The 284,593-nt window shown below is 45.8% G+C and overlaps 7 protein-coding genes and 1 long non-coding RNA gene across 14 annotated transcripts in view; 4 read left to right on the top strand and 4 right to left on the bottom strand.

Annotated features, from left to right (window-relative positions):
- Positions 1–9,860: 9,860 nt before the first annotated feature.
- On the bottom strand, positions 9,861–12,266 carry TLCD2 (TLC domain containing 2). The gene is made up of 4 exons (XM_036765988.1): positions 12,091–12,266; positions 11,905–11,987; positions 11,705–11,787; positions 9,861–10,322 (listed from the first exon to the last, which is right to left on the bottom strand). The coding sequence occupies exons 1-4, from the start codon at positions 12,264–12,266 to the stop codon at positions 9,861–9,863; spliced, it is 804 nt and encodes a 267-aa protein (XP_036621883.1).
- A 2,992-nt stretch (positions 12,267–15,258) lies between these two features.
- On the bottom strand, positions 15,259–18,311 carry LOC118857328. 2 transcript variants are annotated; one of them, XR_005010914.1, is made up of 3 exons: positions 18,223–18,311; positions 15,970–16,302; positions 15,259–15,652 (listed from the first exon to the last, which is right to left on the bottom strand). It is a non-coding gene; the product is annotated as an uncharacterized LOC118857328 (long non-coding RNA). The 2 variants fall into 2 exon arrangements; XR_005010915.1 differs by having other exon boundaries at positions 15,970–16,127; positions 18,223–18,293.
- Positions 18,312–23,066: 4,755 nt separating this feature from the next.
- WDR81 (WD repeat domain 81) lies at positions 23,067–34,603 on the top strand. 2 transcript variants are annotated; one of them, XM_036767770.1, is made up of 11 exons: positions 23,067–23,137; positions 23,685–27,295; positions 27,626–27,733; positions 28,111–28,301; positions 28,510–28,700; positions 29,215–29,380; positions 29,479–29,644; positions 30,300–30,995; positions 31,573–31,718; positions 32,022–32,201; positions 33,082–34,597. In XM_036767770.1, the coding sequence occupies exons 2-11, from the start codon at positions 23,713–23,715 to the stop codon at positions 33,400–33,402; spliced, it is 5,748 nt and encodes a 1,915-aa protein (XP_036623665.1). In that variant the 5' UTR covers positions 23,067–23,137; positions 23,685–23,712; the 3' UTR covers positions 33,403–34,597. The 2 variants fall into 2 exon arrangements, with proteins under 2 accessions (XP_036623665.1, XP_036623664.1); XM_036767769.1 differs by having other exon boundaries at positions 23,073–23,174; positions 33,082–34,603.
- A 1,445-nt stretch (positions 34,604–36,048) lies between these two features.
- Positions 36,049–54,794, top strand: SERPINF2 (serpin family F member 2). Of its 3 annotated transcripts, none has more exons than XM_036766619.1 (9): positions 36,049–36,151; positions 37,500–37,569; positions 37,988–38,068; positions 41,374–41,728; positions 42,722–42,865; positions 43,224–43,427; positions 47,095–47,237; positions 51,782–51,986; positions 53,201–53,616. In XM_036766619.1, exons 2-9 carry the CDS (start codon positions 37,504–37,506, stop codon positions 53,614–53,616), a joined length of 1,614 nt encoding a protein of 537 aa, XP_036622514.1. In that variant the 5' UTR covers positions 36,049–36,151; positions 37,500–37,503. The 3 variants fall into 3 exon arrangements, with proteins under 3 accessions (XP_036622514.1, XP_036622515.1, XP_036622513.1); XM_036766618.1 differs by lacking the exon at positions 36,049–36,151 and adding an exon at positions 37,005–37,392 and having other exon boundaries at positions 53,201–54,794; XM_036766620.1 differs by lacking the exons at positions 36,049–36,151; positions 37,988–38,068 and adding an exon at positions 37,002–37,392.
- A 21,362-nt stretch (positions 54,795–76,156) lies between these two features.
- On the top strand, positions 76,157–100,478 carry SERPINF1 (serpin family F member 1). Its single transcript, XM_036768958.1, has 8 exons — positions 76,157–76,337; positions 85,889–85,974; positions 87,895–88,099; positions 89,556–89,711; positions 90,806–91,009; positions 95,255–95,397; positions 97,648–97,858; positions 100,120–100,478. Exons 2-8 carry the CDS (start codon positions 85,894–85,896, stop codon positions 100,377–100,379), a joined length of 1,260 nt encoding a protein of 419 aa, XP_036624853.1. The 5' UTR covers positions 76,157–76,337; positions 85,889–85,893; the 3' UTR covers positions 100,380–100,478.
- A 3,452-nt stretch (positions 100,479–103,930) lies between these two features.
- On the bottom strand, positions 103,931–134,665 carry SMYD4 (SET and MYND domain containing 4). Of its 3 annotated transcripts, XM_036766950.1 has the most exons (11): positions 134,525–134,665; positions 129,693–129,835; positions 126,226–126,370; positions 120,714–120,803; positions 116,761–117,931; positions 109,704–109,886; positions 109,196–109,362; positions 107,232–107,364; positions 106,475–106,591; positions 106,143–106,266; positions 103,931–104,816 (listed from the first exon to the last, which is right to left on the bottom strand). In XM_036766950.1, exons 2-11 carry the CDS (start codon positions 129,821–129,823, stop codon positions 104,663–104,665), a joined length of 2,415 nt encoding a protein of 804 aa, XP_036622845.1. In that variant the 5' UTR covers positions 129,824–129,835; positions 134,525–134,665; the 3' UTR covers positions 103,931–104,662. The 3 variants fall into 3 exon arrangements, 2 of the variants coding, with proteins under 2 accessions (XP_036622845.1, XP_036622846.1); XM_036766951.1 differs by lacking the exon at positions 103,931–104,816 and having other exon boundaries at positions 106,206–106,283; positions 134,525–134,609; XR_005010875.1 differs by lacking the exons at positions 103,931–104,816; positions 106,143–106,266 and adding an exon at positions 106,716–106,866 and having other exon boundaries at positions 106,500–106,591; positions 134,525–134,609.
- A 6-nt stretch (positions 134,666–134,671) lies between these two features.
- Positions 134,672–199,901, top strand: RPA1 (replication protein A1). The gene is made up of 17 exons (XM_036766949.1): positions 134,672–134,972; positions 141,290–141,340; positions 141,824–141,902; positions 142,651–142,759; positions 146,601–146,689; positions 159,302–159,400; positions 161,838–161,967; positions 163,347–163,449; positions 165,077–165,145; positions 165,303–165,495; positions 165,684–165,823; positions 166,206–166,354; positions 169,706–169,838; positions 172,242–172,418; positions 174,424–174,531; positions 198,233–198,319; positions 198,850–199,901. Exons 1-17 carry the CDS (start codon positions 134,940–134,942, stop codon positions 198,961–198,963), a joined length of 1,863 nt encoding a protein of 620 aa, XP_036622844.1. The 5' UTR covers positions 134,672–134,939; the 3' UTR covers positions 198,964–199,901.
- A 41,624-nt stretch (positions 199,902–241,525) lies between these two features.
- RTN4RL1 (reticulon 4 receptor like 1) overlaps positions 241,526–284,593 on the bottom strand; it is a 127,641-nt gene continuing 84,573 nt past the window's right edge. The window contains exon 2 of the mRNA XM_036765977.1: positions 241,526–244,890. Coding sequence (XP_036621872.1) covers positions 243,548–244,890 — 1,343 coding nt within the window. The 3' untranslated portion in view covers positions 241,526–243,547. The remainder of the gene's footprint in view (positions 244,891–284,593) is intronic.

Below are 284,593 nucleotides of genomic sequence, written 5' to 3'. Positions count from 1 at the left end.
TTGACGTCTAAATCATTCTTCTGGTTTTGCTCATTTCACTCTGTATCAGTTCATAGAAGTCTTCTCAGGTTCATCTGAAAAACCATCCTTTTCATCATTTTTTACAGTACAAAAATATCCTGTTACATTTATTTACCATAATTTGCTCAGTCACTCCCCAATAGATGGACACCCCCTCAGTTTCTAGTTCTTTGCCACCACAAAAAGAGCAGCTATATAATTTTTGTTCCAATAGGGCCTTTTTATCTTTCTTTGATTTCTTTGGGGCATAGGCCTAGTAGTGGAATTGCACAGTTTAGTGACTTTCGGGACACATCAAGAATCTCCAACAGACCACATGTTGGAGAACAGTCATTGATATGCATTGGTTGGGAGACTTTACCAGGAGTTTACTACATCAATGAAATCATGAGCCTAGGTAAAAGAAAAAACAAAACCAAAAAACATATGAGGCACTATGATATAGTGAGAAAGGCAGCTGATCTGAAGTCAGAGAGCCTGTTTGGATTTGAATCCCAGCTCTGATATTTCCTTTCTGTATGACCTTGGGCAAGTTGCTTGTTTGTTCTTTATTGATAAAAGGAGGGGGCTGGAGTAGATGACCACAGCTACCAGCTGTGAATTTATGATCCCATGTTCATATTCCCCAATACTCAAAATGATCTTAAAATAACATCGTACACCTATTAAATTTGGGAAATAAGCAAAACTTGTTCAAAATCAAGGGGTGGGAGTGTTGGGCCTTAGAGAATGAGGGAACCAGATGCTCTCTTGAGAAAATGGGCTTAGCACTGGCCCTGGAGTCAGGAGGACCTGAGTTCACATCCAGCCTCAGACACTTGACATACTTATTGGCTGTGTGATCTTGGGCAAGTCACTTAACCCCAATTGCCCTGCCTTCCCCCCTCAAAAAAAAAAAGATGTGAGGGAATGGGCTTGCAGGTGAAAGATACAGAAGCAGATTCCTGTTTCCCAAGAGTTAGAGCTAGCCATGAGTGGAACAAGCTGTCTCAGGAGGTGGTGAGTGGATCTCCCCTCATTGAAAGGCTTCAGGTAGAGTTTGGGTTTCTACTTCCCGTGTCATTGTAGAGCTTATTGTTTAGGGATAGATAGATGGTCAATGAGAACCCTTCCTGGTCTTTCCAAATCTGTAACTCTAAAGGTGATGGCCACACACCAGAAGAGTCAAAAGCCTGAATTAAGGACCCAGAGCAAGCATATGTTTTATTAGTTTATTTGATTGTTAATTTGTTTGGTTTGATTCTATTTGTTAAAATACACAGTTGTGGGTTTTTTTTTTATTCTTTGTTATTTTCTCTGGGAAAAGGAAGGGTAGAGGATATACAGGGTGTTCCTAAAGTCTGGACACATAGGCAAAAAAGCATATTTTCAAGAAATGAAATGAATGAAATTTTCAATGACATTTTATTTAATTGGAATATTAACAAATAACATCTTCAATATGATTTCTATCATTTGTGATTCAAAGGTTGATGCGCTTTGCAAGATTCATGTGAACTTGATGCAATAACTCCACATTTCCTATGTGTCCAGACTTTAGGAACACCCTGTAATAAAAAATGAAAATCATGTAAAAATATCAATAAAATTTGAAATATAAAATATACAGGTATAAGATTTATTGATTTTTTTTCTTTCTCTGCTGATTGAGATTTAAATGGTTCAAAATCTAGTGCTCTGGTTGCTCTATGTTGATACAATAGTTAATTGGTTATTAATGTTGACTTTACAGTAATGTGGGTTTCTTTATGTTCTACCATCTATTCAATTGAAATCTGTCCTCCTGTTACTTCTACCCAGTAGTCCTAGCTTTCAGAGCACTAACTACTGTAACAATTTTAGTTTATGGAGTAAATCAATTGGGGCTAGGGATGCCCTGAAACATTACCCTGTGGGCTTAAGGGGTTGGCAGTAGTGAAACAGAGGCTGGAGGAAGTCCTGAGGGAAATCTTAGGGAGGCATGTGCCCTGTTATAAGTAGCAGAGCAGGATATGGTGCTCAGGGCTACAGAGAAGCTCCCTTGGAAAGGAGAAGCTCATAGTGCATTTTAACAATGTTAAAGTGATGCTGTGGTGATCAGCATTGTTCAATTGCTCCTATTTGTCTCTCACCCTAACTGATTCATTGACCAGATGGGTTTCTGGATATAAAACCTCCTTTTCCACTCTGGAAAACACTGTCAAAAGAGCTATTATTCTCTTTATATTTTTTGTTGTTGATGTTGTTAGCTCCAAGCCCCCAACTAGAGACAGCACTTCTGACAAAACACTTTTATGTTAGATCTAGTTCTATGTCTTCTCTGGGGATGTTTGCTCCTAAGTTGCCTCTTCCCAACTGTATTACCAATAAGTATGCTTGATTCAAAAATGTCAGAGGTTAACACAGTATATACAGATAAAGTAAACATTTAGAATAGGGAAAGGTAAACAGACTTTCCCTATGGCCAGAAGAAAAGGCTTCAAGCTGTCATAAAAGAACTCAAGGGGAGAAAGGAGACACAGGGTTACTACTTTGGGGTATATAGTGTTGATGAAGAAAGAAGGTGATTCAGCAACACAGTTTCAGTCTCAATGTATCTAGCATCTGATTGGGGAACAAGGAGGTCCCTTTCTTTGTGGTGGTTGCCTCTGCTTGAGTTTCCATTCTCCTAACTTTATGTGTCTTCTTACATCTTCCCATTCTCCAGCTCCATGTGTCTTCCTGTCATCCTGGCAGAGACTGGACTCTTCTTCAAGTCTTTTTCCTGGGCTCAGTGAATTAAGATTTATAGGAACTGAGGAAGAGTGAAATAAATAGCATGAAGAGAAAATATACACAATGATGAAAACAATGTAAATGGAAAGATCACTATAAGAACTCTGAGTAATAGAAAAACCAACAAGGATGTCAGAGGATTAATTTAATTTTTTTCAATAAAAAAATCTATTTTTTTCCTCCCTCCTACAACATGCCATGGGAAAAAAAATCAAAACTATTTTAACAAATTTCCCCATTGGCCATGTCCAAAAATACTTGTCTGCACCCTAAGTCCATCACCTGTCAGGAACAGACTTCATTATGGGTCCTCTGGAATTGTGGTCAGTCGTTTCAATGATTAGAGTTCTTAAGTCTTTCAAAGTTGTTTATTTTGGGGGAAAAAGTTGCTTGTATTTACAATGCTGTTATTAGTATATAAATTATTCTCCTGGTTTTGCTCACCTTACTCTGCATCAGTTCATATAAGTCTTTGCAAGATTCTCCGAAAGTCAACCTTTCCTCATTTTTTACAATAGCATTCATTGCATCTGTATATAATAATTTGTGATCATAAATTATATGTGTGTATATATCATAATTTGTTCAGTCATCCAATTGATGAGCAATCCCTTAGTTTCCCATTCTTTCTTTTCTTTCTTTTTTTGCAGGGGGGAGGCAGGGCAATTGGGGTTAAGTGACTTACCCAAGGTCACACAGCTAGTAAGTGTGTCAAGTGGCTGAGGCCGGATTTGAATTCAGGTCCTCCCAACTCCAGGGCCAGTGCTCTACTCACTGCGCCGCCTAGCTGCCCCTTAGTTTCCCATTCTTTACCACCACAGGAAAAAAATGCTGCTTTAAATATTTTTGTACATGTGGGTCCTTTTCTACTTTCTTTGAGTGCTCTGGGGTAGAGACAGAGTAGTGATATTGTTGGGTTAAAGGGTATGCACATTTTAGTAATTTTCAGTAAGTAATGGTACATGGTACCAATTCACAGATCTACCACTTGACATTTTCCTTTTTCATTAGCTATGCTAGCTAATATGATGGGTGTAAGGTAGAATCTCAGAGTTGTTTTAATTTTAATTTCTCTAATTGTTAGTGATTTGGAATATTTTTATATGAATATAGATAACTTGAATTTCTTCCCTAAATAGATTATACATGTGCAGTCATGCAAAATATATTTCCATATTAGAAATTAACATTAAAGAAATTAACATTAAAGAAAACACAGACACAAAACAAAACAAGAAAAATAAAGTTTAATAAAAAGTATGTTTCATTCTGCATTCAGACTCCATCTGTTTTTTCTCTGGAGATGGATAGCATTTTTCATCATAAGTCCTTTGGAATTGTCTTGGATTGTTGTATTGAAGAGAATAGCTAAGTCATTCACAGTTCATCCTTATACAATATTGCTGTGTACATACAACGATGTTCTTCTGGTTCTGCTCAGTTCACTTTGCATTCAGTTCATGTAAATCTTTCCAGGTTTTTCTGAAAGCTTCCTGTGCATCACTTTTTTATAGCATAATAATATTCCATCACAATCATATGCCACATCTTGTTCAGCTATTTCCCAATTGATGGGCATCCCCTTAATATCCAATTCTTTTCTACACAAAAAGAACTGCTATAAATATTTTTGTGCTATCCTTACAAATTTGAATCAGTTCCATATAGATGTTGTAAATGAGAGACTGTTATCATAGAAACTTGCTGATAAGATTTTTCCTAGCTTTCTGTTTCTCTCCCAGTTTTAGATGCATTGGTTTGGTTGTGCAAAAGGTTTTACATTTTGTGTAATCAACACTGCCTACTCTATCTTCTTTGATCCTCTTTGTACCTTACTTTATCAGGAACTGTTCCCCCATTGCTACTCTATTTATGATGTTACCCTTTATGTCTAAGTCATGTGTCCATTTGGAGTTTATCTTGGAATACGATCTGAGGTGCTGGTCTTTACCTAATTTCTGCCACATTACGTTCCACTTTTCCCAGCAGTTTTGGCTGAACAGTGAGTTCCTATCTCAGTAGCTGGGGTCTTTGGGTTTATCAAATAGTATACTACTGTGTTTGTTTGCTTCTGCTTGTTGTGTACCCAATCTGTTTCACTGCATGACCTATTTCTTAACCAGTAGCAAATCATTTTGATGACTGCTTTAAATATAGTTTGAGCTCTGGTACTGCTAGGCCTCCTTCCTTCCCTCTTTATTTCATTATTTCTCTTGAAATTCTTGACCTTTTGTTCCTCCAGATGAATTCATCATTTTTTCTTTCCAGCTACATAAAGTAATCTTTTGGTAGTTTGGCATGGAACCGAATAAGTAAATTAATTTAGGGAGTAGTATTATTTTTATTATGTTGGCTCAGCCTACCCATGAGCAATTGATATTTCGTTCTGTTTTTATTTGTGTAAAGAATGTTTTATAGTTTTTCAATATAGTCCTTTTGTGTGTCTTGGCAGGTAGATGCTAGTCAAGTATTTTATATTCTCTGTAGTTTTCAAAATTCTATTTGATTCTCAGTTCCAAATTCTCTTTCCTTTCCCAGTCCATCAAGAAGACGAGAAAAATGAAATCCATTTCCGTACTTATTTAAATGGAATTCTATTGCTTTCTGCTTGTGTGTAATATAAAGAAAGGCTGATTCCTTTTTCCTAGTTTTCCTAGTTTCCTAATTTGGTCCTGGACTTTCAAGGGTCACTTACACATGTATACATAATCACTTCCCATTTTTCACTAATAAAGTGATAAGTTCGGTTGTCTGTACATTGTAGAAGTGAATATACTGACGGTAACCTGGAAAACTGAGTACCCTTGGACAAAGCCCAAGTTGGTCCACCCCAGCCATGGTGCTGCTAGTTCCACACAGCACAAGTCTACCCCTTCCACATGACAGACCTTCACTCATTTAAAGACAGTGATCTTGTTTCTCTCCGCCCTCTGAACCCTACCCCCACTAAATCCTTGAATGACATTCTTTCCAGACTCCTCACCCCTAATCTGGACACACTCCAGTTTGTCAGTGTCTCTCCCTCTTAAAATGAGATGCCCAGGTTTGATTTTCCCAAGGAAATTCACAATGGATAGTTTGGTCTTACAAGCAAAGTAGGAGTCAAGGTCATTTCTTAAGAAATAAGGTAGGAAATGTTGGTGGTGGGGGAAGTTGAGGACTTTAGGAGAGTGAAAAGCTGAGTATAATAGAGATTCCAGGAGCACTGTGTTATCCAGGAATAGAAATGGAGAAAACATTTTTTTGGGTTGATTCAGACTTGGGGATTAGCAAAGTGAGTCCAACAGAAGGGCAAGGACATGAAGGAATCTTCCCTGAGAGTTTTTCAGTTTTCAAAGAGGATCACAGCCAGAGAGTGATGTTTAAGCTAAAAAACAAATCACTATTGGTGGAATCAGTGCAGTAGCGGCATGGTGTGCCAGGTAGTTTGGGAAGGTTGCCTAGGGCTGGAGGGTTCCCAGAACCCCTCAAATCACACCACTGCTTACAGCTTTACCTCTGATGTAAGAGCTCAAGTTTGGGCACCTTCCCAGCCCCTCCCTTAACTGTGGAGCACACACAGCATTGCAGAGGGCTTGGCAAGCATGAGCCGTTGCCTCTTTCCTCAGAGGAGGAAAGGAGCAAGGGGGCATTGAGCACTTTGTAATATTAAGTTAATCAAAACTAGGTAATAGGTGAGGAGCTAAGGCCTACAGGTACACTCACAGCAGAAGTGTATTTATGGCAGGGGGCAATTTCATCCATGGTCTTTGTATGGCTAGTGCCCTTTCAACCTCCCAACAGAGAAGTAGAAATGGCATTTAAGAAGAGACTCAATGGAATGAGCTTTTGACCTGGATTCAGAAAACTAGGTTCAAATCTCAGTTGTCATTTATGTTGTGACTGTGGACATGTTACTTTTTGGGTCTCACTGCCTCAGTTTCCTTATCTATAAAATGAAGGGATTAAAATTTTAGATTTCCAGTCATTAGACCTATAAGGGCAAAGGGTGGTGTGTGTGTGTACAAAGTTTTGTCTTCATCCCCTTAAAGCATCTGGGGATACCCAGACATCCCTGTACCACATTTTGATAAAATAGCTAACTCTATGCCAAGACAGCTGGGTGGCTCAGTGGATAGAACACTGGGTCTGGAGTCAGGAAGACCTGAGTTCGAATCCAGCCTCAGACACTCACTAGCTGTGTGACCCTGGGCAAGTCACTTAACCTGTTTACCTTAACCCACTGGAGAAAAAAATGGCAAATTGCTCTAGTATCTTTGCCAAGAAAACCCCATATGGGGGTTACAGAGGGAGATATGACTGAACAAGACTACATGCCAGGCACTATGTTAAACATGTAGACCTCACAACAACCCTGCGAGGCAGGTGCTGCTGTTATCCCCCTACAGATGAGGAAACTGAGGCAAATACATAGAAGTGAAGTAAATTGCCCAGGATTGTGTGACTAGTGTTTGAGGTTGAATCTGAACTCAAATCTTCACTCCAGGCCTGACACTCTCTCCACTGCATCACTGAAGAGGGGACTGCTGCTCCATCAGTCCTTTCCTTTATTTCTGTTTTTGCAGGTTATCTAATTGCAGGCTGTACACCAACCCTCTCTTACCTCTTACTGCTCAATTTTCTCATTTGCCTAAAACGCAGAGGGTTGAACGAATTCTGCTTAGTAAGGTGGTTGATATTTGTTGCTCAGTGTCATCAAAGAGAACCCAAGCCTTTTGGACACAGCTCCATTGAAAAAGCTTTCTTCCTTTACATCTACTTCTGTACTTATCAGTTTGCAATGTGGACTAGGAGTCAAGGAACCCTGGGTTCGAATCTCACCTCTGCTGTTTATAGCTGTGTGATCCCAGACAAATCGGTTCCCCTCTCTGGGCCAGCTTCCCTGGGTTTTCGTATGTGGGCTATAATACCTCTACACACTTACCTCTTGGGCTGTCCGAAGACCCAAACATGATGATGTACATAAATCATCATTTCAGTGTCAGCTGTGGTCATCTTGGTGGTCTGGCTGTTCTAGAGGTGGACCTCCAAAGCTCTGCCTCTCAGGATTTTACCCATCTTTGTCTATTTTTATCTCATTATCAGCGTTTCTTTTTTTTGGATGGGGGAAGGCAAAGCAATTGGGGTTGAGTGACTTGCCTAAGGTCCCAAAACTAGCATGTGTTGTGTCTGTGCCTGGATTTGAACTCAGGTCCTCCTGCCTCCAGGGCTGGTGCTCTATTTACTGCCCCCCCCATCTCTTTTTTTGAAAAAACAAAACAAAAACCTCTTTCCTTGTGTTTTTAGCTCATTTCCTTCCACTTCTTCACTCCTGTGTGGTCTTTCTTGGGGTTTCTTCCTCTATCTACATCTTGTCTTCCTTGATCCACACCCCTGACTCTTTTCCATCCATCTCTGCCTTTTTGTTTTTGCATATCATATTTGTCAGATCATCCCTCTCCTGTCCTAACTATAGGTCGGGTCTTCACTGTCTAGCAACCTTTTTCCATTTCTGTCCATTTCCTTCTGTCGATGTCTCTTCTCCTATTTTCTCCCCTTTCCCTTTGGGCCCTTGTTTCTGCCACTTCTCTTCAGATGCCCCTTATGCCTTATCTCCTACCTCTCCCCTTGCGTCTGCCTCTCTCAGTCCCTGTCTATTTCTGCCCTTTCTCTGTCATTCGTTGTTTCTGTCTCCCGTTCTTTGTCTGTCTCTATCCCTCTTTGTCTCTGCCTGTTTCCCCATTTTGGTCCCTCAGCGACCGTGTCCCTCTCAGTATCTGGGACTGTCTCTATCTCTGTTCCTGTTTTAGTCTCTTTTTTGTTTCAGGCAACCACAGTCTCTCTCCTTCTCTTTCCCTTTCTGTTTGTCACCCCTATGTAGTATCTCTTTCTCACTTCCTTCCCCTCTGTCTATGTGTGTCTGCCTCTTTCACTCCCTTTGTCTTTCCCCTACTATCTTGCTCCCCCTTTGTCTAGATTTCAGTCCTTTCTGTTCTGTCCCAGGTGAGGCCTGTCCCTTTCAGTTGGAGCAGAGGACTGAAATTTGCCTAAATTTCCTATAAGCCAGGAAATATTCCTGGAGGAAAATGGCCTAGTGAAAGTGAGGTCACTGAAAATATTTACAAAGGATAGGCTCCTGCAGAAACTGAGAGAGGAAGAAATGTTCCTTAACCCTTTAGAGTTCCAAGGGTTCCTCCCCTCCCCTGCTTCTCTACCTGGGACCTCACCTTTCACAAATTGAAGCATGGGTCTGGGTTAAGACTGGGGAACCTGTGGCCTTGAGGCCACATGGGCCCTCTAGGTCCTCAAGTGTAGCCTTTTGACTGAGTCTGGATTCAGTCAAAGGGTTGCACTTGAGAACCTTGAGGCCATAAGTTCCCCACTCGTGGACTCTGGATGGCCTCTGAGTGGTCCTATATTCTTTCATGGCCCAGGCTGCAAGAAAAGAGACTCTGGCTCCAGACTCAGAGTTCCTGTATTTTCTTTAAAGAGGACAGGGACGGGAGGGATGACGGGTGAAGGAATTAGGATTAGGAGCAAATAATTCTCAGTGCAGCTAAAGACAACAACAAACCAACACCCCAGAGACATAACTAGGGAACTTGGTGGCCAATATTCACATGTTTTGAGATCACCTTGACTATTGGCTATTCCCACTGGTTACAGACAGCAACCAGGGGATCACCATCCATTACCATGTTTCTGTAATAGATGGACTTGACTCTGCTATGACCTTTCTATCCCTCTACCCATACTGCTGCTAACTGGCAAGAGGTCCCATTTATTCTGGCTTTACCCTTTCCGCATCCTGCACAACTTGTAGAAAGGCCCTGCCCACCCCTCCCTAGTTAGACCATTAGGGAAAATAATTGTCTCATGAAAGATAGTGAACACTAGTTAATATTCCCACTTCAACTGTTAACACCAGCACCTAGGTTCTCATCCCAGGAGTGTGGGGCTGAGTACCAGGGTCCTGCTCCTAGTACTCCTGGACCAAGTGAGCAAACAGCACCTGGTGCATTCTAGGGTCCAGGGAATTAAAAACCACCCACTTTCCTGACCCCAGCCTCATGGTCCTAGAACTTCCAGGAGACCATAAATCCGACCTAATCCTGTTGCTTGGGGGAAGTGTCCTCTCTGTATGGAAGCCTGGCACAGTCATCACTCCTACATTCCCAGTTGCTTTTGGCCTTCTTCTTTCTGGAGAAGGAGGGTGGGGCCTGGACCCACAGGCCATTGAAGACCACAAGATCAATGACTAACATAATGCTCATGATGGTGATGGTGAACAGCCCAACTCCCCAGAGGACACTGAAGGCCAGGGGGAAGTGGTGATGTTGCCACAGCAGCTGTAGGCTCATCCATCCCAGAGGCAGGAGGCGGAATACCAGTAGGGTGGCCAATGTGGCCCAGCAGGCCAGGCGGAAGACCAGAGTAGAGGTTTGGCCATAGAGCAGGAGCAGTGTTCGGAAGTGCAGGCAGGCCGAGTTTACCTCCAAAAGCAGAGGCACCACCGAGACACTCAAGCAGTGGCCAGGCAGCACAGCCACACCCAGGCAGCTTGCCGCCTAGAGGTCAGAGGCCAGGGGTCAGGGAACTTTCCTTCATGACTCTCCCAGTCTCCCTGCCCTGGGCAAGGTCATGCTTTAGGATTCTCAGGCTTGCTGGGACCCCAAGCACTTGGTCCCCATCCCTAGTACTTACCACCCCACACCCATACCTCATTCAAGTGACTGAGGGGTTTTAAATGATTTTGATGGAATGAGTAGGGTCTTCAGAGAAGTCCTCCACATACTCTGAACTGCCTTTCCTACCCTGATCCAGTCCATTCACTCTCACTCTGCCTTAGCCTGTAGCCATACCTATACCCTCATCCCCAAATGGGGTACTACCTTTCACATCCTTTTGTGGCTACAGGTTGAGTCAGGGCCAGGACTCTGAGGGGCTTCAGGATCCCCACACTGGGTGGAAAAGAAGTCCTGATTGGAGAAAGAGGCCCCCAGTGTCAGAAACTTAATAAGAGGTTAGAGGACAGAAATCAGATGGGAGGCCTTAACCAGGAATGGGGAACTGTAGCCTTAAGGCCACCTGTGGCCTTCTAAATCCTTAATAAAAGGATTTGTACTGTAAAATTTGGATTTAGTCAGAAGGCCGAACTTAAGGATTTAGAAGGCCACATGTGGCTGTAAGGCCAAAGGTTCCCCACCCCTGCCTTAATCCATCAATTCTAAGACTTTCTGCACTCCCATGTTCCCATTCCAGTGAGACCCCTTCCTTGTCCTTTTTGTCAAAGTTCTTCCACGCTAGAGAGAGAGAGAGAGAGAGAGAGAGAGAGAGAGAGAGAGAGAGAGGAGGGAGAGACTGAGAGAGAGAGAAAGGGGGGGTGGGTGGGGGGAGGAGGGTGGGTGGGGAGAGAGAGAGAGAGAGACAGAGAGAGAGGGAGAGGAGAGACAGAGACACACACACACACACACTATTTAAGCTTTTGACTCATACTGATTTTGTGCTGATAAGGTCCTAGAAATAATCATGGGACTGCCCCAATGGGCAATAAGATCCCCATCACCCAGAGGTCTTCAAGCACAGGCTTGCATGATACTGTAATGGGGATTTGTGCTTCAGATGGAGGTTCCACCAGATGTCTTCTGAGGTCCCCTTCAAGGCAATTTTTTAAAGTAGCTGCAGGTGGGGAAAGGTTATAGCTGGGGCTGGGGCATGCCCAAATGGAGCAACACCTTCCAAATTCCAATGTGGCTATAGGTTGAGGCAGGGCTCTGACTCTGAGGGACCTCAGGTTGTTCAGAGGGTGGTAGAGGAGCTCTGAAGGGAGCAAGAAGCCTAAAACCGAGAGGTCAGAGGGGTGGGACCAGAGGCAGCCTTGCCTCAGGCCATCTCCACCCCCTTCCCTGCCAATCTTACCCCCCCTCCCATCCCCTCCCTCCAGCCTCACCATAATGTGGTGACAAAGCAGATGCCACGAGCGACCGAATGCCTGATTCCGTAGAATATCCACCCCATCTGCCAGGAAATAACCTGCAGGGATGAAGGGAGGAGGGGAGGATGCTGAGTTCGGGAGACCCCAGCCTTAGCCAGAGAGGAGGCATGTATGTCCCTGGTGCTTTGCACCCCGTCCCCAGCTGCCCCACTCACCGATGGACAGAGAGACCAGAGAGGTAGTCCTGGGGGGGCAGCTGTGGGTGAAGTCCGAGACCAGATGTGAGTACTGGGACATCCTGGGAGAGGGGGCATGGGCAGAAGGTCAGAGCCCGCGCCCCCGCCTGACCCCTGGGCTCTTTCCGGGGGTCCCCTCCTTCCAGGCTCCCGTGCCCCCCGCACCAGAGCAGCGCCCCAGTCCCGGCCAGCAGGCTGTGCACGAGGGAGGCGCAGATGTTCCTCCACGTCCAGCGGTCCCGGGCATCGGCTAGGCGTGGGGTGGGCAGCAGCTCGAGGCCCCGGTGCAGTCCCCGGAACACAGCGAATGAGGCGGCCGCCACGAGTACCACCGGCGCCATGGTGGGATGCCTGTAAGTCCTTCCGTTCGTCTGTCCCCAGCCCAAACCTAACCTGCCTCCTCCCGAGCCGCGGCCGTCCCCCTGCCCCGACCTCGCCCAGCAACCGCCCCAGACCCAGACTTCGGATCCAGCGCTTTCCCGCCTCGGCTTCCAAAACCTTGGAGAACTTTTCTCGGGCTTGGCCACGCCCCCATGCCCTGATCTCCATCCCCATTGGCTTCCCCTCCAGTAGCCCGCCTCCGTAACCGCGGCAACTCTCTGGGTCCCGCCCCCGCGTGGCCTCGCAAGTGCACTCTCTAGATTTCTGGGGCTCGGAACCTCCACTTGCATCTACCTGGAGGTTGGAAGTGTGTGCCTAGGAGGGAGGTGCCAGATAAACGGGGTTCTGTGTAGCCCAAACTCACCAGTGGCCTAGGGGGACCCCACCCCTGCACCTTTTGCTTGGTTCCCTTCTACACCACCCCCGCTCCCAGCTTCAACCTTTCCCTGGTTTAGTTTACCGCGTCAGGCCCCGAAGGGAGAGGCGGGATGAACCCTCCACCCAAGACACCCGAGCCTCACACCACCTCCTCTGCCCTGCCCTCTCCCCGGGGCTAACATCCAGGAACCTCGTCCCTTTTCAGTCCCAGGTGCCGGGAGACCCCCGTGCCCAGTGGCACCGGCACCATCAGACTGAGAGAAAAGAGGGGAGGGAGGGTCCATGGTCAATTTCTTAAAGACCTTCACGGCCCCTTAGGGCCTCCCCAGATTATCATGACAATATAGTCTGGCATAAGGGATGAAATTCAAATCCTGCCTTAGACACTTCATTAGCATATGCTGCCTAACCTTGGCCTCAGTTTCCTGATCTGTAAAAGGGGTGCTATTGTGTGGATTAAATGAAACCTGTCAAGTGCTTTGCAAACCTTAAAGCTGTCTATAACACTACAACTATGATAAGGATGGCTTAGCAGCCCTAGTTGAGAGTGTATAAATCCCACTTCTTCCTCATTCTCAGGCAAACCTGGACAGATGTTACTTCCAGTCCACTGAAGTGGACAAGAGGCTGACCAAGCAGCTAAGCTCAGGTAAAAATGAAAGACAGGAAAGGGGACAGAAACATTCTCTGCCCCACCCCTTGAGTATTTGTGGGTCAGGTGGACCACCCATCTCCCCCACAAAGGTGGGAGAAATCTAGTCTCCACAGATTCAGATCATTTGAATCAGGATAGTCCCTTCAGCTAGAGCTCCTTCCCCCCAAACCACAGGGAATAGGGAGAAGAGAGCAGGAGTCCTCAGGGTATGCTTTGGCCAAGCCCCTGGTGCTGATACCAAGAAGGAATGCTCCTAACCTAACCCTGCTCCCAGCCTTCACCAAGGGCTCTCCCCTTTGCTAACACCTTACTTCACTCGACTTTCAGGAATTCTTTCACCCCCCCTCAAGGCCTTTCCTGTTGTAAATTTTAACTTGATTTCACAAGGATAAATGTGCTTTGGGGAAAAGAAAAATCACACAGAAAGCCCTGGTAGGAAGAAAATGAGGACTCAAGAGGGATGGGATGAATCCGTGAGGGAGCCAGTCCCAGCTCCTAGCCTTGGTCAGGGATGGCTGCTCCTGCTCCTTCCTTCACCCAAGTTTGTAGCTCCCACCCCCCAGCCTGCCATCTGGCAGGCAACTTCCATATCTCTGCCTAGGGCTAGTTTCAACATCCAGACCAGTTTCTAGGGCTGGACATATGCCAGGTTTCACCTCCCACCCCCCAGGCAGGAGCCACCCATCCCCTGGGGTGCTCTGCCACGTCAATTCCTCTTCAGGTATCTGTGTCTCGAGGTCGATGGGGAAAGGCTGGCTCCTTGGGACAGGGAATGCCATGAGGGTTTTCTCCCAATGGGAGCTGAGAAGCAAAGCCCCACAACTGACTAGAGTAAGGCTAGTCAAGCCTTGCCCCTCTCTCCTCACTGTGGCCACTCCGAATCCAGTCCCATTCACCTAGACCCCTCAGAATCTCAAGATCTCCACCCAGTAAAGGGACTAGTAGAAATGCAGCTCCTCCATCCCCCAAAGGGCAAATAAATCTCCCTGCCCATTGGTTAATTTTTCAATTTTCATTCCTTGCATCTGGAGAAAACACCCCAGCTTCCCACTTCACTCATAACCCTCTTTCTGAAACCACTAATAAAAATACAGATTCTTTAGCTACACCATCACAACTTGAAATTTGGGTCACAAAAAAGTTGGGCAGAAGCCAGAATCAGGCCAGACCATAGATGCCAGGGTTAGAGATTGGGTCTGGGACCAACAGGCCTCCCCTGCCTTCTGCCCAGGGTGGTTAGTTATCCTCTTCATCATAGCCATTCTGGTCTCCGGAGGTTCCTAGCACCCTGGCAAGGAGAGCCCTTGACATCTGAGTCATGCTTTTCCTCCTTCTGGGAACCCCCCACTTAACCTTGGTAGCAAGGAGTAGCAGTATGGACATACCAGCTACTTCAGACTCCTGCAGGGAAGTGCAGCCTCTTTCCTGGTTTGGAGGCTATGTGAATAAATCAGAAACAGAGTTTTCCCATACTACCCTCCTCCCAGCAGCTCTTACAGGGTGGACAGCAGCAACCATGAGTACCTAAGCCTTCCCCCACAGCCTCTACTGGCCTCTCTACAGGTTCACCATGCAGAATGCATACATATGCAAACAGAGTCCTCTAAATTCATACAGAAGGCTTTCTAGTTTGACATTTATGTTCCCATTTTCCACACCAGCCTTGGTTTTTATTGATTATTTGGCCCCCACCTTCCCACCCCTTTCATAAAGTCAAACAGGGTACCTAGCCCTACTGGGATTATTAGGACTAGGAGCCCAGAGTGACCCTTGATGGGCATAAGGGGCTGTAAGGAAGCCGATTAGATGTTCCTCAAGGATGGATGTTTTTCCCTTTGAATTTACACAGGGAGGTCAGCAGGACTGATGGGGATAAGGAAAACCGCCAGGAACACAAAAGGTCAACCAACAAGCATTTATTAATCAAGCACCTACAGTGCTATGGATACAAAGACAAACAGGAAGCAGTCCCTGCCCTCAATGAGCTTACACTCTAGAGGACATTGAGGAAGAGAAGATAACCCATACAAAAATAAATACAAAACTGTCTAATTCCAGAGAGGGCCACCAGATGGGAAACCTCAGCTAGCTGAGTGTGAGCCCTTCTTTTCACAGGGGAGGGGTGAAGCTAACTTGTCTAGGATGAAGCAGTGAGTGTCTTAGGTGGGATGTGAATGCAGGCCCATTGCTAGAATCTAGCCACTAACCCTGAGCCAGACAGGCAGGAGGGGGACCTGAGCGGTTCTCTGAAAGGAGCTAGGGATTGATTCTACGAGGCAGAGTCGAGTGAGAATTCCAGACTTCGGGGGCCACCTGTGCAAAGGCAGGAGATGGAATGTTATGTACAGGGAACAGGTAGCAGGCCAGTTTTATTGGCACAGACTGTTCAGGAAGTGAGTAACTACCAAATAATAGTCCCTTCTAAATGGAGGGGAGATGGAAGGGTCCCACGCCCTTTGGGCCTTGCAATACGTCAAGGTCAGAAGGGGAGCAGACAGCAAGTGTCCCCTTCCTCAGGCGCCCTCCCACTAGCCTAGGCTTCCCACTGCCCAGTTTCTTGGGCCCTGCTGGAGGATGCCCCCCTCCCAGCTCAATGTTCTGTCCCTTCCCCCAACCCCCAGGCCTTTCACCTTCTAGATGGCAGGGCGGCGGCTCTTCCTCAGTCCTCGAAGACAGGAGCAGAGCTCAGCAGTTCTTCAACTGGCAGCTTTAGCTGGGACAAGACATAAAGCTCGCCACTGAAGAACTGCTGTGGCTCGGCCAGGAGTGTGTGGGGGGGCACAGGATCCTGGGGGGGGTGGAGGGAGGAGGGGGGAGAAGAGGGAAGAAGCTGGTCAGAGCCATCCTGGGGCACTAATTGCCAGGCAGGGCCATGGTCCAGTTGCCACCATCACACCTTTTCTGAGGCCTTTCCCCACCACATCACGTCCCTAGCCCATAGAAGGACTTTAATGTAAAGGGCACTACGGGAAAAAAAAAATCAACAGGCAGCATTTAGCTCAGCAGCACCCCCAGTAACCTGGCCCAAGGCCCACCCAGGGTGACTCCCGAGAAGAGGGACAACATGCAGGCCCCAACCTCTTCTGCATTCTCAGCTGGGGGTGGGGGAGGGCAATGAAGCTGGGGCCTTGGGGGACAGAGCCTGGGAGCTGCCAAGGAACTAGGTGAGACCAGGTCTTTGGACTCATCGGTCAGCCCAGGGGCCTCTTCCTGGGAAGTTGAGCTGGGTCTGGAAAGAGGTTGGTAGGGGCCTAGAGTAAGGGGAAGGTGTTTAGGGGGTGGGGTGGGGGCAGGGTTCAAGAACTTGGGAAGAAGATAGTAGGGGAATAACAGCGTTCTGAAAGGGAGGGTGACTCAGGCTAGGGGCCTGAGCAGAGGGCAGCAGGGGGCGGGTGGCTGGGCAGGTTCCCCAGGCCTCTTGGATGCCAGGCATTCCGCTTTTGCATTCCGGGTACATCTGGTATGAATTCCAGGCTGTCTGCCGGCCCCTCCGTGTCTGAACTTTGTTCCAAGTCCCAGGCCCCGCCCCCAGGTTCCAACGCATGAATCAGCAGGAAAAGCCATGGCCCTGCAGCATGGCCCAGGGAGGGGGCTGGGGGTGTGGCTGGGACTCGGGAGTTGGGGGCCCCCAGGCCCAGGCTTAGTCCAAGGGCATGGTCCCTCCCAGGATGTGGAGCTATCCCTCCAAATCTAAAGCATCCAATAAAATTCTGCTTCCTCGGGGTAGGAAGAAGGGCAGGTAGCCAGAGGCTGTGGGTAAAATCCAGCACATACATTCTCCAGAGGAGACTTAAGAATGTGCCCTCTGTACCAACCTCTCAATCACCCCCTCCCCCCAGCCGTTCAGCCTACAAGGCTCTGCTGCTGGCAGTCCTGAGCCAGGCAGGTGCCCTTGGCAGAAAGGCAGGATCGGGACCAGGGCACTAACCCTCTGACCAGTTACTCTATCACCCCCTTGGCACCCTGACAGCTCTGAGGACAGGCCATGGTGGCAGCTGGAGTCAGGGACTGGGTCTTAAGGGTGGGGGAAGATAGCAGGGAGGCCACCAGTAGAGGCCAATAGTAGGGGGAGTGGAGGGAGGAGAAAAGAGGAGAGGAGGCGGGGAAGGGAGCCCAGTGATGACTAACTCAGACCGCCCCACCCAGCCAGCCGGCTTCTCGGGCGGTCAGGGCCGGGCCTGGGTTGGGGGCCGCTCACTCGGGCGGGGCAGGGGGGGAGGTGCAGAGGTGACCTTCCCAAGGCCCAAGCCCGCCCGGCCAGGGAAGGGGAGGAGGGGGAGAGGAGAAAGAGTTTCTAGGCCCCCCCCCCATTCCCCCAAACGAAACCTTAGCCGGGGAGTTGCATAAGACCCCGCGCCGCCGCCGCCCCAACTGCCCCCCCTTTACATAAGGTTCCCCCACTCCACCCCCGGAGGGGAGGGGCTGTCCAGCCTAGCGACCCCTCCCCGGACAGGGGACGGACTCGGGACCCGGGCCGAGCCTGTGCTTGGCGGAGAAGGAGATAGAGAGGAGCGACCCGCCTGCCCCATCCCGCCCAGTCCGGTCCGGTCCCGTCCGTGAACTTACCCCGGGCCGGACACCACGCCGGCTCCCCCGGTCCTAGACCCAGGACCCTGGTCTGTGCTCGGCCCACGGCAGGGCCGCCCCGGCTCCCTAGCTCCGTCCGATGGAACTAAGTCTCTCCTTCCAATACACCCCACTCCCGGCCAGACTGTCCCCTGCTAAGCCTCCCCTGGACCGGACTTGGGTTGACGCCCCTCTCCCAGGGCGGGCACCCACCCACCTCGCCGCCCCCTCTTCAGCCGTAGTACAGGGTGTGGCCGCCGGACCCCGCTGCCCGCCCGGACCCCGATCCCGGCGCGGCCCCCACGGCTCACACCCACCTGGTCCCGGGTGGGGGCGCCGGAGCCCGAGCGCTGGGGGGGAGCTGGACTGGGAGGAAACGGATCCCACGCGTCCGCTCCCCTCGGCCGGCGCCGCCGTCTCTCCCCAGAGCCCCGCACACACCGGCTCCAGCCTCCGATCAGCTGGCGGCGTCGTGACGCACGACACCCGGTTGCACCGCCCTCAGCCAATCACCACCCACTGATGGCGAGCGTGGCCACGCCCCAGGGCGCCCCGACCCCGCCCTTATCTCCGCCTACCAGGCCTTTTCAGCTCTGATTGACACCTAGGTCATCCGCTTCCTTCCGAGCAAAGCGGCTTTGAACCATGCCTCCCAAGTCGCGAGATGGCCAATAGCTGGAAAGACCCTCAGCCAGCCCTCAGCTCAGGCTTCTTATTTTGATTAGCGCCCCGCAAAGCCAATGAGCTGCTTGGAGACGAAGAGGAAGAAGGCGATGGTGGACGCAGTGCATGTCGGCAAGCGTAGTTCTCACACTGGCACTACAGTTCCCAGCATCCCGGGCGCTCTGTGAGTTGGCATTTTTAAACGCAACCCGGATCCTAGCCCAGGAAAGTCCTTAAAGGGCCAGCGCCCCTCCCCCCAGGGGAAAAACCTGCTTCCCTTAGACGGGCCTCAAGAGTGGGCTAGATGGCCAGGCAGGAGGGGATTCCCACCCAGTAGACTCGGAGGAGGAGAAGGAGAAGTTCCCCGCCCCCGGGGAAGGGTGGCTACACCTGAAAAGAAGAGGCCTGGACACGTGGAGGGAGAACTCGTGCCCCGAGGCAGCCAGAGCAGAGATCGTGCGGAACCCAGGGGTGGGCATGGCCTTCGCTTCTGGATGAATACAGCCTTGGGAGGGAGGCTCCCCACTAAACGTGTTCACCAGCTATTCCTGGGGAAGGGGGGGAGGGGAGGACCCTGGACAGCCGGCTCATCAGTCGTGTAAGAGGGGGGTGGGGTCAGGGGGGGCAGACAGTGATAAGCATGAATGTTGCAAAGGATCCTCACTTTAAGGAATGGGAGAGTCTGCCGGGAGGTGTGAGGGTGGGCACAGAGAAGAGGGCCCCATCCAGCCCCCACCCCCTCCAGCGGTTCTGGTTTCTGCATTTCTCCACCGCCCTTCCCCTTGGCAGAGGGATTCCAGGCCCTGCAACAAATGAACCCCAAACCTCCCCCGGGACGGCCTCTATGGAGATGCTTCAGCTCAGCCCTCAGCTGGGTGGGGGCGGCTTCCTGCCACAAACCTGGGAACTAGAGAGCTGGAGGGGTGCCTGCTCCCCTTCCCTCCTCCCTCACCCCTCCCTTCAAAAAGAAAAAAAAAATCTTTCCCTTGACTCAGGCTAGGAGCTGTTGCAAAGGTGGAGGCCAATAAGGAAACAGCTTCTTCCCCAGGGACCAATCAGAGCCCAGAGTGGGAGGGATGGGCAAACTTAGCTGAACCCAGTGACTTGGCAAAAGCGACTCTGAGTCGATGACTTTACAGGTTATTTAAAGGGAAATACCTGGAGTGGGGGAGGGGGAGGAGCTGAATGTGCAGGCAGGGATTAAAAGCTAATGATTTATAGCTGGAAAGGACCTAAGAGCCCATTGGGTTCAATCTTCTTTTACAGATGAGGAAACTGAGTCACAGAGAGATCATAGGAACATAGATTTCGAGTTTAAAAGAGATCTTAGAGGCCCTTGGTTTCAACCCTCTCGCTTTATAGGTGAGGAAACTGAGGCTGAGAGGCGTGATGACCCGCTCGGGGTCTCGGCTTAAAGTCAGGCTTTCCTTCCTGCTAGCCCCGGTCTTTCCTCTGTCAGGGACGGTTTCTGCCCTCGACATTTTCTTCGGCTAAGGTTGGCTTGGGAGGGAGGTAGAGGAAAGACTGTTTCCTTATCTGTCAAAGGAGGGGGTTGGACTAGATCTCAGGGCTCTTTCCAACTCCAAGATTCGGTGACTCTCAGGCCAGGCAGGAGAAGCTTGTCCCTTTAAGGAAACTTCCTGCTTTTAGCCTTGGTAACAGCTGATTGCTGGAAAGTGTGTGACCTCTGGACGAATCAGCTGTTTCCACATCCCTCCCCCAACCTTCAGCATCCCTGCTTCCCCCCCCACCAGTACACGTGATGTCCCCTTGGGAAAGGGAGGTGGAGAAGAAGCTGGACCAAGAATCTCCCACCCCTTTTCCTCTCCTCCTGTGGACTCCCAGACCCTGGGCTACGTCTGTCTCCCGAGGCGGGAAGGGGGAGGTCTATCTGTCCATCCCCGGGAGCCCCGGAGCTGAAGGATGGAATGAGAAGCATTTCCTGTTAATGCTGTCAGTAGAGAAATGCCCACCCTGGGGAGGGGGGAGAGAAGCTGGGGGCAAGGAAGAGAAGTGATGGGGGGGGGGGGGTTGGAGCAAGAAGAGCCTAGATTGGCCAGTGCCTTTCAAAAGGGCACAGGTTTAGGGGAGATGTCCTAGGCTAGGGAAGGAGCTCCAGGACTGTATTCCCTTCCTGGTGAGGCTCTGCAGGGGATGGGTAACTCGGAGCCCTCTCCCCCTCTCTAGGCTGGTCTTCCTTGAGATTGTTAACCATTTCGATTTCTGGCCTTACCCTCAAGAGCTTCCAGTTCCCAGAAAAGTGCCCCCCCCCTTTAGTTTCTCCCCTGTAAATGTCCCTGTCAACTCCTATCAAAGATAGGAGTTAATGTTGGTCCTCCCAATGGCCATAGGTATATCTTATTATTAGTAGTAGATTCCAGGTCCTCTCCCCACCGCAACTTCATCTCCAAGAGCTTTGGCTGGAAGGCTCCACAATGGAGCCCAGGTAAATACCCTGCCCTTGGAAGACTGGCTCCACCCAGTCCTTGGCAGGGAGTCAGGGTCATTCTAGGACAAGTCTAGTGTGAATTCCTGGGACCTCAGACTAACTTGGACATCCCAGGGCAGGAAGGTGGGGGTGATGAAGGACAGGGCTGTAGCCAAGCTTGGAGAGAACAAGGGTGTTTTACCAAAGGCTTCCCCTCCAGTCTCTCTCATCATGGAACCCCAAATCCCAGTAGAGTATTATTGAGCCCAGCCACAGCCCAGCTTCTCCCCGAGCTGGGCAGGCAGTTCGCTTACTTGATCTCTCTCCTCCCCTCTTCTCCAGCCAATAAGAACTAATCCCACCCATAATGGGGCCATTGCTAGGGCAGCGGCTCTACTCTCAGACTGGCCAATACACGATCTACATAGAGCCTGGGGGAGGGAGTGTGGCAACTATTCCCTAACTTTCCCAGTCTGGGTTTTTTTTTTTTCCTTTTTGGCTTGGGGTTGGGCCGGGGGAGAATGCCTGGAAGAAAGTCTCCTAAGGGGATGGAACCAGAGGACTTTTCAGGGGTGAGACTCTGAGACTTGGGGTCAGTGGGAATCTGTCCCGGAAGCAGCAAGGAGCTTCTCCAAGATAGCATCACATATTTCAAGGACAGGGAATGGGGCTTGAATTGGGGTGAGAGTGGGGGGTGGGGTGGTGTAGGTACAGCTCAGACCAACCTTTGCAGTATAAACTAACACCACTAGAGGGCAGTACACCCCAAGATTTGGATAAGGTGTGCCCAAGCCAGAACAGAGGAGGAAGCAGAAGCTGATGAGTTTGTCCAAAGTTTCATAAATTGTTAACATAATCAGTGTAGGACATGCTAAAGAAGGGTCCCAGTTAAAGCACCTGCAAAGGGGACATTGTTTGTTGAAGTGAATAGTATGACTTCCTGCCCCTAACTGACTGTCACTTTGGCAAGGGGGCTGGCCTCTCTTCTAAGAATTGGGGAAGGAGTTTGGAGTCAGATGTTACACTGGCCTCGTCAGAGCCCTTCTGGTGAGCATCTCCCTTGGAGACGTCCCTTCGTTGAAGGCAAAAGTGTGTCTCCAGCATATGCCCTTTACCAAATGACCGAGAGTGCCTCCTGTGATTCAGACCTTTGAACTCAGAGCTGTTATAGCTGACCATGCAATGTCCTGGCGTTTCCTGGCAATGTCATTTTTCTGCTGACCAGCACAGCTCTAACTTCCGGCCCCATCTCTGTGGAAGCATGCTTATTTCACACGTGGAGAAATCGGGGCAGGACTTGATGCCCATTGATTGTCTTTCTCCCCCAGGATCATGTAGTTAGAGAGGGGTTAGAGGTTCTGACCACCCCAAAAGGGAGAGGAGGCTAATGGTTGGGGACACGTGCATCTTCCTTCTTTGGCCCTCTCCAGAGCCTTCCTTTTCAAGGACCCCCCACCCAAACCCTAAGCTGGAGGCAGCCCTTAGCAACGAAGGCCTTTGCCTCCTTCCAGATGGGGAGGAGGAGGGTCTCCGGAGAGGGGCACTGGAAGCTGGGTTACCTCCAGGACTGGACTTCGAGCCGAAGAAGCCTGGCTCTGGCAGGAGAGATTTTTCCTAAATGCCCACCCACCCCACGATCTGCAGCAGCTGCTGGGAGAAGGGAATGGACCCCGGGGGCCTGGGTTCTAGACCCGACTGAGTACTCGGGCACATGGCTGGATTTGTAATGGGGTGCCCTAGAAGCCATGGAGGGGACCAGAGGCCGCAGACTCTCCAGCTTTTAGACGAGGCACAGTTGGGGTTGGGGTCATCGGGGGAGGGGCTCAAGTTCCAGCGGGAAGAGAAAGCTCGGGGAGGGGCGGAACAGATGGAGCGGGCGGGGCGAGGGAGGCTCCGCCCCTCGGAGTGCTGGCGCGGGAAAGAGGGCTGGAGGACGGACGCCCTGCCCCCTCCGTTCTCGCGGAGTCCAGCCACGCCCCCGGCCCAACCTCGCTCCGCCCTGCCCAGAGCCGGGCCACGTGCGCTTGTTTCCCAGGCCGGGGCGCTCACGTGACTCGCGTCAGCTGACCCGTCATGGCTGGTACCCGCGCTTAATGGGTTCTGCCGCCCCAAGCGCCCAGCTGAGTGGTCCCGGAGCCCCGGTGAGAGCGGCCGCGACTCCGTCCTTCCCTGGGCAGGGTCAGCCATGGGGAGGGGAGGGGAGGAAGAGGAAGAGGAGGAGAGGGGGAGTGGAGGGGGACGAAGAGAGGGGCAAGGAACAGAAAGGGGAAGAGAGAGGGGCAGGAAGAAGGGAGGAGGGTGGGGCAGGGAAGGGAGGAGAGAGAAGGAAGGAGGAGGAGTGGAAGGGGCAAGAAGAGGGAGAGGAGAAGGAGTGGAGCAAGAAGAAGGGAGGGGATGTAGAGGGGTCAGGGGAAAAAAAAGGAAGAAGGGAGGGGAGAGAGGTAAAGAAAGAAGAGGGGAAAGGTGGAGAGAAGGGGCAGGGAGGAGGGAGGGGGAAAGAGGGGGAAGGGGGAAAGGAGGGAGGGAGAGAAGCATGAAGAAGGGAAGGGGATGTGAGGAGTCGGAAGAAGTGAAGGGGCAAAGGAGAGGGGCAGTTCAGAAGGAAGAAGGAGGGGAGGGGCTGGAATGATAAAGAAGAAGGTAGTGCTCTTCTGTCCAAACTGAGGATTTGTCTTTTCGCTCCTCCAGGATCCTGGTGCCCTCTTCTTCTTCCGACATGGAGGGGCTGCTTCAGAGTGTGGAGAGGGACCTGGGCATTGACTCCCGACAGCTGGCACTGGCTCCTGGGGCGACTTATGTGGTCGCCTTGGTGCCCGTGCGGTGGCTGGCAAGTCTCCGGGAAAGGAAGCTGCCTCCTGGGCCCTGTCCCCGAGCCGAGGGGTTGGGGGAAGCTGAAACCAGGACCTTCCTTCAGCGCTCAGTGCAGAGACTGCCAGCTGGCTGGACACGTATGGAAATACATGGACTGAGAAAGCGGAAGCTGGCCTATCCGCTGGCTTTGGGCTCCAGCCCACCCTCTGAAGAGCACTCTGGGGTCCCCGAGACCTTGACCAGATTTATGCGGGATACTGCTGCCCAGAACTATCGCAACCTGTGGCATGGTGCTTACCATGCCCATGGGCGACCGTACAATCACAGCACTGCTCCACCTGAAGGCTCTGCCCTCAGTGCTGTGAGGCAGGCCTTGCAGAAGGTTTATGGCTGCCCATTCCTTCAAGTGGGCAGAGGCACCCAGTGCCCATCTCCTGCGAGGGAGGGCCCCTCAGCTCCCAGGGCTGTGACAGTCTGCCCCAATCTCTTACGGGCTGAAGCACTCTTAGAATCGCCAGACATGTTGTATGTTGTGTACCCTCATGTGCAGTACTGTCTTCACGATGTGGTCACTTTCAGTCCAGCCAAGCTTAGTAACAGCCATGCCAAAGTCCTCTTCATCCTTTTCCAGGTGCTGCAGGCTATGGATGCCTGTCACCGACAAGGTCTGGCTTGTGGGGCCCTCTCCCTATGCCATGTTGCTGTGGATGAAAAGCTGTGCAGCCAGCTCCAGCTGGACTTGAGTGCTTATGAAGCCCCTGAGGAAGAGGAAGAAGAAAAGCCTCTGAAGAACATAGTGGAGGCTGAGCCTCCAAGTGCCCCTGAGCCCAGGAAGGGAGAAGGGCCCAGGGCCCCTGTTTGCCAGGAAGAGCTGAGGAGGCTGGTGCTAGACTGGGTCCATGGACGAGTCAGTAACTTCCACTACCTCATGCAACTGAATTGGCTGGCGGGGCGCCGATGGGGAGACCCCAACTACCACCCTGTGCTGCCTTGGGTGGTCGACTTTACCACCCAGAATGGACGCTTCCGGGATCTGCGAAAGTCCAAATTCCGGCTCAACAAGGGAGACAAACAGCTGGATTTCACTTACGAGATGACCCGGCAGGCATTTGTGGCAAGTGGTGGTGGTAGTGGTGGAGAAGCCCCCCATGTGCCCCACCACATCTCGGATGTGCTGTCTGATATCACCTATTATGTGTACACAGCACGGCGCACACCCCGGGCTGTGCTCTGTGGCCATGTGAGGGCCCAATGGGAACCCCACGAATACCCGGCCAGCATGGAACGCATGCAGGGTTGGACACCTGACGAATGCATCCCCGAATTCTATACTGATCCCACCATCTTCCGCTCCATCCACCCAGATATGCCAGATCTGGATGTGCCAGCCTGGTGTAGCTCAGGTGAGGAGTTTGTGGCGGCCCATCGGGCATTGCTGGAAAGCCGAGAAGTGTCTCAAGACCTTCATCACTGGATTGACCTCACCTTTGGCTACAAGTTGCAAGGCAAAGAGGCAGTGAAGGAGAAGAATGTGTGCTTGCACCTTGTAGACAGCCATACCCATCTGACCAGTTATGGTGTGGTACAGCTCTTTGACCAACCCCATCCCCAGCGCCTGGTAGGACCCCCAGCCCTGGCTCCTGAGCCACCGGTCATCCCCAGGCCTCTCATCCAGAGAGTCCGAGAGACTGCTGGTCAAGAAGACATCCCAGGCCAGCTGGCTGATGGGGCTGATGGTTTGGTCTTGGAGGCCACACCCTGCGAGGCTGCCTGGGGTGGGGACAGAACTCTTGGGGGCGACGATGACTTGGAACAGGGGACAGAGGCCTTGGATTCCATCTCTCTGGCTGGCAAAGCTGCCGACCAGCCTTGCCCTTCTTCCTTGCAGGCCTCTAGCCACCCTTTTTCATCAGCCTCAACGGTACGGCTGGCCCGAAGAAACAAGGCTGGTGGAGTAGATGTTGGGGAAGGGGATGATGGGAGGATTGTCCTTCCTGAGGGCTTCAATCCCCTGCAAGCTCTGGAGGAGCTGGAGAAGTTTGGCAACTTTCTGTCCAGAGGCCTTCGTGGCAGAATGGAGGCCCCAGAAGATCCACCAGCCATGCCGGTCCTGAAGCTTGCGGATCTCTTCCAGAGGGATATGCAGGCCCTGGGGGTCCTTGTGGCTGAGACTGTGTTTGCAGCCAGAGTGCGGATGCTGCGGCCTCAGGCACCTTTACAGGAACGTTTCCTGACTGTCCGTGGGCTCTGTTCCCGCCACCCCAAGGAGATCCCCATCCCCTTGCAGCCTGTTTTGGAGACCCTACTGCAGCTGAGCGAGCCCGTGGAGCCCCCGATGACCGTGAGACCCTTTACATATAAGCCCATCTCCTGGGGCCTGCCCCCTCCAAGTCCTGCTCAGCTCCTCAGCCCGTACAGCTCGGTTGTAACCTTTCCCTCTTACTTCCCATCACTTTACAAGTTTATTCTCCTGTACCAGACGAGGAAAGTGGAGGATGACGTCCAGGGGCGGGAACTGGTGTTTCAACTGTGGCAGCAGGTGGAGGGGATTCTGCAGGAGATTACTCCTGAAGGCCTGGAAATCCTCCTTCCCTTTGTGTTGTCCCTGATGTCAGAGGACCACACGGCTGTGTACACAGCCTGGTACCTGTTTGAGCCTATTGCCAGGGCCCTGGGCCCCAAGAACGCCAACAAGTACTTGTTGAAGCCTCTGGTTGGGGCCTATGAGAACCCCTGCCACCTGCATGGCCGTTTCTATCTGTACACAGACTGCTTTGTGGCCCAGCTGATGGTTCGCCTGGGCCTACAGGCCTTCCTTTCCCACTTGCTGCCCCATGTCCTTCAGGTCCTGGCTGGTGTGGAGACTTCTCAGGAGGAGGCCAAGTGCCTGGTGGGGACAACGGAGGATGAGGAGATTGGGGAAGGGGATGAGGGTCCGGGCCCCTGTACCTTTGGTGAGGCCATCCAAATGGAAGGGGACCCAGGCTCATCGGGTCTGGGACTCCTGGACTACACATCGGGTGTCAGCTTCCACGACCAGGCCGACTTGGCTGAGAGCGAGGACTTTCAGGCAGGGCTGTATGTGTCGGGGTCTCCCCAGCCTCCGGAGCCCGAAGCTCTCAGCCTAGGACGGCTTAGCGACAAGAGCAGTCCCAGTGAGGCCTCCCTGGGGGAAGATCGGCCTGCAGATGAAGCAGAGCTCCCCCAGGCCAAGAGCAGTCAGGATCTGAAGCAGAGTGAGGGGTCAGATGAGGAGGAGGAGGAGGAAGAGGCAGCCGAGGACGAAGAGGAAGTTGCTGGTCAAGGTGGGGGTATTGGGGAGGAGGAGGAAGAAGATGAACAGGACAGTAGCCCTGTAGTGTCTGAGCTCCCCCTGTCAGACACAGGTGTCTCAGTGGAGACTGGTATACCCAATGATGATGGAAATGGGGAGGAAGAGGAAGACCTTGCCAATACGTCTGAGGACAAAGAGCAAAAGATTCTCCTGGGTAAGTTCTCTGGCCTGTTTTCTGGAAGGGAGCCTAGTGTCCCCCTGGGCCAGATGCTTGGTACTAGAGTAGGAGACAAGAACCCAAAGCTTCCAGCCTCAGATGCGGAATCCCATGAAAAGCTGGGCAGCTTCTCTGTCCCCGGGGGTGTGGCCTTTGTGAGGGCAGAGCAGCCCAGGCCTGAGGGGACCGAGGTTGGGGCTTCAGAGGGAAGGAGGCCAGGAAGCTTCCCTGGCAGTGTGGTGCCTGGTGGGGAAGGGCGGAGTATAGCATGCACTTAGTCCAGCAGGTTGTTATCTGACGGCTCCAGGCCCTGGCTCCCCCCTACAGATACCGCGTGCAAGATGGTCCGCTGGCTCTCAGCCAAGCTCGGCCCCACTGTCACATCCCGCTATGTGGCCCGGAATCTTCTTCGCTTGCTGACCTCCTGCTATGTTGGTAATGTCTGTGGAGAAGATGGGGTGTTGGAGGGGAGGGGAGGAGATGAAATCCCTCCACGCTGTGGTGGGCACCCTTCTGCCCACCCTTCTCTCCTCACTCCCCAGCCGGTTCCTTTCTGTCCCCCCCTTCCTGATGACCCCCCTGGTTGGGTGTTCTGGTCCTACCCGGGGCTTCTTCCCTCTCCTTTGGAGGAGTCTGGGAGGGAGGGTCCTTGGGTTGTGTCCAAGGGGCAGCTACCACGTGGCTCCTGTGTCCTCTGAGGTCCTTCCAGGGATGTAATTCTCTGATTCTGCCTGAACATCAAGGTAACTTGCTGCTCAGTTTCATCCCCCACTCCCACGAGCAGCTGCGGTCCCTCTTTTCCCATTCCCTAGGCGGGACGAGGCAGCAGTTCATAGGGAGCAGCAGTGCTGCAGGCCCCTTGAACTCGGGCAACATCTACCAGAAGCGTCCGGTGCTGGGGGATGTGGTGTCAGCCCCCGTCCTGGGCTGCCTCATGCACGTGGCCTGCCTCTTTGGGGAGCCTGTCCTCACCTACCAGTATCTGCCCTACATCAGCTACCTGGTCAGTGCCTTGGTCCTGAGCTCTCCTGAGCCTCACTGAAGCCTTATTTAGCTGGGCTGGGGTTGGATCCATAAGATGGTACCAAGTGGGTGGGGAGAAGATGAGTGGAGCCCCTTTCTCAGGGCCTGTGAACAGGCAGGGATTGTTGGGGTCACCTCTCCGGGTAGGTTCAGGGTGACTCAGCCTCTTCTCCCTTTCTCCCTCCAAGGTGGCTCCTGGAGGCGGGGGAGGTCCCACCCGCCTAAATAGCCGGAAGGAGGCAGGGCTGCTAGCAGCCGTGACTCTGACACAGAAGATCATCGTGTACCTCTGTGACACCACACTCATGGACATCCTGCCCCGCATCAGCCACGAGGTCCTGCTGCCTGTGCTCAGCTCCCTGACCTCCCTCGTCACAGGGTAGGCCACTCCCTTCAAGGGAAGGCCTGGGAAGGGGGTGGAGCAGCAAGGGGTCCCTGGGGAGGAAGGAGCTGGACACAGGTAAATCCGATAATGCAGTGATGCCGTGAAGGAGCTTTGAGCTGGGACCTAGGGAGCCTCATTCTAGTCCTGGCTTTGCCTCTAACGGGCCTCAGTTCTTCATCTTTAAAATGAGGGGATTGGATTGGGTCCTTTTTGTGTCTCAAACCCTTTTGGTGAAGCCTTGGGACCCCTCCTCAGAATGTTTTTAAATGCATAAAATAAAGTATGCAGACTTAGAAAGGAAACCAAAGTTTAGTGAAAATAAAGATGTCTTTTTTTTTCCATCCAAGTTCATGGATCCCTGGATCCACTCCCCCTCCAAGGGGAACCTGAGAGCCCTTGGCCTGGATTATAGTTCCACCTCTCCATCTTTAATGCTTCCTAGGCCTGAGGGAGGGGAAGGTCTGGGAAGCAGGGAAGAGACGGGACAGTCTAAACGTGTTGCCTTCAGGTTCCCTGGGGGTGCCCAAGCCCGGACTGTTCTGTGTGTGAAGACCATCAGCCTGATCGCCCTGATCTGCCTGCGCATTGGGCAGGAGATGGTCCAGCAGCACCTCAGCGAGACAGTGGCCACCTTCTTCCAGGCGTTCTCCCTGGTACATGAGCTTCAGTGCCAGGTGGGTGTGTGTGGTGGGGTGGTGGTGGTGGGGGGGGTGGGGCTGACCCTACCGGTCCAGTAAAGAGGCCTGAGTCTGGCTTTGTCTTCCTTCCCTAGGCCCTGAGGCCAGAGACTCCAAGCCCAAGTGAGGGCCGTGTGCTGGAGGTGCCCTTCTCAGATGGGCAGCGGCGGTCTGTTGACCTGGCCTTGCTGGACGAACTGCAGAAGGTGTTCACTCTTGAGATGGCCTACGTGACTTACGTGCCCTTCTCCTGCCTGCTGGGTATGAGCTTCGTGGACCTGGGCCTTCTTGCTTCATTCCTTTGCTTCTCATCTGCCATCCCCTAGCTCATCCCCATTGTTCTTTCTCTCTCTGTTCCTGTGCCTTGCTTCGGGCCCTGTCTTCCTCTAACCTTCTGCTTTCTTGGAGGTTATGCCCAAGATGCTTCCCCAGGCCTGTGGCCTCTAGGCTCCCCTTTCTCATTTTAGGCCACGTAGCCTTAAGACAGCAGACAGCCTAGAGGGTCTTGCCCCGCCTGCAGAGGGAAAAGAGCAGTGGACTGTGATGAGCCCTTAACAGATGGTGTAACCTTGGGCAAGTCACTTCACTCGTGGGGTTTTGGTCTCCCTTTAGTAAAATTTAGTCAAATGAGGTGTTGGACTTGTCATCATTAAGGTTGCTTCTAGCCCCAGAGCCCCTGGATTCCTGTCCCTTGGGGCAGACCCATCAACAGTCTCGAGGGGCTCTACCTGTCAGTGTCTTCAGTAAGGGGTGCCAAGTGTTAATTCATGCCCTTTCTGGGCTTGGGGGAGGGCAGTTCCACAACCTGGAGTGTGGCTGGTGTTGCTCGGATCTCTCGCTAGTTTGGGCTTTGGGGCCGGTGGCAGGGCTGGCCCGCCTTCTCTGGGCCTAAGCAGCTCTTCCCACCTATGTCTAGGTGATGTCATCCAGAAGATCGTCCCCAACCATGTGCTCGTGGGGCAGCTGGCAGGGCAGTATTTGGAGAGTGCCAGCTCTATGGGCCAGGACCCTATGAACTTGGCAGCCATGCCCAGTGCCTCCACAGAGCAGGACCCTCAAGGCAGGGGAGTAAACCATGATGATGGCAACTCGGGCACTTTTGGGAGCGTCCTGGTTGGGAACCGGATCCAGATTCCCGTAGACACACAGCCTGATAGTCCAGGTCCCCTGGGCCCCAGCTCGGGGGTGACTGGCTGTGTTGGGGGCCTCTGTGAGATGGGTGGGGAAGAGAATTCACTGAAGCGGGACCTGCCTCGATGTGCCCACGGATTGAGTGGAAACTGGTTGGCCTACTGGCAGTATGAGATTGGTGTCAGCCAACACGATGCCCACTTCCACTTCCACCAAATCAGGCTACAGAGCTTTCTGGGCCACTCAGGGGCTGTGAAGTGTGTGGCCCCGCTGGGCAGTGAAGACTTCTTCCTGAGTGGTAGCAAAGATAGGACAGTTCGGCTCTGGCCACTCTACAACTGTGGCGATGGCACCAGCGAGACGGCGCCCCGCCTCATCTACAGCCACCATCGCAAGAGCATCTTCCACGTCAGCCAGTTGGAGGCGTCCCAGCAGGTCGTGAGCTGTGATGGCACTGTCCATGTTTGGGACCCATTCACAGGTGAGGCCTCTTCTGTGCTGCTTAGGGGGGAGGCAGTCAACACTGGCCAGGACCCAGGGGTTAGGCCAAAGCCTGCACTGATGAGGAGAGGGGAAAACAGTTTACCTTCATGCTGCTGCTGGTCTACAGGTAAAATTAATTTGGAGAAGGAAGTGGGGTGGAGAGAGATGGTTATTTGGGGTAGAAAGGAAAAAGGAAGTGGGTTAGCCTGGGGCCTTAGTAGTAGGAAGTGTGGGGCTAGGTGTTAGAATGTGGGTGGGAGAGGGATTGGGGTGGGGCATGGGGAAGGGGTGAGGATGAGGTAGGGATAGGGGCAGGCTTGGGGCCAAGCCTGAAGGGGTAAGAGAATCAGGAGGCATTATGCCTATTTAGGGGAGAGCCTCCTGAGCAGGACCCTGGCCTTGGGAAGTATCTTTAGCAGGCCCTGAGAGCTGCCCATGGGGAACAGCAGAAAGATGTAGTGTGGATGGCTCTTGGGCCTTGGGTCGGGTGGTCAGTGCTTCCCTGGTAACATCAGAGGGAGGGCTCTATGGCTGTTCCCTCCTGGCCCCCCGACCCAGTGCTTGCACCCTCACAGGGAAGACGGTGCGGACAGTGGAGGCTTGGGACAGTCGGGTGCCCTGGACTGCTGTGGCTGTCATGCCTGCCCCCCACACCAGCATCACCTTGGCCAGTGCAGATTCCACCCTGCGTTTTGTGGACTGTCGGAAGCCTGGACTGCAGGTGTGTGTCAGGGCACAGAAAAGAAATAGGGAACAGTCCGTTTGGTGTTTGTAGTTGGGGGGACCCAGAGACCCAGACAGAGGCAGCACAGGAAACACTGTGACCCTCTCACTGGACCTGCTCCTCCCCAAGGAAGACAAGGCCTTGTTAAAAAGTGGACGAGAAACCTCTGGCAGGATAGGGGTGGTAGGGGAAAGCAGCCCCCTGAGGACTCTGTGGGAGTTTAAGTGAAGGGCAGAGAGAGCCATGGGAAGGCCCGGAGGTGGCCTGCACATCCCTCAGTCCTTGTCTCTGGCCCCATAGCATGAGTTCCGTCTTGGGGGTGGCTTGAATGCTGGCCTTGTCCGATCGTTGGCCATTAGCCCCAGTGGCCGAAGCGTCGTAGCGGGCTTCTCCTCGGGTTTCATGGTACTCTTGGACACCAGGACTGGACTTGTCCTTCGAGGGTGGCCAGCTCACGAGGGTGACATCCTGCAGATCAAGGTGAAGTCTCCCTCCCTCCTGTCGCTTGGGCCCAACCTGGGCATCTTAGCCTATGGTCCTGGCTGCTTGGCCGGAAGGTGGATAGGACAGATTCGAGCTGGCTTCCTTCTTACTGACCCCCACTCCCACTCTGCCCCCAACTCCCTTTCTTGGAGTTCAAGACCCTGAGAGTTGGCTGAGGTTGAGCCAATGTCCTGCCCACGTTTTACTGTTGCTCTTCCAGCCTCAGTGTCCCAGATATCTTTGGGATTTGATAATGGGCCCCTCCGTGTGGCAGGGGCTTTGCTGGGGGGAGTGAGAGTAGAGGTGTCACTTCTGCCCCCCTGGGGCCCTGTTCTAATGAGTAACCCTTGTCTATATTTGCCTGGCCCCAAGGGGCAGGGGTCAGTCTCTCTGTCCTTGACCTAGTTGAGGTTAAATAAAGCTCAGGGGAGGCCTGTTTACTGCCCCCGCATGGCTGAGCAGAGTCCAGGCTCTCTTCTCCTCCCCCTGACTCTCCCTTAGTGACAATGGGGGGTGGGGGTGGCTCAGGCCCGTGAGTAAGGACCCCTAGCTCCTGTCTTCATGCCCAGCCCCAGAGTGCTACTGAGGAGGAGGAAGCTACCAGGGCTACCTGAGCTATCCTCATGAAAAGGGACAGTTACCCCAAGGTCCAGTAGCAAGGGTCTCTGAGCATCCTCAGGCCTCTCTGGCAGTCCTAGGGACTGCCAGGAGCAGGGATAATGATCCTATCTTAAGATACAAACCTGTCCTTGCATAATGGATTCTGAGGATCAGTTTTGTGGCCATTATGGGTGGCCCAAGGCCCAGCTTGTGGGAGGAAGGGGAACCCCCTCAGTTCCTGGCTAATTGCTGTGGCCTCCCTCTTCCTCTGGGGCAGGCTGTGGAAGGGAGCACCCTAATCAGCTCATCCTCGGACCACTCCCTGACCATCTGGAAAGAGCTGGAGCAGAAGCCCACCCATCACTACAAGTCCCCCTCAGACCCCATTCACACGTTCGACCTCTATGGCAGCGAGGTGGTGACGGGCACCGTGGCCAACAAGATTGGCGTCTGCTCCTTGGCGGAGCCCCCCTCCCAGGCCACCACCAAGCTTAGTTCGGAGAACTTCCGGGGGACGCTCACCAGCCTGGCTGTGTTACCCACCAAGCGTCACCTTTTACTGGGCTCAGACAATGGGGCCATCCGACTCCTGGCATAGATGAGGGACATAACAGACCCAGGCTGAGGAATGTGCTTGGGATCGACAAACGTGGGCATAGATATCTTTCTCCCAGTTTGATGACTTTGCTCACCTGTTTCAAAACTCACCCAGCAAGCATGGTGTTTGGGCTTCCAGGGCATGTCCCAGTTGGGCGAAGGGCCCCAGGGCTCCACACCATCTGTGCCTAACACCAAAGAGAGAAATCCCAGATCCCAAGGCTCAAGACTTAACCCCCTTATGCACCCCTGCTAAACCTCCTGAAGCCTTGCCCTGGGCCTCTTGGCATATGGGTGGTCACATCCTAGACTTAAGCCCTCTGGGACAATGCTCTGCTGGGAATAGAGGAGCCTTGGGAGCCCTGGGGAGGCCTGACTTGTGCCTTGGGTGTCAGCTGTCTGGATGTCACTTTCCTGGCCCCCCTCCCCCAACAAGGCTGAGGTTGGAGGACACAGAGGCTGCTCCTTAGCTGTATTTGCCTCTATGAGGCTTTGGCTACCCCCTGATGAGGTTGGTGGGGCAGACGGGATGCCCCTCTGCTCCTGAAGGAGAAGGGTAGTGATGGCCCTGGCAGGTCGTGACTTCTGTGTCCTCACCTCCTTCCCTCACTGTCAGGGGGTCCTGCCACTCTGTGTACCCCAGGAAGAAAGGCAGAGTGGGGAGCAAGGGGTGAGGAGGATGAGAATCCTCATAACGCACAGTGGGGTTATGATGCTGGTACTGATCACTGACCTCTCCTGGGGGCTTCAGCCCATAGGTAGAGTCCTGTCTGGGGCAGGCTCAGGGTGACAGTTGTTTTGTCCCAGAGACTCCTCTCTGTCCCTGTCCTATCTAGTTTAGGACCAATATGGGGGAAGAGAGAGGAAGCAGGAGAATGGAGTCAGGCTTGGCTTGCCAGATGGCTGCTGGATCCTTCCATTTAGCTCCCATCTCCCAAAGGGGATAGAGGGGACATCCCTCCCCTCCTGTCTCACCCTAGCATTTTGTGCCTTGAGCTGGGGCTGCAGCTTCTGGACCCTTGCCCCAGGGGGCCCTTGGCTGTCAGACTGGGGAAAGGGTTCCTTTCAATCCCAGGGATCTCTCATGGGGCAACATTCCTAGAACCCAGGGTGGGGGAGCAAGGATGCCTCTTAGTCCTAGCCTCCCATCCACTATTTGCAATAGATGTAAATATGACAATAAACACTTTGGAAGAGCCATGAAATGGAGTAAGGCTGTTGATGTGGGGGCTGGGGTGCAGTAGGAGGGGCAGGAAGGAAGCAGGCCCATCTGTATCAGATCAGAATAGCCAGCTTTACAAGGAAACCACTTCCCTTAATGAGTTCCAGCCTCCATCAGAAAAGGATGGGGTGCCCTTCCTTAAGGAACTGATGCTGTGTGGCCCACCTCCCTCAGTTTTAGCTAGAAACTCTAGAAGGTGAGTGGAGACCCCGACATCCCAAGCCGTCCAGTGGTGATGGCACCAGGTGCTGTGGGAGCCATAGGATCCCAGAGCTCCACCCATAAAGGAAGGTGAGTCTCACCCACCCACTGAATGGGATTGAGTCACTTGGGTTCACACAGCAAGATGCAGGCTATATCCTCAGTGTTGAGCCTTTAGTAAACCCTCAAAGCATTAATGTTGACAGACAAGTTAGAAAATGCAGTGGCCAAGCTGAAAGAAATGAGGATGTGGATGTTATTGGATTTTCCTAGGAGTGGAGTCTATCCCCATTGGAAGTAGGAGTAGAGAGAGGAGACGTCCTTAACTTGTTAATTAATAAGCATGCATTAAGTATTGCATGTGCCCAGCACTGTGCTGAGCTCTGGGGATGCCCTCCACAAACTTACGTTCTAATAGAGGAGACAGCTCTTGAATAGGTACATACGAGATTTAGACACAGCAAATGGAAGGTTCTCTGAGGTGGGGAAAGGCCTGTCTCTGGGGGCCCGGGCCTAGCCTCGGGTTCACCAAGCAGCCTGGGCCTGGGATCTTCCTTGACCCATGCTGCTGGGTCAAAATGGACATGTCACCTACAGAGAGAAGGAAACTGCTAGCTTTGAGTTCTTCAGAGAGAAGTGACTGCACAGGTCCCAGACAGGCAACAGGCGCCTGAAGGTTTGGGTTCTGGCCCATTGGGGTGACAGGTTTATGCTCCATCCCCATTGGGTCTAGGGCAGAGTTACAGACCGTAAGTCCAGCCCCTTCCTCCTGCAGAGGTGATGCTGAGCTTGGGACCTGCGCAAGGTCACACCGCTGGCTTCCCTTGGTGGCAGAACCCAGACCTCTCCAGAGGGCTCCTGACTGCCAGACAGGCCAGGCTTTTTCTGGTAGAGCACACTGTATTTCACAATGCTTCTTGGGCCAAGCCCGGGCTGCAGTCTCTGCCACAGCTCCACCAGCCAGGCTCCTGCACTGGTCCTGACCTGTTCCCTAGATGGCTAGGGGACACCCTGATGGACATGGATCTCTCCATTGGATTAGGACCCAATGATCATAAAACTGTCTTGTCAGGTCCCGTTTGGGCCCCCAAGCTGAGGGGTGGGGGTGGGGAGGAGACCAGAAAACTAAACAGGAAAGGGGGCCTGGCCTCTATACAAATGTTTAAATGGATGTGTCAGTCAATATTTGCTGAAAGGGAGAGAAATCTGGAAAAAGGCTGGGATCAAAGGTTAGGGTGGGAGGGCTGGGCAGGGCAGAAGTTGGGGCCAGAGCCCAGGACAGTGTCAAAGTGGACACATCGTGCACAACAGCCAGGAGCCTGACAAGGTAAGTGGGTAGGAACGGAGGTGGGGGGGTTGGGCTGCAAATCCCCTAGGAATCCAATGTATAACCTAGGCCAGAGAGCTGGATCCTGGGGCCAGGGAAGCTTGAGCTGATGGGAGTTAAACCCTGGATGATCCTAGATCTGAGGCTGGAAGAGGCCTGAGAAGCCTTATTTTTTAGAGGAGAAAACAGGTGTGGGGAAGTGGTAACTTGGCCAGGCTAACATAAGACATAAATGTTAGGTGCAGAATTTGAACCCATCTCATCTGACGCCAATCCTGGTGTTCTCTCCAACTGGGTCATGTGGGCTTTCTCCCTTACAGGGTTAGGGAAACTCCCAACTTGACCTTGCTGCCCTAGGTGGGGTGGTGGGACCCTTGGTCCCACGTAAGGCTGGGCCATGTGTGTCTCTGAGGGGAAAGAAGCTGAGAGCCTGAGACTGTCGATCATTTTGAGGGCCTCATTTTCCCAGGGGAGGCCAGTGGTCTGCAGAGTGTCACACCAGGGCAGCTTAGATGGGCCCCATTGCCTTTGGTTTTCCTTCTTATCTGGAGGGGTCTGGGGTGGCAGCACATGGGGCAGGGAAGGATCTATGATGAGAACAGAAGAGGCTGGAGCAGGCCTTGGGGGGGTGGTGCACAGAGACAATGGGAACGATGGAGGGGAGTCCTCCTTATCTAGGCCTTTCACAACCTCGGAGCTCTGGGCCTCCAGCCAGGGTTACTAGCAAGGAGGGGAGGAGGGCCCCGTGGGTTCCTGGAAATGGGCAGGAGTTTCTCTCTACTGCCCCCTCCTTTACATGAGGGTTTCCACCCAAAGGGGTGTAGGACTAGGGAAATGGCCCTGGTCTAAGCCAGTTCTGGTCACTGCCTGCCCTGATCAGGCTAGGAAAGAGGCCCCAGGCCACGTGGGAGCAAGCAGTACCCAAGTATCCCGAGTTTGCTCCTTTCCCTCCAACTCTTTCCACCGACCAGATAACTGTTGTGTAATGATCATAGGAAGGCAGCTTTGGAGCTGGAAGGCCTCAGGCTTATCATCTCATTTGACAATAGACTGTGCTGATGGGAGTCAGGAAGACCAATCTTGCCCCAGGCACATCAGAGATGTGTGACCCTAGGCAAGTCACTTGGTTTTTTCTCAGCCTCTGGATCCTCATCTGTATGATGGGGCCAGTAACAGCCCCTATGTTTTGTGATGATCAAATGAGATAGACTATGTAAAGCCATGTCACTGCTAGCTGATGGGTAAGTGCCTACACCGAATGAGGTCACCGTGGATCCGCTCAGGGCAGTGTGAAAGCATGGGCTGCCCTGAGCTAAGCATGGCTAACAAAAATCTCTCTCTGTTCCAGGACCATGGCACCGCCGATCTGGGTCCTCCTGCTGCTTAGCCTGTCTGTCCTGCCTAGATCCTGTTTATCGGTAAGGGGGGTGGGCTGGCAAGGCCGCTTTGGGAAGTGGGGAAATAGGGGTGGGGTGGGGAAAGATGGGGGGCGGGTGGGGGGAGAGAGAGAGAGAGAGAGAGAGAGCGAGAGAGAGAGAGAGAGAGAGAGAGAGAGAGAGAGAGAGAGAGAGAAACAGATAGGGCACTCCTTGGAAGGGGTTCTGAGGTTGTGGGAGGGTTGGGAGGTAGGTGGCACTGTGCCTTGCCTACTGCCTTCCTCCTGTTACTGGAGGCAGACTTTGGGGATGGGGTATGGATACTGTGGAAGCATCTGCCCCAGGCTGGGACCGCTGACTTAGGAGGAGAGGAAGGTTGGGGAAGGGACAAGCCCTCTTGGAATCTCCAGATCAAGAGGGGCGGAGGTTGATCTTCATCTCAATATACTTCCTATTCCAGGAGCCAGTCCATGATACCCTTGTGGAGGGGCAGAAACAGGAGAAAGTACCCCTGCTTCTCCTCCTCAAGTCAGGCAGCCAGGTAAAGGGAGCCCAGTGGGGAGAAGAATGGAGCAGAGGGAACAAGGGCCAGCCTTTGGGTCAGGGCCCTGGAGTGATGCGCCAGACACCCCAGGGCAGAGTTTTAGGGTGAATGTGGGGATCTGGTGTATTTCACAGCCACTAGCAAGCAGATGGTTGGAGCCGCACCAGGGAGCCCCCCATTACCTGCCCCAGTTACTGCGCTAAGGACAAACAAGCGCCTGCCCTCAGGGAGTTTCCATCCCACTGCAGGATTTGTGTTCACAGATGAAGTAATCTGAGATCTTCACAGAATAAAGCCATTCTATGGAGTGATTTTGGAGGGGCTGGAGGAGGGGACTGACAACTGAATTGGAAATGGTTTCTTGAGGGAGGTGGTCCTTGGGCTGCCTTCAAGTGAGGCAGAATTGAGGAGGAGGGAGAGGGTCTGGGAGGAGAGTCAGCCTGTGCAAAGGATTGTAAGCTGGAGATTTCAGCAGATGAACTACTCTATAGGGGCACCAGCTGGTGGGAAAGTTGGGCTGGATGCCAAGTTAGTGAGGGGGACTGGCGTGTAATCAGCCGACATCAGGAGACTGAACCAGAATGTGAAGCATTTAAAACCCTAAAATGGGATTGGGGGAAAGATAATTGGTTCCCTTTGGAACATGTAGATTTGGAAATGCCTGTGGCGCATCCAGGTGGAGATGTCCAGCAGGCAGCTGGAGATGGGAATTTGATAGTTATTGACATGGAGGTGATAATTAAACCCAAGGGAGCTAATAAGATCACTAAGAAAATGGGGGGGGGGGTGGACAGAGAGAGAGAGACCCAGAGAGAGACAGACAGGCAGAGAGACAGAGAGGGACAGAGACAGAGACAGAGAAAAGAGGAAAAAAGAGAAAGAAGAGAGATAGGAGAGAGAAACAGAGACAGAAGAGAGAGAGACAGCTACACAGAGAGACGGAGAGCAAGAGAGACAGACAGAGAGACAGAGACAGAGAGACAGAGAAAAGAGAGAAAGAAGAGAGATAGGAAAGAGGAAAACATGGAGACAGATAGAGACAGAAGAGAGAATGAGATAGAAAAGAGACAGAGATGGGGAGAGAAAGAGATAGAGAGACACAGAGACAGAGAGGGACAGAGACAGATGGACAGACAGAGACAGAGAGAGAAAGAAGAGAGATAGGAGAGACACATAGAGAGACAGAAGAGAGAGACAGATACAGAGAGACAGACAGACATAGAGACAGAGAGAGAGAGAAAAGAGAGAAAGAAGAGATAGGAGAGAGAGAAACATGGAGACAGAGACAGAAGAGAGAATGAGATAGAAAAGAGACAGAGATAAGGGAGAGAGACAGAGAAAGAGAGAGAAGAGGACCCCTGGCCAGAGCCCTGGGGTGTAACTTGTCTATAAGAGAGGAACCTTGCTATTGAAGCATTATCAGCTATCAGCACCTTTGGCATGGGCATTATTTCTCAGTCTCTTTTTCTGTCCCACACTTATTGAGACCAGGTTGCTGATGGGGGAAAGGGGAAGGGGACAGCAGTTCTGAAGAGAGAGGAGTTGGCAATAAGGAAGAATGGAGCAGGGAGTGAAATCAGGAGGACGACTCCAGAAACATCTCAGTGTCATAAAGCCCCATCACTAAGGGACTGCCAGGAGTGGCCCCCTAACTCCTCTTTGCTTCCTCCTAATCCTGGGCTCTAATACTGACTCTGCCACTCCGTCCATACATTATGACTTCAGGCAAGTCCCTTTTCCTTTCCAGGCCTGCATTTCTTCATATGCATTCTCTGAAGTCCCTTCCAGCTCTAGATCTAAGATCTTATGACTTGTATTCAAATTTTGCCAATGACACATATTACCTGTGTGACCATAGGCACGTTACTGTCTTGCCTGAGGCCTGAGTTTCATCATCTCTAACATGACTAGGTGGCCTCTGAGCTTCCTTCCAGCTCTAATCTGTGATCCTAAAAGGATACCACGGTTCTGTTTGCCAGAGGGGTTACAGCTGGGGCATCCAGCCTAGAGAGAGTAGGTATGGCAAGATAGGGGAAGGGGGAGACGCATCGGAAGGGTCAGTGATCAGAACAGAGAGCCAATCGCCAAGGTCCAGAGAGAAGGAGAAATAAAGCAGCATTCAGGGAGGGGTGACATTAAGGACTAGGGAGGTTCCAAATGTGTCAAGGAGGGTCATTTGAGGCACCCAGGCATGTCAGTTTGATAGCTAAGTAGAGGGTGGATTGGAGTGGGGCAAGATGTAAGTCAGGGTGACCGACTAGAAGGCTTTTATAATAGTGGTGAGAGCCTGTGCCCTGGCGGTGGAAGCATAGATACTTCAGGTGTAGCTTGATAAGACTTGGCAACAGATTGGATATGGGAGGGTGAGAGAGTTTGAGGTGAGAATGACACTTAGGTTGCCAGCCTGGGTGACTGGGAGGAAGACGGAACCCTCAACAATCAGGCAAGTCAGGAAGAGAGGAGGGTTTAGGGAGGAAAAGAATGAGCTCAGTTTTGGACATGTTGAGTTTAAGACTTAGACAAGGCATCCGATTTGAGATATCCAAGAGGCAGTTGGAGACGTAAGACTGGAGGTCAGGAGAGAGGGGAGGGCTGGACAAGTAGATCTGAGAATCACAGCAAAAGGATGAAGAGTGAATCCATGGGAGCAGATGAGATTAACAAGTGAGATAATAGAGAAGGAGAGCCAAAGAGGGTCCAGAACAGAGCCCTGTGGGACACCCACAGTTGGCACGTGTGATGTGAATGAAGACCCAGCAAAAGAGATTGAGAAGGAATGGGCAGAGAGGTAAGAGGCAACCTGGGGAAGAGTGGTGTCTGGAAAACTGAGAGAGAAGAGTGTTAAAGGCTACAGAGATCTGGTCAAGAAGGGGGAGGACTGGGAAAAGGCCGGGAGGTTTGGCGATTAAGAGGTCCTCAGGCCGCTGGCCTCTCACCTCCAGATCTCTACTCCTGTATTAAGGAAGGCAACATTTTCCTTGACTTTCTCCCTCGCCCCCTCAAACCCAACCTGTGGTTATTTGGTTATGGATGCTCTAATGTGCCTGTGGTGTTTGGGATCCCCAATGGATTTGGGATCCTAGCTCTAGACCTGGAAGAGAGCTCAGAGTTCATCCAGTTTACCCTCCCTCTTTTATAGAGGAGGATGACTTACCTAAGGTCACACTGGTAGGAAGTGGCAGAGCCTCAGGCCCTCAGATCCTGGAGCCATGTTTTCTCCTTAGCATAGTGCCTCATGTCAGGAGGAAACAGGACTATGCCTCACTTTCTTATTCTTTCTGACTTTCCTTTCTCCCCTCCAGGATTCAGACAGGACACCAGTGGGTCCCACAGGGCCACCAGCAAACTCTGGGGCTTTGAACTTTCCCACAGACAGCGAGGAGCACCCCAGGAAAGCAGATTCCTTCATCGCTGGGGCTCCAACGCATGCTCCCATCCCGATGGTGTACAGTTGCTTGATGCCCTCAGAGAAGGCTTGGCAGAGAGTGGAGGTCAGCTGCAAGGAGACCCCCTCAGCAGAGCAGACCCACAAGCTGGCAGAGGCCATGATGGAGTTCACGTTAGATCTGTTTGCTCAAGTCCTACAGAAATCCACGAGCCCCAACGTGGTCCTGTCACCCCTCAGTGTCGCTCTAGCATTATATCATCTCGAACTAGGTAACTGGGCCCACCCCCTGCTTCCGAGGGGGCAGAACCTTGAAATGGGAGAGCTGGGAGGTACCATAGGGATCAGCCGATCCAGCTCCCTCTTACTACAGAGCAGGAAACTTGAGGGTCCAGGAGTGAGTCGTCCAAGGTCACACAGTGAAGACAGGAATAGGACCCTCAGCCCAGTCTGGTAGGAATGAGTAGGAAATCCCTGAATTTCCGAACTGCCTCAGATGCTGGCTCCATATGCAGTGTGGCCCCTCCTGGGGTGTTTGGGTAAGAGGTTACTCTCAGGATCTCCTATCAGAAAGGGGTTGGGGACAGACATTCTCTCTGTTAAATTAATGATGCATTTATTGAGTGCCTACTATGTACTCAGTGCTATGCTAGGTGGGCTGGGGACAGAATCATCCTCTCTGTTAAATTAACAAAGCATTTATTGAGTGCCTACTATGTACTCAGTACTGTGCTGGGGGGCTGAGGACAGAACCATACTCAGTACTACATTAGGTGCTGTGAGGGATACAAGTGGGAGACAGAATCCCTGCTTTTGAGGTCATTATGGTCTCATGGAAGAGACTCACACAGAAAAGAATTAGAGGACCATAGGGGGCAGCCTGTGCCTAAGTACCAAGATGTGTAGAACAGAACTACAGTGGCGGTTCAGAAAGTGTGGGCCAGCAGAGTCAAGGAGTTTCACAAAAGAGCTGGGGATATAGATGGGCTTCAAAGGAGGGGCAGATTAAGGAAAGGAGGGGAGGGCATTCCAGGCAGGGCAAATGAAGAGGAGCAAAGGTGTGGAGGTGAGAATCGAGAGGGGCTTTTGTGGGGGATGGTTAAAAGTTCCTTACCACCCCCCCCCTTAGAGTGGGCTGGTATCTGGTGCTGTGGATGGTCTGGTGGCAAAGACAGGCTGTGGGTGGATTTGTATTTGGATGTGGGTGGGGGGGTGTGCCAGCCTGGTGATACCCCCAATGGGACCACAGCCGGCGTGTTCTCCAGGAGCCAGGACCAAGACGGTCCAGCAACTGCAAAAGGTACTGCATGCCGAATCTGTGTCCTGCCTGCACCATACGCTGAATGGCATCCGCCAGGAGCTGGGCGGCACAGCTCTACGCATGGCCTCCAGGATGTATCTGGAAAAAGGTGTGTGCACTTCATATTGCCAACTCCTGCCTGTCTCCCTGTTTAAAAGAGGTAAAACTCTTTGCTCATAATTACCCTACGAGACAGAGAGAATATGTGGAGAATTTATCTCCATTTTATGGAAGGAGAAAGTGAGGTTCAGAGAGGTTTAGCAATTCACCCCCAGACACACAGCCAGGAAGGGAGTGCTTACAGTCAGGAAGGGGTTGCTCACATCCCAGTATTTTTACTTGGAGTCCAGGCCTCTTTGCACAAGCCCATGCTAGTAAGTGGCAGAGCTGGGATTTCCCTGATTCCAAATCCAGCCCTCTTTCCAATGCCAGCCTCTGAACATGGCTTTATCTGGCTTCTCTCTTAGGCTTCCCAGTCAAACAGGAATTCCTGGAGCAGTCAGAGAAATTTTTTGGTGCAAAGCCTGCCATCCTAAAAGGGAATGAGAAGGATGACCTTCAGATCATCAACCAGTGGGTGAAGGAGGCCACAGAAGGGAAGATTGAGAACTTCCTGGTGGAGCTCCCAGCGAACACGGTGATGCTACTCCTTAATGCCGTGTATTTTCAGGGTAGGAGCCAGGGCATGCCCAAGTTGCCCCCCATCACGTCCATTGTCCTTCCTTCCCCCTCTCTCATTCACTGCAGCCTTGAGAGCCACCAGAAGGCTGAGCCTACAAGGGAAGACCCCTGCCAAGCATGATATTTAGGTGGTGCCAGCTGTTGGTGGGATCAGAAGCCCTGGGTAGAGGTGGCAAGGGAGGTGGAGGCCCCCAGAGAATATGGCCAGGGAAGGACATAGCACCTTGAGAGCACTCTAGTTGATGGGAGAAGCTAGTCAAGAGACTGGCTGTCGATGAGATATACATCCAGCCATGAAAAATGGCCAGTTGGCCATAGCCAGCATCTCCAGGGTCCTGAACACAGTCACAGCTCTGTCTCCTGCCAGACTGGCCCCTTTTAATTAGTCTGGGGTGAGGGTGGGGGTGGGGGGAAGAAACTCCACAGATGCACAGATCGTTGGAGCTGAATGCCCCCTTAGCCACCAGACAATCCAGGGTCAGAAACTGTGAGTGTTCCCTGAGGCTGTCCTAGGCCTCCCAGGCTTCTCTCTCAGGGTGACCTCACCAGTTTCCATAGTTTCAATTACCATCTCAAGGCAGATGACTCATGGATCTAAATATCCACCCCAAGTCTCTCCTCTAAGAGGCCCCCTCAGGTCAAATCACCACTTGCCTCCTGGGTTCTTCAAACTGGATGTCCCATCAACATCTCAACATTAATCCAACCAAAACAGAACAGTTATCTTTTCCTCTAAACCCTCTCCTCTCCTAAATTTCCCTCTATCTGTAGAAGGTACCATCATCCTTACAGTCTCCCAGCTTTGTAATCTTGGCATTTTTTTGGAGGCAATTGGGGTTAAATGACTTGCCCAGGGTCACACGGCAAGTGTCTGAGGCTGGACTTGAACTCAGGTCCTTCTGACTCCATGCCTGGTGCTCTATCTGCTTCTGCCACATAGCTGCCCCAACCTCAGCTTTTTTTTTTTCTAAATTCTTCCAATCTTCCCATAGCCCATCAGGTGCCTAATCTTTCTATTTCTAACTCCTTCTGTTGCCTCTGACCTGTTCTCTATACTCATACAGCTGCCACTTTAGTGAAGGCTCATGTCATTTCTTGTCTGCAGTATTGCTGTGGCCTCCTAACTGGCCTCCCTGCCTCTATTCTCTCCATATTCCAGTTCATCCTCAACACTGCTGACAAAATAATTTTCCTTAAGTGGATATCTGACCACTTGACTCCTCTACTCAACTCCAGGGATTTCCTCTTGGCTCTAGGAGAAAATAGAAATTCCTCTGTTTAGCTTTTAGGTCCCCTCACGACCTGGCTCCCATTCATCATTCCAGCTTCACTGGACATTTCTCCTCCCCACACCCACCGTCCAGCCAAACTGGCCTCTCTCCATTCCTCCAGCCGCCATCTTGGTGCCCTTTTGCTATGCTCCCTCATGCTTAAAATTCACTACCTTCTCACCTCCACCTCTGAGAATTCCTGTCTTCCCTTCAAGATGCAAATCAAGTGCCGGGAAGCCTTTCTTGATCACCCTCCCCCAAATGCTAGCGTCCTTCTTCAAACAACTCGCATGCATCCTAATTTTTGTATGCCACATACACACATGTGCATATATACGTACACATACACGCACATGTACACATACCCTACACATATACATGTATACACACACATACACACATGTACACACAGAACACACATATACATGTATACATGCACGCATATGTACACACATATATACACACGCACACACACATTTCCTTATTGTATCCCCTGTTACAACTAAGTTTTGGGGAGTAGAGATTGTTTGATTTTTTTGTTTTTGTAACCCCAGTACCTGTGTGGCTGGCATATAGTAGGTGCTTAATAACCACTAGTTGATTCAGTGATTAATTGAATCAGCATTAATTGAAGTGTTACCTTATCAATGAGCCAATATCAGTTAATTAATCTGTATCAGGTGATTAGTGCCTTGGCTTTGTGGATGGAAAGCTAGCTGTGGATTCAGGAAGATCTGGTCTAGTCTCACCTCTAGCCTCTCATGTATACCAATTAAGTGACCCTGGGCCCAACTTTTGGCCTCTCAGAGTGTCGGGCACCTCTCCAGCTGCAAGAGCTGTCCAGCATTCAAGAGGGTGTTTTGTTTTCTCGCTGGGACTCGCCTAGGTCACTGGTGTCCAACTCAAATAGAAATGGATCCTTAGGGTGCATGTTGATTTTGTCATTGTTCTTGTCCTTCAGTCATTTTAGTCATGTCCGACTCTTCGTGACCCCATTGGGGGTTTTCTTTGCAAAGATACTGAAGTGGTTTGCCGTTTAGAAACTGAGGCAGACAGGGTAAAGTGACTTGCCCAGGGTCACATAGCTAGTGTCTGGGGCTGGATTTCAACTCAGGTCTTCCTGACTCCAGGAGCCACCTAGTTGCCCCATATGTTGACCTAGAAAACCACAAATTAACATTATCTATGTTGTATCATATTTTTATTTATTTTGTTAAACAGTTCCCAATTATGTTTGAATCTAGTTGGGGCTGCACTTAGGAATTTGATATCTCTGCCCTAGAGTAAGGAAATCATAGATCCAGTCTAAATTTTTAAAAAGTCTGCCAGGTACTATACCAGGTACAGTACAAACAAAACTGAAAACAAAAATGAACCTGTTCCTTCCCTCAAGGGACTTGCATCTTATTGGGAGAAATGATATTATACACATAGAGGATGACTCTTATACATAAAATATAAATAAAAAGTAATTACGGGGAGGCATTAGCAGCTGGTGGGTTGGGGAGGGGAGTGGGAAAGACTTCTCATGGCTGATGGCAGCTGAGCTCAGCTTCGAGGGGTGTGAAGGATTCTGAGAGTCAGGAGCAGGAATTGTCTTCCAGGCACAGGGGACAGATAGGTCATGCAAAGACCAAGGTGGAAGATGGGTAAGGGACAGCAGGCAAGCAAGCTAGTTTGTCTGGATTGTAGAGTAGTGCATACTCCAAGTCTGATCTGGAAAGGCAGGCCGAGGCCAGATTGTGAAGGGCTTTGTATGTCAAACATTCACCCTAGAGGAATAGGGATGATAAAAAGTCAGACTTGGGTTTTGGGAGTGTTGCTTTGGCAGATGTTTGGAGGATGGACAGGAGACCATCTAGGAAGCTCCTTCAATAATCCAGAAAAGAGGAAATGAGGGGCTGAATTGGGGTGGGGTGGCCTTAGTTGCAGGAGTGGAAAACCTGCAGTCTCAAGGCCACATGTGGCTCTCTAGGTCCTCAAGTGTGGCCCTTCGACTGAATCAGGACCTTGAGGGCCACGTGTAGTCTTGACGTTGTAGGTTCCCCACCTCTGCAAGTGTGAGTGGAGATGGAGGGAAGGGAAAGAAGGCAGGAGATGCTATGGGAGTGGGCTCTGGATTTGACAAGGGAATGGTTATGGGGAAATGATGGAGAGTGAAGACCATTGGGTTTGAAGCTGTGGAAACTTGAGATCTTTTAGTCTAATTCCCCTCATTCTACAGAGAAGGAAACTGAGGCTGAGAGGGCAAACAATTTGCCTAAATTCCCACGGGAAGTTAGATGCAGACCTTGGGACTTGACCCTGGTCTCCTGCCTCCCAACCTAGTGCTCTTTGCAAAGAGACTGGCCAGCCTTGGTAGCTCCTCCATTCTGCTTGGCTGCAGGTTTCTGGAAGACCAAGTTTGATCCCAGCCTGACCAAGACTGATGTTTTTCACCTGGATGAGAAGTATGTAGTCCCTGTGGTAATGATGAAGGCCAAGAAATACCCTCTGCGTTGGTTCTTGCTGGAACAGGCAGATGCGCTGGTGAGTGAAGAGGGGAAGGTGAGAGCCTCAGGATGGCTTAGTCTGGGTCCTCTTTTTGGAGATGCCAGGGGTGGGGTTGAGGGGCTGGGGTCTGGGAGCCTGGAAACTGAAGGATGGGAAATTACATCCAGGGCTCTGCAGAGGATGGAGTGAGGTTGGCTTCTGTTAGGTCTGTTCCAGGATGAGTGGTTAGTGCTTAGTTTTATTTTTAAAAAGTTAATTTGTTAAATTAGCATTTATTTTTTCTTCTTTCCACATTTCATCCATTGAAAAAGAAAAGAAAAGAAAACCCTTACAACAAATATACACAGTCAAGAAAAACAAATTCCCCACATTGGCCATTTTCAAAAATGTTTGTCTCATGATGCACCTTGATCTGTTGCCTCTCTAGCAGGATGCTGGGAGCAGGCTTCATCAGGGTCCTCCGGAATCCTGGCTGGTCATTGCATTGATCAGAGTTCTTAAGCCTTTCAAAGTTGTTTGTCTTTGCAATGTTGTTTCTGTGTAAATTGTTCTCTTGGTTCTGCTCACTTTACTCTGCATCAGTTTGTACAAGTCTTCCCAGACTTCTCTAAAGCTATGTCTTATGGAACAAACTCGTTTTCCATTACTGTCATGTATCATCATTGATACAGCCATTTTCCAAAGGATGGATGTCCCTTTAGCTTCCACTTTTTTGCTGCCACAAAAATAGCTGCTATACTATAAATATTTTTGCATTCACAGGTCTTTTCTGTCTATCCTTGATCTCTTTGGTGTATAGGAAGGGCTCAGTCTCCTTCAAGTACTCATTATATCCATTCTTGCTTGTGGGATACTCCGTGGTCGCTGAGGCTAAGAGGCCTCAGGAGTACCCAGTCGTCTCATTGGCTAAGTGACCAGCCAACTTGCTCCCTTTGACTCTTTTAAAAAAATATTTTTATTGATACCTCCTGTTTCTTACATCACCATAATATTCCACGTATCCCTCCCAGAAACCCATCCCATAAGACAAATAGTATTTTTTAGAGAGGAAGAAAAAAGACCAGCACAATTGATTAATATCAGTGAAAAAGTCTAAAAACCTGTGCCATGTGTAAGACTATGGACCTTCCACCTCCTCCAAGGCATAGGTTGGAGCTGTCTTCTCAGACCTCTTCATTCTAGACATCCTTGATCTTTAGAATTGGCTTACACTCACTTTTGATTCCCTGGAGTGTAGTCGTTCAGTCCATTTATGTTGTGGTCACTGTGTATTTCTTTTCTTGGCTCTGCTTCCTTCTCTCTGTTCAGTTCATGGTCATCTTTCCATGATTCTCTGTTTCAACCCACACATCATTTCTTACAGCTCAGTCATACTCCATTACATTCATGTACCCCAGTTTGTTTAGTCATTCCCCAGTTGATGGGCATCTATTCTGTTTCCAATTCTTAGCTATCACAAAAAGTGCCACTATAAATATTTTGGAGTATATGGGAATGTTTTCCCCCTTATTATTGGTTTCCTTGAGGTACAAGCCCAATGATGGAGTCTCTGATTCAATTTTAGTAACTTCCTTTGCATAGTTCCAAATTGCTTTCCAAAATGCTCATGCCATTTCACAGTTCCACCAACAAAGTATTAGAGTGCCCATCTCTCTGCAACTCCTCCAACATTGTTGCCATTTTTGGTCATTTTTGCCAATTTGCTGGGCATGAGGTGAAACCTCAAGAGATGCTTTGATTTACATTTCTTTTATTATTAGCAATTTGGAGCATTTTTCACGTGATTGTGAATATTTTGCAGTCCTTTTGTGAATTGTTAGTTCATGTCCTTTGACATCTACTAGAGAAATGGCTGTTAGTCTTAGATGTTTATTCATTGTTTATATATGTTAGATACCAAACCCTTATCAAAGAAATTTGATGCAAAGATTTTTTCCTCTTCGGGCAGCTCCCTCTAACTCTTAAAACCTCCTGCTCCTTCTTTCCTCCTCCTTTATCCTCCCGTCTCATTTTCCAATTTTTAAAATAGCCAACTCAACTCATTAATTTTCTCTTTTTCTCTCTCGTTAATATCAGCCTTCAGGGAAACCAATTTGCCCCCAAGTTCTGCCTTGGCTGCATCCCATAAATTCTGATAATGTCTTATATCTCTATCTCTATCATTGTTATCTCTAATAGAATTTGTTGCTGTTTCTACCGTTTGGCCTTTAACCCCAGCATTACTCATTCACCGTGTCCTCCTCCTTCTCGCTGCTGATTATAGCAATTTGGTTTTCCTCTCTCCTCTGACTGATTATATTTGCTAAAGGTTTATCAATGTTATTGGTCTTTTTGCAGAATCCCAGCTCTTTTTTTTTCTTTCTTAATTCAATTGTTCTGTTTCATTTCCATTTTGCTAATTTCACCCTTAATTCCCATAATTTCTTATACTCACTTGTCTTCAGTGTGTTAATTTTTGCATCCATCTTCCATTCTAGAGGAAGGAGCACTGAATTTGGAGTCACAGATAGGGATGGCAGATAGGGACCAAACCTGGGACTTCACTAGCATAGCGAACTCCCAGATGAGGAATGCCCCTCTACTGATGTAGGTCAGCCACTGCCCTGCAACTCCTCTTCTTGGAGAGTTACCAAGGACACTGGGGGCAGGGGGAGGTGATTTGTCCAGTTTCATGCAGTGGTGGAACTTGAACCCAGGTCTTCATGACTCTGAGGCCAGCTCTTTATTTCTTACCCCACACTGTCTGGTCATGCATGCTGCCGTACTTGGTATATGCAAAACAAACCTTAGAGAAAACAAGACTCTCTATTCTCCCTTCCTCTTCTTGCCCATTAACTTTCTCTTCTGGGTTCCACTTCTCCCCATCTTCTGCTGGGCATTTCCTGAGGTTTCCCAAAGCACCAGAAATGAGCAGCAGCCCGAGCACCCATGGTAGGATCCTGGGCTTTTTACAACCCAAAGGGAGATCATATAATTTTAGATCTAGAACAGGAGGGGACCTTAAGAAATCGCCTTTTCCACCAGCTTCCTTTACTAAAGTGGGCAAACGGAGGCCAGAGAGTTTGTGATCCGCCCAAGGTTACAGAGGTAGGTCTAAATATCAGAGTCAGGATTCAAACACAGGTCCCATAATTCTGCACTCAGTCCGCCGTGCCTAGACTCTTTCCCCTCCATGGCATGGAGTCCAAAAACCTCACTGCACATGAGGAAGTCAGAGCCTAATTCAAGTAAACAAAGACTTAGTAATCCTTCTTCTGTTACTGGCTGGAGATACAAGGATTAAGAAGTGACAGAAAACCTGCTCTCAATGGCAACAAGTTGGGGCACACCCAGAGGGAACCATTTGGGCCAGTGAGAATCCTGGAGGCCAGGCAGGGAAGGTATGGAGGGAAGGCATGATCCGTGTCTTCAAATACCAAAGGGTAGTCATGTGGACAAGAGATTAGCCTTGTTCTGCCTGGCAGAAGAGGGCCAAGCTCGGAGCCATAGGTACAAGACACTGAGAGGCAGATGTAGGCCAGATCAAGGGAACATTGCGTTACAATGGGAGCTGTCCAAATGAGGCCACCTCCAGAGGTGGTAGGTTTCTCCCTCGTTGAATGGATGAAGGAAATAAGCATTTATTAAGAGCCTACTATGTGCCAGAGTGCTCACTATGTTCCAGGTGGAGCAGCTAGATGGTGCAGTGGATAGAGTGTCAGGCCTGGAGTCAGGAAGACCTGAGTTAAAATCCAGCCTCAGACACTTACTAGTGTGTGACCCTGGGCAGGTCACTCAGCCCCATTTGCCTTGGTTTCCTCATCTGTCAAATGAGTTGGAGAAGGAAATGGCAAACTACTCCAGTATCTTAAACCCCAAATGGGGGCACGAAGAGTCAGACACGACTGAAACCCGACTGAACGGCCCATGTGCCAGCAGTGCGCCAAGGGCTTCACAAATACTATCTCATTTCATCCTCTTAACAACTTTGTGAGGTAGGTGGTATTATTTCCATTCTACGGCTGAAAAAACTGAGGCGGATGAGTCAGGGTCAGTTAGCTAGTAAGCGTCTGAGGTCAGATTTGACCTCCGGTCTTTCTAACTCCAGGCCCGGATCTATCCACTGCACTACTGAGCCGCCTCTGAATGAATGAATGAATGAATGACTGGTGGAAAGCAGTTATTAAGTGCTTACTGTGTGCTCGGCATTATGCTAAGTGCTGGAAATATAAGTTTAAAAGATGGGCGAGGAGATGGCCAGAGGTAGAGTGAAGTGAGGATCTCCTTGAAGTCTTCCAGCAGAAGCTGGATCACCACTGTTGATGACACTGTAGTGGCGGGGCAAGGGGGGGTCTTATTCAGGTGTGGCTTTGTTCCTGATGGCCCCTCAGGTTTGAGATTCCAGGGGTTACCTAGAAACTTATCTGGAGACTCAGGGCTTTAGATATTGATGGGCCACTCAGTGAGCAGGTCAGTGGTGTGGAGGGCCTAGAACCTGTCTCCCCTTCTTTGCTCTAGGCTCTTTCTCTCACCCCCTAGGCCCCATATCTTTTTATGCTTCACCCGGCTTGACCACACTGACTTCCTTGGTTTCCTCCCAGGTGGCCCAGTTCCCTTTCAAGAACAACATGAGTTTTGTGACTGTGGTTCCCAGCCAGTTTGAGTGGAATGCCTCCCACGTGCTGGGCAACCTGAGTGGGGCTGCCTTGCACCAGCCTTTCATGAAGGAGAGGCCCACGGAGGTGATGCTGCCCAAGCTGCACCTGGACCACCAGATGGACCTGGTCTCAACCCTTGGCCAGTTGGGTAGGACTCCTAGGATTGGGGCAAGGAAAAGGGCTCTGTGTGTGTGTGTGTGTTGGGGGACAACGGAACACAGGTCCAGGGTTTGTCTTCTTAGTCCCTTCCTGGAATTAGAGGTTGGACGGTGGGAAGGCAGTCGTGGCTTGAGCCCTTAGATACATCCCCTTTATCTTGACCTACTAAGGATCCAGGGAGCCTAGATTTAGAGCTGGAAATCCTAAAGACCATCTAGTCCAACCTCCTCATTTTACAGATGAGAAAACTGAGGCTCAGAGAGGTTAAATGTGACCTGTTCAAGGTCATCTAGCTAGTACCCAGCAAAGCCATGCTTCAGATCTAGGCCAGAGCATAGAGTTAGAGCAGGAAGAGACCCTCAAGGTTATCTGGTCCAACCCTCTTATTTAAAGATGGTAAAACTGAGGCCCAGCAAGGCTGTGTCTCTTGGCTCATAAGTGTCAGAGGCAGGATCTGAACCCAGATTTTCCTGGATCTGAGTCCAGCCCTCTGTCCACTCCACCACATTCCCTCCCATCTGACTCAGAAACTGGTTATCCTCATGTATTTGGTACCTTCTATTTCCCTGCAAGAGGAATAAGAGTGTGGCCTGGGGAAAGGTCCCTGGCCTGGAAGGCTTCTCTGCCTCAGTCTGCCTCTGATACACTGGATCATGCTGGGAAGCCACTTCCCCTTTCTTGTCCCAGGTGTTTCCTCAGTAAAAAGGGGGCCTAGTTTTACCCAAGAGTCCTTGTCCATTTTTATGTCACAATGAGGAAAGGTGCCCACTATGTGCCAGGCACTGTGTTAAGTGCATTACAGATATTATCTCACTTTATCCAAAAGGTTCATGGAGCCCTTTGGCAGTCTAGGGAAGCCTGTGGACCTCTATTCAGAATTATGAATTATGGTTTTAAACATACAAAATAATATTTTGGATTACAAAGAAAACCAGTTGTATTCAAATAGTTGTCAAAACAATATAAATGGGCCAATACGGAAAATGGAGCCAGGAGCCATAAGAGGGTCTGGAAGCTTAAGGAAATCTCTATGAGGCTGGACATTTCTATCAAGGAAAAGGGGGGAGCCCAGCCACAGGGCCATGCCCTGGACCGCAGTCTGCTGCTGTCCCTCCCCGCCAAAGGGCAGGTGGGCCAGGGTTCCAGGAATGGAAGGCTAGGTCCTTTCCCGGTCATGACCAGCTTCCCTCTCCCTCCGTGCAGGCCTCCAAGAACTGTTCCATGATCCAGACCTAAGTGGGATCTCAGAGAAGAACCTTGTGGTGTCCAGCGTCCAGCACCGGGCCACTCTTGAGCTGGACGAGGCTGGCGTGGAGGCGTCTGCTGCCACCAGTGCAGTCATGTCCCGCATGTCCCTCTTCTCTGTCAACATGAACCGGCCCTTCCTCTTTTTCATCTTTGATGATGTTACCCACCTTCCACTCTTTGTGGGCAGTGTCAAAAACCCCAACCCCAGTGGGCAGAAAGAGATCAAGGAACAGCGAGATGCCCCTGACAATAAGGATTTCCTCCCAGGACAGAAATTCTTTTTTATGAAAGACAAGTTATTTGGCCCCAACTTGAAATTCTCTCCCCCCATGGAGGAAGATGACTACCCTGAAGTCTACAACCCCAAGTGAAGGCAGGTGCCTTCTAGTCCTGTGCCCTGTAGTCCAACCTGAGTTTCCCCGCTGAGGTTGGCTTTGGGGCAGGGACTCTGACCTCTTGTGACTGTTTCTGACCAGTCTGCCAATCTGGGATGAGGCACTGTGCCAGGGGAGGGGTTTGGGATCAAGAATAGAGATTAAGTGGGACAGGGGAGGAGAGGATGAGAAGATCCCATTCCCTTCCCTTCTCCTTGGGGTAATGGTGGGGCTGGGGTGGGAGGGCAGGAAGGGGGAGGGCATTAAGAAAATGTAGGCTGTTGGGGGTGGGAGGGATGAGCCACTTTATCTTCCTGTGTTAGCCATTGCAAAAGGGCTGGGAGGATTTTTCTGGGGCTTGGGGCCTGCACACTAATTGCCAATGACAAAGGTCATTCACAAAAGAAAGTGCAGCACTTCACCACTTGTTTACAGTTATTCTGGTAGAGGACGTAGGGGTACAGAGGTGAATGGTGAGGGAGGGAGCAAAAACTGCTTGGTGCCTCTTCTGACAGTATAGGACCGGGACAAACCCGCCAGTGTTGGTGGAACACAGAGCCACCTTACCCTGAGGAAAGGGCTGCCTATTGGCAGGGGCAGTGGGAGAAAAAAGATGGCAATTGACTCATTAGAATCACAGATCCTAGATTTGTAGCCAGGAGGGACCTTGAAGAGCATGTAGTTAAACTTCCCTCATTTTACACCTGAGCAAACAGGTCCCAAGAGACAGATGTGTCCAAGATCACAGTAGCTCTGGTCTCATGTACCCCATAGCACCAGCAGCATTGGAGCAAGATCATCTGAATGGGTTTTAGTCCTGGCTCTTCTGCATGACTTTGGGATGGTTAACTGAAGACTAGTAGATTAAATAATCCCCAAGTCTCCATCTTGCCCTAATGTTCCCAGAATTGATGGCCACATCAAGGTGAAATCCTGAGCAAAGGAGACCCTCATTGACTTAGTGGCATGTTCTCCCCATCTCGCAGCAACCCAGGCCTGACCCCCCTCACCTTGCCTCACCTCTGGCCATCCCCAAGGATCCCAAAGTCACCAGATTGGTTCTCCTTCTCTCCTCTGAGTACTGTTTGTAGTGGCAGGGAGGGTGGCTGGAGGCTTGTTTTGTAAAGTTTTTCTAGTGATTTTTATGTCTTCTGAATAATAAAGAATGAATTGGCTAGGCTGGTCTGATGTCATTGGGCTGGAGAGCCTTGGGAAATGGATGGATGATGGAGGACAGGGTAGGAGGGAAAGGCAACAAGACAGATAGCTATATCATGAGTAAAGGTTAAATGGGACAGGATGGGAGGAGACTTTCACTCTTCCTTTTCCTTAACCATGTCAGTGGGCACCTGCTAGGGAGGTTGAATTAGCCAGAAGGACTAGCTGAGAAATGGCCAGAGATGGATGGTCAGATGGTGGTGGTGGGTGGGTAGGTGTGGATGCCAAGCTATACAAGGATCAGAGAAACAAAGGAGAACTAGGAGGTCATATGAGCAACAAGACTGTGGTAGGGGAGGGTCCCTACCAGATAATTATAGGGGTCATGAATCAGGGAATGAATATGGAATAGATAGAGAGGATGAAGAGAGTGAGAGAACTTCTTTTTGGAAATGGGTACAAAAAATGAAATAAAAAACGAATGAATGAGACCAGTTGAAGGGGAGGAGAGGAAGAAAGAGTCTACATGACTGAGAGAAAAAAGGGGGGGAAGAATTGTAAAATCAGATAAAAGTAGGAGAGAAAAAGGAATTAATAAGTAAAGCCCCAAAGGGAAAAGGGGTAACAAATGAGAGGAGGGTATCAGTGGTGAGGGAAAAAGAACGAGTGAGAACAAGGGCACCTTTAAAAAGATAGAGGCAGTAAACTAAAGGACATAGTATTCTCTTTAGAGCAAGAGGGGAAAAACAGTAAAAAAGCAATATAGATTAAAAAAAGCAATATTAGACACAGATGGAGGAAAATATAAACCTCTCAACTTTAATTAAACCCAATAAAATTAAAAAGAGTGAGACTGGAAAAGAAAATCCTACAACTTGTTGCTTACAAGAAACACATTTAAAAACAATGACATACACAAAGTAAAACTAGAGAGATGGAAAAAAAATTTTGCTATGCATCAAATGAATCCAAAAAGCAGGAGTTGCAATCATGCTACCTGACAAAGCAAAAACAAACACCCCCAAAATAAAAGGAAACATAGACAAGAAACTGATATCTGTAATAAACTTATATGCTCCAAACGTCTTAGCATCCATATTCACAAAGGAAACCTTATCTGAGCTACAAAAGGACATAAACAGCAACACAATAGTGACAGGAGACTTCAATAGCTCTCTTTCAGTTTTGGACAAGTCTAACAGAAAAGATAAACGATAGGAAAAATATGGAACCGAACAAATTGTTGGAGAAACTAGAGTTAAAGACTTATGGCATCTTCTAAATGGGACAACAAAAGAATATAGATATTTCTTGGCACCACATGGAACTTTTACAAAAATTGACCAGGCACAGAGATATTGCAAACAAATGTAAAAAGGCAGAACTAGTTAACACATTCTTTACAGACCATAACGCAATAAAAATAGTACTTGGTTCAGGGACTACAAACAAAAGATTCAAACCTACATGGAGATTTAACAATGAAATACTAAATAATGAATGGGTCAAATAATAAATCATACAAATAATTAATAACTATGTAAAAGAAATTGATAGTGATAAAAACATAGCAAGATTTCTGAGATGCAAGCTAAAACAATCCTGGGGGAAAATCATATTCTTACAAACATACATGAACAAAATAGAAAAAGAGAGGATTAATGAACTGAATATGCATTTTAAAAAATTAAATAGTCAACAAATAAACAAACCTAAAATAAGCATAAGGGAGGAGGCATTAAAAATTAGAAGGGAAATTAATAAATTGGAAACGAAAAACTATAGAAATGACAAATAAAACTGAAAGTTGGTTCTTTGAAAAGACCAGTAAAATTGATAAACCCTTAGCTAATCTGATGAAAAAGAAGAGAGCAGGAAATCAACTAAATAAAATAGCAAATGAGCAACGTAATAATCACAGCAAAACCAGGTGAAGTAAAGAGAATAATCAGAATGTATTATTCAATATTATTCATATTATTCATAGTTACATGCTAGCAAAATGAAAAGCACAAAGGAAATAGAAAAATACCTTCAAAAATAGAAAATTCCCAAAGTATCAGAAGACCAGTTAGAGACCTTAAATAACCCAAATTCAGAAAAGGAAATAAATCCAGCTATCAAGGAACCACCAAAGGAAAAACTCGTGGTCCTGATGGATTCACAGGAGAATTCTATCAAAAGACAGTACTTGCACTTCACAAATTATTCTCAAAAATTGAGAAAGTACCCTATCAAAATCCTCTTATGAGATAAATGTAATTCTAATATCTAAACTAGAGAAAGATAAAATATAGAAAGAAAACTATAGGCTACTATCTTTAAATGAACATTGACTCAACAATTTTAGACAAAATCCCATCATACAGATTACAGAGATTTATCTAAGAAGTAATTCATTATGACCAAGAGGGATTAATACCAGAGAAACAACAATGGTTCAATATTAGGAAAATAATCAACATAATCATACCAAACCAAGACATCCAAAATCAGATGATCATCTCAATAGATGCAGAAAAAGCCTTTGACAAAGTACAATACTCTTTTATGCTAAAAACCCTACAAAGTATTGGCATAAAGGAACCTTTTCTTAATATCGTAAAAAGCATCTACCTAAACCAAATCTAGTGCTGTTCGTCCTTTGTACTAGAAGACCAATGACATCATGATGTTGGGGTCAAGGTACAGTGTGTTCAACTGTGGCTGATCAGTCCAATAGGCATTCAGAAGGCTCTACCACATGTTGGGCACAAATAGTCCATTTGAACATTTGGGGATTGAGATGTCTGTGGATTTGTGCATCTCATGTTTCCTTTGTGCTACTGTGATTCTGCTTTGCTCATAAAGCAAATGCCTTCTTTGATGTGGGTGCATTGGTTCTGTGCCATTGTCTCTCATGTCTTAAAATCAATACTAAAGTTCTTCAGAGAGACCTAGAAAGTGTCCTTGTATTGCTTCTTCTGACCTCTGTGTGAGCATTTGCCTTGTGCAAGTTCTCCATAAAATATTATTTTAGGTAAACATCCATTTGGCACTCAGGCTATGTGGCCATAGATGTTGCCCTCTCTGCAGTAGAGTTTGAATGATTGGCAGTTCAGCTTGAGAGAGGACATCAGTATCAGGCACTTTATCTTGCCAGATAATCTTCAGAATCTTCCTAAGATAATTCAAATCAAAGTAGTTCAATTTTCTGGCATGGTACTGGTAGACTGTCCAGGTTTCACAGGCATACAATGATGAAGTCAGCACAATGGTTCTGTAGACCTTCAGTTTGGTATGCAGCCTAATAATATCTCTTCTCTCCCACACTTTCTTTCAGAGCCTGCATGTGTCAACCTCATCATCTATGCAGACATCCCTGGGAAGTATACCACCAAGGTAAGTGAACTTATCCACAAAAGCATATAATCCACCAGCATGTTATCTACAGCATTCAAAATTTCTCCATTTTCTGTAACCAATAGTTTAACTCCATCAAAAGTAAAGTCCAAGTGAAGCTTAGAGAGATGCAGGATTCTTGGCTCAGTAAGAAAGCAAGTGAGATTCAGTTTTACACTGATTGTAACAATCCAAAGCACTTCTATGATGCCCTGAAGACTATTTATGGGCCAAAGACCTCTGGTGCATCTTAATTACTCAGCCACGCTGATGGAGCCGCACTGATCCATGTGTGGATGATCACTTATCAATGATAAGAACATGAAAACTAAAAGCAAGCATCATATACAATGGGGATGCACTAGAATTTTTTCCAATAAATACAGGAGTGAAGCAAGAATGCCCACTTTCCCCACTATTAATATAGTTCTGAAAAGGCTATAGCACTAAGACAAGAGAAAGGAATTAAAGGAATAAAGCTAGATAAACCTACCCCCATTTGCTGATGATACATGGTTTACTTGGAAAATCCTATGGAATCAGGAAAGCTGTTAATTGAGACAATTAATAGCTTTAGCAAAGTTGTAGGTTACAAAGTAAATCTTCAAAATTCAGCTGCACTTCTATATAAAAATAACCACAAAATACAAGGGAAGTCCCGTTCTAAATAACCACAAAATGCATAAAATAATCTAGGGATTGACCTACCAAAGCACACAGAAGACTTGTATATAGAAAGAAAACTATAGGCTAATATCATTAATGAACGTTGGCTCAAGAATTCTGAACAAAATCCTGTCAAATAGACTATAGTGATTTATCCAAGAAATCATTCATTTTAATCAAGTAGGATTAATACCAAGGAAGCAAGGATGGTTCAACACTGGGAAAATAATCAACATAATTAATCATATTAAAAACTTCCCAAATTACAAAATGTTCCTTAAAGAAACAAAGACCCATTTAAATAGCTAGAGGAATATTCAATGCTCGTGGGTAGGCGATGCTAATGTAATAAAAATGATAATCCTACCAAAATTAATTTGCACTTTTAATGTTCTACCAATCCAATTACCAAGGGGATCCGTTATAGAACTTGATAAAATAATAACGAAATTAATTTGGAGAGGCAAAAGATCTATAATATCGAGGAACATGATGAAAAGAAGTAGGGATGAAGGGGGCATAACACTTCCAGATATCAAACTGCATCATAAAGTAGCAGTCATCAAAACCATTAGGTCTCAGTTAAAAATAGATCAATGCAACAGACGAGGTAAGGGAGAATCAGAAATATAGAACTCAATAATCCAGTATTTGATAAAGTGGAAGCATAAATTAACTAGGGAAAAATGATTTATTTGATGAAAACTGATGGGAAAATAGGAAGGCAGTCTGGCAGAAATTAGGCTTAGACCATCACTTATACCACATTCCACAATAAATTCTCAATGGATGTGCAAGCTTGATAATAAAGATCATACTATAAAAAATAGAAGGGACCTTAACAATGCAAGGATCTAAGACAACTCCAAAAGACTCACGATGCAAAATGCCATCCACATCCAGAGAAAGAACTTCGGAGTCTGAATGCAGAGCAAAGCAGATACTTGCTCCCTTTTTCTTTTGTTATTTCGTTTCTTCTTTCTCGTTGTTCTTCCCATTAATTCTAATTCTTTGTTGCAACAGGACTAATGTGAAAATGTTTAATATGAATGTGTATGTAGAGCCTATATTGGATTGCATGCTGTCTTGGGGTGGGAAGAGGGGAGGGAGGGGAAGAAAATTTGGAACTCCGAATCTTATGGAAATGAATATTGAAAATTAAAAATAAATAAATATTTTTAAAAAGAAAAAAAAGAAGAGAAATGGATCATATATCTCTCACAACTACAGATGAAAGATGCATTCTTAACCAAACAAGAGACAGAAGCAATTACAAAAGAAAAAATATATAACTCTTATTACTTGAAGCTGAAAAGCTTCTGCACAAAGTTAAATTAATGCACCTAGGGAAAAACAGTGGTCATATGGGAAAAAAATCTTCATATCAAATTTCTCTGATAAATGTTTAGTATCCAAGCTATATTAGCAATATATATGTGTATGAGTTGTATATATGTGCATATATGACTAATACTCATTCCCCAATAGATGAATGATCAAAGGATATGAATAGTTACCAAAGAGAATTACAAAGTATTCAAAATCACATGAAAGAATGCTTCAAATCCCCAATAATAGGAAAAATACAAATGAAAAAAAACTTTAGGATTTGCCTCATACCCTGCAAACTGCCAACAATGACCCAAAATGGCAACAGTCAATGTTGGAGGAGTTGTGGAGTGATAGACCCCCTGATATATTGTTGGTGGAGCTGTGGAATGGTACAACCATTTGGGAAAGCAATTTGGAATTATGCAAATGAAGTTACTAAAATGGCCATACCTTCTGAATCTGAGACTCTATCCATCATGATGCTCATACCTCAAGGAAGCCATCAATAAGAAGAAAATCCCCATATACTTTAAAATATTTATAGTAGCACTTCTCTGTGATAGCTAGGAATTGGAAATAAAGTAGATGCCCATCAATTGGGCAATGACTAAACAAACTGTGGTACATGAATGTGATGGAATGATGCATGGGGTGAATACTATTGCTGTGGCTTATCCTTCATTCTCAAAGAGAACCATGGCATCAAGAAGGCGAGATGCCATGACTTGCAAGTGAATTGGATTTAAGCAGGGCTGTGCAGTCACCAGCCTCGCTCTCTCCTCTGAAGCCATCAGGGTCTAGTGGCCAGATATCGACCGGGATGACTGCAGAGAAGCATGGAAATTCGATGGATGTGAATTGGGCAGAGTGAAGGAAGCAGAGACAAGAAAAGAATATACACAGTGATTACAGTAACATAAATGGACAGCACAACTACCCACTACAAGACCAAAAGTAAATGTAACCCAGTTATAAAGCTCAAGTAAGACTCAATTGAAGAGATAGGAGAAGGCAGCCCCAACCTACCCCTTGGTGGAGGTGGGAGGCCACAGCACTTACACATTGCACAGGTTTTCAGATTTTTTCCATTGTATTTATTGGTTGTGCTCACTTTTTTTTTCCTTTCCCAAAAAAATATTATTTGTCTATAGGGTGGCTCTCTGGGAGGGGAAGGGAGAGGATACTTGGGAAAACCATGATGGTGTAAAGAAGTTATCGATAAAAACTGATTTCAAAAAACGTAAATGGTAAATGTTTAACGAAATAAAAAAAAAACAATACAACATAGCTCACTTTAAAAAAGGGAAAGAAGTAAACATGTTTAGGTTGGAGGAGAGGAGACAGAGTGAACATATGATAACTGTCTTCGAGTATTTGGAGGACTGCCATTTGAAAGAGGGATTAGACCTATTCTGCTTGGTCCCAGAGGGCAGAAACAGGAACAGTGGGTGGAAATTGCAGAGAAGCAGATGTTGGCTGGATGTAGGGAAAGACTTCCTAACAATTAGACCTGTCTAAAAGAAGGATGGGCTGCTGCAGGAAGTAACGAACTCCTTCTTCCTAGAGGTCTTCGATCAAAAGCTAGATACCACTTGTCTGGGATGCTGAAGAGAGGATTGTGGGTTTTTTTTTAAAAATAATTTTTTATTGATATCTTTTGTTCTTACATCACCAGCCTTTTTCAATGGTGCAAAAACTCTTAATTAAGACCTTATTTCCAGGCAGCTAGGTGGCGCGGTGAGTAGAGCACTGGCCCCGGACTCGGGAGCACCTGAGTTCAAATCCAACCTCAGACACTTGACATACTTACTAGCTGTATGACCTTGGACAAGTCACTTAACCCTAGTTGCCCTGCCTTCCCCCCTCAAAAAAAATCTTATTTCTTAAAGGTCACTTAGTCTAATCTCAAACTTCTAGATAAGGAAACTGGGCCCAAGATCACACGAGCATCAGAGATGGGATTGGAACCCAGTGTTTTTCCCATGTACACACTGCTGTTATGGAGATAGATACTGGATGAACAGAGTGGTCTCATAGGACCCTTCTCACTCTGAGATTCTGTGTCCTGAGGAGCAGCAGAACAGACTGACCTACCCCTGAGGGAGGCCCATGACCTGGGGCTTTTCTTCTCTTCTCCCTCTATCTGATCTCACCCATTGGTCCTATTAACCCCCAGGAATTCTGCTACCATCCCTTTGCAGATGATTCTCAGACCCAGCCCCCTAACCTCTCTCCTGAGCCAACGTCTCTGGAGCATCTCCACCTGGATGCCTCATAGGCATCAAACTCAACATGTCTGAAACAGAACTCATCATCCTTCCTCCCAAACCCTCCCCTTCTCCCAGCTTTCCTACGTCTGTTGAAGGCATGGCAATCCTCACAGTTGCCCAGGCTCACAATCAGGCTCTCATGAAATCCACATATCTAGTCTTTTTTTTTAGTCTTCACAATATCTCTTACATATGTCCCCTTCTCTCAACCCACACAGCCTTGAATAGGCCCTTGTTTCCTTCTGCCTGGACTCCTGCAATATCCTGCTGGTTAATCTCCCTGTGTCAAGCCTCTTTCCCCCTCCAACCCATCCCCCACTCAGCTGCCAAAGTGATTTTCCTAGAGCACGGGTCTGACCATGCCATGCCCTTTATTCAATAAACTTGTGGCTTCCTGTTACCTCCAGATCAAACAGAAAACCCTCTAGCATTGAAAGCCTTTCACAATCTGACCCTGTCCTTCCTTTCCGGTCTTTTTACACTTACTGGATTTACTCAGTTATTTACTCAATGATCCAGCAACACCGATGCACTTACTGTTTCTCACATCCAACACTCCCTCTACCAACTCTGCCTTTGCATGGGTTGTATCCCATGCCTCCTTCCTCCCCCCTCATCTGCTACCTAGTCTCCTTCAAGACTCAGCTCAGACCCCACCTTCTGCAGGAGGCCTTTCCCTGGTCACCTCAGCTGCTGGTCTCTTCTCTGAGATTGCCTTCCATGGTCTCTGTACATATCTTGCATGCATGAGTTATGCACATTTTCTCTATCTCATTAGAATATAAGCCTCTGGAGGGCAGGAAACTTGTGTTTGCCTTACTTTGTACCCTTAGAGTACGTAGTATCGGCCACATAGTAGGCATTCAATAAATGCTCGTTCACTGACAATCACTTCTGATTTTCAGTCTCACTTCTCACTAACCAGTTTTTAAGTCAGTAACACCAAGGGTGGGGTGGTGGTGGTGGTAATGGGAAGTATTTAGTCTGGGGCAACTCCCTCTGGCTGGTCTGGTTTATTCTCAAGGGAGGTTGGCCCATGGTTCCAGGGGCTCTGAACTTTGCAGAAAATGGAAAAACTGCTCTTTATCAGCCCACCACAAAGGGCCATCTGCCTCTGGCACTACTGTAGAAACCAAAGTCTGCCCAGAATAGTGCCCTCCTTCACCATCTTTTGGAAAGAGGGGGATAATTACCGAGCCTCTAATCTCGAGGCTAACCCTTAACCAAGAGCTGGTGCTTATGGCCACAGAGAAGGCCAAGCAACTGGCGCCAAAGCAGGGATTGTCTGTGTTCGAGGCCTCTGGGAGGGCAAATGCTGGATTCTGGTGGGAGTATCTCGCTCGGTAATCTGCTTCATGCTGAAGCAGGACCCCAGGATCTCCAGGGGAGACTTTTAGTTCTTGCCAGGAGGGGAAGCAAGAGCTTGAGAGCCACTGTGCTCTCCTCAGGCTTAAATGATACCTATCTGCTCCCTTCTATATTATTAGTCTAATCGGGATGTGGTTTTTCAGCTTCAAATTAAACTTCTGATGGCTGTTCATTAATTGAGGGGAGAGGGAAAGGAGGACCCTGAGCTTTATATCCAAGGTTTGACCCCTTTCCCACCAAATACCAATTTCATAATGAGCACATATAATAAATGGCAAAGAAACCATTTATCCAAATGGATAACGAAACAGAAATCAGAGAAAGTACTCTTTCTCTCTCCACAGGAGAATATATTCTCCACAGGAGAATATATACTAGACAATATAGAGAGAAGGATCCCTTCCATAGGCAGCAAGATAGCTCAGTTTATCCAAGAGAGAGGCTCCCGGATCTCACTTGGGTGAAGTTCCCCCAAATCTCAAGTGTAGCAAGCTGGGATAGGGACATGATGGAGACAGCCAGCTCCTCTCCTATTGGCAACTTCCACCTTCTCTCTCCAAGCTAGAAGCCGGAAGAGCTTGGAGTCACTCGAAGAACCAGGAGGGACCCACATAGTAGAGTATTGATTATTGGAGTAGTGGCTGCAATTTATGAAGCGATAAAGCAGGGAAAGGAGGTGCCCACTTAGTACTGATTGGGTAATACTCAGTGGAGGTTAAGTATAAAGTAGCTAACCAGCGGCTCGGTGGTGAATGGAGGCTGGCCTTTCAATGGGTTGTGATCCTTCTATGATTCTTTCCTGATTTGTTGTTGTTCAGTCATTTTCAGCCATGTCCAATTCTTCATGAGTCTTTTTTTTGGGGGCGGGGACAGGGGGTGGCAAAGATACTGGAGTGGTTTACTATTTCCTTTTCCAGTTCATTTTAGAGACGAGGAAACAGGCAAACAGAACGCTGTTTGCTTGCCCAGGGTCACACAGCTAGTAAGTGTCTGAGGCCAAATTTGAACTCAGGTCTGCCTGACTCCAGGCCCAGCACTCTATCCACTGTGCCATCCAGCTGCCCTTCTTTCTTTATTGCTTGGCATTTCCCTTTCTGGGTGAGAATAAAACTGCCTGTTCCATACTTGATTCATGTTGACACTCTGGCTTGACATTCACTCCCTCCTCCCACCCCTCTATCCTCTGTGCTGGGCTTAGGGTTACACTAGAATTAGATACCTTAGAACCATATTCAGAATTGTTCTTCAGGAATCTGTGGTGGGACTGAGGAATCCGAGACGTCTCTTCCTATTGGGGAGATAGGCAACCTCAGAGCAATGAGCCCAAGGCAATCCAAGGGGGCAGGTAAAAGGCAGACACGGCCAAGAACCCTTGTGGTCTGGGCTTAGTGGTGCCTGACTAGTTAGTAAGAAAGAATTGCCATAGTCCAGGTGAGAGGCGTTGAGGGCAGAAACTAAGCTAGTAATTGTGAGGCATCAGAGGCCAGAGATGTCACAGAGGTAGAAAATGTTTGGTGACTGATTGGAAATATGGGGTGAGGCAGAGTGAGGAATTGGGGATAATGCCAAAGATATGAACGTGGAAGACTAAAAGAATCGTGGTGCCCTCTACAAAAAAACAAGGAAGTTTGGAAGAAGAGAAGAGAAGGTCTGTGGGGAAAGATAAGTTCTGTTTTGGACACAATGGTTTGGAGATATTCGTGGGACATCCAGTTTGAAATGTCCAATAGGGGACTGAAGCTCAGTGACAGGCTAGATTTGTAGATCTGTGAGGAAGGTTGGACTGGAGTGGGGAGATGTTACAGAGAGTTTAGAAGAGAGGAAGGGGAATGAAGTATAGGAGTACAGACAGCTTTTTCTAGGACAATAAAGAAAAGAACAAAAAAAAAAACCCTGAAGCTGAAGCTTTGTGATGAGAATGACCAAGCTTGACTACATCTGTTTTTTGCCCTTCTTTGTATCCTCAGTGTTCAGCACAGTGCCTGGCATGTAGTCAGTGCTTAATAAATGTTTGTTGACTGACTAACTTGAGGGAACTTTCAAGTTAAGAGGACACATGCATAAAGAGATCACTAACATGACAAAACAGCTCCTTCTTAGGAGGCCTCAGTTTACTCTTCTAAAGTATGAGGCCTACATTGTCTTTATGGTCCCTTCTAGTGCTGGCATTCTGTGATTCTGTGACTCACCATAGAAACTCCAAGGAAGGAGAAATTCCACGAGGTTTGGGAAATGGGGATCTTTCAGGGCTTGAGTGGATGTTGCTGGTATAGAAAGGAGATCTCTGTGTATAGATAGGCAGGAGAAGGGAGGGCTGATATTAACTTTATAGGTGCATCGTCCAATATAAGAATCAGATGGTTTTTAAAAAATTTAATTTAGTTATCCAGCATATTTATCTGATTTAAAAATACAAATGATGTCCACTTTAAACCTGTGTACTTATCACATTCCTCTTTTCTTCTATAAAAATTCCCTATTCATTCCCAGTATCAGGAACATCAGTGACAATGCTACCTATTAAAGCTGTGAATTGAAATCTTTTTTTTTTTAAGGCAAGATGAGGATTTTCATGATTCTTCTTAGGCAGTGTGGTTCAGTGCCTGGGTTTTAATTCAGAATAACCCTACTGCACAGAAATAAATTATACAGAAATAAATGTGGCATATCATAGCACACATATTCTTTTTCTTTTTTTAAAAAATCAATGTTCCCTTCTATTACTGCTCCTCCCCACACTGAGAAAATTTTAAAAAGAAAAGAAAAAGAAAGGCCTTCATATATAATTACATAACCCAGCAAACAAATTCAATGGGCTGACTTAAGAGAGAAAGGCATGGCTAAATGACTTCACGAGGTACATGGATCATGGGTATTGACATAGTAGAAGGAAAACTGGCCTGATGTTAGAGGCCAGATCCCACCTCTGATTCTTACCATCTGCGTGATATTGGTCATGTACCTTCACCTCCTTCTGACTCAGTTTTCTCATCTGAAAAAAATAAAAGAATTGGATGAGTAGCCTCTGCCTTCCCTTCTAACCCTAGAGCTACAATGCCATGATATTCAGAGTGGACATGCTAGGCAGGAGGGCTCCTGTGATAAAGACCCAAAGATGGGAAGCCAAGTGGCAGACTCTTTGGGAAAAGCATGGCTTATGTAGGGAAATAATATGAGATAAGACAGGAGATCCAGCTTGGCATCAGATTTTGGAAGGCTGTGAATGCCCATGCTGAAGAATAGGAATTGTATCCTGGTGGCAATGGGGAGCCATTGAAGGTTTTTGAGGGGAAGAGTGACATGTAAATAATCTGGCATTAGTATGTGGGGTATATCAGAAAGAACTTGACTATTACCATGGTCCAGCTGTCCTACTTAATCCAGGCGCAGAGCAGCATTCTCTGGGGCACATCAAGAGCAGTGGAACTGGAGAGATAGACTTACCCTCTTTCCTTGTCAGACAGGGAGAGGGCAGGGATAAAAAGCCCCCTATCACAGCTTTTGGAAGGAAAGATTTTAAAAAGAGAGAGACAAAATTCTCGTCTTCAGGGCTCTTAAGAGAATATAGTTAGTGATACTGAGTGAAGTGAGCAGAGCCAGGAGGACGTTGTACACGGCAACAGCAACATTGTGCGATGATCGACTGTGATCCACTTGGCTCTGCTCAGCAATGCAAGGATCTAAGACAATTCCAAAGGACTCATGATGGAAAATGCCATCCACACCCAGAAGAAGAACTATGGAGTCTGAATGCAGATCGCAGCAGACTATTTCCACTTTTTTGTTTATTCTTTCTCGTGGTTTTTTCTTTTGTTCTGACTCTTCTTTCACAACATGACTAATGTGGAAATATGTTTACATGATTGTACATGTATAGCCCATATCAGATTGCCTGCTGTCTTGGGGAGGAGGCAGGGGAGGGAGAGAGGGAGGGAGGGAGAAAAAATTTGGAAATCAAAATCTTATACAAGGGAATGTTGAAAATTATCTTTACATGGAATTGGAAAAAATACTATTAAGTGTAAAAAAAGAGTCTATAGTTAGGACAACAATGTATACATGTAATGACTATAGAAATGACAGGAGATTGGACTTCTGTAAGGGGAGCAGGGACTTGCTTTGGTTATTGTTCCCCTGCCCCACCCACCCCAGTTGTTGTAGTCCCATATGGCTTCACAGATGATGAGGTTTAAATGTGTTAACAAGGTGTTAACACCTCACACTCCTTTAGCAAAGTGTGAATACCTTTCTCTGATGAGTCAGAAGGGAGCAACCTCATTTTAAAAAATTGATTATGTCTTTAAATTGCGAAGCCCTGGAGGAAAACATAAGTTTATAGGTTTGGGAAGGTTGTAGGCAGTCCTTGCAGAAGTTGTGGAGTGAGGGGTGTTGGCAAGGAGAGGATTTCTTGATTTTTCTCCTGGTCCCTGCCACATCAGCCACAAGACTACTTGCCCATGAGGAGCCACCCTAACCAGCATTTGGACAGTCAGTTTGAGAGAATTAGAGCCATAGTTGAGGGAGCAGAGGCAAACTCTAGATGGACATGCATATTGTGACTCAGTTACTCAAAAGGCTGGAAGCTGCTTCAAAGAGGCTGAGTGGGTGAGTGACTTTGAACATGTGAGTGACTTTGTCCTTTGTTCTTGAAGAGGACCATGACATTAGGGAGGTGATGCCATGACATGCCAGTGAATTAGATTTAAGTGAGGCAGGGCTGTGCAAAGTCACCAGCCTCACTTTCTCCTCCAGAGCCATCTGGGCCTAGTGGCCAGATATCAATCCAGATGACTGGAGATGGCCCAGGGTACAGTGGGAGACTTTTTAGCCATTCTAAGCTAAAGTCTTTAACAGGTCTCAGTGTGACTGAGGCTACATCCATTTGGTCTTTAAGACCTGCTACTATCGACCCCTCCCTGCCTAGTCTCTTCTACCTCATTTACCATTAGACCATAAGTTCCTTGAGGGCAGGGACTGTTTGCTTTTCTTTTTATCTCCTGGGCTTGGCACCTGGTCAGGTGTATTGGCACAGAAAGGTTATTGACTTGACTTTCTTCAACCTGCCTTCCCAGGACACAGGGTCTATCCTTCTTTGCCGCTTCCTAGGTTGTGACCAGGAAAGTCATTTTCCCTGCCCAGGCCTGAGTTTCCTTACCTGTAAGACGAGAGTGTTGGGCTACATGATTTTAAAGTCCCTTCAACGGTCTAAAGTTCTTTGATTCTGAGTGACTTTTCTAAGGTCACACAGCCAGGATGGGTCACTGGTGGGACTTGAACCCAGGTCTTCCTGACTTGGATCCCAGCTCTCTTTCTACTTGGCGACATGCAATCCATGATTTCTGAGCTGATGTCAAGTACGGTGAAGGGAACCAGGACAAATGCATGTGCACATGAGTACACAACGACCATAATAATAGAAATCAAAAGAACAAATCTCTGTGTAATTGTAATGATCAATTTCCTGAAAAACCAAAACATATCTAGTAACTTTAACAAGACAAGGAGAAACAAAACTATCCAGTTTATTTGTGTGTCCCCTATGAACTTCCGTGAAAAGTCAATGGTTTCCTTTAAAGAATTTTTTCATATTGATTTTTCTATCACCTTCCTTTGCAAATACACCTTTCTGTTGAGGTTTAGAGGTGCTGGTACCCCGAAAGAGCACTACACGGGTCCTGCCTCAAATGAATTCGACCCAAGCCTTCTTTCAGCCAAAGACAAGGTTTATTAGAACATGGATCAGGGTGGGTGTGATTCTAAAAATCCGCCATATTGACCAGACTCTTAAGGGATCTGAGCACTTTAATGGAGGCAAACTGAGGAGGGGTCTAAATGGAATAAGGGGGTGGGGACCAGGTGCAGACAATGAAAGGGTAGTTAATTAACTGGGAAGGGACGATTGCCCTGTGGGAAAGTCTAGGGCTTTTCCTTTTTGGGGTCCAGATCCTAAAGACACGTATTTTTCCTTTTAGGGGTTCAGATCCCATACCTATTACTTCCATTCCCCACAAAAAGCCATCCTTGAGAATGAAGATTAAAAAAGTAAGAAAGAAAAAAGCAATTTAACAAATGAATCATCGTCCCACATCTGTAGTCCCCCACCTCTTCAAAGAAGGGAGGGAAGTTCATTCACTCACTTCTTCCTTAGGGCCAGGCTTGATGCTGAGAATTACATAGTGTTGTGTTCTGTCTGAGGCAGATACCGAGTATGTATCACTTCCTTATTCCTAAAATCTGTGCCTCTCTTAATATGGCTTAATGTTGCCTTATAACATAATAACAATAATAGCTAACCTTTGTATAGCTCTTTAAGATCTGAAAGACCTTTTACAGATTTTATCTCATTTTATCCTCACAACAACCCTTTTACAGATGACGAAACTGAGGCAAGAAGAGAAGTGACTTGCCTAGAGTCATGCAGCCAACAAGTGTCTAAAGCCAGATCTGAACCTGGGTCTTGCTGGCTCCAAGTCCATCATCAAGTGCCTTGTAGTCTATTAAAATCCCCAGATGTTTTTCAGATGAACAGCTTTGCACCTCCCATCTTGTCGTTTCGAAGTTGATATTTTAAGGCCAATTGTAAGACTTGCATTTATTCCTGTAAAATTTCATCTTCATAGGGTTGGAGATTTCGAGCTGGAATGGACCTTAGAGGAATTCTGATCGAAGGCTTTCATTTTACAATTGGGGAAACTGAGATTCAGAGAGGTATGTGACTTTGCCAAGGTCACACAGGTGGGATTTGGCCAAATTGAGATTGGAACCTACCTCCTCTGCCTCCAACTCCCACTCTCTTTCTATTTGACCCAATGCTCTCACCCACTGGTGTCAGAGTCAAGTAGAAACTGGCCACCAAACAGTAGATAATGAACTCCATGGGCCACATAGTGACTCAGAAGACCACTTATTAACATTATCTATGTTTTATTGCATCTTTATTTTGTTATATATTTCCCAATTAGATCTTAATATGATTCCAGCAGCCCTTAGGAGTGTTGTGGGTCGCATGACCCTTTTGGTTGTGTGCTTGATTGACATTTTTCCTCCAGCCTGTCCAAATATTTTTGAATCTGATTTTTTTCATCTTGTGTGTTAGCCGCTCTCTCAGCTTTATGTCATATGCACATGTGATAAATATGGCGCCTTTCCAAGCTATTGATAAAAATGTTAACTAGCGCAGGGCTTTGCCCAAACCCCTGAGGGTCTTCCACCAGAGACGTCATCCCAAGCTAACAATGAAGCATTAATAACTATTGTTTGAGTCTGATTCACACATATCCAAATCCACCTAATTGGACCATCGTAGCCCAAATCTCTCCATCTTTTCCTGCAAGAATAGAATGAGAGGCTTTAACAGATGCTTTGTCCAAAATCTAAGTAAACTGTGTCTACAGGCTATATCTTCAGGTTTAGAGTGGAACATGATAGTAGAATGTTTCCCATGTGCAAAACAGAGGGTGCCCTAAAGGGTACACCGGCCCCTACGTATGGAGTACAGCCATCAGGCAGGTACTCTCTTTATGTAAGGGACTATAGCTGTGGACATTTTAGCAAGTTTTTCTAAATGCAGCAGCACCTGCTTCTTGCCCCTACTTTGGCCCAAATTTCTCTTTACTTCCAGCAAGGTAAAATTACTCCCGTTCGATGCTTTATAAATGTATCACAAAATTGGTTATTTTGCCATGTCTGTAGTCTGGGCGAATGTCCAAAAATAGCCCCTGTCTCTTTTCCCATTACAATTCTTATCTCCTTCCCTATTTCAAGTGACCCAAAAGGAGAACACATTCAATGATCTAGATTAAAATACCTTGACTCCAAGAAATTGGACTTAAAATAAGACCAGCTCTCTCTAATTCCAGTGGCAGGTGAGTTCCTAACTTCATCTGACTCAAGAAAAGAAAGAATACGGCAGCTAGGTGGAGCCATAGTGCATAGAATGCCGGCCCTGGAGTCGGGAGAGTCTGAGTTCAAATCCAACCTCAGACACTTATTAGCTGTGTGACCCTGAGAAAGTCATTTAACCCTGATAAAGAAAGGAAGAAAGAAAGAAAAAAAGGGCCAGTTGACTGAGAGGATCAGGAACAGGACTCAGAGCCAGGAGGACCTAGATTCAAAGTTGGCCTCAGACACAAGTCCCTTACCCCTGTTTGCCTCAGTTTCCCTACCTGTAAACTGAGGAGGTTGAGTTTGGTAGCCTCGAAGGTCCAGATTCAGCTTTAGATCTAGGTTCCTTTGGTTTCTAAGTGCCCTGGGCAGCTCTTTAAGATGGTATTACAGTGGTGATCTAGACTGGGGAAAGGGGTAGGCTGGGGAGGGGGTGGGGTTGTCATGTGGAAAATGTCAGTGAAATTATTGTTTTCCTGTCCTTTCGGTCATATCTGACCCTTTGTGACCCCATTTTGGGATTTTCTTAGCAGACAGACATACTGGAGCGAGTGGTTTGCCATTTCCTCCTCCAGCTTATTTGACAGATGAGGAAACTGAGGCAAACAAGGCTAAGAGATTTGCCCAGAGTCACACAGCTAGTAAGTATCTGAGGCCAGATTTGAACTCAGGAAGATGAGTCTTCCTGATTTCAGGTCCGGTGCTCTATCCACTGCGCCACCCAGATGCCCAGTGAAGTCACAGATCTAGTTAAAAAAAGAACATTTCCATTATACTAGTCCCAGGTACTATTGTCCCCTGAGTGGCTCATTAAGTGGCACGTTAGAAGATTCTCCCAAACAGCTGCTTGCTGCCCCCTCCCCCCACCCAAGAATCTCTGCTCAGCACCCTGCTACGCATCTGTGCCTTCTTCCTTCTCTAGCTGGCCTTCACGGATTCGCTGGAGCCAGCTGAAACCTCCTGACTGTTCAGTTTTCAGCGCGAGCATTTACATCTCGGAAATCAGCAAGTACTCCAAATTAGGGCTGGGTGAATCGTCTGGTTGATCGTCTAGACTTAAGAAAGTGATGGAGAAAATCTTAATGACGAAGACAAAAAGAAATAGAATATTATTACATAGAACATGATATATTATAATTATATAGGGAATATATACTATATAGTAATGTATAGAATATTAGAATTAGATATACTGTATTGTAATATATGTTAGAATTATGTACAGAATATATTGGTATATATAATATACTCTATATAACATGATACAATAAACAGAAATATAAATAAATAGGATAAAATGTGTCTTACAAGTAATTTTTTTTTCAGAGAACCAGTTGTTAAATATCTCTCCACATACCCCAACCCCCTTCTCCACTGATGGGTCTAGCAGGTGTGTCTGGTGTGGTCACAGCTGAAAGAGAAAGGGGAAGGGGAAGAGGGAGGAAGCAGAAGAGGGAAGATGAAGGAGGAAGGAGAGAGGGGGTGATAAAGAATGGGAGGAGAGAGGCCAGAACCCACCCTAAAGGCTAACGAGGAGTGGTCTGCTGTGGGGATCCCTAGCCCTGCCCTTTGAGTGCTGACACTGACCTCCTTGCTATCCTTGAACAAAATGCTCCATCCTTCTTCTCTGGGCATTCTCACTGACTGTCCCTCCTGCCTGGAATTCTCTGGCTTCCTCCAGGTATCACCCAGAATCCCAGCTTCTCCAAGAAGCCTTGCCCCATCCCACTACTGCTGGTGCCTTCCCTCTGGGGTGAACTCCAATTCATCCCAAATATCTTGTTTGCACATGCTGCCTCCCCCATTAGAACACAAACAAGCCCTCTGAGGGCCCATACTGTCTTATGCCTTTCTTTGTCTCTCCAGGGCTTAGCATGATGCCTGGCACATAGTAGGTGCTTGATAAATGCTTGTTGATGGACTAACTGCTTCGAGATCCTTCTGGATCCCTGCCTGAGTATAGTGACCTTCATGGCCTAGATAAACACCTGGTTTCTGTGATATTGAGTCAACAGGAGGAATTACTCATCCTGACTCAAGGAGGATACAAATCTTCCTCTGAAGTCATCTTCCCCTGTCCTTTCTTTCTCTAGAAGCCGGATGCACCAGATGGTTTACTAGGACTGGACTAGAAAGTGCCAGAGAGATAGAGTACCTAGGTTCACACAGTGCATTAAGGGCAGAGTGTGGATTTGAACCCACATCTCCTGGGCTTTTCTCATTGCTGCTTTCAAGAAGTCTTTAGGAAAGTGATTTTCAAGGTCCCGGAAATGTCATGGCCACACAGAGGATGAAGCACATAGGGACTTTTCTAGGTCTGCGCAGGGGTGTGTGGAAGGGAGCGCTCAATCTTATTATTGCTCTAGGAGTTGTCCCATGTTGGTTGGGTTGACCCATGTGCTGGCCTCTGTGATAAAGATTCATCTCCTAGAACCATAGAATGTCAGAGCTGGATGGGAGCTGAGAGATCCTTTCCCTTTACAGAGGATGGAATTGGGGCACAGGGAATAGAAGTGATGCGTCCAAGGTCACATAGAGATGAGACTTGAATCCAGGTCATCAGACTTTAAAGTCAATGCTTTTGTCACTGTACCAGCTGTATGACCATGAACAAGTCACTTTTTGTCTCTCTGAGCCTCAATTTTCCCATCTGTAAAATAGGCATAATAATATTTACAGTACCTGGGCACTGAACACATTTGTGCTGTTGTTAGGAAAGCATAAACCCTAAAGCAATGCATAGTGAATGAATGATAGAAAAGCATTTATTAAGGGCTCACTGTATGTCATATGCAAACTGTTGGGGATGGGAGCTGTTTATTTTTATTCCAGGACAGTTCAAGTGCCACCTTATCCAAGAAATCTTTCCTGGCCACTCTTGCCTACATTGTTCTCTCCGCCCTCTGAATTCCTATTTAATGTAGTGTGATCACTGCCCAATTTAGCACTTGGTGAGGTATTCTGTTTATTAATTGCATTATTAGATTCTAAGCCCCCGAAGCGTAGACACTGTTTTCTCTTTCCTTTTTATCCCTACCTAGCATGGAACCAGGCACAGAACGGGTCCTCAATAAACACTCTGCTTTATTGCAGATTTTTGTTTTGAATTAGACTAGCGATTTCATCGGTGTAGTGAATGGCCAGCAAGAAAACTCCCTCTCTCAAAGCAGAGAAGCAACTAACTGCTCTATTTGAGAATAAAGACCTAGAGCTAGAAGAGACCTCAGAAGCCATCAGAAACAATCCCCTCATTTTCCACATATGGAAACTGAGGCCTAGGGAGATGAAGTGACTTGCCAAGGTCACCCAGGAAGGATTTGAACCCTGGTCCTCCATCTTCAAATCATTGCCTCCCTCTCCTATAGTGTTGGTATATTATTGCACCTGTAAGGCACTAAAATAAGTACCTGTACAACTGAATTACTTTTCTTCCCTGTCTTTCTTTTTTTTAGATCCTAGAACTCATCAGCTATCAGGGACCTTATGTCATAGGATCAAAGTTTTGGAGCTGAAAGGGACCTTAGTTCCTTATATATTTTTAGAAACGAGACCTTTATCAGAGAAACTTGAACATTTTCCCCTGCTACTTGCTTTTCTTCTAATTTTAGCTGTATTGCTTTTGTTTGCACAAGCCCTTTTTATTTTCATATAATCAGAACTATCCATTTTTCCCTCCTCTGAACTTCTTTATCTCTTATTTGGTCATGAACTCTTCCCCTGTCCCTACATCTGGCAGGCGATTTCTTCCATGCTCCACTACGGAGTGGACCTCAGAGGTCATCTAGTCCAACCCCCCTTTTTTCACAAAGGAAGAAGCTGAACCCCTGCGAGGGTGAAGTTCAGTAAACATTTATTAAGTGCCTACTATGTGCTGGGCTCTGCGCTGAGAGCTGAGGATACAAAAGGAGAAAAAAGACACGGCCTGTCCTCAAAGAGCTTACAATTTAAAGGGAGGGGCAACGTGTGAACAAATACATGCAAAGCCAATTATATGCAAGATAAATGGGAGATAATTAAAGAAGGAAAACACTAAGAGGGCTTACAGACTTGCCCAAGGTCACTAAGGGTCAGGGGTAGACTCTGAACCCGGGTCCTCTGACTGAACCCTGGTATCGCGCTCTCTCTGTTAAACTACAAACCATCTCTTCCAATCTGTTCCTTCTTCAGAAGAGGGAACTGAGTCTCAGAGAGGGAAAGTGAAGGTGTTAGAAGCAGAGCCAAGACAGAGCTCGGGTCTCCGGTCCCCACACTGCGCTCTGCCCAGAACTGCATCCTCCTCGAGGCAGGCGTTCTCTCTGCCTCAGTCTCCCACCCGGTGCCTTGGCTTGGGACCTTCATGGCCTTGGGGTCATGGGGAGTCGGCCTTCCTGTTAGAAAGAGTGTTACTTTTCCTATTAATAAGTGACCGGTGTGTGAGGGGGTGCTGGGGCGAGGGGTGGGTCCGGTTAAAGTTCACCCCAGGCTATGTTGCGACGGCAGCATCCAAAATGAGAGCGGGTTGCTTTAAGAAAGGCACAGCTGTAATCTGAAGCCGGCTGGCTGTTGGACTGGGAGGCTGGGGAAAAAAAAAGAAGACTAATGTACTTTTTAGAAGGAACCCCTCACTGTGTGCGGGCTTGGTCTGACCAAAGTTGAGAGCAAGACCGGCAGGATCCCCAGGTAAGGGAGCTCCCACCCTGGCTAGGACAGAGTAAAGGACACCCCGGGCTCCGGGGCTAAGGAGAAGAGACCAGAGGAGCCTGCATAGGGAGGGGGTTTGTAGGATGGGGGTCTCTCCTAAGACCTGCAGCAAAGGCTTGGGGAACAAGCCGGGGGAAGGGGACCCTCACAGAATGGGGGAGTGGCGTCCAAGGCCTGGGCATTTGCAAGAATGGAACGAATGCTTTCTGGCCGTGGCGTTTAGGGGAGAGGGGCAGGAATGTGGGGCCAGAAGGAGAAGGCCCTGGGTTTTGCAGAATTTATGCACCCAGACATAAAAGAAGGCTTGGGCTGCTTCCCAAGAGAATGGGAGGGTCAGTGGGGAAAAGAGGTAGATAGAGGCAGCCACACATAGAGATATTAATGGTGGTGATTGGTAACATCCACATGGAAGTGCTTTACATAGATTATCTCACTGGGAGCAAATCAAAGGCATTTCCCATCTCCTTTAGGAGAAGATGGGCTGGGGAAGGGCTCCCACGTGGAGCAGCAGGAGAGAAAGCCCTTACTGGCACCCCCACAGCCTCCCTCCCCTGTCCAACACTGACAACATCCAGCTTTCTCTTCTTCCTTTTCAAAATCAGCTGGTGCTGATTTCAAAGGCAACTCCCCAGAACTCTGGAAGCAGCTGTCTAGCTGAACTCTGCCTCAGGGGGAATGAGTGGGGGAGGGTACAGCTGGGGCTTGGGCCCTGGCCATCCTCAGTCTCCCTTTCCTGCTTCAATGTGCCAGCCAAACAATTTCCAGATGTGCTGGAGCACAATATCCCAGTGGGGGCATCGGCCTCCTCCAAAGGAGCAAAGCTTCTTGGCCAAGCCTGGGATGTCTGATGTGGGATGCTGGTGAGCCAATGGCCTGGAGACTGCCGCGCCCCTTCTGCTCCCCAGGGGGAAGCCACAGTAAAGATTAGACGCAGTGCCAAAGAAAATCGACTGGCTTCCCAGAAACCCCGCTGCCTGGCTCTCCCCCATACTGCTTAGTGTTCCAGCCAAGGACGGAAGAGAGGGTGGGTCTCTTGCCAAAAGCCGTAGCTCCTGAGGGGCAGCATGGTGAGGGAGCAGCTCCCCTGGTGTGAGGGTGTTTGGCCTCACCCATAGATCGAGTCAGGCCCCTTGGGACTGATGAGAGAAGCAGCCCTGGAGACCCACCCAGAAAGCAAGAGGGGCCCTTCTCCAGGCTACCTCTTCCAGACCTGAGGCCTGGCTTGACCTATTCTGGTTCCTTGAGTCTGAAGTGGAAGGAGACTGAGTTCTCAAAGGTGGGAGGAATGAAGAACTTAATGCTGGGTCAGAGCCTTAACTAGGATGGGACAACTGGGACTTTGACCTAGGGAACAGAGGCTTAGAGGGGCACTGACTGCTCTGGACTCCACATCACTTTGAGCTTAGCACCCAATTAGCAGTGTCTTTTGGACTAGACCTATAACTTCATTAGTATAGGGATTGCTAATGAGGATCCTTCCCCTACCAGTGTAGAATGGTACCTTCTGTACAATATGGATTCTTAGAGAGTTTCCTGGGACGCACAGCTGGCATGTATCAGAGGCAGAACCTGAACCCAGCTCTACCTGCTTCCCAAGGCTGGCTCTCTATCCACTACCTCCACTGCCTCTCTAATTAGAAATCAATAGTTAAAATGAGAACCTATGTGCAGTACGGAGAAAAGAGTCAGCTGACCTGGGTTCAAATTATCACTTGTGTGACCTTAGGCTTCAGGGCAGCTAGATGGCACAATGGACAGAACCCAGGGCCTGGAGTCAGGAAGACTCATCTTCCTGAATTCAAATCCAGCCTCAGACACTTACTAGCTGTGTGACCCTGGGTGAGTCACTTAACGTTGTTTGCCTCAGTTTCCTCACCTATAAAATGAGCTGGAGAAGGAAATGGCAGATCGCTCCAGTATCTTTGTCAAGAACACTCTGAATGGGGTCATGAAGAGTGGGACATGACTGAACAATGACCTTGGGCTTCACCTCTCTGAGAATCATTTTCTTCCTTTGCAAAATGAGGAGGTTGAACTAGCTGACTTTGAAAGTCCTTCGAGGGGCCTGTGATGAGACTAAGGCGTATTTGCTCCCCTCCCTGAGCCAACCCCTCCTATGTTCTCCCACCATGAGTCTGAGGTCTCCACCCTCAAGGCCTGGCTTTCGTCTTTAAAAAGTTGACCTGGAAGCCTCTTCTACACAGCTTGTCCCGGACATGTTTCCTAGTGCTTGCCTGGGGCACCATAATCAATCTTTGACTCTGCTTTGGATGGGGTATGGTCCAACAGGGGCTGACCTCTCCCAGGCCCCTGTAGAGAGGAAGAATCCTTTCCTTGCAGAGGCAGGGGGTCAGGCCCTTCCTCTGCTTCAGCCTCCATATGGTGCTCAGGGGTTTGTGGGTCTGGGAGGAGAAGTGTTTTCTGTACAACAGGATTTAATTAGAAACACATGTGCTGGCTCCTCCTTGTCTTCCCAGCTTGCAGGGAGGTTCGTTAAATACCAGCTGCCTCGTCTGGGTTTGGAGGATGTGGCTTCAGGGTGGGCCCCTGACCTTGGCTTGGCTTGGGCTAGGCCAGGCCAGGCCTGGTCTCACAAGTGAGCTGGACAACACCGAGGCCAGCTGTCCCCAACCCCATCCCCCCAGTGCTTCCAGCTTGCCGGGGTTCGTGGCCCAGCCATTACCCTTTGGATGAGACGGTGCCATTTTTTTTCCACATGTGTGCAGAGGAGATAACAATCTCTTGCTCTTGCCAAACTGTATGACCTTTGTCTGACCATGAGGAGATGTGTTCTGGTGAGGGCAGAGTCCCTGGTCTCACAACTGCCCACTCCCCCACTGCCATATGCACACCAATACCTCTATTGCACAGTCCTTGGTGGAAAATAGAATCTCCTCTATGCCCCTTCCCCATCACCCCCTCCAGCATGAACTGGAGGTTAGAACCAATCAACTAAATTATTTATTTAGGTTCATCTCCTCTAGTTTTTCTCTCATTATTGTGTGGAAATGATCCTAGATTCTTGAAGTCTGGGCCAAAATTAGTGGTCCTCTGGTCTGCGAAGGGAATTATGATTATGAACCCCTTAATTTTACATATGAAGAAACTGAGGCCAAAAAAGCTTAAGTGACCTGCCCAAGGTCACATAGGTAGTTCTACTAGGTTGAAGATGTTTCAAAATGGTGGACAATGCATTTGTTGTCTGAGGACAAGCCTGGCTGAGTGTACAGAAGGCCATCATCCAGATGAAATTTCTCAGCTTCAGGCCCCCTGCCACCAAAGACTGTCTATTCAATCACAGGACCAATAGAGGTCAGAGTTGGAAGGGCCCTTACTTGAACAGGCATCCCTTCTACCACAGTAGCCTGACATGTGGCCCTCCAGCCTTTGCTCACCTCCAGTGAGGAGGTGTAATCAATGTTGGTGTGGAGAGGGCCTGTGCTGTTGACATCAATGAAGAAACTGCTGCATGTGGAATCAAAGGTCATGGGTTTCAATCTTGGCTCTCCTGTTTACTACCTATGTGACCTTAGGCATGTCTGTTCACTTTTCTGGGTCTCAGTTTCCTCATCTGTAAAAGGGGTGATTGGACCAGGTGACCTCTTCTGTCCTTTCCAATTCTAGCTGTAACTGACAGAAGGATAAATGTCTCGGATGGGTCTAGCCAGGGAGAGCACAACCCTTGGATGCTTTGGGATTGTTTTTCAGAATGGGGGGAATGATTTAGTTCTTGAACTATTCAGCTTTCTTCCTGTCTCAGGCACCCGGTTCCAAGCCTTGTTCCAGGGACAGAGCAGAAGGCCTTTTGCTCTCCTCTTGGTGACAGGGCAGGTTTGGATCCTCTGAAGCTGCATTTCCCAATACTAGATTGTTCAGTTGGGTGCATCCCTGGACCACAGCCTCTATTGGCATGAATTCCCAAATGAGAACTGGCTGGGAGGCCCTGTCAGCTCTGGGTGGGGCTCCTTCTTGGGTGGAGTGGGCAGCTGGGAGCCAGGGGAATGTCAAGATTTTTAATCTTGCACAGAGAAAAACTGCTCCTGAGGGACTAACTCTCACTTGGTCAGCTTCCTGGTCCTCTTCCTCTGGCCCCCTCTTAAAGAGGGTAAGAGCCTGCAGAGCCCCAATGCCCAGCATCTGGCAGATGAGCTGTGGCCTCTTTGGAGGAATGACCCAATCTTAATGGAAAGAAATCTGGAAATCTCTCTCCTGAGCTCCAGTCCTGTATCACCAAATGCCTGTTAGATGTCTCCATTGGGAGATGGAGCTGCGTGGTGTAATGGACGGAGTGCTGGATGTGGAGGAAAGAAACAAGGATTTATGAAGACCCACTATGTGCCAGGCACTGTGCTAAGTGCTTTACAAATATTACCTTGTTTGATCCTCACAACAACCCTGGGAAGTAGGTGCTATTGTGATCCCTATTTTGTTGTTGAAGAAACTGAGGTAGACAAAGGTTAAGTGACTTGCCCAGGGTCTCAAAGCTAAGCTAGTAAGTATCTGAGGCCAGCACTCTATCAGCTATAATGCCCAGCTGCCTCTGAGTCAAGGAGCCCTGGGTTTGAATTTCACTCCAATCTCACCATTTGTTCAACCCTGGGCAAGTCACTCATCCTCTTTGGGGTTCAGTTTTCTCATCTACAAATGAAAGGGTTTGGCCTTAAGATCTGAAATGCGATCCAATGATCTGAAATTTGACATATCCAAAACAGAACATTTCTTTTCCCCAAACCTTACCCCTCTTCCTAACTTTCCTATTTTTTTTTTTTAGAGAACACCATGATCCTTCCAGTCACCCAAGTTCACAATCTCATAGTCATTGTCCATTCTTTCCTCTCCATTCACTTCCCACAGCCGATCAATTGTCATGTCTTGTCTAATCTACTTTTCACATCTGTCTCCTTTTCTCCAGACATGAGACGTGCTCTAATTTAGTCCTTCATCACCTCTACCCTGGACTACTTTACTAATTTCTTAATTGGTTGTTTCCACCACCACTCTCCCTCCCCTCCTATCTATCCTCCACATAGCTGCCACAGTTATACACCTAGGCTCTAAATAATGTGAATAATAAATCTCCCAAAGCAGTCACAGTATTTGAATTCACACTGCATATTTCCATTAGGCTGGAACCAATTACCATGTTTTAAACAATTTTAACTTCAAATAGTGCAAATTTGAATACATGAGACCATTTCAGGGGATTAATTATTCACATTAATCAGATCCAAGCTATTTTTTTAAAAAGTAATTATACTTTAACATTCATTTTTTTTAAATTTTGAGTTCCCAGTTCTCTCCTTCCCTCCAACCCCCCCCCAACTCATTGAGAAGTCAAGCAATATGATATCAATTATACATGTGAAGTCATGCAAAACATATTTCCATATTAGCCATATGGCAAAAAAGCAAGAAAAATAAAGTAAGTAAAAAATGGTATGCTTTAATCTACAACCTCTTTGGACATAGATAGCATTTTTCTTCATGAGTCCTTTGGAATTGTCTTGTATCATTGTATCGATTAGAGTAGCTACATCTTTCACTGTTGACCATTGTTACAATATTGCTATTACTGGTTCTGCTCACTTCACTCTGTGTTCACTGTGAAGTCTTCACGGAAGTCTTCCCAGGGTTTTCTGAAACCATTCCCTTTGTCGTTTCTTACAGCACAATAGTATTCCATCACAATCATATACTACAGCTTGTTCAGCCATTCCCAGTTGATAGGTGTCTCTTCACTTTCCAATTCTTTGTCACCACATAAATTGCTGCGCTGTAACTATTTTTGTACATTTAGATCTCCTTCCTTTTTTTTATTAATCTCTTTGGGATACAGATAGGAACCTAAGCTGTTTTCTTTTTTTTTTAAAGCACAGGCATGATTATGCCACCATCCTGCTTAAGAAGCTTCAAGTGATTGATTTTGAGCCTCTAGGCTTGGCACTCAAAGTCTTCCTCATTTTGGCTCCAACTTACCTTTCTAGACTCATTTCATGTTATTTACCTTCATATGCTCTCCATTCTAGCCAAGTGTACTTGTTGTTCCCTGTATAGGGCAATCCATTTCCTACCTCCAAGCATTTGCACAGGCTGTTCCCATGCTGAGAATACTTTCTCTCCTCATGATCTCCTCTTGGAATACTGAGCTCTATTCAAGACTTTGCTCAAGTGACATCTTCTACATGAGTCTTTTCCTGATCTTTCTAATTGTTAGTACTTCCCCTGGTCTAACTAATTGTTTTGTATTTACTCTATTTTGTATTTACTTATTTGAATACATGTTGTCCACACCCCGCCCTGCCCCTCCCCCCACTAGAATATAAACTCCTTGTGGACTGGGCATGTTTTCATTTTGTCTTTTTGTCATCAGTATCGTGACATAGTGGATAGTCTCTGTGCCAGGAAGATGTGGGTTCAGGTCCTGCCTGTGACACATACTGCTGTGTGACCTTGGGCCAATTGCTTACCCTCACAGTGTCCTAGGCATCTCTCTAAGACTTTAAGTGACCAAGTTGGTGTTCACCTGCATTGTTAAAGGGAGCATCTTCACTGGGAATACCTTTTAAAAATGAAATCATATATAAAGTTCTCCCCCCCACCCCCCAAAAATCCCTGGCACATAATAAATGCTTATTGAATTGAAAGAAGCAATTAAAATTTTAAAAAAAATTTGTTGTTGTGTACTTAAGAAATATCATCAAAGACAGGCATTTCCATATACACAGAACAGCAAAAGAAAATTATATGCCAAATCACTATCGATTACATACATCTCACATTTGTAAAAGAACATAATAAATTCAGGTAGTAGTATTAATGCCTTCCTGCTTATTTGTGTCTTCTGAATCTCTTTCTGTTTTTATCTGTGAATTAAAAAATATTCTGTGAGTTTTTAAAAATGCTACAAGGATTCTATTTTCTGGTTTTTTTTTGGTCTCCCTATTGATGATTCTTTTTTTCTTTCTACATTCCCCCACCCCAAATTTTTATACCCCTTGTAAAAAATAAGGATAGTTCAGTAAAACAGACTTGCACATTGACCATGTCCCAAAATATGCATGCGTATTTACATGTATATATATGTGTATATACATGTATATATGTGTATGTATATAGATATACATATGTACATGCATACATACACATACACATACAAATATATATATATATATATATAAACTTAACCCCTTGAATCCCTGATTTCACTGTCGAGGGGTTAGTATTGTGTTTTGCCATTGGTCCTCTGGTGTGTAGTAGCTAATTATTGCATTGGTCTAGACCTGGAAAGGACCTAAGAAGCCCACCTAGTCCAGCTCCCACACTTTAACAGATAAAGACTTTGAAGCCCAGGAAAATGAAGAGATTTGCCTTTGACTTATGTAACATAATTATGTAACTGAAGAACTCATGTTTTTAAATCTTTCCAGATTGTTTTTTTTTTAATGTCATAGTTATTGTATAAATTGTTCTCCTGGTTCTACTCACTTCACTTTGAATCAGTTCATGGAAGTCTTCCTGGGTTTCTCTTTATCCATTCCTTTTGTTGTTTCTTTTGGCACAATAATATTTCATGACCTTCCTCTACCACAGTCAGTTGAGCCATTCCTCAGTTAAGGGGCATCCCACACCCTTCTTTTATTTTCAGTTCTTTGCTACAACACTAAGTGCTTTTATAAATAGTTTTGTTATATATGAATGAGTCCTTTCCCTCTTTCTTTGATCTTTTTGGGGGAATTTGAAACAGTCAATGTAACCCTTGTCACTAGCAATCCACGTTGTTAAACCTTCATCTGGTATCTTTGGCCTTTTAGCTGAAACTACAAGGTCTAATGCAGGGGTGGGGAACCTGTGGCCTCGAGGCCCTCTAGGTCCTCAAGTGTGGCCATTTAACTGAATCCAAACTTCACAGAACAAATTCCCTTAATAAAACTTCAGTAAAACTTGGACTCAGTCAAAAGGTTGCACCCAAGGTCAAAGGATCCCCATCCCTGTCTTTACTTCCTTGACTTGCATAGTGCTAAGTAACCTGGAGAAAGTGCCAAGGGGGCAGCAGGACAGGAGAGGAGCCTTAATAAATCCTGGTAGCAAACACAGGTTTGGAATAGAAGGAATATGGTAGAAAGAATGATGGCTTTGGGGTCAAAATTCCTAGGTTCAAATCCCACTTCTGACATTTACCAACAGTATGACCTTGGATAAGTCTCTTACCTTCCCTGGGCCTCAGTTTCTTCATCTGTAAAATGTTGAATTTGATGGCCTTTGAGGTCCTTTCTAGTTCTAGATCTATGACTCATTTGTCTCTGCTGTGAGGAGACCAGAATGTGGGGACTTAGGAATCCTGGGGTCCAATCTCATGTTCTAACCGGTAGATGACACTAGAGAAACTGGGTTTGAATCCTGGTCCCACCACTGTGGCTTGTGTGGCCTTGGGCAAGTCACTTAACTCTCTATTCCTCATCTATAACATGAAAGTGTTGTACTAGTCCAGTGGTTCTCAAATGTGGTCTGTGTACCTGGGGGTGGATGGGTGGGTGGCGGTGAGTCCCAAAGACCCTTTTTTTCGGGGGGGGGGAGGGTCTAATACATTTAAATTTCTAAGATGGTAAATATTGATAGATATAAGTCACATAAAGCTCTTTGGAGGTCCTCAATAATATTTAAGAGTATAAAGGGGTCCATTTGAGAACTACTCGCCTTTAAGCTCCCTGCTAGCTCCCAATCTATGATTCTGTGACCTGGATTCAAATCTTGACTCTGCTACTTTTAATGTGTGTGACCTTAGGTAAAGCACTGCCCATCTTTGAGTCCCATTTCCCAGAGGTATAAAAAGCAGGGGGGAGGGGAGGGTTGTAATAGATGATCCCTAAAGTCTCAATCCTATAAGTTCCCTCTCAAGGCCAATTCCTTGACAGGAAAATGATTTACTGATTCCCCCACAGCAGACTCTGGACAGCCCAGAGATGAGTCTGTCACGTCTCTATGAACCTACAGGAGCCAAATAGACAATGAACAGAGTAAAAGTACCATGTGGGCCATCACACTGTGGTTTATAGGAAGTGGCATGATGTAGTAGTAGTAATAATTAATAATAATTTGTTGTCCAGTCATTTCTGACTTTCTGTGACCTCATTTGGGGTTTTCTTGGCAAAGACACTGGATCGGTTTGCCATTTCCTTCTCCACCTCATTTTACAGATGAGGAAACTGAGGCTGACAGAGTTAAGTGACTTGCCCAGGGTCACACAGCTAGTAAGTGTTTGAGGCCAAATTTGAACTCATGTCCTCCTGACTCCAGGGCCATCACTCTATCCACTATGCTTTCTAGTTACCCCTGGTATACAATAAGAGCTTAATAAATGCTTCTTGACTGACTCGTTGATCCAGTTATTCCCAAGTTATAGGAGCTGCCTAGGGCTGAGACTGCACCTCAGGCCTGATCCCACACCACACTCTACCTAGGGTTGCCCAGGAGCCTTAGGACGTCGAACTCCACTGAAGCTGGCACCTCTCCACCTTTCCTTTCTCCTACAGGCCTCATGATGAAGACTCTTATGGCATTCCTGTGGGCTGTAGCCTTCGTGGGCTATAGCAACTCCCAGAACACAGCAGGGGCTGAGGTGAGCGAAGAATGGGGTACGTGTGAGTTCGGGGGTGGAGGAGGGTGAGTGAATCTCACAAGTCTCAGACCTTAGAGAAAGTTCTGGGATGTTGGGAGACCCTGAAAAGGTTTAAGTCCTGGCTCTTACTGGGTGATTGTGGGTAAATCATGCCACTTTTCCATCTGCAAAGTGGGGATAATGATACTTGTGCCACTGCCCACCACAGAGTATTTCATAAATTTCAAAGCCCTACACAAGTGTCTCTTTCCTTTGCCTTCCTCCTCCTTTGTTTTTCTACGAAAGGACATTGGAAAGCAAAGCGACCGAGCACGCCAGGGCTGTCCTGCCCATTAGGTGACCTGAGCTAACCCCTGGGCTACAGCAAAGGGTGCAGAAGAATCTCTTTTTTTCTTTTAAAATACTCTGTATGTGCTTTTGTTTTCTTTTTTTGCACATCACTCTCACTTCCTGATGCTCCCTCTCTTTCCAATAGAATGGCCCTTATAACAAATAAGTAGAACCAAATGAAACATATCAGCCCATTAGCCGTGTCTGAAAAACAGTCCATACCTAGAGTCTACCACATCTTTGCCAAGAGGCAAGAGGAATGTTTTGTCCCCGAGTCCTTCCTGAGTGTTGTGGAGTGAAAGGAACACTGGATTTGGAAGGGAGACCTGGGTGTGAATTCTGACTCTCATCTAGTACTTCAATGAGCCTGGGCCAGGCTCCTTCCCAACCTGGCCTCTGTTTTTCCCTTTGTAAAATGGAGGATTTAGACTAAATAGTTTTTGGAGTCCCTAGCCCCTTGAGGTCAGGAACTTCCTCGTTGTTGTATGTGAATTCTAAGCACCTACCACAGAGCTTGGCTCCTGGTAATCATTTAAATGATTTTTCTTTTCTCTCTCTCTCTCTCTCTCTCTCTCTCTCTCTCTCTCTCTCTCTCTCTCTCTCTGTCTCTCTGTTTCTCTCTGTCTCTGTCTCTGTCTGTTTCTCTCTCTATTTCTCTCTGTCTCTCTCCCTCTCTGTCTCTCCCTCTCTGTCTCTCTCCCTCTCTGTCTCTCCCTCTCTGTCTCTCTTTCTCTGTCTCTTTCTCTCTCCCCCTCTCTTTCTCCCCCACCCCGTCCCTCTGTCCCTCTTTCCCTCTCTCTTCTTTCTCCTCCCTCCCTCCCTCCCCCCTCTTTCTGTGTCTCTCTTCCTCCTTCTTTCTCTCACGTCCCTTTCCCCCTCTCCTCTCTCTTTCACTTGCTTCCTTCTCTTCCTCCCATTTGTATACAGGACTCCACTCTCCATTCCCAAATGTGGATACTTTGTGGATCATCTCTCTGTCACACATCTTGAATCTCAGGTTGGCTTCTCTGCTAACTCTGCTAACTTACTCCCCCAAGGGCGGTGCTCTCTCTCCCCGACTACTTTGTAGATAATTACCTAGTATTTATTTGTATTCATTCTGTACGCTACTTATATCTGTGCAGACCCTTCAGTCTCTCTGCGCCCTGAGACAGGCGGCACTCAGGAACTTGTCTGACAAAGAGCTAGCTTAAACGTTTACCTGGCTGACTATTTAAATCTCCCTTAATAAGAAAGTTCCTTAAAGGGCAGGGTCAGTTTCATTTCATCAGGGCCTAGCACAGTGCTAGGTACATAGTTGGCACTTAATGAATTCTGGTTGATTGACTAACTGCTAATGAGCCTGCTTCTGGATGGCCTCTCCCCATCCATGAGCTGGTGGGTACTTAAGGAACTCTTCTTTTTAACATTAGGCTAGGTTAATTAAAAAAGTTAAATCCTCTAGCCAACAAAAACGGAAAGCACCCACCTAGAGTTCCTTTGTCTAGCTTGCCTCCCCAAACCAAGGAGAAATGGTCCATGGATTGCCTGGGCTTGGGGAATTTCAGTCCTCTTCATGACTTAAATCTGCAGCTCTTACGCTTTTCCTAGGAGCCTCTGCCAGGGCCTGATGCCACTGGGGCCGCGGTGGTAGAGGAGGAAGACCCCTTCTTCAAAGTTCCCGTGAACAAACTGGCAGCAGCTGTCTCCAACTTTGGCTATGACCTTTACCGCCAGAAGTCCAGTGAGAGCCCCACGGCCAACGTGCTTCTGTCTCCGCTGAGCGTGGCCACAGCTCTGTCTGCTCTCTCCCTGGGTGAGTTCTCCCACAATCTGTCTAGTCGTTATGATCGGTTCCCTTTTATTTTGTGCATTTATGGAACATTCTTCCGAGCAGGGGGCCACAGGCTGCACCAGACTGGTAAAGGGGTCCAGGACACAAAAATGGTGAAGAAATCCTGGTCTAGGACTTGTTCCCTTTGAGTCCAAGAGCAGAGAGGAGTGGAGAGAGCACTGGATTTGGAGTCAGAGGACCTGAGTTCAAATTCTCCTAGGATACTTACTGTCTATGTGACCACAGGCAGTCACTTAGTCTCTCTGAGTCTCGGTTTCCTCATCTGTAAAATTAGAGGTGGGATTAGATGGCCTCTGAGTCTGCTCCACTTATACCCTAGCCCTCTGTTCTCCCACAGGTGAATTTTTAAGTTAGAATTTGGTCACACAATGCCTGGAGTGCCACTGTCTTGGGGTAGGGTGGGACTAAGAAGTCTGGCCCAAGAATTGGATTGTGGATGTGTATGTGTAGGGGGAGGGCTGTGATGACATAATCATCTCACTAGGTAAAGGCTACAATCAGCCTCTACCTGCTGACCGAGGGATGCCTTGGGAAATTGTCCAGGTAATCTGTCCCTCTCTCCCTTCTTCCCCTTGCTTGTGTCCTTACATCCAGGGCCAACAGCTATTCATTTTCTTATTGAAAGTCTCTAGGGATAGGTACCCCATACCTTTCCTTAGTCACCTATGCTTCTTCTTACTGAAATTTTTTTTAAAGTCTTCCTTAGTTCCAACTAGAATCTTTCCTAGTGTGATACACACACACACACACATATGTACACACACACACACACACACACACACACATATATATATATATATATATATATATATATATATATATATATATATATATATATATACATTTTGATCCTTTAGACATGGGGAATAATTGCTTAGTATCCCAGCTAGGTGGCACAGATCGTGTGCCAGGCCTGAAGTCAGGAAGACTCATCTTCCTGAGTTCAAATCTGGCCTCAACCACTTACTAGCTGTGTGACCTTGGACAAGTCACTTAATCCTGTTTACTTCAGTTTCCTCATCTTGTAAAATGAGCTAGAGAAGGAAATGGCAAATCACTCCAGTGTCTTTGCCAAGAAAACCGCAAAACGGGGTCATGAAGAGTTGGACATGACTGAAAAACAAATGGACGGCAGAACCCCCATCTTGCAGCCAAGATCCTTCTCTTGCTCTCAGTTTACTGATTGAACCCAACATCCTTCAATAAAGTGAAAAGAATGGATTTGGAGTCGGAAGGCCTGGGTTCAAATCTTGGCTAGGTTGCTTACAACCCATGTTACCTTGGGCAAGTCACTTAACTTCACTGGACCTCAGGTTTCTTGTCTCCAATGAGGGGATTGGATGTGACGATCTGCCAATAAAGGTCCCTTCCTCATCTAAGTTTCTGATTCCATGATCTGTGATCACCCATGAGGCAGGTGCTGAGCAGAGGACAGAGTCCACCATTCACCGTGCCCTCTACTATGACCTGATTACCAACCCAGACATTCACAGCACTTACAAGGAACTCCTGGCCTCTGTCACTGCTTCTCAGAAGAATCTAAAGAGCGCCTCCCGGATTGTCTTAGAAAAAAGTAAGTCTTTGGACTCAGTGGCAGAAAAAGAATGCTGATTGGTCCCCAGGTCGTGTATATGTCCTTCAGGACTGGACCTGGCACTCTGCGAGCATGCCTTCTGCCGATAACAAGGGGAGGCATGGGCAGCCCAGAGCACCAGCCATGGTGGGCTAAACATGGTGGGCTGAGGGGGGTAGTAGATGAAGCTGAGCACTGATAGGCGAGTAGAATAGCAAGAAGGAGAATGAGTCCGTTGCAGGAAAATCCCCTCAAAAAACTCTTTTAGAAATCGATGGATCAACAAGCATTTATTTCTTTTAATACGTTTTTAGCATTGCCTTTTGGGTTTTTTTTCCCATCACTATAGTTTTCCCCTTTGCCCCTCCCTCTCCTTCTCCCAGAGAGCCACAAATAGTATTTTGTTAAGAGAAAAAAAATAATGGGTTTAATTGTAGCCTTCTCTAGGGCAGGATGGGGAGGGAGGGAGGAAAAAAAGGTGCACAGCAAAACAAAAGAAAATTTAGAAGGAAGCGCAGAAAAACAGGGTAGCTTTGAAATATAATGTGTAGTATTTATTATAGTTTTTTTAAAAGTAAACAGTTTGAAATAGAATTTCATGGCTTTATATGGAATCTTCTCTTTATGTTGTGTTGTATACATGGAAATGTTCTTTTTTATTTTTTTTTGGATTTAAGTTCAAAATGAATTTTAAAAAATTTTAAAAAGAAATAAAAAGAAAAAAGAGGGAAAAATCAGCATAACTGATTTTATACTTCAAAAAAGTCTGAAAATATGTTCAGTGTACTACTCTTGTAGACTTTCCAGTTCTGCAAAGGGGTGGGGCGGAGGTGTTTTCACATATCTCTTTTTCGAGCCATGCTCGGTCTTTATAATTCTCAATAAACATTTATTAAGTGCCTATTATGTGCCAGGCACCATACCAGGTGCTAGGGATAGAAAGTCAGAGCTTTGAGTGCTACAAGAAGAGGCTGAAGTGCCCTGGGTAGCCAGTTCAAGCCCATGCATGGTGACCCATAGCCTGGGCCTGTCATGTTCCAAGGTCAAAGAACTAGACTTCATTCTCCTACACTGACCATTTCTTTGCTCCCTAGAGCTGCGGATAAAATCTAGCTTTGTTGCGCCACTGGAAAAGTCTTATGGGACGAGGCCCAGGATCCTAACGGGCAACTCACGGATCGATCTCCAGGAGATGAACAACTGGGTTCAGGCTCAGACGAAAGGGAAAATCTCCAGGTCTTCAAGGGATCTGCCCAATGATGTTAGCATTCTCCTCTTCTCTGTGGCTCACTTCAAAGGTGAGAACCCAGCAATGCTTGCTGTCAGCCAAGGGGCGGGTCTGGGGCCAGGAGGCCGGATTGGCCAGATTGGAATTTGTGAAGGGGGGATCAGAAAGGGGAAATGGATGAATAAAAAAGCATGAAGTGCCCACCATGGAAAAGTGTCAAGCCCACTGGGAATATAAAGAGGAAAACAGAGCAGTCCCTGCTTTAGAGAGTTCACCACTAGACATGAGAGGAGGAACTTCTCCCTGCTGGTACCGGGAAGGTTTGGTTTAGTTTTTTTTTGTTTTTTAATAACTAATTAATTTATTTTTAGTTTTCAACATTCAGTTCCACAAGCTTTTGAGCTTTAAATTTTCTCCCCCTCCGTCCCCTCTCCCTTCTCCAAGATTGTGTGCCATCTGATATAGGTGGTACTTATACATTGATATTAAACATATTTTCACATAAGTCATGATGTAAAGAAGAATTAGAACCAATGAGAGGAACCACGAAAAAGAGAAATGAAACAAAACAACAAAAGAAAAGGGGAGCAAACAGCATGCTTCCATCTGCATTCAGACTCCTATAGTTCTTTCTCTGGATGTGAATGGCATTTTCCATCATGATTCTTTTGGAGTTGTCTTAGATCTTTGTATTGCTGAGAAGAGCTAAATCTATCAAAGTCAGTCATTGCATGCTGTGGCTGTTACTGTGTACAATGTTCTCCTGGTTCTGCTCATTTCACTCAGCATCAGTTCATGTAAGTCTTTCCAGGTTTTTTCTGAAGTCAGCCTGCTCATCATTTTTTATGGCACAATATTCCATTACATTCATATACTGAAACTTGTTCAGCCATTCCCCAATTAATGGGCATCCCCTCAATTTCCAATTCTTTGCCACCATAAAAAGAGCTGCTATAAATATTTTTGTACATTTGGGTCAGAAGGTTTGGTTTCTGACTGGCCTGAGATTTCAGGTCCTGGTAAAGGACTCCCCACTACTAACACAATTCTTTGTAAGTTATAGTCCCTTTTTTTTTGAGGCAATCAGAGTTAAGTGACTTGCCCAGGGTCACACAGCTATTAAGTATCTGAGGTCAGATTTGCACTTAGGTCCCCCTGATTCCAGGGCTGGTGCTCTATCCACTGCACCACCTAGTTGCCTTATGCAACTTACAGTTTTACAGAATTGCCCAGAGGACTGAGCCATTAGGTGACTTGCCCAGTGTTGCCCAGCCAGGATGTGTCAGAGAGGATTTGAACTCAGGTCTTCCTAACTCCTCCACATGCACTCCTTCATGCTTTTTTCCTGTGTGGGTCCCTCCCCGACTGATGCACCAGCTCTCTATCCACAATGTTAAGTCTCTGAGGCTACCCTGGGAGCAAAAAGCCTTCTGCCTCACCCCACATGTATGTATATCTATCTATCTATCTCTATATACATATGTATATATGTATATTTTCCAGGGAGGGGAGTGTAGGGCTTCATGCCAACCAGTGGTGGTGGGCACAGGGAACCCCTTCAGGTATGTCCCCACAGCCATGGGCAGAAGATGCCCTAGATGAGCTAAAGACTGGGGTCGAGTCCTTTTTTGTGGGTGAGGGTGAGGGTTGGGGCGAGGAAGCCAGGGCGAGCTGGTGAATGGCTAGCAGTGATGAGCATTCTGGGACGGTTTCCTTCTGCCAGTGAGGAGGAGGAGGAAGGCTTGCTCCAGGAGCCTTTGAAAGCAGCTGGATGGCGCCCTTGCTTCAAACACTGACTTCCAGGAATGCATATTAGTTCCAGATTCTACAGCAGGGGAGCTGCACTCGGAGGATTAGCATATCAAAGCAGCATGAGATTGGTCCTTAGGTTCTCACCCTGGCATTCCTATGGACTGGTTATTTGACTGAGGGCAAGGCACTTCCCTCCTGGCTTCTACCAGAATCCCAATCTCTTAATTCTAACACCTTCCCTTCATCGATGATTTCCTATTTATTCTGTATGTATTGTGTCTGTCCATAGCCGTTTGCTATTGCTTCCCCTTATTGACCAACCCAGAGTTCCTAGGGAAGGGACTGTCTTCTGCCTTTCTTTGTATCTCCAGCATTTAATATAATGCCTGGCACACAGTTGGTGCTTAATAAATACGTATTGTCTTCCCCTCTCTGAGCTTCCCTTCCCTCCTCTGTAATAACAAAAACAGTCAATTTAAGCCAACAAGCATTTATTAAGCACCTACTACGTTCCATTGGCGGCTAGGTGGTACAGTGGACAGAGTGCCAGGCCTGGAGTCAGGAAGTTCAAATCCAGCCTCAGACTAGCTGCGTGACACTAGGCAAGTCACATAACCCTGTTTGCCTCATTTTCCTTATCTGTCAAATGAGCTAGAGAAGGAAATGGCAAACCACCCCAGTATCTTTGCCCAGAAAACCCTAAATGGGGTCACAGAGAGTTGGACACGACTGAAAATGATTCAACCACCACGTGCCAAGCAGTATGCTAAGCAGTTTGGTTTCAAAGAGAGGCAAATGGCAGTCCCTGCCCTCGGACAGGGAGACCCGGGGCCAACAGCTGCGAACAGAGAAGGTACACAGGATAAATTCGGGGTAGTCTGTGAGGGAAAGTACTGTGATGAAGGAGGCCTGAGAAGGGCTTCTTGCAGGAGGTGGGATTTTAGCTTGGATCTGAAGGTATCTGTGATTTTATGCGGATAGGCAGCTGGTGGTACAGCGGATAGAGCGCCGGACCCGGGTTTAGGAAGACCTGCTTCAGACACTAGCTGGGTGACCCTGGGCGAGTCATTTGATTCCTTCTGGCCTCAGTTTCCTCATCTGTTCATTGGGAATAACAACAGTGCCTATCTCGTTTTGAGGATGACACGTAAAGCCCTACATTATTAACATTATATTATTACATTATATAAGGAACTCCAAGGTGAGGGATCACTCTCCATCAATGCAGGTTGCAGCCTCTCTGTGCTTTCTAGTCTTGGAGGTCAGCCCACAGCACTGAGAAGTTCAATAATGGGCGCAGGGTCACACGGTCAGATTTATCAGGGGCAGGTGATATAGCTCTCAGATTCTGTTATACTAAATGATGGTGTCTTTACACTAATTTTATAAAAGGGGTCTCGCCCCCGCTCCACCCCCTTGTGCCTCATTTGCCTTCCTTCCTTTTATTATTATAATAATTCCTCTGGGGGCCTGACCTACGATTTCCAGCTTCTGACTCCTCCTGGCTGTGTGGCCTTGGCCAGGTCACTTCAGCTCCAGGGACTCCAGGCAAATGGCTAAGATCCTACCTGCAGAGTAGGTGCTGGTCCACAGCGGCTGGAAAATTTCTCTAAGACTTCCCCAATGCAATGAAATCAGTAAACCAGTTTTAAAAACAAACAAACAAAAAAACAAAAGAAGCTCATGCTTCTATATGACTTCCAGGTTTACAAAGTGATCCATTTACATGACTTCACTCGATCCCCAAAACCACCCTGTGGGGGAGGCACTGTTATCACCCCCTTTCTACAGACAAGGAAACACAGAGAGGGTGACTTATCCAGGTGAGCGTCCGAGGTGGCGTTCTGGCCTATATCCTTCATTCTTCTGGTCCAGGGTTCCATCCTCTACCCCACTATGGATGACAGGATGGTCTCTAAGGCGCCTTCTAGGTCTAAAACGCTGTTATTTGAAATGATCGTGACTGTAGACTAATTTTATAAAAGGGTTCTGTGCCCTTTCCCCCTCCCCCCAAAAAAGAGAAATCAAAGTCTTTCTTACCAGTCTCCGCTCCTCCCAGACTGCTACAAAAATGTGTGTTACTTTAGAGGAAGGCAATGTGGTACAGTGGGAGAGCATTGGCCTTGGGAGTCGGGGGCCCAGGGTCACATCCTGTGTCTGACACTTTCTACTTGTCTGACTAGGGGCAAGTTGCTTGATCTCTTCTGTCCACTGACTCATCTCGAAAATGAAGGGACTGGGCTAGATGCTCTCTCCAGTCTGGCTCTTATGTATATAAAAATGTCAAATCAGCTTCTTTTCTTTCTAATGCTACTTTAAGAGTGTTTCCAATGTCCTGTACACACTGCTTTGGACCCCACATTCTAGGTTACACAATATATCTAGGATTCTAGTTACCATTCTATGCTCATTCTCACAGGTTTTCTTTAACCAGGACAATTTCCAACCAGCTAGTTTTCTTTAGGCCTAGTACAAATCCATTGCTTCGTTTAGTTTGACGTTCCTGGTCCCTGCTGTTCTCGCTCTGCTGAAAGACTGCTGTCTGTCTGATGTCTCTTTCCAGGGCAGTGGGTGACAAAGTTCGACTCCAGAAAGACTTCACTTCAGGATTTCCACTTGGATGAAGACAGGACCGTCAGAGTCCCCATGATGTCAGACCCTAAGGCCACCCTTCGCTACGGCCTGGACTCTGACCTCAACTGCAAGGTCTGTCTGGCAGTGGGGTAGGGTCAGGAGAGGTGAAGGTCACATGGAGAGAGAGTGGTTTGGATGCTCCTCTGACTCCAAATCCAAATCCAGCCATTATCCCCATTTCACAGATGACATAAATGAGATTCAGAGAGGGGGAAGAGACCCTCTCATAGTTTTACCCTCACCAGAAATGTTAGAGTTTTTCCACTAAAGATTCAGTGCTGGGAGCATTTAATAAGCACCTACTATATGCCTGGCACTGTGTTAAGTCCTTGGGGGTACAAAGAAAGGTAAAAGACAGTCCCTCCCCTGGAGGATATCCCAGTGGCGAAGATGATATGCAGATAGTTATGTGCAAACAAGATATAGACAAGGAGATGATAGAGAGAAGGCTTTAGTATTACTAGGATAGACAGAGAGTTGAGGGGCTAAAGAGGGGGAAGAGAAGGCACCACCATTTCCACCCACCAAGGTCAGCCAACAGAGATAAAAGGATGGAACCGAAGGGCCCACAGGGGCCTTCCTTTCCTCCTCTCCAACCAGAAACACCCTCAGCTCCCATAGAGAAAGAAATGGAAGGAAGGGGGAGGTCGAGAGAAGGGACATGGGGTAGTCCCCAGTCTTGGAAAGGGACCTTGGAGGACCTTCCATCTAGTCCGACTCCCCTCCTTTTCCAGAGAAGCTAGGTGATGTGCCTAAGGTTTCACGGATTGGCACTGAACTCTCTGCTTTCCACTCCATGGTAGCAAGCTTCCTTCTGTCCCTTATGGCAGCTCAATAACGCTGTCCTTCCTAGATATCAGAAAAGCAGCCTTTAGTAAATTAATTTTCACCAGCTCTGACTGAGTGACATCTGAATGAGTGACATTTTATAGTGTGTTGCTTGTGTATGTGCTGGAGGTACCCACCATGTGCAGGTGCGATTCCTTGTAAGTCTTTTCTTTTGCTCCGCTATTTTCCTAAAGTACTTAGCAAAGTGCCCTACTCTGTTTCCAAGTAAGTCAACATGCATTTATTAAGTGCCAGCTACATGCCAGGCACCGAGCTAGGTTCTGAGGATACAGGACAGTGCCTGCTTTGAAGGAGCTTACTTTCTAACCAGAGGATGTGATATATGCATAAAAAAGTTAATACAAGATATAGATAAAAGTAAACAAATTCCAGACCATGGGGAAACAGTACAGACCTTTTGTAGGAGTTGACATTTGAGTTAAACCTTCAAGGGGCCAGGAAAGGAGAGAATGCCAGGCTGGGGGACAGCCTGGACAAAGTCATAGGGAGGGGTGAGAGATGAAAGGGAACGGATGTGGAGCAGCAAGTAGGGCAGTGAGACTGAATGCTTCAATAGGGTAGCATTGGATGGGTGAGCATCCTGGAAGGACTGGCCACACCAGGTTGGGAAGGGCTTTAAATGCTAATAATGCTTTAAATACTAAACAAGGGAGTTGGCATTTGACCCTAGAGGCTGGTTGGCCTTGGGGGGAAAGGAGAGACTCAGAATCCAATTCCAGTTCCACCTGCCCATTGTTGCCTTGGCTGAGAATTCCTTTCAAGTGCCCTTGGTTTCAGCCTGCTGTAAGAAAGCGGTTCAATATTTCATTTCCTGTTCCCCCAATTAAAAACAAGAAGCTTGTTTGTGGCAGGAGCAGCAGGAGAAAGTGATAAGCAGGAGTCCATGCAGAAGGACTCATAGGCTCTTGGCTAAAGCGTCGATTTCAGAGCTGGAAGGAGCCTCAGAGGTTATGAAGTCCTATGCCCTCATCTGACAAAGAGGCAGAAGGCAAGGCCCAGGAAGGATGAGTTACTTGCCTAAGGTGACACAGCAGCAGAAATAGGATTCAAACCTAGGTCCCCTAAATCTCCATTCTGTAGGTTCCTCTGTTGATCGCCTCCAATTTCTCCTGTCTTTGTTGTGTTTGTGCATAGTTGCTTGCATGTTGTCTCCCCCATTAGACTGGGAGCTCCTTGGGGGCAGGACCAATCTTTTGTCTTTCTTTGTATCCCCAGCACTTAACACTGGTCTATAGTAGGGGATTAATAAATGTTGATTGACTGACTGTATCATGCTGTCTGCCACGGAGAACTTGGAATAATTGTTAACTTGATTATGAGGAGTAGTGATGGGGCTGATGATGAAGGGGCGAGTCCCCCTCATAAGCTCTAACAGAAGATATGGAGGCAGTGTGCATGTGGAAGTATGCACGCACATGTGTGCATAACTCCCGTCCTCATTAACTTTGAAATGCTTCCTTTCTACCTTCTCAGATAGCCCAGTTGCCCTTGAGCGGGAGCATGAGTATAATTTTCTTCCTGCCTGTGAGAGTGACCCAGAACTTGACCCTGATTGAGGAGAGTCTCACCTCTGAGTTTGTCCATGATATCGACAGGGAGTTGAAGACCATCCAGGCTGTGCTGACTGTGCCTAAGATCAAGCTGACCCATGATGGCGAAGTCACTGAAACCGTGAAACAGCTGAGTAAGTGGGCGAGCAGTTGATCCTACATCAGGTGACATGAACAATGGGGCATAGCGTAGATTTTAGGAATGCGGGGACCTTAGACACCATTTGGTTCAACTCTTGCATTTGACAAAGGAAGAAACTGAGGCCCTTACAGGTTAGGTGACTTGCCCAAGGTCACACAAGGTAATAAGGGACAGAGATGGGATTTGAGCCCATTTCCTCTGTAGTGAGCTGGGCAGTTTGGCTGGAATGTAGAATGTATAAATGGAAGTGCTATCTATTATCTATCTGTATATGTGTGTACACACATGTGTATATCTACATCTACATACATGTAGGTATGTACATGTACATGGGTTTCTATGTATATGTGTGTGTATGTATGTGTGTGTATCCAAAGCCCCATTGTAAAAAGATTTAGATGCCAAGCAGGGGAGTCTGTATTTGATCCTACAGGCGTGAGGGAACTGCTGAGCATTTCTAGGGTGCCTTAGGTTTTACAAAGTTCTCTTCTCACCCTGCTCGTGGGAGGCAGGGAATAAATAATAACTGACATTTAAACAGTGCTTGTTTTTTTTGTAAAGTTTACAAAGAGCTTTGACATGCATTATCTCATTTGAGACCTCATAACAATTTAGAAAGGGAGGCAGTGGAAGCCTTATCATACCCATTTTATGGAGAAGGAAAGTGAGGCCCAGAGAAGGGGCACAAATATATATTATCCCCATTGGACATGTGTGGAAAATGAGACTTCAGGGAGGCAGAGTGGCTTGCCCGGAATGCCCAGCTAGTATCTGAGCTGAGACTTCCACCCAAGTTCAGTGTTCTTCCCACAACATCATGGGAAGGGAGCTGATCAGCAGCGATTCAGAACGGAGATGGTTCCCTAATCTGAGCAGCTGTGGGGATTTTTGAGGCTGGATTCCTCCCCACCTGGTCTCCTGAAGCCCTGGACGATTTGGGAGCTATGATGAGGTTGGCAGGAAGGGCAAGGCCCCTCGCTGCAGGTTCAGGTGGACCTTATCAGCTCAGATAACTCACCTTTTTCCCCACCCTCATTTCCTGAAGATGCCCCTTTGGCTCCACTGACAAAGCCCCACCCTCATCTAAGCCCCCATCACTTCTCACCTGAACTATGGCAATGGCTTCCTCATTGGTGTCTCTCCGGCCAGTCTCTCCTCATCCCAATTCCTCCTTCACTCAGCTGCCAAAGGGATTTTCCTAAAGCACTTGTCTGAACTAGGTCACTGCTAGGGCACCCTCCCCTGTACCAGCTGGCTGCACACACACACACACACACACACTCTCTCTCTCTCTCTCTCTGCTAAACGAAGGTCACCTGATTTGGAGTCAGAGGACCTGTTTTCTCTTCCTTCTTTCCTCTCTCTTTTCCTTCTTTTTTTTTAAAGTCACTAAGCCTCAGTTTCCTCATCTGTGAAGGGGGGGTACTCACAGCACCTGCCTCATGGGGTTGTTGCCAAGTACAAATGAAATAAGGCATGTGACACATTTTGCCAACCTCGAAGTACCTGATAAATGGTCATGATTACTGTTGTATTAGTAGATGTTTCACGTGATTTGGGCCACATTTGGCCCTCTCTGGGCCTGCTTCTTCATTTGTAAAATGAAAGTTAGACTAGGGGACTTCTCAGGTGCTTTCCTGCTCTAAATCTCTGAGCTTCTAATCTCTAAGGTCCCTTGTGGGGATCTGAGATTTAGTATGGTACAATCAAAAGAATCCAGATTTGGAATCTGAGGATCTGGGTTCAAATCCTGGTTCTGAACTTGGGATCCCAGCTTTATAGTTGGAAGGGACCTTAGAGGTCATCTAGCATACTCCCTCATTCTACAAATGAGAAACTGAGGCCTCAAGGGACTGGCTGTGCAGGTTTTAGGAGGCAGAGGCAGAGGCAGTTGTCACAAATCCACGATTGGTTCCACTGTATGGTGCTCTCTTCTTGCTCTCTGTGACATAAATAAGCCCCTTCATTTTTTTTTTCGAAGGGGGGAAGGCAGGGCAATTGGAGTTAAGTGACTTACCCAAGGTCACAGCTAGTAAATGTGTCAAGTCAGATCTGAGGCTGGATTTGAACTCAAGTCATCCTGACTCCAGGGCCGGTGCTCTACTCACTGTGCCCCTTCATTTTTCTGGGCAGAACTTTTCTGTAAAAGAAGGGTTGGTGATGACCCTGAAGGTCCCTTCTAGACCTAGGCCGAGGTTCTCCCTGGGGCTCTGGGGACAAGAGGCTTCTCATGGCAATCTCTCCTCTCTTCAGAGCTCCAGTCCTTGTTTGATGCCCCGGATTTCAGCAAGATCACAGGCAAACCCATCAAGCTCACCCAGGTGGAACACAGGGCGGCCTTTGAGTGGAACGAGGACGGGGCGGGAACGGGGCCCAGCCCTAGCCTCCAACCGGCTCGCCTCACCTTCTCTCTGGACTACCACCTAAACAAGCCTTTTATCTTTGTTCTCCGGGACACGGACACTGGGGCCCTTCTCTTCATCGGCAAAGTCATGGACCCCAGGGGCCTCTGAGTGACCCAGGGCGGACTGGTGTATGTGCTGTCCGCAGGCTGACCTGCAACTTTCCCACACACGTTCTGCAATAAAGGTGGTCATGTGAGCCTCTGAAAACTGCCTGCTTTGCCTCTGTCCTGGGCTATGGGGTCTACGGTTCCTGCGGGGCTTCTGGCTTTTCAGGATGAGTCTGCAAAACCTGGCATTAGCTTGCAGTGGCCTGAATTTCACAACAACCTGGGGAATTTGCCTCCCACATGCAGGATGGTCATCTGGGTGGGGGGGGGGGGGAGGGGTGGGGGGGGCAGGCGACCCCCCCACTTTTTAAGCCAGCTTAAAAGCACCTTGAAGTATTTAAAGCTCTGTCACGTGGCAGAGGGGTCAGACTTGTTCTCTTTGGCCCTCGGGGCAGACCTAGGAGCAAAGGGCAAAAACAGCAAAGAGGAAAATTTAAGTTTGATGATAACAGACAGGGCTGTCCTTAAGGAGAATGAGTTGCCTTGAAAGGTGGTGGGTTTCTGCAATCCAACAAGCATTTCTTAAGTGCCTGCTATGTTCGAGGCAATAAATGAGGCACTGGAAATACAAAAGGAAAATGAAAAACAGTCCCCTCTCCTCCCTTATCAGGGAATCTTCAACTAAAGGCTGAGTGACCACTGGTGATGGATGAATAAGGAGGAGGAGGAAGGAAGGGAGAAGAAAAGAGAAGAGAAGGGTTTGTCCTAATAGGCCTTTCTTTGAGATATGGATTGGGCTAAGTGCTACCGAGGTGCCTTCTAAAATTCTGGCAACTATTCCCTGGTATTCAAACAGCACTTTGCAGTTAGCGAACTCCACGATCTGGCAGCTCACTACTGGATTCTTACATGCCTCTAGCACATTCTGGCTGTGTAACCTTGGGAGAGTCCTTGGCCTCTCTGTGCCGAAGTGGCCGATCTGCACTGGGAGAGGTAATCTCCTCAGTAAGAGTTCTCTAACCCAAAGAAATCACAGGCCCAGTCCAAACAAACATATCTTATGGACCTTTATTACAATTGTGTATGGGAGAGGCCCCATTTTACAGATGAAGAAACAGGTTCGCCAAGGTTAAGTGACTTGCCCAAGGTCGTGTGCCATTTACATGGTAGTTGTTTCAAAATACTTTCCATTACTGTTGTTCAGTCGTGTCTAACTCTTCGTGACCCCATCTGGGGCTTTCTTGGCACAGGTACTGACGTGGTTTGCCATTCCCTTCTCCAGCTCGTAAGTGTCTGAGGCTGGATTTGAACTCAGGTCTTTCTAACTCCAGGCCCAGGGCTCTGCCTACTGTGCCACTTACCTGCCCCACTTTCTTTACCCTTTCCCTTATTGGAACTTTCCAGCTCTTCTATGAGGTAGGGGCTATCATTCCCTTTCCACAGATGGGGCAACTGAGATGTGGAGAGGTGATTTGCCCAGGACTACATAGGTCATGTGTCTGAGGCAGGATTTGAATCCAGTACTTCCTAACTTCACGTTTTGCCTATTATACATGACCCCTTCCCTCATAGCTAGTAAGGGGCAGAGCTGGGACTCCAACTTGGGTTTTTGGAGTGTGAGTCCAGGGGCCACTTTATTCTATCATACACAGGGATCCCTCATCTGGACAGAAGCCCAAGGGTCACATGCTAGAGCCTCAGCTCCAGCGTAGGACAGTCCCTTCCTTCCTGTCCCTAATATCCACCCATGTGAATCTGTCATGGTACATTTGCCTGCCTATGGCTCAGGTCCAGATTCCTTCAATATTTATTAAACATCGATTACATGCAAACACACAGGAAGCTTAGATAAGATACTGCCCCTGCACTTATCCTTAAGTGAATATGACCACACTAATCACTACTGTACCCAATACTACCTGACAAATCAGAAAAAGCTCTGTGGTCTTCATGGAGGAGGTGGCAGTGGGCTTGGCCTTGGCCTCGGGGACCCTATGCTGGTTACTAATGGGGCCAAAGATAAACTTATGGTTTTGTACAAGTGGGATGATGTCATAGATCCCGACAAGTCAGGAAAAGAGCAGGGCTGGGGGAAAGAAGAGCCAGATACATAAGGGGAGGGATTTGTTTCCCTGAAAGAATTCTTCACTTACAGAAGAGATGCCCAAGAGTCTGTTCAAAAAGTTGAAGACTTGTTAAGTCCACATGTAAGAGAGGTGTCCATTTCCCAACAGTCTTTCAGGAACACATTTTTCACGTCGAGTAGCCAGGAGAGAATTGCCTGGGTCCTTTTTGGGACCCATGCAGGTTAGAAGAAAATAGCCACCAGTCCTGGCCAAAAGCTGGTTCTGAGCACTTTCAAATGTGCCCTTGGCACATAGTGAAATTGCCACAACAGGGAGAGCAGTTGGGAAAACAGATATTCTGCTTTTCGCAAACTTGTCCCACAACTTCCTATGCCTCTAACAGGGCTTCCTCCCCTCCCTGGGCTCAGGGATCCCTGGGGCAGTCTGAGGGCATCTATAGATCCCTTCAAAGAATCATGCTTGTTGCCTCCATTCATTAGGGAAGGAAATGCTTAATTTTGGTTAGAGATGTGAAAAGGTGTAATTTTTTTTCCCTAGCCAAGTTCCCAGACTCCCTTGAAATCTATCCTCAGACCCCTGGGGGTGGTAGGGTCAAGAACCCCGGCCCCAAGCAGTAATTCCCTGATAACGGAGCCTCACTCATCCCCTAGGCCCGAATTGTCCACATCCAAATGGTGGGTAACTGGCCTTTTCCAGTTGCCAGTGGCTTTCTCACAAGCAGAATTTTCCAACTCTTGAATTGTTTACTTGCTTTCTGGGTGGGCTGGGGGCTGTGCCATCCTCAAGTCATCAGCCTCACTCTGAGAATGCTGGGTCTGAAACCACAGTCGACCCTTGTGATTATTCTTCGTATGCTGGGTACGCATACGGTGAGCTTGGGCTTGGGGTGGTCTGCCTTTCCCGGGGGCGGGGGGGCGCCTTTTCTATGTTGCTTCCAAACTGGAAAATTTACAAAAGAGGCACAAGTATTATGAAATCATGATGGCATGTTCTGTTTTGTTAGTTTGCTCAGTAGGCAGAATTAGGGAATAGAATGGAAACTAGACAGAAGGAACTGGAAAAATGGCTTAAGGCAAATTTGGAGCTGCCAAACAGCCCATCCCCCAAGTAAACTGACCCCCCCACCTGCACCCCGCAGTGAAGTGAGATACTATATGCAAAGCCCTACGTACTTGTTAGAGAGAAGAAACCACATCGATTCCATGTTTTCTTATAATGATCTTTCTGTTCTTAATGACACCATTGCCATTCGTTAAATCCCCTCTAGGGGCATACATATCATGTGACCACTGGAAACAACAGGCATGTTCCACTGAAGCCGACTCTTAATAGTTTAGTGGACTGGATCCTGGCCATGAGTCCAGAGGCTCAGACGCTGATTCCTAGGGAAAGTCTAGCTCCTTTCAAGGGAGCACAGTGTTTGTAGACCTCTGAGGGGGTCGGTTTTTAGTTTGGGACATTTTCTCATTTCAGGGAACAATACTCAGAATAATGACAACCTTGGAAAGATTTTGGAGTAACCGCTCCCCTGCCCCTGCTTCACATCATATACCAGCCATGGGATTTCCTTGAAGCCATTTATTTTTTTCTTAAAGGTTTGATGCTTTTTAAAAATCTCAGTCATTTCCCAATACTGGACCTACTCCAACTTGTAACAGAGAAGTACAATGAAGTGAACAAACCAATATATTGGCCCCTCTAACAATGCATGCCTTACTGTGTACCTGTGGTTCCCCACCTCTCTGCCAGATGGAGGGAGGTCCATACAACCCTCACCCTGGGGAGATGCGTCTGGTCACTGATGTCATTCAATGAGGTTTTCTTTTATGTTAGGATGGTCTGTGGGTAAACTGTTGGTTTGCTCACTTCACTCTGCATCATTCCATGGAAGCCTCCCCATGTGGCTAGGAATTTATCCTGCTGTCATTTCTTACCATTTACAGTCATATATACAATTCATTCAGCCATTTTCCAGCGGATAGATAACTACTGGCTTTCTGGTTTTTGGTACCAAAAGAACCTGTTGCTAGAAAAAGTTTTGTGTACACAAGCCTCCTTGGCACTGATGCCAGCAGTGGGGCTGCTGGGCCCAAGGGTACAGATGGCTTAGTGACTTTTTGGCCACAGTTCCACACTGTTTTAAGGGCCTCATTCTTCACCAGCAGCAGCTCGCCAGCAATCTGATGACACATCTGTTTACATCTCCTGGAGGTGTAAAGGGGCCCAAGGACTCTCTTGCAATAGGCCAGGCCTGTCCCTATGCTGTGGGCCCCGAGGGGAGGCCTGGTAACTCCAGTAAGCAGGCCTTCATTTGCTGCAATTCTTGCACCTGCTCATTCCCTGGGCCGTAGTGTACGGACAGAACCTTCTCTGCCTTCTCTATTACACCCATGGCTTCGGTAACTGCAAACCTGGACCAAAGGAGGAAGCAGAAGTCACCCACTCTGCTATATGACTGAGCAGGGCTTTGCCTAACTGGCTGGGGCCTAGCACGGCTCTGGATGAATGTGAGTGGCCACTGTCTTCATGCAACTTCTAGTTTGGGGCAGGGGCTGACGCAGACCACCCAGTGTGTGATGAGGAGCTCTGAGGAAGCTAGGAATGCCTGTTAAGAGCCGCATGGCTGGGCCCTCTTCCTTCAGGGACACCAACCCCAAGTTTCTATCTCAGCATCCTCTTTTAGGATGAACAAGTCTGCCCAATGTCTCATCCTCCTGCTTAAGAAATGTTTGTTGATCGAAGTGTTACTGTGCCCTTACTCAGTCTGCATCCTGTTTACTGGAAGGGATTCTCTCTTCTCTGTTAGACCGTGAGTTCCTTGAGGGCAGGAATAATCTTTGCCTTTTTTGTGCTTAGCAGGGTGCCTGGCAAATAGCAGGAGCCTGATAAATGCTGCTGGATGACTGCAAGCTCCACCTTTTCCTATTCCTCTTTCTCCACGTTCCCTCCCCACTCCTTAAGAAGCTGAGGTCCTGTGACTTCCTGGGTTATGAGCTCCTTCCAACGAAGCCGGCTGAAGCCTGTCCCTAAATCAGTCTTAGCTGTCAGAGGCTCAGGGGAATCAGTGACTGAGGTGGGTCACACAACAGCCAGTATACCAGGCTGGATTTGAACCCACATCTTGCTGACTGCATGGTCAGTGCTTTACCCATCAAGATCTATGGCTTAGGAGCCTCCCTTAAAGACTTACCAGCACTATCTTTTTTTGGGGGGGTGGGGTTGGGGGGGGCCTGTTCAGAAATGCTAAAATCAGGGTTTCCCAAAGAAGACAGAGACAAAAGGAAGTAAAAGGTCTGATTAATGCCACCTTGGGCGCAGGGAAGAAGGGAGCCAGAAGACAGCCGAGTCCAGGGCTGCTGAGGAATGAAAGGAAGGAGTGGGCTGTTGTCCAGTCTGACTTTGTGTCCCTACTGCCTTGCACAGAGTGGGCCTTTAACAAATGCCCACAGGGCTGGACTGGAGGCACTAACCAGGAAGGGAATGCCACATTCTCTTTGGGAAGCATAATTTGGATCTCAGAGTGCATGGTCATCTCTCTCAGCATGGTGCACAAATGTTCTCATTATGTCAGAGAGACACTTCAATTCTCCCCTGAAGAGGAAATCAGAGAGCTACTCAGAATTTCAAAATACCTGAAAGAACTTAGTGGAGCTTCCAGGATGGGGAAAAGGAACAAAATGAGTCAGGCTAAGGGCATGCTTGGGTGGAGCGCTGGGGCCATGCCTGAGGAGGCTTACCCATTGAAAAGGACCTGGGCCAACTTGAACAGCTCGTGGCCTGTCTCCACACTGGTTGGTCCATGCTGGGCCTCCACCACCTGAAGACTCTTTCTCAAGTGGGCTGCAGATTTGGGCCAATTTCCTGTCAGGAAATACAACCTGATTCCAGGAAGAGAACCATACTCACTCTATTATAGCCAAGACTTCTCAGAGGGAGGGTGGGTGAGGGTGAACTAAAGGGGGAAGAGGTATGAGTTCAGGGGAGGCACTCCCTGAGACTAAATCAGTAGACAGTTAAACCAAGACAAAACAAAATGATCCACCCCCTTTTCCTGGGGGAAATGCCCTACCGAGGCTGGCATATGCCTGGGCCAGGTGGTCCTCAATCTCTCCCATCAACATGTGCTCCGAGGTTAAGAAGTTCTCAGCCTCCTGCTGGCACTCCAAGAAAAGCTGGATAGCTCGAGCTATCAATGCAAACAAAAAAAAAGGCAGCAGAAGTTTAGGACCCAGGCTCTACAGCGGCTGGCAGAGCAAGCGAGGAGTCTTCCACTTTCTCAACTAAGCACCACGTTCCCTACTGGGACTCACCAGCTGCATGCAGGGAACATGTCTTTGCTCCCACGGTGGTTTGTGGTTCTATTCCAGGGTCCAGAGTCTGAACTCCACCCCTACAAAGCCTCTCAATGCCATGCTGCACAGGAGGGTCCAGCAGGCCATGGCTTCTCTTAGAACTCAGCCCCTGAAAAAATGCCCATGCCCCATTGCCCCCTGGAAGCACCCAATCCTGAAGGGGGTCATAACCAAATTCTGGGAAGTTGAGTCAGTGAGACTTTGGGATTAAAACAAAAGGGAATGATGCATGGGCCCACACATGTCAGAGAAAACTTTTGTCACTGGGAGGGATGCCAGCCTGGCTGTATGAGCCACATTATCCAGCCTTTCCAAGGGCTTCCAATTCAGAAAGCTGATTCTGGTCTCCGAGGATGACACAGCCACCTTGTGGCTGACATAGGGATAATGCCATTAAATTCAGCAAATATTTACTGAGCCCCTGAGAGGGAACAGCAGTGATTGGGGTGGGGGAGGGGGGGAGGAGACTCTCACCTGTTTTGTCACCTCGGAGAAGCTCCAAGGCCACCTCCACCCGCTGCTGAAGGTCTTGTAACTGGCCCACCAGGTGAGCCCTGCTCACTACGGTCGTGCAGGCTCCACTGCCGCAGCGCAGAACGTCATCCCCCTGGGGAAGGCAGCTTTACTGGTCTTTATTTCTGTGCTACTCCACTAGCTCAATGTGGATAGCCAGCCAATGGGGGAGAGGGGCAGCTGCTGTCAATTCTACTCAATTCAACCATTTAGCATTTAGGTACCAGGCTAGGAGGGAGGGATACAGAGATACCAAAGGAAAGTCTCTGCTCTCCAGGCCATGTGGCCTTCTGTATGAGAGGATGCCTTTGAGGTTCTTGGCCCTGCAGGGGATGTCCAAAGTCTGGCTGAATTTGGTGAAAGAGTGCTCCTCTAGAGTGAAATAGGCTGTCTTGGAGGGCTGTTTCTATGATCTGTTCTTTGATCCACTCATTCTTTAGGATTATTTAGTTTCTAATTAATTTTTAATCTGTGCTTTCAAAGCCTTTTGCCAAATATAATTTTTATTGTATTATGGTCTGAAAAGGGTATATTTAATATTTCTACTTTTCTACAGTTTGTGAGATTTTTTTTATATCTTAATACATGGTCAATTTTTTTGAGGGTGCCATGTACAGCTGAGAAAAGGTATATTCCTTTCTATTCCCATTCAATTTTCTCCAGAGCTCTGTCATATCTAACTTGTCTAAAATTCTCTTCATCTCCTTAACAGGCTGTCTAGGAAGGGAATGACTTACTCTTTGAAGGAGGTATTCAAGTAGCTCCTAAGTGACCACAGGCTGGAGATGCTGTGGATTCTTGTCAAGGTAGGAGTTGGATGAGGAAGACACTGGGGTTCAGGGGAAAGTGTGTTGGATATGGAGAGAGTCTGCATTTGAACTATGTTTTAGCTATTTATGACCCATGTAGCCTTGGGTAGGTTTCTTAACTCCTGTGTCTTAGGTTTCCTCGTTTGTAAAATGAGGCAGCTGGACTAGATAGTCTCTCAAGTTCCTTCCAAATCTAAAGCTCTAATTCACAAAGGAGGCTGAGGCTCTGCAGTCCCTTCCAGCTCTGAGCCTCTGCATTGCTCCTCTAAGGACAATGTGAGGTGGATGCCACTTGGGGATGGCCATTTCGTACAGATTACCGTAGCACAGACCAGCTATTCCTTTCAATTACCACAGGCCCTTTTCCTCTCAGTTCCTAAACTCCATGTGACAGTTTTTTGTTTTTCAACATGAGCAGGTGACAGCCTGAATGTCATGAGAAAGTAGCACCACTTTTAGGTAAGTGGTGGGAATGTGGAGTGGGCTCCTGTCTGGTAGTTTTCTAATACTCCATAAGATGATAGGGCTTAGAGATGGAAAGAGCTTCAGAGGCCATCTAGTCCAGTCCTCTCATGGCTGGGGGATAAGGCAGTAGTGAGTAACGGAGCCAGGATTAGAACCCAGGTCCTTTGACTCCAAATCCACTGCCTTCTCATTATACTTTACCAATCAGTGCCTTGCTTCACTAAGGCACCTACCAACATGCCCAATGCACCAAGGAGGGGAGAAAAGCTTCTGCTGTGCCCTTGGGCAGGGTTGTGGAATGAATGCTAGATCTGGAGGCAGGAGAGCCCTGAGTAACTGTCTCACCTCTGGTAGCCATTAGCTGTGTGACCACAGGCAAGGCTCTTTCTGAGCTTCCCTTTCCTCTTCTGTAGCCATAGGAGAGCCTCTCACAGTTTGTTGTGAGGATTAATGAGAATGTATGTGAAGGACTTTGTAAGCATTAATGCGCTATGTATCAGCTATTGTTATTACCAGTGGGAGAATCTGGGAGGGGGGTGTGGAGAGAGTCACCTCGAAAGCCAGGGAACACGCTTCTCCCCAGGAGTTCCAGCCATGGCCTGGAGCAGAGAGCAGTATGAAAGGCAGAGACCCAAGTAGAAGGGAAGGTACCTGCAGAGCCGCCTTGCAGGTGGGGCAACGGAATCCGCCTTGCTTTGGTGTTGTGCTGGCCTGATGCGCCTCCTCCTCCTGACAAGCCTGGCAGCAGCAGTCAAAGAAATACTGAGATCTCAGCTTCTGCTGCCTTGTGGCAACGTCCATGTGGCACTCGTGAGGTCCTGTTGTGAGATGCAACCAAAGGGATGTGAAAAGAGGGGAAAGGCCAGAGCACACTCACCCTCTCCCTTTGGGAGCCCCCACAGCCAAAAACAGGGGGATGGATGCAGGAGAATACAGGCTCCAGAGTCACCAGAAAGCCGGAACCAAGCGGGTACTTGTCCAGACCACTTTCAGAAAAGAAGGCATTTGGTAAGGAATATGCAGGGGATGTGTGTGGGCAGGGTGTACGGTAGCTGGGTGATGAGGGACCAGTCAAAGAGACCTCTCTGTTTAGAGCTCAGACCCTAGGGCTTCCTGGGGGCTCCTTCTTCTCAAGAAAGGCGGTAGGAGAGTGGCTCACCGTAACAATGGAGAATCTCTTGCCCGCATGCAATAAACCGTGATGCCTGGACAGTGCCCATGGTGCCCCTGAAGGCCAGGCTGGTGTTGGGGCTGCATGAGTGGTTCAGCAGGCTGATGACAGGGAAGAAGCCTGTGGCGAGGCGGGCCTGCCTTTGCTGTGTCACGAGGTCCCCATCAGATCCTGAAAGTGCCCGAGGAAAAGTGACAACCACATCAGGACACCAGTTCTAGCCCAGCTACCCATTTCTCAGAAGATGGAGATAGGAAACTGGGCCTTTAGCCCATCTGACTCATGTCTTTATAAGCAGATCCAGTATAAATAGGAGGGAACATGACTCACAGCATTCTCTTGTCCCCAGGAGGCAAAGGGAATGAACACATTTAAAGCAAAAGTCCCCTGGAATCTTGGAAGCCTAATCATTCTTTCTCATTATCATGAAGAGGAACCCAAAGATTAAAATATCTTAAATAATAATCAAAAAGGAATTATCAGCAGGGAAGCTTCCTGCCTGGTGGTATGAGGATGTTCATGAGGGTACAGAGACCAGAGCAACTGTCAGGATTATTTCCCAGAGATGTTCCAAACCATTGTAAGGCGAATGCTTTGATTTATCAGACGTTTGGTTGATTAATTTAGCAAGTGTCCTAGCTGCTGTCCAAGTACATTTTTCACATGTGTGGGTTAAGTAGATGAAAGAATCCCAAGTCTTTTGCGGAAGTTCAGAGTGATAAGGGACCTCAGAAAGGAAACCATCTAGTCCAGGGGTGGGGAGCCTGTGGCCTCAAGGCCGTAGGTTCCCTACCTGATCTAGTCCAATCCATCCCTAGCCCCAAATCCCTTCTAGACCATCACTGACATGGCCATTTGGCCTCCACTGGACACCCAGAAGTCTAGGAGCCCACCATCACCCAAACTGACCCATTCCCTATCCAGATAGTGCTAGGGAAGGCTTTCCTTCTGGAAGGTCCAACTCTGCCTCTAACTTCCACCCCCGGTTCCTAGGCCTGGCCCACTTAAGCCAAGGGGAACAAGGTTATTTCTCATGACAGCCCTTCAAATATCTGGCAATCTGAAACAAATTCTTCCTAATTTTTCTCCCCACTAGACTTACAGTGTCTGGTTCTTTTGTTAGGTCCTTGTATACCATGGTTTTGAGTTCCCACACCATCTGGGCTGATCTTTCCTAGGCTCTCTCTAGCTAGTGATGGCCTTCAGAGGACAGAACCCAATGCTCCAGAGGGGTCTGCCCTGGGTAGAGCACGGTAACGCTACTGCTCCTTTTGTTTCAGACACTGCCTCTCTTCACAACATACTGTTGGTTCAGGTTGTGCTTGTAGTCAATTAAGACCCTGAGATCTTCTTCACACAAGCTACCTTCCTGTCTAGACATCCTGTCTCTGGGAAATTGGCTCTTTGAAACCAAGTGGAGGGCTTTACGCTGACTCCTATACATTTCACCTAATTAGATCTGACTTATGGTTTGAGTCTGTCACAATCAGCTGGGATCCTGATTCTGTCATTCAACGTGTTTGATCGCCTCTCCTACTTTATGCTGTCTACAATTCTGACAAGCTGCTCTCCATACCTTCATCAGTGATAAAAATGTTGAACAGTAGAGGGCTAAGTATAGATCGGCACAGCACATCCTTGAGACATCTTCCTCTAAGTGAATGGCAAGGCGACTGGGTTTACTCATTCAATCCATTTCAAAAGCTACCAGCTTCCGTGCATGTGCCCAGCATCTTGCTGGGAAATCAGCTTAACATCAGTTCTCCCTGAATGAAATCTTAGCCCTTGTGCTAGCTGAGACGCTTTGATGTTTAAACTATCTCTTCACTTATTTGAAGGTCAATTCTCTGGCAAAATGACTCTCCAGAAGAACACGGCCAACAACAAGGCCAGAGGCCCATGAGCAGCCACAACAGATGTCACAAAATGCTGACGAGGAAGCTCATGTTCCTCACAGGAGAGCCCTTCCCACAGAGCTGCAACAAGGTATTTGGATGCCGGAATCAAGGTCTGAAACCTGTGTCCCTTATGCTGCAGTTCACTAACCACGGTGAAGCCTTTAGTTTTTACTGGACATCATAAACTAAATGCCGTCATGCCACAAAGAATGGAATTTGCTGGCATTAAAAACGAGTTCATTTACAAACAGTAATAGTCAAATGTGTCCTCCATTGGGCGTATTCTAGGTGACCACCTACTAACCTTGCTGTTCCTACTCATGGAGCTGTCTACAGGCCCTCATTCCAAAACTGTTTACTCTTATTTTAGACACAATCCTAACAAGTTTGTTTAAACTCTTTTCCTAGGTCAGTGCACATAAAAGCAGCAAATTAGTGGGAGGGGAACAGTTGCCTAAGGCAGGCATGGTGGAACAGCAAGATGTGCCAGCTAACCGAGAATGAGAGGAAAGAGGAAAACTCATCAACATGAGAACTTCAAAAGGTCATAGCCATCTGGGGTCAGATGGAGCAGGAGTCCTATTCAAGGCAGGCACGCATTTTCAGCAGTTACTTTATGGTAACGTCTCACTTGTCAGAGGTCAATTATCTAGTAACCTCAATTATCAGAATCCAGCTGAGGGCCAAGATCACTGGAAGGCAAACAGCCCAGAGGGCACTGCTGTATTACCTGACAGTACATTAAGGGATGTGCATAAAACCGACCCCCAGTTATCAAGAAAAGGTTACCGTGCTTTGGGTTTCCTTTGCTTAAACAGCCAGAAAAGAATGCACATTGGAAAGATTTCTGTCCCCAGTGGTTGTTCTGAATTAGGCCTTTCTCACATAAGTCAGGACAAGGGCAGGGCCCACAGCTTCCCTCCATGGCCAGTTCCACTAGTAGGGGGTCATGGGAAGACACAGGTGAGTGTAATTCCCAGAGATTCCAAATAATGCATTTTATTGGAAATGTCCCACTAATTTTGTCCCCTAAGGTGTCGAATAAGCATCTTCGTGACTGATGGGAGTTTTGTCTCCTCTCCTCTTCCCTGGAGGTGCTAATGAGCTGAGAAAATGCTCCAAGGCAGGCCGGGCCAGTGCCCAGTCTGGAGGAACAGTCTCTGAAGAATTCCAAGTGGAGGAGCCCACTTCTCAGCTAGTGAGAGCTGACAATCGACAGGAAAACAGTTGCTAAAATTTTCCCTAAAAACATCACACTCCAGTCAGATATCAGCCTTGCAAATTATTTATGGATTCTCCCCAACAGGAGTGGGCTCAGGAACAGAAATGAGTGTCAGCTGGGTGTGTCTCTGATTGGGCTCCAAAAAACGTGATTTAGAAATCATCCACCATCGTACTTTTGACTGAGCCTCTCCCCCTTTGGTCAGAGCACTTAGAAGGGCAGGATGTGGGGCCAAAGTCAGGAGGCCCGAGGGAACTTCCAGGCTGTGAGCTGCAGCTTCCTCTTCTCTAAGATGGGCACAAGGACATTTACCTACTTGTCTGTGAGGGAAGCATTTTGTAAAGTATAGAGGGGGCTGTTACAGCATGGATGGGAGAGGGTAGAGATGCCTGTGGAAAGCTGAGAAAGCTACATGGAAATGAGGACTTAATATAAAAAAGAAATTGAGGGAGGAGAGATTTCTTCACTTTTCCAAAGGCAGAGGACCCTGCAGAAACCAAGAGAGGAGAGAGAGAAAGAGAGAAGAGAGAAGAGAGGGGGAGAGAGAGAGAGAGAGAGAGAGAGAGAGAGAGAGAGAGAGAGAGAGAGAGAAGGGAAGGGAAGAGAAGAGAAGAGATGGGGAGGGGAAGACAGAGACAGAGAGCAGGGGAAGGGAGGAAAGAGCCTGAACAGTCCCTGCTCTCCAAGAACACCCAGGAAAAGAGGTGGGCAAAGCATGTTCACAGAACTATGATTAAGGAAGAGCTATCTAAGAGCAGTGGAAAGATGCAGGAGAGATGATTCTTACCCGAGCAGATCAGGAAAGCCTTCAGAGAGAGAGGAAGACAAGGGAGAAGAGGGGGGAGGGAGAGAGAAAACAGTTTTTGTCAAGCAAAGATAAAGAAAGAATATGTAAAAAAAAAAAAGAGGAGGTGGTGGGGGTGGGGTGGGGGCCAAGCTGGGCCTCAAGGGAACACAGGGACAGGGGGTCATTCTAAGTATAGGAGAAGGAATAAGCCAAGGCACAGAGATGGGGGGGTGGATAGGGCAGGATGAGAACAGGGGAAGGTCAGTCCTTCAGTTTGGCTGGAATAAGTAAAAGAGCTGGAGCTAAGGACCAAAACAAACCATGAAGGGCTTTAAATGTCAGGGTCAGGAATTTCTACTTTCACCAACAATGGAGAGCCACTGAGAATTTCTAAAGAGAGAAATGACATTATCAGAGAATATATTTAATTATATAATTCTATTATAGAACTATCAGAGTGTAATCATAATCATGACTATGAGTGTGTCATAATTACATAACTATCAGAGAGGGGTCAAGAAAGTGATTTGGGTGGTGTGGGATGTGGGAAAAGACGATTCAGAGGGACTGGTTGGGAGGTGGTTTCAAGAGTCTGGGAGATACGGGGCGGGGGGGGGGGGGGGGCAGTTGGGTGAGAGCAACAATGTGGATGGAGAATCAACAAAATTCGATGACTTCTGGCTGTGGGAGGTGAGGGTAGGGATGGATGGGAGGTTTCCCTGGCACCGTGGAATGACCGCTGGCTTTGGAATCAGAGGATCTGGGTTTGAACCCTGGCCCTACTAATTGTTACCTGTTACTTGCCCCTTTTGGGACTCAGTTTCCTCATCTGCAAATTGAGGGGGTAGGCCTAGATGGCCTCTGGGGTCCTCTTAGGCTCTAAATCTAGGACCCTACAGCTCAGAGAGGCAGCTTAACAAAAAAGCTGGGGGGCTCGTCTGGGAATTAGGAACAAGTGGGGTCACATCCTGCCTTGGGTATTTCTATTGCTGTGAGACCATAGGCAAGTCATGCAGCTTGACTTGGGTTTGCCATCTGTAAAATGGGGCTAATACCATTGGCTACATCTGTCTCACGGAGTTGTTGGAAAAACTGGATGAGCTAATATTGGCTATGTAAAGGCCTTGACAAACTTTAAAGTGACACATCAAGTGCTGGTTGTCATCATTACTGTCCTCTCAAACAAGCCCTCTACTGCCTTTAAGAAAAGATTCAACTGGCAGAAATAGTTATGCAGGGCTTAAAAGGCAGACATGGAAGGCAAAGTGAGAATTCAAGCTAGAGACTGCCTCCTTGGTCACGGAGAAGGAAAGGGGAGTGAGGGGAACCCTTGGGGGAATCCCACTGAGCTGGGACCTCTTCTTGGAGTCATAAAAGTCTGGAAAGCTTGTAGGGGTCTCTGAGAGAGATGCCCAGAGAAGTGACCTTCCCAAGGTCACTTTCCTGGTTGGTGACTGTAGAGACCCTCAGCCCAAGCCTGCTGTCTCTGGACACACGACTGAAGACACAGTGGGCTCAGCTTTAGCCCCAAGCCAGGGACTAACTCTTCCCCCGAGACAACAACATTTCTTCAAAAATTTCACCAACAGGACTTTTGCAAAGAGAACAACAAATGCCTCTGAGGTTCTCTGTCAAAGTCTCTCTCTTATTTAACACTTTAATCCTCCTTCTGTGTTACTAATGACACAGCTGCTAATGAAATTCAATGAGAACACTAAATTGGGAGGTGTTGGAGCCCCAGTGAAATAATAAAAAGGGATAAAACCAAGATTAGAAATATGGGCAGATTAAAACCAAATTAGATTTAATTAGAAAATGCAAGTGAATATACCCAAGGAAAAAAAGAACAAACCTCTGAAAGTCTGCTCAGTGGCTGCTGCTTGGAAAATAGGGATGGCCCAGGAAGGCAAGGAGGGGCTGAGAAGAAACAGGCCAGGAGGCAGTGCTGGAGGGCAGCCCAGGATGGGAAAGCCAAGGCTACCGTGGGCTTCAGTTCTGCCAGGTGAGGCGAAGCCTCTGGTCAGACACCTCCGCACACCACCAAAGCCCATTCTGCCAGGCAAAAACTATTTTACAGATGAGGAAACTGAGGCTGACAGAGGTAGGCCAAATTGTTTACGATCACACACCCAGGTAGGATTTGAATCAGGTCGTGCGCTACCCACTGAACCACACGAGCTCTACTCTAATTCCAGCAAACAGTTTACTACCCTTGGACATCAGTAAAGTCTGCTAATAGTGTTGCATTATTGCATTACTTTGTAGACTCCTCTGATCCCTAATTTCCTTTAAGACCCTGCTCAAGCTCCACCCAGGCCGACTAGCTATTTGCTTGATCCCAGTGTAGTGTGGGGCGGAAGCTCCCTGAGGGCAGGGCCACTTCACTTCTCTAGATACCCAGCACACAGTGTGCCTAGAACATAGTAGGTGCTTAAGCAATTCTGGCTGATTGATATGCTCATTTGAGCCTCACAACTACCCTGGGAGGGAGGTGGGAAGGCCAGACATTCTTCTCTCACTTTTATGGAGGGTAGAAAGGCCCTTTGCTAAGGTAAGAAAGTCAGCAGAAGGAAAAGGGTCTAGACTTGGGTCAGCACTTACTAAATGCTTCTTCCTCCCTCTTTCCCCCACATCCATCTTTTTTCCCTCCTCCTCCCTCCCTTCCACTTTCCCTCCTTTTCTTCTTCTCCTCCCTTCCCTTTCTTTCCCCTCTCTCCTTCCCTTATTTCCTTCCCTCCTCCCTCCCTCCCACTTTTCCTCTTTTTCTTCCTCTCCCCTTCCCTTATTCCTTTCCCTCCTCCCTCTCCTTTCCTTCCTTCTTCCCATTTTTCCTTCTCCCTCCCTCCCACTTTCCCTCCTCCCTTCCTCTCCCTCCTTTTCTTCTCTCCTCCTTCACCTCCTTCCCTCTTCCCTTCCTCTCTCCCTCCTTTCCTTCGTTCCTCCATTTCTCCTTCCTCACCTCCTTTCACATTCCTTGCTCTTTCCCTTTTTTCTCCCCCCCTCCTTCCCTGCCCTGAGTTCTTCCAGAATGCTTGGCTTCCTGGATGCTCCTTTAAGCTGACTTTATTGTCAATCATTCCATTATAAAGACCAAGATGAAAAAAAAAGCTCCCTGGAATGTGCTGTTTACCCACTTACCCGCCTCCTGGAGGGCAGTCACTCCCTGGGCATTACAGTGCAGCTGTAGCACGTGCCTCAGCATGGCCACTGCCCAGACGCCGGGCCCTGGTGACTGCTCTGTTGTCAAGGCTGCCTCCTGCTCAGAAGGCCCCTGACCCCACAGTGGGGAAGGCCAATAGGCTTCTCCCAGCTTCTTACACAAGGCCACAATGCTTAGGCCACAGAGAAACTTACGCTCTGGGCTGTGCTTTTCGGTGTGGGGCATGAGGTGGAAGACAGCATAGTAAGAACCTTGATAACTGCCATCCCTGTTGCACCCAGGAGTCAGTGTCCCAGACACACCCCCATTTTGGTCCCTTTCCTCCAGGGTGGGCCGAGCATTCAGTTTCTCCACTGGAGGCTGGCCTTCACACACAGAAACAGCTTCAGAATTTACTGTTCCCTGAAATGTCTTTACGAGTTCGGCAATGAGCTCAAATCCAGCTAGGAGGACTGTCCTTAGTGCCATGTGGCAAAAGACTCCAAGGGTGAGAAGTGTTCCCCCCAGGGAACACTCTGTCCTGTGGTAGCACTCCCAGGCCAGCTGCATACAGTGCTGGCTGCAGTACTTGGCGTAGCTGCACCCCTGACAGGGAATCACAGCCACAGTGGGTTTCAAACAGCGGTGACAATGGAGGTCCCCAAGGGCAGCTCTGCTGTCTCGCCTGGCTTCTGGGCCAGGCCGCAGCCACAGTGTCTCTCCAGGATTGAGGACGCTCACAAAAGCCTCCTCTTTCACTAAGAGTTCTCCTGGAAGAACATCCTCAGTGGCGATCAGATAGCGTCCTCTGGAAGGGTCACTGCACAAGCTCACGAATGATGCTGCACTAGGAATCCGTTGATTCTGGGCCCTCAGATTGATCTCCTTCAAGGCATGTGCTTGAGCAATGGGACGAGCTTCTGCAAGGCCCTTGTCCTCCTCCCTCCTTGTTTTTAGATGGTGGAGCCTCCTCTGCAGAACCTGGAGATTTGGACCATCAGTGCTGGCCAGCTGAGCTTCCATGTTCTGCTCCAGGTTGTGGATGACCAGGGCCGCTTCCTGTCGCCTGCCCAGGGCCATGAGGCACTCAGCTTCGCGCAACATCAACTTGGGCTGTAATCTTTCTGGGTATCCGTGCATCTGGGCTCTCCCAATGTCTTCAAGACAAGTCTAAAATTAGAGAGGAAATGGCAATGACTCCTGCTCTGTGCCACCTGCACTTCTACAAATGTTTCACAGGGGAAACCTTGGGTTCTCCCTGCATTACTGAACCTGCCAGGACAATAGAACAGGACCTTTCTTTGGATAAACATACATCATATGAGGTGCCCACCTTACAGCAAACAAACCATCCTTGCAATGAGTGTGGGGAAGCCCTGCTCAAGAAGCTGCAGGGGTGTCCTGTGGCCTTGAGGAGAAAAGCCAGTGTCCTGTGCTGAGCAGTCTGGCTGTAGTCCCTCTCCCCAGAAGGATTATATGATTTCCCCTCAGGCAAGGGGTGTTCTAGCCAATACTGTTTCCTGTACAGGACACTCACAGGCCCAGGAAGCTCTCTATCCTCACCTCTGAGAAGCCCTCCTCCCTCTAGGTGGCCCAAGGCCCACCTCCCCAGGCCTCCCCAAGTCCTGCCCTAGTTACCCTGCTCTGCTCCACTGGGATCCGCATTGGCTTAACAATGAACAGGGTGGATCCTTCCAGAACAGAAGCTCCCAGAGAACAGGGACAATCTCATGTTTGCCTTGGTAGCTATGGTATGGGGTAGGGTAGGGGAACAGCAGGTGTTTGATAAATGATTGCTCATTGATTCTCTCAACCATGAGAGTTAATTTCTGCCCAAAGTGGATTTTTTAAAAATGAAGTCCATGGATGACAATCTTGTATCAGTTTCTTTATTTCTTAAAGTGGCTTGTCTCCCCTCTAAGCCTGGCCACTCCCCCATGGAACCCACTTTTGTAACAAAGAAAGAGAGCTAAGAGGAGCTAACCCAAAAAATGATTGTCACAACATACCATAGCCACCTTTTTTTTCCCAAGTGGCCCATTTTGTTGATTTTAGGAGAAGCTCCAATCACTTAACAGTAAGATGGTGTCCCCAAAAGTACACTGGCAAAACTTTCTTTTTGGAGAAATAATCTGCTATGAAGGGAACTCCCCTGAACTGCCAGTCAGTTTGGACAGTCTCTTGGCCACTTCTCGTGGTTCTAGAATATCCAGAACCCATCATGTCACAAAGCAACTTAGAGGACCCCCTATAATGAGGCCCCCAGTACCTGCCAAGTGGGTTCCTATACATGAGGAAACCGCCCCCAGCCCAGCCCCAGGCACCCACCTTTCCTTAGCCTGCTAACATCAGGGCCACTCCATCCTTCAGGGCCCTGGCTCCAAGTGCCATATGCTGAGGGCAGCTTCTGTACAGCCCAGCTGGATGCTGTATGGGGCTGCCAGATGATTAGGGCCACAGCAAGTACATGGGCTTAGAGATTTGAGCTGGAGGAGACACTGGCAGTTATCTGAAGGTCCCCCTCATTTTAAAGATGAATCAACCTAGGCCCAGAGAGGTGAGGTCAGTTGGCTAGGGGCACACACCTTTCAATCCAGGGACAGCGGCCTCTTGGCTGTTCCATGAAGAGGACCCTCCATCTCTTGGCTCTGGGTATTCTCTCTGGCTGTCCCCCATGTTTGGAATGCTCCTCTTTTTCCTCTCCAACTACTGACCTCCCTGGCTTCTTTAAGTCCCAACTAAAATCCCACCTCCTACAGGAAGCCTTCCCTAATTCCTCTTAATTCCAGTGCCCTTCCTTTGTTAATTATTTCTTTTTCATCCTGTGTAGAGCTTGCTTTGTATAGTTTTTCGTATGTTGTTTGAGTGTGTTGTCTTCCCCATTAGACTGTAAGTTCCTTGTGGGCAGGGACTATCTTTTGCCTAGTGCTAAGCACAGTGCCTAGCACGTAGTAGGCTCTTAATTAATGTTTGTTGACTGACTGACTGACAGAAGTGTCTGAGGCAAGCTTTGAACCAACATCTTCCTGACCTCAAGTCTGACACTCTATCCACTGCATCAGGCCTTAGCAGATGCTTCAGAGAAGGCTCAGAATGCCCCAGAGGCTTCTCACTTCATCCTAAAGGTCTTCAGAAATTCACCCATCATGGGCTGCTTTCCTCCTATTAATCCTATCCTGGAGGTGGGCCAGGTGTCAGCAATCCCATTTATAAGGGGGCAATAGGGAGGCATAGCACCCAGCCATTGCTGCAGGCAGTATCTGAATCATGGTCTTCCCTCCCCCCAGGTGCCCACAACACTGTGACGCTGCTCAGGTGCCAGAAGCCATGTTTGATTTGGTCTAGGCCTGGTCCCATGGGAACCCAAGACTAAAGGAGAGCTGCTTCCCTTTGATGGGAAATACCTGTTTGATGAAGGAGTTGAGGAAATCTCAGACAAAGGAAGGCAGAGATCAGAGCCTCCAAAGCTACAACCAAACCTCAGGAGTCTCACAAAGGTTCAAACCTCTTTTCTTCTCTGCAGGCCAGGAAGGGTGGTGAGCAGAGCTCCCGGGGTCCCTGACAAAAGGACCACCACACACCACAAAGGGAGGGCAGAAGAACATCCTCCCTCTCCTGCCTCGAGCAGCTAACACAGAGGGACTGGTCAACCTCCAAGAAGAAACCTGCAGCAGACTCTCTGCTTCCATCGAAGTCTTCCTGCACGCCTTGGCTTCCACAGCAGCCCCTCTTCTCAAACCCCCATAGGCCACATTATGGATGCCTTCTTGCTGAAAAAAGCAGGCCACTCAGGATGTACCCTACCTGGGGAGAGACTCAGGTTTCCCCCCATTCCTTCTGGGGCTTTCCTGGCACTCATGTCCTTGGAGGGCAGAGTTTACTGAAGCTCTTCTTGAGTCCAGGGTAATAAAAGCCCTTCTCTGACAATGATACCAGGCATCCTGGTACTCACCTCATACTGAGCCAGATGGAAGAAGGCCGCAGAGCGGTTGGCAAAACACAAGGACATTTCCTGAGTGTTGGGTCTAGCATGCGATGTTCCCTGCAAGAGTGATAAGGAGATGCCAGTGAATCGAAAGACCTTTGTCAGGGGACCAAGGCTGGAGTCTCAGCCTTGACTACTTGTCAATGTATACATTTGGGCAAAATCTTTCATCTTTCTGTGGTGCAGATAGCAACAGCAGGTAGCCCTGCCTAGCTTAAGAGCCATGCCATGGGACCCAGGGAGGAAAGAGGGTGAAAGCACAGCATTAGAGCATCAGCCCCTCAAAGGCAGGGGGTGCTTTTGCTTTTTTCTTTGTTCTGCAGCACTTGGCACAGTGTCAGGGAAGTAGGGGATAAATACTTGTTGACAATAAAAAGCAGCACAGACCACTGCAAGGCATTAACGTCATTATCAGCTCACTGGCTTTCAGGTGAGGAAGGCTGTTCACTTATCCATTTAGTGTTTCCTTCTATTTCACGTTTTTCCCTTGAATTCTACCTGTCCCCTTTTACGTGTCACATATTCAGACAGGATATTCATAAAGTGAGAGGGAGAGTGGAAAGACAGCTGGACTTGGAGGCAGGAGAGACCTGGGTTGACTCGTCTTCGCCAAGTGATCATGGACGAGTCATTTAAACTGTCTAAGCCTGCTTTCTCATCTGTAAAATGGGGTTAAATGACACCTACAGTAGCAACCTCACAGCACTGCTGGGAAAGATGACAAAATATTAAGTGCTCTGGGATGCTTCAAGTGCTATGTTACTATCTGCTGTTAGTGGGCAGACCCTATCCTCCACGGCCCCCAGGGAATCAGGTCCGTTTCAATTCATGTTCATGTCTCCACATATAAGCCCAGTGATTGGCCAGGAGGTGGACAATCAGTATTAGAGATGGCACTACTAGGGAGCCTGGCCCATTCAGGAGTCACTTCTGGGTCTTTCTACCTCTGTACAGAAACAGACAGGAGGACCCTAAAGGTAAGTCCACTTTCCTGAAAAAAACAACACATATGGTCTGAATCCAGACTGAAGCATACTTTGTATTTATTCTTCTTGAGGGTTTTTTTTTTTGGTCTATGTTTTCTTTCACAACATGACTAATATGGAAATCTTTTGCATGACTGCACATGTATAACCTATACAAAATTGCTTGCCTTCTCTCTCTCTCTCTTTCACAGCTATGGGTAGAAGATTGTATTCTTTTTTTAAAAATTTTATTATTTAATATTTTTAGTTTCCAGCATTGATTTCTACAAAATTTTGAGTTACAAATTTTCTCCCCATTTCTACCCTCCCCCCACTCCAAGATGGCATATATTCTCATTACCCTGTTCCCCAGTCAGCCCTCCATTCTGTCACCCCACTCCCCCACCCCATCCCCTTTTCCCTTACTTTCTTGTAGGGCAAGATAGATTTCTATGCCCCATTGCCTGTATATCTTATTTCCCAGTTGCATGCAAAGACAACTTTCTTTTTGAACATCTGCTTTTAAAACTTTGAGTTCCAAATTCTCTCCCCTCTTCCCTCCCCACCCACCCTCCCTAAGAAGGCAAGCAATTCAACATAGGCCACATGTGTATCATTATGCAAAACCCTTCCACAATACTCATGTTGTGAAAGACTATATTCTGCTCCTTCCTATCCTGTCCCCCTTTATTCAATTTTCTCCCTTGACCCTGTCCCTTTTCAAAAGTGTTTGCTTTTGATTACCTCCTCCCCCATCTGCCCTCCCTTCTATTGTCCCCCCCTTTTTATTCCCTTCCCCCTTCTTTCCTGTGGGGTAAGATACCCATTTGAGTGTGTATGTTATTCCCTCCTCAATTCAAATCCGATGACAGCAAGATTCACTCATTCCCCCTCACCTGCCCCTCTTCCCTTCCAACAGAACTGCTTTTTCTTGCCACTTTTATGTGATAATTTACCCCATTCTACCTCTCCCTTTCTCCCTCTCTCAATATATTCCTCTCTCATCCCTTAATTTGATTTTACTTTTTTTAGATATCATTGTATGTATGTATGTATATTCCCTTCAGCTACCTTAATACTGACGTCTCATGAATTACACACATCATCTTTCCATGTAGGAATGTAAACAAAACAGTTCAACTTTAGTGAGTCCCTTATGATTTCTCTTCCTTGTTTACCTTTTCATGCTTCTCTTGATTCTTGTGTTTGAAAGCCAAATTTTCTATTCAGCTCTGGTCTTTTCACTGAGAAAGCTTGAAAGTCCTCTATTTTATTGAAAATACGTATTTTGCCTTGGAGCACAACACTCAGTTTTGCTGGGTAGGTGATTCTTGGTTTTAATCCTAACTCTTTTGACCTCCAGAATATCATATTCCAAATCCTTCAATCCCTTAATGTAGAAGCTGCTAGATTTTGTGTTATCCTGATTGTGTTTCCACAATACTCAAATTGTTTCTTTCTAGCTGTTTGTAGTATTTTCTCCTTGATCTGGGAACTCTGGAATTTGGTGACAATATTCCTAGGTGTTTTCTTTTTGGAATCTTTTTGAGGAGGTGATCTGTGGATTCTTTCGATTTCTATTTTACTTTCTGGCTCTAGAATATCAGGGCAGTTCTCCTTGATAATTTCTTGAAAGATGATATCTAGGCTCTTTTTTTGATCATGGCTTTCAGGTAGTCCAATAATTTTTAAATTATCTCTCCTGGATCTATTTTCCAGGTCAGTGGTTTTTCCAATGAGGCAGTTCACATTGTCTTCCATTTTTTCCATTCCTTTGGTTCTGGTTTATAATATCTTGATTTCTCCTAAACTCACTAGCTTCCACTTGCTCCAATCTAATTTTTAAGGTAGTATTTTTTTCAGTGGTCTTTTGGACCTCCTTTTCCATTTGGCTAATTTTGCCTTTCAAGGCATTCTTCTCCTCATTGGCTTTTTGGAGCTCTTTGGCCATTTGAGTTAGTCTATTTTTTAAGGTGTTATTTTCTTCAGTATTTTTTTGGGTCTCCTTTAGCAAGTCACTGACTTGTTTTTCATGATTTCCTTCCATCACTCTCATTTCTCTTCCCAATTTTTCCTCTACTTCTCTAACTTGCTTTTCCAAATCCTTTTTGAGCTCTTCCATGGCCTGAGACCGATTCACATTTTTCTTGGAGGCTTTTGATGTAGGCTCTTTGACTTTGCTGACTTCTTCTGGCTGTATGTTTTGGTCTTCTTCGCCACCAAAAAAGATTTCAAAGTCTGAATCTGAGACCGTTTTCGCTGCCTGTTCATGTTCCCTTGAGCTTTTTGTCCTGTATGACTGCTTGTAGAGTACTTTGTCCCAAGCTCGAGGGGCTGCACTGCTGTTTTCAGACCTACTTCTACACAGCAATCTCTGCCACACCAGTGCTCCTTTTCCTCCAAGAACCTCCAACTAGGATTGTGGCCCAGATCCAGGCATGGCAAAGCAGGCTTTGCACTCCCTCTCTAATCCACCACTTAATTCTTCCCACCAGGTGGGTCTGGGACTGGAAGCAACTGCAGCTAGAACTCTGGAAGCAGCCTCAGAGCTGCTCAGAGCCACCTCCACTGCCCCTGGGTTGGTGGCCAACTATGAACTCCTTTCACTCTGTCCCAGCAGCTTTTCCCACTAACCTTCTCTGTTGTCTTTGGCATTTGTGGGTTGAGAAGTCTGGTAACTGACACAGCTCAATGATTCAGGGCCCTATGGCCTGTTCTGCCTGGCTCTCGGTCTGGTTGGTCCTGGCGCGGCCCATGCTGGGCTCTGCTCCGCTCCCAGCTCCGTGAGATAGACCCTTCCCAGCAACCATCCAGGCTGTCCTGGGCTGGAGCCCTGCTTCCCTCTACTATTTCGTGGGTTCTGCAGCTCTAGAATTTGTTCAGAGCCATTTTTTACTGGTGTTTGGAGGGATGTGGGGGAGAGCTTAAGCAAGTCTCTGCTTTCTAGACACCATCTTGGCTCCGTCCCCCACAACTGCTTGCCTTCTCAATGAGGGTGGAGGGAGGGAGAAAATTTGAGACTCAAAGTTTTCAAAATGAATGTTAAAAATTGTTTTTACATGTAACAGGAAAAATAAAATGCTAAATGAAAAATAAGGAAAAAAAAGACCCTAATACATATGGATCCCTTGAAAACACAGTGGGCAAGAGGGCTAGTCACTAAAAGCTATGGTATGGTTCCAAGTAGGGTCCATTTGCTGGGGCAGTACTGAAAATCATGTTCTGAGCAAATTCTCTGAGAAAGCGGGGAAGATCTGTCAGTACAAAAAGCCAACAAGATTCCTCTGCTCTTACTGGGGCTGTGGGTGCCAGGGTCAAAGCAGCTCTGTAGCTGCGACAGACACGGCATCTTAAAGCAAAGCCAGCAGTCCACGAGCCTTGGGTTTCTAGGTCAATGTCAGGCCCGAAGTAAGGACAGTGAGCCCACTCTCCACAATCTTGCCTCAACTTCCTTTCCTGCTCCTAATGGGCCTGGGAGGCAGTTTCTCAGGGTGCTGCTGGCTTTGGGGTATGGAGGGCTTCCACTCTCCCATGGTCATTATTCTGGCCCACATCTCAAGCTTACACTCATTCCACTAACTCCAAAGCCAGAAGATCCTCCTACAATCTAGAATCTCCTGGACCTTTTACTCTTGCCTCACTTAGGCAGGAGGTGACATATGGTTCTCTTGTCTTGGTGGGGTACACTGGCCAGAGGTAAGAAGCATGGAAGGTGAGGCCAATTTTCCAGGTCCATGAAAGTGCTAGGATGTCTGTGAGTGGATCTAATCTCTAGCCACTCAGGAAATGTCCTAAGTCCTGGTCATCTGGAGCACGGCATGGCTGTGGCTGTCTATGATCTATTTGTTCTTCAGTTAAAGGCCCTGTACAGGACCAGCAAACTGGAACTTTTCACTAGTTGGTCCTTCTATGTGCTCCATGGCCATCCTCTGATGCATTGCTGAGGCATGGAGGTGACCCTGGAGTCATGAAGGCTTTGCTAGCAGAGGGCAAGCTTTGGCAGGTTCTAGCAATCTCTGAGCGGGGGTTTGCTGGGTTTGCTAAGCTCAGAGAGGTTCTGTGCCAGGTAGGCCATAGGGTGAGAAGGCTTCCTGCCAGAGCAACTCCCAAAGGCCATCAACCAAGTCCTACAAGGTTTCGATTTGTGCTCATACCTTCAGGGCATGGAAGATCACTGAAGGGCTAAAGTAAGTCCTTCATGTAAAAATGGCCTATGATCCAATGGGGCTGACAGACACGGACAGACAAGGCTTGGCAGGACGCCCACATGACCTGTATTTAAGAACACAGGGGTTTCTTTATGGAATGTAGGACCCACAGTACAAGCTTCCCTTTGTTTCCCAAACATAACCAAGGACAGTTCTGCCAAGTGTCCTCTCTTCTACCCAAACCTCTAATTATAGACCCAGTCTAAGTGTGGTAACAACATTCACTGGTGCTGTTGCGTGCCTCCAGAAGGCAGCTGTCCAGCATGTGGCGGTGGCGCCTCCTGCTGGCCCTATCCTGCCCCTCACCTGTGAGTACAGCCTGGCAGCTGCCTTGTAGGCCTTCTTCTGGAATGCCTTGTTTCCTTCTTCTTTATAAAAAAGGTAGGCATTTGGATCCTTCTCCACTGAGTAACCCTCAGCAAGTCTTTGTAAAAATGCCTCATCTTCAGGTCTGCAAAAAGGAGAAAAGGCTCGCATGGCTGCAGACCAGTACAAACCACCGTTGTTTCTGGGAAACCTGGTCCTGGGCAGGGGGCATTGGTAAGAGAGCTACAGGGGCCATGGCTGGGCTCTATCATTTCCTGCCTATGGGACCCAGGGTGAGTCCCTTCACTTACCTCCCTGGGCCTCGGCTTCTTTGTCTGTAGAAGAAGAGAGGTGAACGAGATGGCCTTTCAGGTTCTAAATCTGAGACCCCATAGATCTATGAACACTCATCACTCACAGATGAATGGGAGAAAGTGATGACTTTGGTTTGTTTCCCACTGATCCCTAGCCATGAGAACATCTGGACACCTGAGATCTGAGGTGGGGGGGAGAGCGTACGTGGAAGCACATGATGCTGGGGCTTGAGAAGCCTGTGGGCCAGGCAGTCTGATGTGGTGCACTGACATCTCTCTAGAGGCCAATCAGCTGTGAGCATTCACTGGTCAGTCAGGGCACCATTCAGAGAGAACATACAATATCCCTTGCTCAGGAAACCTTTCCTGCCGGAGCTGTGTGACAGAACCCCAGGAAGGAATGGCTCAAAAGGAATCAATCAGTCAGGCACTGCTGAAGTGCCTACTATGGGCCAGACATAGAGAGAGGCAAAACCTATCCCTGCCTTCAGGGCGCTCACATTCTAACGAGGGAGGCAACAGGTCAATAATTAAGTCTGTTCCAGACATATACACAGCAGATGGACAGTAACCTCGAGGAGGAAGGCTCTAGCACCTGTGCAGATCAGGAAGGCTTCTGCAGGCAGGGCAGCTGAGCCCAGTCTTGAAGAAAGTCAGCAAATGCTGGATTTAGAGTATGGATGTGATGAAAGTATGAGAATCATGGGAGGGTGGGATAGGGCCAGGTTGTAAAGAACTTTATATTTTTTTTTAATTTTTTTTTTCAAGGGGTAAGGCAGGGCAATTGGGGTTAAGTGACTTGCCTAAGGTCACATAGCTAGTGAATATGTCAAGTGTCTGAGGCCGGATTTGAACTCAGGTCCTTCTGACTTCAGGGCCGGTGCTCTACTCACTGTGCCACCTACCTGCCCTGGAAAAGAGCTTTACATCTGTTCAGCCAAACAAAGGACTTTACATTTGAACCTAGAAGCAAGAGAGGGCTGCTGGTTTACCGAGTGGGGAGGCGGCAGCCCTGTGGAGGGGTACCGACGGCTGCTGTGATAACTCAGGCCAGACGTGACAAGGCCCTGCATTAGGTGGTAGTGTGGGTGTGGAGAGGAGGAGGCAGGGAGAAATGATCTTACATCTCTCTGCTGTCTGGGAATGGGAGTGACCAGAGGAGCTGAACATCCACAGCTCTAGAGAAACGTAGAGTCAAAAGCTGGCCAGGCAGGTCTCTAGACAGCATGCTCCTCTTTGGACTGGTCACCTTCTAAGCTACCCAGGCTCTTCAAGTGGAGGCTGGATGACCACTTATCAAGGATGGTAGAGGAGGGACAGGATGACCCCAAGATAGTCTGAAGCTGGGATATGGTAATGCCAAGGAGGGTCAAGTGGGGAGGGCAGAAAGCTGGGGGAGGGAAGGCACACTTCTAGCAGACTGGGTCCCACTGATGGTTTCCTTCGACTACAATTATTATTCCTTTCAGTCAACATTTCTTAAGTACCTGCCGTGTGTCAGGCACTGGCAAACAAAGACAAAAACTGAAAGGGTCTTCGCCCTCATGAAGCTTATGTTCCTTTTGGGGGGGAGCAGGGGGAGAAGGGACAATATCTACACAGAAAGGCAGCTATCACACCAATACAAGGCCATGCCAGCTGAAGGGATAAGGAAAGGCTTGTGGCAGGAGGGGGCACCTGAAGTCATTCTATGATGCCGAGGGAAGGAAGGAAATGGCCAGGTACGAGGGACAGGCATGGAGACAGGAGATGGAACATCAGGTTGAGTAGTTTGGTTGTAATCTATTATCATCAAGTAAAGCGCCCTGTTCAGAGATGTAATTGCTCAAGAACTGTCATCTGCCGCTTGGTTTGCTGCTTCTGCTGGAATCTAACTTCCCAAAGGCTGCGGCAGGGCCTCTTCTGAGGGGCTCCCACCCCCTCCCGCCACAGGGGCTAACACCAGCTTGGCTGCTCCCTGGCTACTTACTGAGTCATTAGCAAAGCTCAGGATCCCCAGGGCTGTGGCTCAATGGAAAATCATGGACTTTGCAAACACCTGTGCAGAGTCTAATGACTCTTGGAGTCACAGCTCCCTGCCTGAGGTTCCCTTTAGGAGAACTCCAGGTATGGAGGAAGAGGACATGGCAGCAGCAGTGAGTGAGGGGAGGGAAACGGAAGAAATGAGACCATTAACCTAGCTTTCCTACATATTGGTAAAGTACCTAAACACCCCTGCTTGCCCTCAGCACTGAAATCAGCAAGGCTCAACATGGAATGGAGAGCAAACCTCGTTCTTCCTTGACATGTATTCCCCCCAGCACTCCAATGACCTCAAATGGTTCCAGTGGGAGATCCCACTCCCTCACCCCCCCACCTCTCATGGCCAACTTTAACCTTGCCACATTAGCAGTGAGGATGGCTTCTGGTCCAAGCTGAGTCACAGCACGGTGGCCAGGCCATGGCGGGACCCTAGCTGAGGGGTGGCCTGGGAGGCAGGGTGGTGGTCACTCCGTAGGATTTGGGGTCTGGAGGACCCAGGCTTAATCCCATTTCTGAAATCTACTAGTGATGTGACCATGGGCAAGCCACTTTGCCTTCCTTGCCCTCAGTCTCTTCACCTGCAAAGTGCAGAGGCTGGAGCACTGATGTCAAGGGTTGGCCATAAGGCTCGAAGGATCGCATGTAATACACTGGACTGTACAAATGTCGCTCATTGTTCAGATTTTTGCCTGTGACTGTGGCCAAGTCCCTACAGCCTGATAAGGACTTCAGGAGGGCTGCAAGGTCACAACCCTTTCCATACTAATATTATGACACCGTCCTTTTTTGGGGCGGGGGGGGGGGGAATCTCAATTTTTTAAGAGTGTAAAGAGGTCTTGGAAACAAAAAGTCTGAGAAGAGTTGAATGATGGACTGTGAGGCTCCCCCTGATCTATAAAAAGAGAGATTTGGCCTAGTTGATCTTGAATGTCATTAAGTCCCCTTCCTGACCCTGAGGGATGATAACAGGGAAGCTGAGAAAGAAAGCTCCAAATATTGCCTGCTTGAGGATTAATCTAAATGTGGGCAGAGCTAAGTACAGGAATGGGGTCATGGACTGTTCTGTCAAAGAACTGAAAGGAAGCCTTTGTGCAAAGATTGCAGCAGGTTTGGGGGCTGCCTGTGACTCACTGGAGTAAAGAAGAGCAGAGCAGGACGATCTCCTCCAGGGCGCTGGTGCAGAATGCTGCCTGGACAGATGGCTGGAGCCGCAGCCACCTCCTGTGCACGTGGCACTGCCACTCCTCCACAGGCAGGTCCATGTTACCACAGAACTGGAGAGAGAGGGGGAAAACACCAAGTCAGAATGTCGTTCAGTCCTGTCTGACTCCTCGTGACCCCGTGGACCACGGCACGTCCATACTGTTCATGGAATTTTCTTGGTAAAGATACTGGAGTGGATTGCCATTTCCTTCTCAGTAGATTAACACAAACACAGGTTAAGTGATTTGCCCAGGGTCACAAAGCTAGTAGTGAGTGTCTGAGGCCACATTTGAACTCAAGACTTCCTGACTTCAGGCCCACTGCTCTATCCACCGAGCCACCTAACTCACTGATGCCCTTCTTCAATACCCCAAGGATACTTGACTTTGGTATGCAGCTTCCCCATCCCTCTGCAGCTGTAAGGCAGCCTGGCAAAAGAGAAAGTGGCCAAATCCAGGTTCACGAAGACCCAAGTTCCAATCCTGCCTCAACTAAGTATGTGGCCATGGACAAATCACTTCAAGAACTGGAGCCTCAGTTTCCTTTTCTGGAAAATGGGCACAACCCACCCTGTAGTACTCTACTTCATCGGGCTGTTTATGAGGTAGTGGGCCCCTGCCCACTTTAAAGCACCTCACTGGTGGTTATTATGATAACAATGCCATCTTGAGTTGTCCTGGGGAACACGTATCACCCAGCAGCTCACTTGGGGATGGGCCTCTCTGATCTGAACGGGGCTGGTCCTCTGCTGACTGCCGGCTCAGCCACACTCAACGTCCAAGAGGCCTGAGCTGCAGCCGCACCGTGACGGGACACCAGAGTGGGTGCTTCAGGGCAGGCTGCCTGCCCTTATCTCACTTACATTCCCCCTTTCCAAGGGAGACAGAAGAGGATATTAATTCTTAAGACCACAGCTAACTGGTACAACTGCTGAGCTTTTAAGGGCTCTGGCCCCTGCTTGGCTGGTGGTGCTAAGAAAAGCCCAGCAGCACATCATTCATTCAGCAAGCACCTCCTATATGCCAGAGAGCTAGTGCTTAGCACAGGGTCCGGCACACAGTAGGTGCTTAATGAATGCTTGCTGATTGGGGATCCAAAGACAAAAGCAAAACAATCTGCCCCCAGAGAGGTTCAAGTCTACAGGGAGAGGGGATTCCAAAGTGCAGGCAGCTTCATAAAGACAAGTATTTTGAGGCAGGAAGGGGCAAGAGGGCTGGGGGAGTTAGCGGGAAGGAGGCTGGGCACTCTAGGAGTGGCAAGGAGAAAAGTGCAGGCTGGGCAAGGAGGATAGTGATCACAAAAAAGGAAAGTTTGGCTGAAATGAAGAGCTCACGGAAAAGTATAACGTGTTACAACCTGACTCTGCAGTCCACAGAATCACAAAATCTCAGAATGAAAAAGGGCCTCAGAAGCCGTCGAGCCTAACACAACCCTGAATAGGAATCCTCTATCCAGGATGGCCAGTGGCCAACCAGCCCCTGCCTGCAGACTTCCATCCACTTTGGACTAGTTCTCACTGCCATGAAGGTTTTCTTTTAGTTGCTGTTCAGTTGTTTGACTCGACATGACCCCATTTGGGGTTTTCTTGGCAAAGATACTGGAGTGGTTTGCCGTTTCCTTCTCCAGCTCATTTGACACATGAGGAAACTGAGGCAAACAGGGTAAAGTGACATGCCCTGGGTCACAAAGCCAGTGTGTGTGTGAGGCCGGATTTGAGCTTAGGTCCTTTTGACTTCAAGCCTGGTGCTCTATCCACTGCGCCAACCTAGCTGTTTCTCCTTTTAAGTCTAAATCTGTACCTCTGCAACTTATACTGCTTAGTTCTGCCTTCTGGGGACAAGCATCCCTATTCTAGTCTTCTACATGACAGCCCTTAACAGATGTCTGAAGGCAGCCGTCACATCCCTCCGGAGTCTTCTCTTTGCCAGGCTAAGCATCCCCAGTTCCTTTGATCCTTGCATGGCCTAGTCTCTAGGGAAACTGTTAATGGAGGGTGAAGCTCCCAGGGGAAAAACATCACCCCAACCCTGAATGCTCCCCCTAGAGGCTTTCCCCTCCTTTAAGACAGAGCTCAGGCACTGCTTCCTACTTGAAGCATTTTGGTTCCCCAAATGCTAGTACCCTCTCTCCCAAGCTACCTTGTGTTTCATTTTTACACACTTACACACACACACTTATTTTTATTTGTGCCTTATATCTACTTAGATGTACTTGTCTCTCCACTGGACTGTAAGATCATGGTGGGAAGGGAGAGTTTTACTCAGCCAATTAATTACCATACTGAGGTTTGTCCTGATTAGTTTGAACCGGGAACCTGGTGAAGTGGTTCCATCATTCAAATCTGCACTGCACATTTCTACTGGGTTGGAACAATGACCATAGTTAACACAATTATAACTCCGAACAGGACCAATGTGAATACACGTGTCCATTCCACAGGATTGATTGTTCACATGAATCAGAACTTAGCTATATGAAGTGCCTGCTATTGGCCAGGCACTATGCTAAGTGTTGGGGATACAAAGAATGGCCAAAAAGCCAGATGGGATGGGATAAATTGGAGACAATCAACAGAGAGCAAGCACCAGCGTTAATGGGGATTGAGAAAGACTTCTTGCAGAAGGTGAGCCTTCGGGGAAGCTAGGTACAAGAGGTGGACGTAGCAAAAGGCTAACTTGGGCTCAGCATGTGGAAAAATTTCCCAGCAGAACCCAGAGACTGGGCTGCCTTCAGGAGTACCAGGTTCCCTCTCAATGCATGGCTTCAATCAAAGGCTGTATTGCTGCCCATCAGGTATGCTGTAGAGCCAACGCTCTTAACTTAGGGTCTGTGAATACATTTTAAAAATATTTGAATAGCTGCATTGCAGTGCAACTGGTTTTCTTTGTAATCCCGAATGCTTTATTTTATGCATTTAGATCCAGTCTTCTGAGAAGGGTTCCACAGGCCGCACCAGACCAACTGCTGCCCGAGGAGGCTAGGACCTACCGAAGGTGAAGCCCCCGGCAGATGAGGGGGATTCCTTTCACACTAGGTGGTCATTGGGGTCCTTTTCAGCTTCCAAATGGAGGCCCATTGAGTTAAGTTTCAAGAAATTCATCACCAGGATGGCAAAAACACATTGAATTTTTCAGCTGTAGCAATTCTCACAGACTATCTACTAAGTCACTAAGGGGCTGCAATCTCTATAAGTGGAGGAGAATAACCACATCAATGAAACCGTAATCCTTGAACAACTGAAGTATCCCTCCCTAATATACATCTTTGCTTTTTACCAATTGCTTGGTTCTAATATTAGCTCTTCTACTAAGCAGCTAAGGGACTAAATCAGTGATGCTGGGCCCCTGGAGGGCTGAAATCCCCAAGACTGCAGTCACTCCACCCTTGAAGGAAGGTGGCTCTGGTCTCTTTCCAGACCACCCTTCCCCAGTTCTATCACCTTTCGAAGACTGCCCCCCTCACACCTGCAATGCATTCCCTCATCTCTGTCTCTATCTCCTTCAAGGTTCAGCCAAAGGGCCTCCACCTAGATGACATCTCTCCCCAAACTATCCTGCATTTACTTTGTGTGTACTTAAATAAGCAATAATTGCTTGCTTCATAGAGTGTAAGCTCCTGAGGCTGGGGACTTTTTGTTACTGCTAGTGGGTTTGCCTGCCTCAAGTTTCTCCCCACTCCAATCCATCCTACATTCAGACACTAAAGTGATCTTCCTAAAACACGTATGACCATGTTAACTACCCTCCCCCGCCCCCCACTACTCAGTAAATTCCACTGGCTTCCTATGGTGTCCAGGAACAAATACAAAAATGCTCTGTTTGGCATTCAGAATCCTTCCTACCCTGTCCTCACTGATCTTTCCAGTCATCCTACACCTTACTCCCCAACATATACTCTTCCATCTGGCAACATTGGCCTCCTGGCTGTTCCATAAACAAGACCCTCCCCCATGCCTGGAATGCTCTCCCTCCTCTGCTCTGACTGCTTACCTCCCCGGCTTCCTCTAAGTCCCAGCCACAAGCCTTCCCCAACCCCCCTTAATTCCAGTGCCTTTCCTCTTTTGATTATTTCCTATTTATCCTGTATATAGTTCTTTTGTACATAGTTGTTTGTATGCTGTCTCCCCTATTAGACTGCAATCTCCTTGAGTGCAGGGCCTGCTCTTTGGCCTCTTTTTGTATCCCTGGCGCTGAGCACAGTGCCTAGCACACAGTAGGTGCTTAATAAATGTTTATTATTCCAGTGATTCCCTTTCCCACTAACGTTGCCCCTGAAATTCAAGTTAACACCTTTAGGACCCCAGGCTAGTAATATTAATAGGGGCCCCTTAGGATCAATGGGCATCACACCCGTGGGCTCCTTTAATTCTCCCCCCAAACAGAAGGAAGTACAAAAAGGTGTCTTCACCCCCATAGCGGCTAGAATGGGAAGGGGACGGAGCTCCGGGCCTAGAGTCGGGAAGACATGAGTTCAAATCCAGCCTCGGACATTTACTAGCTGTGTGAGCCAGGGCAAGTCACTGAACCGCCGCCTCCCTCAGTTTCCCCATCTGTAACGCGGGGAAACTGTTTCCCAGGGTTGTCGTGAGAATTCAATGAGATCATGACTGTAAACCGCGTAACCCCCAGGAGGCATATAGTAGGCGCTCAATAGGTGCTTCCTCCTTTCCATTTAACGGCCAGAGAAAGTGAGGCTCGAAGGCTGACGCCCCAGGCCGGCTCCATCCGCTACCTCGCCGTCCGACCTTGACCTGTTCTCACCTGGACAACTCGGGTGCGGCGGCCGCAGCGGACCTCCAGGCCCGCCACCTTCCCAGCTCAGGCCTGGAACCCACCTCCTGTAGCCCCGTGCTGTCCCGCGCTCCCGCCCCCGGACGCTCAGCTCTCCCGCCGGACGCCGGCGGGCGGGGCTTCACGTCCTCCCCGTGTTCCGGGAGCCTTGGCCAATGGGCGGGCAGTACGGCGCTCTGAGCCCGCCCCCTACGCCGCCCGCGTCCGGAGCGCGAGAGCGGCGCGCGCCACGGCCGGTCCGGGCCAATTAGGTTTGAGCGCGCGGAGAGACCCCCCCCCCCCCCACCCGGGACTGCCCCAGACTCGGCGGACGCCGCTCGAACGAATACCCGGTAACCGAAAGAGCAGAGCTGCCGGCAACTGGGCGGCCACCCAGCGGACGGCCATGAGCGGACGCCTGAGCGAGGGGGCCATTGAGGTGAGGGGGCGCGGGGCCGGCGGCTGGGGGGAGGGGCCCTCCCCGAGGGGCCGCGGCTGTGGTGGCGGGACCCTGAGGAGGCGCAGGCGGCGGGAGGGGGGTGGGATCGGTGTTGGGGGGAATCTCGAGCGCAGTTGGGGTGACTATAAGATGGGGCCTGTGTTGAGAGTAACCAGGGGTTCCAGGGACTTCGTGGGAACCCCGAGGGTCGGGGATGTTGGGAGGGCACTCTGAGACGTGCGGGACTGTTGTTGGTGGACTTCCGGGGAGGGGGGCGCAGAAGCCGAGTCGGGCGGGACATCGGTGACCATCCAGAGCCTCCCGACAAGTGGTTGTTGCGCCTTTCCAGGGAGCCCCCCCGGGGAGGGGGAGCCCAGCACCCCCCAGGGGAGCAGCCTGGGACGCGCTCCGGTGACGTCGAGACTCCCCGGCCCTCCCCGTTCCGGGCTCCTGGTCACGGGGCCAAGCCCGGGCATGCTTGCCATGACCCGGGGGCGGGAATTAGAGCTGGGGCTCTGTCTCTGAAGTTCAGGGCCCAGCACCTCTGATTCCGCGCAGCCCCTGGCCACGGTCGTGAGGCTTTTTCTAAAGGAAAAGTGACCACCTCACTGTAAGCCGGGTGCTCCCTTTTACAAACCCACAATCAAACAGACTCTTTTGTTTAGCGTCTGAAGTTATTTATAATCTGGCCTCTTCATACTTTTCCTGTGTTATACTTGACTTAGCCCCTCTGTCCCCACCCCCACGCCCCTTCTCCATCTAGCTAGCTGTTAGGGCTTACTTCCTTTCCTCAAATCCACTGCTCTCTCCCCTATCTTTGTGACTTTGTACTGGCTTTCCTCCCCATCTGAAATGCCCTGTCTTCTCATTTTCATCTCTTAGTTTTCCTGGATTCCTTTAAAGACTCAGATTTCAACTTCTGTGGGCCTGTCCAGGTCCACCCACCTGCTAGGGCCCCCCCTCTCAGACTCCGTCTACTCTGATGTTTGCAAGGCACTTAGCACAGTGCCTGGGACGTAGTAGGTGCTATGTAAATGCTCATTCCCTTCTATCCCCCCTCCTCTGTATTTGTCTCCTTTTCTGCCTAGTTATTTATGCGTTGTCTCCCCGTTAGACTGTAAACTTCTTCAGGTCAGGGGCCGTTTTTTTTCCCTTTTTATTCTTAGCCCTTAGCCCAGTGTCTGAAAACATTTTAAACCTTTAATAAATGCTTGTTGACTGGGTTCACCATTCTCGTTGTTTTCCTCTGGATGGATGCCCTTACATTCATTAAGATCCTAGCTAAAATGTGGCTCCAAGACTTCTCATTTGCCAGATATGGTCTGAACTAGGCAGAGTACTGTGCTGAGTATTTGCTTCTCTTGATGCAGCCTATGGTGGTATGTCAGCTTTTTTTTTTTTAACTTTCATATCACACTGTTGATGCATATCAAGCTTACAGTCAACTCAATTTAACTTTTTTTTTCAGATGACCGGCTGCCTATTGATGCTTCTTTTCCCCATCTTGTACTTGTCAAGTTGATCTTTTAAAACTCAATCGTAAGACTTCATTCAACCATATTAAATTGCATCTTATTTGATTCAGCAGAATGTTTATCTGTTCCCTCCCAGCTTTATGTCATCTGTAGATTTGATGAGCATGCCCATCTGTGCCTTTTCTTGTGATTGATAAGAATAGTTCACAGGCCTAAGCACAGATCTCTGGGGCACTCTAATGGAGTGCTTGACATTGAGCCATTAATGACTACTCTTTGGGCCCACTCATTCAACCTATTTCCAGTTCACCCCCAAGAAAAGCATAACAGACTTTGTCAAATGTTTTAGGAAAAAGTGGGTTTGGCAGCACCTGTTCTTGATGAAGCCATTCTGGTTTTTCACCATCACTTCTTTTTCTGGCTCTTCACTAACCATAGTTAGGGATTTCCATGGATCACAGATAAAGGGCTGGAAGAAGTCTTTGTAGACCTATGTCTAAGCATCCTTTTCTTTCACTGAATGCTTTGAAATCTGCTCTCCCACAATCCAAGGGTATATGACATACTAGACCATTTAGTTTCTTGTCCATCACAAATTCTAAGCTAGAATCGTCATTTACACCCTGGGAACAAGTTTTCTTCATTGGTTCCTTGGCTTTTTTGAAGGAAGAAGTTATTAAGACCAGGTCAGGTAATTTCCAGTTGCTCTGTTTTGGGCAAAGAGAACTTTGAAAAGATTTCTGGATAATTGAAGTCCCTCATTATAACCATGTTGTGCCTCAGAGCTAGGCTTGTGGTTTCCAAATGTCTCTTACTGTGAACAGCTACAGTCTACTCTGTCTTCATATGTTGCTCTAGGCCATTTCTCTCCCCATCAATCTTCCCCATCAATCTTCAAATGCGTGTTCTCCATCATGCTTTTGTCCCTCTGGTTCTTGGATTTCCTCAAATTAGGAGACATCTTTTGTGACCTCATCAGCTTCCAAGAGTTTAATTATCTTTGTCCTATGACTCCCAGATCTACATATCTAGCCCCAGTCTTCATCTCCTGGTCTCTGGTTCCACATCACTAATTACTTGGTGGTGGTGCCTTAGCTGGATATTGAATAGGCATCTAAAACTCATCATGTCCAAAAGAGGGCTGGTTTACCCCCTCAAATCCAGGCTTCTTCTCAATTTCTCTATGTCTAGTTTTGCTCTTTTTTTTTAAGTTTGAAAAAAGTTAAATTAAAAAAAAAGACTAGAGCTCTCTATCTTGTCTAGGTTGGAAATGCAGGGGCTACTCATGGGCCTGATCCCACTCTGATCAGCATGAGACCTTTGACCTGCTCCATTTCTGACTTGGGCTGGTTTGCCCCTCCTTAGGCAACCTGGTGGCTCTGCACTCCTGACACTCACTGTATTATTGCTGGGTTTCATGCAGATACCTCAACTTAATGCACTGTAAGCTCAGGAGGTCCCTGCTAGCCCCACTCTGCTTTGATCATCCTTCAGTCAGAGACACCAACTGTCCTAGTTATTCAGGTTTGCAACTCTAGTGTCCTCAACTCCTCACTCGTCACATGTGTTCAGTGACTTGCTTGGTTTCCTTGTTTTTACCCCCACAACATCTCTCAAATGTGACTTTTCTGCTCACACAGCTACCAAGCCCCCATCACCTTTTAATTGCAACCTAGGAATCATCCTAGATGTCTCACTATCTCTCTCCCTCCTCCTTCCCTCCCCCCCATCCAAGCTGTTGCCGTTTTTACTTTTGCAACATCTTTGCAGCATCTCTTGAATAGGCCTCCTCCTCCATGACCCAGCTGTATAGGGTTGTATAGGGTTTCATCAACTCACACCTACTACAATGGCCTGCTGGTGGGTCTGCCTGTCTCAAGTCTCTCCCGAGTCCATCCTCCATTCACCCACTAGTGTGATTTTCCTAAAGTATAGGTGTGATCATGTCACCCCCCTACTCAGTAAACTCCAGTGATTTCCTGTAAGCTCCAGGATCAAATACAAAATACTCCATTTGGCCTTCAAAGCACCCTCCTACCTTTCCAGCCTTCTTGTATCTTACTCCCTGCCATGTACTCTGTGGGCAAATGACACCGGCCTCCTAGCTGTTCCACAAACAAGACTCTTGTAATAGCTTCCTGATTAGTCTCCCTGCCTCAAGTCTTTCTGTTGAGGGAGAAGCAAATGTAGAGGGGAAGAAGAAACCCAGGGATGTAGAGTTCCCAAACCAGAGTTCCCAGGAAGGGACCTCCTGGAATGAGTTTGCGGACACAAGCATTATTCAAGTCAAGGAGGCAAAGATTTATTATGCTTTTTCAGCGGGCAAGAGTTCTTAGGGATCCTGCAACTATACAGAGTTGCAGGGGGAATCTTTATAGAAGCTAATAGGGGATTGGAGGGGAGATGGGGGGGGGGGCAGACGGACATGTCAGGTGTTTGGGGGTGGGATTAGGGAGTGGTTTAGGGCGTGTTCAAGGAGTGTAGTTCTTAAAGGAACAGGCACATTTAGTATCTATTGTGCAGGTATATTACCCAGAGTTCTCTAGGAAATAGCCCACAGTGGGGTTACTAGGGGTGTGGTCTTTACTGTGAAACTAAGTTCACTATCAGCTGGGGCTAAAGGGAATAGTTTCTCATCTAGTGTCTTGTTAGACAAAATACTATCTCTAAGATACATTGTAGAAGGGTCAGTGAATAGTAAATATGGTTATGACTCAGTGTACAGTCAATTATCAGCATCCAGAAATCAATCTATAGTTGTGCATAGCTGCTTACAAAGGAAGAAGCAGAGATAAGTTGGGGCAGGCTGCCCTTAGCCTGGGACAGAATATGTTGTGAGAACAAGATGTGTTTATGAGAACTAGATGTATTTTGAAATTTGGGGTTCAGGCACAGGCACCCAAGCAGAGGCTGTTAGGATTTAGGGTCCAAGCACAAGCACCTCATCATTTCCACTCCACTTCACCAAAGTGATTTTGTTTAAGTGCAGGTCTCTCATTCTCCTCAATAAACAGCCTTATTACCTCTAGGCTTTCAGATCCCTCTAGGATCAAATGTAATCTCTTTTTGGTGTTTGAAGCCTTTTATACCCTGGCCTTGGCCTATATTTTTGGCCTTATGACACATGCTTCTCTTTTGTGAACTCTGGTTTCACCAAAGATTCTTATTGGCATGCACTGCTTTCTTCTCTTTGCTTTTTAGAATCCCTAGTTATCTTTGAGGCTCAGCTCAAGCACCACCCACATGGAGCCTTACCCCATCCCTGAGTTTCACCCAGATTGTTTTGTATATGACTGTGTATGTTCATGTTGTCTCAGCTGGAATGGAAGCTCTTTGAGGACAGGGACTATTTCATAATTGTTGTATCCTCAGCTCCCAGTGTGTAAAGCATCGTGGGTGCTAATAAGTGCTTGTTAATTGATTGGTAATTTTTAGAAATTACATATTGCTACTGTGTTCCCTTTCTGCATCCAAGAGTTTTTAAATAAGGTACATCCTTGTAGAGGCATATTCAACTAATGTTTGACTCCTATCAAGTTTGTGATGCCTGTAAAGTCAAATTACCTTTTTGCTTTTGGATGGTTGTTACCCATATACCGTGCATTCGTGTTCATTTTCTAAGGTAGGCCTGCACAACCTGTGGCCTGCAAAAGGATTTCCTCTACATACAAAGGATGTTTTCCTCTACATTTTTTGAGAGCTGCCTGAAATCCTTTGGTGGGCTGCAGGTTGTGCAGGCCTGGTTTAAGGTCAGAGTTTTTGTTCTTGACTTCTTTCTAAGATTTTGACCCTGAAAGGTGGAAACTATTGGTGTTTTCTGTGTGTGTGTTGGGGTGGGAATCTTGTATGTGGAGAGAATCTGAAAGGGATTGTGTGTGTGTGTGTGTGTGTGTGTGTGTGTAGTACAGTCATGAGGGGGTAGTAATTGTGTTGGGGTGGGAATCTTGTGTACGTGGAGAGGGTCTGAAAAGGGCTGGGACTCTGTGCGTATGTGTGTGTGTTGGTAGAATGTACCAGGAGGGCATTGGAGCTATGGAGGAGTGGCAATAGAAAGGAGTAGGGATATTGAGGGAAAGATGTACCCTTTCAATTCAGATTGAAACACTGACTTTGAGGATTGGGCAGTGACTATAGTAGACTGGCTGCCATTTTTGATACTTGGGCAAACAGATATAGTTGGCTTTAAGTGAACTAGATATAAATGCTCTGAAGTAAAGTAGGGTTGATTCATCACTTTAACATGAGATTCACATAGAATTCTCTTAGTGAACTTTCCTAGTCAATTTGAAATGTAAATACGCCTATATTTCATCCTCACCATCTGTCCAGTTTCAACCTTGATTGTCGATCAGAAGCACTTAGTTACAATTTTGAGCCAAAACATGCAGATCACAATCTGTAGGCCAGAGCTCCTATGATAGCAAAAGAGATTATACATATAGCTAGCCACTGTGGCATGGAATGCTAATAACCTATCTCTAAAGTTAGACATAACATAAAGCTACATTGTCAATAGTGTTACTGTTTTTGCATACAAAGAACCACCTTTGTGTATGTGTGTGTTCTTCGTATTTTGAGAGAAAGCAGGATGAGTCTTGTGCTGCTTCAATTTAATTTGAGCTGTGTGTGGTGATCTGGGGGTGTATGTGTGGGGGGAAGGGAGTATTGTCCAAGGTGACAAGAAAGTTGATTTTAAACAAGAGGATTGAGTGCCCTCCTCCCTTTTAACCAACCCTTCCTGAAGTCTCTGAGGCCTAAACTAGTATTAGTTTTTATGTTCATGCAGAAAAAACTTCACGTCAGTTTGATTTATAACTGAAATTATCTTTGTCTCTTTTTCAGCTCATAATGCAACAAGGAGATACTACTATAAAACCCATACTCCAAGTCATTGTAAGTATCCAGATACATAACATGGCATCTTTCTAACTTGTAAATGCAAGTGAAATTAGAGCTACATTTGTATAAGGTGCTCAAATCAGTGTTTGTGAAGGAGGCGGGAGGGGTGAGTTTGTGGCACCTTTGGGCCTTTGCAACTTCAGCAAGAGCTGATGTCTAACTTTGGCTCAAGGTGCTGCCCTGGGGCTTCCTTCCTTTCCCTTTAGGCTGCAGGTCCTCAGTAAACGCTTACTTATTGATTTGGTTGTGGATTGAGTTTGATTTAAGGGAAGGGAAGGAACAAAGATCTTGGCAGGGAGTGAAGGAAAAATCCTTTACTCTAGTTTCTTATCATTTATTTTTAGGTATCCAGGGGAGTGGGCAAACATTTTTGTCCCATGTTGTGCTAATGTCAGATTTACTCTCCTGCCACTCTCTTGAGGTGTCTCAGGGGAGTCTGTAAGAAGGCAGGCTAATAACTCAAGTTCTCTATCCTAGAACATCCGGCCAATTGTTACAGGAAATTCTGCAACCCGTTATCGAATGCTCATGAGTGATGGAGTACATACTGTATCCTGTGAGTACAGTGTATAGAATTCCAAATTTGATTGTGTTCAAGTGACAAAAGAGTCCCTACCTTGAAATCCAATATTTTATGACATTCAAGTGCCTTATTTTAAGGCATACATGAGGTTGGCAGTAGAATTCCGACAGAATTGCAGCTGGCAGAGCATTTTAACAATAGAACAGTCCAAGTGGAAAGCTGCCACTTGGCTTAATTAATTTTCTCTAACTGGCTCTATATGTTTTCTGTGTGATTAATTTCCCTGAGGATGATATTGACTTTAAGTGAATGTGATGGGTTAGTTGTCCTATACCTGCCTCTCTTGAATTTTATTTCTATGTTGGGAGCTTAAAAAGAGAGAAAGAGTTTAGGGAATTTGTTGCTAGAGGTAGCAAGCACATGTTCTGCAATGTGAGAGACTCCTAAGGGGTTTTTTGTTTTGTTTTATTTTTTGTCATGAAACTAGAATGGTGAGGAAAGGTGAAATTGGGCACATTGAGATAAAGTAGTATACAAATGTAGCAGTGCATTTGTGCTACCACAAATGACTGCTGTAATCATTTTGTAGAGTAGGGAAATTGGAGAAGGGAATCTGTGATTTGCCTTAATTTCAGAAAACATCTGTTTCTATTGCCCTTGCTCACTGCTATACTGGTATAGGCCTTTTGCCCCAAACATGATCAGTATTCACATTCTTTGGACTGAAGTGTGAGGAGGCCAACTTGGCATGTTGTGGAGATTCAATCTCTTTCACTTTCAGCTTTCATGTTGGCAACACAGCTGAATGGCTTGGTGGAGGAAGAGCGCTTGGCAAGCAACTGCATTTGCCGAGTTAACCGGTTCATTGTCAATGTCCTGAAATTTGGAAGGTCTGTGGTTTTTGGTTTGTTTTCTTCTTGCCGGTCTCATTGAGTGGGGATGTTAATTTGTGAAAATGAGCACATGTGCCAAATTCTAGGCCTGTAAAATTGACAACCCTTAGGCAGCAGGAATCAAAGCCTTATTAAGTAGTAGTGATAGGACTGGTTCAGGCCTTACCCATGCTGGTTACTCAGCAGCACTACCCAAGGCATATCCCAGCTGGTTTTCTACACCTTTTTGGTAGCTGACGGAAGGGCCGCTTTATGACTTTGACTTCCTTTTATATACTTATTTCTCACTGGAGCTTTTAAATGAAAAGCCTGGCCTTTTAAGAAGTAGAGCCGGATTTTCATGAAGCCTCAATATAAAGACAATTTCAAGTACCATTGCCTTACCAGGGTCTTCCTTCTTAGGTGACCATTTGTCGGACGTTATAGCAGAGCACCTTTTTGTGTATGGGCTGGACTGGACAGCTACTTCCTACTCCCAGATTCTGTTATTGCTCCCTCAGTTATTATTTCCCCTCTTCAGTTTTTTTTTGGATTTTGTTTCTACTTGTGTTTAGAGGATCATAGATAAAGATCTGGAAGATACCTCAGCGGTGGCCCTTCAGGGATCATCCTGTGCCTTCTTCAGAGGCCTCTGAAGTACCTTCTAGCTCCCTTGTTTTAGGGATGAGGTAACTGGGAGGTTAAGTGATTTGCCCAAGGCCACACAATTAGTAAGTTACAGGGACAATTTGAGTCTTGGTTCTTTGCCTACAGTAGATTTCCTTTGCCATATTTTGGAGGGTCCATCTCCGCTTCCCCCCCCCAGCCCTAGAATGCAAGCTCTTTGAGGATAGGAAATGTTTAGTTTTTGTCTTTCTATTCCTGGTGCCTCAAACATACTAGAAACTGCTTTAATGTTTAAATTGAATAGTATTTTATCTTAATAGTGTTACTAATATTGTTTAATTGTTACGTAATATATTAATTGTCAATTAATATATTGTATAGTATTATCAATATATTATATAATTATATGTTATTACATATTATAGTAACTAATATTAATAGTATTTTATCTTAAATAAAGGAGGGCCACATTTAGTTACATTCAGTGTCTTAATAAGTCATCTGTCCTTCTGAGCTTGTTTCATGGGAATTAAGAAGGCAAGGAATAGAAGAATGTGCCTAAATGATACTTTTATAACATTTTGGAATTAAATATCACATAGTACTAAGAACTTATTTATGAGTAAGACCTATCTGTGACTCTGCTCATTTTTACTTTCACTTAGGAGAAAAGTAAGTTTTTAGGTGGAAAATTAATGTAATTTTTTGTGGTTTTCACCTCTTGTTAACTGTACACACACTACTTGTTTTCTATGACAGAGCACGCACCTGTGTCTTTGCAGGGATTTGTGGCCATGGCACAGTGCTACCTTCTGATTTAGTCTGCCTTTTGAATTCAGCAGAACAGGAATTGTTAGATGGTCAATGGGCAAGCCAGGACTTAAACACAAAGATTCTGATTCCCAAGCGGATGGTCTTCCGTACCACACCACACTGTCTCATGTTGCCAGCTGATGTCCAGGTGACCTTCAGGCCTCTGGAGCCCCATGTCACTGTGAGCCCCAGATCCCTCCAAACTTGGAGTCCATTCAGTCAATTTTTATTAAGTTCGAGCTAGGAATCAGGAATTGTCCCTCCCCTCCAAGAGCTCACATTGTACTGGAATTCGGTTTGCTGTCTCTTCCTGGCTGTGGGCTTGACCCTTTGACCTTGGTGAATCACAGCTTCTCTTCCACCTGCAAAAGGAAGGGGGGACACAAGTTCTAATTTCCCCAAGGTCTATGATTCTTTACTTCTAATTTACAACGATTGACAAATTTTTCTTGGGAGAATGGAGAGGAGGAATGCTTGGTCCTGTCATCTTTTTGGTAGGGAACTCTTCACCATTGCCTTTTTGGCATCTTCTTGATGGCTTACAGTTGGAAAGGATTGTCTGAGGCCCTTCAAGGTGAGGGGTCTTGCCTGTGGATACATAGCTAGTATGTGTCGGAGGTAGGACTTGGGAAGCTCCCCAAGCCTTCCTGCCTCCTCCATGCCAGGCTGCAACTTTCAGTTCTGTGTTCCTCCAATAAAAATAGACTGAATGGACAAAGGCTCACTGAAAGGCATCGAGATAAAGTCCAAAGACCTTGTGGCATTTTGGGGAGAGATTGATGATAGCTATAACTAGTGATCAACTTGGATTTCATGCCTGTTCACCTGTATTTTAGGTGACAAAAATATCATGCTCTGGGACTGAAAGCAGGATGCCAATTTGAGGCAAACTCAGAAAAGATCTCTATTAGTTCTTTTGAGAAATGTTCTCCTTCCTTCTTACCCTTCACTCCTAGCTTCCTGAAAAGCATAGGTCCAATTAATTGACTAATCCTTTCTTTTTTGAAAAATTTCAATCCTCTAACCTGGGAACATGGGTAAACATGCTAGAATTTATTTCAAAAAGTGTTTTAATTACCTAAAGCTTTGGAGTGCAGTCATTTTTGAAGTCTTGACCATGAGAAAAACCTTGACTTCCTCTTTTGGAATACAGTGTCACATTTTGGTTCACTGACCAAAGGTTCTTTTATATAGAGTAATATTTGCAGCTTTGGGGACTCAGGCTTTCTTGGAGGGTCCAGTATATCTTCATCTCTTTGTTTTTGCCATTGAACATTTAAAAGGACAAGTATTTTGAGAAGGGCAGCATTATATGTTAGAAAGAACCTTGGGCTGAGAGTCAGAAGACCCAAGTTCTGATGGGGGCCCCTCACTTGATAGTTTCAGGTTGTTGAGTAAATCAGTAACCTCTTTGCCTCATCTGTGAAATGGGGATACAATACTTGTTCTGTTTATTTCATGGAGTTTCAAATGCTTCAGGGCCTTAAAAACAATTTATAAATGCCTACTTTTATTATTTCTCTTATTGTTTTCACAACTACTGGTGTAAATTGAATTTTCACTGAAAATCTAAATGCCGTGTCAGTCAGTTATATACATAGATACTATTGAAAATGAAATCTTTGTGCCAGAGCTGTTTAGTACTTACTCCTGTAGTTCCTACCCATTTTTCCTATAAGGACCTTTTTTTTAAGCATCAAAAAGTTTTATGGACCTCTATATTCTAGTAGTTATATTATTTGTATCTGTTGATTGAGACAATAAATGATAACATGGTTGCTATGCAGTCACCAATGATGTGAAATGAATTTGTTTTTTATTAACCACAAGTGTCTATACATTTGAAAAATAACGTATATATGTGTGAGACATTCAGTCTATGGAAAGTGTGTTTATTATAATGACTCACACTACATGCTTCTGCTAAATCAAGATCAGAATCATCCTACGTACGTACGTACGTGCGCGCGCGTGTGTGTGTGTGTATTTGTAGACCGTTTTCAATAACACTGGAGCTCCTGAGGGGTCAGTGGACCATGAGTTGGGAATTACTGTGGGAAGTTCTTCATTCTCGTGTTATTTGTCCCCTTTGGAGAGATGCTCTTTATTAAACATCATGCATTTGGATGGTTTAAGAGGAGGAAGGAAGGGTAACGTTATGAGGGAAAAAATGTGCCCATGGAACACAAAGTATGCGGTGAAAAAATTAGGGAAATATTCAGTGTGAGAATTGTTAAAATAACTTATTTCCCAAGTTATTTGGCCATTTCAGAAGTTGTTAATGCAGAGAAAATCATTATCAGAATAGTTGGTAGGGATTACATGTTTATGGAGCAGCCTGTGTGATAGCTTGAGGCCTTAGGTTTGCATCTGCTTCTCCTTCTACTGATTCTAGCTTTGTATTCTTTTGTCCTTATAGGAAAGTGGTCATACTGATGGATTTAGAAGTTTTGCAAACTGCTGATGAAGTTGGAGGAAAGATTGGCAACCCTGTGGCCTATAATGAAGGTAGGACATGACTTGACCTAGGTCACATCACCAAATTGAATGGATGTTTAGAGGGCGACCATCTTGATCCTTGTCATTTGTTAGAGATTAGTGAAAAAAAAAATGAGGATTCTTGGCTCTTGGTAATAGTCATCCTGTCATTATTTTTCAGTTCTGAAGAAATCTTGTTACTTGCTGGGTTAAGAAAAGGGGGAAAATTCTACTTAATGTTGGATATGATTTAAATTCAGCTATTTTTCTTTATCTGTCTTCTTGTCTCAGGGGATAAAAAGTACAGACAATATGAATATGTCATGAATAACAAAAACAACAGTTCTTTTTAAAGACTTAAAAAAAATAAACACTTAAGTTTTTTTGTGTAAGGGAAATTAAAATCAGTGAGACTAATCCCAAATTAAAGTATTATTGTTATTTGGAAAGTCAGTGCATAGCTTATTTTACATAAATGATTGTTTTCTCCCCAGGTTCTTGACTAATGTGACAGCATATTTCTTGTGAGCTATAGTTAGTCATCTGTTGAAATTGTCTCTGTATCACTTACTGTTGCTAAGAGGCAACTGCTATCTTGCCTAGCTAAACATTCTTAGAAATTCTTCAAACTGTTATTCTAATGAAATCTTCTGCTAAATGTTAAATTTGGCCTTCAGATATTGTGTAACTCTGATAACAAGCCGACCTTTGTATTTTTTTGAGAAGGTGTACCTGATGCATTAGTATTTTATATAGAACAATTCTTGATTTTGAATCTTCTGATTCTTGAATCTATGTATGCTCCTATTCCTTTTAGTTAAACTCATGAAAGGATCTATCATTATGTTGGAGGGATTAGCTGGACTTTTAAAAAATGATCACTATTTTGAATGGTTAGAGACCATGTCAGGACCACGGTTATCACATAAACACAGTTGTGTATTAGTGTGAGCTTCTGTTTTAATTTGTCTTAATTGTTGTTTCTTGAAAGGCTAGGAAAGTCAGATGAAGGTGTGATGTCTTCTTATGAGAAAATGTTGTGTCTCCTGAGACCTGGGGCTACTGATGGCCTGACAAAGACTTTGACTCTAGGTCTGATGCCCATAAGTCTCTCAATTCTTGCTAAGAGGCACTTACTTAGTCTACCTAAATGTTGCTCAGAAATACTTTGGACCTTTTCCCTATTGTGCCTTCATGCCATGTAAGGAATCTGGGTCATTATAGTAGGGCTTGAGAGATTAATAGAGAAGGAAAAAAAGGAAAGAATGGTTACCTTCAGGGTACCCAGTTTTAGTTTGAAAATTGATGACACATCTATGTAAATATGTGCAAATTATATTCAAATGCGTGGAGAGTCCTCTTAGCAATTTTATATATAGTATAACATTGTGGCACTTGGGAAAATACTGCTAGAAACTGGAGCTCTGGGCGTAGAAATCCTGAGAGTATGGAGTCTGTGGCATCAGAAGATGCTCAGATGGAAACCAGCGACCTGAGGGAAGAGAAGCAGTGAAGACGGGACTAGACCAAATATTAGGGATAAAGCAAGTGCTATGAGAGGATGGATTTTATTCAATTCGAAATTGAAATGAGTGTCAGGAAGACTTTTTTCCTACAGAGGTATACTGTTGCTTAACATAAATTTGTTTGATATACGTCATCATCAATGTTTAAATCAGTGCTTGCAATTTCTTTTTCGAATATTTATGGCATTTTGAATGACAAAGCATTTACCGAGCACTTACTCCATGCCGGGCCTTGGCCTTAGAGGTGGGGATCCAAATACAAAAAAAGCAAGGTGAGGTGAAAGCTCTCCTCTCAGAACCCAGGGTGGTCCTAGGGGCACAGGCCCAGGTTTTAGGAGGGAGGCTGATGATCAGAACTCTGGCAGCATGGTTTGGAGACAGCTCGGACGTGCTAAGGAGATCTCGTTCTGGGCAGTGTGTCCCAGCAGAGCCCAGAGGATTTGGTGGCCACTTGATTTTTTTGGTCATATCTGAAAATAAATGATTTTGGTTATTTTCAACAGTTCTATTTAACCAGTATTTACCAAATATCTACTGTGTGCCTAACACTCTGCTAGGTGCTAGGGATACAAAGGAGAAAATAAAACTGCCCTTGCCCTCAAGGTTCCGTTGGGTTGGGGAGAAGAGCATGTGAGTAGGAAATAAAATGGACCTTCTAGACAAAGTCACTTCTGGAGGGGAGCATTGTAGGCTTGTGGGAGGACTAGGAGAGGCTTCCTGTCAGAGGTAGCAGTAGGCTAGAGCTTTAAAGTGAGCTAGGGATCCTGGGACGTGCAGGTGAGAGGTGTTCTAGGCGTGGGGGATGGACAGTTTGGGTAAAGGGTGGAGGTAGAGAATGAAATGGCAAAGGAGGATGCAAGGAGCAGCCAGTTTAGACTGTGGAGGAGTGCATGATGGAGAGCGATGAGCAGTGAACTCGGAGGCAAGGCTGCATCCAGGCTCGGAAAAGTGCTAGAACCCAACAGACAAGTTTATATTTTATCCTGGAAGCTTTTAGGGCCGGAGTGAGACATGGTCAGACCTGTGCTTAAGAAGTACCATTTTGTCAGCTGTGTGGAGTTTGGATTGGCATGGGGGGAGGCCTGAGATTCGGGGAGAATGGCAGTCATTCAAGAGAGAGGCAGTGAGGACCTGAAGTGGAATGTTAGCCATGGGAGTAGAAAGAGGGAAAGAGAAAAATAGAAGCTGACCCCCAGGACTCAAATCTGGGTGCCTGGAAAATGGTAGTACCCTCTACAGAAATAGGGAAATTAGGAAGATGAAAGAATTTTGAGGGGAAAGATTGTGAGTTTTGTTTTGGACATGCTGAATTGGAGGTACCTATGGGACATCTAAGACAGATAGGTGGCATGACAGACTTTAAGTTGTGAAGCCCTGAGCAGAAATTTGGCTTAAGAAACTTACTAGCTTTGTGACCTTGGGCAAGTCACTTAACCCTGTTTCACTCATTTCCCTCATCTGTGAAATGAACTGGAGAAGGAAATGGCAAACCGCTCCAATATCTTTGCCAAGAAAAACCCTGATGGGGTCACAGAGAGTTGGACACAATGGAAACAACTGAACAACAACAATACGGGACATCTAGTTGGAGATGTTTGATAGGCAGTGATATGTAGGAGAAGGGTTCAGAAGGGATGGGGAGTAGACAAATCTCAGAGTTGCCTGCATAGAGGTGATAGTTGAATCCATGGGAACTGATGAGGTCACAGAGTTAAGAATTTAGAGAGACAAGACATTTCTGGAAAGAACACTGGGTCACACCTTTGTATGTTCAGGTCCCCCCCCCCAGCCCCCTGTCATGTCTGATGCTTTGTGGCCCCATTTGGGATTTTCTTGGCAGAGATACTGGAGTGGTTTGTCATTTCCTTCTCCAGATCATTTGATGGATGAGGAAACTGAGGCAAACAGGGTGACGTGACTTGCTAAGGCTAGTAAGTGCCTGAGGTCAGGTTTGAACTTGGGTCTTCTTGACTCCTTGCTGCCCCCACCTGTGTATAGAATGTGGGAGAAGATGATGAATTCTGCCAAGGAGATTGAGCATTAGTTAAACAGATAAAAGAACTAGGAGAAAATGGTGTCATTAAAACCCAGAGAGGACATTATCTAGAAGGTGGAGGGCGGGAAGGTCAGCAGTGTTATGTGTTATAGACAGGTCAAGAGAGAAGCTCTGAGGAAAGGCCATCAGATTTGGCTAATAATAGGACAGTGGTCACCGTCGAGTGTAGTTTCGGTTGAGAGTTTTTAGATGCCGTATTTTTCGGAAAAGGGTGTGTCCTATACATGGGGAAATAAGGTAAATTACCCCAGGGGGAGAAGAGGAAGTGGGATCAAGAGTCCAAGTGGAGGGGGGTGGGCTGCCTTGTCTTCTGGGGTTGGGGCAAAGACTGTGTGGGAGGCTGAGGTCAGGGGGATTTGGAGAGTGAACAGGGAGCATGTGACAAGCAGCTTCAGTTTCTTCCATTAGAGTATTTGTCAAGGTCCTCTGCTGAGACGGCATGACAGGAGAGAAGCTTTGGAAATAGGGTAGAGGCAGTCAGGAAAGAGTAAAGGACTGGCACACAGAAGTGAGGGTCCCATTGAGATGTCTTAACAGATTTCTAGTAGACCTAGTCATCATTGTTGTGTGACTTCCTCCATCTGCATTCAGCAGCCTGTGTGTAGGAGCAGAGAAGGCAGATGATGGGAATAATCCAAGGTTGGGATTTGGAAAGGAATGAGCAGCAAAACGGTGAAAATATAGGGAATGCAAGGGTTTAAGGCAGTATAAAGTTGAACTGGTTAAGTATTGGGTTAAGATATTGAAGGGAAGAGAATGAATGAGAATGAGCCTGGATGGATGCCGTGAAGAGGTTGTGGTGAGGGCAGAGAATAGATCTAAAGTGGGTGAGGCCCAGAAGGGGCCATGGTCAGAGGACCGAATTACGGAGAGTAGAGCTAGAGTACTTGTGGGTGGTCATGTGCTGATTCGAGTCCATTCAGTGGAGTAGCTGTGCAGATCATGAGAATTTAGGAGGTGGGTGAAAGTCAAAGTCCCAAGTATAAGGAGAACACTGGTGAGCACTGAAGACTGTGAGACAGGGAGGGAGGTTTAACCTGGAAGCCAGCGTAGAGCAGCCATAAAGTAACCACATGGAGGCCGGCAGAGGGCAAGGCTCTAGTTTCTGCCTGGTGGTGGAGGTGGTAGTGGGTGAGTGGAATGCTGAGTTTGGCCTCCAGTCAGCAGCCAGGTCAGTTTTGCCCCAGGGCTCACTCCTAGGTTGATCACATTTTAAAATTAAGTTCTTTTTATTTTGTTTACCAAAGCTAATTGAAGTGGATATTGCACTTGTGAAGTAATTAGGAGGTAGAACAATTTCAGTAACAGGTTTAGCATGGCTATTGAGAGGCTTTTTGCTGTATTTCATTGGGAAGACAATAACTAGTAAAATAATACATGTAAGTGAAATGCAACATCAGAATTACTGTATATTTTCTTGAGTGTATTTGTGCAGTATTTGCAATATAAGCATTTCTGTATTTTAAATTTTAGCTATTTACTTATACTTGGTAAAAATAAAACAAAAATTAGTTTCTGATAGCCCAGCATGAGAAACTTAAGCTTATACGCCTACCTGGTCAGTATCTTTCTTTTTTTTTTTTTCATTAACTGGAAGAGAAAGCTAAGCTTTTCATCTTTTCTAGTTCCCAAAGGATTGAGTTCATTCAAAGGAAGAAAATTTGTCTCCCTGTAAAAAAAACTGTGGCTGTTAAAATTGGATAATTTATTTAATAATATTTGAACACAGAACAGCTAGGTGGCCTAGTCGGTAGAGCACTCGCCCTGGAGTCAGGAGGACCTGAGTTTAAATCCAGCCTCAGACACACTTGCTAGCTCTGTGACCTTGGGGAAATCACTTAACCCCAATTGCCCTTCCTTCCTCCCTTCCAAAGACAAAAAACAAAACAAAACAAAAAGTTGGGAGATAATTGTTCAGTCGTTTAGTTGTTTATGACTCTTTGTGACCCCATGGACCATAGCACACCAGACCATTCCATCTATGGAGATGATATTGAAGCCAAATTGTGGAGGGCCCTGATGGCCTGGCTTGGGTGTCTCACCTCTTGCTGCCTTCATTTATCAGGTATTGTGTATGATTACGTGCATGTTTTTCCTTGATAGAATTTATGTTCCTTGAGGGCAGGGACTGTCTCATTTTTGCACTCTTGTCTCTAGTGCTTAGCACAATGTCTGTTCCATAGTAGCTGCTTAATAAATAATAGTTGGTTGGTTGATTTATTGAGAGGGATTAAGTGAGATGGAAACATGCTTTAGGGCTCTATTGCATGTGAGCAGATTAGAATCTTGCAAGTCATAGCTTTTTTTCTTCGTCAATTAAGGATTGACCCTGTTACTAAAAGATGCCCTAATAATATCCCATTTGTCCTATTAATAGGCTTGTGACATTTATTTATAAAGTCACTGAAAAAATTACCTCAGATATGATTTATACTAGGCATAGGTCATCCTGTTCCGTGATGATATTTGAATCTTAATGTGTTTTGAGACTGAATTTATATAAGCTTTTATTTAAAAAAATTAATTAGTATTAACATAAAATATCAGTTGTTGGTGGAGAAATATAACTTAGAAATAGAGTTTCTGTAAAATTCTAGACTAATGAATACTCTGGAAGATCACAAATTGTTTTGTGATTGTAGAACTTGTTAAAATACCTGCATTGGTAATATTGGTCATGACTGATACCAGTCTGTGGGAGTTTAGTCCAAGGATGAGCTAAACTTTAGGGACAGTAAATTCCCTGGAGCCACTTGGGAAAGTAAGAGAGAAAATCATCCTGGTTTTTCTATTCCTTTCCTCCACGTTCTTGCTTCTTTTTTCTGTTTACATTAGCTGGGTAGCTCAGTGGACACAGTCTTGGACCTGAAGTCAAGAGGATCTGATGTCAACTGCAGACAATATAAAATACTTAGGAATCCATCTGCCAAGACAAATCCAAGAATTATGTCAGAGGTTCCCAAACTTATTTGGCCTAATGCCTCCTTTTAAAAAAAAAAAATTACTCAACACCGCCCTGGAAATCTACTTTCTTTAACACTTTAATGGTTTTTGGTTTTTTTTTTGAAATTTGCATCATTTCAAAAAATATAAAGTATTTTTAAAATACTGATGAATCTTAAATTTAATGATTTATTGTAAATTTATGGGTTTTTCCCCTGCATTGAAATTTTGATGATGCAGTATTTCATAATGTACCTGTATGGTATTGTAGTGTAGTGATTACATGCACATATTCCTGCTGCCTGCCAACACTTGCTTGTTAAGACCTGTCAGCAGACTTGAGCACTGATCAGTTATAACTAGCATTTTGTGTGTTTATTTGGAAAATAATATGTAATCACTGTGACTTTAATTCTGTTACACAACAGATGAAACATGTACTAATGATTTTTCAAACTTTTCTTCTCTTTCCTTATGCTTCTGCTGCCCACTTATTTTTATTCAACTCCTTCCAAGGGGTGGCGTCACCCACTTTGGGAACTTAGATCACTGTGGTCATGTTCTACTGTGTATTGCACAATACTGTGTGCACAATACGCAGTAGAAAATGACCGTAGTGATCTAATGTTTAACAAACTCAAAGATCTAAGATTTTGGGACAAGAAATCACTGTTTGACAAAAACTGCCAGGAAAACTGGGAAGCAGTTTGGCAGAAACTAGATCTAGATGAACATTTCACACCATAGAACAAGAAAAGGTCAAAATGGGTATGTGATTTAGACATAAAGGTTGATATTAGAGGAGAATGGAACATTTTGCCTGTCAGATCTATGGTTAAAAAAAGAATTTATGACTGAAAAAAAGATAGAGTAGATCACAGGAAGTAAAATGAATAGTTTAAATTTAAACATTAAATTTTAAAAGTTTTGCACAAAGAAAACCAATGCAGCCAAGATTAGAAAGAAAGCAAAAAGCTGAAAAAAAATTATAGCAAGCTTCTCTGATAAAGGTCTCATTTTTTAATTATATAGAGAATTGAATCAAATTTATAAGAATACAAGTCATTACCCAATTGGTAAATAGTTAAAGGATATGAACAGGCAGTTTTCAGATGAAGTAAAGCTATAGTCGTGTGAAAAGTGCTATAAACCACTTATTGATTAGAGAAATGCAAGTTAATACAACTCTGAGGTACCACCTCATACTTATCAGATTGGCTAATATGACAAAAAGGAAAATGACAAATGTGTGAGAGGTTGTGGAGAAATTGACACTGATGCACTGGTTGGTGAAGTTGTGAACTGATCCAACCATTCTGGAGAACAATTTGGAACTCTGCCCCTAATACTATAAAACTACATACTCTTTGACCTAGAATGCCACTACTAGGTCTATATTCCAAAGAGATAAAAGAAAAAAGAGCCTTTATGTACAAAAATACTTAGAGGAGCTCTTTTTGTGGCTGTAAAGAATTGGAAATTGAGAGAATGCCCATCGGTTGGGGAATGGCTGAACAAGTTATGTTATATGATTGTGATGAAAGACTATCGTGCTACAAAAAATGGTGTGCAGGATGGTTTTAGAAAAACCTGGAAAGACTTATGTGAACTGATGCAAAGTGAACAGAGCAAGGACAGCATTGTATACAATGACAGCAATATTATGTGATGATCAACTAGTAATGATTTAGCTATTCTCAAGACAATTCCAAAGCACTTATGATGAAAGATGCTATTTGCCTGCAGAGAAAGAACTGATGGAGTCTGAATGCAGATTGAAGATTAATTTTTTCACTTTATTTTTCTTGCTTTTTTTTGCAACATGGCTAATATGGAAATATGTTTTATGGTTTCACATATGTAATTGATATCACATTTCTTGCTTTTACAGTAGGTAAGGGAAAGGTGGGAGGAAGGAGAGAATTCAGAATTAAAAAAAAATGAATGCTCAGAATAAATAAACTTGAAATTTAAAAAAGCATATATTACAGGGGGGAAAAAAGATCTAAGGTCAAAGCTGGCCTCCCACACTAGCTCTGTGGCCCTGGGAAAGTCACATGACCTGTGTGTCTCAAGTTCCCATTTGTAAAATGAGGGTGATAATAGCACTTCTCTCCAGCATTGTTGTGGGGAACAAATGAGATAATATTTGTAAAGCACTTCGCAAACTTTTAAGTGCTGTACAAATGCTAGCCATTTATTGGGTGGTTTGAATGTCAGAGTGGCTTTTTCTGGGTTTTTTTTTCCCCCGGTGATGACTGGGATGTTTGAGAGAGGTGAGTGAAAGGAGTTAAGAGTGGGTCTTTCTTGATAGTACTGCTCTTGAAAACTAGCTTTCCTTGCTGTGGCTTCAAGAATCAGGAAACCCTAAGTCAGTGTTTTCTTCTTCCTAGTGAAGGTTTTACATGTGTAGGGGCCCAAAAAGCCACTTACTGTTCAGGATTATTCGTGGTGAAGATTCACTGGAACTAGATCAATAAAGCACTTTGGGCCATCCACTGGAACTTGAAAATAGCTTAATTACACTTTTGCAGTAGTGTTCCACAGTAATGATTGTTTATTTGTATTTTGAAAATGCAGAAACGTTGGCTGTGGGATGAGTGAGTAGGGGAAACTTTAGAGCATCTCCATAATTTAGTTCAATCCAGGAAGTGGACAGAGGAATACTGAAAAGTAGATTGAAGTGTTTTCGTTTAATCCCATTATGCTGTCATTTTTTCCAGTTTAAATAAAGTAATTTTTATTGAGTTTTCAAAATGTCAGTAATAAAGCTTTAATGCACAAGGGTACAGATTCATGTTTCATATACTGTAGACACCGGACGATTATTGGATTTGACGATTATTGGATTTTGAGGCTCCTATGTTTAACACTGCCTGTTTGCATGTGTATATGTAATCAAACTTGCTACATTATCTTGAGCAAATTAAATATAATTGTTACTGCTTGTAATTAATCTGCCTTATACAGTACTTAGCTGTGTTGATAGGAATATGATTCATTGTTTAGATCATACTGAAATACAAAGAAAATTGATCAAATGTTTTTTTTTCTAGTTGGGTTCTGTTAGTTTTAAGTTATCAGTAAATTTTAAAACAGTTGAGGCTGAATCTTCTGTTTGCATGCCTCTGTGTGCATGTGTGTTCAAATAAGTGTGTGTTGGAATGAGTTTCTTTCCTGGCAGAATTTTTAAAATGTTATACATACTACAGAACTACAGTGATTACTTGTTATACCTCTACCTGATATCCAGTGGCACAAAGTACATTTTAACTTGGGTTAATTCTTAGTTCCATGTGTTGTTATTGAAAGCCCTCACTGTAACCCGGAACTGTGTCATGATCCTAAGAATGGCATCATGCTCCAGTGTTAGTACAGGGTGTCCCAAAAGTCTTAGTGTAGTTGTTCGCCATTAAAGCTTAACATCGTACTAAGACTTTTGGGACACCCCATATCATGTTTAAAAGAGTACCAGGCTGCAAGATGTAAGATCTAGGTCTTAATAGTATCTCAGCTTGGCCGTCGTCACTTGTTGATCTTGGGCAGGTGACGTCTGCATCCCTCAAATTTCCCCCTCTGAAATGAGGGATTTGGACAAGCTGATTTTGAAGGACTCCTTCTAGTGTCGTGATTGGTGCTTTTAGGTCTGACTCTAGAACCAAAAGAATGTGGCATGTTGCTGAGACTATGATGGTGATTTTTTTAAGGGAAAATAAGTCTAAATTGTGTTTTTTTAAAAATTGACTCAGGGAGAGTATGCTTTAATGCCAGAGAATCTGTGAGCCTGCTTTGGTTTTCTAAACCAGTTTAACCAATTTAGTTTATTACCTGAGAGAATCGGAAATTAAGATTGCATTTGACAAGGGACTTCCAACTGGGTTCGCAGGAGAGGTGAACATAGTCATTGTGAGACACCAGAGTTTTTAAATGAGATGTTTTTCAAAAAAAATTTCACTTGGTATATCTTATGAACTGGGTCATGTTATAGATGTTTTTCATGATATGCCATCACAGAAATGCAGTCATGCTTTACAAATACCTTGTGGATTTGAGATGCCCAGAAGAATGAAGGGAATCTTTAAATATGAGATTGCCGTTCTTAATAATGACATTAAGACTATCAATAAAAACACACATATATATACATATATATGCTTATTGATATAAATGTATATGTAAACAAGTGTCTAGTTTGTATAAATGCACATCTTGTATATGTCAGTTAATTTTACAAAAATATCAAAAGCAGTTTTGTAGGGATATTGGGTCTTTGTGGAAGCAATGTTATTTTAAATAGTCTGCTGAAAGAACTCTCCATTGTAACGTGACATGAAAATGGGGTTTGGTTCTGATGCATCGGTTCCATTATTGTGAAATTCCTTTGGCAAAGGCCATGTAATGTGGGACTTCGTTGACCTCTGAGTGGGTAAATGTTAAGAATGAGGGAGAAGTAGCAGGGGATGTGGTTGATAGAGCGCTGGCCTTGGAATTGGGAAGACCTGGGCTCAAGTCTGTCTTCTGACACAGATGTGGTGGTTGTGCCATGCTAAGCCTCTTGGTGCCTCAGTTAACTCTAAAGAAGAGCTGGTGGTCTACTTTGGTAGAGGGTGTTCTCCAAATGAAATCACAGTTCTGAACCATCGCTTCCCCCCAAAACAAAGCAACAAGAGAGCAGTTAGGGGTGAGGATCATTGTTTTTTAAACTTGTCCATTTTTTGTTCAATTATTTCATCTTGATGGTTAGCTCTTCTTGGTTGACTGTGGCAGGAGAGGAGGCTAGGAGAGCCTTGGTGTATGATGTCTCTCTTTGGGGTGTTGTTGAATGTCCGATTCTTTGTGACCCTATTTGGAGTTTTCTTGGTAAAGATACTAGAGTGGTTTGCCATTTCCTTCTCTAGCTTATTTTGCAGATGAGGAAACTGAGGCAAGCAGTTAAGTGATTTGCCCAGGGTCACACATCTTGTAAGTGTCTGAGGCTGGATTTGGACTTAGGTCTTCTCGACTCTAGTCCAGGCACTCTATCCACCGTGCTACCTAGCCCCAGAAAATGGGATCAGGACCTTAGCTCCCCAGTTGGAACAGCCAGTGATGGGGAAGGGGGCCCAAGCTGCAGAAAGCAAGCATTTCCCCAGCATCATTCCATATTGCAGTTGCCTTAGTACCCTAAGGAGTGCTCTGAGCCTCACTGTGCTTTCTAGTTGAAAAAAGCTAGATTGGATTAACTGCCATATTTAATGCTCAATCACAGTTAAATTCCCAAAATCAAATTGGGGCTTTTAAAATTATTATTTAAATTGTATTTTTCTACTTTTAACTTTGTACTTTATAAAAATTAGTCTAAGTGATGAGAGAGAAGTAAGTGCTTTTGTATTGTTAGAAAGTCATTTCTTATTTTCTTCTTGAGTGCCTTACTCCTTTAACCTCCGACTCCTAGGAATCTTGCTATTTCCTTGACACCCCTGCTTCTGAACCCTGTCCTCGGCTCTCCCTGCTGAGACAGTTCACTAGTGCTTCATGCTTACCGACGACTCTTTCAGCTCTTATTTTCCATCAACTGTCTGTTGCAAAATAAGGTTGCTTTGTTTGGAGGAAAGGGAAAGAGAAGCCTTACCGAATGGAGCCGTTCCCTTTGAAGTTGGAGCACTTCAGAGACAATTGAGATGCTTTCAGGATTCTCTCCTTCCACCCAGCTTTTTCTTCTGCTAAAGCCTGCAGTGAACACTCACTTCTGTTGATGACATCGATTTGTTGCTATGGAAATAGCGGTAATGTCACAGATTCAGCCCGGTGACTTTACTGCAAGTTCATGCAGGAGAAAGGAGTAGGCTTTAGGGAAGAACCCTATTAAAACTGAAAGCTATCAATTGTGAGAAGGTGAAAGGTCAATGGAGACAACCTTGCTTCTTTTTGTAATAAAGACATAAAGTTGCATCTCTCCCCACCCCCTTCTGCCTTGGCAAATTCACTGCACACATTTGAATGTCCCAGTGTGAATTCAGGCCCAGAAACATCTTGTGAAATCAAGACTTTTTAAATTTCTCACTTACTCATGACGATTTAAGTAACTTTTAACTCCAGTTCTCTCTACTGAATTGCCTTTTCCCTTTTCATCCTTAGGACAAGGGCAGCAGCAAGCAGCACCAGCGCCAGGGCCAGGGCCAGCTGCTAATCCGGTAGCCACCAAGCCCCAGCAGCAGAATGGGAGTTCAGGGCTGGGTAAGTCCTGCCCCCGGCTGAGCTATATATGTGCCTTGTGACTATGAAGCTTTTGCATGGTGCTTGCTATTGAGTCTGGGGCAAAAAGAGGCTGAAGGACACTTTTCTTGGAAGATTTTAAAATAATTCAGATTCTAATTGTAAAGTGCATGCTGGAAAAAACATTAACGATCAAGACCTTTAAAGTGAACTTAGTCATCCGTCATTTTAAGTGATGTATTTACTCATCAGTGTACTGATGTGTAGTGCTCCTAGAAGTTCAGAGTTTACCTCAGAGCTTCTCACACATCCTTGGATTTTCTATCCTCTTACTTTTCTGTTCATTTGCATACCTTTTAAAATTCTTATCTTTTAGCTAGTTCTCTACCATCTGCTTCATTAAATTTAGTTTCTCTGTTTTCCATTTTAGTCTCTCTTGGGTTTTTATCTTTTGCTTCAAGAACCATATCATTTATATTGGTCATGAGTCTCCGTTTTTCAGTTTTATTAGAAAACAATATTGTCTTCTTCTGGTTTTCTCTATAGAAGATCCAGGGACACTTTAATTGAATCATTTTGTTTGCTTTTTTTGGCCTTTACTTGAGGAACCTCCAAATTGGAGTCCATGATTTGTAGAATTTGGTTGGGTTTATTTTTAGGTGTAACTTTTTTTTCTGTCACTGCTTCACCAGAAATTATTGTCTCCACCTCCTCTACCCCTATATCTTTCTTAAGAGTTGTTGTTTTCTGTTTTTCAGTGCTAACGTTCTGAGAGGAACAAAATTATAACCTTGACATTTTCAGGATATGCATGACGCATTGCCATTGCCATTAGGTGCATTTGGTGATCAGAATGCTTCTGTGGAACTCTGTTCCTGCGCTCCTGGAAAGTCAGCTTCCAGGACTTTAACTGGTTAACTCCTCTTACCACTTTTGTGATCCTCTCGTTGTTTGTGTGATTATTGCCTAACTGCAGAATCACCTCCCAAATATTTGTGCTGCCGAATGGCTGCAGCGTTGTGGGGCATCAAAACAAGGATAGGCCAGAAGTCATTTCCATTCCACTTAGACTGTCGCATGTGCTTTTCCCTCAAACATACCTTCCCAATATCTTTGATACTTTGGATAGAAGATTTCATCAGTGTGTGTAATCATGTCACTGACACATTGTAACCCCTTCATAGCTTCTTATCCTATGTAATTCTTGTCCGTGTTATTTCCTAAGTCTCCCATAGAGTATTTAGCCAACTTGATACTGTTTGTTCTCTTGTTCTTTCAGTATTTCAGGAGGACAGTATCTTGTGCTGTCCATCTGTTATCTTCTATTCTTGATGTGACTACCCCACTTCCTGTTTCCATCATATACGTACACAATAAAATGCCTTTTATACCTTTTCTTGTGTTAAGTCATTATCATTGGTCACATACTGCAACCTACTTATATGTCCATGATTGTCTTCAGTTAATCTTAAAATTAGTTCTGTACCCTAAACCCGCATTAGCTGGGTAGTGGAACAAGAAGGCCTGGACGCATGCTTTGTGTTGGCAGCAGATGTTCCTTGAAGAGGGTGTTATGGGCCAGCCTTGTTGAGAATTACTGCTCTTGGTGCCACGCTTATGTCTCTTGGCCATCCTAGTAGAATAAAAACTCTCTTGAAGTCAGGTACCATGTTCTTTCCTTACTTTGTACCTCAGATATCCAGACCAGTGTTCAATAGATACTTGCTTAGTAAGTGATAGGGTTCCATTTTTTTTTTAAGCTGACGTCTTTTCTGAGGCTATTCTTTAAATGTGTAGTTCCAGTCTTCACAGAAACTGAATATATGTGAGAGAAGAGCCTCAGCTGCTAAGGAACATTAGTTACTGCTGTGCTCTCTCCAGGGAGCATAGAATGTGGCCTGGGCTGGGTGGAGTCAGAGCTGCTCTTCTTCCAACTAGGCGTTCTGTACCCAAGGCCTGCTTCACACCGTTGACTTCATGCCATAGTCTTTCTTAGTGTCTATAAGACAATAAGATCCTAGAATTTTTTTTGTGACAAAACAACACTTTTGTCAGATAGTAACTCATTTATCTGAGTGACAGCCCCTGTCTCCCCAGGTCCACAAGCACCTGTTACTGCTGCCCCAATATCATATTGTGACCATTAAAAAGGTTGTATTTGCTTCTCTGTGATCTTATGTGTGGCCAGTACTCCCAAGTAAAGTTTAAGGAGTGGGACTGGAAAGGTTAGAGCCTAATGACACTACTTCTGCAGCCCCTACTATACTTTTCCCAGAGACTACTTTTCCATACCTCCCTCTGCAACTCTCAGCCATTATTGTATGGATAGAAATGAGAAGTAACCTGAATATATTTCCTACTATTTTATATAATTCTCATCATGGAGCTGACCATAAATACAAATGTAATACAGGTTAAATAGTATGAAGACTTTTTGGTGTTTGTGTATATTTTAAAGGTTCCGTGACAACTAAGAGCTATGGTGTTTCAAAGACATTTGGTAAAGTTGGAAGCACTAATCCGAGCACTCCTGGAGGATCCCAGTTGAAAGTCGTGCCTATCGCCAGCCTGAATCCATACCAGTCCAAGTGAGTTGTGAGACCTGCCAAGTTCAAGATGTCTTTCCTTATAATTGGAAGTGGTTTCTAACTTGTGTGCCAACTGTAGGGATACCAGATGTTTGTGGAGATTTTGTTATTGGATTTAATTTCTTATCTTTTGAATAATCTGTCAGCTTTTTAAAAAAATCCCCCAAGTCAGTAAGATTGTAAAAAAGAAGAGATGTGTAAACTTCATAAGCAAGCAAGTAATGGAGATTATTATACTGAAAAATACTAATCCTTTAAAACAAATCATCTTGTAGTAATTGAAAGAATTACATGTTCTAAATTTAAGCCCCCTCCCTATATATGCCCTATTCCTAAATGAAGTCTTTTTGAAAGAGAAGAGAAATCTATTTTGTATTACACACTGGAAAGTAAATCTGATTATGAATAAATTTGGATATTATATAAGCCACAATGGGTAGAAAGTACAGCCTATATTCAGAGCAGTACAGCACCAGCAGTGAACATTGATGTCCATTGACAATGCTGTGCTTCTGGATACCCATCATCAGCAGGAGATTGTCATCCTCAAAATAGATAATGATGATGATCTTGGTTAAAGTTGTCTGTATGTTGCAGACTGCAGTGCGGTCTTGTTAATCTAGATTAATCCGTTAAATCAGATTAACCTGGGCAATTTAAAAAGAATACCTTTCTTCTCAAAGCTGTTTTAGGTATAATACTTTACAGCTCCGTTTGAGGAAGGAAAGTGTATGAGGGATTGTAAGAGGCCTTCCTTGCATGTTAGCTTCTTCCCTCAAAATAACATGAGATGTTGGTATAGTGCTTTGTAAACTTTAAAGCACCATATAAATTTTATCATCTTGATTGTTGTCATCATTGTTGTAAAGATCCTGTTTAGAAGAGTGGGAACAAATCTAAAAATTGGATCTGTCCTCATGAGATCCTTTGGGTGTATTGTTATGTGTGTGTGACTGATTCCATAGACCATAAGTTTGTGTTTCCTTCTCCTTACATTGGAAGCAGGACATGAATTTGACATAATTTGTAATAGTTCACAGAATTAAAGAGAGTTGATAAACTACAAATGTTGATTGATTGGATTTTTTAGCTTAGGGCCTTTTATTAAGGATCTGTTGCTGCCTTGGTTTATTTTTGGAGAGGAAGATGGATTATACATCTCCTTCTTTGAGAGCATAAGTTAACATTTTATCATCTTGTCTACTTTGTTTTTTGCTTTTTCCGTAAACTGACAGCCTTGTATATTCTCTTTTGATCAAAATGCCTGCCTAATGGACAGAGATGGCCTGGGCCAGGGAGGCCATTGTGGGTTGGGGAGAAGATGCCATGTTTTCTTTGAATAGGATTCTCTAAACATTTGATACGTATTTATTTCCCAGGTGGACTATTTGTGCTCGTGTTACAAATAAAAGTCAGATTCGCACCTGGAGCAACTCCCGAGGGGAAGGAAAGCTTTTCTCTATAGAAATGGTTGATGAAAGTGTAAGTTGTGTCTGTCACTTGGGGAAATGGGAGCCACCGATCCCTTGAACAACAGAAGCCTCTTTTCCCTGCCTATCTGTCCACTGGAAAGCCAGAAGAGGCCAAAGGAAACATGATAGGCAGAGTTCTTTTGACCCCAACTGTGGTGTGTTGACTCTCTGGGGTTGAGAGTCATAAGGAAGACTTTGTAGCTTAGTCTTAAATGAGAGCATTTAGAATTGTTGGAGCTAGACTTCTGAATGCATGAATGGTCTCTTGGGCAGAAAGAACGAGAAGCATTGTCTGGCTCTTGGCAAGCAAAGTGGCAACACTGGGATGCTGATCTCTGCTTGGTAGATCAGTGGAGTGCTGCAGGGCTTGGGGCTGCACACAGGGTCCCTTAGTTCATGAAACAGCCATCTTGTTAGTTAAAGGACTTCAGGGGAATGGCCTCTGACTATGGCCTTTCATAGGATTTAGCCAAACCAAATGATTGGGTGGGTTGGTGGAGTGAGAAGAAATTCTAGAATAGTTTGGGGCAGGAGCAAAGATTCCTGTCAGAAACAGGACCAGAACTTAAGTCTTGTGACAAGCCAACAGTGGCTCTTTAGCCGTTGAGGCAGTGTAGGGCAGTAGAGAGGGCTTTGGCCTAGGAGTCCAGAGACCTGCATTCTAATCCTGGCTCTACCAGAACCACTTAAGGACTATGTGCCAGTCATTAAGCAGTATGTCACCTCTGACCTCTCAGAGCTCACAACATGTGTATACCTAAGGCGAGTCACTGAAGTTTTCCCCTTTGGCTCTTTAAGTGAATAATTGAGGGAATTGAATAGATGAGTGCTTAGGTCCTTCTCAGCTCTGAATTTGTGTGTTTCTAATCTATCTTTGTGGTATGTTTCAGCCATTTATTTCCATTTTTGACCTATCAGTAGCATTTTAACTGATAGTGAAAATAAAAACTAAGGTACTAGCAACTTTGAAAATCAGTTTATTGATCTGGCATTAGTTGCTTTGTATTTAAGAATGAGTTGTCAACGACATATTTGGCAGATAACATGCAGTACTTGATTTAAGAAGTAAATAAGCTTGATTTGCAGCAAAACTGGTGAATCTCTAGTTTCCTAACAGTTTTACATGGGAGCAAAGGGTGGGGAACATTGGACCAGTTTGAATTATTTCTGCTCAGAGCTCAGTTTCTTTTTTGTGTATTGAAATATGAAGCTTGGTTGAGTTTTTATTTTTTGTTGTTCCTAACCCCAATTAGTAAGGCTTGGAAATGGAATCAAGTAGTTGGATAACAGAGAACCTGCAAATTGTGCAGGATCCCAGAATATCAACATTAGAAGCCACTTGTGCTCCATTGACTCTATCCATGTCTAAACGCACATCCTTTCCATAACACTCATTAAGGGTTCTGGACCTTGTACTTGGAGAGTTCTGGAGGGAGGGGGTAGCCTTCTGGGACTGCCCATTCTACTTTTCCACAGCTGTAATTGTTAGGGAGTTTTACCCTACTTGGGTAACTTGGGACTGAATTTCCATATATTTGGATGTTTCTTGGTGCCCATTAGTGAAGTCCATGGCTGTTGTGACAGCTGGTCTGGTAAGACTTTCCATGGAACTAACTGCTTCTTGTACTTTCTCGCAGGGTGAGATCAGAGCCACTGCTTTCAACGATCAAGTAGACAAGTTCTTTCCCCTCATTGATGTGAATAAGGTATAGTCTTGGAACTAGAAGTATCAACTCACAGTTGCTCATTTGCCTAGAGATTAGTTGAATGGTGGAATGAGCATGAGGAGATAGAAATCTTGATGATTGTTCTAGTTATTCACACCCATGGTTTGAGATCTTGTGGCTTGCCATCTCTTTGTAGGTGTATTTCTTCTCCAAAGGCACTCTGAAGATTGCTAATAAGCAATTCACAGCTGTTAAGAATGACTATGAAATGACCTTCAATAATGAGACCTCTGTTGTGCTCTGTGAAGATGCTCATCACTTACCTACAGTTCAGTTCGACTTCACAGTGATTAGTGACCTGGAGAACAAGGCTAAAGACTCACTTGTAGGTAAGCGCATGTGGTTTAAAAAAAAAAAAAGCTGTGAATACTGGGCAGTCACTGGCTTAATTATGCAGATGTGTGAAGAAGGCAGGGTGATGCAAGGCTGGGGTCCTTTAGATTTCATCTCTGGGAGTGATATTTTCCAGCTGGGATCTGTAAGCATCCCTCACTAAAATATGGGGCCTCTGTTTCAGACATAATTGGAGTCTGTAAGAGCTATGAAGATGCCAGCAAAGTCGTTGTGAAGTCTTCCAACAGAGAAGTTTCTAAGAGGAATATCCATTTGATGGACATGTCAGGGAGGGTGGTGACAACAACTCTGTGGGGAGAAGAGGTAAGTCACTGCTCAGGAGTCTCAACAGAGGCATCATATGGGACGTGATTTAAGAAAAAAAATCCCCCAAAACTCTTGGTTTGTAGATGTTGGTGTCTGTGTGTAGAATGGGGAATTGTCTTAGGAATCAGAAATCCTCATTTTGATCATTTTCTATGAAAATGTATTGCTCTTTAAAGCTTTAGCTCATGGTTCCTGGGGTGATCTTGAGCCTGTAACGATTCTGAGAGGGTCTATGTAGTGGGTGGTCTTACGGTGTGGCCTGAAAAATGTGCATAAAGCACTTGAGGTGTGGCTGGGCAATAAGTCTTTTTGTGTAAGTACTGAGTGTGCCCCTAAAGCCCTAATAATTCTGTGTGTGTGACTTTGTTGGTTATTGCAGGCTGACAGATTCGATGGTTCCCGACAGCCTGTCTTAGCTATCAAAGGAGCTCGAGTCTCTGATTTTGGTGGGCGGAGCCTCTCTGTGCTATCTTCAAGCACATTCCTTGTGAACCCTGATATTCCAGAGGCCTTTAAGCTACGTGGATGGTAGGTTTTTGTGGGGACAAACAAAAAGGGCCCCTTATCCCTCTCCTGGTAGGGAACTGGGTTCTCCTTGTCGTTCTTGTATCAGGCCTGTGACCTGTCAGCTAGGCAGGTGGGGCTTGTTTCTCTATTTCTGGGAGGCATTATGCCTTCTGAGAGGACGGCTTTCAGCTTCTTAAACTGACAAACCTGTAATCCCATGACAAACCTTGAAGAGACAGAGGGAGGCAATTAAAGTGAAAGCATTGCCAGCTGACCCAGATCCTCCCAAAGCAGGCACAGTTAGACTTTAGCAATTCTGCTTTGAGGAGCTTTAGTGGAGAGAACATTTTTCTTCCTGAGATTTGATCCGTGTTATGGGTCTCTTAAGGTTTTCATTGGTGTGGGGGAGGGGAATGCTTTCTGACTCCTTGAAATATTTGGTGTTGGAGTACATCTTCTTCTTTGTTTTTTTCACTGGACTGTGTGATAAAGTACAGTGAGAACAATGGGCTTTTGTCAGCAGGCCATTGACGTTCCCAAGGCACTCTGGGGAGGAGGAAAGCCTGCTAAGGTCTCTACAATATATCTTCTTTTTCAGAAAGTTAGAATTCTGCATTAAAAGAACACTTCAGTTGAACATGATTTGTGAGAATTGGTTTGGTGAAAGAAAACATTTTAACTAGCTTTAGCTTAAATTATGTGGCTGTAGTTGGAGAGAAGTGCATGACTTCCATATTGTTCCATAGGGTTTAAAGAAAGAAGCATTTCACTCTGATTGTAGATAAAATCTGATGGGTTTTAAGCTTTTACTGTGGAGTACCAGTAGAAAAGTAGAGAGAATGGTTCTGCCACCAGGAATGATGGCTGACGTTTATGTGGCCTTCTAAGATGTGCAAAGCTTGGTTTTTCCATATGTCTTGGTTGATCCTATAGGCAGCTACGTGAGGCAGGTATTGTTCTCCGCCCCCGCCCCTCTTTTTTTTCCTCTGAACAGAAGAATTGACCTAGGTTAGAGAAGTAGAGGAATTGGCTATGCTCCCACAGCAGCCAGTAAGTATCTGAGGCTGGTTCTGAGCTTAGCCTTCTACTGACTTGGAATCCAGCCCATTGTCTGGTATGCCACACTGCTGTGCCAACCAGTTGTGTGACCTTGGACAAGTCACTTTCTGTCAATGCACCTTGGGGGTTTCCCCTCCAATATAAAATGAAGGGTCTGATCTAGATAACCGTTTAAAGTGATTTTTTTTTTAAATTCTGAACTCGATGAATGTTCCTCCCCCCAAAAAAGAACGTTTTCCTATAGAAACAGAACTAAAAGAAAAATAATTTATGTGAAGATGTGACTGTTGCATACAGCTTGTTGTTTACATGTTCCTTTGAAGGCTGTCCTTTCCTGGCTGTGTTTCTTTCTGAACTTCAGGTCTCTTCTGCATTTTAAAAATGCTTCAATGACCCCCTTTTCTCTTCTTTTTTTTGAATAGTCCTGTCAGTAGCTCCTCTCTTTCCCCAAATCTCTCAGTGCAAAAAGAAAAGCACAGTCCTCCTAACAAGAGGCATAGTTAAGCCATGTCCATACATGCCTCATCCTCCACCTTGGGTCCATCAGCCTTTTGTCAGAAGGTGGGGTAGCACGCAAGAGAGGTTAAGCATCCCTCCCTCAGGTGAGAGGGATTCTGAACCAGGGGCTCTCCAGCCTACCTCTCCTCCCCTCACCAAGGTTTATTTGAAGAAAATGTTTTATTATAAACTAGGAAATCATCAATAGACATTAACATTGACATATACGATGGCCGGAAAATGCATTTTTTAAATGAAACTAGGAATCCTTATTCATTTGTACATTAATTTTCATGCTTTTTAAATAAACTTTATATCTAACTTCTAAAAAAAGTTTACTATCCCACCCTATACTTAATATTGTATCTTAGGCTAGTGAATATCAGTCACCTGAACCCAAAAGGACGAGGGCTGAGTTCTGTTTTCAGGATCTCATGAACCAAGTCTAATTGGCATAGCCACACTAAGCTGTTTTGTCTTAATTTTATGAGGGGCCTGATCCCAGTCAACATAAAAAGCCACTAGAATTAAATAGGTGCTTGGGGTTGGCTAGAGACTGTTTTGTACACTCTCTGCTATTGCCTGAAGTTGAATGTCTAGGATGGGGTGGGGGATATTTAGTTCTCAGCTCTTAACAACGTGGAGTTTTTATTGTAAGAGGGGCTGTTCTCTCCTTGCTCTGCTGACTCCTGATGAGCTGTCTATGGTGGGAAATGTCTCCTTGGAGCTTTTGAGACAGTAAACTAGTATTGCTGGTGGTACTGAGACAGATTTATGGACTGGTGCTTCTGTGTGAGGGATTTCGCAGCTTACCTGATAGAATGAGAAGGCATCTGTCTGCAGCTCAGCCTGGCAGCCAGCCTGCAAGGTGGCCTGCCGTAACAGGGCAATTATGGGGGAGGGTCAACTCTCAGTTATCTGCTTTCTCTATTATTTGAAGCATATTTTTAATCTCAGATTGGCATTTCCTTGAAGCAATGCTTCTGTCTCTTTTGTATCAATTCAAATTGATTAGGGAACACAAATTAATTTTATAATAACATAAAGACCTTGTTAAGCAAAGAGCTAAATCCAAGATGGGAAGGGAGGGTGCAATTCATTTTAAAATTTAATGTAAATTATTTGGGAATTATCTAATATTTTGACTCTCCATTTCAACTTTTAAAAAAAATATTTTGATGTATGAGCATTTTTCTACATAATGTATTTATTCATGGTTGTGGTGTGTGGTGTTCCTGTTTGTGGTAGTGGTAGTGGTGGTCCTGTTTCAGCCAACTTAGGATCAGTAGCCCAGTGGAGACTAGTATTTATTTTTATTTTTTGAGACTAGTATTAAATAATGAACTTTGTAAGCCTTAAAGGGTTTATGTAGGTGGGAATCATTATTTGTTATTACCAGAGCTTCAGATTTTTTTTTGCTTTAATTGAAAGTTTTTTGCCTTTTCAGGGAGTATTATTGTTTTTAGGACTTAGGCCTCTAAACCAGTGTTGATGGATACATGGTTCAGTGATATTTAGTACTTTGCAGTGTGTTCCTTGACCACTGGGTGGCATCAAAATGATTGAGATAAGAGTGTTGAGGTCATTTACAACTGGTGTTAATAGCCTTCAAAATACAATCAAAATGGAACTAACTTTTTCCCAAATGTGGTTTGAGTGATTGTCCTACACAAATGTCTGTTGCTTGTAAAAATCTGTGGAGGGGGAAGATAAAGATCCAATATCTAGCCTCAGGGAATAATTAGGTTTTAGAAAAGCTGGTGTTGTTTTCATTTTCAGGGCTGCTTCTTTATTCTAGTTCTTTTGGTTCTTCAGGTTTGACTCAGAAGGACAGGCCTTAGAAGCCGTTTCGATCTCTGATGCCAGGGGTGGAGCAACTGGAGGGAGTAATGCCAATTGGAAAACTTTGTATGACGTGAAGTCTGAGAATCTGGGACAAGGTGAAAAGGTAAGATGTCTCCTTACTACCTGTTGGTCCTAAAAGTGAGCAGCAGGGATTGGCGTTGGAAGATTCAAGCACTTCTCTCTTCTTATCCTCTCCCCTCCCCTCTATTCTCCTTTTTCTTTATTTTAACTTCAGAATCCAGGGAGGTTGTTTTACCATTAAGGTTTGGCATAGCAATAACTTCAGATGTCAAACAAATGACACCAGGTATTAACTTCATGGGCTCTCCTGTTTGTTGTGAACTTAGAACAAGAGAAAGCTGAAATAGGAGTTATAATTCTCTTGATGTTGTGTTATTTAGTGTGATTGATTTTGGACCCCTAAAGTATTCACTCCTCAAGTAGGTGTGTTCTAATGTTTTTGTTTACACTTACTATTTGGGGGCCTTTGCTGTTAATACTTTGGTCAGTTACTCCCAGACTTTAGCCTGAGAGTGACCATTCACGTAGCCTGCTAAGGACTGCCTCTGGCATGGAGTTTAGCTTTCCAGGGGTCTTTTCCATGCTTATTGAGAGCTCTTTTCTCCCAGGCTTTGTGGCCTGCTGAAGATATGGCCCGGGCCTATTGGTCACAAGATCTAGCCCCTTCTCCTTTCTCTTCTCTGCTGTCTCACTCCACTTACTACATTTCCTCACCTGTCTTTATCATCACCATCGTCTTCATCATTGTATGTTGATTTTGAGGATCAAACATTAAACAGATCTGTATTGTCACCTAGCAGTGCTCCCTTGCTCCCTTTGTCTCTTTGCCCCTCACAGCAGGCTGAGTCACAAGGCAGAGGACCCCATGAGCCCCTTTCTACCCCTTGTACAGAGTATGCTCTGACCTCTAGGATGTGTTCTGGACTTGGCCCAGACTGGAAAATCAAGAGAATTGTGTGTTACTGGGGATTGGAGAGGTTTGGGTGGCGTGTGTATAGCACGTACTAAAAGTCCTTGAAATATTTCTAGAGCTCGAAGCTAACTTAGGTCTGGAGCAGACATCCCTGGGAAGGCTAGAGCTTCCATGGGGTTTTCCCAGTCCTAACCTCAACCCCAAAGCTGTCTGAATTTCTTTGTGTTTTTAAACATTTATTTATATTTAAGCATATTTTTGAAAATACAACTTATTGATGCCTTTTTGTTTTTACATACAACCATTTTGTATACATACACGTTTCCTTTGAACCCACCTTTGTGGCAAAAAAATATAAAATATTCAGTCTAAAATAGTTCCCAGATTTCTAAGAGATTTCTCTGAATTCAGGATTTGGTATGGAAGGCCCTGGTGGCTGACACAGCCTCAGTTAAATGGGCACTGAGCCTCTTTCTGTGGTGTTGAAGCTCTTGGGTTTCAGTTCACATTGACTTGTGTGGCACTGATTTTCTAGCATTTTACTAGAACTTAGAGAATATGTCTTCCTTTTTTCATGTTAGATTTCTCCTCTGCCACCAAAATGTGAATTTGAAGGAGCCTTAGAAATCCTCAAGGCTGAGCTGTAGTCTTGTCTATTAGTAGTAGTAGATCCCATTTCTATCAAGTTTTAAGGTTTATAAAGTACTTTTCTCTCACAACAGCTCTGTGAAGTAGGTTGTTATCCCTGCTTTTATACCCCATTCTATAAGTGAGAAAACTGAGGCTCTGAGACACCAGAGGACTTGCTCAAGGTCAGCCTGTCTGGAAGTGCCGGGGCTGAGATTCAGCCTTGGTCTTTCCTCATCACAGACTCAGTTCTCTCATGATGTGCAGGCTGTCCTTGGGAACTCTCCTGGGAATTGCAGAGGGAGCACTTGAGGGAATCTCAGGACTCACTTTAATACTGAGGCTCAGGAGTGGAAGCTGGCTTCTCTTATCGGCTGAATAAAGACACAGGTCACTCTCGCTCTCCCACATCCCCTAAACAAATGGGCTGGAAGGCTGCTTGGCCATAGTTTTACTAGATTTTATTGTCTGGTCTGCTAACTGGTGATTCATCGCTCTCCAAAGAAGAATGCAAAGGACAGAAATCTTTGTCTTTTGAAAAAGAAAACTGCAGAGCGTGACTCTTGCCCAATCTTCAAGTAGAAGAAAGGAGAGAGCACATCTCTTCAGTCCTTCAGCATAACCCAATTGAGACTTTGGTGCATTTCTAACGTTAAGAAGTTATTTTCTTTAGAACCGGGTTTAGCTATACAGACACACACACACACACACACACACACACACACACACACACACACACACACACACGAAGTGTGGTTGTTTTGTTGCACTTCTATGTTTGAACTCTTAACACTAGAAGAAATCTTTCCCTGTGAGCCCCGGGTTCTTTAAGACCTTCAACATGATACATAATAGTCTGTCATTGAAGCACTCTAGTTGCCTGTGATTGTAGTCTGGAATGTAGGTTTGGTGAACCAGTGCCTTGTCCTTCTCTCCCTCTGAAAGGCGGATTACTTTAGTTGTGTGGCAACCGTGGTGTACCTTCGCAAGGAGAACTGTATGTACCAGGCTTGTCCCTCTCAAGATTGCAATAAGAAAGTGATAGACCAGCAAAATGGACTGTACCGATGTGAGAAGTGTGATCGTGAATTTCCCAGCTTCAAGTACCGAATGATCCTGTCGGTAAGATTCTGAGGCTCATTCACATATGTAGACCATTGCAGAGCGTTTTGTTTATGATGACCCTGTGTGATGGATTACTTTATGAGTAACACAATTTTACAGATGAAAATACTTAGGTCCTGAGGTTAAGGTCACTGAGACATTTATTCAGCATCTTCTGCTTATGGAGCTGTGAAATGTTCAAGGGTGCTGTCTCGGTGCGCCTGGAGCTCAGAGTCTTTCCCTGTGGTCCCGTAGCTAATAAGTGGGCCCAGGCTTACTGCTTCCACTGGGTATGTAGCATCTGCTGTTTCCCACTGCACACATGTGCCCATCCCCCATGCTGGCTAGAATCCCCAGGGACCAGGTACAGTTTTTTGAGGGTCCTGGAAATGAGAGGGGAAGGAAGGAGGCTTTTGATGAATTCAATGGCATACTTTGTTCCAACTAAAAGTCTGTCTTCTTGCCAGAAATTTGAGTTTGGCGACACTTCCTGATTCTAGTCCACAAGTATGGCCTGCAGTGCAATTAGAGCATCGGTGGCACTCGCCTGCTAACAGTTACGAAGATAAATTAATTTGAAATGGCATTTCTGGAGAGCAGTAATTGCACTTGTACAGCTGATCCCTATATTTAGTTCATTTTCTTGTAGGTAATGTTCTGTTTCCCAGGCCCTAATGGAGCCTGCCTCAGAGGAAAACGTCTCTGAGTGATGTCGAGATGGTGGCATCTTCTTCCCCTGCTAGAGTTGAACTTCTTTCCATTTTAAAAACCTCTTACAAATTAAGGGTTTATAGCTACCCTAAGTTGCCATGCAGAATCTTAGCTTAGCAGAAAAACTGTCTAGAGTCAGGTTTATTATTTTGGGTTTTTCACCCTGGGCTTTTTGCAGAACTGAGATAACAAATTGTTTTGTAGACAATTCATTCACAATAGCTTTTTGGTTAAACTTTAAGTGACAGAATTCCCATGCACAGTCACTCATGTCCCCTGGATCTGTGTGTCCAACATGATTGTCACTCTGGTGCCACTGAATGCAAGGCCTTTTTTCCCCTTCCAGGCACTGTAGAAGCTCCTGCAGGTGGGAGCCACGTAGATATGCCTTGCTCTTCGTGGCTGCTTGTTATTTTACATAGATGTTTCCACCATATTTGACCTATCAGGTCATGTCAGTAACAGAACCTTTCTTCCAAACCCCACAAACCCCCCAGGATAATCAGAAGAATGCCTTAAGTCACTTGCCCAATAAATCATTGAGAGAGAGTGATGTGTCTGTGGTTACCTCGTTTCACTGGTGGCCAAGATAGGATGGGCACCCCCTTTCCTGCCTTTCAGACCAGGGCTTTTCTTCTATCTCATCCTTGGCTCTCCTCTTTCTTACTTTCGAGGCAGGGTTATTTGCAGCCTACTCCTCCACCCCCACCCTTACACCCACCCTCGCTTACTTGTGGTGATGCCTTGCTGATTCAAGCTTCCTGTGCTCTGTCCAAGTTGGGAACACTTACACTTTGTTCTCATCTCATTTGGTCACTTAGGTTTGAATGTAAATTTGCTGACTGCCTTACAGTGAGAAGATTTTAAGTCCAGACTAAACCCCTCAACTCACGTTTATGCCTTGTCTGTTCTTCTGGAGGCCCACTCCCACGCCTGCCAATGGAGGACTATTAGTAACTGAGAGCCTTGGGTGAAGCCTCTGGTGTGACCCATGGAGCATGCAGTCCCACTGAAATAAAAAAGCAGAGGCATAAACCTCATGTCATAAAAGAGAGGCTTATGAAAATGTCCAGCTTCAAGGGCAGTGGCAGATGGATGGAGAGAAACTTGAGTTCTCTGTGTCAGGGATTGTGAGAGTATGTGTCTTCACACCTGTCTACGTTGCATTGTGCTCTCATTTTCATCCAGTTTTTAGCTTTAAAACAGACTCTTATGGAATGACTCTAGGTGTATAATAATAATTTCTTAATACAGTGATTACAGTTCTATATATTTTCTCTGGGGGAAATAATTTGGAGTTGTGTTTTTTCAGGTCAATATTGCGGATTTCCAAGAGAATCAGTGGGTGACTTGTTTCCAGGAATCTGCAGAGGCTATCCTTGGGCAGAATGCTACGTATCTTGGGGAATTAAAAGACAAGGTCAGTCACCTTTCTGATTCAAAGGATGCAGCTTTCCCAAAGGCCTTCTGTGTGGGCACCATTCTTTTCTATGAGATGATTTCCACCTCTTTAGACTGTTTCCCTTGTTTATATTTTGTTTCCCAATCCATTTCATTTTGATGTCCAGCTTTTTGTCCTGTACTTTGATAGATATGGAGGGCCTGGAAGAGATCAGATTATATGGCATCTGTGAGATATACTCTGATAGGTAAAAAGCACTCTTTAAATGTAGGAGATTGATTCTTGTTGCATCCATGCCCATGTTCTGTGCTTTTGAGGCCAGGATATCTCAAATCAACACAGGTTTTGAGATCATCTGTTGATTGGGCATACCTTGCTTTATACCACTGACACCTCTGAAAAGCTGGATGGAAAACCAAATCGCAGTTTTTAATAATAGATTTCATTGATATCTTGTTTTTCCATTGCATAAAATTTCTCCTGAATCCTTCCACCTTCCAGACAGCTAACCTTTATTACAAGAATTTTTATTTTAAAAAGAAAGTTGAGCAAATAGCAGAACTGATTAGCATATCAACAAATTCTGATGTTTTATGCAGTGTTCTACACTGCTGACCCTCCTCTCTGCAGAGGAGAAGGGGGATGCCTTCTGTATCTCTGCTTTGGGGCCAAGCTACTCTTTATATTTTAGCAACATTCAGTTCTGATTGGATGGTGGAAGGCTGCCGAGTTGAGGTCATTATGTAATTTTTTTTATGGTGCTGCTTCCTCCACTTTCCATTAATCTGTTTAAGTCTTCTCATGTTTCTCTGAATTTGTCATACTTGTGTGATGCAGCACAGTCATAATGCTTTGCGGAATGGTTGTGCCAATTCACAGCTCCACCAGCAGTGCTCTAGTGTGCCTGTCTTTCCACAGCCCCTTCAGCCTTGGCTCTTTTCATCCTGTCATCTTTGCCAATTTGTGGGGTGTGAAGGGAAACTTCAGTGCTATTTTGATTTTTATTTCTCTTATTAGTGATTTGCAGTATTCTTTTATATATTATTAGCAGTTTGCAATTCTTTTTTTCTTTTTTTTCTTTTCTTTTTTTTTTTTTGGAGTGGGGAAGGCAGGGCAATTGGGGTTAAGTGACTTGCCCAAGGTCACACAGCTAGTGTGTCAAGTGTCTGAGGCTGCATTTGAATTCAGGTCCTCCTGACTCCAGGGCCCGTGCTCTACTCACTGTAGTTTGCAATTCTTTTGAGAATTTTTTATACCCTTTGACCACTCTGATCTAGAATGGTTTTTTAGTATCATTTCATTTGGTTGTCTATATGTCTTATATATCAATACCTTGTCAGATATTTGTTACAAAGATTTTTTTTAACAGTGTTTAATTCTCAGGGCTCTATTCTAGGCCTCCTTCCCTTTCCTTCCTTTCCCTCTCCTCCCTCTCACCTCTATACTATTTCCCTTGTTGATCTCACCTGCTCCCATGGATTCAATTATTATCTCTATGTAGATGATTCTGGAATCGACTTATCCAGCCTGAACCTCTCTCCTGACCTCCAAATTCCAATCTCCAACTGCCTGTTGGACATTTCAACCAGATGTAGACAACTTGAACTCAGTGTGCCCAAAACTAAACTCACTGTCTTTCTCCCCAAACCCTCCTCCCCTCTTTTGAATTTCCGTATTACTATTGAGGGCACCACTATCCTCCCAGTCATCCAAGCATCTAACCTAGGTGTCATCTTTGACTCCTCACTTTTTTTCTGACTCTCCCTCCCTCTCCCACCCAACTGAATCTTTTGCTAAGTCCTTTATGATTTTATCTTTGTAATACCTCTTGTATAAGCCCCCTTCTCTCCTCTGATACTGCCACCACACTGGTACAGATCCTTATTCCTGAACTATTGCAGTAACTTTCTGGTTGGTGTCCTTGTCTTGAGTTTCCATCCACTCTCCATTCAGCTGTGAGATTAATATTCCAAAAGCAAAGGTCTGACCATCTCTCTCTCCTCTCTCTCCTCTTTCCCTCTCCCTCCCTCCCTCCCTTTCTCTCTCTCTCTCTCTCTCTCATGCACACACATTTCAACAAACTTTTGTGTTTCCCTATCACATTCAAGAAAAACCATAAAATCTTCTGTTTGGTGTTCAAAGCCCTTCACAACCTGGCCCCTTCCTTCCTTCCCAGGCTTCTAGTGACAGTGGCCCCTTTGCTTTTCCTTGTACAAAGCATTCCTATCTCCTGACTCTGTGCATTTCCACTGGCTGTCCAATTATTCCTGGAATTCTCTCCTTCCTCCTCTCTGCCTCCTGTTTTCCTTGGCTTCTTTCACAGCTGAGCTAAAATTCTGTCTTATCTAAGAAGCTTTTCCCAGGCCCCCTTAATGTCAGTGCTCTCCTCTGTCGATTATCTCCAGTTTATCCTGAGCATAGTGTGTTTGTACACAGGTGTTTGCATGCTGTCTCCCCATCAGACTGAGCTCCTGGAAAGCAGGGACTGTCTTTTTGCCTTTCCTTATATCCCTAGTGCTTAACCCATTGCCTGGCACACAGTAGGTGCTTAATAAATGCTTGTTGATTTGGCCTTTCTTATCCTAGATGTGTTACTTTGTTTTGTGCAAAAATGTTTCAATTTCATGTGGTCAAAATCATCTGCTTTATCTTTTTTAATTGCCTCTGCTTCATTAAAAATTTGTTGACTAATAGTTTTAGAAGATAAATATCTACTTCTCATGTTTTTATGTTATGATCTTTAATATTCAGGTCACATCCATTTTGAATTTTATTGTGGAACACAATGTAAGATGTTGGTCTAAGTCTGATTTCTGCCAAACGGCTCTCTTGTTTTCCCAGAAATTCTTGTGAAATAAGAGAGCTCTCCCCAGGTCGTTTATATTTTCAGTTCTATCAAATACTGAACTATTGAGTTCAGTTATTTCTGATTCTTCATTGCTAGTTCATTGATCTAGTTTTTTTTTAAACTGTTACCACAAGATTTGAGTAATTGCTACTTTATAATATAGTTTGAAGACTGCTATTTCCCTGTCGTTCCTTTTTAAGATTACTGTTATTTCCCTTAATATTCTAGGTCTTCTGTTCCTCCACATGAATTTTGCTTTTATTTTATCTAGCTCTGTAAAGTATCCCTTTGGTATAGCATTAAATATGTAAATTAACTTTGATGAAGTTTTTATTTTTATTATATTAGCACAGCCCAGCCATGAGCATTGAATATTTTTCCAGTTATTTAAAATATCTTCATATCACATTTTCAGTGCATAAATGGCACTTGCTTTTCCAAGGAAATTCAATTTAAACATACATTTGTTAAGATCCTATTATTTGCACTAGACTACACTTTGGGGTAGATAAAAGATAGAATATTAAATCAACCATGACAGTTTAATAGGGAAAATGAGACACCAAAAAAACAAGAGGTGGAAACCAAGTTAAGACCAAAAGGGAAAGAGATTGTTACTGATCAGAGAACAGAGATCAGCAAAGCTGCCATTTGGAACAGAGGGCATTTGCTTCGGCCTTCAGGGTCAGAGAAGCAAGCAGCATGGCTTTTGTTAAGATCTTGTAAAATGAATATTTCTTTTAAAAAGTTTAAAAATTTAAAAAGCCTCAAATTTTAATGTTTTTGATTGAAAATCTGGATTTCAAAGTATATTTGATGCTTAAAGTAGAATATACCAGAAGTTAGGCCTTAGTTAAATTAGATGTTCCATTTGCCAAGTTTCATTTTATTCTAATGTGATCCACTTTCCATGTAGTTTGTTAATGATTATTCCCTCTCAGCTGAACTTGAGAGACAGTATCAAAGCAAGACCAATGAGAGTTTGGTATTCTTTAAACCATACAAAGAAGAGCCCTGATAAATGGATTTTTTTCTTTACCCAAAACAGTTTTTAAAGTAGCTTATGATCTTTTCTAGTGATCTTAGTTTATCTGCTGTTTATTTGGCACATTCTCTTTCTTGTCCTCCTTTCCAGTTCTGTCCATTTTGTCCCATCCATCCTCCACCCTTCTCTAAAATTGTCCGCTAGTTTTCTGAAAATATTCCGTCAAAACTGTTTACCAGTAACAGCTAAAATGTGCTTTAAAGTGTGGTGCTATCCTCATTGTCTGTTCTGCTTGGCTCTCTGTTTTCATAACAGATTGTAAGACTCAATGCAGGCCTTTCAGGATTTTTTATTAGCTTATTAAATTTAACTGCCTTCAGTGCTGCTGAATGAGGACATACAGAAACCCCTCCCCATAGGAGCTATCATATGCTTATAGTGTGAGCCCGACACCTTAATCTTGGAAGGAGATAGAAAATGATTTAATTTTTGCACATTTGACTGTGTTCAGCTTACATATTCATAGCTTTCCCTTACAAAATAACTTTTAAAGAATAGACCAACAGGCACAAACCTTTTTATATTCCTGTTCCTCTGAGATTAATGTACAAATAGCTCTTGCCAGAGAGATCCAACCACCTTTGGAATGATTGGACTGTACTGGTATTTTAAGTAATCTTACTTTGGTTTCAAATTTAACTTCCACTTAGCTAAGTGGAGGGATTTTATACTTCTTCTTAGTGCTCATTGTTTCATTCTGGCTGGTCACAACCTCCAGGCAGCAACCTATTTCACAGATAATGGCTAGGGCCTTTACAATTAGGCAGAGAGAGAGAGAGAGAGAGAGAGAGCCAAAATCAAAACCCAACAGAGTACTCGACATGGTACCCTACAGGGTTGGTCTAGAGACCAGCTTCTGCCTTGGTTTGGATTTGCTGTAGTTCTTCCAACTCCCATATTTCTTAGATTCTGTTGTCGTTTGGTACCACCTCATGCTTCCCATGCCTTCAGTTCCCCAGTATTTTAAAAGTTTCAAATGCTTTGTACCAGGGGTGGGGGGAACATGTGGCCTTCTAGGTCCTCAAGTGCGGCCTTTTGACTGAGTCCAAGTTTTATAGAACAAATCTTTATATTATGGGGATTTGTTCTGTGAAGTTCAGATTCAGTCAAATGGCCACGCTTGAGGACCTAGAGGGCCACATGTAGCCTCAAAGCCGAAGGTTCTCTGCCCCTGCTTTATACAGATCTTCCTCTCATTGTAGGAAGGGAGCTAAGAAAGAAATGTGAATAAGTTATCAGAAGATTCTGATCATGAAATGAATGAGGTATAAAACTGTCTATATAGCTCTGCAAAGTGAAATACCATAGAGAGTACCTGTAGTGTAGAAAGGAGGATAGCAGTTGAGACATCCAGAAATTCACAGGAGAAAAAGTCCAAGAAAAAAGCCAGCAGTAGAGCCGATGACCTCAGATAACTGTGTAAAAAGCAGGGATAATAGGGGCAAGGTAGTTAACGATGCTCATATGATGAGGCAAATTTGACTTCATCAGACACTGAGACTTGAGATGAAGCTCAAGGCTAGAATTTGGCTCTGAAAGGGATGTATTTTACTAAAATGGAATGGGGTAGATGAAAGTGTAGGGTGTGGGAGAGTGGAGCAGGGCAGCATATTTGATTAAGAAGGTGAACTTGTGTGAGGAAATCTAGGAACCAGAAAGGGAGAAAGCATTGTGGAGGTGGAAATATTGTATTGTAATATTGTAAATGTATTATCATCAGAGTACACTACTGGCTAACTTTGCAGAAAGAAGAAATAGGCCACAGCCTGGCATGGTGGTAGTGATGAGGAATTTCAGTTATCTGGACATTTATTGTTATGGTCTCTCCTGCCCAAAGAAGAGTTAACTATTAATTTCTTGACTTGCCTTAACCGGTCAATCAAAAAGCATTTAAGTGCCTACTGCGTGCTAGGCAATGTTTGATGCTTGGAATACAAATACGAAACAATCTTTCTTTTTTAGAAGCTCATGTTCTTTTTTTTTATGAGTGTTTATTGGTATTTTCTTTTTTGTTACATCACCATAATATCCCATCTATCCCTCCTCCTTGAGAGTCCCTTCCGTTTGACAGTATTTGTTTTCCCAAGTAAATAATGATTTAATAATGGTGGTTGACAGTTTGCCTTAGGTCAACTAATTTCTCAGGAATTAGTGACAAAGGAGTGATTTACAGAGCTTACTTCTATAACAGAAAAGAGAAATAAAGAAGTTACAGCAATCTTAGGAAACTTTTGGTCTCCTTGCTGTTTATTTTTTTTAATAATTTATTTTTAGTTTTCAACATTCATTCCCATAAGATTTTGAGTTTTAAATTTTTCCTCCTCCCTTTCCTCCCCACTCTCTAAGATGGTGTGCAGTCTGATAGGCTCCTCATATACATTCATATTAAACATATTTTCACATTAGTCATGTTGTAAAGAAGAATTAGAACTAATGAAAGAAACCACGAGAAAGAGAAACAAAACAAGAGAAAAGGAGAGCAAATAATATGCTTCCATCTGCATTCATACTCCAAAGTTCTTTCTCTGGATGTGGATGGCATTTTCCATTGCGAGTCTTTTGGAGTTGCCTGAGATCCTTGCATTGCTGAGAAGAGCTAAGTCTATCAAAGCAAGTCATCACACAGTGTGGCCATTACTGCCTACAATGTTTTCCTATTTCTGCTCATTTCACTCAGCATCAGTTCATCTAAGTCTTTCCAGGTTTTTCTGAAGTCCACCTGCTCATCATTTCTTATAGCACAGTCGAATTCCATTACATTCATATACCACATCTTGTTCAGCCATTCCCCAGCTGATGGACATCCCCTCAATTTCCAATTCTTTGCTACCACAAAAAGAACTGCTATAGATATTTTTGTACGTGTGGGTCCTTTTCCTGTTTTTATGATCTCTTTGGGATACAGACCTAGAAGTGGTATTGCTGGGTCAAAGCGTATGCACAGTTTTATAGCCCTTTGGGCTCTGCTCTCCAGAGTGGTTGGATCCGTTCATTAGTTCTACCAGCAATACATTAGTGTCCCAATTTTCCCACATCTTCTCCAAAATTTATTATTTTCCTGTTTTGTCATGCTAGCCAATCTGATAGGTGTGATGTGATGCCGCAGAGTTGTTTTGATTTGCATTTCTCTAATCAATAGTGATTTAGAGCATTTTTTCATATGACCTAGATAGCTTTAATTTCTTCCTCTGAAAACTGCCTGTTTATCTCCTTTGACCATTTATCAGTTGGGGAATAACTTGTATTCTTATAAATCTGACTCCATTCTCTACGTATTTTAGAAATGAGGCCTTTATCAGAGAGACTGGCTGTAAAAATTGTTTCCCAGTTTTCTACTTCCCTTCTATTCTTGGTTGCATTGGTTTTGTGCAAAAACTTTTGAATTTAATGTAATCAAAATCATCCATTTTGCATTTCATAATGTTCTCTATCTCCTGTTTGGTCATAAATTATTCCTTTCTCCATAGGTCTGACAGCTAAACTATTCCTTGCTCTCCTAGTTTGCTTATAGTGTCCGCCTTTATATCTAAATCATGTATTCATTTTGACTTTATCTTGGTATAGCGTGTAAGATGTTGGTCCATGCCTAGTTTCTGCCATAGTATTTTTCCCAGCAGTTTTTGTTAGTGAGTTCTTATCCCAGAAGCTGGAGTCTTTGGATTTATCAAATAGTAGATTACTGTAGTCATTGACTATTATGTCTTGCATTCCTAACCTATTCCACTGATCCACCGCTATATTTCTTAGCCAGTAGCGAGTAGTTTTGATGATTGCTGGTTTATAATACAATTTAAGATCCAGTATGGCTAGGCCACCTTCCCTTTCATTTCTTTTCATTAATTCCCTTGATATTCTGAACCTTTTGTTCTTTAAGATGAATTTTGTTATTGTTTTTTTTAGCTCTATAAAATAATTTTTTGGTAGTTTGATTGGTATGGCACTGAATAAGTAAATTAATTTAGGTGGAATTGTCATTTTTATTATATTAGCTTGGCCTACCCATGAGCAACTGGTATTTTTCCAGTTATTTAGATCTGACTTTATTTGTGTGAAAAGTGTTTCGTAATTGTGTTCATATAGTTCCTGGATTTGTTTTGGCAGGTAGGTTCCCAAATATTTTATAATGTCTACAGTAACTTTAAATGGAACTTTTCTTTCTATATCTTGCTGTTGGGCTTTGTTAATAATATGTAGAAATACTGATGATTTAAGTGGGTTTATTTCATATCCTGTAAGTTTGCTAAAGTTTATTATTTCAAGTAATTTTTTACTGGATTCTCTACATATACCATTATATCATCTGCAAAGAGCTTTGTTTCTTCTTTGCCTATTCTAATTTCTTCAATTTCTTTTTCTTCTCTTATTGCTAAAGCTAACATTTTTAGTATAGTATTGAGTAACAGTGGTGATAATGGACATCCTCGTTTCACCCCCAATCTTATTGGAGATGCTTCTAGCTTATCCTCATTACATATAATGCTTGCTGATGGTTTTAGATAGATGTTATTCTGTCATTTTAAGGAAGACTCCATTTATTCCTCTGATCTTCAGTGTTTTTAATAGGACTGAGTGTTGTATTTTATCAAATGCTTTTTCTGCATCAGTTGAAATACTCATATGATTTCTGTTAGTTTTGTTGTTGATATGGTCAATTAAGCTGATAGTTTTCCTAATATTGAACCAGCCCTGCATTCCTGGTATAAATCCTACCTGGTCATAGTGTATTATCCTCAAGATAAGTTGCTGTAATCTCTTAGCTAATATTTTATTTAAAATTTTTGCATGTTTATTCATTAGGGAAATTGGTCTCTAATTTTCTTTCCCAGTTTTGGCTCTTCTCTGTTTAAGTATTAGCACCATATTTGTATCATAAAAAGAATTTAGTAGGGCTCGTTCTTCACCTATTTTACCCAATAGTTTATGTAGTATTGGAATGAATTGCTCTTTAAATGTTTGATGAAATTTACTTGTAAATCCATCTGGCCCTGGAGATTTTTTCATAGGGAGTTCATTGATGGCTTGTACAATTTCTTTTTTCTAAGATAGAGTTGTTTAAGTATTTTATTTCTTCTTCTGTTAATGTAGGCAATTTATATTTTTGTAAATATTCATCCATTTCACTGAGTTTGTCAAATTTATTGGCAGACAGTTGGATAAAATAGTTCCTAATCATTGTTTTGATTTTCTCTTCATTGGTAGTGAATTCACCCTTTTCATTTTTGATGCTGGTAATTTGGTTTTCTACTTTCTTTTTTTTTAATCAAATTAACCAAATGTTTATCTATTTTATTGTTTGTTTGTCTTTTTTTAAAGGAAAACCAGCTCCTAATTTCATTTATCAGTTCAATAGTTTTCTAAATTTAGATTTTATTAATCCTTTGACTTTCAGAATTTCTAATTTGGTATTTAATTGGGGATTATTAATTTGTTCTTTTTCTAGCTTTTTTTAGTTGCGTGCCCAATTCATTGATCTCCTTCTTTCTCTATTTTATTCATGTAAGCATTTAGAGATATAAAACTGCCCCAAGAACGCTTTCACTGCATCCCATAAGTTTTGGTATGTTGTCTTATTATTGTCATTCTCTTGGATGAAGTTATTGATTGTTTCTATGATGTGTTGTTTGACTCACTTCATTCTTTAGGATTAGATTATTTGGTTTCCAATTAATTTTTAATCTCTCTTTCCATGACCCCTTTATTACGTATAGTTTTTATTGCATCGTTATCTGAAAAAAAATGCATTTAATATTTCTGCCTTTCTGCATTGGATTGTGAGGTTTTTATTGCCTAATACATGCTCGATTTTTGTGTAGGTGCCATGTACTGCCAAGAAAAAGGCATATATTCCTTTCTATCCCCATTCATTTTTCTCCAGAGGTCAGCCACTTTTCTATAATTCTGTTCATCTCCTTAACTTCTTTCTTGTTTATTTTGTGGCCAGATTTATATAGTTCTGAGAAAGGGAGGTTGAGGTCCCCCAGTAGTCTAGTTTTGTTGTCTATTTCTTCCTATAGCTCCCTTAATTTCTCCTCTAAGAATTTGGATGCTAAACCACTTTGTGCATATATGTTTTGTAATGATATTACTTCATTGTCTATGGACCTTTTAGCAGGGTATAGTTTCCTTCCTTATCTCCTTTAATTAAATCTATTTTTGCTTTGTCTGAGATCAGGATTGCTACCCTGCTTTTTTTACTTTAGCTGATGCAAAATATATTCTGCTCCAGCCTTTTACCTTTACTCTATGTATATCTCTCTGCTTCAAATGTGTTTCTTGTAAACAACATATTGTAGGATTATGGTTCTTAATCCACTCTGTTATCTGCCTCCTTTTTATGGGAGAGTTCACCCCATTCATATTCACACTTATGATTACTATCTGTGTCTTTCTCTTCATCTTATTTTCCCTCCTGTTTATGCGTTTCTTTCTCCTTTCTCCCTTTCCCTCCTCACTAGAGTTTTGCTTTTGACCACAGCCTCTCTGCCCTTCCATCAGCCCCCTCCCTTTTCTTCCCCTTTTCCCTTACTACTTCTTCTCCTCCCTTCTATCCACCCCCTTCTTTTTCTTTCCCTTTCCCCTCCTACTTTTTATAGGGTCAGTTAGATTTCTGTACCTGATTATGTTAATTCCCCCTTTGAGCCAAATCTGATGAGAGTAAGGTTCAAACAATGCTCATCTCCCTTCCTTCTTTCCCTCTACTATAATAGGTCTTTGTGCCTTTTCATGTAATTTACCCTTTTCTGCCTCCTCCTTTGCTCTTCCAGTACAATCCCTTTTCACCACTTAATTAGATTTTTTTATCATCACATCAAAGTCAGCTTATACCCATGCCCTCTGTCTATATATATCCCTCTAAAATAACATAACGATGATACTGTTCTTAAGAGTTACAAGTGTCATCTTCCCTTGTAGGGATGTAAACAGTTTACTCTTATTAATAATGTTATTTTTTTCTTTCCTATTTATCTTTTTGTGCTTCTTTTGATTCTTGTATTTGAAGATCAGATTTTCTGTTGAGCTCTGGTCTTTTCATCAGAAAGGTTTGGAAGTCCCTTATTTTGTTGAGTGTTCATTTCCTCCCCCAAAAGATTGTGCTCAGTTTTGCTAGGTAGTTGATCTTTGGTTGTAATCCAAGCTCCTTTGCCTTATGGAATATTGTATTCCCATGCCCTCTGATCTTTTAATGTAGAAGCTGCAAGGTCCTGCATTATTCTGACTGTGGTTCCATGATATTTAACTTGTTTCTTTCTGGCTGCTTGCAGTATTTTCTCTTTGACCTGGTAATTTTGGAATTTGGCTACAATATTCCTTCACATTTTCAATTTGGGATCTCTTTTAGGAGGTGGTGAGTGGATTCTTTCAAAGACTATTTTACCCTCTGGTTCTAGGACCTCAGGGCAGTTTTCCTTGATTTCTTGAAAGATGCTGTCCAGGCTCTTTTTTTATCATGGCTTTCAGGTAGACCAATAATTCTTAAATTGTCCCTTCTGGATCTATTTTCCAGGTGAGGTATTTTACGTTTTCTTCTATTCTTTCATTTTCTTGTTTTTGTTTAGCTGATTCCTGATATCTCAGAGTCATTAGCTTACACTTGCCCAGTTCTATTAGATTTTGAACCTTCTTTTCCATTTTCTATTTTACTTTTTAAGGAGTTCTTTTCCTCTTCGGTGAGTTTTTTTCCCTCCTTTTCCATTTGGCCAATTCTACATTTTAAAGACCTGTTTTCTTCAGTGTACTTTTTTTCCTGTTTGGCTGACTGGTTTTCTAGAGTCAATTTTTGTCCTTCCTTTCCAAGCTATTGACTCCTTTGTATACTTCTTATTTCTTTCTCATTTCTTTCCCCAATTTTTCTTCTACTTCTCTTATTTGACTTTTAAAATCCTTCTTCAGCTCTTCCAAGAAGGCTTTTCGGCTTGAGACCAGTTCATATTCCCCTTTGAGTTTCTGGGTGTGGGTATGTTGACAATGTTGTCCTCTTCTGGATTTGTACCTTGACATTTTTTTCCCCATAATAAGGATCTATGGTCATTGCCTATTTTTTGCTTTTTGCTCATGGTGTTTGCCTATTTCCAGGCTTTTGAAGTTTAACTCTCCTGTTGGAGCATAGAGGGCATTGACCCAAGCTTCTTGTGCTGGGAGCCCAGGACATGGTCACTGGCTTTGTGTACTGGGGCCTCAAGTGCTGGCAGCTTACCTGGAGCTCTTGCCTTTGGAGGACACCTGCTTTCCTGGGCTTCTTTAAAGTACTGGGTGATTCGGCTGCTGGAGGATGCCTCTGCTCACCACTTCGAGTGATGGCTTCATGAGCTGGTGTCTGCTGGTTCCTCTAGCTGTGGCAAGGCATTCTGGGGGGTCCTGGTGTTGGTGCTTGTCTGCTCCACCACCTGGGGCTCAGGATCTCCCCCTGGTTTGCTGAGATGGGGCTTGCTGCTGGCTTGTGGGGGTGCCTTTCTGTACTGCTCCCCCTTCCCCAGAACAAGAAGAGCCTTTCCCGTTTATCCCCCAGGCTTCCTAGGCTACAAGACTGCTGTACCCTGTCTTTCTGATGACCCAGCTGTTCCAGGGTTTTTCCTGGGGCAATATTTTCTGGACTTTCAGAGGTCAATAAGGGAGAGTGAGAACAACTTACTTCTTACTCTGCCATCTTGGCTTCTAGAAGTCCCTCGATAGTATTTTTTAGAGAAGGGGGAAAAAGTCAGCACAACTGATTGATACATAGAAAAAATCAGAAAACCTGTGCAATGTGTAATACCTGTTAATGTAAGGTATGACAGAAGTGTAGGTTTGGGGGTGTCTTCACCTATTCAGTCATCCCAGTTGATCTGTATAATTTTGTTGCATTTACTTTTGATTTTTGGATGTATAGTTCTTTCCATTTACATAGTTGTAGTCATTGTGTATATTATTTTCTTGGCTCTGCTTACTCACTCTGTATTAGTTCATATAGATCTTTCTATGTTCCTCTTTATTCATCAAGCTTATCATTTCTTACAGCACAGACATATTCCATTATATTTGTGTACCACAATTTGGTGAGCCATTCCCCTGTCAATGAGCATCTACTTTTGTTTCCAATTCTTAGCTATCATAAAAAGTGCTGCTAATTTTTTTCTTACCAATGGCTTCCTTGAGGTATAAATCTGGTTTAAAGGGTATGGTTAGTCACTTCATTTGCAATGTTCCAAATTGTTTTCCAAAATGATTATACTCTTCCAATGTATTAGTCTGCTTGTCTTTTGATAACTCCTCCAACATTGACTGTTGCCATTTTTGGTCATTTTTGCCAATTTGCGGGATATGAGATGAAATCTCAGAGTTGTTTTGCTTTGCATTACTCTTACTAGTGATTTTGAGCACTTTTTCATGTGATGGAGCAGATGTTCCTACCAATAAAGGCAGTTTCTTTTCTGAGTTAGAGTCTCAGCAAGGAGAAACTGGTTGCTAGAGTGGAGATATAGGAACCTTAGGGCATGGTCCGGCATGTCCCCTAGGTTTTACAAGAGCAGATTTAAAAATATTTTAAGAAAGGATAGACTCTCATGGCCTAAAAGGAAGTTATCCAGGATAAACTGGAAGCTCTAAAGACAAATTCTGAAGACACAAAGAAACAGTTGGGATGAAGAACTAAGAAGGGAAATTATCAAAAAAAATTATGTGGATATACAAAGAACTCATCAACCAATTTAGATTTTAAAAAGACATATTCAGAAAATAATTGCAAATTTATATTATGAAAGAACACCCCTAAATAACTAATAATAGAAATACAAAGCAAAACAACCCTGAGGTTTTACTCCTACCCAACCAATTGGCAAAGATGATAAGATGGGAATAGTTAATGGTACAGGGATTGTGGAAAGATGGACACCCTAATGCTCTGTTGGTGGAATTGCACATTGGTCCAGCCATTCTGGAAAGCAGTTTAGAATTGTAAGAAGAAAGTGACAAAAAGGTCCATATCCTTTGACCCAAAGATTCCACTGCTAGACCTGAAGAAGGTCATTAATGAAAAAGAAAGACCTTATAAACACTAAAAGATTATAGCAGCAATTTCTGTGTTAGCAAAAAATTGTGAACAAAGTAGGTGTCCATTGATTGAGGAATACCATGTCTAAAAAGCTCTGGTGTGTGAATGTAATTGAGTATTACTGTTCCAAAAGAATATGGAAAAGAATGTGGAGATTTCTGGAACTGATGCAGATGAAGTAAGCTGAGCCTGAGAACAATGCACCCACTGACTGTACCAATGGAAATGGAAAGAGTTCAGAGAATATTCATTGTCCTTAGCAGGAAAAACAAGCAAATTAAGGGTGAGAGACTGGGCCTTTTATTTATTTTCCTTCTTCCTTGTTCTAGTTACCCCAAGCATCCTGCTTTGCCTTTGATTAGTCTTCCTATTTTCTTCCAGGCTGCTTAAAATATCTCTTTGTTTTCCTTAGCTTCCTTATCAGTCTCAGATCATTTTGAATTTTGGCATTTCTCACACCATTCTTCAGAACCCCTCTATATCATCTCCTGTTCTTTCCTCCTTTGTTTCAGTATGTTACAAGAGAAGTGGCTTTTCTCCTTGCCAAGGCCAACCTTTCTACTTGTATACTTGAGCCTCTCTTCCTCCCTCCCCAGGAGCTTGCCCCCTTTGCTTACTCCACATTTCTCTAATTTTCAATCAGTCTCTATCCTGACTGCTTCTTGGTGCCTACAAATCTGTCAGGTCTCTTACATCCCCAAACCTTCACTTATAGACACACTCCTCTTTCTTTTCAGACTGGGGGAAACTGGGTATGGCTATGGATAATGGCAGGCTTTTGGGGGTGTGTTGGATAGTTTTGCTGGTCTGAGTTTTTTAAATTATTCTTTGTTATGAAGGATGGTGTTTTAAAAGGGAGATATATTGGGAAATGTAGATAATATGGAAACAAAAGATCAGTATACGTTTACTGTTAAAAAATCCCTTCACTTGCTTATACATCCTCAAGCTATCATGCTGTGTCTTTCTTCCCTTTTACAGACAAATTCTTTTATCTACTCTCAATGTGTCCATTTCCTTACTTGTCAATTTCTTATGCTCTGGCTTCTGATCCTACCACATAATCAGTTGCCAAGTATTGATTAAGCACCAGCAACATGTCAGGCCCTGTGCTGGGTTCGAGGAGTGAAACAATCCCTACTCACAGTAAGTTTACATTCTAATGGAGAAGACAACAAGTACACATAAAATATGATGTAGCATAAATCTAAAGTGAATAAAAAAAATATACCAAGCAGTTCAATATGAGAATGTTTGGAGGGAGGGCACACTAACAGTTGGGGTAGATCAGGTGAAGCTGCATTTTAAAGGAAGAGGAACTCTTTGGGGTAGAGGCAAGGAGGGCGGTCATTCTAGGTGTAGGGATGGCCAGTGCAAAACTGTGGGAGATGGGAGACGGAAGGCCGAGGACTAGAGAATCATTAGGGCGGATCACAGAGTACAAAATGAGGAGGAATGTTCAAGCCAGGTGATGCAGTGGCTAGAACTGGGGACCTAGAGTCAGGAAGACCTGATCTCAAATACAGCCATGTAACAACCTAGGGCAAGTCACCGCTTCTCTGGCTGCCTCAGTTTCCTCATCTGTAAAATGATGATGATGAAACACCTGTCTCAGGGTTGTTGTGACGATCAAAAGAGTTAATATTTGTAAAGCACTTGCACAGTGCTTGGCATGAAGTGGGCACTTAAGAAACGCTCGTTTCTTTCCCTTCCTCCTCTTAGTGAATCAAGAAAGATAATTTGGGTCCAGGTTGCATAGGGCTTTCAAAGCTATACAGAAGAATTTATATTTCATCCTAGAGGCAACTGGAAGCTACTAGAGTTGATTGAATAGGGAAGTCACATGCTCAGATCTGCTTTAAGGAAAATGACTTTGGCAGTTGTATAGAAGATAGACTGGAGTAGGGAGAAACTTGAGGTAGAGAGGCCAATTAGGAGGCCAGTAGATGGTGAGGTCCTGAACTAAGATGCTAGCTGGGAGAGTGGAGACAAGAGGTCAGATGTAAGAAAGATTGTGAAGCCTGAAATGGTCATATTTGGGATCCGTTTAGATTGGAGGGGCGTTGTGAGGGCAAGGGACCAGAAACAGTGGAAGGATGATAAAGCCTTTGATAGAAATAGTGAAGTTGGGAAAAGGGATGGATTTAAGAAGAGAAATAATGAGTTTCAATATGTTGAGTTTGAAATGTCTATAATAGGCAACTGAGTCTCAGGGGAGACTAGAGTTAGATGTAGAGATCTGTGAATCATCTGCATAGAAGTGACGTGATTACCGAGAGAGAGGTGAAAAGGAAAAGAGAAGGTTCAGGATGGAACCTCATGTAAAATGCCAGTTGGGGCATATCATGATGTGCTAGCAAAGAGTAGTGTTATAGAAATCCAGATGTGGGAGTGGGGCCAGGAGGCCACTGTGGGCCCTACATAGTGTCAAATGCAGTGAAAGGGGAGAGAATCATTCACCCTGGAAAAAGATCATTCGATCTGGCGATAAAGAAATCATTGGTACTGTGGTGAGAGCTGTTTCAGTCGAGTGATAAGGTCCGGGGCCATCTTGCATCAGGTGAGGAGTGAATGTGGAAAGGAAGAGTTTGGCTGAGGAAGGTAGGAGAGATAAAAAACAATAGCTGGAGGGCTCATAGGGTCTAGTGAAGTTTGTTTTAAGGGTAGGGGAGACTTGATTGAAACTGCTCCTTCCAAGATTACCAGTGATCTTTTAAGGATGAAATCTAATAGTCTTTTCTCAGGTTTATCCTTCTTGACCTTACTGCAGCTTTTGACACTTGGTCATTCTTTCCTCCTAGATATAGATTCTTCCTTTTCTGATGTCCTTTTCTATGAGTCACTCCTGCTTATTTAATCTGCCCTTCTCAGCTTCCTTTACCTAAGTCATGTTCTGCTCTCTAACTTGTAGGAGTCCTCCAAAAGCTGTGTTCTGGCCCTCTCCATTTCTCTTTTCTGTTGGTGATCTCTTTAGCTCCCCTGGGTTCAGTTATCAATCCAAAGCTATATCTCCTCATTTATAAATCTGCTTCAAATCTCATGAGATCTAGTCTCCCATCAGCAGCTGCCTGCTGGATACCAACCACCTGGAGAGCCTGTAGGTGTCAAAGTCAACATCTCCAAAACAGATTTCACAATTTATTTTCCCTTCTCTTTCAACCCTCTCCAAGATTCTGCAATGTTTGGTGTTTGATGACAATAGTATTTTACAAAATTCCGTTTTAAAGGTTTTCTTCCAACAAGGTGTCCTCCACGTACATGTTAGACATAAGATTTCTTCAAAGGTATAGCATAGAGGAACTTGTTCAATGAGTGTTCCCCCTGCCGTGCCCCCCCCCATAATTAACATCAGAGGAGGCATTAACTGGGAGAAGTTTATTCACCAGAGGTGTTTGCCATCATTAGAGGCAATCCAGTGCAGAGTTCAGGTCAAAGAATGATTCATTCACACTTGACCTATACCTGCGGAAGGTACCACCAACTTTCTGATCACTCAGATTTGCAGCCTCAGAATCACATTTGGCCCTGCTTTCCACCCATCCAAGGTCTGACTTGGAATCTTGGGTCAGGCACCTAATAGCTGTGGGATACTGCCTCAGTTTCCTCAGCAGTAAAATGGGGTTAGTAATAGCACCTACTTCACAGGAGTATCGTGCAGTTCAAATGAGAGAATGTGTGGGAAAGCGCCTTGTAAACCTCAAAGTGCTACCAAAACGTGAGCTAAATGTGCCATCTTGTCGATTTTGCTTCCAACATTTTCTTTACTTGCCTCTTCTTCTCTCCCCTCACAGCCTTGGTCCAGGTGCTCACAACCTCACACCTGCACTATAGAAGTTGGTTCTGATTGGTCTTTGAGTTTCCTGTATCTCTTTCCTCTCTGTAGTTGCTAAATTAATATTCCTAAGATTGGAGTTTTTCCTTGTTCCCTTTTCCCTGCTCAGGTATCTTTACTTGCTCCCTATTGCCTTTATGATAAAGAACAGAGTCTTCAGGCTGGCATTGAAAGCCCCTCCCAGCCAGCTTCTGCCTTCCTTGCCAGTCTTCCCTCCTGTCACTCCTTTCTTCCTCTCTGTTCCCTGCGCTCAACGCGCTGTCTCCCTCTTTGGCGTGTGCACAAGCTGATCATTACCTGCCTGAAGTGCGCCTCCTTCTCACCTGCCTCTTAAAACCTGTGTCTTATTTCAAGACTCAGGTTCCACCTACATGAAGCTGTTGCCAATCTCTCCAATCGCTAATGCTCTTCCCTCGTCCAAGTCTGCCTTCATAGTAGTTGCTGTTCCTGTAGCACTTTTAGGTTTGCAGTGCATTTTTCAGATATCTCATTTTAGGCTCCTTGGTGGAAAGAGCACTGGGCTTGGAATCAGGAAGACCTGAGTTCAAATGTGGCCCCAGATACTTAACTATCTGTGTGATCCTGGGCAAGGCCTCTGTCTGCCCTGGTTTCCCCATCTGTAAAATGAGGATAATAATAGCACCTACCTCCCAGGGTTGTTTTGAGGACCAAATGAGATGATATGCGTCAAGCCTTTAGTCCAGCACCTGGCACATAGCAGGCACTTGATGAACTCTTGTTTCCTTTCCCTCATAATAGCCACTGGAAGGCAGGTGCTCTTATTATCCCAGTTTTATAGATGAGTAACTGAGACAGTCCAAGGCTAAGTGACTTGCCCAGGATCATACAGATAGTTAAGTACCTGGGGTCAGATTTGAACTCAGGGCTTTCATGATTCTTGTATACATGTTAACTAGGGAAGGGAAGCTCCTTGTAGACTGGGGCTGTTTTGTTTTTGTCTTTGTATGCCCGACTTCATCTCTTATTTCATTGCACAATAGAAGGGACCCTAGGCTCTTGAAGGCTGTTCAAGTCCTGGTATGTTCTACCATGTTGAAAAGACACTAGTGACAGGTGTGTTTCTTCTTGCTGAGAGCTCACTCGATGAGGAGTTCTGTGAAATTGAAAAATACTGCATGACCCTCAGTCCTATGGAGCCCTCCTTCTGCTCTTGGGGGGCAGAAAAATCAGTATAAAAATTCTTAATCTGATGTCCTTGTCCAGAATCCTCAAGTGGACATAGCATTGGAGGAACAGAATCATTTTGGGCTTGACCTTCTCACTAAAGAAAACCAGACAATTAAAGGACGTTGTACAAAGTGGAAGGATAACTCCACAGGTTCTGCTTTGAAAAGCCATGAGGATTAGGCGGGGTTAGTTTTGTTGTGCATTCAATGGTACAAGAAGCATATTCAATCCAGGAAGCATTTAATAAACAGCCAACACCTCCTGGCCACTGTGCTCAGGACTGGGGGTACAGGGACAGACGCACAATATCCCTTTCCTCAAGGAGCCGTCATTCTTCCGGGAAGAGCAGCATATGCACAGACAGGGCAGAATCTGTTCTAATGGATTTCCAGAGGATAAGCAGTGACAACCAGGGCAGTTCATGAGCTGAAGCTTTAGGTTAGCTAAGGGATTCCAAAAGGTAGAGGTGAGGGAAGGTATTCCCGGCATGAGTTAGCCCAGAGATAGGAAAAAGAATGTAGTCCATGAGTTGGGCTGTGGAATATGTGAGGGGGAGTAATGTGAAATCAGTTTGGAAAGTTAGGTTGGAGCCAATTTATGAGGATGCCAAATAGAAGCTTACAGTAGGGAGCTATAGAAGCTTATTGAGTAACATGAGCAGACCCATGCTTTAGGAAGATCAGTTTAGCAGCTGCATGGATGGTATATTGCTGAGTGACTTGAACCAAAGAAATTAATTAGGAGGCTATTGCATTAGTCCAAGAAAGAGGCTATAAATTCCTTAAACTAGGGTAGTGCTAGTGGTAAGTTTTTGTGAGAAGGCTATCGTGAAAATAATTGGTGTTTCTGCACTGATATATATTTCAAGAGATGATGAGGTAGAGAAATTCTATGAAGAGTTCAATAAATCCCTCTAAATTACACCAACATTTGTCTTGACACTTGATGACTTTAATTCAAAGGTGGGTATAAGTGAGGATGGCAAAAAATATATTAGAATATGTAAAATTGAAGAAGGAGTGATAAAGGACAAAGTGTTGTAGGCTTCACAGAAGCCTCACAACCATGTATTGGGGATACTTTCTTTGAGAAAAGAATTGAAAGGTACTGGACGTGGTGAGCATGAAATATTAAAAAAAGAAACTGATTATATTTTAATATATAGGAATTGATTTGCTACTGATGTGGGAATCATTCCTAAACCAGCTATCTTTATAGTTAGACGATTGACTTGTTAGGGCTAGGATTAATATTAACTCAAAACTAGAAGAATAAGAATGAGGGAAAGATAAAGAGGATAGTAAGCACCCTATCCTGACCCATTAAAACAATTTACTGATGATGAAAAGAGGGAAATATTTGTAGAAAAGTATGTTCATACTGATAGTAACAAATTCATTAAAAAGTGCCTAAAAGAGCCTAAAAACCACCTGTCAGTAAACACTTGCCAAATAGAGACAACAGCCCAGATCAACACTGGTTTAAAATATAAATTCATTTGTGAAATTTTATGGAATAGGATATTAGAAGAATATAAGTAGCATTACTTTATGAAGTAAAACAAAGAGTGGAGGGGAAAACCAGCTTAAAGAAAGATTGTTAAGAGACTCAAGAAAGTCATCCCAAGGGCATTTAAGGATGGAACTGGAAGAAAGACAATAAATAGATAAAAAGTGGAAAAGATCTGCAGAGATTTTTTTTTGTAGTAAACTTTTCAAAATCAAGGTTAATTGAGCCACCACTACTGGATTCCATTGTCACGGTACTTATTGTACCCATACAAGTGGGAATGCACTAAAAAGGACAAGGATGAGAAAAACAAGTGGACCGGACCAAATATATACAGAGGAGGTGTGTGCTGGAGGTGGACCAACTTTGAGGGCATCTAGGAATTGATTCTCAAGATGTATAGTGGAGTGAAGATAAAGGATTGGAAAAAACTCTCAAGACTTATTACTACTAAAAAAGGGGTGTATGGGGTGTTCAAGGAGGACTAGCACCTCTAGTGTGAGGGCTTGCTGAGCCCTTTTTAGGGCTGCTCATCTACCTTTGATGTCCATCTGATTCACCCAACTCTCACTTGTGGCTCCAAGAAGCTGTAGCATGCCAGTGACCACACCTTGGTAAACCATCTTGGCTGACCAGCTATAACAGAGTGAGGGTAACCAATGGGCTTTAGACTTGTTGGTGAGTTAAATGGGTGTCTACTCCAAGCATATGAAGACTTCCCCCCGCAGAATGGGTATATACGAACATCTTATTCCAGTGGCTGTGAATGAGGCTGAAGGTAGGTGCTGTGGAGCACTTAGAGCTTGGTCAGACATTGAAGACACCAGGTTGTCCATTGCATCCCAGGCTGTTACCAGTTGTCCTTATTTTTGTCTTGCCACTGGACTTCAGTGACTCTGGAAGAGAGAGTGAGGCTGATGACTTTGTGCAGTTCTGCCTCATTTAAATCTAATTCATGACAAGTCAAGACATCGTCTTGTGATGTCATTGGTCTTCTTTAAAAATGAAGGACAACAATAACAACTAAAAAAAGTTAAAGGGTTAAAATATTAACTATCGATGTATATGCCCACTTTACATCTTACATAGAATTTTTACCTGCGCAATAATAATTCCTTTCTGAGTGAATTAAAGGGAATAAGCAGACTTTCACAATTGATGTTCCACAGTAGGCCACATCTTTACCATCACATAATTGACTGGAAAATGTAGAGTATAAGATTCTACTTCACTTATTTTTTGTTGCCACTAAAACCTTTTTTTTTTTACTTGGAAGAACAAGATTCCACCTTAAATGCTTTCTTCCAACAAAGTGCCTCCATTTGTATGTCAGAATTATACATGCTGCCTTGAAAGATAAAACAGAAAAAACCTTGTTCGGTGACCCCCTTACAGAGCTCAGAGCAGAGGCAGCCATCAGACTTTGTCCCTGGATCCGACTACTTTGGGAGCACTGAAATCTTGTAGGTTTCCAGCCTGAGCTGTCCTCTGGATCCTGGGATAACACAACATTCAGTGCCCCAAGAAAATAGCAGCAAGCCCAGATATTCCTGCTCTAGAAGTGCACAGAGCCCATCCCTAATATAATATAAAGTCAGAAATCAGGAAGAAAGCCAGAAGAATGAGCCAACAAAAAAATCTCACCATAAAAAGACTATGGTGACAAATATACTCCAGATTCAAACCTAGAAGAAACCTACTCCAAAACATCTACAGGCAAAGCTTCTGAGAAAAACACAGCTTGGGCACAACTTCAACTAGAATCCTTGAAAGAGATGAAGCAAGAGTTTAAAATTATTTCAATGTAATAGATTCCCAAGCATACCTTAGGAAAAGACTAGAGCTGCATAGAAACTTTGAAGTGCAGTCACAGAAGTTGAGAGAAACCCAAAAGGTTAATCATGAGCAAACAATCCTAAAGGATTAACAAGGATAAACTTTACATTTTAATATGGGGAGATGATACACTTGTTTTCTCTGGACCCTTTCATCATGAGGGGTCATAGAGGAGTCCAGTTAGAGGGCCTGAGTGCTTTCTGTTAGGTTTTAGTGATCTTAAAAGAAGATGGGAAATGAAGGAAAAGGAGAGAAAAGTTAGGAAAAAAATTATGTCAATACAAATAAGGAGGGGGGGAAGCAACATTTGACCTCCTCATATGAATAAGGAAGGGCATATACATACACAGTTGGGTATATAAATACATTTCACTAAATAGGGAAATGGAGGGGGAATAAGAGAAGGGCAGAGTACTAAGCAAAACAAACTAAAGATGTACAAAAAAATATTTATAGCACCTCTTTTTGTGATGACAAAGAATTGGAAACTGAGGAGGTACCCATCTGTTAGGGAACCAAAGCTAGTACAATAACTTAGGCAAGAGGTGATGAGGCCCCCTGTATTATTAGGGTGGTGACTTTGTGTGTGGAGAGGAGATAGGTATGAAACATGGTTTGAAGGTAGAAACAGGATTGGACAACAGATTGGATATATTGGGTGAGTGCAAGTGAGCAGTCGAGGATTGTATTGAGTTTTGGGCTTAGTGACTGGGAAGATGATGGTGCTGTCAACATAACAGGAAAGGTGGGAAGAGAGGAAAGTTTGCAGGGAAGGAGAATAGAATGGATTCTATTTGGGATGTGTTGAGTTCAGATGCCTATGAGATACCCATTTTGAAGTGTATAAAAGTCAGTTGATGACCCAATACTAGAATTCAGGGGAGAGTTTAGGCCCAGATATGTAGATTTGGTAATTGGTTAAAAAAAAAAATCTACCTGTTTGGTAATAGGTAGAGATAGATGATCATTGAACCAATGGCAGCTGATGAGGTCACCAAATGAGTGTAGAGGACAGAACATTGGTGTGGGTGTGGCATAAATGAAGACCAGCAAAGGAGATTGAAAGGTAGGGGGAGAGCCAGGAGAGAACTGTGTCAAGAAAACTTAGAATGGAGGTGAGTATCTGTTGTAGGTACTTGTTAAAGTCATGAATGAATTGATTACTCCCTAGACCTCCCAGTCTTGGAATGTGACTACTGGAAGTGTTGATTTCAATAAAATTTAAAAACAAAATACTTTGTCTTGTATGGAATTTGTTATAATGAGATTTTACCTGTAGATTAATTAGTTTTGACAATTAATTTCTATCAGTCTGGGAATGAAAATCTTGTCAAAAGGAAAATACTTAAGATATTGAGCTGATTGTGAACATGTGAATTGTGTTTAGCTGATGTGATCCTGCCAATATCTCAGTCTGCATGTTTGCTTTTACAGAATGAGCAGGCGTTTGAGGAAGTCTTCCAGAATGCCAACTTTCGTTCCTACACATTCAGGATTAGAGTCAAACTAGAGACTTACAATGTAAGTAAACTCATCTGGGAAAGAGGAGAGCAGGCACTGGGGAATTACTTTGCTTATCAAAATGAGTCTGGGCTTATTTTCTCTGTATTTGTGCAGACCAAAAATTATGGGGGATGGGAAGGCCACATGTTTGCTAGAATTTTAGGTCTGCCAAAGACTTTGTCTGACTGCTGGGTGACCTTGGGCAAGTCACTGCACACCTGTGGACCTGTTTCTTTATTTGTAAAATGAAGGCATTGGACTAGATGAACTTTAAAGTACCTTCCAAGGAACATCTGTGGTTCTCTAAACTTAGACAAGGTGATCTTTTGCCCATTGATTGGAGTGGCTTATAGAGTTGAGAGAGGGCAGGAGGGTGGAGGTAGTAGGCAGGAATAGTGTCAATGGAGAGCTTCCCCTTAGGCCTGCTGTGACCTTTGCCCAAGGTCATTCCTCAGTGGAACAGCTGACTTAAGAATTCCAAGCTGGGTAGTAGAGGGGTGGCCCGGCAGCTTCCAAGACCCCTCACTGATTGCTTTTCTCTTTCCCAGGATGAGTCTCGCATCAAGGCCTCTGTAGTAGATGTGAAGCCTGTGGACTACAGAGAATATGGCAAGAGGCTCATCATGAATATCAGGAAGAACGCTGCTGTTCGGCACATGTGAAGAGAATGTTGCCAATTGGGCGGAAGTTTGAAATTGCCCACAACAACCTAAGAGCTGCCGTGATTTTGATCTCTCCCCATCCTGTGTGACAATTAAGCTTTAGCTGCACAGGGCAGAGCTGCCCTTTATGGTGGACTAAACAATTTCCTCTGTCGAGGGAGCCCAGGAACCCCTTGGGTAGGTAAAGAGGCATGTGCACAGATCTTGTGACCCTTAAATGTCAGACCTCGGGGGCCAGTCTCTGATGGTGTCATACGAGTTGCCACTGCCAATGGCTCCAGGCATTTGTTGATTTTATTAAGATGTCATTATCTTTAGGCTGGAGTCCTGTTCAAAGTAATTAGCCCTAAATCTGCAGACAGCCAAATAAATGGTATACTCGAGGTTTCATTTCTCCAATTGGTGTGATATGTCTGGAACTTTCTGGGGAAGGAATTGGAAAAGCAGTCTACTAAGCAGTCTAAGAAAGACCTGAGTGTTCTCACAAGTATTTACTCCTAGAATTCAAAGGCTTCCTCCTCCTAGAGGTGCCACGGCACTGTTAATGCCTGGAATGGCAAGACGGTAGAATTATTAATCAAAGACGTATCTCTTATATCTGAAGAATATCCTTCCTTCAGGGTTTAATAGACTGAGTCAGATGGGTCTGATATTAATCAAAATTGTCTCTTCTGAGGAAGGCTGATAAGCATTGACTCACTGTCCCCTAGGGAAATCTAGGCAACTACAAAGCATTGCTTGAGTTTTCACTTCAATTAACATCACGTTTTGAATTGATGATTGTACACGTTTCCTACCTGTATATATTTCTTGCATTTGTATGTTTCAGTTCTTCAATTTTGGTTGAAGCTGTGTTTAAATAAGGAGAGAATTATAAAGAAGAGGGAGGGGGAACCCTCTGTTTCTATTGCTTTGTTTCAATAAATAGTATATTTAGATCTCTGTGAATCCTACTTTCTTTGAACTCAAAGGGTTCTTCTGCTTACTGGAAAGCAATTAATTAGCCTTCATAATAAATGTTCACTTGGGGGAGATGTTAACTTATTACCAACTCTAAGATTAGACAGAGGCATAGAGATCTCTATTCCTGATGCTTGCAGCCCTGAAATGCATCTTTAAAAGAAAAAAATATATTTTGTGCCCAAGAATGCTGATGATCTGGCACTTTGGGGATTTTATTGACGTTTACACAGCAGTCTAAAACCAACCAGGCTTTGAGATTTGTACAGACAGTGAGCTAGTATAGAAAACAGTAATTATGCTACTGGGCTTTTCGGGCAGCAGAGCATGCTTGCTCTGTGTGCTTCTAATCACATTAATTATGTGTCCGTTGGCTGCAGCTCACAGCTTGGCGGTGGCTGCACATCTCTCCAGCTAGCAAGGCAGTGTTGCAGACCCACTGCAGCCCCACCAACTGGATTTTCATTTAGGGAAATGTCTAATGGGAGGCTCTTTCTGGAGACCTCAGCACAGGCTGTGCGGCTTCCTGCGCTGTCCTCTTTGTTTTCAGGGCCTACAGGCCTTAGGCCAGTGAATTCCACTTCTGAGAAAGGACTTGAGGGGCTTTTTGTCCCAGGACCATTAAGTACTTGGCCAGATTCCTTCTCTTCACTGCCTTTGTCTCTGAAGGTGGGGACAGAGTTGCACTGGCTTCTCTTGCTGCGGCCTCCAGATTTTTTTGTAGGAGAGCTTGTTCCTTCTGACCTTGCTTATAAAGCATCAACTAGAAAATTATAGTCTTCAGCACCTTTCTGGATTGACAAATTGTGGCTTAGAAGCGATCATCTATCTTTCCATCCTGTAACTAGTCGTTCATACTTGCTTCTCCCTGCCTCTCTCCCCATACCCCTTTCTCCACATCCTTCTGGAGGAGAAAGGCTCCACTCCCCAGGTGTTCACATGATGGTTACCTAAGCATTTGAACCCGGTATGTATCCTCAAGTCCCTGGCAAAGGATGGGCTGTTACTGCACCATGTGACCAGGCTAGCGGTTCCTGTGTTGTGATTTGGGGAGGCATTCTTGCAAGAGGCTTCCTCCAGGGAGGATTTTTAACAGATTTCCCTACTGGAAATCAGATCACCAATGGAGAAACATCAGAAACTGGCTCCACCAGTTTGCTTTTAAGAGCTTAAAGTCCCCGAGGATTTCCTAAATAGATTCTGGCCCACAGTCCTTATAATTCTCTTGGCTTCAGTCTTGGTCAAAGGGCCGTTCCTGTTGTGCTGTCTCACATCTTTCACTTATGGATCAATGTCTCTGTCACATCTACCATGACATCAGTGTTAAGCAATTAGGGAAAAAAATCTAATCATTCTGCCTTTATTTTAAATGGTTCTTGAATTCCCTTCAGTATCATTGTGAGTGGTAGGGGAAAAAAACCAAAAGCGTAATAATCTGATTTCTGTCTATATTTCCAGTGTTTTATGCTTTCCATTAAAGCCTTGCTTGTCTCTGGTGTGTTGTGCTGACTTTTTGAACCGCAGGGTCAAAAATCCCTTGCCTTGTTTTCTGAGTGGCCTGTCTTTGAAAAGAATAAATATTATCGATCGTGGTATTTAATACACTAATGAAACCCACGGTTATTGACTACGTAATTAATATACTGTCTGAAAGTGAAATTTGGCAGCACACTATAGAAAGGTTATATTGACTTGCATTTCTTTGGCAATATGCCTTCTGGGTTTATTTATAGAAAATGAAACAGGTTGCTCCTCAGGTAGCAATTCAGTCCAGCCCTCTTTTCTACTTTCTACTTGTTAGAAAGCTTTCCCCTCAACTGTGCTTTCCTCTTAGTGGGAGAATTTCATCTTTTTTTTTTTAGTAGCTTTTCTGCCAAGTTTGCTAACTCTTAGCCTCATGACTTACTCTGTTGATAATTTGCTGGCTTTTGGAAAAGGCTCTGAGCTCTTCTGAAGGAGCATTCTGTTCAGGTGGTCATGGTAGTCATCCATGTCCTATAAAGAAAACTTTGTCCATGAGACTCCGTTTCACTTGACTTATTAAGGTTTTGGTTATGTCAAAGTTTGAAGAGGTATCCTCCCAAATCGTTCTAGGAAGAGAACAATTTTTTTTTTTCAGTTCATCTTTTTTTTTTAATATTTTTTTATTTTTAGTTTACCACACACGGTTTTACATAATTTTGAGTTCCAGATTTTCTCCCCTCCCTCCCCAAGACAGCATGGAATCTCATATAACTACCCTGTATAACTTCGCATTGAATTAATTTATACACTAGTCAAGTTGTGGAGAAGAATTATGACCAATGGAATGAATCATGAGAAAGAAGAAACAGAACCAAAAAAAAAACAAACCCATAAACAAAAACAAAAGAGAAGCAAAAAAGGCGAGCATGTAGTGTGCCTCAATCTGTATTCAAACTTCACAGTTCTTTCTCTGGATGGAGATAGCATTCTCCATCGTGAGTCCCCTGGGGTTGTCCTTGCACCTTGCGTTGCTGAGAAGAGCGAAGTCTGTCAGGGTTGGTCCTCACGGAATCCATATATCTGTGATTGTGTACAATGTTCTCCTGGCTCTGCTCCGCTCACTCAGCATTATGTCGTGTAGGTTTTTCCAGGTTGTTACGAAGTCCATATCTCCCCATTTCTTATGGCACAATAGTATTCCATTACCTTCATATACCACAGCTTGTTCAGCCATTCCCCAATTGATGGGCATCCCTTTGATTTCCAATTCTTGGCTACCACAAAGAGAGCCGCTATAAATATCTTTGTACATATGGGTCCCTTTCCCTCTTGTGTGATTTCTTTGGGATACAACCCTAGAAGTGGTATTGCTGGGTCAAAGGGTATGAACATTCCTATGGCTCTTTGGGCATAGTTCCAAATTACTCTCCAAAATGGCTGGATCATCTCACAACTCCACCAGCAATGTAACAGTGTTCCAATTTTCCCACATCCTCTCCAGCATTTATCATCCTCCTGCTTTTTTATTTTAGCCAATCTTACAGGAGAGATGTGGTATCTAGAAGTTGTTTTGATTTGCATTTCTCTAATCAGTTGTGATCCAGAGCATTTTTTCATATGTCTATAGATAGCTTTAATTTCTTCCTCTGAAAACTGCCTGTTCATATCCTTTGACCATTTCTCAATTGGGGAATGGCTTGTATTCCTATATATTTGGCTCAGTTCCCTGTATATTTTAGAAATGAGGCCTTTATCAGAGATACTAGTTGCAAAGATTTTCTCCCAATTTCCTGCTTCCCTCCTAATTTTTGTTGCGTTGGCTTTTTTTGTATAAAAACTTTTCAATTTAACATAATCAAAATTATCCATTTTGTATTTTGTAATACTCTCTATCTCCTGTTGGGTCATGAATTCTTTTCCATAAATCTGATAAGTAAACTATTCCTTGCTCTCCCAAATTACTTATGGTATCAGCTTTTACTCCTAGATCATGAACCCATTTTGACTTTATTCTGGTAGGAAGAGAACAATTTCACAATCTCTTTTGACAGAATTGTTCATATGCTGGAGTGTCGTGATGATGCACACATGTCATCTTACCATTGGGCTCTTTTTTTTTTGTTCTTATGTTTCTCCAAATCACTCTCAAATTTCGCCACGCACCATCATGGGGCTGATTGGCTGTCCATGATCCAGGGCAGGCATGGGGAACCTGTGGCTTAATAAAAGGATTTGTTCTGTGAAGTTTGGATTTGGTCAAAGGGCCACACTTGAGAAGCCCACATGTGACCTCAAGGCCAGAGGTTCCCCACCCCTGATCCAGGGCTTAGGTCTGAGGTTAGGAAAAAGTTTCCGAGTTTCTATTTTATGCTTACATGGATAGAGTTGGCCTCTCAGGAAGAGTTTGTGGATTTGAATTTGTTGGTTTTGCATGAAGTTGGTTGGAGGCTCCAGTAATTTTCAGTCCTTTTTTGTCACCTCCTGTAGGCAGTTGCTTTCTTTTGGGCCCATGTTTTCAGAGAGACCAAATCTGGGATAAGGTTTATCAAACCTGTTCTAAGCTATTCTCCTTGCCATACTTTCCTCCCTAGCCATCCTTTCACGTTATCTTTTGTCTCTCTCATTCTTCCAGGCTCTTTTGTAGCCCTTGTGATCACACATTCTTTTCTCCAAGACCCAGCTTGAACTTGTGGAGTGATGCTCTTCTGAGTTCACCTTTTAAGCTTTTCTCAGTCCATAGTATTTCTTTATTGTGTTCTTCATTTTCTTCTGTTGGTTCGTATCTCCAACCTCAGTTTCTGGTTTTGGTCTTTAGGTTCCCTCTTGTTGGAACCCTTCTCTTGGATGATGTGAACAGGTGCTGTTTGGTCTTAGATGTGGCAACAAAGACACATTCCCACCTTCTTCAGGAATTCCTGTATTTTAGCCCAGTTTCCTGGTGGCATAACTTAGATCTTGATCTAAGATTCTTGATCTCTCTCCTCCTTCTTCTTGCTTCTTGATCTCTTTCTCCTTCTTCTTGCACTGTCCTGAGTCCAGAGGAGGTTCCATCCCTTCCTGTGACCCTGAGAAGCTAATCGTAGGTCTCTCAGGTGTTGTGCTGCCCCATTCTGCTAGTGCTTTGGCACCTACCCAGGGACTGGGCTCGTTTCCTTCTGTGGCTGGGGCCAATGCTTCCTGGGCTCTATTGGGTACTGGATCAGGCAGGGACTGCCGAGACCTTGGTCTGGCATGCTCGTCTGCTATGGCTCCTGTCATCTCTGATGAAAGCTTATGTTGGTCAAGTGGCCTGTCACCTTGGGATAATCCATTTGATACAGTGCTTTCTATAGAGTGTCTTATCTGATCTTCTCAATATTCTGTGAAATAAGTCATACTGATTTGCGCTTATTTCACAGATGAGAAAACTGAGGCCCCAGGAGGCTACAGGATGGGCCTACTGTCAATTATATGGGGCAAACCTTGATCCCAGCTCTCTTGACTCTAAGACTTGGCCTCCTTTGACTGTCCCATGCTACCTCCCTTCCTTCTGGTTATTCAGTTCAGTACTTAGGATGGCAGTTTGGTAAGTTATCAGAAAGTATGCATTCAAATCACTTGACAAGTATTTGTTCCTGCTTGTTCATTAGGATGTCATAAAACTCGGTTAGGTCATGTGGAAGATATGAGAAAGCCTTGTTGTATTGTTCCAGGAATAGGCCATGCCCGAAGTGATCACACATTTCCTTTAAAAGGAAAAAAAAAATAGATATACTCTACCCTGAAAGAAAATTATACTGGATTTTCATGTAGACAAATAGAAACCTACTTGAAGGAGGAACCTGTTAATTTTTTTTCTAAAAGTAAATATTTTACTTATTTAACAAGCATGTGTCGAGTACATATTCATGCACTTATCACAAAGGAAAATAATATAACTGCAGAGGAGAATTTTAAAGAATCATAGATCGAGAGTTGTAAGGTATTGCAGAGATCATTGAGTCCAATCTCCTTATATTACTTACGAGGAAACTGAGACCCAGGATGATAAAGTGACTTGTCTAATAGAAACAGAAGTGTCTGAGGCAAGATTTGAACCCAGGTTGTCTGACTCCAAGGACAGGGCTGTTTCCGGTGTACTGCATTAAATGGAAAGGGTTCTATCTCCCCAGAGCCTAGCCCTCTATACCTGCGCAGGTCAGAGGGACAAAGTGCCATAAGAAACGTGAGGTGAGGGGTCATTTTGAGCAGAGTTGATTGAGGAAGCCACCAAGGACCCAGAACTTGTTCTGAGTCTCGAAGAAAGGGAAGGATTTCAGCAAATGGCCATAAGGGAGTGAGTGCATTCCCAGCCTGGGGAGTGGCTGGTGCAAGAACAAGGCAAGATCAGGAAACAGTCCATTGGGGTTGGAATACAGACTTTTTCAAAGGAAAGTAGAATGCAATACAATTGTGGAGGCTGGTGAGAGACAGACTAGAGTGCCTTGAGGGCTAGGCTAAGGACTTCGATTTGATCCTCTAGGTAATGAGAAGTCCCTGAAAGTTTTTGAGCCTGGCAGTGATGTGACCAGGCCTGTGCGTTTGGAAGGTTATTTTGACATTGGTGTGCAAGGAGGAGGCTAAGGCAGGAGTGCCAGTTAGAAGACTTTTACAAATAGTCCAGCTGAGCAGTGACAAACGGGGACAGTGGCGGTAGAAGCAGAGATGGGGAGATAGACGTGAGATTATTGCCAAGGTAGAATCATTGTAGCAACAGATTGAGTACTATAGGGAATTAGGAGAAAAGAAGAGTCTGAAATAACTTGTCAACATTTATTATCTGCATAGAGATGATCATTGAAACCATGGGAGCTGATGAGTTCACCAAATAAAACAGTATAGAGGGAGAAGAGAAGAGGGTCCAGGACAGAGCCTTGGGGAACTCCCAGGGTTAGCAGGCATGAGGAGGATGAAGATGGGACAGACAAAGCGTGATGGAACCAGGAGAGAGCAGCGTCCCAGCAAAAAAAGAGAAGAGTCTCTAGAAGCTCAAAGGCTGCAGAGAGGAGGGTGAGGAAGAGACAAATTGAGAGGAGACCATTGGATTTGGCTATTAAGACATTGTTAGTAACTTCAAGGTCATGAGCTTGGGTGGCTGGGAGTGTGGCAGTGCCGTCAGTAAAGTGGGGAGAGGGAAAAGTTCGGAAAAGAGAAGTTGAGTTTTTGATATAGTGAGTTTGAGGTGCCAGTGGGACATAAAAATGGCGCTGTCCAGGCATCACCTCGTCTCAGTGATGTTCTTGCCTCGAGTCTCTTCGTTCTTCCCGCAGGCCTCCTCCACCCAGCTGCCAAACTGATCTTCCTAAAGCACAGATGAGACCATACCTCCCCTCTGCCCAAGAAGCTGAGGAACATGGAAGCCCCTTCGAACTCTGAAAGCCCTACTCAACCTATCCCCAGACCGTCTTCCTCTACTCTCTCTTCTGCACTCTGCAGTCCAGCCGGATGGCACCTTCTCTTTGTTCCTCACCTACAACCCTCCATCTCTGCCTCGTGCCTTTGCCCTCCCCCACCCACCTTAGCTCTACCTCACAGAGCCCCTTTCTTCCTTTAAGATGCAGCCCAGACACAACCTTCCCCACCCCCAACAGCTACTTCCTCCCTCCTCTCCAAATGACCTTGTATTAAGCTACTTTGTATTATTTTTGCTTTCTATTTATGCAGTATCTATTTACATGTGAACATCTTGTCTATTATCAAAACGTAATCGCCTTGTGAGTAGAATCAGGTTCTTTGTCCTTGTATCGTTGGGGCCTGGCACACAGCAGGGCAAGGGTCACACAGCCAGTATTGATGTCAGAGTCGGGACTTGAACCCAGGGCTTCCTGGCTTTTAGGCCAGGTGTCTGTCCTCTCTGCTGTGCTGTCATTGGAAGCTTTGGGAGGAGAGAGCACCGCTAAAAGACCAATTGCAGAGCAAGAAAAGAGATATAAGATGATCCTCATTTCTTCTGTTTTTCTTTCCTTTTTTTTTTTAAACTTTTTTTTTATTCAATTTATTTAATATTTTTAGTTTTCAGCATTGATTTTCACAAGAGTTTGAATTACAAATTTTCTCCCCATTTCTACCCTCCCCCCCACTGCAAGATGGCATATATTCTGGTTGCCCTGTTCCCCAGTCAACCCTCCCTTCTGTCACCCCACTCCCCCACCATCCCCTTTTCCCTTACTTTCTTGTACAGCAAGATAAATTTCTATGCCCCATTGCCTGTATATCTTATTTCCTAGTTGCATGCAAAAACTTTTTTTTTGAACATCTGTTTTTAAAACTTTGAGTTCCAAATTCTCACCCCTCTTCCCTCCCCACCCACCCTCCCTCCCTCCCTAAGAAGGCAAGCAATTCAGCATAGGCCACATATGTATCATTATGTAAAACCCTTCCGCAATACTCATGTTGTGAAAGACTAACTATATTTTGCTCCTTCCTATCCTATCCCCCTTTTTTCAATTTTCTCCCTTGACCCTGTCCCTTTTCAAAAGTGTTTGTTTTTGATTACCTCTTCCCCCTGTCTGCTCTCCCTTCTATTGTCCCCCCTTTTTTATCTCCTTTCCTGTGGTGTAAGATACCCAATTGAGTGTGTGTTATTCCCTCCTCAGGTCAAATCCAATGAGAACAAGATTCACTCATTCCCCCTTACCTGCCCCCTCTTCCCTTCCTACAGAACTGCTTTTTCTTGCCACTTTTATGTGAGATAATTTACCCCATTCTATCTCTCCCTCTCTCAATATATTCCTCTCTCATCCCTTAATTTTATTTTTTTAGATATCATCCCTTCATATTCAACTCACCCTGTGTCCTCTGTCTATATATACATACATACATAAATACATACATATATATGTATGTGTGTATATATATATATATATTCCCTTCAGCTACCCTAATACTGAGGTCTCATGAATTATACACATCATCTTCCCATGTAGGAATGTAAACAAAACAGTCAACTTTAGTAAGTCCCTTATGATTTTTCTTTCTTGTTTACCTTTTCATGCTTCTCTTGGTTCTTGTGTTTGAAAGTCAAATTTTCTGTTCAGCTCTGGTCTTTTCACTGAGAAAGCTTGAAAGTCCTCTATTTTATTGAAAGTCCATATTTTACCTTGGACCATGATACTCAGTGTTGCTGGGTAGGTGATTCTTGGTTTTAATCCTAGCTCCACTGACCTCGGGAATATCATATTCCAAATCCTTCGATCTCTTAATGTAGAAGCTGCTAGATCTTGTGTTATCCTGATTGTGTTTCTACAATATTCACATTGTTTCTTTCTGGCTGCTTGCAGTATTTTCTCTGGAATTTGGTGACAATATTCCTAGGAGTTTTCTTTTTGGGATTTTTTCAGGAGATCATCTGTGGATTCTTTCAATTTCTATTTTACCCTCTGGCTCTAGAATATCAGGGCAGTTCTCCTTGATAATTACTTGCAAGATCGTATCTAGGCTATTTTTTTGATCATGGCTTTCAGGTTGTCCAATAATTTTTAAATTCTCTCTCCTGGATCTGTTTTCCAGGTCAGTGGTTTTTCCAATGAGATCACATTGTCTTCCATTTTTTCATTCCTTTGGTTCTGTTTTATAATATCTTGATTTCTCCTAAAGTCACTGGCTTCCTCTTGCTCCAGTCTAATTTAGTATTTTCTTCAGTGGTCTTTTGGACCTCTTTTTCCATTTGGCTAATTCTGCCTTTCAAGGCATTCATCTCCTCATTGGTTTTTTGGAGCTCTTTTGCCATTTGAGTTAGTCTATTTTTTAAGGTGTTATTTTCTTCAGTATTTTTTTGGGTCTCCTTTAGCAAGTCATTGACTTGTTTTTCATGATTTCCTTCCATCACTCTCATTTCTCTTCCCAATTTTTCCTCTACTTCTCTGACTTGTTTTTCCAAATCCTTTTTGAGCTCTTCCATGGCCTGAGACCAATTCATGTTTTTCTTGGAGGCTTTCGATGTAGGCTCTTTGACTTTGTTGATGTCTTCTGGCTGTACGTTTTGGTCTTCTTTGTCACCAAAGAAAGATTCCAAAATCTGAGTCTGTTTTCGCTGCCTGGCCATGTTCCCAGCCAACTTACTTGACCCTTGAGTTTTTCTTTGGGGTATGACTGCTTGTAGAGTATAGAGTACTTTGTCCCAAGCTTGAGGGGCTGCGCTGTTGTTTTCAGAGCTATTTCTACACAGCCAGCTCTGCCACACCATCACTACTCCTCCCCCAAGAACTGCCAACCCGGACTGGACTCAGATCCAAGCTGGCTCTGCACTCCCGCTCAGATCCGCCACTTAATTCCTCCCATCAGGTGGACCTGGGGCTGCAAGCAACTGCAGCTGTAGCTCTGTAAGCAACCTCAGAGGGGCATCACCTCTGCTGCCCCGGGGTGGTGGCCGAACCGCGAACTCTTTTCACTCTGTCCCAGCAGCTTTTTCCACTAACCTTCTCTGTTGTCTTTGGTGTTTGTGGGTTGAGAAGTCTGGTAACTGCCACAGCTCACTGATTTAGGGCACTAGGGCCTGTTCTGCATGGCTCCTGGTCTGGTTGGTCCAGGTGTGGCTCACACTGGGCTCGGCTCTGCTCCACTCCGCTCCCAGTTCCATGCAATAGACCTTACCCCGTGACCATCCAGGCTCTCCTGGGCTGGAGCCCTGCTTCCCTCTGCTATTTCGTGGGTTCTGTAGTTGTAGAATTTGTTCAGAGCCATTTTTTATAGGTATTTGTGTGGGGAGCTCATGCAAGTCCCTGCTTTCCAGGCGCCATCTTGGCTCCGCCTCACTGTTTTTCTGTCTTACAAGTTACTAAACAAGTAAATGAGAGGAACATTGTAGGTATAGTTTACCTAGATTTTAGCCAAGCTTTTGACAAAGTTACTCATCTTATTTCCTTTTTTGGGAAGCAGTTGGGGTTAAGTGACTTGTCCAGGGTCACAGAGCTAGTAAGTATCTGAGGCTGGATTGGAACTCAGGTCCTCTTGACTCCAGGGCCAGTGCTTTATCCACTTAACCACCTAGTTGCCTCTCTCATCTTATTCTTTAGAGAAGACTAGATGAACTAGATAGTAATATAATCAGCTGGATTATAGTGGTTCGACAATGGCACTGGAAGACTTAAGTGTTAATGATTTGATGTCATTGTGGCGCAAGGCACCCCAGGGATCTGCTGGGCCCTGTGCTGGTCAGCGTCCTTATCAGTAACTTTGATTAAAGCTCATAGGAGGCTTGTTTACCCAGTGTGGCTGTGACATAGAGACAGGAGAATTAGGATCCGAAAAGATTGGGGTTGAATCTCTTAAGATGGGATTCAATTAGGATTAATTGTCTTAGTATCTCAGTATCATAAGTACAGGCTATGGGGGGGGGGGAATTAAACAGCAGTTCTGAGATCTGGGAGCCGGAGGGACTTCGGGTTCAGCAAGAGACATCAGTGTCATGGGGCAGCCCAACAAAATGTGATCTTGGGCTCCATTGGGAGGCGGGAAGTGGTGGTCTCAGTGCACTCTGCCCTTCTCAGACCTCATCTTGGAGGATTGGGTCCTGTTCTGGGCACCACAGTTTAAGAAGGACACTGATAAGCGGGAGAGGGACCAGCATGGTGGAGGTCTTTGAGGCTGTGTCATGTGGGGCTCTGTTGAAGGATCTGGACATGTTTAGACCTGAGAAGAGATGGGGAAGAGGGGATGGACAGGAGAGCTGTCTTCAGGTATGTGAAGGGATATCCTGTGGAGGAGATAGCAGACTTATTCTATGGCAGAACCAGGAACTGAGTGGAAAGTACAAAGTGGGATAGGCTGCCTTGAGAAGTGGTGACCTCCACCTCCTTGGAAGCATTTCATGGCTGACCATTTGTCAGGCAGGTTATGGTGGGGAGTGTGGAATCTTTATTATATATTGGGATTCTATGAATATGGAACTGTGGGTTATAAGAGACAGCCCACCCTTAGAGTGTAGGGAGAGAAGCCAAATTAGCAAAAGATAATCAAGAATGCTGAGTCAGATCAGGTAAGAGCTTGTTACAGAAGCTGAGCAAAGGAATAACAAGGAGGGGGTGTGCAGCAGTGTCAAAGGCTATTTAAAGGGTAAAGAGGGTGTGAACCAAGAAAAGACATTGTATTTGGCAACGGAGTCACCTTGCAACCATTTTAGTAGACTGGTGAGAATGAAGTCCAGATTTCAGTGTTTTGAGGAGACAGTGGAAAAAAGGGGGTGCAGCAAATGTAAACTACCCTTCCTAGATACTAGTGAAAAGCTAAAAAAATGAGCTAAGAGCTTGAGGGACTACCCCTGTGCGGGATCAATGTGGGGGGTTGGGGTGGGGATGGTAATTGAGGGAGTAGATAAGCTGATCCCTCCTTCTCAAGGAGGGACTCCTGTGTGGCTCCTCATGGATTTTGAAGTCACCAGGAATAATGACATTATTTGGGAGGAAGGGACTAAGTAAGCCAGGTACTTAAGACATTGAAGAAGATGGGAGAATGTGCTGGAGGCTGACTGATGGGACATTTGGAAAACAAACCACAAGTCTGGTCCCTGGAAGATTTCAGTATAGGTGACATAACTAGATGGCTTGAATTCCCAAAGTGGTTGAATGGTGGTGGCAGAGGAAAGGTCTGGAAGTGGCTGTGAGTTGGAGGGCATGAGAGGAGAGCCTGCCAGCACTGGAAAAGGAATGCCAGGTTCTTGTTAGTTCTGGGACACAGAAGGATCATAAAAGGTAGGAATCAGGGGTAAGAGAGAGTTTGTTAAGAATAGAGCAAAGATTTCAGAAGGCCTAGAAAAAAAGGACAAGCAGAAGGTGATTGAGACAGAATAGGACCGAGCTAGATGAATGAGATGTACCAGGAGAAGTTTGTAGAAGCTCCCAAGGGCAGAGGAGTTTATTTCACTTTTGTAAAAGTCAGGTCCCCCTCTCTGTTTTAAAATTTGTTTTTATCCGCCAAGATCTGCCTTCTCACCTTCCCTTGGCCCCCAGTTGAGATCATGAGAAAAAAGCACAGCCTATTACAATCATGTACAGTTGATCAAAACAAATTTTCACATTGGCCATATCCAAAAACCAAAACCAGAATGTGAACCTTGTCTCATTCTGCATTCTGAGACTTGCCCCTCTGTGTCAAGAGGTGGAGAGCATGTTTCATGATTAGGCCTCTAGAATTATGCTTGGTCATCACGCTGATAAATGTTCTGCACATTAGTGTTTCATTACATTGACATGCCATAACTTGTTCATCCATTCCTCAATTTATGAACACTCCCTTGGATGCCCATCCTTTGCTGTCTCAAAAGGAGCTATAAATATTTTCGTACATACTTAGAATTTGTTTTGCTGATTCCTCCCTTAGTCTCCCCTCCCCCTAATTCCCTTCCCCCTTCTCACTTTTCCTTTTTATTTTCCTGCCGAATGACATTTCTATGCCCGTGTGTGTGTGTGTGTGTGTGTGTGTGTGTTCTTCCTTCTTAGAGGTTCAAGTATCATCCATTCTTCCCACCTCCTTCTTCTTGTTAGTATAAATGTTTATTTGTGGCGCCCCCCCATTATGTGGTATGCTGTAATATATTCCTCTTCCCCTTTCCATTCTTAAGATTATCAAGACATAACAGAACTGCTCCCAGGCATTGTCTAGTCGCACTCTCTCTTTGACCCTTGATGGTGATGGGTTGAGAGGGGACACGCACGCCATTTCCCTGTATTGGAATGAAGGCAGTTTATCCTTGTTTAATTCTTTATCATTTTTCGTCGTGTTAACTTTTTATGCTTCTCTTCACATCTTTGTTTGAACTTGTAGGTTTCTAAGCAGCTCTGGTCTTTTCATCAAGGAATGCTTGAAAGCGTTTTCCTTCATTAAAGATCCATTTTGTCCCCTATATATAGGATTATGCTCAGTTTTGCTTATTTTTGGCTGCAAGTCCATATCTGTTGCCTTCTGGAGTATCATATTCCAAGTTCTCTGCCGCTTTATAGTGATGGCTGCTGAATCATGGTTGATCTAGACTGTGGCTCCTCGGGTCTTGAGTTCTTTCTTTTTGGCTGTTTGCAGTATTTTTAATTTCACCTGGAAGCTCTTGATTGTGGCTACGATGTTCCTAGGAATTTACATTTTGGAGTTTCAGGAGGGGATGGTGAATTCTATTTCCACTTTGCCTTCTTATTCTAAGAGATCTGAGCAGTTTTCTTTTAAGATTTCTTTCTTGAAATAGGATGTCTAGGCTCTTTTTTTGGTCATGGCTTTGAGGCAGTCCAGTGATTCTTAAATTATCATTCCTCAATCTGTTTTCCATGTCACTTGTTTTTGCTGAGAGGGACTTTACCTTTTCTTCCCTTTTTTCCCAGCCTTTTGACTTAATTTTAATATTTCTTGTTGCCTCGTGAAGTCATTGACTTCCATTAGGTCCATTTGAATTTTCAGGGAGTTTATTGCTTGGGCAAGGTTTTGAACATCTCATGCCAAGCTGTTCTTTCTTCCATAGCTCTCATTTATTTTCCAGTTTTTTCCTCAAATTCTCTCATTCCTTTTATAAAAATATTTTTAAATTCTTGCTTCATCTCTTCCAGGAATTCTAGTCAAGTGTGTGCCCAAGCTGTGTTTTTCTCCGAAGCTTTGCTTGTAGATATTTTGGAGTTATTTTCTTCTTTTGCATTTGTGTCTTGAGTGTCCTTGCCACCATGATAGTTCATTATAGTGTGGCCCTTTTTTTTGTTTGCTCATTCTTCCATCATACTTCCTGACTTCAGATTCAATGTTAGAGTTAGGCCCTACAGCATTTCTGGAGGGAAGGGACGGGCTGAAGACTTGCAAGCTTTTAGTGCTCTCTAAGGGGTCTGATCCAGGCAAAGTCTGATTGCTGCCCCCCCTGGTTTGAGCTCTGCAAGTTTGGGTCTGTACAAGTATAGAGTTCTGCTAGACCCCCACCCCTCTTAGCCAGTTAGAAGGCTCTGTTGGCTTCAAAGTGGCAGAATCATCAGCTCCCCTTCAGTCTGGGTTTCATGCTTTCATTGTTCCTCTGCTGGCTGAACTAGGTACTGGAAGTGAGATGCTGCTGCTGCTGCCGTCACCACCTTCTGATCTTGCCCTTGTGTAGGTCCCCTTCTAGCTCTATCCTGGTTCTGTGACCCAGGATTGAATAATGGGTGATGAAGCTGCTGGTTGGCACCTGTCCTCATAGCAGTGACCAGGTGTGGGTCTAGGAGTACTCCAGTATGAGTCTGGGCCCTCCTCTTCTGTTGGTGCAGCATCTCCTGGGTTCGAGAGCACCCTGTATTTCCCCCAGTGTCTGCTGATGTAGGCCAGACAAAAGCCACTGTGTCATTTTCTGGATTTCTCCATCTCCAGGCTTTGGTCTAGTGTGTGGAGGTGTTGTGGATGGGAGCTCACTCATATTCGCCTCCTTCTACTCCATGATCTTTGTCGGGGCTCCTCATTACTGTTTGGTTTTTTTCTGGCTATATCCACCACGCCCCTGATGCTTTGCCTCAAGAATATCCCATCCTGATTACATATAAGAAATGTTCCAAGAGCATGTCTGAAATGGAACTCGTCTCTTCCCAGCCCTTCTCCATCCTGAGAATTACCCTATACTTTTACCTCTCCTTCACCCCTGGTATCCAGTCACTTGCCAAGTCTTGTCAATTCTGCCTCTGCAGTATGGCAACCTAGTTCAGGCCTTCATCCCTTCTTGCTTGGACTTTTACAACAGCCTCCTAATTAGATGTGCACTTCCTGTCTCACCCTTCCTAATCCATCCTTCACACAGCTGCCAAAACAATCTTCCTAAAGTACAAATTTGACCGCATCGCCCATCTGTACAAGAAGCCTCTTCATTGGCCTCCTACTGCCTATAGGAGAAAATACCAACCCTTGGCATTTCCAGCCCTTCATGTTCTGACTCCAGCCTGTCTTTCCAGGTTCACTTCACAGTATTCTCTTTTTCTACATTCGGTATTCCAGATGAACAAGCCTACCTGCTGTTCTTCAAGTTGGCATTCCATCCCCCATGGCTGGACTGTGCTCTTTCAATAGCCTCTGTACCTTCTTGTATGGAAAATCTTCCCTGATTCAGCCCCCTAGTCTCAGGTGCTCTCCCCCTCCAGTCATCATATTTGTACTTACCCATTTACGAAGATTCTCCTCTTTCCTCCCACCCCCAACAGAATGTAACAAACACAGATCACTTCTCTTGTTTCATTCTACTGCTCTTGGCCGGCATCCTGTGACCTCCCAGCTTGGGCTGGGACCCAGGCTTCCAACCACAGAGCTTCGGACTCAGGGGGAAAAGCAAATCTAGATGGGGACACTTTTATTTGTTCCCTTCCTACTCTACCCCCTTTCTACACCACTCCTAATGAACCCCCTGAGTCATTTGCAAACCTCAAGTATCTGACTACTTTGTGAGCTCTAACCTCCTCCTCTTCTTCCCTGCCTACTTTTCCATCCTGTGCTCTTGCCTTCCACTGGCATTTATCTGCATTTACACAGCACTTTTTAAGGTTTGCCAAGCTCATTTGGCCCCCACAGCAATCTCTGGGGTAGGTTTTATAGGCATTCTCCCCATTTTACAGATGAGGAAAGTGAGGCTTAAGTTAAGGACACACATCTACCATCATAGGCAGGATTCAAGCCCAGGTCTCTCCCATATTCTTCCATGACAAGCTTCTGCAACTGTAGGCAGAGGAAAGTTGGAAACTGGCCAGGCGTGCATCCGTCTATCGGTCTACACCGCGCCCCTCCCCCCCATTTCTATCTATCTGTTAGATGTAGGGGATGATAGGGTGGGCAACCTGTATTCAGAGCATCATGGTATGAAACAGGATACTTGCCCTGAAGAAGCTTCCAGTCAAAGTGGGCAAATAAGACTTATGAAATGTTTAGGAAATCAAAGCACTAGACAACTAAAACTGAATGGTATGCCATAAAAATATGGTAGAAACAATAAGAATAATAGGAACTCAAAGGAAAGAGAAGTCATAAGAGTCTGCAGAGGAAGGTGGAGGTTAGGGGGTGGATATAGGACTTTGATCACAACTTTCTTAAGGTCAGAGCCTCTGGGGTTTGTGCAGATCTATAGAAACCCTGCAGCTCCAGGGGGATATGGTCTGCCATAGTGGTGGACCTCGTGTGATGCTGGCTAATTGCTGATTGACAGATGCAGTCACAAGAATACCAAATATGTTGGGGTGGAAGATATGAATCAGAACAGCGTTCTCTCCATAAAGAGTCATATATGATACAACAGGGAATTTGTTCTAGAGAGCACCAGAGGTCTTCTCACCTAAAGAGCGTGTGCTGCATCACTTTCCGGTGAACGGGTGGGTGTAATTGGGACTTGAAATCACCAGGCCACATTTGCAGCCTTTTCAACTTTTCGGGGGCTCTTATTTCCTTTACCTTGTAATCCCCCACGTACTACCTATTGATAAATCTCAGAATGTATAATTTTCCAGAAAATGGAATCTTTTTTTTAGGCTTGAATATACCACGTGAGGAGATTGTTTCTTACAGGCCAGGTGAGATTATTTATATCCAAATCAAAAGTGATCATGTAAACTTTCTTAATAATTGTAAGCCATTCTTATAAAATTCTCCCAGCTCCCGAGGGTATCACCCATTTGGTAATTGGAGCCTGTGCTGTCATTAAAAATGACAACTTTCTCAGATAACATTCTTGGTGCTTGTAAAATGCAGATAACCTAACCTATATTTAACTTGTATGTGGTACAACTTCTTTTCATTGGTTAGGTAACCCAGGGCCTGGTGCTCACTGAAGTAGGAGAGCACACGGCAGGCAGTAGCAACTTTTTGTGCTCATGAATACCCTACCCTGAGATTGAGCTAGAACAAGAGACTTTAAAAAGAGAGAGAGAGAGAGAGAGTCAAAACCCAAAAAAACCACAATTGGACTCTTCTCCCTGTCTCTCTCCAGTTGACACTGCTGTTCATGTTAACATTTATTTATATCTTCAGTCAGCCACAGTACAAAGGTCATTTCCGTTGGCCTAAAATTTTAGAGGCTTACGTGTTTGCCTCTAAAAAAAACAAAAAACAATCCTTTCAACTCTTTTTGAGCTTGTAACCCCAAACTTATTCCTGTGTTCCCATAACCTTCCCTCAACTCCCTCCTTTGCCGTTTATTTAAAATTTGAATAGCTTTACAAGGTGCATCCTTATTAATGAGCTCATGTCTTCTAATGGGCTCCTCTCACCAGGCTTCAAGCTTTCCATAAAGAAGCCTCTAATTAAACAGAAAATGGTTTGTCTTTCCTGGTGACTTCCCTTGAATCTAGCAGTCAATTTAGGAGATTGTAACATCCCTCTTTATAGCTATGATTTTTAATAATCTCCTATCAGAGTGGATTCTCTCCACCAGCTGTTTGTTGTTCTCTTCTCCACCCCCCTACCCTCATCCCCCTCTTCATCTACTAAACCAAGATGAAGCCTTCCTTGTATACATTTCCATTTTTCTCTCTCATTCAGGATTGTACGTCTTGTTTAAAAGAACTCCCAATCCTCCCTTCCCACTCCCTCCTCCCAGACAACAAACCACCCCCCAACCCAGACCCACCCTGGTTGAAAAGTGTGCTGCTGTCAGGAAGCCTGACTATTTACAGTGAAGGCACGTGCAGGTTTTCATCCGTCAGTCAAATGGATCTCCTGTTGTGAGAGGGTCTGAATGGCTCTGTTCCCTTCTCTATTTGATGGAGAATTGGAGGTGTTTAGGCAGGCTTACTGGGAGAGCATCATTTCACAGACAGATGTACATGCCACAACCACACTGCACATGCCCTTAATAGAAACCCGGAGCTCCCAGAGCCATGGCTCACGTTGTGTGTGTTATTAAATGCGGGAGACTGGGAGAGGGGGAAAAGAAAGACAGAGCCCTCTTAATTAGAGGGAGACATTTCCAGATAGTAGTAGTGTGCTGTTCGTGGCATAATTGTCATAGCAAATTACCAGTTAGGTTAAATATTGAGCTGGTGGGTTTAGCACTTCAATTACCTGCTCTAACCCCACCCTCCCCAACACCCACTCCTACCAGCACCCTCCCCCTCCCACTATCCTCCACATCTGACTTGATCTTCTGCCAAATTTTAGTTTCTGAGTGAGACTCCAAGAGGATATGCATCGCAGTGGGCAAAGGGACTCTGTTGCTTGGCATGGACAGCTGGTGTCATGGCCTGGTGGTAGAAACTAGAGGCCTGGGTCTGGAGACAGGAAACCTGGGTTCGAATCCCTCTGGGCTACCTGTATGACCTTGGAGAAGTCTCTTTCCCTCTCTGGGTCTCTTAGTTTCCCCTATAAAATGAAGGAATTGGACTAGATAATCTCTTAAGATCCCTCCCAGATGTTACAATCCTTAATTATATTCCAGAGACATTTAGATTGGAATATATACAGCATTTTGGATGACTAGATAGATGACAGCAGCTTGTGACAAAGTGGATTATTCCAAATCCAGCCTCAGATACTGACTGGGTGACCCTGGGCAAGTCCCTTCCCTGCCTGCCTCAGTTTCCTCAACTGTAAATTGGGGGTGCTAATAGTGTTGTTTGTACTTGTAAAGTGCTCAACCCCGTGCCAGGCATGTAGTAAGCACCATAGAAATGTTAGCTATTGTTGTAATTCTCATACTTGGTGGCCTCTGAGCCACTCCAGAGTTGGCTCCAGCGCTGTGACCCTCTGATCTTAGGAGGGGTCCCCTTCTGTCCCCAGCTAAAGCTCTTCTAGGCCAGTGTCAACAATACACATTAAGCACATTCAGCAGATAGAAAACTATTCCAGGGGCTTGGAGGGGGAATCCAAAAGAAACTTACCATGGCTTCACTTTATTATATCATCCTTTTTTAAATGAATTAACAAGAATAAAATAATATGGCTCAGCTTCAGTATGTAAGATGCCATGGGGTCACTGATCGAAGAGCGAACAGACTCTTGATAGTGTTCACTGAAGAAGTTTCACTGGGGAAGGAGGAGTTTATTTGAATGGGACTGTGGAGGAACTGAAGTGGCATGCATTGGCAGAAGGGAGAGTGAATGGCATCTCAGGCTGGGGAAGGGAGAGGTTCAGAGGTGGGGGGCGGGGTGCAGAAAATGGCCCCTCTCAAGCTCCTTGGAGCCAAATGCCATGGCTTTCTAGAATGTGGGTCTTAGCCAGAGTCCCTTGTCTTTAATAACCTTTCAATTGCAAATAGTTGCAAGCCAGGTAGGCAGGGGAGAGCTGCTCCGGTGCAAGCTGGCTCTGCTTAGCCAACTAAACAGCCCAGGAAATCCTGCAGGGGATGTTATTGGAATGTCATCCACTCAATTCCTCACAAGCTTCATGCTGGGCCGCTCATTTTCTTTGGACAAAGACAGACTGGCTCCCTCTCTTGTTGATGGAACGAAAATTCTCCCTTGCATTATGGCTCATGTGATAACTTTGGTTGTTGCTGGTGTGGGGATAATGAAGAGTCTCTTAATGGCTCTAGTTAAAGCCAGTAATAACCCTCTATCAAAACTTCAGCGGGCTGTGGCAAGCTAACCCAGTTCTGTATCCCTAAATGTTGCGATCTTGCCACCGCCATCTTCAAAGGGCTAACAAGAAACCAGCCAACTCTTGCCAGTTTCCTGAAGCATATTTATAACTTCTATGCTAAATTCCCGCTCCCGACTCGTGATGGCTACAGAATTAGGCCTCTTTAAATTCCAGCTCTTGGGCCTGAGGTTAATCTATTCGGATAGACTGGGAAGCCAAATTTGTGATTTGGAGCAGTGACATCACCTCTGCTCAGCCGGGTTAGTTTTCTTGGCATGTGGGTTTGAGCTCCCCACCTCCCCCAAGGAGGCAGATTCATCATTTTGTTCTGGAAACACAGAATAAGTGAGGAAATGAGGTTGCTTCAAGAGTTGCCTGGGTCTAATTGGAATGGCCCAAGCAGGGCTGGCTTTTCATTTCTCATATCCACGCCCTCTGCTAAGATATAGCATATGCTTGGTAATGGCTGCTGCTGTATTCAAATTGCCCTATTTCCCTCCGGTTCTCAGGATAGTGGATGACAAGCTCCGTTGACTCCTTGGTGCCCCATTCCCCTTTCTCCTTCCCAGAGGATGTGCCAAATTCACTCACAGGAGGAATAAGGGTAGTGGGAGGAGAACATGTGCCCTCTTTCATGGATCATTGAAGAAATTGCCAGGTGGGGGGGGGGCAGGGGGCTTCAGGGGGGAAGTGAAGAAAGGTGCACTCTTAACCTAAATTAAATAATGGCAATGATAAACATAAACAGCAAGCAAGCAGTGATCCTGCAGTATGGAGGCTCCATGAGCATGACAGATGGCTCTCCAGAGAAGCCTCGAGCAGCCTCCACTCCTGGAAGTCAGGGGAAGGGGTCCCTCCACCAATCAGGGGCGGGAGGCAGCTCCTGCTGCCGCCTGATTTAGCCTGGAAGTTAAAATCACTGAAGCAGTTTATAGAAACGCCAGAGTGTAACTGCACTGTACAATCAATAGGCAAATCCAGAGACGGTGGCATAAATGTTTCAGATGTGCTTGGGGTAATTAGTTTTGAATTACCATGTGCATATTTTAAACATTCAAATGATCGTCCCAGGTTTTCGTAAATAGTTTCATATCACTGGGTCTGATGCTTTTCTTTCTTTCTTTTTTTTCCTCCAATTCCCCCTCCCCTCCTCCCTCGGCTCTTCCCTCTGTGAAGCAGTGAGCATGTCCCAGGTCTGGATGGAGTTGGGTAGAGCCTAGCTCCCCCAATTGCTTCAGTGGAGACTGGAGCAGCCCTCACTGCACAAGAGAAGATTAGGCTGCAGCCGTCTCACCTTCCTCAGAGCCACAAATGATTTGTTCGGCTTTTTAATTTTACATTGTGCATGAAAATGCATTCCATTTAGGTGGCTTTTTAAATTTTATTTTATTAGAGTTTGACAGCTGGGAAATTTGACAGATGATTTAGACTGGTAGGAACTGCATTGGGTATTTTAGAAAGAAAAAGAAAAGATCTCCTCTCTCTGCCAACCAGTCACATATCCCTTACTGTCAGGGCCCGGAATCAGCCTCCCTCTGGTTCATCTGAGAGAGTAAATACCCGGTGAAAAATATTCTTAATTAAGTAAACAGTAGAAAGGCATCTGGGGGTGAGTGCTTACCCCAGGACCTCTTGAGAAATGTTGTAAGTAGTATTAATGAGTCCAGTCCTTCCCAGATACCTCTGAGGGCCTTGGGATTGGAGTTTCAAGTCAGGTCTGTAACTTTATTGAAATGGACTCTGTGTTGACTCGGCGTTAATGGTGCTTGTCCAGCAGGGGGAGCTAAAAGAATAGGAACTTTATGGAGCCCAGGCATGTGCCCAGGACCATTGAGTGGGAGCTATCTGTGCAGAGATCCTGATTGAATGAAAATTGTTCATTATGCAAACTCTCTGGCTCAGTACACAGAGGCAGCCCCCAGGCACAAACCCCAAGTAGCTGCTTTTTCTCTCCCCAGATTAAAACATATGAAGTGCTTTGATGTAATCTTATAACAAAGCCTAATAGAAATTTTATTTCTTCTGAAGTTGACTGTCATTTCTTATTGCCCACTTCTTCTGTCCTATTAATACCCTTCCATTCAGGGATATACAGCCGAATGTACACTGTCTCCGCACTTGAATACAGTATGTCTCCCTCTACAACGTTCTGGGTTATTTAAATACACTTACATTGCCTTGCAATATATTTAATCTCTTGTTTTTCCACGCTGCTATTTATCATCTTAATGGAATGCTACAGAATATCACATTATGCAATGTGTTTAAATTGATAAATTATATTAGAAAAATATTGGATGGGATTTTTTAATAGTAAGTGGGCCTTCGTAGATATATTTTCTCATTAGTGGATCAGCTGCGTGCAGACAGCACGGGGTTGGATACATAAGGATTTGGGGATAAGCTATATTTATGACCTATTTGGCTAATTAAAATTAAAGCATAATTTTAGCCTGAAGTTTCTGCAAAGATTTGCAGAGAGGGTGGAAGAAGAAACTTGCTCAAATCCAGTTACTTTAAAATGTCAGTTGCCATAACAACTTAACATGATACTATATTTTTACTTGAAAATTCCTTTTAGGACTCAGTTGCTATAATAACTTGGTTCAGCTTTTTTAAAAAGCATATCTTCCTTTTTGTGATGGCTTCAAAGCTCTCATTACCGTAATGACGACACCACCAAAAAAAAAACCCCAACAAAACAAAAAAACCCCAACAAACCCAACTTTGGCTTATTGATACAGACTCTTGGTTTGTATATAAGAGTTCAGTGGTTTATTTCTCTCTCCCCACCCACCCCCCAAAAAAAATCCAGACATTTTGAGTTCAGGGAATGATGCTACTGCAAGGTCTTTCCCAGACTTCAGGGAAGAGAGGAAGATGCTTGTTTGATCCCCTTTGCCATTGAAGCTGGCTAGGCACTACCAGGCGACTAATTATGGGGCCAAATGGCTTTGTGTTACTGCTATTTCTAAGCACTTCTACAGCATGCATTTTTTTTTAATTGCAAGGTTGGGGGGTTTTATTGTTGATGATGGCTTAGGTTGTTTTTGGTTTTGTTTTTCGTATAAGACAAATGCCAGCCTATCTTTCATGAGGAAGGACAGACCTGTTCGTTTATTCTGAAGAGCTGTGACTGCTGCCAGTTTGAATTTCAGTGCTACTGTTGGTATTTGACTAATGAGTGAGGCAATCCCTGAAGTATTTACTTACAAGCTGAGTTGCAGAGTCGAGCCTGGTGCCCTTTCTTTCATGGTTTAGCTGTTACCTTAATTCATTAGCAGATAATGACCTCAGAGGAGCGCTTGTGTCTATGTTCGGTTTTGGCCACAGGCACACCAGAGGGTAAGAGCTGCCTTGATCATTGCTGAGGGTAAGCTCATGGACCCTAGGAAAAGGCCTTGCCAAAGGGAAAGACACTGAGCCAAGGGAAGAGCACCAATGCCGTCTCCTTTGCTGGGGCTGGCTGTGCTCTCTGCTCTCCTTTGTCCCTGGTGGCAGCTGGTGTCTTCCGTCCTGGAATAAGCAAGCCTGAAACTCCTAGGTCCTTCTTGGTCCTCTTCTTTCTCCTTCCCCTCTCCTCTCCCTCAACCTCCATCACTGGGGTGGTATTTTGGCATGGGGCAATCAACCATCATCTGTGGCCCTGGAGTTCACAGAAAGTCAAAGACATTGGGCCAGGAGAAGAGGGCCTGACTAAGCCAGAGTGGACAGAGCTGCTCTCCTGACAGGGTAACTTTCCATTTCAAGAAGGAGGGCCCCTGCCATGCTCATTTCACTCCTGGTTTAACTTGCCCTCTGGACTTCTCTGCTTTCTCTCCAGGAGGTACCATCTCCCTTCCACCACCACTTCTCCCCTTCCTTTTATGTGTCCTCTTCTTTCTTTAGAATGTAAACTTCTGGAGAGCAGGGATTGTCTGCTTGAATTTGTATTCCCAATGCTTGCTTACCACTGTGCCTGGTACATACAAGTAAGTACTTAATAAATAATCTATCCTCTCCTACCTCGCTCTCTGTGTCTCTCTCTGTTCTCTCTCTGTCTCTGTCTCTCTCTGTCTGTGTACACACACACACACACACACACACACACATATATGTATACACACACATGCCTCCCTGTTAGGATGTAATCTTCTTGAGGGCAAGGATGTTTTGTTTGCTTATGTTTGTTATCTCTGGCATTTAGCATAGTACCTGAAACATAGTGAGTATTTAATATCTACCTGTCTATCTCTAGAGATCAGAAGGCCTGGGTTCTACTACCCTAAAAGCTACTAAACTGGGCACACCCTTTAACCTAACAATCCCATTGCCCCAGAGAGATCAAAGAAAAAGGAACAGGGGCTACAAGTCCAAAAAAATATTCATAATGGCTCTTTTTACAGTAGCAATAATTGGGAATTAAAGGGGGTGTCCATGTCTAAAGAAATTATGGTACACATATGTGATGGAATACTATTGTGCCATAAGAAATAATGAAAGGGACAGTTTCAGAGAAACCTGGGAATACTTGTATGACCAGACACAGAGTGAAGTGAGCAGAATCAGGGGAACAGTTTATATAGTAATGAAAAAAAATTAAAAAAAAACTTTGAAAGACCTGCAAATACTGATCAGTGCAATGGCCAACTATGATTCCAGATGGAGAATGACGAAGGATGCTCCCCTCTCTTGATAATGGACTCAGGTTGAAGAGTGGGATGTATATTTTTTGGACCTGGCTAATAAGGAAATTTGTTTTGCTTAATTATAGGTGTGTGTATATATGTGTGTGTATATGTGTGTGTGTGTGTGTGTGTGTGTGTGTGTGTGTATAAAGAGAGAGAGAGAGAGAGATACACATATACATATACTTATATGTTTAAAAAAGGTTTTGTTTTTTTCCTCTATAATTGGGAGGTGGGGCAGAAGGGAGAGAAAACAGATTTTTGTTAATTTTTTAAAATAAAATTTAATTTTTAAAAATACATGTGTTCTGGTCCCGGTTCCCACTCTGGCTTGCTACGCTGGCACTTCAAGAAGTTGTCTGACCTCTCATTTTCCTCATCTGTCCAATGGGGATAATAATAAACCCCGTTCTGCCCTGCCCTGACTTACTCTACCAATGGATCAGCCCCAGGGAGCCCCAGTCTTAGCAGAAGGATCAGATGAACTGTTGTGTGTGGAAACCTTTTGAAGGTTATAAAGCACTGGGCCAATGTAAAGGGTTGTTATCCTTGTCATCTTCCTTTTCTGGGTGAACCAGAATTAGGAAGCACAGAGGAGGTGATTCTGGAAAAATAACTGGGCCAGGAGCATGATCTGCTCTTTTCAGTACCTTCAGGGGCAGTCTCTGGGTGAAGGTTTGTGTCTGTTGTCACAGACATTCAACAGTTGGATCAGTCTGCACGTGGCCAGTAAAATGGGATACTTAACATTTCCGGAGAATTTACTGTGCCTGCTCTTTCTTTTCCTTCCTTCCTTCCTCCCTCCATTCCTCCCTTCCTTCCTTCCTCCCTCCATTCCTTCCTTCCTTCCTTCCTTCCTCCCTCCCCCCATTCCTTCCTCCCTCCCCCCATTCCTTCCTTCCTTCCTTCCTTCCTTCCTTCCTTCCTTCCTTCCTTCCTTCCTTCCTTCCTTCCTTCCTTCCTCCCTCCATTCCTTCCTTCCTTCCTTCCTTCCTTCCTTCCTTCCTTCCTCTCTCTCATTTTTTGAGCATAGAATAGTTGGATGCAGAATAAGAGTTTCACCTTTCTCTTTTCATGAGCACACACCCTTTCTCTACTTTGCCACCACAGGAAAACAGAGGATGTAGAGACAGCAACAGCTTTGCTCATGGTGGGAACTGAATTTATTCATTCTATTGTGGTTGTAGGTGTCATTACACTGACTAGAACAGGGGAGCTTTGGGGACCCTGGATAGATGTCATCTTGTTCTTTTAGGCAATTCTGGGAGGGAGTATAATATCATGGGAAAACCACCAGATTTGGAGTCAGAACCTGAATCTGAATCTCATCTTCCTAAGTTCAAATCCTGCCTTAGACACTTAGTAGCTGTGTGACCCTCATCAAGTCACTTCACTTCTTTGCCTCAGTTTCCTCAACTGTAAAATGAGCTGAAGAAGGAAATGGCAAACCGCTCTAGTATCCCTGCCAAGAGAACTCCAAATGGGGTCACAGAGAGTCAGACATGACTGAACTCAACAACGAAATTCTGAGGAGGTGTCCACAGGTTCTACTAGACTTCCAGAGGGGCCCCACCTGAAAAGGTTAAGAACCCCTGATTTCACAGATGCTGCTGCTAAGGCCCACAAAGGTGGAAAGTAGCAGGACCAGGCTTTGAGCTTAGGTCCTCTGGTACCAAATCCATCACTTCCTATTAGACCCTCCCCTGCCACAAGAGCAGAAGATGAGAAAGAACTCTAGGGTCTATATATCGTTAGAAAATTTTGGTTTCAACATTTGACTCTGCAGTTTCCCATTGAGGCCTCTCACCATCAAAGTCATGGGCTCTTCCCTGATGTCTTAACAGGGAGGGGGAAAGGCCTGTGGGATACCCTTAAAAATGACTGGAAGAAGGGAATCAGCCTCCAGGGCTCAGCCGAATATCAAGGGTGTTCACAGCTTTGCCTACCAGGCCCAAATCATGGGAGCCCCCAGTGCTGCTACAGCCCAAGCCCTTTTGGGAGCCCCTGCTCCCAACCACATCTGAAACCAAGGAGTGTTTGGTTCCATGTTTGTCCCAGGAGTAGTAATCAGGTCAACTATGACCATGTGTCTCTGCCCCGGGACATCTCAAGGTCTCGTGGAGGTGGCTGACTTAGCTGGGGCTGAGCAAGGAGCCCTGGGGCCCGGGGTTCCTGTAGCGGATGTTGAACACCAGGGATCTCTGCTCCCCAGGACTCTTCATCAGTTTTACGAGTTTGCGCAGCCCAAGGCTCCATCACTTCAGTCCCCAAATGCCTCTTTGAGTCTCATCGAGTGCACAATTGAGTTGGATCCGTTGGAGTTTATTACTTAATGACATCTGTACCCTAATGCAAGGGGACTTGGGGCCACCAGCAGGAGGAATGGGGCCTATGTTCCCACACAGAAAAGACAGTTTTTTAAAATTGCCATTAAAAAAATAGTTTAAACAAAAGTGACACCTAACATGAAGAAATTTCTACTGGCCATAGTCAGCGGCTTTAAATTTCACGTTTTGACCTGGTTACAGTTGTTTTCTTTCCCTTCTAGACTGGCAGTGGCCAAGTGCCCATTGTCCCTAACAGTGGGTTTTCCCGGTTGGAAGATGCTTTAATGAGAGAGTCCGTGCTACATTCAACATCCCTCAGTGTAGAGTTTGCCTGAGCAAAAGTTTTTAGTTAATGAGTCTGGGGGCTTTGATCTCGAATGGAACAGATAGGCAGAAAGCAAGCCAAGCCTGTGGTCTGGCCCCTTAACTCTGCTGGCCCCTATGGCTCTGAGCTGCATCCCCAGGCCAGTGTTGGCGTTGCTATGTCTCTTGGAAGGAGACCCAGTGGTTTCCAGGATGACACAAGGAATCCTCTTTCAGGGACTCCAGTTGACTGCTTTTACACAGATCCTTGGTGGGAAGCAGCCTAAAGCACTGAGGATAGATGTGTTCTATTTGGCAGGGCCTATCTGTCTCCCAGCAGCCCATGATGCCCACGGAGACCAGGAGTTGGGGCCTTTTGCTGTTGAATGCGCTGGCCCTGAGGGTGACAAGGGTTTGCTCGGCCCCAAACATCTGTGGAGGCTGTCAGTGAGTTCTCCCTAAGTCCTAGGTGAGCCATTAGGTCTAATAAGAACCTTTCAAGCCATCCTCTCTGTGCCCCCTCCCCCCATTCCTTTTTATTTAAATAGAATAGAAGTGAAGAGGGCCTTCAAAAGTTAAAAAGAAAATAGTGAATGTTACCCCTGGTGGCAGCAGCTGAATGAAGCTTCAGGACCCCTTCCCTGGTCCCCCAGTGGGTTGAGCTATGGCCTTGCCAGCTTAATTGCCTCCAGAGCTTGGGTACCTTTATGGTAATGAGGAACTCAAACACCGGGGTACTCTTTAAATGACGCCACATTTAAACAACATCCATTTTACCTTTCATGCCTCCTCGTCACACAATCCCTAATTATTAGAGGCATTCGGCTTTCAAGAAAGGTGCATTTAAACATTTTTTTAAAAATTTGGGGCCTCAAGAGTCTGTTTTTTTCCTTTGCCTGCAGTGAAGCCGTAACCCCCTGTGTTTACAGTGGCAAGGCATGGCACATTTCACGGCCACAAATTTCGATTTTGGAAACACAGGTTCAGATCAGCAAAGGCAGGAGAAAAGACACTAGGAAAGGGAAGGTCTTTTTTTCAAGAGGAAAAAAAAAGCAGCATTTTTAATAGAGTACTTAGCAAGGTGGGGGGGGGGTGCCGCGGGGGGAATGCAGGCAGCTGTAGCAGAAGAGTGTAAATATGATGATTGTTGTCTCTTTCACAGTAGGTAAATAAATCAGCTCCGTGTAGATTCAAGAGGGAGCTTGGGATGCTGTGTACCCATACAGCGAGCGTCCTGTACTGGGCAGCTGGCACAGGATGCTTACGCCTCTCCCCGGCCCCATGGAGAAGGCGGCTGCTAAGACTCCTTGCCCCCTTTTAAACTAAGAGAGGCAGCAGTCCCGGCTGCCTGTCCGAGATTCCGGCCGCTGGATTAGACACTACTTAGCAAGTAATCGTCAGGTAACCTATTTTTGTTGTTGTTGGATTTCAGAATATGAGGAATTTGGCTTCTCTGAATGTTTCTCGCCTCCTCCCTGAGAAACAGATGAGGCTGTTGAGGAGGAGGAAGAGGAGGAGGAGGGAATGACTCCAGTCATATGCCAGGCTTGTTTGGGGGCCAGGAGGTCCTTCTGCAGGAGCCACGGTACACGTGAACGCTGGAGGCTCTTATCCTACCCCTTCCGACTCCATCCAGTCCCCCGGGAGCGCCTGTTAAAATTCTGAAAGGGGAAATTCATTTCATGGATCTTATTATGAAGTTCATGGCTTTGGGTTTTAATCAAAGTGTGGATATGAAATTGTTTTATCATTCAAGCCTGTTGACTGAATGTCGACGGAGAGCAGCTCCACCCAGAAAGATACAGGTGCATCTTCTGGTGTTCCATCTAACTCCTCAGGGTGCTTCAGACTAAAACGACAACACAGGCAGAAATTAGCTAGTGAGGTCTGCAAGATTCTCTGCCCCAGACTGGGCACTCTGGGACCCAGGGCTCATCGAGATCCAGATCGAGATCTGCAAGGGACCTCAGAGGTCATCTCGTCCAGATTCCCTCCTTCAGAGAGGAGGGTGCAGGCCCTTGGGCTGAAGTGACTTTGCCCAAGGTCACAGAGACAGCAAGTGTCAGAGGCAGGATTTGTCTTGACGATTTTATGCTGTTCTCTGTCTGCAAATGGGGAGACGAGTTAAGTGCAAATGGGCTGGTTTCAGGCCCCAGCAGAGGCCAAAGCATTCTGGGAATCATGACCCTGGCCCTGGGACTCCACCACAGAAGGATCCGAGTGCCACCCAAAGCCTGCAGCTTTCACAGGGGTAACCTGGGAGGCTGGGAGGAGAGAGAGATGCTGGCAGAGCTCTTGAATGGGTTACCAAGGAACCTGCGTGCAGAGGGAAACTGACTTCTGCATCCCTAAAGACCGATTTCTTCCAGCCCTGGCGAGTGTGGAGAGCCTCTAACTCCCAAATGTCAGGGCATCTGCAGCTCCGCATTCTAACCAAGGGCCGAGAGGAGGAGCAGAAATGCAAAGCCAGCCACTTCACTGCAGCCCGGTGAAGCAGGGGGTGGATATCCCAGGGTGCATGGGCGTGCCTGCTGGAATCCCCCACAAGCTCCCTCCCAGATGCAGGTGTCAGTGGAGCAGCATGGCCTGGCTCTGGCATTGGTTTTCTTGGTGGACACAGGCTTTTTGCACATGTGTATATATATTTATTTACAGCCATGAGAAACTGCAGGGAATCTCCTCCCGGGTTTATTTTGCTAGAAACCACCAGGGTCTGTGTTGCTCATAGTGTCAGGCTGGTCCTTTGGGTACAATAAAAGTTCGGAGCTAGAATATTTGCAGGTACCCTGCCCTCCATAAGAATTTCTCTCTCCTTCCCTCTTCTTTCTCTCCTACTGTTCCTTCCATTCTTTCTCCCCCTCGATGCCTCTCTGCTGAATTCTGCACTGACATCAGCACTTCCAAAAACAACAAAGGAAAGTAGGTCGCTGGCAGGTCCCCCTTCATCTCAGCACTGTCCCTGACGCCTAGCAGAAGAGTCCAAGTCAGGGGTGCTGCCCGCCTGCAGGGGAGCAGGCATCCTTGGCATTTTGTGCCAGGGAGCATGGCACTGACAAAACGACCTGGTTTTTAGAGTCTTGTGTGGGTGTGGGTGTGCATACATGTGCACCCTCAATACTGATGAGTTTGGGTAAAATTCTAGGAATTCTGTGCCCATGTGGATATGGCAGAGGAAGCTACCCTATTTCCTGGTGCCATGATGCAGAGCCTGTAGACATACTAGCACCTCTTCACATGTACATATCCATGGACACGTATGTTCATGCACGTAAACACATACACACACACCTCTGCCTCTGACACATTGAACCACAGAACGCTAGTACTAGACCCGGCAGATCCTCTTGGCGTGCACACTTCCACTTCTCCTTCCCCCCTTTTTGTTGCAGAGGATGCACAGATACTAGCGTCCCCGCACTTAGGCACACACGGGCACATGTACACGTTCCCTCTGCTCACTCTGCCCGGGCATCTCCCAGTTCTACTTGAAAGATTACCCAACACGCTAATTGGGACTCCTGCTATGATTAAAAAGAAATTTCAGATTAGAGCCGCCATGCTGTACAGCTCAGGAAGAAAATAGCTCTTTATAAACACAGTGGGGATGGGCTTTAGTTGATTTTTTTTTTAACTTTGAAGAAACCAGCTCTTACTGCTGTTTTTTACCCACAAGGAGTCAAGTACAGACAATCCCCTGGTAGCTGTCCGAACCATAAAGAGGGGGATACTTACAGGGAGCTAAAATTATTGCTTCCTCCCCCCTTTTCTTTCTAATGCAATAATCATGATGGGTTTACCTCTGTAGAACTCAGATCTGGTCTGAATCAGCACCTACGACCTCCTGACCTCAGAGATGCCACCATCTACTTTGAGCTGGCCATTGATGGGGAAGGGGTGGGTGAGGGCTTCAAGGCAGTGCTGGCCTCAGGAAGTCCATCCCCCAAGATGATTTGGGGGTGGGGATAGTGAGGCTCAGGCTGTGGTCAGTAAAAGGCCAACATCAACACTGCAGCATTTGAGAATGTCCTTGCAAGGCTTAGATCATAAGGTTGATGCTACTGTATTTCAGCACAATGGGTTTCCTTTGTAATACTACATATTTTAATTTATGTATTACAAACACCATTCTGAGAAGGGGGCCATGACACATTTCACCAAAAAAGGTAAAGAATCCCTGTATACTGCACACAGTAGGGAGTTGGGGGAGCCATATCCCTCAATTACCCTCTTCCTCCCCAGTAGCTCTACTCTTAAAAGAGTTACACCTGTTTTAGGGAAGCAGTAGAAAATCTATTCCTCCTCCACTCCCCTCACTCCCCCCTCAAAAAAAACCCTAAACCCTAAGTGAGACTTGTAAGATCTTTGCTGTTTAACTGAGACCCTCCTGAAAGGGAATAATGTGACTTTATGTAAATAAAGACTTCTTAATATCAGCTTCATTAAAAGACACAAGAAAAGCACATCAGTGTTTGCTGTTGGAAAAGGATAATCGTCTTTAAGGGTAATTGTCTAATTATTGCAGATAATTGTCTGCAAATAATGGAGAGGCAAGTAAGAGAAAGAAGTGTAAAAAAGCTGTGGTTTTGTCTTTCTTTGTATCAGGCTTAGCACAGTGCTTGGCAGTATGGTTCAGTAGAGAGAGCTGGAGCCTGGAAGACCCTAGGGATCCTCAGCCAACTCTAAGACTAAGGTGCTGGTCGTGCCCTGGGGCAGGCACTTTCTCACCTGGAGTTCACAGCATTGATGAAATCACAGATGGAGCCTCCATCTCTCCATTTTACTCCCAAAGCTTAGCATAGTGCCTGGCATACAGTAAGCGTTTAATACATCCTCTTTTTGTGTCTCAGACCCCTTTGCAGTCTGGCGAAGCCTATAGGCTCCTTCTCAGAATAATATTTGTAAATAATTGAAGGAAATGCTAAATTTCAGTTAGAAGTTAGTGAAAATAAAGATGTCATTTCTTTTCCTATCCAAGTTTATGACCAGCTAGGGGTCCATGGCCCCTAAGTTAAGAATCCCTGGCTTAATAAATGCTCATTGATTGATTGAAGGGGCCGGGACTATTCCCCTGGAATCAATCAATTCCATCTACCAACTTGTAAAATTTTGGAGGTTGGAGGAGGCCAGGAATGTGTCAGCCAGAGAAGCTATGACTTGAATTAGAGGCCTTCCGAGCTACTACTTTATAGAACCCAATTGGTTTTTGCCTAGAATGAAGCTGAGGTAGAGAGAGATTTGGTTAATAATTATGTCCATGTCCCTCCCTAGTTTTCAGGAGAGATGAAGAAATAGCATCGCTGGTGACTCATCGATTTCTCCTCTAACTTCTAAGGACACATGTGCCCCCAAGGCCATCTTGTGTGTCTGTGTGCATGCAGCTCATGGCATCTCTATTGGTTAAATTGTGTAGAGAGTTTCTTCCAGGCCCTCTTGGCCAGATCTGATGGGAGAATATCAAGGTTCAAGCCCTTTCAATGGGAAAGACTGAGGGTGGCCCAGGCTTTTTTTCTGTGGTGCTGTTCTCAGAATCTTTACTTGACTTGGAGTTCTTGGAAACGAGGGTCCTGCTGAGTTACGCGGGAAGCTGGAGTAGACCACCTCTTCAGCTCGTCTGTTCTGTGCCTTGTTGTTCCTGGGGAGGAGAGCTGGAATGCTAGGGGAGGCAGGGATCCCCTGGTTTACTGGTTTGTCATGGCTGTTTGCACTGGCTTGGAGGTTGAGGCCTGGCCTCTCTCTAATACTGGAGAAACCATCACTATTGGAAGACTCTTGGAGCATCCCAAAGGGCAGCATTTCAAGTCTCCTCGGTAACAACATGGTATCATGGGACACGCACTGCATTAGATTCCACAAAGGTAGGATTTGAGCCTCGGCCCTCTATTTATTACCTTGGGCAAGTCATTTCATCTTTTGGGCCTCGGCTCCTTTGAGAAAATGAGAGATTGATGACCTCCATGGTCCCTCCTATCTCTCCATCTCACGTCCAGTTTGGAGGGAGCAAGAAGATTCTAGGGTTAGCTTGGTGGGGCCTCAGCCTCTAGAATGGAGACTGATCAAGCTTTTGGGAGAGAACAGTAACATGGCCCAACCATGTAATCACTCCCCATCTCTTAGGCCTTCCAAAGGGCTTTCCTGTAAATGATGGAATCACAGCATCTCTCAGAGAGTGAGTCCCCTCTTCAGCATCTCTGAAGGGGACACCCTGGTCCTTAGCTGGGCGGCTCAACATAAGCCAGTTTAGCCTTGGAGCCGTTGCAACAGTTAAGTGAAATAGTTAGATTTAGGTGTTATAATGTCCATTTTATAGATGAGGAAACTGAGGCTTAGAGAGAGATGACGCGACCTGTACCAGGTCACATAGAGATGAGGCTGGGACCCAGGGCTTCTGATCCCAAGGGCAGTGTTTTTTTTTTTTCTTTTCCCAAACTAGAGCATGGGTCCTTAGGACAGCTAGGTGGCGTAGTGGATAGAGTGCTGGGCTTGGAGTCAGGAAGACCTGAATTCGAATGTGGCCTCAGATACTTACTAGCTGTGTGACCCTGGACAAGTAACTTAACCCTGTTTGCCTCATTTTCCTCATTTGTCAAATGAGCTGGAGAAGGAAATGGCAAACCACTCCAGTATCTCTGCCAAGAAAACCCCAAATGGGGTCACAGAGAGTCAGACGTGACTGAAAAATGACTAAATAACCACAAAAATGGGTTCTTAACCTTTTTTGTAGGATGCACCCCTTTGGCAATCTGATGAAGACCCTTCTTTTTATGATCCCTTACTTGGAACAATGTTTTTAAATGCATAGAATGACATGTTATATTGAAATAGAAATATCAAAATATTTTTTAAAAACAGGTTTATTGATGCCAGGTTAATATCCCTTGTAAACTAGGCCATTCTGCCTATAAAGAATGGGGCAGTAATTTTGGAATTTCTAGGAGTGGGGGGAGGCAGGGGGAAGAAAGGAGCTCCAGGGGGCTTCTAATGACCACATTTTCCACCTTGGTCACATGGATGAAGTTTGCAGTTGGCACCTTGGGCTGATGATGGCCCAAAATCACCATGGCCAAGTCAAATGTTTGACGACTCCCTTTGTCCCATTACTCGTGGAGGCCTTCAGGTGACTCCATGACTCTGAGTACTTCACTGTCTTTAGCACCTGTGAGATATTGGGGGGCCATGAAGGCAAGCCACTGAGTGGCCAGTACTAGGTAGAGGTCTTGTCTCAGGCTGGCTGGAGCAAGGACAGGGATATTAGGCCAGCAAGACAAGGAAGGCCAAGAGTGGCGCTTCTCCAGAGGAGAAAGATCCTGGAGGTGTCCCAGAGGCCCTGGGGAGGCTTTGACTGGCATGCTGTCTGGCCTGAGAAATCTTCTGGCCAGAGAGTGAGACATTGAAGTAACAGGAGCGATTACAGCTGAAGCTTCACACTGTTTACATCGTCCCTGAGGGACTCGGGAAAGTCGATTTGCAGGCGAGGTGTTGTGGTGAAGGGGGCCAGGGGAAGGAGACAGGCAGGGAGCCATAGCTTTCCTGAGAAAAGTTGTCACTTTAGGCCTGCAGGCTTGGGGGTCTGAGGGAGGGGAAACATTGGGAGCTGATTGCCAGGAGCCCCGCTGAGCCTTCCAGTTGGACCGGACATCTGTCTGTCTGCATTCCTGTCTGTTGTCTGAATTGTGTGAGAGCTGGCCAGGTGGGGATGGCCCCCTTTCCTCATGGACTCTAGTGAAATTAGAGCCAAACAGACCAAGAGGGCCTGCTTCTGGAAAGGGGTTAGACTCTGGGACTGAGAACAGTCTGTACTTAGACTTGCAAAGTGTGATACTCTCACCAGGAGAGCTTTAAATACCACAGATGCAGCAGCGAGAGATGAGCCACTCCAGGCAGCAGCAGAGATGAGGGTCAGGGACCCTGGAGCCCTGGGGGCTCAGGCGCTGGAATAAAGAATAAAAACACCTTGGAGACCTCTGTGACCCCGAGCATTGGGGGAGAATGTCAATGGAGCAGGCCTGGAAGAGAGATGGCAGGCCAGCTAGGTGGGGGGTGGAATTAATGGCTTTTGGAGACCCTGGCCACAGGGCACACAGTCTGTGTTAGAGGCTTCCTTTATTCCGGGATTAGGATAAATTCCCTTTGGGGCCAGTGCACAGAAGGTAGCTGCCAGTGCTGAGGCCCAAGGATCAGGTGCAAAAGGGAAGGACAGATAAAATGGTGTTTTCCCCACCACTATCACCCCCCTCCCCTCTGTTACAGATCTGCCCTTGTAACCAGTAGGAAGGTTATCAGGAGCAGGAGGTGGGACCCCACGGGAATGTCTATCCATGGTGGGAATGGCTGTGTCCAGGGCCAAAGCCTGTCCTCTGGAGAGGCACCTTTGCTCTGTCTGGAGATCAAGGCCCATCTTCTGGAACACACACACACACACACACACACAGTGTCACAATCCACTCTGAGGTGTTCAGAGAATGATTGGCAGACATGTTGCCTCAGTGACTTTTATATATGTATCATGTGATGGATGAGGATGAGGACTAATTTCTATCTATCTATCTATCTATCTATCTATCTATCTATCTATCTATCTATCTCCCTGTCCTTCTCTCTGTCTCTGTCTCTCTCTTTTGCTGTCCCCTGTCCCTCTATCATGTCTTTCTGTACCTCTCTCTGTCTCTTTCTGTCTCTCTCTCTCTGTGTATGTCTCTTTCTGTCTCTCTCTGTCTCTGTCATTCTCTTTTGCTGTCTCCCCCTTCCCTCTCTTTATAATGTCTTTCTGTCTCTCTCTGTCTTTCTACATCCTCTGGTCTCTGTCTCTCTCTTTGTTCCTCTACCTCTCTTTCTTTCTGTCTCTGTCTCCCTCCTCTCTTCTATCTCTGTCCTTCTGTCTCTTTTTCTCTCTTCTTCTGTCTCTTACCTTTGTTGCCTGAAGTGTCTCTATTTCTTTACTCCGTATGTATTTGTAGGTACCTATTTATTTCCATCTTATCTCCTCCATTAGAATATAAGCTTCTTGAGGACAGAGACTAGTTTGCCTGCCTTTGTATCCCCGCACTTAGCAGCATACCTAATAGCACTTAGGAAATGCTTGTTGACTGGTGTGTATATCTCTTTCTGTTAAATTGTGTCTCTTTTTTATACAACCAAAAGCCTTGTTTGGTGATCAGCACCTGGAATTTTCTAGTGTCTGCTTGACTGTAGTACCATGACTCTTCACTTGGGGTCCAGGTACCTCTGAGAGGCCTACAGGTAAATTTCAAAGGGTCCGTGAAATTGATGTCTAGGCAAAAAAATACACCTTCATTTCAATGTAATTTCCTTTATAACCCTATGTATTTTTGTGAATGCATTTAAAAACACAGAGGGTTCATAGGCTTCACCAGACTGTGTCCAAGTGGTCCATGACCCAAAAAAGCATCCCCAGCTTTAGTTAAGAAGACTCTGTGTGTGTGTGTGTGTGTGTGTTGCCACATCTCTTTGAAAGGGGGAGCTAGCTTCATTTTGGACATCTCCCCTCCCCCCAACACACACACACACACACACCCCTTCAAATGCTGGAGAGGTGACCCAAGGCTGCCTGCCTCTAGATGACTCCTGTACCTGTGCTATACTTGGGCATTCACATTTCCTTCTTCCTTAGCGTCTGCCTCATGGGAAAAGATACTTACAGAGATTGAAGAGTTTAATATATCTCCCTTTCCCTCTCACTTTACTGAGGCTCTGAGAGGGCGGAAGCTGCAGCTGCAGCTGCCAAGGCCTGTGGGGTGCCTCAGGAGGGGGTGAGGGGGATCATGGAAGGGCATTGATTTCAGAGGTGCTGCTCTCTAGCGGCCGTGTAAGATATCACCTTGCAGAAGTCCCTTGGAATATGTGCCCCATCTCCCTAAAATGAGAATGGAGGTAGCCCCGACCTGCTTTTTGATGCTCAGGTCTAATGAGTATCTAACACGGGCCACATGGCCAAAAGCTGGGCCTCATAGGTGTGGGGGGGGGGTGGGAAGAGGGGGAGGTGGGGATTTATTTTCTTTGAAGGTAAGAGGCTTTTTAAGCTGCAAACTTGATTCTCTACTATTTGTGAACAAGGGCCCTCTATCTTAGATCCTCCCCTGGCTGGGTGCGATCCTGGCTGTGGTACATGTACTTTCTTTCTCTTCTCCACTCTCTGTAAGAGGTGCCCCTGGGGCATCCTTGTCCCCCTTCACCAGGCGGCCTTTCTGGGAACATTAACTTCTCTTATTTCAGCAGAGTCAGGCAAGGACTGGGGGAGAGCAGGTGGGCATTGGGCTGCACCGAAAATTTCTTCTGGGCTGTGCTATGCACAGCAATAACTCTAAACGGATGGCGGCTTAGATTTGCTGTGAGTTATTTAACCAACAATAGATGTTTATGTATATATTTTTTAGAACTTGTATTTATTAACAGCCTGGAAAGGAGGAGGATGGGAAGATTTATACAGAAGGAGTAGGGAGTTAAAAGGGACAATTAGAGGAGCAGAAAGAGATATTGAGCAAGGAATTGCAGAGGATATTTTAACGCACAATCAAAGGTTCTTGAGATATTCTCTGAGCAGACAGAAGGTAAAAGGGAAAATTGGCCCATTACGAACTGATGGGAGGGAATTGGTGACATGGGATGGAGTAATGGCTGATTGGTTAAACAGCTATTCAGAGGCTGACTTTTCAAAAAGAAGGAAGATAGGGCTGGAGCCGGGGTTGGGGCAGAGCCAGACAGGGAGGAGGTAAACATAGGGAATAACCGGCGCTTCAGCCCAGAAGCCACACTTAGGGAAGAGGGAGACAATCCCCCTGGTTCCAAACTCTGCTGTACCCCTGGGGAGTGGGGAGAAGGGGAATGGAGGCCCTGTTGTTTTCTTGTTGATGGTCCAAGATGAGTGCACAGACCAAGCGGCTTCTACCCGGTCAGGGTTAATGGAGCACCTTTCCAGATTGGCATCCACTTCTTTTTTTTGCTCTCTGTTAGTTTCTCATTAGACCTAAGCACCAAAAAGCAGGTCAGGGCTATCCTCCATCCTCATTTTAGGAAGATGGGCACATATTCCAAGGAACTGCCACAATGTGTTGTCTTACATCACTGCTGGAGAGCTGTGCACCTCTGAAATCAGTGCTCTCCCCACGTCAATCCCTCCGCCCCTCTCCAGAGGCACCCCACAGGCTTTGGCAGCTGCAGCTTCAGCTGCTGCCCTCTCGGAGTCCCGGTAAAGAGAGAGGCAGAGAAGACTTTAAAGCATGGATTCTTAGCCTTGTGTTTGTGTCATGGACCCCTTATGGAATAATGTTTTTAAATGTATAGAATAAAATGCATGGGATTACTAAGGAAACCCATTGTATCAAAATACAGTTATGAAATGTTTTTAAAAACAAGTTCATGCACCTACTTCATAAGGTGGTTGTGGCCAATAATCTATATATCTATAAAGTGTTTTGAAAATCTTAAAGCACTATAGACATGCTAGCTACGATTATTAGTGTCAGAGACAGGATTCCATCCCTGACTCCGGGTCCAGCACTCTATCCATTCTCCCACACTGTCTCTGATATGGTCAGCCCCTACTTGAACAAGCCTCCCCTGGACAATGTCTCCAAAACATGGCGAATGAAATTTGTTTGGCACGTCCATATATATTTGTAATGGGTCTTATTGTCTTGCCTTATCGGAAAACTTGAACTGAAAACAAAATGAAGTTAAAAAAAAATAACCAAGTTGAAGGACCCCAGGTTTAAGAACTCCTGCTTTGGGGGCTCTTGACAGTAGCCTCACAGTGTGGCTGATGGTGGACTGAGAGGAAACAGCCACTCAACGTAGGCAAGCCAGCCTGGCATTCAATGCTCCGCAATTTCACCAAAAGCTACCTTCCCAACCAGATCTCCACCAGCTCCCTACGTTGACCCTTTCCTTCTAGCCAGGCGTATCTGTTCCCTGTTCCCCGTACCCAGCATTCATGTTTCCCCCTCTTCACCTTGGCTTACATCTTTTCTCTTGCCTGGAATACAACATAACCTTCCAAGTCCAACTCAAGCTTTCTCCTCGAGTCCTTCCTTGGCCACCCACACCCGGCTGTGTTCACCCTCCTGAATGCCTGGTTTGGCACTTGTCAAGGCAACCTTGCATTATTAACCATTTGTTCAGGTCTTGTGTCCCCACCCAGACTGCGGGTCCCCCATATCTTGTACTCTTGAATCTCCCACGAGGCAATGCTGCCTTGCACTCAGCTCAGTGGAAGATGCTCGGTCAAGTCACTGCATTGGCCAATTGTGGCATTAGGGTGCTTGGTTCCTCAGTGGTAAACAGCCCCGAGCAGAAGAGTAATCGGGGGAAGGCTATGGGTTCTCTTATTAATCTCATCTTTGAGATTGGGAAGTCCCCCATAAGCTGGGGGGAGGAGGGCTGGCAGATGGGTGCCTCTGATGGGTGGTCACACTGGGGAGAAGCTGGTACAGATAGAGAAGCAAAGTAGAGGACTGCTTCAAAGAGAGAGTCGTTAGCAAACACATCCTCTACTTTGAGAAGCAGCAGGTGTCTGGGAATGGGCCTCCGGCCCGGATGGATTTCTGGGGAACAGTCCCAATTCGTTGGCACAGATGGAAGGCTCTGCTAAACAGAAGATGGAAGTTTGATAGTGAAATACTGGCAAGTGCCAGGGGAGGGGGAGGGGTGTAGCATGTGTGCTACCGGGCCAGCCTATGGAACCATGGTGAGGGGAGTCCCACATCTCAGGGCAAGATACCCCGGTGGAAACAGGCCATGGTGGGGAGCAGGCAGGCAGAGATAGAGGGCTGCCTAAGAGAGGGAAGGTCATGCAACTCCTGACCCATGACTCTGAGTGGCAGATGGCAGCCAAGAGCTTCCCCAGGGCCATGCAGGCTCCTTTTTGTACTGTCTGCTGAGAGAAGAGGGGTGTTGGGAAGGGCCAGGGGAAGAGGGAGAGAACTTCCAGGGGAGGGACATGGAGGCTTTGACACCACAGCCAGGGTCTTTCATGATGGAATGCCCAAGAGGACAGGGGCAAGGAACACCAGAGAACCCAGACCGACACAGGCACCCCAAGCTTTAAGCCTAGGACTCCTGCCCCCAGCAGCAAAGAAAGGGCCGCGATAAAGAGCGGAAGGGGGAGCAGCCTGCCTCCCTGAGTCTGGTGGGCAAAGGGGCCCTCACTTACCAACCAATTTGTCATCTTCCTTTGGGTTTGTTGGCAGCGGTGTCCTCTTACTGCTCAGAATGTAAGCTGTTGACTGACAAGTGATGTAATACACAGAGGAGTTGACTTTATTTCCTCTACCTCTTAGAAGAAAAGCTACTAAAAATATAACTCGGGTTCTGGGCCCCACTGCTTTGCCTCTAATAACATTCGGCCACGAGAGTCTGCTGTGCCTGATGGAGCTGGGTCATTTATAAAACATTAGCATCCCTTGTACTGACATTTCACTTTTCATATTACAGGACTTACCAGGTCTTTAAAAAAAATTAATAAAGTGCTTATAGCCTTCATTTTCCCACCAAGGGCTTTGATGCCCAAAGTTGGAAATGAAATAAGGAATGTAACAATATCCTCTGGTTGTAAGGGATGGCCAGGACTGTTGCCTTGCCACCAGTTAGAACAGGGGGACCCCTGGGGGGTGATTATAGACTGTAGATTATTTGTTCTGGCTTCTTTGGGTCTCCCTTTAGTGGAACTCTCAAGTCCTATAGCCAAAATTTGGCTGTCCAGCTCTGAGGCAAACTATTCCTTCCTTCCCCGCTCTTTCAGCATCACTTCCTTTCTCTTCAGCCTTAAGAGTTGGAAGCACCTATCCATAAAACTGGCCTCCCTTGTCCCCCTGCCATACTCAGAATCCCTCCCCTCCATATTCTCTACACTCCTGGGCTTTCCTATGGCAGAAGCATGGTGTTTCAAGCCTCCTAAAAGAGCCCCCTGTGCCCCAGGTCATGGCTGTCCCCTTCTAGCCATGGGGACCCCCCTGGGGCAGATATGCCTCAGCAACAACGCCAGCTGGTCCCAGGGCTTCTGGGAACAGGCCAAAGAGGAACCAGGACCAGCCTGTTCAGCAGAGGGACAGCAGAGGCAGTGCCGACCCAGCTCAGGCAGCGAGTGGGGAGTGAATCATGTTCTGTGCGAGGGAAGATCTGGAGAACAAGTGGTTTTTCTGTCTTTTTTTTCCCTTCCTTCTCTTGCCGTCCCTATGAGTCAACGTGCCCTGCTCCACACGTCTCCAATTCACCAGCAAACGTGCCATTTTCTCAGCGCTGTGCCCAGGCTCTGCAGGCCCCACACAAGCCCAGAGATCTGTCACTCCTTCAGGAATGTTGGGTTAGGAAATGAAAAACAGAGCTTTCTTGTCCAAGATAATTTTTTTTATTGGTTTTCTCTCCCTAATTGGATTCAGTGTTTCTTCCCTCTTATACCCTCTCCAAAGGGGAAATTTGTGTTTGCTGTTTGTGCAAAATGCAGAAAAAGTATCAGCAACCCTCATGTTTGCGGGGGGAGGTGGGGTTGTGCTAAGGTTGGGGGGGGGGGCGTGCTTCCAGCCAACGGTGGGATCAAGGATAGAAATGGACCTTCATCCAACCCGCTATTCCCTTCCCTGTTTGAATTCCTCTTAACGATGGCAGGCTTTTTCCGTTCAGTATTTCTGATCTTAAAACCTCCTTAGTCTGTTAATCAGGAGACATACTCTCAAGCAGTGTAAGAGTGAAGGCCCCCTCTTCTTGAGCTCTGTCTTGCAGGGACCCCTTGAATCTAGGCTAGTATCTGAGGTCCCTGTTACTGCTAATGCCATCCTGCTGAGATTACTCCCTACTTACACTGTATCTATCTTGCATATACAGTTATTTGCCTGTTCTCCTCATTAGAATGTAAGCTCCTTGGGGGCAAGGACTGGCTTTGCCTTTCTCTCTATCCCAGTGATGCTTGATGGTGATGTGTCTGCCGTTCCTTAGGACACTGATGGTTTTCCTGCCCTCCTGCATAATCCCCTTCTCTACCTGGGTTTTCTGTCTTAAGGAAAGTCATCGCTTGGGTTGGGTTGGGTTGGGTTGGATTGGGTAGGGTTTAACAACTGGGTATGAGCCTCCATGCTCCTGTCCTCTTGCCCCACTTGTAGTGAATCCTAGGCTAGGTACACTGTCCACACCTGTTGGACTAACACTGTTTAAAACGGCTTCACTCTTCAGCTGATAAACAAAACGACCCTCTTCCTTTCCCCATTCTCACTCTTTTCGTTCCCCAGGGGCCTGGTTCGTTAAGAAGCCCACAAGCTCTTGGGTTTTCTTTCCCCTCCTTGGGCACAGAAGCTGTTCCAAGAGGTGTGAGGGGGTGTTGGGGGGGGAGGGGAGGTAGATGGGAATTCATTGCATATAAAAAGTACCCTAAGCCACTAAGAACATTGGTCCCCTGAAGTGACTCTTGCCACTCTCCAGTTCCTCCACAATCACCCCCTAACCTTGGACTGGGCCAGGGTCAGGTTTTGGAAGTATGGCTACCAAGTTTTTCTAGACCAAAAAAAATTATTGAACTTTTCCCCCACTAAAAATTCCCCAATACAATCCTTAGTTTCAGCAGGTATCATTTCCATATAGTTTATAAACATGATATAAGATGTACAGTTTGATAACTGAAGGGGGAGGACCTGTGCATTTATATATATAGAAAGAGAGAGAGTATATATATATAAGTGAACAGTTAAGAAACCCCACCTTCTGCAAGGGCCTTGTTTCTCCCAGGGAAGTCCTAAATTCCAGCCTCTCACAATCTCTCCTTTGGTAGTTGGCCCCTCAGGAGCCCAGCAATCAAGTGCTAATAGGCCAGTGTTGCCTGAGACACAGGAATATGAGAGGTCTGAACCCCATGGGGCCTAAGGGGGGGTCCCAGGATTGTACAATATGAGGGCCGTCTGCCATGTGGACACACTCAGGACTTCCATGGCCATCCTCATTTCTCTTAGAGCCGTCTTGCTCCATCCCAGAAGTGTGGGGTCTTACAAACCCCTTAAAATTAACAGGATTTTGTAGAGAACACAGCTCCTGTCTGTGTGTTTGTCCATTTGTTGTTAATGAAGGATTAGCTTGTGTCTTTTTAAAAAATTTTTTTAAATCTCTTCACTTGGGTTGGCAGTTTCAGTGGGTGCTCGGACAGGGCCATTTGTGACAGCTGGGTTGGTAATGCCTCTAATCCCCTTCCACTGCGGGTGCTGTACAGTTTGGGCTTGATAATCCACCGGGCCATGGACAGAGACTGGCCAAAGTCTCTGCCATCCTTTCCCTGGAACCGGCAAATCCTCCATGTAGAAAAAAAGAAAAAAGAAATTCTGTTCCTTTGTAGATAGGTGGCAGTGCCCTGCGCCAACTGCCCTCCCAAGCTATCAGCGGAGGGTAACTGCCAGCACCAGGATCCATGCCAGGAGGGTGGCCCTGAGAGCGCTGCCCCTGGAGGCCTGCTGTACCCCACTGGGTGAAAGGATGGGGGTCCTCCGGGCGCATTTGCCCTTCTTTTTGGGGCGTGCTGTGGGCATCATGTCAAAGTTGAACTTGTGGTGGTAGTCTGGCACATAGTCCTGGACCTCATGGCCATTTTTCCGGGCCCCACCAGCCCCAGGTTTGGAGATCTGGTTCCGATTTCTGTAATTGGTACAGTTCTTTCCGGACTTCTTGGAGCCCGGGCGGGAGCCAGGCTGGTGGCCGTGTAAGCTGTGCTGGGACCCCTTGTCCTTGGGGCTGCCATGGGGAGGGTGATGTTCCTTGCGAGCTGCCCGGTCAGTGGTGGTGAGGGTGTGGGATTTGAGCTGGTGCAGAGACTCAGCCCCTGTACAGTTCCTGAAGTCCTGGGCCTGGAGTAGCTTCAGATCCCGGCCCTGCATCGTCTCGGGGGAAGCACAGAGCACGCTGGAGCTTGAGCCCCGGAACCTCCGCAGCCATTCCCACAGTGACCGGGCCCGGCAGCCGCAGTCCCAGGGGTTGCCATTGAGCCGGAGAAACTCCAGGGCTCCCAGGTAGGTGAGACAGTCCCCTTGCAGTTCAGAGAGGCTGTTGTTGAAAAGGAAGAGGGTGGTGAGTCTCTGGAGGTCATGGAAGGCGCGGTGCTGCACCAGCTGCAGTTGGTTCTCATGGAGGAGCAGGCGGTCCAGGTTGACCAGTCCCCGGAAGGTGTTCTGGGTGAGTTTCCAGAGTTTATTGCCGTGGAGGAACAAGTGACTGAGGTTGACAAGGTCCACAAAAGTGTCATCCTGGAGAAACTCGATGTGATTGTCCTGCAGGTAGAGGTACTGGAGGTTGTGGAGGCCGCTGAAGATGCCTGCGGGCAGGGAGCTGAGCCCACACTTGTATAGGTATAGGGCATGGAGTTTGGCCAGGCCCTGGAAGGTCTCCGGGGCCAAGGTCCGCAGGTGGCGGTTGTCCCCCAGGTCCAGCTCCTCCAAGTGCACGAAGCCTTTGAAGGTGTCGGGGTCGATGGAGGTGATGTTGTTGGAATAGATCCAGAGTGTGACCATGGAGGGGCTGAAGTGGCCTGGGAGGAGGAAGCCAATCTGGTTATTCTGTAGGAAGATGCGCTCGCTGTCCTCGGGGATGCCCTCGGGGATGGCGGCAAAGTTGTGCGCCTGGCAGCTGACAGTCATGGGCGCCGGGTAGCACACACAGTCCACAGGGCAACAGACACCCACCTGGAGCTCCAGACCACAAAGTACCAGGAACAACTTCACATAGTGACCTGTGCAGAGAGAGGAGAGCTAGGTCAGGGGGCTCTGGAGGGAAGAGGACAGGGGCAGGAGGAGCAGAGGGCCCAAGCATCCTCTCCTGAGAACCTTCACCTTTGCCTCCCACCCCAGCACTGGCTCAATTACTTAGTGTACACCTGCCCACATTCAGGTCCATGGGCCCATCCTTCCCTTGCCTTCATGCCCAGAGTCCCTGAATGGGGCGGGGAGGGGGTGGGGTCAGAGATTTGAGCTAGAAGGGAACTTGGAGGTCAGATAGGTTGGAATGAGTGAGAGAGAATGAAGGTATGGGCTTCCAAAGGGTGGGCATGGGCCAGCTATGCCCACCCCAAGGGGAAATGAGTAAGGCATGGGGGTGGGGGAAATATTCTCCGCCAGCATCAAGACTTCATGCATTAAGGTTACAGCTCTCTAGCCTTTAGCCTTGTCCTGGGAGTCATAGGGCTATAGAATCTAAGAGCTAGAAGGAAGATTAGTAATCATGGAATCCAACCCATCCCCAACATCTCCCTTAGCTGCTGGGGTGGCGAGGGGCACCAACTCTGAAGGGCCCAGGGCAGAGAACTTGTCCTTTAACGATTTCCCTTTCCCCTTTGTGATTGAAGAGAAGTGAGTCACACATAGTCTCAGTCACACCAATGCTAGAGTGGTGTTGGAGGAGGCCCTGGTGATAAATTGGCCAAGGCCCTCTGAGCTGAAGCTGCTGGTCCAGATGACTCCTAAGCCTGGCAGGAGGTCCTCTTCCCCCACAGCTGACTCAGGCCCAAGAGCTCACCCTTGGCCAAAATATCTTAAGGGAAGAATGTCAAAGGACCAGAAAATATCACCGGGCGGAGGGGGGGGGGCGGACGTTTCCTGGAACAGCAGCCCCAGATTAACAGCGGAAGTGTAGGGACCGTGGCTGACCCTCAGAAACAGCTGCTGTCTCTCTGCTTCCCTGACTCCGCACCTTCCCCTCCTCATCCTAGCTTTTGTTTTCTCTTCTTCCACTCACCCCATGCTCCCTGACCCTAGCAGTCCCCACCCTGGCTCTCCCTTTCCCCCCATGCTCAGCCTCCTTGCTGGCCCTGGCTGTGGTGAGCACTTGCCCCTGTCCAGAGCACTTCCTCTGTAGCTCTTTCTCTAATTGGGCATTAATTAGGCATTCGTTAATGGATCCTTAAAATAATTTATTTTCGGATGTGTCCAGCCTGTGGTCTGATAATAGCCCTACGCTCATTATTAGACCGGCCTCATTACAAATGTTCGTCATTACCTGCTTCTTTCCAGGGCAGATCAGCCACTATTGTAAGTGGAGATCTCCCTTTGCATTATTGATGAAGGAGGGCTCTTTCTCTCCACAGAATTTCCTCGTTAGGCAGCATTAGGGGGAAGGGGCGGATTTCAGGACCTTTGTCTCACTCTCCTCCACCCCCACCCCAGCACAAATAATAAGCCGCTCACACTTAGATGGCTGGTCCGAGGGTACAAAAGCCTTTCTGTCAGCAGCCTAGGGAGCCAGCAAGGACACAGACTATCCATGTCGATTTCATAGATGAGGAAACTGACGAGAAACCCCCAGGGTTTATTTAGTCTTTGTAGCAGGCTGTGTCAGGACCTAACTCTTCCCTGACTAATTCCAACGTATCTATTTACCGCTCATCTTGACTTGGCACGAGACACATACCGTGATTGGAATGGTGGTCTGGACCTGAGATTTCATCCGTGTAGATGAAATTCCAGTATGAAAACCCCCTCCACCAATGCATACTGATAACCGAGCCATCTGTAACTTCGTAATCCTATAGAGTTGCCTGGCACACCGAGAGACCATGGGCACCCATGCCAGGCCCTAGATTCCAAATGAACTGGCCATTCTTCCTCCAAAACATGCCATCTCCCCCATGGAAATGTCCCCATTCCTGGAACGTACTCCCTCCCTCCCCACCTCCACCTTTTGGGATCTCTGGATCTCCTCCAAGGCTCAACTCAAATTCTGTCCCCTAAAGGATGGAGATTCCCCACCCTTCATGCTAATTAGTGTTCTCCCACTGAAACTGCTTTATTTATATCAGCTTTGTGTCTTTTTTGTATCTGAGGGGTAAAGAGCTGGCCTTGGAGCCAGGAAGGATTTTGTTCAAGTCCAGGGTCAGACACATACTGACCATGGAACCCGGGCCTTTCTAAGTCCTCAGAGTAGGTGCTGACCTGCATTGGTGAAGGGAGTTTCCTCACCTGGGAGGTCTCTCCCCCAAGGAACAGGTCTATCCCTGTATGTGTATGTGTTAGTTTTTGTCTCTCCAGTGCCTCCCACGCTGCTGGCAATTCTTTGGTGCCTAATAAATGTTGAATGAATGAATGAATGAATGAATAACTGCCTTGAGCATAGGTCTTTCCCACTCCAAATCTAGCTCTCTGTACCTACCCCACACTGCCTCCCTCCAAGTTTTATGACATTTAAAATATGTGCATTTATAGAAGGGGATGGGAAGGAACTTCACTGAGACGGGGAACTCCCCCACTTCCAGTGCGAGTCAGCCCTTCTTCTCTGAGGCAAGCTAAGCAGTGGGCTCAGAGTGGCACAGCCAGTTCGGATCCGAATCAGAACCAGAACACAAGTCTCCCTGGTTGGAGGAAATGGGGCCTTTATAGAAGGTTGCCATTAACGTGGGTCTCTGCTTGTCCTCCTTCCTTCTCCAAGGGGTTCACTCAGGAAGGCTGCTTCTTTGGTGCCTGATGATACCAGCCTAAAATGAGGGGAGGGGGAAGGAGAGACTCTCAAAAAAGCCATTAGGTCCCACCCCCGCTCCAGTGTCCAAGGGATCGCTAGGGAGCTGAGTACCTGAGACATGCTGGGGAGCCCCCACACAAGGTTCTCCCTGGTGTCCCTCCCACTTCTGAAAGTCGCCCACCCCCTCTCCTTGGGTAGAAGGTGTTGAGTGAGGATGAGGAGCACTCCACCCCCCCCCCCATCCCTAACCTTTCTTTCCCTTCCTGGGCTCACTGGGGCTCCCATCAGGCACAATAACCTCCCTAGGGAGGTCCAAGCCTCTGAAGCCTGGAAGGTGTGCCTGGGCTGGGGTGGGAGGTAGTCGAGCCTTGTAGCTCTCTCCCCAACTTTCTGCTTCCATCTTTTCCTCCTTCCCTCCATCCTTCCATCCATCCTTTCTTCCTGCCCTCCCTTCTTCCCTCCATCCTTCCTGCCCTCCACCCTGCTCTCTTTCTATCCATCCTTTCTTCCTGCCCTCCCTCCCTCCTGCCCTCCACCCTGCTCTCTTTCTATCCATCCTTTATTCCTGTGCTCCATCCTTCCTGCCCTCCATCCTGCCCTCCTTCCATCCCTCCCTTCTTCCCTCCTCTGCTCGGCCCGCCGGCTTCAGGCCCTGCCCTCCACTGTGGGCCTCTCTGCTCCCGCTGCCGCCCCCCTCGTTTGCTGCAAACGGGCTCGTAAAGAAGTGACAGCTCCCAGCTGTTGGGAGTTATGGGCTCCCGGAGAGTGACAGCTGCTTCCCGTCCCCCTCCCCCCCCCGCCCGCCATCCCCCGCTCCCGCCAACAGAACGTTTCCAGCTCATAAAAATCATCGCAGATCATTGGCTTTGTGCATAATCGGGTTAAAGCAGCCAACTCGCAGCTTTGGGAAACTGGGGGGCTGCGCACCCGCGCCCGCCTGGGCCCTGGACCCCCAAGCTACCCGGGCCTTTCTGTGGGCAGTCAAGCCGGGGACGGGGTGGGGTGGGGCAAGGAAAGAGATCGATTGGGTGGGGGACCAGGCAGGGCTGCTCCTGCACCCCCCCAATTCCTTTTGAACTAGGAGGGGCCTTGGAGATCACTTCATCCAAAACCCTCATTTTATGCCTGAAGAAACAGGCCCAGGGAGGGCCAGCGGTTTACCCAAGCTCACACAGCCACTTAGTGGCAGAGCCCGGATTGGCACACACTTACACAGAGCTTGGCAGATCACAAAGCAGAGTCAGAACTTGAATCCATATCGCTTGACACCAAATCCGACGCTGCTGTCTCCTACCACGCAGCTGAAAGTGAGTTTCAAGGTCATCTATTCCAAGCACCAAATAAACCGCAACCCCCTTTACAAGATCTCCCCATGACTTGTCTCCCATGGCCTTTGCTTGGAGACCTCCAGTAATAGGCAGCTAATTACACCTCGAGGCAGTCTATCCACTCTGAGGCAACTCTGCGAATGAGGAAGTGTTCACGGAGCTCAAGACTCCACAGCAGTCAAGTCAACTCTACGTGTATGGAGCAAGCACCTCCCATAGGGAGAGTGCAGTGCTAGGCACTTGGGGGGTGGGAGAGAGATTTGATAAGACCAGAGTCTTTGCTCTCCTCCTATTCATAGGCTAATAAACTCAGAATCTATTAGGGCTGCAAAGACCTTGGAGATAGTCAAGCCCTTCTCTCCGCAAAAGCCCCCTTCCCCCTCCCCACTTCTGCCTTTGTTCTTGGATGGGATGTGTCAACCATCTTCCCTCCCTCTGGCCCCACTCATCACCCCGGTAACTTCCTGGACCAAACTGCCCCTCCTTTCCTGGTCACTATGGTTTGGTTTCCCCCGTTAGAATGTAAACTCCTAGAAGGCAGGAGTCGGCTTGGATTTTACTATTTGTGTGCCCGGTGCTTAATAGAGGGCTTGGTGCACACAATAGGGCTTTGTCATTCATCCATCCATCTGTCCAATGAAGCTCCTTTTTACAGAACATTCAATCAATTAACAAGCATTTATTGAGTGTTTACTATGTAGCAGACACAGTGCTAAGCACTGGGGACCAAAAGAAAGGCCCCAACAGTCCCTGTCCCAGGTGGAAAAGCTGGATAGAGCAACGGGAGTTCAAATCCAGCCTCACACTTACTAGCTGTGTGACCTTGGGCAAGTCACTTTACCCTGATTCCCTCAGTTTCCTCATCTGTCAGATGATCTGGAAAAGTAAATGGCAAAACATCCTGTATCTTTGCCAAGAAAACCCCAAATGTGAACAATGAAAACTTTTGTGAAATGCTTTTCAAGCCTTGGAGTTTAGAAACTTTTTTTTTTAAAGATACCAGCCTTCCGAGATGGACCTTGATAATCACTTCCAGTTTGTAAATGAGGGACCTGAGACTCAGAAAGGTGAAGGATCTGCCCAGGGTCAGACAGCTGGTCATCTGGGGCCGTGTAGGTTGGAGGCTTCCAATTCAGAACAATTCCCTATTGGCCAAGGTTTACCTTTCCCTTATTTATCCAAACACATCCCTAAAGGCTGCGTTGACTGGTCACTCATCTGTTCAGGTAACGTCAATGGTTCCCTGTTGCCTTTAAAGAATAAGATACAAACGCCTTCATCTGGCATTTAAAGCCTTTCACAAGTTGGCTCCAACCTATCTTTCCAAGAGAATTTACATATTACTCTTCCTCCTCCACTCAGACTTTCAGCCAAATGGGCCTACCTACTGTTCCCTGTACAGAACACTCCTTCTCTGGTCTCAGTGTCTTTGCACGGGCTGTGGCCCCATGTATGGTGCTTTCTCTTCCAACCTCCAGCTCCTGTTTAGGCTCCGCTCAAGGGATACTTCTTCCAAGAGGCCATTCCTGAGTCCCCTAGTGGAACATCCCTCCCCAAATCTGTGTTTCTCTTTGTATAGATTGTGAATTTACCCATGAATATGTTGAATCACGCCTGTAGTAGGAACAATGTCTTCTAGGGTAAGTCTCTGCCATGTGGGTTGGGAGAGGGTTTATTTTTTTTCCCCCTAAAAGGCAGGGAAGCCTAACCTAAGATTTGATTGGTCCTAGGGCTAAGTCTCTAGCTGCTGGCTCAGCATCCCAGTATCCCCAAGGACATCAAAGGCCAGCCCCAGAGAGGAATCAGGACTCCCTTAGACTTTGGAGGGTCCTATATCTCTATGGAAGTAACCACCCCCTGCCCAGCTGATCTGACCAATATGGAGGCAAGAGAGACTTTTATCCACCAGGTAAATCTTTTGTTAACTGTGAAGGGGGCTACAGGTATCGCATTTCTTTCCAATCTTAAATTACAAGACTGGCCTGAGTCAGGCCTGGCCTATAATAATCCAGGAAAAACAACGGCAACAAACAATAGTAAATATCTAGCATTTTTATAGCACTTTGAGGTTTGCAAAGTCCTATACAAATACAACAACGCTGGGAGAGAGATGCTATTATAACCCCCATTTTATGGAGGAGGAAACTGAGGCAAATAGAAGTTAAATGACTTGACCAGGGCCACACAGTGAATGTCTGAGGCAGGATTTGAACTCAGGTCTTCCTGACTCCAGGTCAGTATCCAACACAATACCAGGCACATAGGAGTCATTTAATAAATGCTTTACTGAATCAACAGGGATTTAGAATCAGGAAGACCCAGGCCCCATCTTGCCTCTTATACTTCACTTTGCTTTTCTGAGTCTCAGTTTCCTCTTTTTTTTTTTTCAGTTTCCTCTTAATACTCCTCAAAACAGACATCATGATATGAGTGGGGTCTGGTCTAACCCTCTTATTCTATGGTGAAGGAATGCAAGGTCTGGGAGAGTGAAATGATCAAGCTACCCAAGCAGTGAATAACTGAGCTGACATTCGAACCCAGGGCCTCAGACTCCAGATCCTGGCCTCACCACACTGCAGGGAACAGCATCGGATGATGTGAAGCCCCAATGAGATGATGCAGGCAAAGAGCTCGGTGGACTTTTCAGCTCTCTACAAACAGCAGTTATTATTAGGAACCACCAGGACTCACACTCTGCTGGCACAGCCTCCCTTCCAGAACTCAGGGTCACCTCCAGCCCTTTGGTGGACAGTGTGTCTCTCTGTCTCTCGCCTCTGCCTCTCTTTCTTCTCTCTGTCTCTCTTTGTCTCTCTGTCTCTCTTTTTGTCTCTCTCTCTTCTCTCTGTCTCTTTTCTCTTTCTCTTTTTGTCTCTCCTCTCTCTGTCTCTTCTCTCTGTCTCTTTTCTCTTTCTCTTTGTCTCTCTCTCCTCTCTCTGTCTCTGTTTTCTGTCTGTCTCTGTCTTTCTCTTCTCTCTCTGTCTCTCTCTTCTTTCTGTCTCTTTTTGCCTCTCTTCTCTCATTCTTCTTTGTCTTTCTCTGTCTCCCTCTTCTTTCTCTTTGTCTCTGTGTCTCTCTCTGTCTCTGTGTCTCTGTGTCTCTTTCTCTCTCTGTGTCTCTGTCTCTGTCTCTGTCTCTCTCTCTCTCTCTCTCACACACACACACCCTCCCTCATCTCCTTTCCTGAACACTAAGCTTATATCATCCGTATCATCTGTCCCTCTGTCCTCAGAGTGCACGGATGGTGTGGTATTTAACAAAGGCCTTGAAGGACACAGAGAATAGAAAGAGGGGGATGTTCTAGGTGGAGGGAAGGGGATGAGCCAAGCACTGAGGAAGTGAGGATGGCAAGGGGTCTTGTCCTATGAGGGAAAACGTGGAGGGGATTCCTCTGTGAGGCAGGTGATTGGATGAGAGGGCCTCTGCAGTCCAGCATGACCCAGGATCTGGGATTCTGTAGCTTTGGCAGCTCCTACATCAAGGATCACAGACTCAGAGGCCACCTAGTCCACCCCCCTCATTTGATCTGGGGTCAGGGAGGTCAGTGGCAGAGCCCGGGTTCAAACCCAGATGCTCTGCCTCCAAAATCACTGTGCCAAGCTGTTTGCCGTTGCTCCTCACTGGTTGAAGTCGGGGGTATGAATGCCACCCTGACCTGACTCTTCTTCAACAAGATACATGGCCAGAGGAGATTGTGGGATCCGGAATTTAGAGCAGGAAGGGTCCTGAGAGAGCGAGCACATTTTACAGAAGAGAAGACTGAAACCCAGAGCGAGCCCCAAGGGACTTGCCATCTTCTGACCCCCACCCCGACTGGATTTGTTTCCAGAGGGGCTGAGCTACCCTGGGCCAGCACCAGCAACCACAGGGGCTTGCATGGCCCGCTTTAAAGTACACACTTGTCTGCACCTTTCAACAGAAATAAATGGGCTGCGCTGGACAGAATCCTGGATCTGGGGTCAGAGGAGATGGGTTCGAATTCCCACCCACAAATGACCTTGGAGAAGCTCTTTCTACATGGGAGGCTTCAGTTTCCTCACCCGTAAAATGAAGGGGTTGGACCAGAAGGCCTCCGAGGTCTCGGCCAGCTTTAAATCCTATAGTAAACACACGAGCCGTGGCTGTGTTGACCCGTCTGATTAGCGGGCAAACATTTTACCTGCTTTAAATCACTAACCTTGGAGAGCAGAGCTTTCATGCTTCCCCCTTCACTGCCCAAAGCAGAGTCCTCCCTCCCCCAACACGGCCCACGTGGCCCTTCTCTCCTTGATGCTCCCATTGAACAAAGGGTGTCCCTCCCACCCAACTCGGGAACTTGCCCACCTATTTCTTACCTCTTCCTGCCCTGATCTCTGCTGGGTCCCTGCCCAGACTCCCCCTGCTCGCCAAGATGGTGGGCTTATCTCAGACACCCCTTGTACCAAGATGGAGAGATAGATAGATGGACAGATAGACAGATGGACAGACGGATAGCTAGACAGATAGACAGACAGATAGATGGACAGAGAGATAGCTAGACAGACAGACACATAGATAGATGGACAGATAGGCAGACAGATAGACAGACAGACACATAGATAGATGGACAGATAGGCAGACAGATAAATAGATGGACAGACAGATAGCTAGACAGACAGATTCATAGATAGATGGACAGATAGATAGACAGACAGACAGATAGACACATAGATAGATGGACAGATAGGCAGACAGACAGACAGACAGATAGATAGGCAGACAGATAGACAGATACATAGATGGACAGACAGATAGATAGATAAACAGACAGACAGATAAGCAGACAGATAACTAGAGAGATAGATAGGCAAACAACTAGATAGAGGATAGATCTAGAGATAGAAACAGAGATATATAGATATAGCTGTGGATAGAGATAGAAATGCATCTATATCCTAATGGGCAAAGGTGAGAAGGTATCCTTGAATCTCTCTGTGCATTGGAACAAGTGCCTTCAGGAGACAATTTGTTGGTCCGTCATTTTTCGGTCATGTCCTACTCTCCACAACCCAATTTGGGGTTTCCTGCAGATAGGGTTAAGTGACTTGCCCAGGGTCACACAGCTAATAAGTGTCTAGAGTCACATTTGAACTCAGGTCTTCCTGCCTCCAGGCCTGGTGCTCTATCCACTACTCCACCAAGCTGAACCTAGAAGACTTGGGTTCAAATTCTGCCCTCCTCCTCCTCTCATATTAACTACCTGTGTGACCTTGGACAAATTACTCTATTTTCTTGGGGCCCAGTTTCTTCAATCTATAAAATGGGGGGCTGGGTCCATAGTCTTACAGGCCCCTTCTATCCCCAAATCTATGATTCTTCATCCTTGTGGACAAGATAGAAAGATGTTGGCTATCATTTGGCAGGTTTAGGACTGGTTGAATGCCTAGATCCAAAGAGTAGTTTAATAATGTTTCAAAATCAGCTTGAAGGGAGGTCTGTAGGGGAGTGCCCCAGGTATCTACCCCTGGTCACATTCTATTCAAACTTCTTTTATTAATGGCACAGATAGGAGCATAAAAAGGGGTGGGACTAGAGGGGGACTGACCAATGATAATGGTCCAGTCCCAGGAGTATGCCCAATAGTCTCTGCTTCCTGCCAAACCTAGTTGGGAGTTTGGTAAACCTGCTCTCAGACTAGGACCTCATTGGTCTGTCCCCTCAACACATCCAGGTGGAATCCTTGCTACATTTTCAGGTGAAACAGGATCTAGCAACATCAACAGGCTTGAAAATTATACCCAATTCTAGGCAGATGACATGTATGTAATAGGAATAAATGTAAAGTACCTCACTTAGGTTCAAGAAATAAACGTCAAGTAAAGGGTGGAGGAGACACAGAGAGACACCAAGTCATGTGAAGATATAGATGTGAGCAGAGTACAAGTCCACTATGACTCCATATTTGGTAGGTGTAATTATGCCACATTATGCCATACACTAATGCCATACAGGATTAACATTAAAAAAGGTATAATGCTCAGAGCAAGAGCAGTGACAGTCCCACTGTACTGGGCCCAGGTCAGACCATGTCCAGAGTATTGTGGTCAGTTCTAGACACTCTATTTTAGGAAAGATTTTGAAAACTAGAGCAAGTCCAGAGAAAGGCAAACAGAATGAGCCCTGAGATTCTTTCATAAGAGAATTGGTTGAAGGCTCTAGGAATGTTCCTGGTAATGATTTTCCAGGATTTGAAGGTCTGTCAGATGAAAGAGGGATTAGTTTTGTTCTGCTTGGCCTGAGAGGGCAGAACTGGCCATATGGGGTGCTGGTTATGGAGACACACACAGTTTTTGGCTTGATAAAAGAATACCAATTGGAGCTATATCCAGAAATTGAGGGCTGCCTTGGGAGGTCTCACACTTGGATTCAGGGTTGTCACAGGGGGGATTCTTGGTCAGGTATAGGTGGTCTGGACAAGATGGCCTCTGAGGTCCCTTTGGACTTTGAGATGCGAGCGCGCATGTGGGTGTGTGTGCATGTGCGCAAGTGCATTCACAGCCCTTCTCTATTACTGGGCTCCCCTGCCCTGGACCACTTCTTGTCCAGTTCTCCTGGTGACCAAAGATATACATCTGGGTCAGGGTCACAGATGTAGTTTATGGACCAGGTAACAGATCAAAGCTCACTGGCCAGCAATGGAATAAGGCCTGCGGCCTGGGTCTCTCCAGCACCAAGCTGATCTCATACTCTTGCATCAATCACCAGGACAGATGTCTACCCACTCACTCCTGGGGCCAACAGGGACACGGAGTTCCCTGCCTGTTCCCTTCAGCTTTCTCTACTCATGTCCATCTTTCCCCAGAGATTTCTGCCTGCCCTCCCTTTCCGCCCTGCAAAATGAACATAGCCAGGGGAGGATGGAGCACAGGATTTAGAGCAGAAAGAGTGAGATGGTCCTGGCATGTTATAGAGGTGGAAACTGAGGATGAGAGAGGCCACGTGACCTTTTTTGACGCAATCAGGATTAAGCGACTTGCCCAGGGTCATACAGCAAGTAGGTATCTGAGGCTGGATTTGAACTTAGGTCACCAGGCTCCAGGGCTGGTGCTCTATCCACTGGGCCACCTAGCTGGCCACATGACTTTAATCCAATTTAACAAGCATTTTTAGAGCCTACTATGCACTAGCCTGTGTTAAGTCTTAGAGCTAAAAAAAGCAAAAGCCTTCAAAGAACCTAAATACATCCACAAGAGAAATAAAACCAGGTAAGTAGAAAAAATGAGAGGGACCAGCCCTGAGATTTCCTTCATGTTAGGGAGTCCCAGAAACTCCCTCTATGAATGTAGTTTGGCACCTCCGGAGCAATTTAGAGTCTTAAAGAGTTTCCTGGATCATCAAGAGGTTAAGTGACTTGCTCAGGGTCCTATAGCCAGTATAAGTCAGAGACAGGATTTGACCTGAGAGTTTCCTGGCTCTGAGGGCTGCTTGTTATCTGCTATGGCAAACTGCCTCTCAAGTTCAAATCTATGCAAAAGAAGGGGCACTGGGGAGTGGCAGAATGGAATCGGCCACTTTCCATCCTCAGACCAGAAGGATGCGCTGTCCCCCACGTGGCTGCTTCGGGAGCCTCAGCCCCTGGGCCTATCACAGGAAGCATCTTCCCTGCCAAGAGTGGACCTGCTGCCCCCTCACTAGACTATGGGACTCCAGGGGAAAGAGCAGGATCCCCTGAAGAAGCTGCCAAGGCCACCCTCATCACCCATAGAGCCAATGAACCCCAGACTCCATAAGGTACAAAAGTGGTAAAGAGAGGGGCAGCTAGGTGGCACAGTCAGTAGAGCACTGGCCCCAGAATCAGGAAGACCTGAGTTCAAATCCAGCCTGACACTTGACACACGTACTAGCTGTGTGACCTTGGGCAAGTCACTTAACCCCAATTGCCCTGCCCTCCCTCCTCAAAAAAAAAATAAAAACAAAAGAAATTGTTTTAAAAATGGTGAAGGGGAGACTTCAGAAAGACCTGGGTGTGAAAGTTGCCTCTGATGTGTATTATCAGTGTGGCCCAAGGTTGTCGTGAAAGCTCTGTGGGACTTGGTTTCCTCCCCTTGAAAAATGAGGGAGCTGTTCTAGACAGGTGATTTTCTTGGACTTGGAATCGGGGAGATGTCAGTTTGGGTCCTGCCTCTAACATGAGCTGGGCCACCCTGAGCCTCAGTTTCCCTATCTGTAAAATGTTTTGCAAAACCTTGAAGCGCGAAGAGATGGGAGTGATGGTTCCTACAAGGCTGGGGGGACAGACCGGGCACAGTTCTTTGGGGAAGCCCCTCGAGGAGGAAGGCAGGATTATTTCTGTTTCCCAGCCTGTTGTCATCTGCCCAGCCCTGGAGGCCCAGGCTTGGCTAGCAAGGAATGAGTAAGCATTTATTTAGCACTTTCTCTGTCTGACACTATGCTAACGTGCTAGCATGCTGGGGATACAGAGAGACAGGGAAACAGCACCCTCCAACCCCCCGCCGCTGGTGTTTTCTTCCTCGGAGGAAAACGAAATGTACATGTGATAATGGCAAATATTTACATAGCAGTTCCAAGTTTGCGAAGTGTTTTACAATTCTTATCTCCTCTGACCCTCCTGGCAACCCAGGGAGGTGGGTTCTATGATCATTATTCCCATTTTCGAGATGTGAAAAATGAGGGTCAGTGATCTGCCCTGGGTAGAGGTCCCCAAAGCCATCTTGTCCAAACCCCTTATTTCACAGGTGAGGAAACTCAGGTCCGAAGTCATCCAGGTAGTCATTGGCAAAGGAAGGATTTGAATCCAGGCCCTTTGACTCGGAATCTAGCACTGCTTCTATCATACCAAGCTCCCCAGCCTCTTCCCTGCAGGTCCCCAGTTAATACTCTTTCTCCCCAGGAGGCATCCTCTGCTTTCCCAAAGCCTGAAGCATTTTTGTCATCTCCCCCCACCCCAAGCTTTTCATCATTTGAGCTTGCCACATGAAAGGCTTTTAAACAGGGAGTCTTTCATCAACTGGCAGAGAGAGGGAAGGAGGGGAGGAAGGGAGAGAGGAGGGAGGGAGGGAGGGGGGAGAGAGACAGAGAGAGACAAAGAGATAGGGAGAGGGGGAGGGGGGATGGAGGGGAGAGAGTGAGAGACATAGACAGAGTGGGGGGGAAGGAGGGAGGGAGGGAGAGACAGACAGAGACAGAGAGAGGGAGGGAGAGAGAGGCAGAGGCAGGCCCTGCCCCCTCCTCCCCACCCTCAGCCCAGGGCCTTCCCAGCCCCTCTTCCTGCTGGGCAGGCCACCCAGGCCAACAAGCAGCTGCACCCTGAGCAGCCTGCAGACAAGGGCAGCTCTGTGCCTGGAGCCCTTGGTTCTCCTTCATCTTATACTCTTCTCTGCACATTTTCTATGTGTGACTCTTGTGTACCCATGATCAGTCAACAAGCATTGATTAAGCGCCTACTATGTGTGATGCACCAGGGACACAAAGACAGAAATGGTATTGCCCTTGCGCTCATGGAGCTCGTTCTATCAGGGCACACATGTAAATAAAATAAGTACAGAATAAATAAGGGGTAATTTGGTGGAGGGACATCTAGAAAAGCTCATGCAAGAAGCTGAGATTGAGAGTTTGAACTTTGAGATTGAGATTTGAAGGATGCTGGGAATTCTAAGAGGGAAGATAAGGAAGGAGAACATTTCTGGCATGAGGCCCAGCCTGTGCAAAGGCCTGGTGATGGGAGATGGAATATCATGTGTAAGGGATAAGAAGGCCAGTCTGACTGGACCACAGGGAGTAATGTGTATTCAATTTAGAAAGATTCCTGGAGCCAGTCTGTGATGGGCCTTACGAGCCAAGAGGCTGGACGTCTGGGAGGCTGGGGCTTGTGCTCCATCCTCCCCTTGTGCTTCCGAGTGCTCGGTACAGTGGCGGGGACAAGGGGAGCACCAGCAAATAAATGGTTGACTGACCTTGTGGACCTGTCAGTCATTAACTTTGAGCCTTTAAGATTCAAAATAAACCCAATCGTCTGCGTTTAGCTAATTCACTCTCAGCAGCTGCTCCCTCCCTCCATCATCCTTGTATCTCTGGTAGCTTCTGTTACCTCTAGGATCCCATCCAAACTCCTGTGTTTGGCATGCAAAGCCCTTGGCAACCTGGATCCAATGTACCTTTGCAGACTTTACTACACATTATTTCGCTTTCTCTAGGCTTTGGTCCAGCCAAACTGTCCTCTTTTTCTTTAAACGCAACATTCCATTTACCGTCTCTGCACCTTTGCCCAGGCTGTCCCCCATGCCTAGAATGCCCTTCTTCCTCCCTCTGCCTCCTAGAATCCCTAGCTTCCTTGGGAGCTCAACTCTGGCACCACTTCCCCCACCCCCAGCTACATTGTATCAATTTATAGCGGTGTTTTCCCCATAGAATGTAAAGTACTTTCCACTTTGTCTCTATCTCCCCCAGCACTTAGCACAGGGCCTGCTACATAGTTGCTAATTAATGGTTGCTTGTTGATTGCTTCTCCACCCTCCTGCCCACAATCAATCAACATGCATTGATTAGACACCTATTATGTGCTATACACAGTGGATTCAAAGACAGAAACAACACTTCCCCTGCCCTCCGGGAGCTTATATCTCCAGGGGCGAATCTGGAAGGGAACTTAGAGACCCCATTTAAAATCCAGGTGTTGGATTTTGGGTTTGGCTTTTTTTAAAGCCCCCTGCACTAAGCTTCTTCACAATTACCCACTCTAAAGCAGGAACCAGATATTCTGTGACTGAGGAGTAAGAGGGAGTCCGAGCCTTTGCCAGAGGGGATGGGGGAAGGGTCCTGTTTGCAGATCTCTTCTGCTTCCTCCTCCTCCCCAAGGCCTCGGGATGTGGCTTGGTGGGGGGAGGCAGAGTGGCTGAAGGGACGGGGAAACTCAAGAATTAGGAGAGAAGAGGAAAAAAAGGAGACAGGATTTGGCTGTTGTTGTTCAGTTCTGTCTGACTCTCTGTGACCCCATTTGGGGTTTTCTTGGCAAAGATATTGGAGCAATTTGCCATTTCTTTCTCCAACTCATTTTACAGATGAGGAAACTGAGGCAAACAGACTTAAGTGACTTGCCCAGGGTCACACAGCTGGTAAGTCCTGAGGCTAGATTTGAACTCGGGAAAATGGGTCTTCCTGATATGAGGCAGCTAGGTGGAGTAGTGAATAGAGTGCCAGGGCCCAGACTCATGAAGAGTCCAACACAACTGAACAAGTGGGGCCCCAAAGGGAAGAGAGAAGACTGGCGAGATGGAGGGAGTAGAAGGGATTGGGGAAGGAAGGGAATGAGGGAGGATGGAGGAGAAACATGAGCGTTGGGTAGGAGGGATAAGCATAGAGAAGTGAGAGGGGGGGATACAAGGAGAGCAGAGAGAGGGGAAGGAATGAGGGCCAGAAAAATGAAATCAAGATGGCGGCAGGATAGTCACTGTCCCAGGTAAGACACTCCTGGCTGTGTGACCTTGGGGAAATCAGTGTGCCCCTGCAACTCTCTTAAGACTATAAACTACTTTGGCAAATTAAGTTTCATTTACCACCCCACCGCCCAAATAAACCCCCCAACATCTGGCACACCAAGACTGCCATATTCTGGTCCTCTCCATCCACACTCCTCAAGCTATTCTACTCGGGGGCTTAGCCTTTGGATCTGCCATCCTTCCTGCCTGAGCTGCAGATGAAATCACCTCTGCACCATCAGCCCTCGTCAGCACCTTGCTGCCCCTGGATCCCTTTCCTCCCTTGCTCTCCTCCCAGATCCTCCACCACTGAAGAAATCTCCCCATCATTTCCCACTCAGGCTGCTTTGCTGAACTTCATCATCTCCATAAACCCATCATTTTGCAAGATGAAATCAACTCAGACGCTCTCCCCTCCTCAGAACGTCTTCCTCCTCCAGGCTGGAGGACTTCATCTTGCCCCTGCTCTGAGCAACCTTCCTCTTCCTCCTTAGTGCTTAGCACAGTGCCTGGCCCATTGTAGGCACTTAATAAATGTTCATGGACTCGGACTCTGCCTAGGGAGGTAGTGAGCTCCCCATCATCACAAGTCTCTAAGCACAGACTGGATGACCACTTGTCAGGTGTCTTGACTTCCTTATTTGGGTATGAATTGGTCAGGCTGGTCCCTGATGTCTCTCCTGACTCTCAAATTCTGTGGCTGGCCCACTTTCCCTCTGGACCTCCCAGGCCCTGTCCTTCTCAATGCTCCCCTCCCAGTTTCTGTGGCCACTGCCTTCAATCATGGCATCCTCCACACTAACCTCTCAGCTCTGCCTGTGAACTCCACTCAGCCTGAGGCCTGAGAGCAGGCTGCTAACTCAGTCTGGACCCCATGGATCATAGGTCAGTCATACATTTTGGCCAGAGAAAAATGAAGCCCCCTTCTGCCTGTGGTCAAAGGTAAGTGGGGGAAGAATTTTGGCCCTATACTCCAACACTTGTTTTACAGGGGTGGAAACTGAGACCCACAGAATGGAATGGACTTAGCCAAGGCCTTGTGGGTAGTGAATGGCTGAGCTGGGATTGATTCAAAGCCAGGACTTATTCAAATATCCCAGGGGATATAGATGAAGCCATGTGGCCCATCCCCACCAAGCTGAGACAGCCCCAATGCTGGTGAGTCAAGAGGAGCCTCTGTCTACCAGGAAAACAGCCAACTGTCAGTGGCCCCACGCCTTCTGCCAATCTTCTCCACCTTCCTCTGACTCAGTGGCTGGAACTTGGCTGATCAGTAGCCTCTCACTGATACCTTGTCACGGGGCTCATGCGTTACTCCCTGGGCTCTACCAGCAGCATCACCACCACCCACATACAGGCCATAGCTGGTGTCCACCCCCGACTCCATCGCCATCACCACCATGAGATGTCATCACCCATCTCTGAGTCTTTGCACAGGCTGGTCCCCATTCCTACAACACATGCCCTCCTCACCTCCAGCCTTAGATCCTCTGCCACCCTTCCCCCAAGAACCACTTCCTAACAGAGCCCTCTCCAGAGGGCCTAAGCCCTGGTTCTCATTCAGAGTAGCTGCCTTGACCCCTTTCAAGATTTGATAAGTGCCTACTAAGTGCCAAGCAAAATGAAATAGTCCCTGCCTGCCCTCAAGGAGCTTAAATTCAACTGGATGAGACTTGACAGGTGCCAAACAATTCTGGATTGGCATGTCAAACACTGTGACCAGGCTTTACCTGAAGTGAGACCAGGAGAATGTAACTTCCTTGAGGACAGGGACCATTTCTGTTCGTTTTATTTTTGGCTTAGCACATGGAAAGCATTTAATAAATGTCCATTAGACTGAATTCAATCAAAAGACAGGCAGGCCACAGAAGAGATGAATAAATGTACACCCCTTCTTTGCATAAGTGGGGACCTATGGGTGAAGAATGCTGCATATACTGTCAAACTCTGTTGACGTTTGGTTGGTTTTCTGTCTTTTTTATTCTTTGCTATAGGCTTAATGGGGAGGGAAGGGAGACGGGGTGCATTTAGCAATAAAGGTGATGTAAAAATAAAAGACAGCAATTAAAAAACTGGAAAAGTCAAGGTGGGGTCGGGGTCGGTGGCTGGCTAGCAGGGACTTTCCACTGGCTGACTCCCTTTCTTTCCTCCCTTTACCAGCTGACTTTTACTCCCTGAGGCCTCTGTTAGCCCGGCTGCCTAGGCAGCTGCCTTGGTCAACCTTGGGCCTCTCTCAGCCCCACCCTCCTCCCTCAGCTGGGACTGGGCTGACCCACTGGGTTAACGAAGGCTTTTTTCTAAGCCGATCGATGCTAATAGAATAGATTTCAGTGGTGAAATGCTCTCTGCTAATCGGATCAGGGCCTGTCCAGCGCTTCCCAGCTAGCCACAGAGAATGGCTGGCACCCGGGCCACTTGGTACTTCCTACTCTGACACTCTCCAGTGGCAATGGCCCCGATTCCCTCCTGACCTCCCCCCCACCCTCGATGTATCCTCCCCAGAAAAGCTTCAGGTCTCTGTAGCTGCTCAATCTGGAGCTGACCCAACCCCCACAGCCGGAGCCGGGGAGAGGACACATGCAGGAGCAGGAAAGGAGCATTTTCCAGCTTTGTCCCTTCCATTCTCCCTGTCCTCTCCCCACCCCCCTGCCTCCAAGGGGAGGCCCTTGAAGTCAGCATCCTCATTCATCCTAGTAAGAGGTCAGCCCTGGTGTTACCCGAGGAGTGTGGAGACCTGGCTTCTACCAATAACTTGCTGCATGACCTTGGGAAAGTAGCTGCTCCTCTCCAGGCCCCAGAGTTATCCTATGTAAACTGCCGGTAGGATCAGCTGATTTGTAGGGACCTCCCTGCGTGGATAATTCTGTCTTCTTGTTTTGGAGTCAGGAAGACTTTGGTTTGAATCCAGCCTCTGACTTTGAATAGCTGCAAAGCCCTATGCAAAGCACCTCTCAGTTTTCTCATCTGTAAAATGAGCCAATAATACCGGTAGCTGCTCCCTCCCAAGGTCATGGGGAGTTAATGATGTTTAAGTCTGTAAAGCGCTTTGCGAACTCGTAAAGGGCTAACAGAGAAGAGTTAGGAAATGTCAGAGGTGGGGAGCTAGGGGCGCATACTACTGCATACTGTCTGATTTGGCTCGGGTGATGGTTAGTTTTGCTGAATTGAACTGCCTTTTCCTTCTCTACCCTTTATTCCTTTTTATTCTTTGTTGTTGTTGGTTTTTTTTTTTAAGCAAAACTGAGTTTATCAGTGTAGGGAGCTCCCTAATGAGGAAATCCCTCTGTCAAGCAAAGAGGAAGGGGAAAGGAATAAGTATTTATGAAGCACCTACTATGTGCCAGACACTGTGCTAAGTGCTTTATAAATACCACTTGATCCTCACAATAACCTTGGGAGGGAAGTGCTGCTGGTGCTCCCATTTTACGGTTGAGGAAACAGAGGCTCAGTGACTTGTCCAGGGTCACACAGCTAGGCTGGATTTGAACTCAGATCTTCCTGACTGCAGACCCTGAGCTCTATCCACAGGGCCATCAGCTGTCACTTCCAGTTAGAACAGAGATTCTTAACCCGGGGCCCATGAACTTTTGGAAACACTGCATTTCAGTATAATTTAGTTCACTGCATTTCAGTATAATTGAATTCTTTGGTAACCCTATGCATTTTACGCATTTCAAACCATTCTGAGAAGAGGCCATAGATCTCAGCAGACTGGCCACAGGGGTCCATGACATACAAGCAAAGCTTAAGAATCCTGGTCTTAGAGTGTTTCCTGGGTCTCTGAGAAGTTAAGTGACTTGCCCAAGGTCACACAACCAATGGGTGCCAGTGGTGGGATTTGAACCCAGTTCTAACTGATTCCCAAGCCTTCACTGCTTTTCTTTTTTCATTCTTTGTCACAAGAGAAGACTCATTGCATAGGGGAAGGGGTGGGGATATATTCAAAGATGAAGCTGATGTCAATAAAAATTAAAAATAAAAAAGACGATGTAATCTAAAAAACCTCCACACTTTTGGAGGGCTATAGAAATGTCAGGGATTATTCCTTGGCTGTGGGCAGAGGAGGGGTGAAGAGCTCCTAGGCCTAGTATACACCAAATAAATAATAGAAGGGGGACGTTTTATTGGGATGTCTTGCAAATGGACCCAGAATATTCCTATAATGCCACGAAGCTCATTTCAGATCTCAGACTCCCCCGCCTGGGCATCCCCTCATGCCTTTTCAGGACCAGTGGCCACAGGAAGCAGGACAAGCATGTGGCTGGGGGAAGGGAATGGGGGAGTCTTAGCTACATCAGGAAGCATCTGTCCTTCCTGAAGGCAGCCTGGAGCACAGATTGGATCGGGATGTCCCCTTCCTTGTTCATTTCGGGTGCCCCCCTCCATCTCTGCCCTGCTCTATTCTTGGCAGGTGTGGTTGGGGGGGACGTGAGGCAGCTCCCCCCTTCTTCCCCTTCCCTGACTTTGATTCCTGTAGTGGATCCCGAAATGTCTCCCTGGGTTTCTGCTTCTTCCTGAGGCGGGCGAAGGAGAACCCCTTCTTCTGGGTAAACACATGTATCAGCAGCAGCTTCGATATTTCCAGCATCTGTGATGTCAGGCCCCGTCCTCATCCGCGGCCTCGCTCTGGCTGCTCCTCTGACTCCCCCCCTTTCCTTTCGACACACTGAATTATGTATCCACTCCAGGCTCATCCAGCACTCCCTGAGAACAGCTCTTAGCTGCAAGAGCTGTGGCCTCTTGGTACAATAACCTTTCGGGTTTCACTTAGAGCATCCCTCGGCCTGTAAAGCACTGCCCACTAGAGACACTTTACTAATTATGCCACTTAAGCTGCTGGAGTGGACTCCTATCAGGGCCAAGGGAACCCATCCCCTGCCCTGGGTCTGTAATGCCCAGTCCAATAGAACCCATCCCCTGCCCTGGGTCTCTACTGCCCCCTTGAAAGTTTAATCGAATCATAGGTCTTGGGCTGGAAGATACTTTGGAGGGTGTCTAGTCCAACCCCCTCTTTTACAGATGAGGAAACTGAGGCCTAGAGAAGTGGTTTGGCCAGGGTTGAACAGGTAGTAAGCACCAGAGATGGGATTTGAACTCAGATCTTCAGACTCCAGAAGGAGTTCTTTTTTACAGCGAAGACCACAATTTCTGCAGGCATCTGCCCCAGGCCATGGCGACTAGCCTATACTGTCGGGAGCCCAAGATGTTCAGGAGCAATGGAAAGGGAAGAGGCATGTAACCTTTCCCCTTCTGACTTCACAATCACCCAGGGAGGGGGAAGGGCAGGGAGAACTGGGGCAAACCATTTAGTCAGTCTCGGCAAAGTCTGAAAATGATGTGGCCCCAGGCTTTGTCTACAGGAGGCTTTGAGCCTTCCCTGTGACAGCGCTGTGAATTAGCCCAAGACAAACACCTGCATACCACAGAGAGGGGAATTTTCTGGCATTAAAATTGTGGTGGTCATTCTGTCATTTTTCAGTCTGACTCTTCGTGACCCCATTTGAGGTTCGTTGTTTTTTATTTTGGCAGAGATACTGGAGCGGTTCGCCATTCCTTCTCCAGCTCATTTGACAGATGGGGAAACTGAGGCAGACAGGGTGAAGTGACTTGTCCAGAGTTACGTAGCTAGTCAGTGGTTGAGGCTGGATTTGAACTCATGAAGATGAGATGTGCATTAGAAATGTCCTTCTCCAAGCATGGCTCTAAAAAGAAAACAGGTCCCCTCTCTGACTACCAGATTTTTTCAATATGATGGTTAATTTTGCTCAACTTTTTTTAAATGGGGCAGCAAGTGGATAGACGGCTGGGTCTGGAGCTAAGAAGATCTAAATTCAAATCCAGCAGTGTGACCCTGGGCAAGTCACTTAACCCTCCTTGCCTCAGTTTCCCCATCTGTCAAATGAGTTGGAGAAGGAAATGGCAAAACCACTCCAGTATCTTTGCCAAGAAAACCCTAAAGGAGATCATGAAGGGTCAGACAGGACTGAAACGGCTCAACAAAAGCCTGGGAAGAGGAGGGGAGAGAAATAGGATTCGAAATGTAGCTGATATAAACAGAGATCCCTTCCCACACCCACCTGCCTTTTGGCCCCCAGTAGATCAATGCCCCCTTTACTTACCCTGAGCCTACCTCCCCTTCTTCCCTTTCTTTTCTCTATTTACATAGTTACACCATTGCATCCTGACTGATCTCTCTGCCTCAAGGCTCTCTCCCACTGCCCATTCTCTGCATGGCAGCCAAAGGATTTTCCTAAAGTGCAGGTATTACTCCCCTACTCAATAAACTTCAATACCTCCCCACTGCCCTTAGGATCAAATAGAAACCCCTATGCTCCTCCTTTACGGCTCCAGCCTTGTTACACTTAACTCTTCTTCCCACTCTGGGCCTTCATGGTGGTCAGACTCAAGACTCTATCTCCTACCTTGCTGATTCCCTCCTCCTAGTGTATTTCTTCCTCACCTAGATATATTGTGTGTTCATATGTGTATGGAGAAAAAGAGAAGGGAGAGAGAGAGAGAGAGAGGAAGAAGAAGGTGTAGGAGGAGGAGGAACAGGAGGAGGAGGAGGAGGAGGAGGAAGAGGAGGAAAGAGAAAGAGAGAAGAAAAGAAAGGAGAGAGGAGAGAAAGAAATAGAGAAGGAGAGAGGGAAAGAAAGAGGAGAGAAAGAGAGGAGAGAGAGGGAGAGAGGGAGAGAGGGGAGAGAAGAAGAAGAAGAAGAAGAAGAAGAAGAAGAAGAAGAAGAAGAAGAAGAAGAAGAAGAAGGAGGAGGAGGAGGAGGAGGAGGAGGAGGAGGAGGAGGAGGAGGAGGAGGAGGAGGAGGAGGAAGAGAGAGAAAGACAGAAGGAAAGAAAAGAGAGGAGAGAAAGAAAGAGAAGGAGGGAGGGAAAGAGAGGAGGAGGAGGAGAGAGAGATTCACTATTATGTTATCTCTTCCTACAGAATGTAAACTCCTTGAGGGCATGGACTATTTCATATTTACTTTTGTGTGGCACAGTCCTCCCCCCGCTCCCCCCTCCCCGCCTCCTTCTCCAGCATACAGCAGGTGCTTAATAAATGCTGTTGAGAATTGATTGGGACCCAACATTCTTCCTCTTTTCCCACCCCTAACTCACTGCTGACCGGCCTCTCCTATTCCTCCCTCTCACCCTCCTCCAGGGCTCCCAAGAGTCAATCGGTGAATCAGATAAAGAAGTCTGGGCTAATGCACCTGTGGGAGAGGCCTCCTCAAAAGGACCTGTACTTTGTGAAAGCAGGATTTCTGGAGCCGGTGCCCTTGTCTCTTTCCCAGGAGGGAATCTGCCAGGAAACAGAACGGTGGAGGGGATGCCTTGGGGGCAAGTGGGGTGGGGGCTATCCATCCCTGCCAGGGCACACCCCCCAAAGTGCTGGACAGCTCCCGGTGGCATCTGTGGGTAGTCACCAAACAACAGAATGTCAGAGCTGGAAGGAACCTTAGAAAGCATCGAATCACGAGCTCACTTCACAGAGGGGCAAACTGAGTCTCAGACAGGCCCAGAAAGCTCAGATTAGAGAGGAATCTGCTTTTCCTTGTGGACTGGGGTGGCGGGAGGCCTTGGGAGGAGGAGGGCTGGGGTTCTGAGGGGGAGGAAGCTTACAACATAGGAAGAGCTTTCCATTTTAAGCCCCTGTAGCGAGATGTCCCTTCCCCTGGAGCAACTGTAAATCTCCCAGCTACCCGAGGTTTCTGGGTTGAAATGTAAATGTGGGGTCTTGAAGATATTGAAGTCCTGTCAATGGAAATCCTCGGGGACTGCCCTGGACAGGGCTGGCTGTACCTTTAACAAGAAAATAGTTGTATTGTGAATTATGAATCTCTGAATGGGGATGGTGTAAAAGGAGATGAGGCCCAGGAGGAAGGAGGGAAGAAGCTTTGACTGGGCCAGGTGGGTGGAAGATGCCCGGAGGTGGGCTAGTGAAGGATTGAAGAGCATTTTGGCAGAAAGCAAGGGAGAGAGGCAGGCTGGGAGAGCCTGGAAAGATGATCCAGGCAGCTTTGATCAGAAGAGCTGGGCTGGGGACATGGGGCTTCCGCAGGATGGGATTCTCTCTGCATGCAAAGGATGGAGGAAGGAGAGAGAATCAGCTGGATTCTGTGGGCAGGGCCAGGATGCATCAGTGCCAGACAATCGGACCCAGCCCCAGGGAGAGCTGTTCCAGCCAGAGAATCCTTGCTCTCCAGGAGCTCACTCTGGATCTCCCCTCCTGACTACATGGCAGCTTTTGCAGTCGCTACCGTTATCTTCCCCCCAGCTGCCAGTGGGGGATTCTGGGAAAGCCAAGGTCTGAGCATGTCACTCCCCTGCTCAAGAAATTCCTGTGGCTCCCTCTCACCTCTAGGATCAAATACAAATGCCTCTGTTTGTCATTTAAAGTCCTTCACCACCTGGCTCCATCCAGCACGCCTTTCCAGGCTTCTAACACATGACTTCCCTTCTCCATCGCCACCATCTCACTGAACTGACCTACTTTCTGTTTCTCACACACAACCTCCCATTTCCCACCTCTGGGACTTTCCATCTTCCCTGCAGCTGAACCTGCCTGTATGGTGTTCTTTCCCCAATTAGAAAATGAGCTCCTCCAGAACACGGACTGTCTTGGTTTTCTATTTATAGCCCAAACATTCAGCACAGTCTTTGGCACATAGTAAGCATTTAATAAACACTTTGTCCTTCCTTTCTTCCTCTCTCTCTCCCTTTCTTCTTTTCTTCCATCCTTCTTTTCTTTCTTCCTTCCTTCCTTCCTTCTTTCCTTTGTTCCTTCCTTCTTTTGTTCCTTCCTTCCTTTCATCTTTCCTTCCTTCTTTCTTTTCTTCCCTCCTTTCCTTTCCTTCCTTTCTTTCTTTCTTCCTTCCTTCTCTCCTTTCTTCTTTCCTTTCTTCTCTCCTTCTTTCTTTTCTTCCCTCCTTTCCTTCTTTTCTTTCCTTCCTTCCTTTGCTCCTTTTTTCTTCCTTCCTTCCTTTCCATGCCTTTGTGCTCTATTCTGTGTTGCTTCAGAGGACAGAATTAACCAATGTGGTTGGAATTACAGGGGATATTTGGCTCTATACAAGGAAGGTCCTTCTAACAACCAGAACTGTCCGAAAACAATAGAATGGGCTGCTGATATCCATAAGTAGGACTCACATGCTAGGATCAGAGACCTAGAACTGAAAACACTTGAGATATCATGTAAACCAAGCTCTGCCTTTTACATATGAGGTCAAGAAAGGGGAAGTCACTTGCCCAAAGTCACATGAGTAGTAAGTGGCAGAATCTGGATTAGAACCCAGGACCCCTGACTCCAAATCTCTTCCTACTGAGTCACATAGATTGAGCATTGCCAACAGAGTATCCCCTCTAGACCCTCTCCTACCCCCACTGAAGACCTAGAAGGGCCCATTTTGTGGTTTTCTTTGTAGAATGTGTTGCTAGGGCTGAAGAATTCATCCCCAAGTGCCTGGTGATGAACCTCTCTAAACTTAGCTAGGCTGTCCTTGGAGATCAGAAATTAACTGGTTTAGGTGGCCTGTGCCCTTTGCAGACCATGAGCTCCAGCAGGCAGGCAGGGCCCAAGTCTCATAGACATTTTTTAATCTCCCATATCCCCAAGCACAGTGCTTTACACATAGCAGATGCCTACTAGTAAATATTTGTTAACGTATCCATAATGGAAAGAGCAACAGCCACTAAAAAAAACCTGATCACAATTTAATTACATTAATCAAGACTGACACCAACAATAGATGTGAAAATGCACCATTCTGTTCTTTGCAGAGGTGAGCGACTATGGGTACAAAATGCTATACACATCCTTTCACAGAACTGATGTATCGGTCAATTTCACTGAATTGAATGTCCTTTTTTTCCCCATTCTTACTCTTTGAGAGAGGGGATGGTCCTCTGGGTAGGGAATGATGGCATATTTGGGGAATTGTGGGACCATGTCCCAGAAACAAAACACTATTGGGGGAGACAGTATGTAAATAACGGGGTACAAACAAGATACATACAGAATAAATTGGGGGTAGTTTCAGAAGGAAGGCACTAAGATAAAGGAAGGCTGGGAAAAACTTCTTTAAAAAGATGGGAATTTAGCTAATACTTGAAGGAAGGTGGAAATGAGGAAGAATTTTTTAAGCCTGGAGAACAGTCGGTGAAAACAGTCAGACACAGGAGAAGGAAAGAAAGTATATCCTTTGACCCCACTATACCACAACTGGGGTAGCTAGGTGGTGCCATAGTGCAGAGTGCCAAGCCCAGAGTCTGACCTCAGACACTTACTAGTTGTGTGACTCTGGACAAGTCACTTAACGCTGTTTGCCTCAGTTTCCTTATCTGTCTAATGAGCTGGAGAAAGAAGTGGCAAACCACTCCAGTACCTTTGCCAAGAAAACTCCAAATGGAGTCACAAAGAGTCGGACAGGACTGAAAAATGACTGAAGAGATATCATAATTAGTTCCATGCCCCAAAGAGATCCAAGAAAAAGAGAAAGGACCCATAGGTACATCTACACACACATAGACACAAGGGTATGTGCATGTTTATAAAAACCTATGTACACATATGTATATGTACATATATACACAATGCATATACACATACATACATACATATATATATATATATATATATATATATATATATATATATATATATATATATATATATATATATGGTGGCAAGAACCTGGAAACTAAGGGAGTACCCAACCAGTGGAGAATGGCCAAGAAATTATGGTCTGTGAATGTAATAGAATACTATTGTGTTATAAGAAAGGATTCAGAGGCTGGTTTCAGAGAAAACTGGGAAGAGCTGTGTGAAATTAGCAGATGCAGAACAATTTGCACGGTAATGACAACATCGTAAAGTCAAACAATTTGGAAAGACTTAAGAACTCTGATCAATGCAATGACCAGTCAAGATTTCAGGGGATTCATGAGGAAATGTGCTACTTACCTTCTAACAGAGAGGTAATCAAGGCAGCCTGCAGAGTACAGACATGCACTTTTTGGACATGGCCAATGTAGGAATTAGTTTTTCTTGACTATCCATATTTCTTACAAGTATTTCATTTTCATCCTTTTTTCTCTTTCTTTTTCATTTCTTCCTTCCTTCCTTCTTCTTTCTTTCTTTTTCCTTCCTTGCTTTTCTTTCCTTCCTTCCTTCCTTCCTCCCTCCATTCCTTTCTTTCTTTCTTTTTCCCAATAGTGAGTGGTGGGAGGGAGAAAAAAATAGATTTTTGTTTATCAAAAAAAGAATATTTTAAAAAAGAGAGATTTAGGTGATCTAAAACGAAAAAGCCATTGAGGAACGGCTAAATAATTCATGGCCCAGGGTTATAATGGCACACTGCAATACTAGGCAGCAGATGATGAAGCCTGCCACCCACCTCTTGACGGGGAGGTGATGGATTCAAGACGCAGATGAAGAAATATGTTTTTGGATGCAATGTGGGAATGTGCTTTGCTTGACTACCTACATTTGTTTCAAAGCCTTTCCTCTTTTTCTAGTGGCGGGAGAGAAGGTGAGAGATAGGGATAGGATAGAAGAAAATGAGAGAAAGAAAAAAGGATGTCTGAGGCATCTTTAAAAAAAATGCCAAGAAGAGAACAGAAGGAAGACCTGAAAGGAGCCCAGTTTAGCGGGCCAGCTTTGAAAGCTACGGAGTGAACTTATTGTATTATCTACTTAAATAAAATAGCAAGCTGTACAGAATGGACACCTGTGGCTTCATGTACAATCCTGTTTTTCTAGTCTCCTTTCTATTCATACTTGGAGTCAAGAAGACCTGCGTTCAAATATTGCCTGAGATACTTGTCAGCTGTGTGACCCTGGGCAAGTCACTTAACTTAGCCTCAGTTTCCTCATCTGTAGAGTAAGAATGATGACAATACTTTCCTCCCAGGATTGTGGTGAAGATTGAATTAGACAATGTATGCTTTGCAAACCTAAAGGCATGATGTAAATGCTGGTTATTATTTTTTAATATATGCAAATACCTGGTTTTTTTTAGTGCTTATTAAGTTGAATCCCCAGATGAGGAAATCCCTCTGACCATGCAGGTCAACATCTTCTCTGCATCTGATCGTCTTAGAGAGAGCTGTCTACTAGAGCACAGAGATGTAGGGTGACTGGCCCAGGCCAGCTCTCTAGCCACGAACTGGACCAAAATAACATGCATGACAACCATAATGTACATGGAAAGAGCAATAAAACAAACCAAACTGAATACTGTGAACGTATAGGAGAAGGAATGGAGAAAGCACCTGCTCCCCTTCTTTATTTTGGGGTGAGGCTGGGGTCTCTGGTTTGGCAATATTACATTGGACTTGGCTGATGGGTTGGTAGTTTTATGAAACTGTTTTTTCCTTCTCTTTTTTTATTCTTTGTAATAAGGGATGACTCTCTAGGGGGGTATATCGGGAAATGTAGGTGATGTAAAAACATAAGCTATCAATAAAATTTGTTTCCAAGAAAGAAATATATAACAACCGAGAAAAACAAAAGACATCAATAAAATGCTTAAAAGATAAATATTTGTTGAATTGAGGATTGTCTCTAAGGGCCCTTCCAGTTTTAAACCTGTGGGCCACCGGTCTGGTGATGCCAGAAGAGAGGGTCTGAGACCTGAAACCAGAAGGCCCCAAATCACTCCTTCAGGGACCTGTTAGGGTCAGTTACGATAAGGGATCATCTCAAGAGTGGAGGGGGAAGGTCGGGGCCGCTGACCAGAGAACCTTAGGGGCAAAGGTCGGGGCCAGTCATAGCATCGATCTCCATTGTATAATTAATAGTAGTATTAGCTAGCATTTACATAGCACCTACAATGTTCCAAGCAGTGTGCTAAGGGTCTCACAAATATTATCTTTGATCTTCACAATAACTCAGGGAGGTAGGGGCTATAATTATTTCCATTTTACACTTGAGGAAACTGAGACCAAGGTTAAGTGACTTGCCCAGGGTCACGTAGTAAGTGCCTGAGGCTGGATTTGAATTCAGGTCTTCCTGACTCCAAGCCCTGGAGCTCTACCCATTGTACCATCTAACTGCCTTTTTTCCAGTTCAGCTGCCTCTCTGAGTTGTTGGTGACAGATTCAATTCACCTCAAAGCAGCAACCCTTTATGGGGCACCTGCTATGTGGAAGGCATTGTCCTAGGCACTGGGGATATGGGTCAGAAGCAAACAGCCCCTGCCTTCAAGGAGCTTCCTTTCACCTGGGGGGCCAAGGGGTGGGCTGGATGCTTGACAGGCAGGTGCAATATAATTTAAAGAGGAGATTGTCATTGAAGACCCCACTGACAACCAGGAGGCTGAAGAGGAGAAGGCAGAAAGGAAGCCAAGTATTCTAAGAAGCAGTGGGGGAAGGGCCTGCACTCCAGGCCTGAGTGTGAACAGAGGGGACATGGAATGAATGTCCTGTAAGAGACAGCAGCAGGTAGGTTTGTCTGGCTGAAACACAGAATGTGTGAAGGGAAGTAATAGAAAAAGAAGTCTAGGGAGGTGGCCGTCGGACTATGAAGAACCTAGCTGAAAAGCTTCTATTTTTAACTGAGAGAGAATAGGGAGCCATTGAAGATTCTTGAACAGAGAAGGGAGATTGTTTAGAAAAATATATTCTGGCAGCTATGTGGAGGATAGGATTGAGAAGAGAGCCTGGATATGAAAAGACTGGTCAAGAACAGTTGGAAAACAATTAGGAAGCTACTGCTATAGTCCACATGTCAATGGAGAGGTGAAGGGCCAGGGGCAGGGCCCGGCTGCTATTTCTTTGTGAGCTTGGGTATTATGTTTTGAAAAGTGCTCAGTCTTGCAGTTCTGAACCCTGGCTCTGATCACATCCCTCCCCAGCTCAAGACTCTTCCATAACTCCCCATTGGGTACAAAATCAAGTCCAGTCTCCTAAGCTTGACATTGGAGGTCCTTATACAGGGTGTTCCTAAAGTCTGGACACATAGGCAAAAAAGGCATATTTTCAAGAAATGAAATGAATGAAATTTTCAACAACATTTTATTTAATTGGAATATTAAAAAATAGCATCTTCAATATGATTTCCATCATTTGTGATGCAAAGGTCGATGCGCTTTGCAAGATTTGCGTGAACTCGATACAATAACTCCACGTTGCCGTCAATTTTAACACATTCGCTCCTTATGCGTTCAGTCAAGTGTGTTGCTTCTGTGATTTTTGCTGAGTACACCTTCTCCTTTAACATGCCCCAGAAAAAGAAGTCAAGGGGGCTAAGGTCTGTTAATACTTCAAATATTTCAAAATATGCATTTTTGCCTATGTGTCCAGACTTTAGGGATACCTTGTACATAATGATCCAAGGAAACAGGACTATTTCTCATTCCCTAAGTAAGCCCTGCACGCCTTCTGCCTGGGAGGCTCACTCCCCCATCAAATCCTTCCTGTGCTTCAAGCCCCCAACTCAGGTGCCTCTTTCCCCACAAAGTTCTCCCTGATTCCCTCCTCTGAACCCTCAGAACATTTTTCCCAGTTCTCTTCTGTACTCACACTATTTCACTGGGCAATAGAATTTTTTGTGTACGTCTCTTATCTGTCCTTCTAGACCTCAAGCTCTATTAGGATAAGCTCCAGGTTTTAATTGTTAGCTATTATTATTAATCATCTGATGATGATAATAATAATCTTTGAATAAGAAGTCCAAGGTTGGAGAGGCATAGCTAGCAGCTATTCATTTGAAAAAGATCTGGAACTGGAAGCTCCCTATAAATCAAGAGCATAATGTAGCAGGCAAAATGCCACATTGAGCTGCATTTTAAAAAAGGCCTGATGTCCAGGACCGGGGAAATGGTAGTGCCATGTTCTCGGCACATCTGGAGCATGGCCTTTGGGCTTCCTTCCTGCTCTTGGTCTAGGAAGAACATGAAGTTTGGGGTTCAGATCTAGGTAGTCCATTTTAGGAAGGACAGTGTTGATCCAGAGAAGGTCCAGAGAGGCACCAGTATGGGCGCTGGAGGCCCTTGAGATCATGCCATATAAAGATCCTTTATAGGAGGACACTAAGGGGCACACGGCAGCTGTCTGGGATTAGGCTTGTTCCACTTGGCTCCAGAGGGTTGAACAAGGACCAAAGGGCAGAAGTTTCAAAGAGACAGATGTTGGTTCCACGTAAGGAAGAGGTTTAGTGCAGCAAGAGGGCACAGTGGATAGAGGCCCTGGCTTGGAGTCAGGAAGACCTGAATTCAAATCTAGCCTTAGACACTTACTAGCTGGGTGATCCTGGGCAAGTCACTTCACCCTATTTGCCTCAGTTTCCTCATTTGTAAAATGAGCTGGAGAAGTAAATGGCAAACCACTCCAGTATCTTTGCCAAGAAAACCTCCCAAAAGGGGTCACAAAGAGTTGGACATGACCAAAAACAACTAAATAACAACACGTGTAGCCTAGCATGGTGAAAAAGCGATGGATTTGGAGTCAGGGAACTTGGGTTCAAACCTCAGCTGTGCCACTTCGTTGTGTGACTTTGGGCAATGAATGAATGAATGAAAAAAGCATTTATTAAGCGCTTACAGTGTGCAAAGTGCTACAATACAAAGAGAAAAGCAAGACTGTCCCCAGGGAGACGACACATCTGGCAATGTCAGTTAACTTCTCTGGAATTCTTCTACATAATGAAGGGATTCAGCCCGATGCCTCAGAGGCCCCTTGCTACTCTAGGTCTATGCTAATCTATGATTAGACTGGTCCCAAGACAGAATGAGCAGACTCAAGAAAGAAGGGAGCTCCCCGTTACTGGAAGTCCTCAAGCATTATTAGATAACTAGTTGCTGGGTATGTTGTAACATTTATAATAATTAGCATTTGTGTAGCATTTTATGGATTGCAAGGTGCTTTCTGTATATATTATCTCAGTGGATTCTCACAATAACCCTGGGAGGTAGGCGCTCTCACCGTATTCATCTTACCAACGAGGAAACTGAGGCTGAGAGAGGCGACAGCCCAGGATCCCACACCTAGTGTCCCAGTCAGGATTCACACTCGGGTCTTCTTGACTCCAAATCCAGCACTCCCTAACTAGCTGACCGAGAGGAAATTCTAGTTTAGGCAGAGATTGGACTAGAGACCCCTTCCAATCCTGAGAGTCATTGATCCCGTGCGCTGAGTGCAGGCGCCCCGTGCACTAACGCACACAAAGAACACACACCCCGCATGCCGTAGCTGCATCAACGTTTTATGGATCTGTTTGGGACCTCCGTCTCTCAACATAGATCAAAACCCATTTATTACTCAGTAGGCAATCTTCGAGAGTAGCGATAGTTAAAAAATTAATCACCCTGAAGCCAAGCCAGTAATGAGCCTCTAGAAACTTAGCCCCTGCTGGTCCTCGGACAACGGATGCAGTCTGCTGCCAGGCCCTTACTTGAAGCCTCTCCACCTTGGTGGAACCTGCCAGGGCTTGCCATCTGAGGCAAGGGGCAGGATTTTAGCGAGGCCAAGGGATCAGACTAGAATGAGGGAGATACTAATCAATCACTCAACCAACTAACAAGCATTTGTCGGGTGGGTTCTAAGGAACTGTGCTAGGTACTGGGGAGACCAAGAAAAAGCAGGCCCTGCCCTCAAGGAGTTTACAATCTAATGTGTGAGACGTGATGTCAGTATAAAATATATACAGCACAAATACAAGGTGAATTGATACAAAGTTGTTTGGGAGGGGGGTGCTAGGGCTTAGGGGATCATACAGAGGAGGGTGCCTGAGATGCCTCCTGAAGGGCAAGAGGAACTCTATGGGTCAGAATTAATGAAAGACAAGCTAGCACAGGGATGGGTGCCATGTGTGAGGAACAAAGAGAAGGCCAATGCAGAGGCCTTGGGAAGGGGAGTCATGTCTTGCTTTCTTCTGCTCTGGTTGGATCCCAGCTGGTGTAGTGAGCTCCACTGTAGACACCACATTTTAGGAAAATCACTGACAAAATGAAGCAGGACTCTATTAGGTATACAGTAGGTGTTTAATAAAAGTTGAAATCAAATGAAATGCTGTGACTTTTTGCAGTAGCCAAGAACTGAAAACAAAGTTGGTGCCCATTGATTGGGAGAATGGCTAAATAAATTGTAGTACCTGAATGTAATGGAATATGACTATGCTGTAAGAAATGATAAATGTGAAGAATTTAGAGAAGCATAGGAAGACTTGTATGAACTGATGCAGAGTGAAGTACGCATAGCCAAGAAAACTACACGCAATGATTATAACAATACAAATGGAAAGAACAAAACAGAGGGACAGAACACTTTGCTAATTACAATAGCCAAACCTCACCTTGAAGAAGAGATGACAAAACAGACCTCCCTCTTGTCTTTGCTGCATTCACCATCAGATTCAGCTGATGCATTGCTTGGTTTTATGGAATTCCTTTTCCTCTTTTTAAATATTTGTTATAAGGAGTGACTGGATGGGTGTGGGGTGGGGAGGGATATATTCAGAAGTGAAAGTAATTTAACAACAATAGTATTAATAAAAGTAAATAAATGTTTGTTGAGGGGATGAATGAATGAGGGTCAAACCTGGGTATTCCTGGATCTTTGGCTTAGGAACCTTGGACAGTTACCCAGCATAAAATGTACATTCCTTAACTGAAGAGTATTCAAAGCCCCACCCCCCCTTGCTGCTTAATGTAAAAGTCACCCGTACAATTCACTACCCCAGATGTTTACTGGTTCCCAAAGAGACACAACCACTCAGAGCTTCAGTTTTCTCTTCTATTAAGTGGGTGTAACCCTTGCTTCCTAGGGACATTTGTGAGTAAAGTGCTTTATAAAAATCTTAAAGTACTATATAAATCAACCAACCAACTAATAGACATTTATTAAGTGCCTACTATTACTCTAACCTTAGAGGCAGCTGGAATTGGAGTCAGGAAGAGCTGAGTTCACATCCTGCCTCAAACACTTACTAGCTGCATGACTCTGGTTACTTTTATCTCTGTCGGCCTTAGTTTCCTCATCTGTAACATGGAGATAATAACACCCACCTTACCTCATGAGGATCCAATGAAACAACATAATGGAAGTGCTTTGCACACCTAAAGAGCCGTATACTTGCTAGATATTATCATGTCCCAGGCACTGTGCTTAATAAATAGGAATTATAACCACTTGCTCTTGGTGAAATCCATACTTGTTGTTTCCTCTACTAGGACCCAAGCCAGGCAGAGAGCTCAAGAGAATGCAGTTTTATAATTCAAACAAACTACTGAATAGAGGGGGCAAGGAGACTACTTTACTTTTGCCTTGGTATCCCCAGGGCCTAGCACAGTGACTGGAGCATAGTAGGCTCTTAATAGATGATTTTTTTGATTGTGACCAGGTCAAGCAGAGGCCTGGGCACAGATATGTGTGGGCAATGGGACCTTTGCCCCACTCCCAGCCAGAGCCCCCAAGTGAGTCCTGACTCAGACATTTTCTACTGCTAAGCAAGCCAGGTAATCTCCCACAGCCTCAGTTTCCTTCATCTGTAAAATGGTGGTAATAATTGTGTTTATCTCAGGGTGGTTGTGAGGATCAAATGAAATGAGATCTGTAAAGGGCTTTACAAATCTTAAAGCACTGTGTGTGTGAGTGCATGTGTGTGTGTGTGTGTGTGTGTGTGTGTGTGTGTGAGTGTGTGTGTGTGAGTGTGTGTGTGTGTGGGGGGGTGTATGAGTGTGTGTGTGGTGTGTGTATGAGTGTGTGTGGGGGTGTGTGTGTGTGTATATGAGTGCGTATGTTTGAGTGTGTGTGTGTATATGTGTGTGTGTGTGTGTGTGCATGCATGCTTGCTCATGCATTATCATTAGCTGTTATCTAGTCCAATCCACTCATTTATAAATGAGGAAACTGAGGTCCAGGGGATAAATTACTTACCCAAAGTCACAAAGCAAATGGCCAAGCCAGAGAGGGTCAGAGTCGAGACCTGACCCAAGGTCTGCTAACTTTAAGTCTGATCTTTTCTACTGCATTTCATGAGCTGCCCTTCTTTGGGTCAGTGTGAAGCTGGTGGAAGGTGTCAGAACAGACCATCCTACACTTGGGCCCAACTGTCCATGGCTTTAACATTAAACAAAGCCCCTCCAGTCTATGGATTATCCGTGCCTCCTTCCTGTTTCCTTTCCCTTCTTGACTCTCATCCAGCTAGTCCGGCCACTTCTTCCTTCATAATGTTTCTTATATCCATCTTTCCCTTTCCCCTTTTCTCCCCTCCCCTCCCCTTCCCTCCTTTCCTCTCCTCCCCTCCCCTCCCCTCTCCTCTCTCCTCCCCTCTCCTCCCTTCCTCTCCTCTTTTCCCCTCCCCTCCCCTCCCCTCCCCTCCCCTCCTTTCCTCTCCTCCCCTCTCCCCTCCCCTTCCCTCCCCTCTCCCCTTCCCTTTCCTCTCCCCTCCCCTCCTTTCTCATCTCTCCTCTCCTCCCCTCCCCTCTCCTCTCTCCTCCCCTCTACTTCCCTTCTCTTTCCTTTCCTTTCCCTTCTCTTTCCTTTCCTTCCAGACCAGCTTCCTCTCAGCTACTGCCAAAGCCTCCCAATTGGTCCTTCCCCTTCTCAGTCACTCCCCCTCACTCCCAGCCCCCAATAATGCACACCTCCATCAGATTCATCTTTCCTAAATGCTATCATGTCAAACTTCTCCCAACTCTAAAACCTTCCAAAGCTCCTCAGGATGAGATCAGGGACTCCCTCGCCTAGCATTTAAGGCCCTCCATAATCTGGCTCTGCACTATCTCTTCAATCTCACAAGATCCTTCACTGGAGGAAAAATGGCCTACAAAGCACGCATATGCAATCCTAGCCCCCACCTTTATACAAATCCTATGCCTTGCCTAAGACAACCTGCTAGGACCATAGATTAAGATCCAATGAAATTCTGTATGCAAATGGATTTTGCGAACCTCAAAGCACTATGTGAATGTTGGTTATTATTATTAACATAGATTCAGGGCTGGAAGGGACCCCTAGACGTCATCTAGTCCAATCCCTCCATCTTACAGATGGGGAAACTGATCTCTAGAGCAATGAAGTGACTTGCCCAAGGTCACTCAATTATCATAGAATCATAGGCTTTTAGAATTAGAAGGAAGCTTAACAGCCATCTACTCCAACCTGTGCCCCCCAAAAGGATCCCCACCACATCACCCATAAATGTATGTACAGCCTCTACTTCAAAACCTTCAACAAGGGAGAATTCACTACCAGGACTGCCCATTATACATTTGGATGGTTCTCATTGTTACAAAGTCTCTCCTACCTCTCTAACTTCCACCCATTGTCCTCTGTTCTGCTCTCTGGGGCCAAGCAGATCAAGGCTAAACCCTCATCCATGGGTAAGTGGGAATGAGCGCAAAGTCAAGGATTCGAACCCAGGTCCTCTGAGACTCCAAATCCACTGCTACTTCTACTCAGCTATGTCATCCATCCATTCATCTAATGAATGCTACTCATTCATTCTTTTAGGGGGAAGGGAGGAAGAGGCAATGGGGTTAAGTGACTTACCCAGGGTCTCACAGCTAGTAAGTGTCTGAGGCTGAGTTTCAGCTTATTAATTCTTAAAGGTCCAGGTCCAACTTCATCTCTTTTTTTTTTGATTTTTTTTTTTTGGTTTTTGTTTTTTTGGCAGGGCCATTGGGGTTAAGTGACTTACTTGCCCAAGGTCACACAGCTAGTACATGTGTCAAGTGTCTGAGGCTGGATTTGAACTCAGGTCCTCCAGACTCCAGGGCCGGTGCTGTACTCACTGCACCACCTAGCTGCCCCCCAACCTCATCTCTTAATAGCCCTTGGTGATTGGTCTGTCCCAGGCGCTCCCGTGATACTTATTCTCTACAGTACGGCATATTTTGACACTTGCTAGCTGAGTGACCCTGACCTAGTCACGTCATCTATCTGAGACACAATTTTCTTTTCTGTAAAATGGAGATAAGAACCCTTGAACCACCTTAGTGGGGGCAGGGGGGTGGTGCTGTGAGGAATGTATTTGCTTTGATAAAACCTCAAAGCCCTATGCAAGATGTGAGCTATTAGTGGCATTCAGTGGGTTACCAAACCTTGTATTGTTATCTTTATGGAATACATGCATGTATATATACAGGTATAAAGCATATATAATATATAATATGTGTACATGTATATATAATATATATCTAATATATGTATATGCATGTGTATATATATATATATATATACACAACACACACACATATATATATATATATGTATATACATACATATATACTTTATGCCTGTGTAGATTGGAAGGTCCTTGAAGGCAGGGATATTTTAATTATATTTTTGTTTCCCTGGACTTAGCACAGTACCTTGCATATAGTTGGCACTTAATAAATGCCTATGGAATTGAATGAACTCGCCCCAGTTAGGATGTCAATCTTCTGATGGGGGGAGGGGGGTTCTAGTCTATCCCTTACCTCCTGATCTCTGACTCATGACTACAGTCCTCTCCTCTCGAGGCAGCTAGGTGGGGAAAACAGAGAGAGATGCAGCTCAGGAAGACCTGAGTTCAAATGTGGCCTCAGACACCTTGACTTTGATTAATAGGTGCTCCCATCACCCAAGACTTCAGGGCACAGCTCCCCATCTGAGAGGGGACCCAGTGCAGTTTATAGAAGACTGGACTTGGAGTGTAGAAGTTCCATCTACCTCCTGGGGTCATTATGAGGAGCAAATGAAATCATGTTTGGAAAGGCATTTACAAAACTTCGAAGCGCTGTAGAAATGCTAGAGATTATTTTCTCCAAATCACACTTCAAGTCCTAGGGAGTTACCTCAGGAGCATCAAGGTTATATGACTTGCCCAGGGTCAATTGGCTAGTAAGTGAACATGGTAAGATTTGAATTCAGATCTTCTTGACTCCAAGCCCTCACTCTGTCTACTATGTCACGTTGCCTCCATGCTCATCTCGTCTGCAAAATAGGGAGAATAATCTCCACCATACTTGTTTCGAGGATGAATGGAGATGTCACAAACATGGAAGCTCTATAGACAGCTGATTATTATTGTTTACTTCAAAACTTCAAGAACCCAGGGTTTCCACCTTGCAAGGCCTTGCCCTCTTCTACTTGAAACCAAACTGTCCTTCTCGCTGCTTTTCTCACCCAACACTCCATCTCCTGTCACTGGACTTTTGCCCAGGCTGTTCCCCATGCCTGGAATGCCTTCCCTCTTCATTTCTGTCTCACAGAACCCCTAGCTCACTTCAAAGCTCAACTCAAGTGCCGCTTTTTACATGACTTCTTTCCTGCTCTCTCTAGCAACTGGTGCTTCTCCTCCCCCACAATATTTTATATGTGCTAATGGGACAGGACCTAGGCCTGTGATTTCATTGATGTAGGGAACTACCTGATAAAGAAACTCCCGCTTCTAATGCAGGTTCCTCCCTTCTCAGATTGTTGCCAGGGGCACTGAGAGGTTATGAATTGCAATAAATGTTCGAGGCTGGGTCTTGAATGGTTTCTTATGCACATTTTGTCTCCCTGACAGAATGCTTATTGAAATTCAAGTTGGAGACTTTCACTCTGTCTTTATCTCCCTAGCACCTAGCACAGTGCCTGGCACATAGTAGGTGCTTAATAAATGCTTGCTGAAGCTAATATGGAAATATGTTGTATGTGATTTCATGTATATGATGGGCATCATGTTGCTTGCCTTCTCTGTGGGGATGGAGGGAGGAAGACAATTTGGAACTTAAATTTTTTAAGTGAATGTTAAAAATAAATAAAATTAGCAAAATAAAAGTCAAAAAAGGTAGTTGATTGATTGACTGACTGACATGATAGACAGCCTACTAGAGATGCTGCAGTCGAAAAATTCATCTTTTATGTTCAGCTTCATGATGGGTCTCTCTGGGTTTAGCTAGATTGGTCCTCAGATAATAGGCCCCACAGTCCATCACATATACATACATGTTATCTCCCTTGATAGAATATAAGCATCTTGAAGGCAGCATTATTTAGTTTTTTTCTCCTTGTATGATATCACCTAGCAGGTGCTTAGCACATAGTAGGTGCTTAATCAATGTTGGTGATTGAATGATTGATGAAACTTTTCCGAAATCACAGGTCCTTGCCCTCCACCAGCATAGTCTCCCAGAGACATAGTCAGCCCCATGGCCCCGGGAGGACATTCAGGGAGGGAATTGTTATAATTCCAGTCCCAGCATGCCTTTCCTCCCATACTTCTAATTTTCTTCTTCCTTTAGCCTTGTTCTCATATTTTCCTTCTCAGCGCTTAATGCTCAGGCGGCAGTCAGGGAAACGGAGGAGACAAACCCAGGAGGAAGTGGAAATTCTGTGTAATATCATCTTCCGTATCACCAAAAACGTGTCTTAAGTGCCTGCCCTGGGGATTTGCTAAAGTTTGTTCGGCAGAGGTGGGGCTGAAGGTCAGATTAAATTGGACTAGGAGCCACGGGGGGATACTTGTAAGAAGCTGCTGGATCTGGTTGGAAGAGAGGGGGCAGGTGGGGGAGTTGAGGCCTAGAGGATAATGTCAGGGCCACTCAGCCGCCGGGTTCAGGGATGAGGATGGGCCAAGAATCCCCGTGACTGCTGCAGGAACCTGGAAACAAGCTCTATTCCCCTTCTCCCCTTCCCCCCTCCCCAAATAATGAGCCGGTATAAAAATGGAGATTGAATAAAATTGTCGGCAGTTTTCAAATTTCAAAACGGCATTAGTCAAAATATATCACATTTCAATGTGCTGATGTGCCACCCGCTCAAAATCTGATCACTTTTGAGCTGGAATTTATTGAAATATGAATCAGCTCAGGAGAAGCTAAGGAAAGAAAAAAAAAACAGATGCAGAAAATGAACCAGAATGAGGGCACCCCGAAAGCATCCCTGCAAAAATGCTGAAGGGCAGATCATGGGAAGACAGAGGTGGGGAGTATGCTCAAGATGGCATAGGGGGTCAGGAAGACCTGAGTTCAAATCCTAGCTGGGTGAGTCACTTACCCTTTGCTGCCTCAGTTTCCTCATCTGTAAAATGGGGATAATCATAGCACCTCCCTCCCAGGGTTGTTGTGAGAATCAAATGATATAATATTTGTAAAGTGTTGTATAAATGCTGGCCATCGTTATTATCCTCCCTCCTTCATTTCTGTGCCACTTTACCTTTCCAGGCCTCAGTTTCCTCACCTGTAAAATGACTAAGTGATCCCTAAGGTCCTTTCCCGCTTGAAGTCTGCTGATTCATGCTTGG

The sequence above is a fragment of the Trichosurus vulpecula genome, chromosome 7 (assembly GCF_011100635.1).
Source record: "Trichosurus vulpecula isolate mTriVul1 chromosome 7, mTriVul1.pri, whole genome shotgun sequence".
NCBI lineage: Eukaryota > Metazoa > Chordata > Mammalia > Diprotodontia > Phalangeridae > Trichosurus > Trichosurus vulpecula.
Note: the sequence above shows the minus strand (reverse complement) of the source record. Positions and strands in the feature narration are given on the sequence as shown.

Excerpts from the sequence above, each read along its gene's own strand:
- SMYD4 (XM_036766950.1), bottom strand. The coding sequence starts at position 129,823 with ATGGACCTGCCTGTGGAGGAGTGGCAGTGCCACGTGCACAGGAGGTGG. Across the intron at positions 109,887-116,760 it reads GACTGCCCTCCAGGAGGCGG|GATCTGATGGGGACCTCGTG; the intron begins GTAAGTGGGTAA and ends GGGCACTTTCAG. Across the intron at positions 104,817-106,142 it reads GCCCAGGTCCTTTTCAATGG|GTTTGCAGTTACCGAAGCCA; the intron begins GTAAGCCTCCTC and ends CCTTTGGTCCAG.
- RPA1 (XM_036766949.1), top strand. The coding sequence starts at position 134,940 with ATGAGCGGACGCCTGAGCGAGGGGGCCATTGAG. Across the intron at positions 141,341-141,823 it reads AACCCATACTCCAAGTCATT|AACATCCGGCCAATTGTTAC; the intron begins GTAAGTATCCAG and ends TCTCTATCCTAG. Across the intron at positions 198,320-198,849 it reads TCAAACTAGAGACTTACAAT|GATGAGTCTCGCATCAAGGC; the intron begins GTAAGTAAACTC and ends TCTCTTTCCCAG.
- TLCD2 (XM_036765988.1), bottom strand. The coding sequence starts at position 12,266 with ATGGCGCCGGTGGTACTCGTGGCGGCCGCCTCATTCGCTGTGTTCCGG. Across the intron at positions 11,988-12,090 it reads GGGACTGGGGCGCTGCTCTG|GATGTCCCAGTACTCACATC; the intron begins GTGCGGGGGGCA and ends CCCCTCTCCCAG. Across the intron at positions 11,788-11,904 it reads TCTGGTCTCTCTGTCCATCG|GTTATTTCCTGGCAGATGGG; the intron begins GTGAGTGGGGCA and ends TCATCCCTGCAG.
- SERPINF1 (XM_036768958.1), top strand. The coding sequence starts at position 85,894 with ATGATGAAGACTCTTATGGCATTCCTGTGGGCTGTAGCCTTCGTGGGC. Across the intron at positions 88,100-89,555 it reads TCTGTCTGCTCTCTCCCTGG|GTGCTGAGCAGAGGACAGAG; the intron begins GTGAGTTCTCCC and ends CCCATGAGGCAG. Across the intron at positions 97,859-100,119 it reads TGAAACCGTGAAACAGCTGA|AGCTCCAGTCCTTGTTTGAT; the intron begins GTAAGTGGGCGA and ends TCCTCTCTTCAG.
- WDR81 (XM_036767769.1), top strand. The coding sequence starts at position 23,713 with ATGGAGGGGCTGCTTCAGAGTGTGGAGAGGGACCTGGGCATTGACTCC. Across the intron at positions 28,302-28,509 it reads TGCCCTACATCAGCTACCTG|GTGGCTCCTGGAGGCGGGGG; the intron begins GTCAGTGCCTTG and ends TCTCCCTCCAAG. Across the intron at positions 29,645-30,299 it reads GCCCTTCTCCTGCCTGCTGG|GTGATGTCATCCAGAAGATC; the intron begins GTATGAGCTTCG and ends ACCTATGTCTAG.
- SERPINF2 (XM_036766618.1), top strand. The coding sequence starts at position 37,373 with ATGTCACTGCTAGCTGATGG. Across the intron at positions 37,393-37,499 it reads ATGTCACTGCTAGCTGATGG|GACCATGGCACCGCCGATCT; the intron begins GTAAGTGCCTAC and ends TCTCTGTTCCAG. Across the intron at positions 51,987-53,200 it reads CTCAACCCTTGGCCAGTTGG|GCCTCCAAGAACTGTTCCAT; the intron begins GTAGGACTCCTA and ends CCCTCCGTGCAG.